Source organism: Hemicordylus capensis, chromosome 4, assembly GCF_027244095.1.
Source record: "Hemicordylus capensis ecotype Gifberg chromosome 4, rHemCap1.1.pri, whole genome shotgun sequence".
NCBI classification, from domain to species: domain Eukaryota; kingdom Metazoa; phylum Chordata; class Lepidosauria; order Squamata; family Cordylidae; genus Hemicordylus; species Hemicordylus capensis.
The window spans coordinates 307,681,793-307,961,075 of NC_069660.1; the positions used below are offsets into that span (position 1 = coordinate 307,681,793).

The window sequence follows — 279,283 nt, forward strand, 5'->3', positions numbered from 1 at the left end:
CTGACTACACTGCCAGCGTGTGCAGTCAATCCTGATCTAGATAGACCAATGGTCTGACTCAGTATAAAGCAGCTTCTTTTGTACCACCATGGCATAAACTCTTGAGAAAACTCAGCAGTCATGAAATAAGGGGAGAAATAAATTTGTAGATTAGAAACTGGTTGAAGGACAGGAAACAGAGGCTAGTTATAGATGGGGAGTTTCCACAATGGAGGGAAGTAAGAAATGGGGTCCTCCAGGGATCTGTACTGGGACCGGTGCTTTTTAATTTATACATAAATGATTTAGAAGTAGGGGTAAGCAGCAAGATGGTCAAATGTATGTATTTATTTATCACATTTATATACCGCCCAAACTTCCGTCTCTGGGCAGTTAACATAAAACAATTAAAACACATAAAAAGTTAAAACAATTCAACAATTTAAAATCAATCACAAAATTAAAACCAACAAATTTTAAAAGGCTGAGAAAGCTTGGTTGAAAAGGTGGGTTTTCAGAAGTTTTTAAAAAATTGCCAGAGATTTGCAGATGATACCAAACTCTTTCGGTAGTGAAATCCAAAATAGATTGTGAGGAGCTCCAAAAGGATCTCTCCAAATTGGGTGAGTGGGCGACAAAGTGGCAAATGCGGTTCATTGTTGGCAAGTGTAAAGTGATGCACATTGGGACAAAAAATCCCAACTTCAAGTATATGCTGATGGGATCTGAGCTGTCGGTGACTGACCAGGAGAGGGATCTTGGGGTCGTGGCGGACAGCTCGTTGAAAGTGTCGACTCAATGTGTGGCAGCTGTGAAAAAGGCCAATTCCATGCTAGCGATCATTAGGAAGGGGACTGAAAATAAAATGGCTAATATAATGCCCTTATACAAAAATATGGTGCAGCCACACCTGGAGTACTGCGTACAGTTCTGATCACCACATCTAAAAAAGGACATTGTAGAATTGGAAAAGGTGCAGAAGAGGGCAACCAAGATGATCAGGGGCCTAGAGCACCTTTCTTATGAGGCAAGGCTACAACACCTGGGGCTATTTACTTTAGAAAAAAGATGACTATGGGGAGACATGATAGAGGTCTATAAGATCATGCATGGTGTGGAGAAAGTGGATAGAGAGAAATTCTTCTCCCTCTCCTATAACACTAGGACCAGAGGTCGTCCCATGAAATTTAGGACCAACAAACAGAAGTATTTTTTCACACAATGCACAATCAACTTGTGGAATTCTCTGCCACAAGATGTGGTGACAGCAAACAACCTTTAAGTGGCGTTTGGATAGCTTCATGGAGGAGAGGTCTATCACCGGGTACTAGTTGGAGGACTATAGGCCACCTCCAGCCTCAAAGACAGGATACCTCTGAGTACCAGTTGCAGGGGAGTAACAGCAGGAGAGAGGGCATGCCCTCAACTCCTGCCTGTAGACTTCCAGCAGCATCTGGTGGGCCATTGTGTGAAACAGGATGCTGGACTAGATGGGTCTTGAGCCTGATCCAGCAGGGCTGTTTTTATGTTCTTATCACATGCAGGAGAGCTGCGATGAAGCAACCGAAGGTGAGCACAATTCAAGTCAACAGCCCTTGTGACTTTCTTAGAAACAGAACCTGCGTCATTAAGCCCCTTCAGTGCCCAGCTGGCCGTTTCTTAAGTGGCACTAGCCAAGCAACTGTTGCTATAAAAGCCTGGCTGAAAATCACACCAAATGTGCAGGTCCAGATCCTTCTGCACAGCATGGTGTCAGCTGTCCTGCTTCCCAGAATGGGCTCCTTGCTTCTTAGCACTCTGCTTTGCTTTGCTGATATAGCAGCAGCCAATATATTTGGTAAGCGCATCTCTTTTTCTTGACTTGAAACCGTCCCTAAACTTAGAATGATGCAGGTGATTTACAGGCTTTGCTTTTCCCTACTCAAAGGGGATGTACCACTGGGACTCAGCATGGAAGAACCAGGCTGCCAAACCCTTCTCAGGTGGCCTTAAGAAAACCTTTACTCTGGGATAGATCAGATGAATGGTCCCCTTTGCTAAGCAGGCTCTGCCCCAATTTGCATTTGGATAGGTGACTATATGTGAGCATGGTCTACTGAAAGATATTCCCCTTAGGGGATGGGGGATGTAGCTCAGTAGCAGAGCATCAGCTAACATGTAGAAGCTCTCAAGTTCAATCCATGGCATCACCAGGTAGGGTTGGGAAAGACTCCTGTCTCAAACCTTGGACAGCCACTACCAGTCATCTGAGCCAGTTGGACCACAGGTCTGACATGGTATAAGGCAGCCTCCTCTGTCCCACTTCGTGCAGTGGAGCAAGCCAGTCTAAGTTTCATAGTTGAATTAATGATCCAATAAATGCAACCCATGGATATAATTAAAGTAAAGTGTGCCATTGAGTCGGTGTCGACTCCTGGCAACCACAGAGCCCTGTGTTTGTCTTTGGTAGAATACAGGGTGGGGGGTTACCATTGCCATCTCCTGCACAGTATGAGATTATGCCTTTCAGCATCTTCCTATGTCGCTGCTGCCCAATCTAGGAGTTTCCCATAGTCTGGGAAAATACCAGTGGGGATTCGAACTGACAACCTGCTAACCTGTTAGTCACCCCTGCTAACTTGGCAAAGAGGCACCTTTTAACGTGGTGATTCTCTTTATTTAGCAGCTGGGGGAGTAACTGGCCCTATCCACCCCCAGCCAGGGAGCCTGTTCATTCATTCATTCATTCTTTCTCTGTGTATACTGCCCTGAGCCATTTTTGGAAGGGCGGTATAGAAATCAGGTTAATAACAATAACAACAACCTCTGGCTTGCTAATCAAGTCATTTCAACACTGTGCCATTAGGTGGCTCTTACATTATGCCCCTTTTTAATGCTCAAACTTTCTGTCATGATTGGCTTTCAAAGAGAGTGGCTGACATACTGTGCAATATCTCGTCTGCCTCTTAATGAAATGTACAAACAGTGGCACGAGAGTGTTCTTGGGCAGAACTGCAAGGATGCAGTTGTGCAATGGGAGGCCACTGGAAATAATGGATGTCTGCCGTGCAAGTGCATTTGCACAGTTATTGTATTTTGCGCATGAGCACTCATGAACAGCACGTGCATGTTCTTTTAAAAGGCAGACAGAACGTTGCTCAGTATATCCGCCATTTACTATTTAAAATCACCAGAAGAGACGAATATAAGCAATTGGGTTAGTGTGTTGGGAAGAGGACATGGGGTGGTTTGCATCTCACTCTTTCATCATCTTTTTTCTTTGAGTCCCTGGTCAGTTGCTGGAGCTGGTGGTGGTGGAGGAGATCATCTTTGATGGCCATCCACACCTCAGTCACCTCCAAGCTTCCAGCTGTTGTTTAAAGCATTCCCTTGCAGAGAAGGTTCAGACTCAGAACATAAGAACAGCCCTGCTGGATCAGGCCCAAGACCCATCTAGTCCAGCATCCTGTTTCACACAGTGGTCCATCAGATGCCACTGGCAGCCTACAGGCAGGAGTTGAGGGCATGCCTTCTTTCCTGATGTTTCTCCCCTGCAACTGGTATTGAGAGGATCTCAGTCCTAAAGGCCACTAGTATTGTATCTTATCATACTGGAGGGGCGGGATATAACTAATAATTAATGAGCTGTTTACTACTGCAATGTGACAGCATGGATTCTACGATGCTGTGGCATTCTACTGACTAAAGAATGTGGCAGCCAGATTGGTCTCTGGGAGAGACCATATTATGCCTGCTTTGAAACAGTTACACTGGCTGCCGATATGTTTCCAGGCAAAATACAAAGTGCTTGTTATTACCTTTAAAGCCCTGAACGGCTTGGGTCCGAGTTATCTTAGAGAGCACCTTCTTCTATATGATCCCCACCGCACGTTAAGGTCATCTGAGGAAGTCTGTCTCCAGTTGCCACCGGTTCGTCGGTGGGCCTTTTCTGTAGCTGCTCCTGGGCTGTGGAATACACTCCCGGCAGAAATCCGTAATTTGAGTTCATTACTGTCCTTCAGGAGAGCCCTTAAAACCTATCGGTTTGGCCTGGCCTTTCATGGTTTTTAAATGATTGACTAACTGTTTTGAATTGTTTTAAATTGTTGCCCTGATTTTCCAGGGTTTTTTTAGCTGTTTTATCCTGTTTTATAGTTTGATTTTAACTGTTAATTTGTTTTCATTGTTTTTATCGTGTTGTAAACCGCCCTGAGCCATTTTGGAAAGGCGGTATATAAATCTAATAAACAAACAAATAAAGACAAGCCCCAGTTAGGGCTAATGGTGCCTTTAACATTGCATGAAGTTTGCTGCTTGGCTACTGCTGCTCTGAATCATTGTTCTGCTGTGCAATAAAATTTTAAACTGTTTTATCTCTGGAATCCAAATGGTTTCTCTGCCCCGCCCTTTAGCCTGAGGACGTGACCTCACTTCACCAGGCTTTGCTGTAGGGGTATCGCTATAATAGGGCAAAGGGAGACAGTTGTCTGGGGGCCCACTGCCTTGGTGGGGGCCCCAGAGGCAAGTCACATGACTGACTCCCCCAGCCGCGAACCCGCCCGGGCTTCCTTCAGTTATATTCATTCTCCGAAACTGATGTGAGTGTTAAGACCTGGAGCTACCAGAACAGCATGTCTTTCTCTAGTACCATTCATTGACTTGCATCATCCACAATTTACAAAACTGTTTTAAAAATAGTTTAGGCTGATGTTCTATTGTAGCACATAGGCTTCAGTGAGAGGGGGCCATTTTAAAATCTTGTCTCTGGGCCCACTCCAACCTTGCTATGCCCCTGCTGGGTATTAACATTGCAAGGTTATGAGCAGAATCCCCCGACTCTCCAGAATCATGATGATCCTTTTGTTAAAATCCCTGGATACATATCTCTTGGGCATCCAGAGTGATCAGGGTGGCTAAAGGCCTTTGTGCCTGGTGATGATGGGAGTTGCAGCCCAACTATATCTGGAGGCCCAAGGTTGGGAATGTGATAATGGGATTACAGGGATGAGGATGGAAGCTTCTCCTCAAACAGTTGCATATTTGTTGTGGTTCTCAGAGTACCAGGCAGAAACCCAGCCTCTTCGGCCATGCGAACTTCAGAGGGAAAAGGCCTTTCAGGGAGGCGAAGGTTATGTCCCTCAGTGCTTGGAAGATGGCCAGTTCAGGTAAGGATAATCCAGTAGCATGACGGGAGATGTTAGGCTAGATGTCCTCCTCTGCGGACTCATCCAATGTTTACTAAGCATAAGATCAGCAGAGCCTGATTCTCCCTTTACACTTTATACACCAACATGGATTGCATAACATCTTGATTTGGCTGGTTATGGGAACCATCTTACCTGAGACACAGTCTGAGGGTATACGGTCACCTGGCTCAAGCTAAGCAGTTCCAAGTCTAGTCAGTGCCTGGATGGGGGACCCCATGTCCACTGCCCTGAGCTCTGTGGGGAATAAACACAAGATATAACCATGTGATACAATAAATATATAATACAATATACGCACTGAGAGTCAAATCTGAATAAAACATAAATATAAAATGTCATGTGTACTTCTGAAAGGAACTTCAAAGATCAGGACAAGATCAGACCCCTTCCTGCTAGAACAAGTAAAGTACGTAAAGTAAAATGTGCCATCGAATCGATTTTGACTCCTGGCGCTCACAGAGCCCTGTGGTTGTCTTTGGTAGAATACAGGAGGGGTTTACCATTGCCTCCTCCCCCGCAGTATGAGATGATGCCTTTCAGCATCTTCCTAGATCACTGCTGCCCAGTACAGGCGTTTCCCATAGTCTGGGAGACATACCAGTGGGGATTTGAACCGACAACCTTCTGCTTGCTAGTCAAGCAGTTCCCCACTGCACCACTTAAGGTGAAGCAAGACTCTTATTTTGCCCCATGTAAGACGGGATGAATTCTATTGCTTGTCAACTTATTTTTGCAAACTAGTTGAACTGGGTGGAGCCAGTGCAGGAAGGGTGAGCCCATATGGATGACTCAGTAGCTTTCCACCCCAGGGCACCTTGATTGTCTATCACAGGGATTCTCAATGCTGGATCTCCAGATGTTCTTGGACTTCAACTCCCATTATCCCCAACCAAAGGCTACTGGGACTGGGGGTTATGGGAGTTGAAGTCCAAGTACATCTGGGGACCCAACCTTGAGAATCCCTGGTCTATCTGATCCTGACAGGTGATAAGGATAATTTGGCCCGTAGTAAATCCGTGCTGAAGTCTTGGGCAAAATGGTTGTCCGTAACCACTCAGAGCAAGGACAGAATGTGATATCTTGGAGTGGAGCCTAAAGGAATCTGGTGGGTCATGTGAAGCCCAGGATGGAGTCTAGAGAGTGACTGGCAGGGTCAGCCAAATTGTAGATTTATTGGCTGTTCAGAACTCAGTATTGGATACCGCGGGGGTTCTCAAATGTAGATCCCCAGAAGGTGTTCGACTACAACTTCCATCATCCCCAGCCACAATGACCATTGTTGAGAGTTTTAGTCCAGCACCTTCTAAGTCTGAGAGCCCTTGGGACACCTGAATGAATGTGTAATCCAGAAAAACATTGAATGGTTAGCAACCCTGGTGGTGTTGCCTGAAAATAGGTGAAGGACATGGAGGCAGGGGGGAGGAACAGGATGGAAGATGCCATGACTGTAGCCTCCAATTCCACTTCAAAGCTATTAAAAAACAAACATATGTCTTCTCCGGGTTGCAGCTTAGCATCTCTGGGTGTGTCCAAACATGGTCCATACATACAGCTGAATAAGATGGTAGAATCCCAGTCCTGTGGTAGTCAATAGGACTATAGCACCTCAGACTGCAAGTGAGAGATGGCATTTTTGAATGCTTCCCCTGTATGTGGAAATTAAAACATGAGGGTTTGAACATTAAAAAAGCAACTCTTCTTTGCAGTGAAAAATGATGACATCACAGAGAGCGAGCGAGAGTGAGAGCGCGCGTGCGAGCGTGCACTAGCTAAATTTTCCCCTTGCTGTGCTAGTTTTCCACTTGCGTTTTTGTACACCAAGAGAATGTTGAGCAGTACTAAGCAGGACAACAGTCAAGAGTGGTACAGTCTACTGCCTCAAGACTCTACCACTTCTTTCTTCTGCATGGGTCAATGAGGCCTCATTTTCTTTGTCCTTGTTGGTTGGTCCATGGGGAGGTAGTTGGCTGAGGGTGCCACCACAACACTTGAAGATGTGTAATGGTTTTTTGGGGATGTTTGCCATGATCAGGATTAGGGACTTGTGATTTATAGATATATCTCTGAGGTACAAGTCTAATAACACAGGAAATCTTTATTGGTTGCCTACTAGGAACATGCAGTGTGATAACAATCACCTCTCCTGCTGGTGTGTAGATGACAAAGGAGCCGAGGTACCAGGTAGCAGACAGACTGGATCTCCCATAGCTTGTAAGTCAGCCATTGGCATGCCTTTGCGGCTGGGAACAATGTTCTTTGTAGGGGGCATTCACAGGATCACAGAATATGAATGTTTGTTGTTGTTGGAACAGTTGAAACACACTTTCATTCATACGGGGCGGGGGAAGTGTTGATCAAAGAGCAGTAAAAGGATACAATTTGGCTAGGTCGCTTGACATTCTGCCCTGTTCATAACTCTCCTAAGCCAATAAGGTTTAAAGCCATCTGAACTACTGCCCATCACTTCATCATGTGGCAATCAGCTCTGCAAATCAATGTTGTGCGGTGTGAAGAAGTACTTAGCCCCTCTCTGTCCTGAATCTCTTACATAAGAACAGCCCTGCTGGATCAGGCCCAAGACCTATCTAGTCCCGCATCCTGTTTCACACAGTGCCCCCTGCCCGATGCCTCTAGAAAGCCCACAGATGTGAGGGAATGCCCTATCTCCTGCTGTTGCTCCCCTGCAACTGGGATTTGGAGGCCTCCTGCCTCTTAGTCTGGAGGCGGGCTATAGCCACCTGGCTAGTAGCATTGATAGACCTGTCCTCCATGAATTTGTCTAAGCCCCTTTTAAGGCCACACAAATTGATGGCCATCACTACATCCTGTGGCAGAAAATTACATCAATTAATTATGCACTGTGTAAAAAAGTTTTTTGCGTGGTTTTGGTGTTTTTTGGGGGGTTGGCCCTAAATTTCCTGGCCATCAATTTCGTGGGATGACCTCTGCTTCTAGTATTGCGAGAGAGGGAGAAAAATTCCCCTCTGTCCACTCTCTCTAAAGGTAAAGTGTGCCATCGAGTCGGTGTCAACTCCTGGAGACCAGAGCCTCGTGGTTGTCTTTGGTAGAATACAGGAGGGGTTTACCTTTGCCTCCTCCTCTCTCTCAGTATGAGATGATGCCTTTCAGCACCTTCCTATATCGCTGCTGCCCGATATAGGTGTTTCCCATAGTCTGGGAAACATACCAGCTAGAATTTGAACTGGCAACTTCTGGCTTGCTAATCAAATCATTTCCCCACTGCGCCATTACTCCATGCATAATTGTATGCACCTCTGTCATGTCTCTTTGTAGTTAACGAAAGAGCCCTGGATGCTTTAGCCTTGCCTCATACGGAAGGTGCTCCAGGCCCCTGGTCATCTTGGTTGCTCTGTTCTGCATCTTTTCCAGTTCTACAATGTCCTTCTTAAGATACGGTGACTAGAACTGAACACAGTATTCCAAATGTGATCTATTTAAGGGCACTATGATATTCGCATTTTTATTTGCAGTCCAATCAGTTTCATGGGATGAGCACCAGTTCTTGGGTTGCAGCAAAAGTGAAGCTAAGTAAAATCAGAATAGAGACATACCTCTTCCCTTCATTGACTGGCCTCCTGATGTCCCAATCCGGGCTGCTGAATGTCTTGGCCAGCAGCATTTTGGCCCATTGAGCCTCTGCTGCTCTAGGGAGATAGGCCACAGATGAGGTGCAGAATACCACACTTCATCGTATGTATGGATAGCCTTTAGACAACCAAAAGAGTGCTCTTGCAGGAAGAGAAATCACTCTGCACCTGCTTGGGGGCACTATACACCAGAAATAAATCCCAACCAGTCTCGGCATAAGGCGAACTTGGCAGTGTTCTCCTTATGCTGAGCCAGCGTGGTGTAGCGGTTAGAGTGCTGGACTAGGACCGGGGAGACCTGAGTTCAAATCCCCATTCAGCCATGAAACTAGCTGGGTGACTCTGGGCCAGTCACTTCTCTCTCAGCCTAACCTGCTTCACAGGGTTGTTGTGAGGAGAAACCAAGTATGTAGTACACCGCTCTGGGCTCCTTGGAGGAAGAGTGGGATATAAAATATAAAATAATAATAATAAATAATAATGTTTTCCAAAAATGCAGAAATATACAAAGGTTAATGATGCTTCGTCTTGCCATAGGTTTGTCCTTCTGCCAGCTGCAAAAGCAGCGGATCCTGGTCAGTCGGTACATCAACAGCAGCACAACATCCTACATCCCACAATGTCTGGATTCTGGTGATTTCGACCCAGTACAGTGTGACATGGGTCAGGGGCAGTGTTGGTGCGTGGATGCTGAAGGCATGGAAATTTATGGCACAAGGCAGAGAGGGAAGCCAAGTCAATGTAAGTCATGCTGTGTGTATAGTGATTATAAATGTCAACTAGTCGTAGTTTCCTTCCTTCCCAGTGCCCTTTCGCCAAACTGGGAACTGTAGTTCTGTGAAGGGCTCTCTCGGCACCCTTAGAAAAAACTACAGCTCCACTACGCGACAGCAGTTCTGTAATAGCACCCTCAACATGTTATCATATCAAATGTCATGTGTTTGTCACTCAGGCCCTGGGAAATGTGAGATCCGAGATCGTCGCATTCTGCATGGTGTTGGGGAAAAAAGCCCACCCCAGTGCTCTCCTGACGGGGATTTTCTGCCTGTTCAGTGCAAGTTTGTCAACACGACGGACAGGATGGTCTTTGATCTCATTCACAATTTTAACAGGTAGAAGGAGTATATTGTTACAAATGGTGTAGTGGTTGGTAGAGTATTTGAAGTGCAGCTGATTCCACTGGTAACAAGTATGGGCAAGTCCTTCTAGCCCTCATATAATCTTCACAGTACCATTATGTGGGTACTTGGAAGATGCACTCCGCAGCCAAGCCTAAGTTTGTGTAAATGGAATGAGGTTCCTCTACCCAAGCTGGCTCCACTTTCTCCATTGTGTCGGTTTCTAGATTGTGTGCCCTTTGGGGGCAGGGACTTCTCCTCTCCTCTTCTGGAAAGCACCATGTAGATGCATGGTGCTACATAAAAATAAACAATTCTTTGAGTGTTTAAGATCTATTAAAGTGATCTTAAGGTCTATTAAAGTCATCTTAAGTGATCTTAAGATCTATTAAAGTCATCTTAAGTGATCTTAAGATCTATTAAAGTCATCTTAAGTGATCTTAAGAGTGCTTAAGATCAACTGAGAGGGCTTAGTGGTGCCTTAACCCAGGGGTTCCTAGATGGCCTTTGGCCATTGTGGCTGGGGATGAGGGGAGCTGTAGTCCAACATCATCTGGGGACCTCGATTTGAGAGCCCCTGCCTTAATTGTGAAGACATCCGAGGATAGGTTTTGATTCATACAGTTTAAACACAGCTGAGGACTGCAGTCCTTCTGAGTGTGGGGTGGGGAGGGGAAATGGATTGCCCCAGGGCAGGTGTAGCCGTGTGCAAAGAACAAGGGTTTCTGGGGCCCCCGCCAGGGAGAGGGGACCATTCACCACCTGCCACTGCCCCACCCACCCTCCTGCGGCTGGCTGCCACGACCCCACTAACCACTGCAGCTGGCAAAGGGAAGCAAGCCGATGGTGGCACAGTACGATGACATCTCTGCCCCATGCAGTCCACAGCTGGCTGGCTTCCCTGTGCTGGATGTAGTGGCTGCTGGGGCTGCTGTGGTGGTGTGTGAGTGGAGGGGCTGGGGCAGACGAGGACTGGGGGAGCTGCAGCATGAGGGGGTGGCGGCAGCGACGGCAAAAGCGGCAGCCCACCAGAACATTTGCACATGGGCTGCTGCCAGGGCCACAATGCCACTGGATGACACAGGACGGAAATCAGCCACTGGAGGGATGCTGTGCTGGGGCTGGACAGGGCCAGTTGCTCTCCCCACTGCTCAACAAAGAGAATCATCACCACTTTGAAAAGGTGCCTCTTGGCTCAGTTAGCAGGGGACAAGTCAGCCCTTGGTCCATCTAGCTCAGTATTGTCTACACTGACTGGCAGAGGCTCTCCATGGTTTCAGGCAGGAGTCCTTCTCAGCCCTCCTTGGAGATGCTGCCAGGGATTGAACCTGGGACCAGCAGCATGCCAGTTCTATTGTGGACTAGTGTCAGGACGTCTTAAAATGAATGACGGGGAATGCCCACTGAAATGCACTGGTTGCTTCCAAATGGCCATGGAATGCATTTAATTTCTGAATGGTTTATCTATTAGCGAGATGATGATGATGATGATGATGATGATTGATGATGATATGGACACTACTACCTTGATGAAGAGGAGGGGCTTGTGAGCTTCGAGGATGCAGAGGGCTATGCTGGAGGGTCACCCAAACCAGACAGTCCTCTGCTGAGAAGCCAGACTAAATGTGCCTATCCCATAACCATGGTGAGAACAAGAAAAACAAATTCTATACCAGATCGATCGTTGCCCGGGTGAACAAGGGCTGTGTCAAGTGCTAGGGTCCCCGGGCACTGGTAGAAAAATGGGTTACAAGACTCAGGATCTTCAGCTGAGCAACCAGGGCTGGAGATTGTAGAGCTACCAGAAGAACAAACTCAGCATCAAAATTCTTCTTTAGTCATCCTAGACCCTTGGAAAGGGCCCAATAATTAAATCACCAAATCCAGTCAATAACATCTAGTAGACTGTGTGTAAATATCATCATCATCATCATCATCATCATCATCATCATCATCATCATCATCATCAATATACCACAATTCAACAAAGTTCACAAAGTGGTTTACATAGAAAAATGAATAAGCTGATTCCCTGTCCCCAAAAGGCTTACAATCTAAAAATAATAGAGAAGTCCTCTCCTGTCCTAGTGGATACCTAGTGGAGCCGGTAAGGTACTGGACAGAAGAGATCTGTGAGGAAATGAAGACTGAGTCATTGTGCAGTGCACAGTCTATGGTGGGTGGAATCCAGTCTTCATGAATGGCTTGGGCAGTCATCTCTGAGATAAAAATTGGTTGTTGTAGGTGTAGCCCTCTGTGAAATGTTGGCTGCAAAATGGTATGCTGTTCATCCCAGCACAGAGTCTCTCCTAAAAGCTGCTTGCTGGTGTCTTCCTTGCGCCTCCTTTTTAGATTGCAAACCCTTTGGGGACAGAGAAGTGTCTTCTTCTCCGTTTGCTATGGAACTCATTCTGAAAACTCAGCATTTTGAATTTAAAGGCAGTATAGAAATATTCCTGATATTCCTATACCTAAATTGTGTGAAGTGTTGGTTCATGCCACTAGAGGGCAGGAAAGTATTAATGTGGCAACATCTGGCTCAGTAGAAATGCTTTATTCAAAGGATGGATTCCAGTTGCAGGGCACACATCACTCTTACACACACCACACACCACACACACACACACACACACACACACTTATTCTTTCAGAAAGTCTGTGTTTAGAGTCAAGTATTATGAGACATTTTGCTTTAACTAGCTCAAATCATATTGTATAAGTAGCTGGCCCCGAAGAGCTGTGGGTGTGATGGGTGCAGTGAGTGGGCCTCCTGCTGCCTGAAACAACTGCCTCACTGGATATCATGGAAGGGCCAATCCAGTGGCAGATGTGGCTGTTCTCCACCTTCTTCTCCAATAACATGTGGACTAAGATCTCTTCAACAAGAACACCAAAGCCCTGCTCGTGCAGTTTCTTTCCTTGGATGAGAAGGGAAGAGAAATCACAAAAGCCAAGCCTGGAGGTTTTACAGACAGGGCTCCCCCCCCCACTCCCCAAATCCACTCCTGATTGGAGCGTGCCAGTCCACATATTTGCTGGATTTAACCCAACCTCCCTGTGGGCTATCGGGGACCAGGACAGACAGGGCTTTGTTTTTCTCCGAAGGGATGCTGCGAATACTGGCTTAGCCCAAGTTATGTCCGGGGTAAAAAAAATCCTCTATTTCCAGCAGCTTTTGGAAAAAAACAAAACTCCAGGGCTTCTGCTTTCTCCAAAGGTGTGGATGGAGGTGCTGATGGCTATGTGAATGGTCCATCTAATCCAGGGCTGCTCAACTTTGGCCCTCCTGCAGATGTTGGCCTACAATTCCCATAATCCGTGGCTATTGGCCACTGTGGCTGGGAATTGTGGGAGCTGTAGTTCAAAAACAGCTGGGGGGCCTAAATTGAGCAGGCCTGATCTAATCCCTCGAATTAAAATGCCTCGAATCTGCTGGGAAGCAGATTCGTTCTTCAGATACTCCGAGGCATACAGCCATGTGTGAAAAACCTCCTAGATGTGATTGAATGTCACTGTGGAGTTTCTACTTTGCATGCTCTTTGAGGTGAAAGGGAGGGACTTACTGTCAAAGTGTGAAGTGGGACTGAGATAAGCAAGGAGAGAAAGAGAGCATGGATGAGTGGGGTAGGGGGTGTACACAACCTGTAGTTCGAGCACCGATTCGGGCCCTGGCTGGGAGCAGGGAGCGGGAGCTTGAAGGAAGAGGAGAAAAGGTCTTTACACGAGCCTGCTGGTGCCGTGCAGGGGTACTTAGACTGAGTGCCACCCCAACAGGAAACTGCATGGGGCAGTAAGGACCTGCTCTTTTCTTTCTTAAAGCTTTTGCTCCCAGTGCCCAACCAGGGCTCAAACCGGTGCTTGAACTACCCAGAGTGGGGGAGATTTATTTATTTATTTATTTATTTATTTAACATATTTATATACCACTCCATATAAAATTTCAGGGTGGTTTGCAACTTAAAGAAACAGCAGCTAAAACCTAAAAATCATATAAAACATATTACAATTACCATAAATCACCACAAATAAAATCACCATGAATAAAATTAAAAACCCACAATCTATTTATTTTGGGGTAGGAAAATTGTGTGTGCCTACCAAAATGGCTGTGTAGGTCTGATGAACATGGTTAGATATGCTGGCCAGGAAGAAGGTGAACCAATCACACAGTTGCTTCACCGTATGTCAAACTTTGTGTGGTTGAATCCAACTCATGTTCTCAGGACTTAGATTTCTTCATGGGATGTGTCCTGAAATCACCAAGCACTTCTGCTGATCTGTGCTGTTTAGGGCCAAATTACACAACCACAGAATGACTGCATTCACACGTAACACAAAACCGGAGGTCCCTTCACATCCGGTTTAATAAGCGGTACGTCTGAATGCTGGCACTGCAGTTTCCCCCTTCTACAACCGGAGTTGAGGGAGGAAGCTCCTACCTCTCTCCCGCTGCTATTGGCTGCTGAGGCTGTCCATTAAAGAAGGAAGCCCCGGCATCCAGTTCCCCCTCCTCTCTGCAGTCAGCAGGAAGCCCAGAGGGAGCTCTCCATTTCATCTGAATGTGGGTGGGAGAGCAGGGGAGGGGACGTGGAATCATGGGTCCATTGGAACCACCATTCTGCTTTACGCCCTAAGGTGGCCGTAGTGCATCTAACCAGACAGATATGTGTCTCTTTCGTGACTCTCACCGTGTCCTGCACTGATCAAGCATTTTCAATTAAATGCCATTTTTGGTGCTCAAAGGGAGCTGCTATCAAAATGCTGAGGGGGTTTGTGATCAGTGTTCCCTCTAACAGAGATTCCCAGATAATGTTTTATTACAACTCCCAGGATCCCCAGCTGCAATGGCTTTTCCTTGGGGATTCTGGGAGTTGTAGTCAACCACATCTGGGAATCCCTGTTAGAGGGAACACTCGTGATGTCTTCAGCTGGTCACAGCAAATGTGTTTTATAGCTGCTTCCCTCATAAAGGTAAAGCGTGCCGTCAAGTCAATTTCTACTCCAGGCACCCACAGAGCCCTGTGGTTTTCTTTGGTAGAATACAGGAGAGGTTTACCATTGCCTCCTCCTGCACAGTATGAGATGATGCCTTTTAGCACCTTCCTATAGTGCTGCTGCCTGATATAGTACCAGCGGGGATTCGAACCGGCAACCTTCTGCTTGTTCATCAAGCATTTCCCCGCTGCACCACTTAAGGTGCTAAGTGCTTCCCTCATACACACAAGGAAATATTTTGTAGATTTAACTACAGGTTTATTCAGCAAGAACTCAAAATGTTCTCCTTCTCCTTTCCCTCCGTTTTGCATTTGGACACCCCACCCCACTCCACCCCACCCCACACACTCTCTACAGGATCCCCTCTGGGACAAAAGTCCTAACATAGAACTGCATAGAATACAACAAATGTTGTACTCGTTAATGGGCTGGTTTTCCTTTCAGATTCCCAGAAGCATTCCTGACATTTAGTTCCTTCCGAAGTTTGTTCCCAGAGGTCTCTGGGTACTGTTACTGTGCTGACAGTCTGGGGCGGGAACTAGCGGAAACAGGTACGTGCCTGACAAATTCTGTTGGATCTATGCTAGGAGTGACTGTGTGTGTGACACAAATTGTGTTGAATAAATTTTGCAAGGATTCTGTTCCTTCCTACCATTTCAGTATTTCTTTATCCATCTCTCTGGATGTCTTTAACATATCTGAATAGAATATAACACACATTGCTGGGATGCCACGCACAATTCAGTTCACATGGGGCTAGGATAAAATGTGAAATGGATGAATTCGCCATATTCTAAACCGCGAGATGAGAATTTAAAATCAATGTTTTTGTCACTGCAAACCTAGATTTTCTCTCTGGCTGAAATATGAGTAAATTCTGAGATTGCCACCTTTAATTCACCCCAAAATAAATACATTTTTTAAAAACACAAAATTTGATTCACATTATGTGAATGTCTTCCAATATATATGTTGAAATATTCCTTTTTTGCTGTTACAAATTCATATTTGAAATGCAGCAGTGCAGGTGTTATTAGGAACACAGGCAGCTGCCATATATAGAGTCAGGCCATTGGCCCATCTAGCACAGCGTTTTTTACACAGGCTGGCAGCAGCTTCTCTAAGGTTGCAGGAAGGAGTCTATTTCGGTCCTATCTTGGATGCAGGTGCTCTTCCCAGAGTGGCCCCATCCCCTAAGTGGAATTTCTTACAGTGCTCATACATATAGTCTCCCATTCAAATGCAACCAGGGTGGAGCCTGCTTAGCAAAGAGGACAATTCATGCTTGCTACCACAAGACCAGCAAGACCAGAATCATAGTATGTTAGAGATGGAAGGGACTTTGGAGATCTTCTAGAGCAGTCCCTTATGCAGCCTGGCATCTGGCATCTGCCTGGAAACCTCCAGTGAAGGCAAGCCCACTACTATGTGAGGCAAACTATTCCCTGTTGAACAGCTTTTACAGTTACAAAATTCCTTCTGATGTCTACCCTGAATCTGCTTCCTTGCCAGGTCAACCCATAGGTTCTATTCCTGCCCTCAGGAGCTGTCTTAAAAGAACTAATCGTCATCTTCTCTGAGACAGCTCCTCAGATATTTGAAGATGCTATCATATCTCCCTGTGGTCTTCTCATTTCCAGGCTAAATATACTCAGCTGTTCAAACTGTTTAAGAACATAAGAACAGCCCTGCTGGATCAGGCCTAAGGTCCATCTAGTCCAGCACCCTGTATCACACAGTGGCCCACCAGATGCCCCTGAGAAGCCCACAGGCAAGCGATGAAGCCATGCTCTCTCTCTTGCTGTTGCTCGCCTGCAACTGGTATCTAGAGGCATCTTGCCTCTAAGGCTGGAGGTGACCTATACCAATCAGACTTGTAGCCATTGATAGACCCGTCCTCCATGAATTTGTCCAAGCCTCTTTTAAAGCAACACAAGCTAGTGGCCATCACCACAGCTCATGGCAGAGAATTTAAGAGATTAATTACACTCTGTGTGAAAAAGTACCTCCTTTTGTCGGCCTCCTACATTTCCCGACCTTCAGTTTCCTGGGACAACCCCTGGTTCTTGTGTTGTGAGAGAGGGAGAAAACTTCTCTCTGTCAACTCTCTCCACACTATGTATAATTTTAGAGACATCTGTCATGTTTCCCCTTAGTCTTAGTTTCTTACAGGAACTTGGATTTTTCATTTTAGACATGCAAAATTAAAGGAGGGGGTGGGTGGAACTCTCTCCAGGTATACTGAACCTGGAGCCAACACCGAAATGCTGTTTTCTTTTCCAGGTCTGGAAATGTTGCTTGAGAATGTCTATGATACAGTTTTTGCTACCCTGGAGCCTGCTCAGACGTTTACTGAAACCACCATGTTTAGGATCCTGCAAAGGCGTTTTCTGGGAATACAGCTGGCTACATCTGGCAGGTTCAGATGTACGTACATAAAAACTTAAGAACCACCTTGCCTATCTAGTCCAGCATCCTGTTTCCCTCTCCAGCCCACTAGATGCCTCTAGGAAGCCCACAATCAGGAAATGAAGGCATGCCCCCTTTCGCCCCTCTACCACCATTGCTCCCCTGCAATAGCATACAGTCAACAAGACTAGTAGCCATTGACACAGACCTGTCTGCCATGAATTTGTCTAATCCCCTTTTAAAGCCATCCAAGCTGGGAGCCATCAGCATGTCCAGTGGCAACAAATTCCACAGGCTAATTATGGGTTCTGAGAAGTACTTCCTTTTGTCTGCCCTAAATTTCCTGCTAATTGTTTTCATGGGATGACCCCTGGTTCTAGTGTTGTGAGAGGAGAGAAACTTTTCTTTCTTCACTTTTTCAACCCCATGCACAATTTCACATGCTCGTATCCCATCTTCACTTATTAACTCTTTTTCTAAACTCAAATGCTGTAGCTTTTCCTCGTAAGGAAAATACTTCCACCCCATGATCATGTTGGTTACCCTCTTTGGCATCTTTCCCAACTCTGCAATATCCTTTTTGAGACTTCGTGATCAGAACTGTGCATACTATTCCAGATGTAGCTGTGCCATAGATTTGCATAAAGGTATTATAATATTGATAGTTTTTTTAAATTTGGACACTTTATTAATAATCTGTAGGATGGAATTTGCCGCTTTCACAGGTGCCATGCCGTGGGTTAATGATTTTCTTGATTAATCCACCATAAGCCCACGATCTCTCTCCTGGTTAGTCACTGACTGCTCAGACCCCATCACCGCATATCTGGCTGGGATGTTTTTGCCATGGTGTGCATAACTTTACCTTTATTTATGCTGAATCACATTTGCCATTTTGTTGCCCATTCACCCAGTTTGGAAAGACCCCTTTGGTGCTCCTCACACTCTATTTTGGATTTCACCATGCTGAATAGTTTGGTACATGTGCATCTGCAGGGTGGGACAAAGGAAGATTCATTGCCCCCAGATTCATAGCCAGATTAACATGGAGCAGTAGACACTTTTATTTATATATGCATATGTAGAAACCCTCTCCGCCTCCACATCCCTGGACATTTTTTTTTTTTGGCAGATGCCCATGGTTTGGTGTCATCTGCAAATTTGGTCACCTGTAGCCTAAGGCTGTGTGGCTTAGAAAGCATGGAGACCCTAGAGATTAATAGTAAGGTGCTAGTGGTCTCTGATTCTCTGTGCCACTGCAGCAGCTTACAGGCACAGGGGACTCCTGGCCTCATTGAGACCAGCTTCAGGTCAGGCATTTGGTGAAGACCCATGGTCTGCATATGGGCTCTTAGCTGCCATTCTCCTTTTGCAAGGAGTACCCGTGAAAAAAACGGACACTTCAGCTGCCACCACTGCAGGTCCCTGGAGGATGGCATCTTCCAGCCCATCAAGGATCATGTGACAAAAAGAGCAAATAGGATCCATCTTTCTGCATGGGGTCATGCTACTGCATTGGCAAGTGTCACCATTGCCAGGTGCCAAAAATGTGGCATGGATATCATTGCCTGGCAAATGCTGGCATGGCATATCATTGCCTGTTTGGGGGAGGCTGAAATGGGGTGGAGCCAGAGCTGACCTGCCTCTCTGGAAGATCAGCAGCCACCATGGCACAAGAGCCAAGCTGGTACAGTCCGACTCAGAGCTTGACAAGTGCCAAATAGCCTCGGAGGATGTCCTTCCTTTTCGCAGAACGCTGCTTAGCTGTGCTGCAGAGACTTGAGCCACTTCCAGCACAGGCAGGCAGGGCAGGATGGTTGCCAGTAACGGAGGTGAATGGAAACCTTTCCCATGACCTCCATGTTTTCCTTGTTGACAATGTGTGTTTCTCATGCAGGCCCCTCCAAATGCGAAATGGAGAGATTTGCTGCTGTTCGTTTCAAACACAGTTATACACCATTGTGTGATGATACTGGAGCCTATGAGGCAATACAGTGGCAGCTGGACGGACAGTTCTGGTGTGTGAACAGCAAGGGGCAGGAGCGCCTGGGAACAAGGAAGCAAGTGCAGCGCCCAGACTGTGGTATTTAGAATCCTAGACTTGTAGTCGATCCATGACCATAGCTCAGTGGCAGAGCATCTGCTTTGCATGCCCAAAGTTCCAGGTTCAAACCCCGGCATCTCTAGGTGGGGCTGGTAAATACCCATCTGAAACTCATGAAAGCTGCTGCCTGTGTAGATGGGACTGTTTGAGCAAATAGTCCAATGGATAAGGTAGCTTGCTATGTAACCTATCAGTTCATTCAAATAATCAAAAACTGTTGAGCCCAGGTTTGGGAGCTGTGTGTGTGTGGAAGCAAGGTAGGAGGAAACCTGGGTAGAAGTGATTGTGTGGAAGCAAGACAGGAGGAAAAGCTACCCAGGTTTTCCTCCTACCTTGCTTCCACACAATCATTTCTACCAGGGTTTTCCTCCTGTCTTGCTTCCATGCAACCAAAAATTGGGAGCATACACAGCTCCCAAACCTGGGTAGAACACAGATTTTGATTGTGTGAACAACCTCAATGAAGCTCTTCTCAAGATCAATGAGAAGAGCTTTGGGTGTGTCTGTGGGGGTCTACAGGGAGAGCGGGTTAACTTACCCCTCCCCTCAGATGATCACCAAGCTGTCCTTGGGTGGATGGATCAGCTGCCCACACGATTACCACCTCGATCACGGAATTGGTAGGGGCAGCAGGGATTGGGGGCTGCCTGGCCCCCTGAAGCCCCAAATGCCCCGAGTCTAGTGTATGGAGCATTCTGGGGAGACCCCTTGATGCAGGGAGGCTTGTTTTAGCTTCTCAGTCAGGGGTCTCCTCATGAGTCCCACTGCGTGACTCACAGTCATAGAAATTGGGTTAGTGGAGCAGTCGCTCCACAAACCTCATTTAAGGGGAGGGCTACTTGGGTGGGCTAGCCGCCATTGAAACACCGGACTCGCCCGCAAGTCCAGTGGTTCTCACGATGGAGGATAACTGGGCTGGGCTCCCTTAGCCCAGTTTTCCTCCATCGTGTGAATAGCTTCATTGTCTATGTAATCAGTATGTCACTGGGTCTACACTCCTAAGGAGTAACAAAAAAACCTCTAAATTGTGTTCAAAGGAACACCCAGCTATAGGCTTTCCATCACAACATGGTTATGTGGTATTAAAATCTTCTTCTTCTGGAGGAAGAAAACCTTAAGATGCAACCAATTCTGTTTCGAGTGTCAGTTGTGATCATGGGATGGGGCTGTAGGTCAGTGGCAGAGCAACCTCTTTACATGCAGAAGGTCCCAGGTTCAGTCCTGAGCATATCTAGGTAGGGCAGGGAGAGATTCCTGGCTGAAACCTTGGAGAGCCTCTGCCAGTCAGTGTAATATGAGCTAGATGGACCAACATTGTAACTCAGGGTTTCTTAACCTTGGGCCCCCAGATATTGTTGGACTACAACTCCCATCATCTGCAGCCACAAAGGCCATGTCTGGGGATGATGGGAGTTGTAGTCCAACAACATCTGGGGGCCCAAGGTTAAGAAACCCTGTTCTAACTCATTCTAAGGCAGCTTTCTATGTTCCTATTTATAGACACTTTATGTGATTTATTTGCTCTGTCTTGAACCAGAGAAACCCTTAAAAAAAAAAAAAGGGTTATCGATCCAATCCAGTTTAATCATGATATCCAAGGTCTCTTTTCTTTTCTAGGAAAGGAGCAGACTTGTGTCTCTGAGCGGCAATGGTCTCTCTCCAGGCTTTTTTATGGACACAATGGGCGCTTGGACCAGCAAGGTTTATTCTCTCCTGCTCAAGAGCCCCAGAAAATAGCCAGGTTTTCAAGATCTTGTCCTCCTTCATTCAAGGAAATGTTTGTTGATTCTGGCTTGCTGTCACCCATCCTCGAAAAAGCAAGTGCTTCTCAGCTACCCATGCTTGAATCCGTCTTTAGTGAAGCCATTGGAGGAATGTTTCCTTCAAGAGAACTCGCTCAGGTCGCCCTTCAGTTCACAAGCAATCCCAAGCAGTTCCAAGAAAACCTTTTTGGGGGGAAGTTCTTGAAGAATTTGATCCAGTTTAATTTCACGGGAGCCCTTGGCACCAGCGGCACGCTTAATTTGGACCGGTATTTCCAGCAGGTAGGGTTAAGGAATGGATTTGCTGAACTGACCCAGCAGCTCTCCTTGGAGGTACCAACGTTCAACCTGAGCCAACCTCTTGTGGACACTTTTGGGCGTGTGGTCACGTTGCAGGACAATCAGAACGTGCTCAAATTTCTGGCTTCCACCCTTGAAAGCCCAGAATTCTTCACTTTTTTGTGGCATGTGATTTCTGTCCCTGAAAATATCGCAGAAGATTTAGCAGATGTTGTGAAGATTGTGTTGCAATCCAAAGACTGCACCAAGCAGGAAGAAGATCTATTTGTCCCACAATGCACTAAAGAGGGGAGGTATGAAGAAATCCAGTGCCACCTGGGGGACTGTTGGTGTGTGGACTTGGGCGGTAGGCAAATCCCTGGCTCCAGAGTCCGCGGCAGACTCCCGAGGTGTCCCACGACCTGTGAAAAGCAAAGGGACAGTCTGCAACTCTTGAAAAGCAGCCAGCCTGCAGGTACGGACCTGTATGTTCCCACCTGTACCCAGGATGGAAGATTCCTGCCAGTCCAGTGCCATGGACGAAACTGTTTCTGTGTCAGTATGGAAGGCAGGGCGATTCCTGGGATAGATGCAAGTACAGACCAGCCCTTGCAATGTAAGTTATTTATCTGTTGCCTTATTCTGCATTTTCTTTTGTGAGATGAATCTAATTTTGAAGTAATTTTTTGGTTGTGTTGGATGGATCCTTTGGGTTTGTAGGAAATAACCTACCCAGACTCTGATCTTGAGGAGACACCCAGAGGAGGGTGGTGAGCCTCAGTCAGGACCCCCCAGACTTGAGGAAAGCCTCTGAGATCCGGCAGATCCTGAGCACCAGAGCTGATTGCTCCCACAGAGGAGCCCTAGAGCTGTGGGAACTGAATGCCCCCCCCCCACAAGCTTCTTCCCTGACCCTACAATACAATACAACACAACGAATATTTATATACCGCTTTTCAACTAAAGTTTCCAAAGCAGTTTACACAGATGTAAATAAATAAATAAATAAAATGGCTCCCTGTCCCCAAAGGGCTCACAATCCCGAAAATAAAAAAAGAAAAAAGAAAAGTGATTTATACATTTTCATAGACTCGTAGAATGTTAAAGCTGAAGGGATCTTGGATGCCTTTTAGTTCCTCCCGCCTGCTCAGTGTAGGAAACTGCAATGCTATCCCTGACAGTTAGCTGTCCAGCCTCTGTTTGAAAACCTAAGAACATAAGAACAGCCCAGCTGGATCAGGCCCAAGGAAGCCCATCTAGTCCAGCATCCTGTTTCACACATGGGCCCACCAGCTGCCTCTGAGAAGCCCACAGGCAAGAGTTGAGGGCATGCCCTCTTTCCTGCCGTTGTTCTCCTGCAACTGGTATTTAAAGGATCTTGCCTCTGGAGGTGGCCTATAGCCCTCAGACTCATAGCCATGGATTGTCCTGTCCTCCATGAACATGTCTAAGCCCCTTTTAAAGCCATCCAGGCTGGTGGCCATCACCACATCCTGTAGCAGAGAATTCCATAGGTTAAGTATGCACTGTGTGAAAAAGTACTTCCTTTTGCCAATCCTAAATTTCCTGGCAATCAGTTTCAGGGGATGACCCCTGGTTCTAGTGTTGTGAGAGAAGGAGAAAACTTACTTTATGTCCACTCTCTCCACACTATGCATAATTTTATACACCTCAATCATGTCTGCCCCATAGTTGCCTCTTTTTCAAACTAAAAAGACCCAGATGCTGTAGCCTTGACTCATGAGGACGGTGCTCCAGGCCCCTGATCATCTTGGTGGCCCCCTTCTGCACTTTCCCCTGTCCTTCTTAAGATACAGAGACCAGAACTATACACAGTACTCCAAATGTGGATGCACAAGAGATTTGTATAAGCGCGTTATAATATTAGCATTTTTACTTTCAATCTCCTTCCTAATGATTCTTTACATGGAATTGAGACTTTCAATGAGTTATCCACCATGACCCCAAGATCTCTCTCCTGGTCAGTCACTGACAGCTGTGTGTATGTGAAGTTGGCATGGGTGGGGGGCAGGGTTGCCCCAATATGCATCACGTGGTTACATTGAACCACATTTGCCATTTTGTTGTCCAGTTACTTAGTTTGGAGAGATCCATTTGGAACTCCTCACAACCTGTTTTGGATTTCACTCCAGCGAAGGAGAGCCCACCACTGCACCAGTCTGTTCCACTGGCCAACAGCTCTTACAGTTAGGAAATTCTTCCTAATGTCTAGCCTGAATCTTTTTCCCTGTCATTGGAGTCCATTGGTTTTAGTCCTACCCTCTAGAACCAGTGGGTTGAAATAACAAGGAAGCAGATTCTATTCTATTTTGAAATCGCACAGAATAAAGAAAACACAGTCTCCAGCCCAATTAACCAGGCACCCTTTTAAACCAATCAGTTACTCAAATAAACATGGGGAGACTCCCTCATTACTGCAGCACTTGGTTCCCTGGCTTGGAACTCCAACTTAAGGAATATTTGCCACTCTGCTTTAGAGTCTGACTTACCTACCCTTGAACAGTCACTATGTTTTCTTCTCCTCTAGGTCCAAGCGATTGCCAGCTGGCAGGTGGTCAGGCTTTTCTGAGAACTGTGCAGCAGCTCCTGTTAAATCACACTCTCCTGCCTCAGTTCTCGAGCGTTTACATCCCACAATGCAACCTTGATGGTCAGTGGAGGAAGGTCCAGTGCAATGGCCCTCCGGAACACGTTTTTGAATGGTACCAAAAGTGGGTCACCCAGAATAATAATGGCAGGCCTCTTCCTTTCATGGATTTGGTGACCATACTCCTTGACTATAAAGAGAGATCTCAGCAAAGCTTTGAGGACTTCGTCAGAATCCTCTATGAATCAGGCCACCAGAATATCTTCCCAGAGTTCTCCAAATATCCTTCCTTTGAGGCTGTTCCTCTGGAAGTGCTGGTGGGCAACATGACCGTAGGCACATCAGAGAACATCTTGCTGGAGCCATTCACTTTCTGGCAACTTCTTCAGGGACGTCTCATTCATTACCCAGGGCCTTATAGTGATTTCAGTCTCCCACTAGGACATTTTGACCTTCGCAATTGCTGGTGCGTGGATGAAAAGGGAGAAATGCAAGGAAGCAAAGCGGAAGTGGACAAGGTTCCAGAGTGTAAGTACCTCATACCATTAATTAGATCTTGTGCTTGAATTGTGCTGTGTGGTGTTTTTGGTTAATCCATTCCTTGATCCAGGCCAGCTTTTGAATGGGGCTTTGGTTACTTGTATTCCAGTCCTGGAGAAGAGGCGGGGCTAACAAACAGCCAGCAGCAAGAGCACTGAAAAGCAGTCTGTACTTGCCTCTCTGTACATAATATCAATTTCATTAAAGGTAAAGGTTAAGTTGTGCCATCGAGTCAGTGTTGACTCCTGGTAACCACAGAGCCATGTGGTTGTCTTTGGTAGAAAACAGGAGGGGTTTACCATTGCCATCTCCCATGATGATGCCTTTCAACATCTTCCTATATCGCTGATGCCAGATAAAGGTGTTTTCCATAGTCTGGGAAACATACCAGTGGGGATTCGAACCAGCAAACTCTTGCTCCCTAGGCAAGTTACTTCCCTGCTGTGCCATATTCCTGATTCCACTCCACTGCCTTATTCTTGCATACCACAACTCTTTCCCTTGGATTCTACCTGCTGCATATTTTTATGGGATCCAAACACAGTCTTGGTCCAGCAAAATGAGCAGCATCCTTGCTCACATGAATTTTGTCCATGTCAAAATTCAATATCTGATTTTAAGAATTGGAGACTCATTTTAATAGGCTTCAGGTGACTGTTGTTGCTGATTGGGTTCAGAGCAGAGTTCCCTCTAACAGAGAATCCCAGATGTTGTTGGCTACAATTCCCATCATCCCCAGCTACAATAGCCTTTGCTTGGGGATTATGGGAGTTGTAGTCAACAACATCTGGGATTCCCTGTTCGAGGGAGCATTGGTTCAGAGCGACTTCTAGCTATGGAGAAGAGCAGAGGCATAGGCAGAACGCCTGAGTTTGTGGCCACTGGAAATAACATATATTTCCCAGCTTGTGTTCATAGAATTATAGTATTTTGGTGTTGGAAGGGACATTGGAGGTCTTCTAGTCCAACTTCTTGCCCAGAGCAGGAAATGGCTTCAGCACCCCTAACATATGCCTGTCCAGCCTTGCGGGAGTTCTTCAAACAAAGGAAGAACCCACCACTGTACAAGAAGACAGGCTGTTTCATTGTTGCCAAGCTCTTACAGTTAGGACATTCCTTCTAATATCTAGCCTGAATCTACCTTCTTGTAACTTCAACCCACTGGTTCGAGCTCTGCTCTCTGCAGCAACAGAGAACAAGTCAGCTCCTTCTTCTGTGTGGCAGCCTTTCAGATATTTGAAGGTGGCTATCCTATCTCGGCCTGTGCAATGTCAGGTCGGGCAGGTCAGTCATGGCCCAACTTGGGCCAGGTCAGAGGGTGTCAGGGATACTCCAACCCTGATATAGGGGAGCCTAGTTTGGGTCAAAGTTCTCTGATGCCATTCAGGGAACTTGGGAGCATTTTGGAGCTCCAAATGGCAGTGGGAGTCTGCATTTTCATTTATTCAATCACGGCTACAGGGCAGGGGGTGTGTGAGCCATCTTCTGGCATGTATCTGCCCATGCATTTATTTCTTCTTTTTTAAAAAAATAAATAAATCTGGTTATTTTACTCACAGTTTAAAAATAAAGTGGCCAGTTTCTGAGTTTCACATCACTTCCCCTGAGATTCTAAGATGTTACTTCACTTTTCTTCTGCAATTCTCTATGAATAGAATTTCTGAGTTACCTTGAACAATTAATTTTAAAACAGCAGATGGTCAGATTCACTTTTAATTAAATACACATACAGTCCAGCCATCCTTACCTACTGGTGTGCCAACTTTCAAAGCTTCTGGGCTAGCCTTCCCCCGCTTTGCCAGTGATCCCCTTTCTTTTTCTTATAGACATCTATGGGGATTTTTGCTGATTAAGAAATTCAGCAATTTCCCTGATTCCAAAATTCTGAAGGGTCCATAAGGACCAGGACCAGCATCTATGGTTCTAGATTTAACACGACCCAATATTTTCAGTTGTGCACAGTCCTAATCATATCAAGACCTAATATACCCCTGCTAACTTGGCAAAGAGGCACCTTTTTAACGTGGTGATTCTCTTTATTTAGCAGGAGGAGAGTAACTGGCCCTATCCACCCCCAGCACAGTACCTCCAGGGACTGTTGCTGGTGTCTATCTTATGTTTCTTTTTAGATTGTGAGCCCTTTGGGGACAGGAATCCATCTTATTTATTTGTTGTTTCTCTGTATAAACCACCCTGAGCCATTTTTGGAAGGGTGGTATAATATAATATAATATAATATAATATAATATAATATAATATAATATAATATAATATAATATAATCATATTCGTCTTCTCTTCTCCAGGCTAAACATCCCCAGCTCTTTCTATCGTTCTTCATGGGATGTGGTTTCCAGACCCCTTGCCATCTTGGTTGCCCTCCTCTGAACCCATTCCCGTTCACCAGTATCCTCCTTAAATTGCCCAGTACTGGACTTGAGCTGCCCAGAACTGGGCTCAGCATTCCAAGTGAAGTCTGACCAGCACAGATAAGACCCAAAGCACACCCCACCCCATTTGTCTTAGGTTGATGGGAATGTAGTCCACTGTCCAATGACATCTTGGGAACCCCGGTTGGGAACTGGGGTTTGTTGATGTTTGTGGCAACCTCTCATATCCACATGAGTGCTCAAAGTATGAAAAAAATGACTAACATCTTGGAAGGAATGAGGGAGATTCCTTACGGGAAAAACCTGAGTCTCAGCAATGCATGACAAGCTAATGAAGATCATGTTCCCCTCCTTACAGGTCCTGGACTCTGTGAAGCCACCAGGCAAGAAGCTCTGAAGTTTGTCAATGAGATGGAACAATTAATCAGGGCTTCCAACAGCTCCCACATTCCTTTTGGGCAGAGCTTTTTAATAGCCAAAGGGATCACGTTGACAGATGATGAGCTCCTGAATTCTTCTCAGCCAGAGATTAAGTTTTCAAAGGAATTGTTGACAGGCAGCAATTACGCCATCCGATTGGCTGCGCAATCCAGTATGTTTGGAAGAAGGAACAGTCTCTTCCTGATGACAGAATGGGGAAACAGTACATGTGCCAGCTGGGGTGGTGGGTACCATCTGAGGGGACAGATGCTCGTTGTGATATTTGACAAGGTCTATCCCCCAGAGATGGAAAAGAGGTGATCGCATGGCAATACACTCACCTTTCAGTGTCTCATTCTGTTTTTATTGTCCTGACCATTGGGCCTGCAGCAGCCAAATTCACAATAAAATTTTTAAAAGAATAAATTTAAAAAATTAAAATTAAAATTGAATTTTTAATAAAAAATTAAAAGCTTTAAAAACACAAAAACCTATCATATAATTTTATCAGTGTTGTCAGAGGAATGGAAATAGAAACTGGCAGGGATGTTCTCCAGAGATTTAGGGGTGTGCACAAATCGATTCGGGGCAGTCTGCTGAATTGTTTCAGTGGGGCAGGAAGTGATACCTTTAAGCATGAGTAAAGCAGGTCCTTACATGCTCCCCGCCACCCCACTGCTTTTCCAGGCACAGTGATGTGCCACTCAGAAGTCCATGTGTGACCTCAGAGCTTCACCCAGCAGCCTGATCACTGAGGCAGGATGCACATGGCCAGTGTGCATGCATGGTGGCCATGTACACCTGGCTGCCATGCACAGGCTGCTGGGTGAAGCCCCATGGCCATGCAGGGCCACACTTGGAAAAGCAGTCGGGTGGAGGAGGTAAGGACCTGCTTTACTCATGCTAAAAGCCACTGCTCCCTGCCCTGCTGAGACACTCATGCACATCCCTACAAAGATTACTTGGTGGAGAAAGCACATCAATTTGTTTATTATTACTCTAATCCTGACCCTAACCCTTTCCTCTGTGCTAAAATGACTGCAATTTTACCCTACATTTGGGGCAAGCGATAAAGAAGGAATGATAACCCAGAGAAAGGTGCAAGGGCAACAATGCCACCGCCTATTTTCCATCTCTAAGGGAATAGACATTGCCAAAAATCACTGTGCATGTTTGTCCCCTGAGATCATAAGCGTATGGGCCTGGTTCATGGACCAAAAGACAAAGAGCCCACTTTGGAGACCATGTGGACTCTTAGTAGAGAAGTAAATATGTGACAGACGTGGGCAGAAGGAGGAGCTGGTGATGTTTTCCAACAATCCTGAGGCTACCATTTAGCCCTGCATGGAGTCCATGAGGAGATGGAGGGTGAAGGGATGGTTCATCTGGGGCTCCCCGTTAGACTTTTCCACCAAGCCAGGCTGTGGTGGCAAGGGTATTCCTAGCTCAAGATGGAGTGGGGAGAAAGAAGAGTGCACCCCAACAGCGCAAGGAGGGAAAATTGACCAGCATGTCCCAGCAGGGTGAGGAAGGGCAGCCGTAGTGGACAGTGGATGGCACCATGGTGGCCAGCACGTCCCCCTGCATCCTTCCCAGTAAATGCGCTTGAGATGACGGCCTAACCCTGCCTCATTCAAAGGCCGCCTTGGTCTTTGGAAACTGCAGGGTCCACTGTTCTTCTTTCATCATCTGCTGATGAACCCTTGGTCTCACTGTGGCCTACTAGCCTGTTTCCTTAGTCATCGTTACCACAGGCGCAACTCTCTCTCTCTCTCTCTCTCTCTCTCTCTCTCTCTCTCTCTCTCTCTCTCTCTCTCTCTCATTTCTATTGCCTCCTGCTTGAGAGGGCAGGCCACACCTTTCCAGAGACCAAATGTGACTTTGGACCTGCTGGCTGATTTGACCCTTAGGCTAGAGTGACCCCTAGGCTAGATGTAAGATTTGGGAGGTATAAAAATATGTTAAATAAATAAATAAAATAAGTCTAGTCTGGCCTAAAATAAGCCTAGTCTGGCCTCCTCTCTCAGGTTGCTGTGAGGTTAAAATGCTAATATGAAGGTGGAACTACATGTGTATTTTAAGCAGGTAACATGTATCTTAAGCAAGACAGCTGTTTTTCCTAGGGAAAGAAGGACTCAAAGGGATATATTTTGGTGGAGAAGTGGTGGTGTGTGTGTGTATTCATGCTTAGCCTCAGGGTCAAACTAGATATGACATTAAACACACCCTTATATTTCTGGGTATTTTAATTTTAAAAAACAAAACAGCTATAGGAGATCTGATTTGGATTGGGTCCATGGAGTTGCAGTTGAACCCTTTCTTCCACACCATGATGCTGATCCAAAATAGACTCCTGAAGCTGCTATTTGCTCTGGGAGGGAAGCTGATCATTGTACCCATAGCAACTTCTCTCTCAAAGAAAACAATAGTTTTGGGGGCACAATTTGGACCATGGTGCAGTGGAAAAAGCACAATCTAAATTTTTTAGATTGTGAGCCTTTGGGGACAGGGAACGATCTTATTTCTTTATTATTTTTTGTTCTATGTAAACCACGTTGGAAACTTCTGTTGAAAAGTGATATATAACTAGAAGTAGTAGTAGTAGTAGTAATCTCCCCCCCGCAATCCTGACATGGATCATACCCTCTGAAAAATGGTTTTAAAATGTTGAAAAAACAAGGAAAGATGATGATGCATTTAACGTCACATCTAGTTTGACTCGATGGGTGGTCTCAGGTAGAGGAAAACTTCTGAAAATAGAAACCGTTTGCTTATCCCAGGGGTTCTCAAACTTGGCCAAAGGCCATTGTGGCTGGAGATGATGGGAGTTGTAGTCCAGCAACATCTTGGAACCCATGTTTGAGAATCCCTGGCTTATCCATTTCCCATTGACATAATGTACTTCCCTTTTGCATAGTTTTGCAGCACCATCTGCTGGTCATTTGCTATCAGTCTGTGATGAGAATTGACTCTTTTCAAAATGTTGTATAAGTACTTTTAACATAGTCCAAAAAGTGTCAATTCTCATCATGGGTTGGCAGCAAATGACTAGCAGATGGCACTGTGAAATTGCACAATGGTAAGTATGTAATTTGGACCCCATATACCCAAGCAAAAAGAGCTTCCATTTTCAAATTGATGTATTTAATCTTAAATGGATGATGTTGGGACTACAACCCTCATCATCCACAGCCACAATGGCTGAAGGCAATTGCAGCAGGAGATTGTAGGAGTTGTCATCCAACAACATCTGGGGACCCCAGTTTCAGAACTCCTAAATACAGCATTTCTGCAGCTGTCGATGGCATTTATGCTAATATCCCTGCTTGGGTTGTGTGTGCTTTTCTTTAGCCCTTCATTTCTATCGGAAGAATCTCTTTGTGGCAAGTGACTCTGCAGGAGAAGCTGTGCACTTGGGATTTCAACCTTATATCCCCCAGTGTGATGGGCTGGGGAACTGGGACCCTGTCCAGTGCTATGAGAGCTCAGGTGAGAGGTGGCTTGCAAAATGCGGGGCAGTCTGTCTTGGGGCACTGTTATTGCCTGCCTGTGGTGCCCTTAGCTAGACGTAATGGCCAACATCCAGATTAATGTTGCACACGGGCTTTTAACAAAACCATGCACCAGTACCGTAATGAGCTCAGAAGAGGCTGATGTGAAAGAGTTGCACATGGAGCATCCCTCTTTTTTGTGGCATCTGTGGCACCACTGAAGGGTTTTTTTTTGGGGGGGGGGACTTTTTCTCCTGTTCCAATGGTGATCCTGGGACAAGGTTTGAAGATGGGGCCACTTGCCTGCCTTCACTGTCCACTTGTTCACCTGCCTGCCTTCTGCCTTTGATGCCCGCCCACTCACTCACTCAACCCCTGCCTGCCACCCCCGTCTCCGGTCTCCCCTTCCTTGCCTTCACTGCCCTCTCACCTACAGCTTCTGTGGTGGCCCCATTAAGCTCATAGTCCCTGCACGCAGCTTGCTAGCACTCCTCAGCCATGGCATAATGACACAATTAATTAATTAATGTATTTTATACCACTGTATATAAAATATCAGGGCCTGGTGTCTATCACAAGCAACCCTCTTTTCACAGTGCCTGGGATGGCCTGTGTTCTGAGAACACCTCTGCCCAATTATAGATATGCCACTAATATTATTATTTATCATATTTTATTGATCGTATTTTTATATTATGTGTGCAGTGCTAGCCTCCTGGCTTCAGAAACTACAGAGATCTTATGCATGAGCGCAGCCATTTTAGCGGATTTATTGTTGTTCCAGAAGTGCTCTTTGACAGTTCTTCTGACAGCAGAAACACATCCCAGAGGACTCCACAATCATCAGGAATAAGTTTCCTCTGTCAAAAAGCACTTCTGGAACAAGAGGGGATATGTTAAAAATTTCCACCCTCTTGTGCAGGAGCACCCTTGCTTCAGCAGCAGGGAAGCTAGCACTGTATACATGGTTTTGTTAGAGGCATGCCTGCAGTCTTAGTTTGGATGTCAGCCAGTATATCCGTCAGGTGAGGAAATAACCTTGCCCTCTAGGCGTTTGAACAGTTAAGCTACGGAAGCTTTCTTTACCACCCACTTATGGCTAGGAGATGTGTTCTTGAATGAGTATAGATAGCCTTTAATGGCTGGTGACTATCAGCTATGACAACACCACAGTCTTTTGCACAAATGGGGGCTGGCAGAAAAAATTTATCAGCTGCAATATAAAGGAGGCAGAAGTCTAAGATTTTCTTGTAGCTCATGAGCAAGAAGAAGCCTGATGGATGGGGTGAAAAGACGCCATTGTGTTTTATAGGAACTCACACTGCTTTCATAAGAACATAAGAAGAGCCCTGCTGGATCAGGCCCAAGGCCCATCTAGTCCAGCATCCTGTTTCGCACAGTGGCCCACCAGATGCCACTGGAAGCCTACAGGTAGGAGTTGAAGGCATGCCCTCTCTCCTGCCGTTACTCCCCTGCAACTGGTTCTCAGAGGCATCCTGCCTTTGAGGCTGGAGGTGGCCCACAGCCCTCCGACTACTAGTAGCCATTGATAGACCTTTCAATACTAGCATGGTTTGTCTGGAATGCTTGGGCACTTCCTTCTGCTCAACACACATGCAGTATATATCTGCAGATACACAGATATTGCAAAAACCACAAGCAATCACTTCTCTTAAGGGAGTGGATCCTGTAAAAGGCTGCGCCTGGAACTTCCGACCACTTAGGGGAAGTGTGGAGTGCAAAATGCAATATGACTGCTTTTTATACCCACCTCTGAAGTGTCTGGAAGGCAGTGCAGCCTTCAAAAGGTCTGTTTCCTTTAGAGAAGAGAGTACATGGGGCCTCTGTAATACCTGCTTATTTGCAGCAATACAGGTTAGGAAAGGATGCTTAGGGCACAGCAGCCAGTTCAGGCAATGCTGAGGTCAAGGCAAGTTTAATTAGGAATGTTACTGAATTCCTCTCTTGCCAAAATTCATGATAGCACTTACATGGAATGCATGGTTCCGTAGACTTCCCACTCCCCAGCAGATTGGATTTTAAAAGATATGGAGATGCCTGAAGATGCTGTGCATTCCATCTGCTTACATAAAAACACGCATATAAATATGTACTTGGCAACATATCACATCAGCTATTTGGATAGGAAATACATGAACATATTTTTTTAATACAATCAGTTAAAAAGACATGTTTGTGTGTGTGACAGAAAAATATCCAGGGATTTTTTGTGGACAAGAGCAGACTGGAGATCAAAGGAAATTGCAACGTTTGGATGGAGCGGAAACAGAGAGATCAGTTTGTCCATATGTTTAGTGCAGTTTATTAAGTAATGCAGGAAGTTTTTCACATGGGGATTTAAAGCCCTTTAACTCACATCTCCTCCGGAATGGAGGGGTTGCATCCACATATCTGCCAGATTTACCCCGAAGTCAGTTATCGAGAAGCAGTTCACACACAATATGGGGTTTTCACTGCGTGTTAGAGTGTAGCCTGATTGATATCCAGGGTTAAAAAACCCCCACTATTTGCATTGTTTTGCGGGATAACTTTGAGTTTGCAGATGAGGAGAGTTGTAGTTGAGCAACATCTGGAGTCTCACGGGTTGGGGACTCCTGAAATAATGGATTTCTAGTCTGCTCTTGCTTTGTCTACTGGTGTAGGAACTTGCGTACAGTGCTATATTCTCTCTACCATTGCAACCACACATTCATTAGTACGTGGCCGTGTTTTATCGGGAAATTCTTTTCACTGTTGCTTTTGTAAACCATATGTTAAACATTCTCTAATAACAGTCAATCTGTTCTTGAAGTACCTCTCATTTCAAAGGGCTGCTGGGGCCCACACGTCTTAAAATGCCTTTCCTTGCATTCTAGGTCACTGCTGGTGTGTGGACGAGAAAGGACAGTACATATTGGATTCTCTGGTGACACGCTCAGCTCGCCTGCCCCAATGTAAGTTACCTTCCCCACTTGAAGTTTTGGCCTTGTCTGTTAATAAGCAGTGCAAACCAGGACCAGTGAAGATTCAGCCAAGTTGGAGATGGGCCTGATAGTTCATGTGTGCTAATGCCTGCCTTAGGACATATGGCCGCGCTCTCCCAGTTTCAGGACTGAGCTGTGTGCAGCATCCACTAGGTGGAAGCAAGGCTAGAAGCAAGGACCAGTCACGGCTCAGGGATCAAAGCCAAAGGTCAGGAATGCACCAGAGGTCAAGCTGAGCAGAGAGATCAAGGCACTAACAGACACACCAGCAGCAAGAACCCCTGCTAACTTGGCAAAGAGGCACCTTTTAGTGTGGTGATTCTCTTTATTTAGCAGGGGGAGAGTAACTGGCCCTCTCCACCCCCAGCACAGGACCTCCAGTGACTGTTGCTGGGGTCTATCTTGTGTTTCTTTTTAGATTGTGAACCCTTTGGGGACAGGGAGCCATTTTGATTATCTTTTAAAAAAATTATTTCTCTGTGTGAACCACCCTGAGCCATTTTTGGAAGGGCGGTATAGAAATTGAATGAATGAATGAATGAATGAATGAATGAATAAGAAGACCTTGAAACTTGAAATTTTAAGGGACCATCTCCTAAGTTATCACCCATTTAATTATCACCCATTGAAACAATCCAGAGATTATTTCTGCATCTCCTCCTTCTTTAAACAACTCTGTCCTTTCTCCCTTGCTATGTCTTATGCCTGGGATTGTCTCCCAGAACACCTGTGTAACATCACTTATCTTGCTTCCTTCAAATCCCTCCTGTCACTAAGCTGGAATACATATCTATCTATCTATCTATCTATCTATCTATCTATCTATCTATCTATCTATCTATCTATCTATCTATCTATTTGATTTCTATCTATCTATTTGATTTCTATTCCGCCCTTCCAAAAATGGCTCAGGGCAGTTTACACAGAGAAATAACAAATAAATAAGATGGCTCCCTGTCCCCAAAAGGCTCACAATCTAAACAGAAACACAAGATAGACATCAGAAGCAGTCATTGGAGGTACTGTGCTGGGGATGGATAGGGCCAGTTACTCTCCCCCTGCTAAATAAAGAGAATCACCACGTTAAAAGGTGCCTCTTTGCCCAGTTAGCAAGGCAACTTGGCAAATATAAGTGAGATAATTACATATTATCCCCCTTGCCCCGCTTCAATTTCTGATCCTCTGTTCTGCTAATGTTGATGTATAGATTGTGTATCTGCCCTTTGGGGCATATGTAAAGTATGTGTAAATCCATGCACACAGGACTGCACAACTTTGGCCCTCCAGGTGTTGTTGCAGTACAAAGCCCTTCATCCCTGACTGTTGCCACTGTGCCTGGGGATGATGAGCATTGTAGTCTAACAACAGCCAGAGGGCCAAAGATGTGCAGCCTGTGCAAAATAATATTAAATTCATTAAAAAACCCCACATCTGGTATGCTTACAGTGCAATCTTGTAGCTTTACTCAGTGGTAACTCACACACATAAGGAGGACCCTGCTGGATCAGCCCAAAGGTGCATCTTTTCCAGCCTCCTGTTTACCACAGTGGTCAACCAGATGCTTCTGGGAAGCCCACAATAGGGATGTGTGAACTGGTTTGACATCAAACTGGCTTCAAGCTGGACCAGCCCCCAGATGGCTCGGCGGTTCTAATTCTTTTAAAACAATTTTTTTAAGGACTCGCCACCTCTGGAGGGAGCTGCTGTGGCCACAAGAGGAGAGGTATCTGGTGGTCCCCCCCCCCCGCAAGACTCCCCTGGTCTTGAAACAGCCCGGTTCGGGCAGTTTTCAGCCCGTTCTGGTCACACAGGTGTCCATTGTGCATACGTGGCAGCCTCCAAAATGGCCACCACTACACAGAGGCCCAGAAGAAGCAAAAAACCACCCAAACTGGGCAGTTTCGAGACTGGGGGGAGGCTGGTGGGAGAAGGGGGAACCACCAGAGACTGTCCCCCATGGCCGCGGTAGCGCCCACTGGAGGTGGTGAGTCCTTTACATCTTTTTTTTAAAAAAGTTTGAACCCCCAAACCGGCTTGAATTTAAGCCAAGCCGTGTGTGGGGGGGTGGGGGGTTGTTCAGATGTGCAAAATTGAACATGCCTGGTTCTGTTTGAGTCCGGTTCAGACTTGAACCGAACCAGGCAAACTGGTTTTGTACACACCCCTAGCCCAAAAGCAATGTGTAAAGACAATAGTCCTCTCCTGCTGTTGATCCCCCAGCAACTGGCATTGGGAGGTATACTGCCTCTGAACATGGAGGTTCATTTAAGAGAATGTCATCTTCACTATGAGCCCCATCACCCATTGAGATCATCTGGAGAAGTCTGTCTTCAGTTGCCACCAGCTTGTCTGGTGGCTAGACAGGGATGGGCCTTCTATGTTGCCACCCCGAGGCTTTGGAATGCGCTACCTGCTGAAATAAGAGCCTCCCCATCTCTGACAGCTTTTAGAAAGTTTTTAAAGATGCATTTATTCACTCAAGCTGTTTAATTAAAGTTGGGCTTTTAAATTGTTTTGTTTTAGGTTGTTGTAAACCACCCAGATACTTAAGATTTAACTAACAAACAAACAGTTTGAGGCAAGGAAGCCTCTTACATTTGTCATGTCTGCAGCAGGCCTCAGAGGGTGGAGCAAGCATGGGGGCTTGGCTGGAGAGCCAAAAGCTGCTGCAGGGCAGGAAGCTACCACAAGGGGCAGCAGTAAATAGAGCCCCGACCTCAGGAAACCCGACACCCTGCTGGCCCCTTTAGAGGTGGGGGCAAGTTAGCCAACAGCTGCTCCCCATCTGCAAATGGGAGCATCCACCCGAGAATTCCATGCCATGGGACCTCTAGCAAATGCACCCTTTGGCCAGTCAAGACTTGCTTGGCATTTCTCCCTCTTCCCCTGGGTGCAGTATTTGGCACTGTAGACTTACACTGTCCTTTGGAAGAACAGAGGCTAAGTGGTTCTCTCATTCCAGCCCTTTACCTCTGTACCCAGATGCTCTACTGGCTGACATTTTGTTTGTGGGACAGCTCTGTGAAATGAGCTTAAACTTTTCTTTGCTCTCATTGTCATGTTTCACTGGAGATTTATGGGACATATTCTCCCCTTGGTCAACTCATTTGATGACTCTGGGGATGGCTTTGCTTCTTAACCAGAATGTTGGGGTACCCAGAATGTTGGGGGCAATATGCTAAAATCATTGTAAACTGCTTAGAGAGCTCCGGCTATAGAGCGGTATATAAATGTAAGTGCTATTAACCTGTGTGTGAGTTTACAGCTATGTGCCAATGCATTTGGCTGGATTGCATTATTGCCGTTTCCAGTAGCTTGGCTTTTCTGATGCCAGCAACTGCTGTCTAGTCAGCTTGGGGAGCACATGACAGGATGCTTCGGACCCTGAACAAAACTTGCATTACTGAGGAAACAAAAACCTGAACAAAAACTTGCATTACTGAGGAAAATTATGGGTTTAATGCAGGCCAGACATCATGTCAGCGCTCTTGGACAAACACGTTGATTTCTAGCTGGAGACAGAATGGAATGAAGGCTAATGCGACTCCATCAAGCTTGTTTACTCCCTCCTGTCTAAAGGTAAGTTGTTTAGTATTGAAACATATTGGGGTTAAATTCAGTCATAATGCAAACCATTCACAAAAACCATAATGCAAACCATTCCATAGTCTGAATTTCAGAACACTCACATTTTCCAGGAGGGAAACAAATCTGTATTCTTTGATCACATCACTCCTGTCTGGAAAGAGCTACACTAGCTGCTGATAAGTTTCCGGGCAAATAGAAGGTGCGGGTTATCCTTACCCATAAAAGCCTTGGGCGTGCGTCCGTGCCGCCCGTGTCTTTTTCGCCCATTCTGGGCATGCGCGGAGATGGGCGGCCATGTTGGACCCGGCCGCCGGTGGGCGACTGGCCCCGATGGCAGCGGCCGCCGCCACGGGAGACCAGAAGGAGCAGAAGCGGCGGGCGGAGGGTGCGGCCGAGGCGGCGGCGGAGCCGCGGCCTCGGCCAAAGGAGTGCGGGCCAAGCAGGCGGTGGCCGTGGCGGGGCGACTGGCTCTGATGGCGGCGGCCGCCGCCACAAGAAATGGCGGGCGGAGAGAGCGCCCGAGGCGGCGGCGGAGGTGTCGGCCCAAGGAGTGCGCCCGAGGCGGGTGAGGCGGCAGCGGGAACCGCCCCCCCACTAGAGCCCGTTATTACAACGGGCTTACACATACTAGTAACCTATAAAGCCCTAAGCAGCTTAGGCCCTGGGTATTTATGAGAATGTCTTCTTCGCTATGAACCACACCACCCATTGAGATCATTAGGAGAGGTTTATCTGCGGTTGCCACCGGCTCCTCTGGTGGATACTCAGGGATGGGCCTTGTCTGTTGCTGCCCTGAGGCTTTGGAATGCGCTCCCTGTTGAAATAAGAGCCTCCTCATTTCTGACTGCTTTTTAAAAGGCAGTCAAGGCGCATTTGTTCACCCAAGCTTTGAATTAGATTCAGAGGCACTTCACACGAGCAGTGTGAAGTGTTGAGAGGAGGTTTGCGGGGAGAGCGGGTTTGACCCGCTCTCCCTGCAGACCATCACTTACCTGTCGCTGGGTGGGCAGATTACCTGCTGAGATGAGCTGCAGCTTGACTCCAGCAATCCCGCACCTGACTGCAGCTCGCCTGGCAGCTCTGGGGGTCAGGTGCAGGGAAGAGCCACTGTAATGCATTGCACAATTATGCCTCTCAGCCTATGCAGATTGGCCTCCACTGCCTGCATGCATGTGCAGTAGGAGTATGGAGTGTCGCATCCGATGACGTCACGTGATGCGAGACTCCATACTCCTACTAGTCATGCGCACAGGCAGAGGAAGCCAGTCTGCACAGGATGAAGAGGCCTGCCTGCACCCACTGCCACCGCCGTGGGGGTGGGGGTAGGGGTGGCCGGCTCCACTCTGCTCACCCCACCCCCCTCGTGGTGAAGAGGAAGAAATAGTGGTGAGTGGCAGTGAGGGGGAAATAGCGTGCAGTGGGGTCCGCCGGGCAGCAGCAGTGGGGCAGCAGCCGATCAGAGGTATTAAAAGGAGGGCCTCGCAGTGGGATGCCTCACAGCGGAGGGGGGCTTTGCAGCGGGCAGGGCTCTGAAGTCCTTCAGTCTCAGGTCCAGGTGCCAAAAATACCTAGGTGTGCCCCTGCATGCACTTGTTAACAAGAGTCTTGCCCAGGGGCGTAACTACCATTAGGCAAGGGGAGGCAGTCGTCTTGGGACCCCACTGCCTCGAGGCGCCCCCCAGAGGCACATCACATGACTTCCTGCCCACCCGTGTTGCACTCCCCTATGAATTATGTTGCGTCTCTTGGAGATCGGCGGGAGCAGAGAGTAAAAGAAACTCAATTCAATGTGAACTAAGTATTCACCATATTCATAATGGGGATGTGAGTGTGAGTGCACTATATATTGTGAAGTGTGTTGGTGTGTGTATATCAGCGGGGGGCCCATTTTAAAATCGTGTCTCTGGGCCCACTACAACCTTGCTACGTCCCTGGTCTTGCCAAAAGCCTATCATTTCGCAATGACAACACAACTTCCTTCCTGCCAGACCGGCGGCTATGCCATGCTACAGAAATCAGACACACAGGCCTGGTGTGCCGACCCTGTGTCGGGAGAAGTACTTCAACAGAGCAGCATCGATTCCAGTGGCAGAGCTCAATGTGAGTGCCTCTAGCTTGCTTTCCGACTTGTCTGTGGTCGGCTGCCACAATCTGGCTGGTGTTTGCCTGGAAGGTGGTCTTCCATTCTTGACCCTGCCATCACCATGCCATGTGCAAGGCCAAACTGCATGTTATGTTAAACAGGTAGTTTGTCTCTCTGTGTGCAAGTGTGTCTGTTTAGCATGAATTGGAGCTGTCAGGGGTGATGCTTTCAAGAGGCAAGGTGAGGATGTGCACAGAACCGGCTGGCCTGGTTCGGTTCGAGGCCAGACCGGCCTCAAACCCAACCAGGCCAGTTTGGTCCGGCACCCTTCAAACACCCCCAGGTTCGATTCAGTCCGGTGGGGTTCATGGACCAAAAATTCTTTTCAGTTCAGTCCGGGGGGGTTCACAGACCAAAAATTCTTTTTAATTTTTTTTAAACCTTGTACACCCCTCAGAGGAGTTCCTGGAGGTGGCGGGAGTGTGTGTGTGTGTCCGCGAAGGTTCCCCCTCCCACTTCTGGCCTACTAAATCACCCCCCTTGCCCGGTTCAGGTGCTCTTTAGCCGGTTTTCAGCCCAGACCATGCAGAGGCCATGTGTGCATGTGCCCAGCCCCCAACATGGCCACCGGGCTGCCGGGTGAATGCTTTTTAAAAAGAATTTTTTTGTCTACAAACCCCACAAACTTTGAGGGGGGTTTGGTCTTGGTCCAGACCGAACTGGGGGGGGGGGGTTGGTTCAACCTCGAACCGTCAAACCCCCTAAACCGTCGAACCCCCTGAACAGAACACCCGAACCTGTTTGCACATCCCTAGGAGAAGGCTGCCTTTGTGTGAGGACACAAGGGGAACCACTACCTTGGACCATTCTGGCAGCTATATGGTGATAGGATCAGGTTCAGGACCCTGGTGCATGGGGAGGAGGAGATTTAACCTTTGCCCCCTGTGCTGCAGTCCTTACAAAAATAAGTCCTCCCCAAAATTGTTAACTCTGGGGCTAAAGCTCCCTTTAGTGTCAGCTGGTTAGGGTCTCTCCTTAACATTCTGCCTCTTATTTTAAAGGTCCCAGTTACTGCAGCCTGGTGAAGTCCAGAGCTCTCTTACGTGAAATGGGGAGCGGTTATATCCCTCAGTGTGAAAATGACAGTGGGACATTCTCATCCATGCAATGCAGTGAGGACCAGGAAAGTTGTTGGTGTGTCTTTGAAAATGGAGTGGAGGCACCTGGGACCCGAGTCAGTGGCAAGAAGCCTGTGTGTGGACGTGAGTCACATTTGCAATCCAAGTAATTCTACACTTGGTTGAAAATGTTCCCAGTCATAAGAACATAAGAACAGCCCTGCTGGATCAGGCCCAAGGCATCCTATTTGCCTAGTCCAGCATCCTGTGTAGTCCAGCATCCTGTTTCGCACAGTGGCCCACCAGATGCCACTGGGAGCCAACAGGCAGGAGTTGAGGACATGCCCTCTCTCCTGCTGTTCCTCCCCTGCAATGGGAATTCAGAGGCATCTTGCCTCTGAGGCTGGAGGTGGCCTATAGCCCTCCGACTAGCAGCCAATGATAGACCTCTCCTCCACGAAGTTATCCAAACCCCTCTTAAAGCCTTCCAGGTTGTTGGCTGTCACCACATCTTGTGGCAGAGAATTCCACAAGTTGATTATGCATTGTGTGAAAAAGTATGTCCGTTTGTTGGTCCAAAATTTCCTGGCAATCAATCAGTCAGTCAGCGATTTGGAAGAATTTGAAACAGAAAGATTTGTATGGCAATGCTGAGCAGTCCATTTTTTAAAAAAAGTGAACACACACGCACACAAACAGTCTGACAATCCTGGACTCAGAAGTTCTAGAACAAGAGACCCCAAAGCCAGAGTTAACTGAGCCAAAACCCTCTGATGAACTGGTCCCTTCCACCCCTTGTTCATATTTGACAAATTTGAATTTGTCATATTCAAATATGACAAATATTTATATACCACTTTTCAACAGAAGTTCCCAAAGCAGTTTACAAAGCAAGCACGAGAGCAAGCAAGCAAGAAAGGTCCCCTGTCCCACAAAGGGCTCACAATCTAAAAAAGAAGCATAAGATAGACACCAGCAACATCCCCTGGAGGGATGCTGTGCTGGGGATGGACCGGGCCAGTTGCTGTGACTGTTCAGCAAGGATTCCTGCTGTTTCTTGCCTTCTCAGAAATGGCAGTGGAAGTGAGACCTCTGGGGAGGAGATCTGTGTGGTGCCGGCTGAGTGTCCTGCTCGTGGGTGGGTTGGGGGCTCCCACCACTGGTGAGCTGGCAGGTGGATTTGTAGATGCCTCTTTGGGACTGAGAATGAGTTTTGGGAACTTCTGCAATGAACTCCAAGGTTGGGTATTTCATGTCCCCCCGCCAAAAAAAAAAATCCAGTTTCTTTTCCGTCACCCGTTTGGGCAAGATTTCATTTCTGAGAACTCAGAGATTTTTATTTTCCCTCCGACTGGTTTATCCTTCCAGCTGGCTGTTTGAAAAAGCCAGCAAGTCGGTGGGGACTTTCTCTGCCATGACCTGTCAGCAGATGGGACAACCGTGGTGGGAAAGTACAATAAATCCTTCCTCTGTAGCACAAGAGACAGCTTCATACAGCCGAAGAAGAACTTAGGAATGCCCTTCGCATCCAGCGAGGTTTCTATTAAACTAATCAGTTCTGTATGATAGAGATTCCCCTCAGGTTATTTGCATTTTCCATCCAGTAGGACTGGGTGGGTTCCAGCATTTTCTGATGTGCATGTCAAGGATTTTAATGCCACGTAGCTTAGTATTTCCCACCACCCACATCCATCCCTCACTTTGCACTGCACTCCTCAGATGTAGCAATCAAACACATTAGGAATGTAGGAAGCTGCCTTATACTGAGTCAGACCCTTGGTCTCTTTAGCTCAGTATTGTCTGCACTGACTGGCAGCAGCTCTCCAAGTATTCAGGCAGGACTCTCTCCCAGTCCTAACTGGAGATGCTGCCAGGAGCTGAACCTAGGATCTTGTGCATGCAAAGCAGATACTCTACCACTGAGTTACGGCCCATGCCCCTATGGGGAATTTCCCACAGCGGACAATGTTCACATGTAGTAGCCACCCAGTGACATGTAGTCACCTGCTACTGCCTAGAGTAGACAAATACTGAGCTTAATGGACTCAGTGGTGGTCTTTGGACCGGACCTCCGGGCAGAGGTCCAGTCCCCAACAGGCCGGGTGGGGGGAGTGTCTCTAAATGCTGGCCAGGGGGGGCTCCAAATAGTGAGCAGTCTACTAATTTAAGTGGCAGGATTGTCCATGCAAAATGTGGCACCTCTCTGCAAGTCAGTGGGAATTATCTTATTCATAATCTCTTCTAAAAATAACAACAAAGATTTTCCAGCTTTCCCTGAGCATGTTCTGGTGTAAAAAGTAGTGAATTGCAGCTTCTCTGGTGGCAGCGGCAGCAGGGGTGGGGGCAGCACCCATCCCCAAGGCCTTCAGGTCCAGGCTCCAAAATTACCTAGGTGCACCTCTGGATGGACCAATGCTCTGACTCAGTTGAAGGCAGCTTCCTATGCATATGAACTTCTACAAGTTCCTAGACTTGCTCATTCATTCCCTCTGACCTGACTTGACCTGGCTAAGGATACCCCCAAGAAAGGCTTGAGTCTTTAGTCCTGTTCATACACATAATCCTATGTCTGTGTGAATGAGTGTACCTGTGCTCATTTTAAAAGTGAACCTGGGGACGAGCCTCCTCAAATGCAAGATACAGAGACAGGAAGTTTACTACTGTGGGCACATTGAACGTAAAGTGTGAATAACTGCACATACGCACACTGTACAGCAGGGCTGTGTGTCCAGCTGCAACCTTACAGCTGTTTTTGGCTTACAACTTCCATCATCCCCAGCCACAGTGGCCAGTAGCCAGGGATGATGGGAGATGTAGGCCAAAAACAGTTGGAGGGCCACAGTCCGACACCCCTGCTGTACACAAACTGTACATGCATTGAACATAATGTGTGGATAGAACTTTTGCCTTGGTGACATTCGGTCTTAGCCTTACTTGCCTAGTGGTTTGTCAGCTTCCTTCATCCATTTGCAGCCTGGCTGTCTGCATGCCAGCATATTGCTTGATCTTCTACATCTTCTTCCTAGGTCCTCAATGCCAATTGCCTTTTGCCACCCCGGATGTGACCAATGGAGGCCTTTTCTGCAGTAGCACCTCCACTGCCACTCCAAACACTCAGCAATGCGAAGTGATTTGCTCCCCAGGTTTCCACAGCGTGTTTTCCAGAGGGGAAATTCCACTGGTCTGTGACACGGCAAGTCACCTCTGGCTAGAAGACGTACCCCACTCTCAAACTTGTCAGAGTAAGTGCTATATTTCAGAGAAATTAACTCCTGAATTGTAACTTGGGATGACCGATGTGTGTTCCTTGTCAACATTTGGTCCCCCCCACGCACCCCCAACGGAAAGGTAAAGAAGAGGAATTTTCAGCAATTTGGTCCAATTTTAATGGTTCATGTTTTGAAGAAATATATCCTTTGGAGAAGGTGGCCCCCACTCCCCCCCTTTTCTTTGGCAAATTATGTTTATATCATGTTAAAATCATGCTTAAGGGATTTTTCTTTCTTTCTTTCTCTCTCTCTTTCTCTCTGTCTCTCTCTCTCCTTCCTTCCTTCCTTCCTTCTGTTATAAAATTGTAAACCTTAGTTGGGGGAAAAATTCAAACAAGGAAAACAGAGAATGTCACCATCTTCTCCGTGATCCCCAGTCCTCACTTAGATTGTCTGGGGAGGTCTGCTTGCGGTTACTACCAGCTTGTCTGGTGACCCAGAAATGGGACTTCTCTGTAGACACCCCGAGGCTGTGGAATGCACTCTCTGCCGGGTAAGAGCTTTAGAGCTTTGCCATTTCTAGCAGCCTTTAGAAGAGTGCTTAAAACACATTGATTTAATCAAGCCTTCAGCTAGCTGTTGGTTTTACTGCTTTTTACTGTTATTATTGTTCAACAATTTTAATTGTTTGGTTTTGATGGTAGTTTTATTGTTTTAAATTTTTGTGTCAACTGCCATGACACACAGACATTTTTTGACAGTATAGAAATGTGCCAAATAAATAAATATCCTGGTGATGGCAGTGTGTTAAGAAAGGACTGTCGCTCAGGGGCATCTGCTTGCATGCAGAAGGTGCCCGGTTCAATCCCTGGCATTTCCAGGTAGGGCTCAGAAAAACCTGCCTGAAACCCTGGAGAGTGAGTATCGGTTAGGGTAGACCAGGGCTGCTGCACAGCATCAACCCTCCAGCTGTTGTGGGATTACAGCTGTTGTTGGACTACCCTGCTCACTGAGCAAAGAGGCACACTTTTCCGGTGGCGATTGTCTTGTATTTAGCAAGGAGTGAGCAGCTGGCTCTATCCAGTCCTAGCACAGCGCCCCTCCAGTGGCTGTCGCTGGAGTCTACCTTATGTTTTGGTTTTCAGGATTGTGAGCCCTTTGGGGACGGGGGACCATTGCATTTATGTTTGTTTTTTCTGTGTAAACCGCTTTGAGAACTTTGGTTGAAAAACAGTATGTAAAAATTCATAGTAGTAGTAGTGCAACTCCTGTAATTTCCCTGCTAACCGAGCAAAGAGGCACCTTTTAAAAGTGGTGATTCTCTTATATTTTGCAGGGGGAGAGCAACTGGCCCTATCCATCCCCAGCACCGCATCCCTCCAGCATCCCTACCTTATGTTTCCTTTTTGGATTGTGACAGGGACAGGGAGTCATTTTATTGATTGATTGCTAGCTATGTAAACTGCTTTGTGAACTTTTGTTGAAAAGCGGTATATAATGTACAATCCCCAGCCACAGTGGCCAGTAGCCAGGAATGGTGGGAGTTGTAGTCCAACATCTGCAGGAGGGCTGGAGATGTGCAGCCATGATGTAGACAGTTCTGAGCTAGGTGGGCCAATCATTTGACTTGATATAAAGCAGCTTCGTCTGTTGCGGTTGATAAAGAGCTGGAGATCAGGGATGTGCAAACCTGTTCAAATTTGAACTGAACCAGGCATTGGGTTCGACCTGCCGGTTCGAATTCAAACTGAACTCAGCCTGGTTGGTTTTGAACCAATTCAAACCAGTTTGAGCCAGTTTGAGCCTCCAAAACTGGGTTGGATGGTAGGCACCCAAGGGTGCCAACTACCACCCAAACCCCAAAGCAATCGGACACTCCTACAATTTTTAATGATTTTATTATTGCCCATTATTCCCTATGTGGAGTACCTAGGGGCAAAAAAACTGGAGTGGCAAAGCAATCAGAGACTCCTGCAATTATTTGTGAATTAAAGTTTTTTTCATTTTTTATTCTTTTTTTTATTCCCCTTTTTTATAAGGAATAATGGGGATTCCAGCAAATGTATCGTTTCACGTTGGGGGGAAAGGGGTGGCCCAGAGTGGAGTGTGGTGGGTGGTAGTGCCCACTGGGGGCAAGGAAGCTACCAGAATTATTTCAAAGGAATTGGGCAAAGGGCTGATTGTGATTTGTTGAAGTTTACGCGTTCTTAAGGTTTTCCCCAAAGGAAATAATGGAGGTATCAGCAGCCCTGTAACTGCACTTGGGGGGCACTGGGGTGGCCCAGAGTGAGTGGTGGTGTAGTGCACATAGGGTGCCAACCACCCCATGGGTTGCTAACCCATGGGGTACTGGGTTTTGTTGTTTATGTGGTGTTCTGAGTGTGGATTCTCTGGCAGCAAATGACAGTGGATTCATGGCTTGTCATTTGTTGTCCTTAGGGCTGCCCCAAGGATAAATAGCACTCAGCATGACGAGTGCCTTTGGTGCCCTCCCCCCCCGCCCCACTGCAATGGTCAGATTGTCAGTGTTGCCATGTTGTGCAGCATGTGCAAACTCAGCTTGGCAACCCCTTCAGGTGGGCACCCTGGGCGACTTCCGAGCTTGCTCACTCCTAAGTCGAGTGCTGGTTAGGGTTGTGCGAACCGGTTTGGAACCAAACCGGTTTGACTTTGAGCTGGTTTGGTTTGACAGTTTGGGGTCGATCTGAACCACCTCCAGTTCGGCTTGACCCCTGGACCAAAGCTCACTTGGCCATTCAGCGGGGTTCACAGACCAAACAGTTTTTTAAAAAATTATTTTTCCAACTTACCCCATCTGGGGGGGCATCTCCGAGGTGTTGGGGGTGCGTCCCGTGGAGGTTTCCCCTCCTGCCATTGGCCTCCGTTATGCACCCATCGGCTAATTTGGGCGGTCTTCGGCCCTTCTGGGCCCTCCCCCCAGCGTGAAGTCCATTTTGGAGGCCGCCGCACATGTGCAAATGGCCCTTGCATGGCCTGCAGTGTTCCCATGAACAATATTGTGGAAGAACCAAGGATTTAATAAGTTACGCTAGGTCTGCAGCTACTTATGAATGGCAGAGAGAGGGAAAATAATTAGCCTCTGGTCTTTATAAATTGCAATTTTCAGATTCTCCAATCCATCTATCCTAAACATATTTGATTGAAGGTAAGTTCTAGTGATTTCAGTGGGATTGGCGTCCAAGTCAGCATGCTTAGTTTGGATTTCGTAGAGGTGCTTACTTTGAGCTAAACAGATGAGCACCAGATGTTTAAACTTGGCAGTTGCTGTTGATTCACATAATCATTGCATTTTCTTACTTCTGTATTTTTTATTGCTGTCTTTTTACTGCCTTGCCAGCTTCCTGGCATTTTTGAGGAAGGTGGGTGGAGAGAGAGAGAGGCTAACAAACAATAATGAGGGAAAAAAACCCTCTATGTCATGCATCATCACTATCATTTCTGCTTTCACTGGATTCATCTTTTGAGCTTCCCAGTAGATTGGAACAGAGAGGAGCTGTGACCGACATATAATGTTTGAGCACCACCAAACAAGAGAGGACATTAGTTTCAAATCCATCTCTAAGGTTTTATGGTTTGTTTTTTCCTGACTCACTTATGAGAAGTACAACCCAGCAAACATGTTTAAGCCCTAGTGATTTGACCATAGAGTTAAGCAGGCACTTTCCATTAATGACAATGGGACTTAGAAGTGCTTAATTTGGGCCGGATTGTGCCAGTTTTACATTAAAAACAAAGCGACTTCCTATAATTTACTGAGCTCATTCACACAAGTGGAAACTGTGTTCTATCGGGGTTTGGGAGCTGTGTGTGCTCCCAGTTTTCAGTTGTGTGGAAGCAAGGTAAGAGGAACACCTGGGTAGAAGTGATTGTGCAGAAGAAAGGTAGGAAGAAAAGCTACCCAGGTAACCCAGATAAATTCAACCAATCTGCCACAACCCCTCACCACCGGAACCCCCCGCCCCCCAGTGCTTGCAATTGCAAATCACTCAGAGCAGACCAAACCCAACACAGCTGTCAAACTCCCCTTCATTGAGTTTTGAAAAATGCCGAATTACTGACAATGGCCACTCCACACTTCACAGAGAAACTGTGGGGAATAACAGAAGCCTTGGGTTTGGTTTGGTTTTTTTTAAAGCCACTGAAAATAGAGGATTTTTTAAAGTCAGACATACTCTGGGCTAAGCCAGAATGCGCAGCCTTGATTCAGGGAATAACAGAGTCCTGTCTGTACTGGCACACTGCATTGCAGAGGAGATTCGTAAGAAGACAAAGATTCGTAGTAAGGCACTTTGGTGCCCAGGCACCCCCGGGGGGGGGGCAGTTGGGGCATCCTCAAATCCCCATTATTCCCTTTGGGGGAAAATGAAAAGAAAATTGAAAAATCTTCGAAAAATAATCTAAAATTGCAGGAGTGTCCAATTACTTTGGGGTTCAGTGGATGGTAGGCACCCCTGGGTGCCTACCACCCACCCCAGGTTTATGCCTCTAGGTGCTCTGCATAGGGAATAATAGGCCAGTTCGAGTCCCCAATACACCCTATGGGGAAAATGGGGGCGGGGTGGGTTATTTATTTATTTACTTATTTATTTATTTATCAATTTTGTACACCGCCCCAAACTTTTGTCTCTGGGCAGTTAACAATAGCATAAAACAAGTTCAAAACATATACACAAACTAAAAACAATTCAACACTTTAAAAATAAACCAGAAATTAAAACCTAAAAATTTAGGAAGCTGAGAAATCTTTAAAAAAATCTAAAATTGCAGGAGTGTCCAATTGCTTTCGGATTCAGTGGGTGGTAGGCACATCTGGGTGCCTACCACCCACCCCAGGTTTGTTCCTCTAGGTGCTCTGTTTAGGGAATAATGGGCCAGTTGGAATCCCCATTATACCCTATAGGGGAAATGCAAGCATCCCCCCCACCAATCATTAAAAATCACAAGAGTGTCTGATTGCTTTGGGGTTTGGGTGGTAGTTGACACCCATGGGTGCCTACCACCCCAACCCAGTTTTGGAGGCTCAAACCTTTGAACTGGTTTGAATAGAACCAGGCTCTGTTTGGTTCAAACTCAGAGTGGCATTGCAGTTCAATGTCCTGTTTGGTTCAAGTTTGAACCTTCGAACGAACTGGTTCAAATTGGAACCAGTTTGCACATCCCTAACCCTAAGGAGTTTACAAACTAAAATTTAACATGAAGAGAAAATGAGGCCATAGCTCAGTGGCAGAGCATCTGCTTTGCATGCAGAAGGTCACAGGTAGGGCAGGGAAAGACTCCTGCTTGAAACCTTGGAGAGCCGCTGCCAATCAGTGTAGACAGTACTGAGCTGAATGGACCAATGCTCTGACTCGGTATAAGGCAGCTTCCTATGTTCCTATTTTCCTAGAGGAAGAGGAGCAAAATGAAAGCAGAGGTCATCATGTGCATTTTATTTCAGTTACACATGCTTAGGCTGAATTACTGTGGGGCATGAGGAATAAGGAGTTGTCACAGAAAAGTTGGATTTTTGAGAAGGACGTTAAATTGCATCATGCAAGTATTCTGGGAGGTAGTTGCAGGCATTTAGGGGCAGGTCCCTTTTGATGAAAGAAATAATTTTTGCAACAGTCAGGAGGATGCAAAACTGAGTGTGCTACAGGTATTCAATAAATCTCTACTTAGGTGGGGAAGGTGGGGGAACATATCTGGACCGTTTCTTTAACACTTGGTACCTTTGCTTTGCTTCTAGAGCTCCAGCCATTCCAGAGTGTCCAGACCCAAGCTCAGTTTGAGCTCCTGTTGCCTCCTGAGAAGGCCTGCAGTCCGGACTACTCTGGGCTACTAGAGGCATTCCAGATCTTTATTCTGGATGAGATGAAGGCCCGTGGCTTTTGTCATCTTCAGGTATTGCTACTCTTGATCCCTCAAAGTAAATATATAGTTTACTTGATTTATTGATGACAGCATTTGTATCCCATCTTTCTGGTTTGCAGCCATTCAGCTCCCCTCACCTGCACAAATCTTTGGCTGTGAAGATTAGGGCCCTCCTTTTGCCCCACATTATCTATGAACAAGGTGCATACCTTCTTAAACAAAGATGGTTTCCCCATCATATCTAGTTGGGCTCTCAGTTAAACATTGGGAAGAACCAATGTTTAACTGAGGGAAAAGAGCTGGTTTTGTGCTAACAAGCATAAATCGTCCCCTTTGCTAAGCAGGATTCACCCTGATTTGCATTTGGATGGGAGACTACATGTGAGCACTATAAGATATTCCCCGTAGGGGATGGAGCCCAGTGTTTCCTCTAACAGGGATTCCCAGATGTTGTTGACTGACTGATTGATTGAGTGAGTGAATAAATGCCATCAAGTCCGTGTTGACTCTTAGCGACCACATCAATAGATTCTCTCCAGGATGATCTGTCTTTAACTTGGCCTTTAAGGTCTCGCAGTGGTGCATTCATTGCTGTTGTAATCAAGTCCATCCACCTTGCTGCTGGTCATCCTCTTCTTCTCTTGCCTTCAACTTTCCCCAGCATTACGGACTTCTCAAGTGAGCTGGGTCTTCGCATAATGTGTCCAAAGTATGATAGTTTGAGCCTGGTCATTTGTTGACTACAACTCCCATGATCCCCAAGGAAAAGCCATTGAAGATGGGAATTCTGGGAGTTGTAATCAACAACATCTGGGAATCCCTGTTAGAGGGGACACTGATGGGGGCCGCTCTGCAAAAAGCATCTGCCTGCTTGCATGCAGCAGGTTCCAAATTCCCACCCTGGCATCTCCAGATAGGACAACAATTTTTTTTTTTTTTAGGACAACAAATATTTTTATTGAACCAACAAACTACCAAAGCATACAGTGCGTACCTAAAGCACAATTATATACAAAGTGGTTGTTCGTAAATCATATATACAAAGATTTCCTGCCTGTAACCTTGGAGAAGCCGCTGCCAGTCTGTGTAGACAATACTGAACTAGATGGGCCAATGGTCTGACTCAGTATAAGGCAGCTTCCTATGTTCCTAACCAGTTTTCTAAGAGCAGTTTGGCACAGGGGCAAAAGAACCTGGGGTGCTGTGAAATATTTCTTGTCCTTTATATTTGCTATTCCAGAGTTTGGGATAATGAATGCAACAAATGTGCTCAGGAAAAACCTGGCTCATTTGCTCAACTTCAAAATTATGTTGGATATATATATATATATCCACGGGCTTTATGGTCACAATGCCAAGTCATATAAAAGGTTTTCCACTTGGCCTCCCTTGTTTAAGTGAATGCAATAAATTCACTATGTCTATAATATCCACGTGCACGCTTGTTGGAACGATTCAGAAATTTTTGTACTGTATCCCATGCGGCAATTGTTTGCAGTTTGTTTGTTTGGACATTTGTCCTGCGGGGGGAGGGGGGGCGATCCTGTAGATAGTGTGGGGGAGGAGTGAGAAAGAAAAAGGGAGAGAAAGGAGAAGGAGGAAAATGGAGTTGTTGCTGAACAAACCTTTAGTTAAATCTGCTTAAAATTTTCTTGTCTGCATGAGAGAAACAGCTATAAAAGTGAAGTCTTGGGGAAAGATGATTGTTGTCTCTTCTAGCTAGAACCAATTTAGCAGCTCTTCTTTTTTTCCCTTTTTTTTTTTTTGAAAGTTTAATAGACTTAAAGTCCAGACCTATGTAGTCTGGTATCGCCTCAGCCTGCAAATGAGCAACAGATTACTTAGCCGAAGGAGCCAGGCCAAAACCAGTGTTTTCATAAAGCCATATGAAATCTGATTGCATGAATTGTCCCCTTTGCTAAGCAGGGCCCACCCTGGTTTGCATTTCAATGGGAGACTATATGTGGTGAGCACTATAAGATATCACCCTTAGGGGATGGGAAGAGCACCTGCTTGCTTGCATGGACAGGATTCCAAGTTCCCTCTCTGGAGCCATCTCCAAATAGGGCTTTTGAGAGACTGCTGCCTGCAGTCTTGGAGAAGCCATTGCCAGTCTGTGTAGAAAATACTGAGCGAGATGGCAGCAGATGACAGAAAGAGACAGAAACTGTTTGCTTCTGGTGCAGTCATTTCCCCCCATTATGTACCAGGAACACAGGGACATGGGGAACATAGGAAACTGCCATATACTGAATCAGGCCATTGGTCTATCTAGCTCAGTATTGTCTTCACAGACTGGCAGCGGCTTCTCCAAGGTTGCAGGCAGGAATCTCTCTCAGCTCTATCTTGGGGAAGCCAGGGAGGGAATTTTAAACCTTCTGCTCTTCCCAGAGTGGCTTCATCCCCTGAGGGGAATATCTTGCAGTGCTCACACATCAAGTCTCCCATTCAGATGCAACCAAGGCAGAGTTATGCTTAGCTATGGGGACAAGTCATGCTTGCTACCACAAGACCAGCTCTCCCTCTTAGGGGAATCCCTATAGGGGTTCAATCCCTGGCATTTGCAGGTAGGGCTAGGAAAGACTCCTGCCTGAAACCTTGGAGAAGCCACTGCTGCTCATTGTAGACAATGCTGCCCTAGATGACTCTGACTGTATATGGCAGTTTCCTATGTTCCCTATGACCCTGTGTTCCTGGTACATAATGGGGGGAAATGACTGCACCAGAAGCAAACAGTTTCAGTCTCTTTCTGTCCCTCCCCCAAACTTTGATAAGTGAGACATTCCAGGGGTTGGACTGAGATCCGCAACATTAAAGACCATCAAGCTCCATTTGTTAACATTTTCATCATCCTTTAGTGCCTAGGTAGGCAAAGACACCCTTTAGTCCCTAGGCAGGTGTGCTCATCCACAATATTCAAGAGACAGCCAAACCCTTAACATCACGTTAAGAAGTCTGTCTTCTTTCTTTAAGGTAAATGTTTTTGGACGGCTGGTCTCTGCTCCTGTTTGTGGCGATTCTGCTGTAGTGGTCGAATGTTTGTCTGCAGATCGTCTGGCGGTGAACATCACATGGAGATTGTTGCTTGAGGACATCCCAGCAGCTTCACTTCCCGATTTAAGCAACATTGGTACGGCTTAATGTTTCTCTTTCAGTGCCCCATTCTGCCGAAACTGTGCTTCTCTGCCTTTTCTTGGGAGATGACAGTATGCTAGGAATCGGCCAGGAAAGTTCATGAGAGATAGAAAATCCATCAAGTAATCCCCCCTACAAAAAGGAGTCCAATGTTGGAGCTTTCAGAAGTTTGGCAGTGCAAAGAAAAATCTGGTTTGACTATACTGTGGAAAGGATTTGCACTTAAATATGATGCAGAGTGGCCTCTCCTTTCTTCCTCCATGCTCACCAAAAATGTTTCCCATTCCACTTTCCAAGGGTCAATTATTCTTTGTGGGGTGGGGATGCTGGGGAAGGGGAGTCATCAACAGCAGCTATGCTTGTTGCAGAACTCAAAAAGTGGACTGTCCATTGGTATTCCGACCCAATGTGAGAAATATAATCATGTTCTTCCACAATCTAGAAATACTTCTGTTACAAGTCAAGAGGCATACCAGGAATTGCAAGTTTAGCATTCCCTCATACCTAATGCTACTGTTTAATCTCTGGATTAGCTCCCAGATCAAGTTGATAGTTTTATAATTCTGTTTTCAGCAATCCTGCATGTACTCATTTTCAAATCTGAAGTTTCCTAGACTCCATATGCCTGTCTGCCCAGTTTCTTAATGAAGACCATATGTAAATATCTCCAGGAGCTGTCTCTGGGTGGTGTGCTTGTCTGATTACCCATTCTGCAATCGATTTATGTTTACATTTTTTGCATCTGGGCTGGATTATGTGGGAAAACAGCAATATTAACTTGCTCATATGTGCCAGATCAAAGAACAAGTTATGCTTAAATTTATATTAATGTTTTGATTTGCAAAACTCCCTGGACCATCAGGAGAACAATTCAGGCCTGTTCACTGGAAACTACCCACTCCATTTACAGAGCAGAGTGCAGAGTTTAGTTGTTGCAGGCATTTAAAGAACACACATGGAGATTGCTGTACAATCTAGAACTGAATAGATTTATTGGTGAAGTACATCTTGGATAGGAAAGATCTAGTCCTATCTATCAGCTACATAATGAATAGGTAGGAAGAGAGAGATATGTTTCCATCTAATCTCTAAGAGGAAAGGAAGAGGACTGACTCAGCACAGGAAGTACCTGAGGAGTCAAGGCAGGGGTCATAGGGTATAGGCAAGCAGGGACAGATAAGGAGATCCTCACTCACTCTACACCCAATGGCCCTAGTAGTCATTAGGATAGTTGGTGCAAAAAGTCAATGCACTGGAACTCCATCTCCAACAGCAACAGCCTTGCACAAGTTTAGCATTAGTCAGGATGTTGTCCAGTGTACTATTTCAAGGTGAACTAAACTCAGCTGTGTTCCTGTCCTTATCTGAAGTTCTCACTTTGGGACCTTAGAATTTCAAATCACAGGGTCTCTTCTTGCAATACTCATGACTTGTATTTGCCTATAGAAACTGGAGTATTGATGCCAGCATGATGCCAGTTGTCAGTTTATTTAAAATATTTATATGCTGCCATTCTTTATCAATGAATTCATGGTGGCCTGCAACAAAAATTAATTAAAAACCAGAGTGGATTGTGTATATGCACTTAAATCACAACTTTTCTTAACAAGTATGAACAGAAATCTAGGACCAACAAACGGAAGTACTTTTTCACACAATGCATAATCAACTTGTGGAATTCTGTGCCACGAGATGTGGTGACAGCCAACAACCTGGATGGCTTGAAGAAGGGTTTGGATAACTTCATGGAGGAGAGGTCTATCAACGGCTACTAGTTGGAGGGCTATAGGCCACCTCCAGCCTCAGAGGCAGGATGCCTCTGAGTACCAGTTGCAGGGGAGTAACAGCAGGGGAGAGGGCATGCCCTCATCTCCTGCCTGTGGCTTCCAGCAGCATCTGGTGGGCCACTGTGTGAAACAGGATGCTGGACTCGATGGGCTTCCTTGGGCCTGATCCAGCAGGGCTGTTCTTATGTTCTTATGGTCATGTCGATCTCAGTCTCTGAGGCTGCTCTCTCCTGTGCCCTAACCCAGGCTAGGGAAGCCCAGCCTGGGTTAGGCTGCATGTGAGAACCACCGGGATTGGGCGCCTAGCCTAGCTTTCACACCCAGCTCTTAACTGGGGTTAAGAGCTGAAAGGAGCCCTTAACCCAGGCTCCAGGATCATGTGTTCGCTACGTTCAGCCCCAGCAGGCACAGAGATGTGCACCTAGAGCGCCTATCTCCTGGGGAATCCCTCAATGCATCACCCATGTCACACTTTGCATTGTGGGATATCTGGAGGCTGGGACGCACTGTCCCGACCTCCAGAGCACTGTGCTGTAACATGCAGCACAGATAATCTGGGAGTGCAGTCTGCGCTCCCAGAAGCAATCAAACACTCATCTGGGAAGAAGGTGAATTCAACCAGCCTTTCCCCACCACTTCCCCGCCTGCCCGGTCACGTGAATGACCTCTCTGTCTCTAAAAAGCAGCATTTTAAATGTGCATGTGTATCTTTCTTCTTTTCTGCCTAAGAGCAAACCAGGCTCAGAAGCAAGCATTTACAAAGTGTCATATTCATTTTTATGGAAGTAACAATGGTAAACATTCCTTTGATTATACTTTCTGCTACAGACATTAAGAATCAGTGGTATAGGATGCAGCTCTACAGATAGTGAATCAGCGCTTTGATAATGGAGTCCTTGGAGTCACCAGTTTGGCAGGTATCCGTCTCTGGTGATCTGCTCCAAAGTTCCAGTTTGCAGAAACGCAATCCACATGGATCATTTCAGTAGTGTTTCAAAAGAAGTTCTTGGTGACTTCTTTGTACTGGTCCTGTCGTCACTAAGGATGTCTGTGCATGTGCAGAACAAAATTTGGAACCTTTCAGAGCTTAAACAAACATTTCTGGTGGTACTTACTGTGCGTTTCACCTCTCTCCCTCAGTCTCTTTTCAACCGCCACAGCAGTCGTATCGGAGATCCTTCTATCTCACCATTGTCCATGAAGGAGCTTGAAACACACCCCCCCCCAAAAAAACCCCTATCAATATCTGCTCTTCCCATTTTTTGTTTACAGTTTTCTTCTACCTTTTTTCTACACCTTGTTCTCTTCTGGCTATTAGTTAGCGTACTATATTTGGTTTGTTCAGCCCTCTCCCCTTCCCCACCACCCAATTCGCCATAGCTTATGGCTGTCAGGGCCATTTTCAAATGTTGCTTTGCTTGTTCTTGCAAACATCCATTGTTGGGTGGCCACTCTGAGTGCCTCTCCTGTCTTGGAGAGACTCATCACATAGATATCTGCAAGATCTGCCCGGCTTTTATTAGGCAAGCCCACAGAAATCATGCTTCCAGGCTTCACGCCATTTTGTGGGATAGAGCTCTGCATGCCAGTTATGCCTGGGAGAAAGCCACATCCCTCAACATTCTCAGAGAGGCCAGGACTAGCTCTGCATCTCGGCCTCTAACACTCATGGAAATTGCTAAGGTGAGCATAGGCACTGCAGAGGTGGACTGTCATGAATTACCCACACCCAATCAAAGTCAAAGATGGGGTCATCAGTGACGGGACCACCCCTACCACTCTTAAAAGGGGAATTAACCCTGTCAGTACTGAAGTCTGAGCTTTGAAACGACAACCCCCTGCCAAGGAAAAAGAAGGCTGACAAGCTCATGGCCCCAAAGTGGGAAAAGAAGGCAATATTGGTGGCAACCTTTCTGCTCTTGGAAATGCCTCCTCAATCTCCATCTGATGTGGAGGCAGACCTGGATCTACAACCTGATTCCTGTCCCAACCGTGAATTCAACTCTGATTGGGCTCTCGGTCCCAAACCTGAGCGGGCGCCCGACTCAGAGCCTGACTCCTCTGCCTGTGATGGGGACCACGATCACAAGTGTCCCTCTAGAGGCTGGGTACTGGATGGGCAGGCACCAAAGGCCACCAGATTATGGGCAATCCCCAGATTACAGGTAGGAGTGCTAGAGATCTAGCTATTCCCCAGAGTACTATGAGAGTCCTTGTTTAGAGTACATGTGGGTAGAACAGAGATCTGACTATTATTACCATAGGCATCTGAGGCCGAGAATTTGCGACACTGAAAGTTGGGATAGGGGCTCCTACTATGATCTTAGTCCCTGCCACCACTGCTCCTGTTCCAGATCCCATTCATCTCAGTCACCCTCACAGTCCAGGTATGCAGTTAGAACCTCTCCTCCTAAAAAGTGTACCGAACAAGCCTCTAACTCAACTGCATCTAAGAAGGACGCAGAGAACTCAGAACTTAAGGACGTCCCCAATGAGGAGGGAAAGAAATTGAAATGGAAAAGAATGCCACCTTCTATCCTGGTGGCAGACAACTTGAAACCACCACCTGCCAAAGATACAACCCCAGATGAGTTGGAGGTAGAGGATGATGCACAAGGCGATACGGAACTTCCACAAGGTTCTCCTCAATCAGAGAAATGAGTAGATGGGGAGAAACATTCTGTTCCTGCCGAAGACTACCACCCATACACAGAGCAATTGTAGAGAATGGCTACATCCCTAGGACTCAAGATGCAACAAGGTGCTCAAGGAAGGAAGGACCCTGTTTGGTCTCATTCAAACAGAGATCACTGCCCCAGTTTCACTACCATTTTTGCTAATAGTCACAGAGGTGGTGAAAGGGGCTTAGGAAAAGCCAACATCAATTCACCACATTTCCAGGAAACTGGAGAATTTGTACAGTTCTCCATAGGGACATTGACTACCCTTCCAAAGATCCTAAACCTAACTCCACCATGGTTGAAACATCTCAATATAATATCTAGCTAGCTAGCTAGCTATGGGCTACGCTGTAGAATTCACCAATCTCCTGCCTTTCTTGGGGTTCCGAAAGACAACTCTGACACCTACCATGTTGCAAGAGATCCAACACCTCATGCAGAAGAATGGTACCCAAGTTGTGCGTTTTGGCACTGGCACATCTTTCTGAGGAAATAGTGAGCGAGGAGATCTTGAATGTCCTTGAGGCCTCTTGTAAGCCCTCCACACATGCTTCTTATGGGGTGAAACGGAAACAATTCTCATCTTTCGCAGTGTTGAAAGGGATACCTCCAAAGGAGACTTCAGTCGAATTTATACTCACCTGTTACATTTGAAAAGGTTGCTTTTGTCCATTACCTCATTAGAAGCTCATTTAGCAGCCATCGTAGCCCACATGGGCATGAACCCCATTTTCATCCTGTTGCCAGTTAAACAGTTATTCAAAGGTTTGATTTGTTCATACCCACTTACCCCCAGGTTGGCTCTCTTATGCAACAGTTGCTACTCTCCACTCTCATGAAGAAAACTTTTGAGCCTCTAGCCACATGCTGTCTCAGATACCCGTCAGTCAAGACAGCCTTCCTCCTAGCCATCACTTCAACTGAGTATCATAATTAAGAACTCTGTGAGCTGACCCACTTTACTTATCTTTCCAGCCCAATAAGGTCCTACTCCACCCAGATATGGCCTTCCTCCCAAAGATGGTCTCCCACGTCTCTCAGGATATATGCCTTCTAGTCTTCTTTCTCTCTCCATCCAAATGCCACCTATCTATTTATTTATTTTGGCACATTTCTATAACATCCTGTTTGCAAATCTCTAGGCGGTTCACAATCTAAAAACAGAGCAGCAATTAAAAATTAACAGAATTAAAACAATTTTAAAATACAGAATGCACTCCATCTGTTTGTTTAAGCAAGTACTTGGAGATCATGTTTAGGGGGACATTTGGATGAACAGCCCCCACATGCAATTATGGGGCACCCTGGGAGGGTGCCATGACATCCACAGAAGATGCCATGACAGGTGGGCTCTTAGCACGCCCCCTTCCTGATTGCAAGTGTTGCTCACATATCATTTGAGCTGGCTTCCTCTGAATTAAACAGGGAAGTCACTGCAGGCAGAGGAGCTGCTTGTGTGCTCAGGAATGCCTGTGCTCCAAGCAGCTGAATAAAGATGCACAGCCATTTGGGTATAGTAGCATTTACTGGGCAGGATGCAGACTAAATGCCTCATGATGAAGTCCCATTTGAAATTAAAGGGACTTAAATTAATCATGTCTTGTTTATTTCAATGGTGCCTAGTCATGACTAACGTAGATCCTGCCCACTTTCTTAATCTTTTCCATTTTTTCATTACTCTCATGAGGCTTAATAATAATAATAATAATAATAATAATAATAATAAGAAGAAGAAGAAGAAGAAGAAGAAGAAGAAACACCTCAACACCATAGGGGCCACAGAAATCACCATCAGCCAATTACAAAAAGCAGCTTTACTGGGAACAGCCTATATTCTCCGACGATATCTATAACAACAGCAACAACATTGACGATAAAATTCTGGCATCCCAGGTCCTTGGGAAGGACTCGATGTCTGGATAAAACAAACCAGTCAATAACACCTGTCTGACTGTGTAAAATAATAATAATAATAATAAATTAATAAATAAGCAAGATCAAGATCTTTTGCCTCCTGGTCAATCAGCTCATGTGGGCAGATTCATGATAAAGTCTATCTATCGAGCTCTGATTTCCACCCACAGCCGCATTCAGTACTCTCTTCTATTCTGTTTCCTTACAGAGAAAGCAATGGTTGGCGAAAATCTCATTGGGCGCTTTGAGGCACTGATCAGGAGTGGTGGCTTTGTCCTTCATTTGGATTCCAAGCAGTTCCAAGCGGACACTTCCATTCGTTTCCTCAGCGATGGAGGTTTCAACGTATCTCCCAGAGTTCAGCTGGGATGCAAGAGTGGTTTCAGGAGGGTTTCAGCTGCTGGAGGAGTGTCCCCAAGTCGCCAAGGATGTGGTATGTGTCATCTTGGCAGGGCTGGGGTTTTTTCTTGTGGTAATTCCTTGTCCCTGGGAAGGAAAGCTGAACATATAAAGTTGCCTTCTGCTGAATCAGATCATTGGTCCAGGGGCATAACTATAATAGGGCAAAGGGAGACAGTTGTCTGGGGGCCCACCCGCCTTGGGGGGCCCCAGAGGCAAGTCACATGACTGACTCCCCCAGCCGCATAACCGCCCGGGCTTCCTTCAGTTGTATTCATCCTCCAAAACTGATGTGAGTGTTAAGACCTGGAGCTACGAGAACAGCATGTCTTTCTCTAGTACCATTAAATGACTTGCATTGTCCACAATGTTACAAAACCTTTAAAAAAATAATTTAGGATGATGTTCTATTGTGACACATAGGGGTGTGTGTGTGTGTATGCATGCTTTTTGTTACCACTATTCAGCCTCGTTTAAGATTTCTTTACTTCATGAGCTGAGCTTCAGTGAGAGAGTGCATTTTAAAATCTTGTCTCTGGGCCCACTCCAACCTTGCTATGCCCCTGCATTGGTCCGTCATGTTTCTGTAAAACCCTGCCATCTTTATCTATCCCATGTGGGTTTCCCTTCATGGCAACTTTCTGATTTAATTCAATTCTGTTTAATGACTGGCATTGACTGGCAGGAACTCTCCAGGGTTTCAGATGGGGTGTTTCCCAGTCCTACCTGGAGATGTTGAGGACTGAGCATGGGACCTTTTATGTGCAAAGCATGTGCTATCCCGCTGAGTTACAGCCTCTCCCCCATAGGCCTGTTTTCTGGTGTTGGCTTTGGCTGTTGCTTGGCTTTGCAGTTGCAGATCATATCCCCCATTCCTGTGGTTTTTAAATGAATTTTCCCACTACTGCAGTAAAGCTGCCAGAAAGAGTTGTGTCTATCCACAGAGTACTTCACATCTAGAGAAAGTGGAACTGTTACATTTGAAGAAACAAACAACATTTTTAAAGACAAATGCACTAGGCCAAAGTTGGTTTGGTCTGCATGAAAACTTTGAAGCAAGGGGCATGTGCTGTGGTTTTAATTTATTTTCCTTACGAATGCACTATATGTCCATGTTGGTTTTGTGCTTGAACGGTGGAGCGAGGGACATGTGTTGTGTCCCACTTAGTTTGTGAATGGTCAAGAAGCTGTGTGAATCCACCGGGGCTTGCGTAGTCTTTTTAAAAACACACCAACATTTTTTTTTTGGCAAATGCACTCTGATCCAGTTCTGTGGGTTTGTGGTGAATGATCAAAAAGCTGTATGGATCCTTTGGGGGTTGTGTAATCCCACCCCTACAAATGCACTCTGGACCAGACCTGTGGGTTTGTGGTGAAATGTATATGGATGGAAAGGACACCTATTTTGCAGAGGGATGGGCCTGTAAGATCATTAGGTCCAAGGCCCAAAATTACTTAGCTGCACCTCTGGATTAAGTTCCAACAAGGTTTATTTACATACAGTATATACTCTCCAACAGCAGCATAGGATATCTTTTAAAAATGTTAGTACTGTTCACACATGTGCACAAGGGTTCCTCAAGTTCCAACCCTCTCCTGTGGGAGAGGTAAAGATCTGAGCAAGAGCAGATACATTTTCTAGTACACACTGCTTATTTTGAGAAACTTTAGCCCACTTTTCAAATTCCAGCATGCAAAGCTCAGTGTGCTTACATAACTAAAACCAATTAGACAGTAAAAGAAACCAGCAAGAATTCAAAATAAAAACAAATTGACCAGTGGGGGGTGGGGGGGACTGTGAAGGAAAACATAAACCAGCCAACGAACATGCAAAAACGATTAATGAGCGGCAGATCAATCCAAAGCTTTCTGGGAAAGTAATTTTTCTAAACAGAAATTTACAGACCACCACTATACCTAGAAACAAATTACAGATCAAAATTGTACATAATTTCAAAAGCAGAAGCACAATTTCAAAAAAACCTCCCCACCCCCCACCCCAACATAAAAACTTCAGCGTAAATCAAATCTTAAATGCAATCATTAAATAATGGGCAAATTAAAAAAACAACACCATCTGGTAGTGGTCATAGTTCATTGGTAAAGCATCTGCTTTGCAGCAAGAAGGTCCCAAACTCCGTTTCTGTTATCTTCGGGTAGGGCCGGGAAAAACTCCTGCCTGAAACCCAGTTGAGCTACTGAAGTGGATGGACCTGCTGTAGTGAAGGGTCCATCCCAGTTATAACAGAGCAATGAATATACATGATCCCAAGATCATTTCTTGCTCTGTTATAGAGCAAGCAGGTGTGAGAAGAACCAAGCCCATTAAGAGTATCTTGAGATAGACATTTTAAGCCCCCCAAACTTGTAAAGGCTTATTAAGGAAGTTACATGCCTGGATAGAAAGCCTGTGTCCCCAAGCTTTATGTCTTCATAGTGCGAGAGCAGAACAAGAATGGAGGAAAGGATAAAATGAAACAAGCAGGCAGGAAGAGGAGTGGGGAAACCGGAGAGTACCACCCACCAATCAGAAGCCAGAGGAGAGAGAGAGAGAGAGAGAGAGAGAGAGAGAGAGAGAGAGAGACGCCAAGAGTGGGGAAACAAAGAGGAAGATCGTTGCTTACTATCTCTATTCTCAACCCCCTAGTGGTCAATAGGATAGAAGATATCCTAAAGTTGATGCTGCTGGAGCTGTATCTACTACAAGACCAATGGTCCATCTCAGTACAAGGCAGCTTCATATGTTCATAAAGGTTTAAAGGACATCACGGTTAGTGTTGGACAATGGACATGCCCACTGGGGAGATCATTCCACCATAAAAGGCCCTTTCCCTGGTCACCACTGCAGTCTCTTGACATTACACTGTACTCCTGTGCTTCAGTGTTTTAGAAAACTCCAAGTCTTCCTTAGGGCAATGCAGTTCTGTACTTAGCCATGTATGCAAGTGGAATATTTGGAGACCTGACCTTTCCAGCACTTGCCTCCCTTGGCATTAATATTGGCTTCAGAACATTACGTTCTGGAGATTTTGCCAACACAAAATGCACATCTAAACTTCCAGTGCCTTGCCAGGTAGGAACTTCAGTCTCTGACCATCTGGAAATGACTTGATAATTTATTTTGGTTGAGTTCCACCATGCCCCCTCTTCCACATTAACATATAAAAGGGATCACAGAGCATGGGATGTTTCAGATGCTACAATAAAAACAAATCAGGTTCTCATTTTCAGTGAACTGAGATTAATCTATAAGCATCGATATCATATGGCTGAGTGAAGGGAATTTGATGGGGGTTCAAAATATTCTTGAAAAGCCCATCCCCAAAAGCCCTTTTCTCTTTGCACCATTTTGCTCCCATTCCCTGCCGTCTCAGCAGTTGCTCAGGTACACTTTTTTAGCTTACTTTCCAGTAGGCTTATGAAATCACCCAGCATTCCATTTGTGTGTCCATGTCCCCATCTGTGTATGTGTCCAGACCCCCCCACTCAACTTTGCAATGCCTGGACCAATATGAACTAAATCGGGTATAGTTGTAAGGACACAAAGGGTCACCTCAACAGCATAGTTTGTGATGATCTCATTCACCCCGATTCAAGATGGCAGATGCATAAACTTGTGGGCTAACTTATGAACCGCCTAACCAATTTGAACCAAATTTGCTACAGCTGTAGAGACACATAGGGATTCCACAATAACATAGTCGGTGATGATGTCATCCACCCCAATCCAAGATGGTGGACGTGTGAACATTTGAGGCACAATTGGGCTAACTTGTGAACCGCCTAATCAATTTAAACCAAATTTGCTACAGGTGTAGGGCCATAATGGGATGGCTCAAGGGAATGATGTCTTTCATCCTGATTCAAGAAGGCAGACACATGAACATTTGAGGTGCATGTGGGAACTGATTTGGACCAAGTTTGGTACAATTGTAGGGACACCTGAAACTCATAGTTTGTGATTATGTCATCCACCCCAATTCAAGATGGCAGATCTTGAATGTTTGCTGTGCAAGTGGGCTAACTTGTGGGCTATCTAACCACTTTGAACCAAATTTAATCCAGTTGTAGGGATAGTGAAAAGAAGGTAGGCAGGTGTGTGTGTGTGTGTGTGTGTGTGTGTGTGTGTGTGTGTGTGTGTAGGTGGATCTATAGATATAGATATAGATTCTTCTCAGCTACATGAACCAGGGCACTCTGAGTAGGAAAACAGTTTCACCCGGTTTTGTGCTCCCCCAAATAATCACTCAAATGGAAGGAATACACCCCTTTGGTTCTTGCTCCTGATGGTTTGGTTCTTCCATTAACATTTATGAAATACTCTCATTAATTTCTAGGTCACAGCCCTAGAAATTAATGAGATTGTTTCATAAATGTTAATGGAAGAACCAAACCATCATTTGGTACTGAGTTATCAATATGCTAATGACACCAATATGCTAATGACACCCAGACCTCATCAGGAAATGACATATCATCCATAAATGCCTGCCTGGATGTGGTAATGGGTGGGATGAGGGATAACAAATTGAAGCTGAATCCAAATAAGATGGAGGTACTGACTGTTGGGGGGCAGGACCCGAGAGATGGTTGAGATCTGCCTGTTCTGGATGGGGTTACACTCCCCCTGAAAGATCAGGTACATAGTTTGGGAGTGCTCCTGGACCCAAGGTTCTCCCTGGTTTCTCAGGGTGAGGTGGTGGCCAAGAGCGCTTTTTATCAGCTTCAGCTGATATGTCAGCTATGTCCATTTGTAGAGGCGAATGACCTTAAAACAGTGGTACATATGCTGGTAACCTCCAGGCTTGACTACTGTAATGCACTCTACATGGGGCTGCCTTTGTACGTAGTCTGGAAACTACAATTGGTACAGAATGCGGTAGCCAGATTGGTCTCTGGGACAACACGGAGGGATCATATAACACCAGTTTTGAAAGAACTGCACTGGCTGCCAGTATGTTTCCGGGTGAAATACAAAGTGCTGGTTATTACCTATAAAGCCCTTAATGGCTTGGGTCCAGGATACTTAATAGAATGCCTTCTCCAATGTGAATCCTGTCGCCTATTAAGATAATCTGGAGAGATCCGGCTATGGTTGCCACCAACTTGTCTGGTGGTGACCCATGACCGTGTTTTCTCTGCGGATGCCCCAGGGCTTTGGAATATGCTCCCTACTGAAATAAGAGCATCTCCTTCTCTGTTTGTTTTCAGGAAGAACCTCAAGACTCTCTTGTTTTCACAGGCTTTTAATTGGAATTAATTTTAATAATTTTAAAACTTTGTTTTAATATTTATTTTATTCTATTTTTATGTATTTTAATTTGTAACTTTTAAATATTTTAAATTTTGTACACCACCTAGAGATGTACATATCAGGCAGTATAGAAATATGATTAAATAAACAAACAAATAAACCAAACTAGATGAACATGCTAATTGGTTCATTTGTAAAAGGCCAAGGCAATGCAAATGAAGCTACACTACAGTACGTCACCTTGCCTCCATCTTTATAATGCCACTCTTGATGGCAGGGGTTGACATGCCCACTATGCTTCTCTCAGCTTTATCAAGAGCACTGCAAGGTTTTGCTGAAAGAAGAACTGGTCTTGTGGTTGTGAGCATGACAACTAAATTAAAAAATAATAATAAAGAAGATGGTCCCCTGTCCCCAAGGAGCTCTCAATTTCTAAAAAGAAACGTAAACACCAGCAATAGCCGCTGGAGAGATGCTGTGCTGGGGCTGGGCAGGGACAGTTGCTTCCTGCCTGGTAAACATAAGAGAATCATCACTGTAAAAGGTGCCTCTTTGTTCAGTAAGCAAGGATCAAGCTAGTTCTCATGAAAACTGTCTCCAAGCTGTCCAAGATGTTTTGAAGCATGGACAGCTTGACACTGCTTTCACTGTAATATGTGTATGTGTTTGTGTCTTCTGGATCAATTTAAAGTTGCATTTGAATTCTATAGAAGTAATAAATGTGTTTTCCTTTTGCCAGTTGTTTGTCCTCCAGGCACCACCTTCCAGAAGGAACAGTGCATTCCGTGTCCCTCTGGATTCTATCAAGACCAGGCAGGAAGCCTCTCCTGTGTCAGATGTCCTTTGGGGAAAACAACCTCCTTCACTGGAGCTTTCAGAGCTGAGCATTGTATGAGTCCTGAAAAATTATATTCTGTCACTTCCATCACAAACTCAATAGATATTGCTTTCTAGATCAGGGATTCCCAACCTTGGTTCCCCAGATGTTGGCAGAGTACAACTCCCATCATTCCCAGCCACAATGGAAGGCCATTGTGACTGAGGATGATGGGCACTGTAGTCCAACCACATCGGGGGAACCAAAGCTGGGAACCCCTGTTCTGGATAGCCCCTGAAAATGTCCCACTAGAGAAGCTTGGTTCTACTTATGGCAAAGAAGGAAGCAGTGGAATTCTGGACCGTATCATGCCAGATTGCTCTGTGTGAAATTTTTGAATGCTTCCCCCTGTAAAAAAGCTTTCTGCATGAACTAAACTAATACATCAGGGAGAGGGCAATGCTAAGCCTAAACCTTCCTCCCACATTTGCTAGTTTTCTACATGCAGGGAGGTTTTTAAAAAAACACATTTTGGAGGAGTTTTTTAAAAATGCAGCCTACCCCATCTGCAGTCTGAGGTGGTATATCCCAGAGACTCTCTTTCCTAACTCACTCCTCCCCGTCCTCCTCGTCCCCACTCCTCCTACCTCTATACTGCTCTAAGAAATTTACACAGACAACAACCACCACCACCTCATGGTTCCCTGTCCTCAAAGAGCTCACAGTCTAAGAAGAAACACAAGGGGGACAACACCACAGCCACTGGAGAGGTGCCCTGCTGGGGCCTCCCTCTGTTTAATATAAAGAGAATCTCCACTTTGAAAGGTTCCTCTTTTCCTAGTTAGCAGGGAATTCTAGCCCTGTATGGCATAAATTGGTCTGGTCTACATGTGTAGCAGAATGTGGTGGCAGAATCCCAAGGATTGAGGGTAGGTGAGGGGTGCCATTTTTTAAAAGGTCTCTGCAAGTAAAAAGCTAGCATATCAAGGTGACACTTTCTAGTCGCCTTGTGCTGCATGCAGAAAAGTCTAGTCACTTTGTAGAAAGGTGACTTTCTAGTCACCTTGTGCTGCATACAGCACATGTGCTGCATGCAGATAATCCAAGGTCTAGTCCCTGGCATTTCCTGAGATTTGGTTCATTTCGAAGCTACTTATGCTCAAAAAGAGTTATTGGTCCCAACACTCTTTCCTTTCTTTTAAAAATTGCAATAGGTGTCACAGATTGTCAGATGGACGAACGAGGTTTGCGGTGTGATCAAAATGGCCAGTATAGACCATCCTATGAAGACCCTACCACCAAAAGGTCCTCCTGCGTGGATAGCCTTGGAAAGATCTTGGACTGGACTGAAACTGATGGCCTGCTTACAGATGCCCAGTGCTTAGGTGAGCAGACTGGACCAGCTTTCATTTCATGCAGGTGCAACCTCAACACCAGCAGAGGCATTCGTGGATGAGGCAGTCACCAGTCACTAGGCACTTTAAAAGCATTTAGTAGCAGCTCCAGCTGTTCAGAGAGGTGTATCTCTGTTGCTTTCAGTGATGCTGTATGTCCACTGGCCAATACCCAAACTAACACTGTGTTTGCACAACAAAGTTGCACACCTGCAAGGAAATAACATAGTTGTGCAAAGTCCCGAGATTATGCTTTTTCACATTCACAAATGTTCCCTGCAATATGTATGGATAGGGAAAGATGTTTCCCAGCAGGAGGGACACCACAACTTGCACACCTTGTTGCACAAGCGCTTGGATGTATATGCCAGGGCAATACTATTGCACAATATTAGTTGACTATTGCACAATAGTTCAATTTTGAGCCTTTGATCACCCACTGGGATGTTTTAAATGACTTCTTTGTGGATAAAATCTCTCATATTCGGGTCAAACTTGATTCCACATTTATTGCAGTCTACTAGGGAGGTGTCCAGCAATTCCTCTTATGGGATCAGATGGGATCACTTTCGGTTTGTAATTCCTTAGGATGTGGACAAGGTGCTTCGGACTGTCCGTTCTACCACCTGTTCCCTTGACCCTTGCCCAGTTTGGCTCATTTCATCTGCCAATAGTACTATCAGAGAGGGTCTGGTACATATTATAAAAGCTTCTCTGAGGGAGGGCAGAATGTTTTAAGGAGGCTATTAGACCTTATTTGAAGAAACCTGCACTAGATCCCTCAGAGTTAGCCAATTATAGATCTGTGTCCAATCTTGCGTGGTTGGGCAAGGTGATTGAGAGGGTGGTGTACTCTCAGCTCCAGGCAGTCTTGGAGGAAACGGATTATCTAGACCCATTTCAAACTGGCTTTGGGGTGGGCTATGGGACTGACACTGCCTTGGTTGGCCTATTATAACCTGATTATAACTGCTAAAGCATTTAACGGCTTGGGTCCAGGGTATTTAAGAGGGCACCTCCTTTGTCATGAAGCCCCCACCCCCCACTGCCTATTAAGATCATATGGGGAGGTTGGGTTACAGCTACCTCCAGCTTGTTTGGTGGCTATCTGAGACTGGACCTTGTCTGTGGCTGCCACGGGGCTCTGGAATGCACTCCCTGTTAAAATCAGAGTTTCTCCATCTCTGGCTGTTTTAAAAAAGCCCCTCAAGATGCACCTGTCTCCTCAGGCTTTTAATTAATTTTAATTGGTTTTATGTCATAATTGTTCTAATCATTTTATTCTGTTTTCATATTGTATTTAACTTAAATACACTGCCTAGGATGCACATGTCAGGGGGTATAGAAAGATGATAAACACATGCATACATACTAGTCTGGAATGCAAACTCCCAATGTTGTGGCGCTAGCTAGCACAACATCCTTGCATTGTGTGAGCAAGCGTTACTATGCCTGCCACTTTCCCTGGCTGTGGGAATGTGGCAACTAACACTGGTTTTCTTCCATGACCAGAATCTCATTACCATTTCATGCTGCTCGTTACCACATGCTGACTATCACATGGCCAGTGGCTGACTGAACCTATAAGGAACTCCTTTTCCCCTCCCCTTATTCTCAAGATAGTGGATGGACACAGAGTGCGGCATCCTATCTGGGGGAAGAGGTGGTTGTTGAGATAAGCCAAGTCCTGGATTGTTAAGGGCCTTGAAAGGCAAAGCTGGCATTTCAAACTGGGCCCAGAAATGTATTAGGAGCTCATAGGGTTGGTTTAATATGGGCCTGCTCCTCCTGCTTCAGGAAGGTTGCCTTTCTTTTCTGTTTTTAAAAGAGCTGTGTGCATGTTTTGTCACTTATCTGGGTCCCCATCCCCTCCTTTTGGCTGTATGGATTAAAAGGAAATGGAACTGTTTTTTTAAAGAATGCAGACTTGGTCCAAGGATTGTGGAGGGAGCAAGCTTTCTTAGCAACCTGATGGTGGGCTTGTGCTGCAAACTCACAAAACCGTTTCTTCCAGACTGACTCTGGAGAGGAAAAAGAACGTTTGGACATAATGCCTTGCTTCCAAACTGTTTCTGCTGCTTTAAAAATACGGCAAGGCTGTTCACATGAGCAGCCCTACTCAGGCTTGGACAGCCCTCCCTGGGATGCCTCTGAGTACCAATGGCAGGGGAGACACAGCAGGAGAGAGGGCATGCCCTCAACACCTGCCTGTAGGCTTCCAGTGGCATCTGATGGGCCACTGTGTCAAACAGGATGCTGGACTCTTGTCACTTGCAGCCCTCTTCCTGACTGACCTGACTGACCTGGGGCATGGGGATAGATATTGGTCTCTTCTGTTCCTGGCTCACCCCCGTGCTCCTTTTCCAAGCCAAAATGACAGCTTGATCAAAAGCACCTGCAGCTGCAGTGCTGAGAATAACAAGCATTTGCTTCTGATTAGTAGAGGCTGGTTTTGCTTTAAGAGGACAAATGATTCTTTTAAAAGTTGATCTCTGACTTCTCCGACTTCTATGTTGTGGTTTCATTGGGGCATTTCTAAGGCAAATGTGGGTCTCTGATCCTCATGGTGGATCTCACCACAAACCTCTGACCTGTGATCCACGTACAAACGTGAACATAAGAAACTGCCTTTTAATGGAGCTCTTCTCATGATCCGTGAGAAAAGCCCCTGGGTGCTCTGTGGGGAGAGCGGGTCACACTCACCCTAACCCCGCAGATGATCTCTTCTCCTTCCCTGGGTGGGTGGATCGCCCACCCAGACAAGCAGTGGCTTCCTCTGAAGCTCCAGAGGGTTGGGGTGCCAGGAAGCGCTGCTGAGAACTGCCCCGCCGTCCGGAGACCCGAAAATGCACTTGGGAATCCTCCCTCCCCTCCCCGAGTTTGCCAACTGTGGCTGCAAGCAGCCACAGCTGACACATGAGCAAATAAACGTGGTTAAGGGAGTGCTCACTCCCTTAACCTCGTTTAATGGGGTAGCTAAACAGGCAGGTTTGCTGCTGTGTAGCCGCTGGGATCAGGCCCGATCCTAGCAATTCACAAGTGCCTGCAAATCGCACGTGAATCCCTGCAGTTCACATGCATGTGCAAATCGCGTGTGAATTCACATGTGTGAATCCAAATGGTTCACAGGCATGGGCTCCCTTAGCTCGGTTTTGCATGCATGTGTGAATAGCCTCACTGAGTCAGACTTTGGTCTGTCTAGTTCAGTACTGTCTTCACTGACTGGCAGCAACTCACCAGGTTTCCAGACAGGGCTCCTCCCTAGAGGGTTGAACATGAAGATGTTGTGCATTTTTGTGGTGGGATTTTATTAAGGAAAATTTGGAACAACTGTGACATTCGTGTGAAATTTGTGCATAGCATGCGCCATTACAACACATACCTGTGTGTTTGCCTTGTCTCTGTGCACATTCTTTGTTATGAAGAGTTGTGTTACATGACACATAGAACACTGCAAAGAATAGGAGAAAATCCCTCGAGCTGGGAATTTGAAATCACTATTGCAATAGGGCGCTATATTTACAGCTGACGACTCTGTGGGAATCTTCACAGAAAGTAGCAGTGGAGTCTGCAGGAAGCATTTTTGGCAGGGGGGGGAGAAGTAGGGGATGCTTGATCAGGGTCTGGGTTCTAGAAAAGCCTGGACTACTCACTTTGCTTTTCTCATTGGCATCACTCACTTTTTACGTCACCTTACATATTAAAACCTGTTGCATGACTTGAAATTTTGAACTGCACAAGTGTTCTTTGAGAACTGCACAGGTTTTTGGTTTTTTGTGTGGGGGATTATGTTTTGTTTCTGGTTGCACATTGAAGAAAGCTTAATTTGTTTAATGTGCAGATTCATGGAGGACAGGTCTATCAATGGCTACTAGTCTGGTGGCTGTGTGCCATCTCCAGCCTCAGAAGCACGATGCCTCTCAGTACCAGTTGCAGGGGAGCAACAGCAGGAGAGACCTCTTGCCTGTGGGCTCCCCAGAGGCATCCGGTGGGCCACTGTGTGAAATAGGATGCTAGACTAGATGGGCCTTGGTCCTGATCCAGCAGGGATGTTCTTATGTTCTTAAAGTTCTGCTGTGTGCGTTCTCTAATGTCAGAGGACTAAGTTAGCAGGTGCCTTCACACCAGGGAGATGGTGTGGTCAAGCAACTGAGTGGTATTTCTGTCTCCAGCATTTCAAATGGTCAACCAACATAGATTGGTTTAAAGCAGCGGGCTGGTGCAGTTTGTGACCCACCAAGCTGGACACAGATAGTGGATGTCAACCCACTGGGAGTGCAGTAAACCTCCTGGTATATCCGCCTGCTTGGGACCGCAAAAGCAGGGTGGATTTTTCAAGTGCATATCAGGCCATATTCCATGTTGGCCACAAGTTGTGGAGGGCTGGTATAAGGAAAGGTCACCGGGTCACCATTGTGAATGTATGGACTTAATTGTTATGTATCACATCACTCTCCATGCTATGGACTTTACCAACCCTCCAATGTAACATATTTAGTTTGAGTGATATGTTTTCCAATCATTGACGTTTCATCATTTGACTGGAAAACTTATCATTGATATGTTTTCCAATCATGTATGTTTTATCTTTGTGAATATTTTGAATTATAGTAAGATATTGGGTTAAGTTGTGGCTTACTTTTCATTATATGGTTATTGTATAGTTTGGTGAGGATCTTATTGTTTCTTATTGGTTTGATCTTGGAGATCCTCGCGTGCATTATCTTCATAAGATTTTTGTTTTTACTTGTCCCGCATAATTAATTAATTTTAATTAATTAATTTTAATTAATTGGAAATGGAAGCCTCTGAGTTTGACAGAATTCTTTGCCAGGCACAATTGAGAGGTAGCAATGTTCTGGGTTTTGGAACAGCCCCAGGCAGCTGTTTTAAATGCCAGGAAGCAATAAAATATAACTGATTGTGGATTTTCTTTGATTTCAGTTCTTAGGCGTTTTGAGAGAGTCCCGGCTTCCAAGCTCTTCTTCACAACAGAAGTGATAGAGAGTGTTGGATCTCAAGCCATCCAGGCAGAACCTGAGAGTGTGCTCCAGCAGTGCCTCGCAGGTGAGGAGAGCACTTCTATTTCCTCCCTGCCAAACAGGGGAGCCTTCTGTGCAACATGTATTCTGAAGCAGAAGCCAGAGCTTTCTCATCCCAGAGCACTGAAAGTGATGTCATCATCATCATCATCATCATTATTGAAAGTGACATCATCATCATCATCATCATCATCATCATCATTATTTATTCAATTTCTATACGACCCTTCCAAAAAATGGCTCAGGGTGGTTTACACAGAGAAATACAAATAAGATGGATCCCTGTCCCCAAAGGGCTCACAATCTAAAAAGAAACATAAGATAGATACCAGCAGCAGTCACTGGAGGTACTGTGCTGGGGGTGGATAGTGCATGAGAAGCATCATGGCCCAGATTTGCTAACTGGGCAAAGAGGCACCTTTTTAACGTGGTTGTTCTCTTTATTTAGCAGGGGGAGAGTAACTGGCCCTATCCACCCCCAGCACAGTCCCTCCAATGACTGTTGCTGGTGTCTATCTTATGTTTCTTTTTAGATTGTGAGCCCTTTGGGGACAGGGAGCCATTTTGATTATCTTTTAAAAAAATTATTTCTCTGTGTAAACCGCCCTGAGCCATTTTTGGAAGGGCAGTATAGAAATCGAATGAATGATTGAATGAATATTGTGGGGCTCTGAAAACAGGGTCCTCAGATATGGTAGAACTACAGCTCCCATCATCCCTAGCCATAATGACCAACATCATTGTGGCTCGGGATGATGAGACTTGGGATATCTGTGGTCCCACTTTGAGAACCCCTGAAGGCCCTGCAGCATAGATAAACTAGGCCACAGCAGCCCTTCAGCAAATTTTTCATGCTTTTTCATTTGATACAGGAAGAAGCAGGAATAAAACAGCTGCTCTGAGGCCAAAATGGCTTCCCCATTGCCAAACTGCATGCCAGACATCCTCCCACATGGCATTGATATACCACACTAGCCTTATACTCGGGGTTTATGCTAAGGAAGGCAAATTGTCTTCTCTCCCTTTCTGCTTTCAGAGTGTGAGAAGGAGGAATCGTGTGGGTTTCTTGCAGTGTCAGTTGCCGGGACGGAAACACTGTGTGAGCTGTACAGTGCTCGGGAAAGCAACTACAATTGTTCTGCTTCTGGACTGGTAAGTCAACACAAAGAAATATAGGAAGCTGCCTTCTACCGAGTCAGACCCTTGGTCCATCTAGCTCAGTATTTTCTACCCAGACTGGGGACCAGGTCTCATGATCCATGAGACCCGGTTTGTGGCGGTGAAAGGGAAGAGTGGGCTAAGCCCGCTCTCCCCTCTCACGAGTGGGGAGGGAGCTTTGGGCAGCCGGATTGGCCGTCCACATGATTGCCAGCTCCGTGATGGAGCTGGTGGGGGCTGGAGGGAGAGGGGGCCGATTGGCCTCCTCAAGCTCCAGCATACATGCTGGCAAGTCCCCTGGAGCCAGGAGGCAGCTTTTCGTCTCCCCTCTGGGGGTCTCCTCATGAATAGCCGTAGTGCGGCTACTCACAATGCAATAGCCTAGGTTTGCGGAGCGCTCGCTCCGCAAACCCGGGCTAAGGGGTGGGCTACTTGAGCAGGTTAGCCGCTCAAGAAACACTGGGCTTGTAGCCGAGCCCGGTGATTCTTACGATTAGCAAAAATCGGGTTAGGCTCTCCTAGCCCAATTTTTGCTAATTGTGTGAATAGCCCCTGGCAGCAGCTTCTCCAAGGTTAGAGGCAGGAATCTCTCCCAGTCCTTTCTGGAGATGCCAGGGATGGAACTAGGAACCTTCTGCAGGCAAGCATATATCTTTCTAGAGCAGCCCCATCCTCTAACGGGAAGGAATATCTTACAATAGTGCTCACAGGTTGTCTTCCATCCAAATGCAAACCAGGGCAGATCCTTCTTAGCAAAGGGGACAGTTCATGCTTGCTACCACAAGACCATCTTTACCCCCTGTCACAGTTGCTTGATGGTGAAGTGGGGTGTGTGTTTGGATGGATACCTCTGACTTTGAGAATTTGAAAATGTTGGCTGGTGCACCATTGAAGATCTGGAGTGAGGCTGAGCTGAAAGTTTGCTCTTGAAAGTTCTCTCTCTCAAAATTTAGAGGATGTAAGGGTGAAGTTGCCCTGAAACCACCCCCAGTTCATTTTTTCCAGTGCTGCTGCAAAAAACAATAACCCTTTTTAATAGTAGTACTCTTCTGGGCAGCTGCTGGTGTCTGTCACCTTAACTTCCCATGTCTGCAGGAACTATGCTATATCACCACATTGTGGTGTTCCCAGGGGACTTACAGGAAATGAAAGCAGTGACTGCCATCTGCCCAGAAAAGCATCATTGTTACTAAGCACTCCCTTTCCACCCTATTTGGTGCCCCTCAATCACTGAAATGGGACCCCTCCAATTGAAAAATGGGAACAGAGATAGTTGCCTTCCACCGAGTCAGACCCTTTGTCCATCTCGCTCAGTATTTTCTGCACTGACTGGCAGCGGCTATTCAGGGTTCCAGGCAGGAGTCTTCCCCAGCCTAAGCTGGAGATGCTGCCAGGTATTGAACCTGGGACCTTCTTCATGCAAAGCAGATGCTCTTCCACTGAGCTACATCCGCATCCATGCTCCGAGCCAGTCACAGAAGCGGAACAGGGCTGCTTCACCCACAGTCTTGCTTGGGTGAAGCAAGAGTCTCCGTGAAGATGTTTGGATCCTAAAACATATTAGAGCAGGTGTTTTGTGGGTTATTATGAAGCCTAATGGCACAGCAGGGAAACAACTTGCCTAGAGAGCAGGAGGCTGTTGGTCCGAATCCCCACTGGTGTGTTTCCCAGAATATGGCGTCATCTCATACTGCTCAGGAGGCGGCAATGGTAAACCCCTCCTGTATTCTACCAAGGAAACCACATGGCTCTGTCGATGCCAGGAGTCGACCCTGACTCGACGGCACAACCTTTCCTTTCCTATGAAGCCTGACCAGGCCTGAAGGGGCAGACTCTGTGGGCACATGGGCAGGAGAAGAGACCAATGGCCTGGGAATCAGAAACTGGTCATCCTTGGCTTTTCTGTCCCACCAGTATGGCGAGTGCCATGTTCATTCCATCCTCCACTCTAATGATCATAGAAGTTCCTCATGTTGCACTGAAGAAAGAGAATTTGGGAGGCTCAATCTTATTTGCTGCCCTTACATAAAATTCCTCATGCATTCTCCTCGATATATTTTTCTCTCAGGTTCAGGGTGTTTGGGACAATGCCGACACCACCAGTATTGCACACCTCAGCTGCCTGATTAAAGTGAGAAGCCAAGATAAGGATGCAGTGAGAGTGTACCTGAAAAAAGGTAAGTTCTGCCTAGCTTAGCTTCCCATGGTCAGCAAAAGAGAGCTGAGCACGGCTTGACATGGATCCTGGTTAAAGAGTGAACCAAGATCGCTGAGCCCTGCGGAGCTGATTGTGCTCCTTGGAGGAAGAGCGGGATATAAAATTAGATAGATAGATAGATAGATAGATAGATAGATAGATAGATAGATAGATAGATAGATAGATAGATAGATAGATAGATAGATAGGAGGAAGAGCGGGATATAAATGAGATAGATAGATAGATAGATAATTGTCCTGGAATAGAGATTGGGTCTCTCAGATGTGCTTTCCTGGATCACTCCCAGCAGAGCTCACTGGACTGGTGGCTGCTCAGTTTTCAGCAGAATTAAGGAGAGGTTGTAAGTTTCTTTCTCCTCCTCTCACGGCCCTTCCCATGTGGCACTCTCTTCATTCCCCTTGTCCCCCTCAGTTTAACCTCTTTTTGGATGGGGCTTGTGTGCGTCGAAGGTAGTGATTCCCAACCTGTGTTCCTCCAGATGTTGCTGAACTGCTATGCGCACCATCCCCAGCCACAATACATTGTAGCTGGAGATGATGGGAATTGTAGTTCCACAACATCTGGAGCAACCCTGGTTGGGAGCCACTGGTGTAAGCAATGCTCCATGTTGCACAGAGTGGGCCCTTCCAGAATCAACCTGAGCAGGATTTCTAAAATTAACTGAGCAGACATCAAAAAACTTGTGTGCGCACACACGAGCGCGCCTTAGAGCAGGGGTGCACAACTCAAACGCCCCAGTGGATCAGAAAGAACCATGACGATGTATGGGGGGAGGGGTGAAGTCAGTTTTCAGTGCATTATTATCAGTGCAGTAAAATTAATGATAACGATAAATATTAAGGCAATTACTAGTTAGTTGTGGGTCCTTCCCTCCCCCCAGGGGCCCACAATTTTAACCAAGGAGAGTGACCAGAAAATAAGCCCTGTCCTTGCTCAGTAAGTGGGCACCTGACCGTTCCAGCCCCACACAAATGCCGAAGCTTGGGGTTCCTGCTGTTTCTGGCTAACTGGGCCATCCAAAATGTCCAAATGGGCCGGATCTGGCCCCCGGGCCTTATGTTGTGCAGGGCCGCCTTAGAAGCAGTACATTCCTTCAATCGCCTGGTGTTGGTATTGTCAGCATTGTTGCTTCCAGGGACTCTTACAAACAATCTGAGAGGCCCAGAGCTGTATTCCTTTCCCCCACCTCTTCCAGTTCCTGCCTCCCCTGTCACTGACTCGCCCCTAACTTTGGCACTGCTGCTTGAGTAAGAACATTGAGCTTAGAGGCAAGATGGGACCGAGTCACCTCAGGTGCATGTTTGGGGTAAAGCGTTTGGGTGCCAACTGTCCTTGTCCTCTTCGTTCCCCACTTCTTGCCCTGCTAGGATGCACCTAGGAACGTAGGATGCTGCCTTATACCAAGTCCGACCATTGGCCCATCTAATTCAGCAGTTAACGGACTCAGTGACAACTCCCATAATTGCTGAGTATTGGCCTCTATGGCTGAGGATGATGGGAGTTATAGTGGAACAACAGTTGGAGGACTCAAGTTGTGTTGCCCTGGTCTACACTGAGTCGCCAAGGTTTCAGGCAGGAGTCTTTCCCAGCACTACCTGGAGAAGCTGGGGATTGAACCTGGGACCTTCTCCATGCAAAGCAGATGCTCTCCCACTGAGCTACCTTTACTTTAGCTTCTCTACACCCCTCTCGACCCATCTTGAGCTAGAAATGCCCCTGCCACCACTACCTGGCTTGGTGGCATAACCCGAGAGGACCAACATGTCACCGCACTGCTTTGGCAGCATGGTCTCCAAATACTGAAGGGATGGGGGAGGTTCCTATCCTCTTGTCCTTTGCCTCAGGCAGCAACATGTCTTGAGCTGAGGTCAGTCACCATCCAGAGCCTGGAGGCAGCAGCCTGGCATGTGCCTCGTGCCAGCCACCTCTCTGTGAACTTAAGTTGATATTGCAGTATTCCTTCTGGAACATCATGTTTTCTCCCCTTTCTTCCCAGGACAAGAATTCACTACAGCTGGAGTCAAGACCTTTGAGATGACTGATTTCCAGAATGTTGTTTCTGGCGTGTATCGCAATCTGGTCCTCTCGGCAGCTGGTACATCTTTGACTGATGTTCATCTCTTCTGCCGCCAGGCTTGCAGCCAAGATGCTTGCTGCGATGGCTTTATCTTGAGCCAGATCACACTTGATGGAGGTAACTGTGCTCAGACTACAGATGTGGAAGGCTAACTTCATCCCTGCATTGATCCCACTTAATGGGGACATTTTAGAAAAGCAATGGAAACGAGAGCGTCTCAGTCTCGTTGATCCTATCCCAAATAAGGATCGGCATTAAAGGCTTTATGATTCATCTTCACCCAGGGCAATTTGTGATGGTGTTTTATTAAACGGCTGGCAATCAGGCACAGGATCCAGGCAGGGGGCTTTGCACGGGCTCTCCTTGTGAAAGGGATGGAAGCAATTACAAAGGAAATAAAGGAATTACTTCTTCTCCCCTCTTAGCTTTAGAAATGCTAATTAAACACACCTGTTTTGTAGGCTGCCAGCAACATTCTCTTTCAAAATGGCGGTCTGATGACGATGTCATCACATAGGGTCCTGCTGCAGTCTGCAAAGTGAGTTTCTTTATGCCCAATGTCGGTAAGGAAGCCCATTATTACAGACTAGGGCCCTTCAAGTCGCCCAACTTCAAGTCACAGAGAAACAGACAGACCAAAATGTGAGATGGCCCAGATAACGCATGCTCAATTTTTGTCACAGAGCTTCATCAGAGAGGAAGAAGATGAGGCAGAAACAAGCCATTTCCCATAAACGTATATATCCTATGGCAGGGTTCTCAAACTTGGGTCCCCAGATGTTGTTGGACTACAACCAGGGCAGAGCCACTATTGTGCGAACAGGTTCAAAGAACCTGGGCCTCTGCCCTTAAGGGCCACGCTTCGTGCCCCAGCCATCCCCCCCTGCCCCATTTGGGAGAAAAATTGGTGAGAAAAATGGGCTCTCCCTGCCTTTAAAAAGCAGGGAGAGCCGCTCCCAGGCATGCTGTGAACATGGCACTGGCTGATTTAGCTCACAAACGGGGCAGTGTGGCCCCGTTTGTGAGCTAAACTACTTGCCCTGCATCTGACATCAGATGCAGTGGGCATGGCTAACCTTCTCTCCCAGAGTCTCATGTCTAAAGCTAATGTGACACAGGGGGCGGGGCTAGGGGGGCCTCAGAGGCGGGCTGAATCTGGTCCGCCACTGGCCTCCCTCTGCACCTGACTACAACTCCCATCTTTCCAGCTACAATGGCTTTTGGCCATTGTGGCTGGGGATTATGGGAGTTATAGTCCAACAATAGCTGGGGACCCAAGTTTGAGAACACTGTCCTAAGGGATTACAAAAATCAGCATCCAGGTTACGTATTAATATTACCTCTTTGAATTTGCATGAAGCAGTTGATTAACTTGGAGAACAATGATTCAGAAATAAATGAGGTAAATTTTTGAACATGACATGCAAGAGGGTCTTAGGAACACAGGAAGCTGCCTTATACAAGGCCAGACCATTGATCCATCTAGCTCAGACTGGCAGCAGCTTCCCCAAGGTTGCAGGTAGGAGTCTCTCTCAGCCCTATCTTGGAGATGCTGCCAGGGAGGGAATTTGGAACCTTCTCAGGCAAACATGCATATGCTCTTCCCAGACCAGCCTTATCCCCTAAAGGGAATATCTTACAATGCTCACATGTAATCTCCCATTCAAATGCAACCAGGGCAATGCCCTACTCAGCAAAGGGGATAATTCATGCTTGCTACCACAAAACCACAGCATCCCTCCCCTCTTTATTTCCCCTCCTGTTGTCTATCTGTCTGATCTGGCTTTTTATGATTGTTAGACTGATATTCTCAAGGTCTGTCACTTCCTCATTTCTTCCTCCCAGACTGCTCTTGAATCTCTCTGCTGCAGACTCCTTTATCCACACAGCTTCTTTTGCCTCCCTCTCTGCTCTGCACTATGGAGACAGAAAGCTCAGGGACACTGAGCTTCCCCCCACCATCTAAGTATGTAAGGCCCCCAATAAACCTTGCTTGCTTTTGAATCTTAAATGTCTGTTTCTAGACACTCTTTAATGGGCTTGCTCTTCTCACACACGCTTGCTCTGCTATAATAGGGATGAAGAAAACCTCTCGCCTCCAACAATAGCTTGAGGAAAGCCTTTTTTGCTTTCTTCAGAACAAAGTTTCAGAGCAAGAGTTTCTGCCAGAACAGCTAGCATAATCCTTCTTGTAGCAAACTGTATGTTCTGCAGAGACAGCCTGGCACCTTGGAACACCTGAGGTAGAGTGTCAGATGCTGCCTCCCAACGTCAGATGCTGGCATCCCAATAATATGCCATAAAGCACCAGTGTCTTTCCCAACATTTAGCCCAAAGTTGTCCCATGTTGGGACTGGTAAGGATTACTTCTCTTTCTACTTTGTGGAGTCAGGAAGTCTTTGTATAAAAATTATCTCTGGGCAGTAAAGGGCACCTCTCCAAGAGCAGCAGTTGACCTAGCAGTGTAACGGAGACTTTCTCCAGGATTGGACAGCCAGTGTCAAAATAATAACAAAAATAATAAATCAGCCACACAAGATTATTCAACAAGAAAGTTGAACTTGAAACCTGCATTTCCCTCCCCTCTTGGCTGCATCCAGGTAGCATCTTATGTGGGCTCATCAGCTACCCAGATGTATTAATCTGCAACCTTAAGGATTGGGACAGATCTGCAACACGTGCAGGAGGAGACACATGTCAAAGAGTGAAGTACAATGAAGAAAATAAGCAGTACACATTCAGGCTGGGAGGCCAGGTGCTCACCGGAAGTAAGTTCACCGGTTTTCCAGTGTTATACTACTCCATTGTTGTTGCTTATGTATTTGCTACTCTTACTTGGCCAGGGGTTCGCAGCCTTTGGTCTTCAGATGTTGTTGGGCTGCAATAAGTTTACACCGTTGGAGTTCCATTTTTCCTAGCCACAATGGCCAACTGGACTACAGCTCCCATCATCCCCAGCCACAATGGCCTTTGTGGCTGGCGATGATGGAAGTTGTAATCCAGCAACCTGCGGTTGGGAACCCCTGCTAAAGCATATGCCCCAGTAGCTACTCTGAAACATACAATATAGCCTATCATCTCCCTAAAGCTGGGAGCAGGTAGCCTTTCCTTACATCATACTCAAAACAGCCTCCTTGTAAAGTCAGGCCACTATTACTTTATAAAAGGGGAATTAAGGCTGTACAGAAGCCATCTGAGTACACAGCAAATGCAAATCTGAGACTAGGAGTTGAACTCAGACTTTCAGCTCTATAAGGATGGTGTAGGACAGGGTTTCTCAATGTGTGGGTCCCCAGATGTTATTGGACTTCAACTCCCATAATCCCCAGCCCCAGTGGTCTTTGGTTGGGAATTATGGGAGTTGAAGTCCAATTACATCTGGGGACCCACACGTTGAGAATCCCTGGTGTAGGACCACATTGAAAGTTTGTGAATAAGCTGTATGTGATTCACGAGTGGTCTTGAGCAATACCTCAGGGGAATGAAAAGACTGTATTGTCTGGCTCCATTCAGTTGATCAGTTCAGATTCTGACAGGTGCGGCTCGGGAACGCGCCTGGGGGGGGCGGGGCGGTGGGCGGCTTCTTTAAGGTAAATGGAGCCGATGCTCCATGCCGCCCAGCAGCCCCCGCAGCGGGGAATTGCCTCCACCACTCAACTGGCTCCTGCCGAGGCAAGCCCCCGCCAGCGACCAGGTGAGTGGTGGAGGTGATTCCCCGCCACGGGGGCTGCTGGGCGGCATGGAGCACCGGCTCTGTTTACAGTTAAAGAAGCCCCCCTGCCCCCCCTGCAGGCGCGTTCACGAGCCGCACGTGGATTCTGAGGAAGCCATGGGCTCCTCAGTCCTCTTCCCCTTTCTCCCTTTGTTTGTTGTTCAGCGCTAACCACTGTTAGCCTCGAGGTCTGAATCAGCAAACTATGGTTAGCACTAGTCTTCTAAACTAGGATCAGACGCCGTGGTTCGATGTGAGGTTCTGATTTTAGTTGGGGGATAAGCACTTAAACCTTGGGCTTGTTCACATGACTGTGAAGTAAGAGGCACTGAATGGGCCTCCACCAAGAAAAGCTGAGACCATCAGCTTAAGACCAGGGCAAGAACCTGATCTATCCATACTCCTAAGACCGGGTCTCACGATCAGTGAGACCCGGTTTGGGGCGGTGAGCGGGGAGGGAACCCTGGGTGGCCGGATCAGCTGCCCACACGATTGCTGGCTCCATGATGGAGTTGGCGGGGGCTGGGGAGCTCGGGGGCAACCCTTGGAAGCCCCAGTATGCCCTGCATGAGCGCGCAGGGCATACTGGGGAGACGCCCGGAGCCAGGAGGTGGCTTTTCACCTCCCCTCCGGGGGTCTACTCGCAAGTAGCCACTGCATGGATCCGCACTGTGGCTACTCACAATCAGATAGCCCAGGTTCGTGGAGCACTCGCTCCGCAAACCTGGGCTAAGGGCAGGGGTACTTGAGCGGTTTACCCACTCTAGAACCACCAGGCTCGCAGCTGAGCCCAGTGGTTCTCACGATCAGCAAAAATCGGGCTAGTGGAGGGTAGCCCAATTTTTGCTGATCGTGAGAATAGACCCCTAGTCTACCAATGTGCCTAGTCTACCAAGGCACCAACAATTGGGCTCATACCAACAGTAGGCCTACCTTTTGATCTAACTCACCCATGGGGCATCAACCGGACCAGAGTTGATCACACAGGGGATCTGTTGGCCTCAGATCAGATTCCTTGATTCACACAGGGGGTCTGCTGGCCTCGGATTAGATGCTGGGTCTGTAGTCTTGCCCTCCACCAATGAGACATCCCACCCTCCCTCTCGCCACCACCAGGCCATCTACCCGTCTCCAGTCTCCTCACTCCCTCTGGTGCTCCAGCGCTGGGTCAGGCCTACCTCACACCAATGGTTTTGTCTACGAATGCGCCTGGTCTATTAATATGCCTGGATCTCCCCCAGTGGGTAGAACCTGGTCTACTAATACGCATGGGATCATTCTCCACTCCTCCGCCTTGGATAGTGGAGCCGAAGACCATGACATGTGTAACTTAAAAACTCGGTTGGAGGAGAGGAATGTGATCATGTGGAAGACGGGCACAGGGCTCTAATGGCATTTCCTGCTACTTTGGTAATACACTGGATAAAAGTGCTGGGTTGGATGACACCATCAGAGCCTGTGCCCACCTCCCATATGATCACTTCCCTTCCTCCAACCTAGCTTTTAAACTCATGAATGACTGAAAATCAGGGGCGCACGCAGGATTCCACAGGATTGTGTGGAAGTAAGGTAAGAGGAAAAGCTGCCGGGCTTCGACACAGTCAGTTCTACGCAGGTTTTCCTCTTACCTTGCTTCCACACAACCAAAAATTGGGAGCACACACATCTCCCAAACCAAGGTTGAACACAGATTTTGATTGTGTGAATGACCTCAGTGTGACCCTGTGTAATGTTTCTGAACCCCCCATCTTAGTCTGGGTCCCCAGATGTTTCCACATTTCAACTCTGGGGACCCAGATGACTTCAAGACAGTCATCACTGTCTTATCAAGGGAGGTAAATGGTGTTTTCTTTCTTTATTAGCTACTGGGCTCATAAAAGAAGCGGCAAACTCTTTCACCAGCTTTCAGCACGTTTATCTATGGAGAGGTAAGTCTGTTTGATTTCACTTTCCTTATCTGTTCTGAAAGGGAGATTGGCTGCATACACCTATATCAGCAGAACCCGATCCAGTTTTTTTAAAAAATAAATAAATAAATAAAATCTTTGTACCTGTTCTATATAGACAATCCTTGTAAATTGGGGACACATTTGTACTTAGGTTTGCTGAGCTGCTGGCTGCACCCTCTAGCGAAAATCCAATTATTATAGATTTTGCAAGTACAATTATTATAGACTTTGTTTTAGTGAAATTACAAGGAAGCAGACTTAGCTTAGACATTAGGACAATTTCTTAACTATACCTCAGTTTAAGAATGGAACAGTCTTCCTCACACAGTATGAACATAGGAAGCTGCCTTATACTGAGTCCTGCCCTGGGTCCATCTAGCTCAGTATTGTCCACAATGACTGGCAGGAGGAAAGTCCAAGGTTTCCAGCAGGAGTCTTTCCCAGCCCTACCTGGAGCTGTTGCCAGGGGCTGCAGGCAAGCATGCCGATGCTCTTCCACTGAGCTAAGGCCCCATCCCCTAAAGGAAATAGGGGCCTTAGGGGTCCAAATTCAAACCAAATGCAAATACAATCCAAATGCAAACCAAGGCAGACCCTGCTTAGCAAAGGGGACAATTCATGCTCACTACCACAAGACCAGAAATGGTGGACTCTTCTATGCTGGAGGCAGGAGCAGCCGGTGAGGGCCGCACCAGGGGGGTGGCGCGAGGCACTTTTAAGGGGGTAATAAGCAGGTTCCTATGTTTTAGGAGAGGAGAGCTGGTCTTGTGGTAGCAAGCATAACTTGTCCCCTTAGCTAAGCAGGGTTCACCCTGGTTGCATATGAATGGGAGACCACATTGAGCACTGCAAGATATTCTCCTCAGGGGATGGAGCAAAAGGTTCCAAGTTCTGAGAAGAGCAGAAGCTTCCAGGTTCCCTCCATGGCTTCTCCAAGAAAGGGCTGAGAGAGATTCCTGCCTGAAACCTTGGAGAAGCCGCTGCCAGTCTGTGAAGACAATACTGAGCTAGATAGACCAATGGTCTGACTCAGTATATGGCAGTTTCCTATGTTCCTATGTTCTCTGAAGCTCTTCTCATGATCCGTGAGAAGAGCTTCTGTTGGGCTTGTGGGTTACACATCTTGGTTGACACCTCAAGGGCACCTCAGATTCTTGCCTTGGTGTGGGAGGCAATGGGAGACTTGATGTGTGAGCACTGGAAGAGATTCCCCTCAGGGGATGGAGCTGCTCTGGGAAGAGTATCTAGGTTTCAAGTTCCCTCCCTGAAACCATGGAGAAGCTGCTGCAAATCTGTGAAGACAATACTGAGCTAGATGGACCAATGGTCTGACTCAGTATATGGAAACTTTCTATGTCCCTATGTTCAGGTGCTTGCCATCGTGTAATCTGCTTCTGCAAGCTGCAGTGCTCTGTCCACAATACTGTGTGGGGCGGCAGCACTCTGCCCGGTATCCAGCAGGGCCACAGTGTAGCCCTAGTCCCTGTGTGTGCATGGAGCCTCTGCACATGTGCAGAGACCAGGGCCACGCTGCAGCCACACCGGATACTGGGTGGAGTACTGCTGCCCCGCACAGGATTGCAGGCGGAGCTCCGCAGCTTATACATGCTGCTTACATGATGGTAAGCACCTTCTTATTACCTCCTTTAAGGTCCCTCTTGCCCCCCTCCCCAATGTTGCCCTCACCGGCCACTCCTGGCTGGAGGCTTTCAAACAGAGGCTGACTGGCTATTTGTCAGGGGCGCTGTAGCAGTTTCCTCCACAGAGTAAGGGGTTGAAGACCTCCAAGGTCCCCTCCAAAACTTAGGCCCCCTTTGCACATAACAGCAAATTCTCCCCATTATCCCCATCGAATTCCCAGATGAACCGATCTGGAATCTGGGAGACTGGGGCGGGGGGACTGGCTGCATGGGCCTCCTCCTTTGCATGAAGGACAGCTGCGGCAGCCAATTGGAGAAGGAAGAGGGAGGAGCTTCCTACCCTCAACTCTGGTTGAAGATAAGTTACTGCCTTCAGATGACACAATGCCACTTTCTTACCAGAGGTTTTGGCGGTGAAACTGAAGTGCAACCGAGGATTCAGATACAGGTTCAGGACTGGAAACCGCAGGTTGCTCCCCTATCCTGGAACCACAGATTCCCACATTTGGGCAATGGCAAACCTGAACCTCTGGCAGGGTTGCCTCCGGTTTGCCGTTATGTGTGAAGGTGGCCTAAGAGTCTATGTTGCTATCGTTGTGCATGGAAACAAGAAAGAGATATGGATGATTTGAAAAACCCCTTGAAATTTTAAGTTGAGATCTATTGTTTATAAGTAAAAAGACTGGATATGTTATCAGATGTGCAGCACCAATGTGTACATGGGGTTCTTCATCTAGCGTGGAAACCTGCTTCTGTGTGCTTGTGGCCCTGAGCAAAGCAGTCATGTTTCAGAGAACAAAAGCATAAGAACATAAGAGGAGCCTTGCTGGATCATGCCCAAAGCTTATCTAGTCCAGCATCCTGTTTCCCACTGGCCCCCAGATGCCTCTAGCCCCCAAGCAGGAGATGAAGACAGAGCCCTTTTCTTGCTATTGCTCCCCTGTAACTGGCATTCAGAGGCATTCTTCATCCAGGAGGTAGCCTATAGCCACCAAGACTATTCATCATTTATTTATTTATTCAGTTCAATAGACCTGTCCTTCATAAATTTGTCTGTGCCTGTTTTAAAGCCATCCACACCTGGTGGCCATCATCACATCCTGTGGCAGAGAATTCCAGAGATTAATTGTGTGTTGCTTGAAAAAGTACTTCCTCTTGTTGACCCTAAATTTCCTGGCAATCAGTTTTATGTATTGGAATTTTTTTGGTAATGTATCTGTATATACTTGTTTAAAAGTAAAGTTGTGCCATCAAGTCGGTGTTGACTCCTGGCGACCACAGGGTCTTGTGGTTTTCTTTGGTAGAACACAGAAGGGGTTCACCTTCACCATTGCCATCTCCCACACAGTATGAGATGATGGCTTTCAGCATCTTCCTATATCGACGCTGCTGCCCGATATAAATGTTTCTGGGAAATACACCATTGGGGATTCAAACCAGCAACCTCTTGCTCCCTAGGGAAGTTACTTCCCCACTGTGCCATTAGGTGGCTAGATGTACATGTGAATCTCTGTATATTTATTTGTACAGTCATAAATGGCAGTTTTCCCAACCACGGTTTTGAGTACCTGGGAAATTGTGACCAGTCTCACCAACCGTGACCCGAGTATCTGCAGTTTGGCAAGATTTTGTAGTGAAGGGCGGGGGTGGTTTCACAACTGGGGGGTGGTTCAGAGGTTCAATCTGCTCATTCCTCTTGCTGACCCTGCCAACTCCTCACAATTTAAAGTGATCTTGAGTGGGTTTGGGGGATCCAAAGTACCTTTGAGTGATTGGGGTTCCCCCCCCAAATTTCCAGATGTTCAATTTGCTCACTCCTCTTCCTTATTCCTGGTGATTTTAAGTGATTCTGGGTAATTTTTGGTATATTGTAGTATTGTTTCTTTGATTTTTCGGTCTTTTCACAACCGCAGTTTCCCTAACCTCATTTCCCATTGATTTCAATTGATCACCAACTGCGAATTTGCCAACGGCGAGGTTTTGCCAGAACGGAATCCTCACAGTTGGCGAGGGATGGCTGTATTTATGCTGTTTGTGCAGTAGTGATTTAACTGCCCTAGCTAATATGGTTTCCTTTGTAACACTATATTGGAAATTATTGTTTGTAGTAGGTCAAGGTTTTTTTAAAAAATTCCCTAAATTCCCTAGCAATCTGTTTCCTGACAATCAGCAACAGCATCATGAGTAGGTTATAAATGTCATTCTCTTCTTGTTCTAGATTCTGATCTGATTACCCGGACAAGGTCCAGTATTTGTGATGCTTCTGTGGCTCCCACACAGACCAAACCATTGCTGCCAGGTACCGTTATGCCAAGTGAAAGTTAATGACGCCATCCGGGTATTATATTCCCAGTCCAAAAACCAGGAATGTGCTGTGTGCTAAGCATGTGCTAGTCATGTCTTAAGAACAGAAGAACAGCCCTGCTGGATCAGGCCCAAGGCCCATCTAGTCCAGCATCCTGTTTCACACAGTGGCACACCAGATGCCTCAGAGAAGTCCACTGGTCAGAGGTGAGGGCATGCCCTCTCTCCTGCTGTTGCTCCCCATGCAACAGGTATTGAAAGGCATCATCTTTTTGAGACTGGAGGTGGCCCACATCCACCAGACTAGTAGTCATTGATAGATCTGTCCTCCAAGAACTTGTCTAAGCCCCTTTTAAAGCCACCCAAGCTAGTGGCCAACACCACATCCTGTGGCAGAGAATTCCATAGATTAATTACACGCGTTGTGAAAAAGTCCTTCCTTTTGTTGGTCCTGAATTTCCAGGGCCTTCAGTTTCAGGTCCTTACAGCAAGGTACTCTTTATTGGTTTTTAGCCACTACAGAACTAAGAATTAGGCACTACAATCTCATCTACCCTAGTTTGTCAATGACACCCCACTTTTGTCTTTCAACTTCACATGGATCAGATTCTGCAGCGAAACTCTTCTCTCCAGTGGAAAGTGGCCAAATTCTGATCGACCGAAATAGTTTCCTACCATCCCAAGAGTATTGGCTCTTCAAGAACAGATACTCCGCAGAGCAAGCCCTTCTCTGGTGTCTTGCACGTAAGAAATCTTAGTTTGTGGGGAAATGGGTGAATGCTGTGAATTAGTTAATGTCCTAGACATTTCCTAGTCCCTTGAGAATGCTTGCGATCATCTGCTAGTATACCAAAAAAGAAATGCAAACCCAAAAACTGAGGAAAAAAAAGATGCAGGAAATTCACTTACATGTGTTATTTAGGAAGCTTGAGAATGTGAGGAGAGCTGGTCGAATTGTTCCCTTTGCTAAGCAGAGGCTACCCTGGTTTGCATTTGAATGGGAGACCATATGTGTGAGCACTTTAAGATTCCCTTAGGGAATGGGGCTGCTCTGAGAAGAGCATCTGATGCTCCAAGTTCCCTCCCGTGCATCTCCAGATAGGGTTGAGAGATACTCCTGCCTATAACCTTGGAGAAACCACTGCCAGTCTGTGTAGACAATACTGAGATAGATGGACCAGTGGTCTGACAGTATATGGCAGCTTCCTATGTGAGGGAGAATTTCCATTTGATTGAAGTCCTAAGAAAAATCATGCCCAGTTGCATTGACACATCTCTTTATCCCATTCTTATCAAGAAGAAAAGCTAAGCATACTAGGCAAGTTCAGTTGGTGGGACTAGTTGAAGAGCACAAAAATTTGACATTTGAGCTTTAAAAGATGTTTTCCTTGGGCATGAAACCTTCCCCCGATTGGTGAGAGGGTGAGGCAGGGGAGCGAATGCAGCAAAATTTAATTTTGGGGGTGGTGGGGGATGGAATCATATTGAGAATCAGGGATTGCTGGTGTCACAGCTAAGGCAGAGGCAGCTGTTGAGGCAAAGCCAGGAGGCAAGCCAAAGGTTAGAACCAAGGATTGTGCAAGGAAGATCTGGGATGTCAGAACTAAACAACAAACCAGTCAGCCAAGACTATCAAAGGCCCTGGAAAAGTCACAGCTTGAACAGGAAACCTCTATAGCTCTTCCTAGTAAGGAAGGCCAATGGCCAACCTGCAAGGGAGGAGTCACTCCAGTACCTTTACTGCTCTAGTACAAGGGTCCTCAAACTTTGGGCCTCAGTTATTTTTGGACTGCAACTGCCACATTAGCCTTCAACCATTATGGATGGCCATGATGGGGGTTGTTGTCAGTAATGTTTCGGGATCTACGTCTGAGAGCTTCTGCCCTAGGGGAATGCTCCGGCCTGTGGCCCTGGTGGCTCATTGCAGCTGGGCACGCAGAGCCATGGGCTCCTGGTTCTAGCCATGGCGGCTTCTGAGAAGAGAAGAAGCAGGAGGGAATGGGCATGGGCCAATAGGCTGGGCAAGGTGGAGCACGACTCAGACAAGGATTCCTAGTACTGCTTATTCTTCCTAGGTTGTGTGGAAGATGAGTTCTGCCATCTGGCAGACATACCAAACGTCACGACTGCATTGTACTTCCCCTGCACCCTCTATCCTGCGGCCCAGATCTGTGACAATATCACTAACAACGTTCCTGAGAAGTGCAACATGGTGTTACCTCAGAAACCGCACATTTTGTATCAGAAAACAGGTGAGGGAGGCTGTCTCTTTCAGACACATTTATGTTGTTTCCTCAGCAGAGTGAATCAGCATTACCAGCGGAGTGAATCAGCTTTGACTAGTGTGTTGTACAAACGAGGTTTGCCTGTGCGTATGGGGCAGGGACATCAGGTTAATTCTGTGGAAATCACTCTTCGAAGCTGGGGCAGATTACTGGGTGGAGTGTGTGTTCTTCTGTTCCTGCAGCCAGCTCCAGCCAGCTGTGGGAGCAGGCAGCTCTGTGTCAGATACATACATTTGGGTCTGGTCCGGTGGGGTAAGCATAGTTAGGAGGCCAGGACTTTTAAAAGGGAATAGCACAAAATCGCATGCTGAAATTCACTATTGGCTGCTGGACTAAGAGCCCATTCTCATGACCACATGGGTATGGGCTAGACAGGAGGCATGCGCAAACCCCATGCCTCCCAGATGACCCACATCCCCAGTTGGGTTTAATTACCCAACCCGCACATGATTGGTCTGCCATGCGCTCTGTGAGGGAAGAAAACCCAAGCTGGGTCCTCCAGCATCATTGTGTGAGCAGCGGCGAGGCAGCCCCCAGTAATGCAACAGCTCTGCTCTGCCTGGCCCTGCAAGCCACAGCACTCTTTGGGAAACATGGCCACCATCTCCCAGGAGTATTTTGAGACACAGTGGCAGTGCAGACGACCAAAAGAAAAAGGCAGGACGGCTCTCTTTGCATCCTACCTAGGGAAGAGAGCTGGTCTTGTGGTTGCAAGCATGACTTGTCCCCTTAGGCTAAGCTGGGTCTGCCCTGGTTGCATACGAAAGGGAGACTAGAAGTGTGAGCGCTGTAAGATATTCCCCTTAGGGGATGGAGCCACTCTGGGAAGAGCATCTAAGCTCTAAGTTCCTTCCCTGGCCTCTCCAAGATAGGGCTGAGAGAGATTCCTGTCTGCAACCTTAGAGAAGCCGCTGCCAGTCTGTGAAGACAATACTGAGTTAGATGGACCTATGGTCTGACTCAGTATATGGAAGCTTCCTATGTTCCTATTTATCTCACTTTTAACCTGGGAGTTGGATCTTGGCTACCCAGATTCAGAGCTGCTGGGTCGGGAGGATTCCTGCTGCCCCAGACGACCACAGATTCCTGGGCTAATCCCCTCCTACCCAGGAATTCCTACCCAGGAATCTGTGGCTGTGAAAAGAGTCTCCAAGTGTGCAAGCTGAGAAATGTAATGCAGCACCCGAGGTTGCTGTGAGAGCAAATGCAAACCCTTATTCTGGTCATGGTAACAATGTTCCAGGATTGTGCATGTTGTACAAAACAACCCAATCTTGGCATATTGTGGACAAAACCCAACATCTGTAACTCACTTCAAAACTAAGTTACAGATATCTGGTTTCTGTGTCACAGACTGGTAGATTTGTATGACATGCCCAATCCTGGGATATCATCACTGTGACCAGAAGTAGGGCTTGTTTGTGCGCCTGGGACTGTGATACCCCACAGCAACCTCAGGGGATCTGTCATGTGTGGAGCTCAAGGCTGTTTCAGTGAGGCAAGGGAGAGGGGGATGACCAATTCTAGAGGTTCCCAATCTTGGGTTCCCAGATGTTATTGGGCTACAACTCCCATCTTCTCAGTGACCAAAGGCCATTGTGCCTGGGGATGATGGGAGCTGTAGTCCAACATCTGCAGACCTGGTTTGAGAATCCCGGATTTAATGAATGTTGATAAACATATTTACTTACAGGTTCATTTGTTGTTTGCTTTGTAGTCTCTCTAGAAGGGAGTGTTGAGAACTTCTACACCCGCTTACCGTTCCGTAGGATTTCAAGAGCCTCCGTGAGAAACAAGATTGATGTGTCAGGGAAAACTGTATCAGAGGGGTATGGTTCCTTCCTGTTCAGTGTTGCAAGCATGGGCTTTATCCAAACAACTCTTCTATGAGCAGGGTTCTAAGGTCATAGGGCTGGAAAGGGCCATAGTGTCTCCTCCAAGACCTTAGGAAGCACACAGAGTCCTCCATCACCTGTTAATCCCACCATCCAGACTAGTGTGCCACAAGTGAGAGCAAGGCCATGCAAAGGGGTATAAGACATCAGAAGCTGCCCTGTGCTGAGCCAGGTCAATATGCTGTAGCCAGTTTAAGTCAGCTCTGGGTGTCAGCTTCACTCCAAGGCCGTGGACTGCTGCCTGAGATGTTTTATCTGGAGATGCCAGGGACTGAACCTGGGAATCTTGTAAATGCAAAGCATGTGCTTTATGCCTGATCTAAGGCCCTTGCCCAGCTGAATGGTACCCCTGCAATTCAAAAGCAGGTTTAATACACCAGACAGACCAAGTGAGTGGTCCAAAGTGGCCCTAGCTCAGGGATAGAGCATCTGCCTTGCATGCAGAAGGTCCCAGGTTCAATCGCTGGCAGCATCTCCAGGTCGGGCTGAGAGAGACTCCTGCCTGTAACGTTGGGGAGCCACTGCCAGTCAGTGAAGATGATACTGAGTAAATGGACCAATGTCCTGACTCAGTATAAGGCAGCTTCCTGTGTTCCTAAGTTCCAAAGGAAGAAACAAAGAGCACTCCTTCCCCACCCAAGCATTTTGCAAATACATTTTGCACCAGTTTTATATACAAATAATCAGTACTAGCGTAACCCACACAGAGCATCTGTGTGCTAGTACTTGATTGCTCCCCTCACCCCCTTGCCACAGTCCCCCTCTCACCTCAGAGATCTCTCCACCCTCACCTGAGCCACACTCCTGCTCCTGCTCCTCCTCCTCCTCCATCCCATTGCTTCCCTCCTCTTCACCCTTCTTGGTCACTCCTCCATCCCCCTCACCCCTCAAAGCTGCAGCGTTGCTGGTGCCTATTGGCCAAGCTGCAGCCCCCTATCCCCAGAGACCTCCTCACCCGAGCCCTGCTCCTATTCCTCCCCACAGGAGCAGCAGTGGTTGACCATCCCCTTCCTCGCTGTTGCCACTGCCATGGCCACTCATTCCCTCAGGCCACTGACAGGCTCAGGCCTGTTCCTCGCCCTTTCTCCTTTCTGTCTTCCTCTCCCTTCTTTTTCTCTTTCTCTCCTCCACTCACTCAACCCCTCTGTCTGTCTTCCCCTCTCTTCTTCTTTTTTCGTTCTCTCTCTCTCCCTTCCTGAGTTGACAGATCCTGTTCATCTTGTTTCCTCATCTAATTCACACAACGGCAGCCTCTTTCTTCTGAAGGGGCTCTTTCCTCCCACACGACCCCTCTATTCACAGACCCCTGCCCACTATCCATCCATATATATATTCCTCTTCTTTACAATCAAGAACATCTTCTGACCTGTAACAGTAGCATTCCAACTGACCTTAACCATTGCATGTACCTCCTCCCTATCTGCATATGGAATCCTCACTGCCCAATCAGGTGCTTCTGCTTGCGAGCTCTCGCAAGAGCTGCTACACACAGGATTAGCCACAGATATGCTTTAGAGAAATAAATATATAGATATATGGGAGTGGGTTTGTGTAAGGTGGTAATCTTTAACAGGGACATTGAGAGCATTTGTGAGCAGTTGGTTAAATTTTTTGTGTGACAAGGACTAAGAATGATATAAAGTAAAGTCTACCAGCCTTAGGTCTCCATAAACTGTTGGACTACAACTCCCATCATCCCCACCCACAATGGCTGAAGGTCAATGATGGGAGTTGTAGTCCAACAACATCTGGGGACACACGGTTAGGAATCCTTGATATGCCCATAAAACTAAAATACCAAAACATCAATCAACAAAAACGTATTTATAAAGCTGGAAAGATATACAGAAGTTAGACTTCTTTTTCTTCTGCTTCAGACTTTGTTCTGCAAACTTTGAATCCACAGGCTGAGAGCTACAGGTGAGAGCCCTTCTGCTCTTGCCAGCAGGCTCACACCTCTGGCAGGCCCAAGCTTTAGTACCTGAGGAAAGGTACACAGACTCTCAGACTCTGGCCAGCTGTAGAAATTCCCCTCTTCTTCCCTTCCTTCCTCCGCATATTCCTGATACAGGGAATTCAGAGGAATGTGTGCCCAGATAAAGGCAAAATACTGTTAGGCAAAGGTAGGCAGTAAGGCAGTTCATACAATTGGGTAGGACAAGCATCCTACCCAGGTTTGGGAACTGTGCCCACTCCCAATTTCTAATCATATGTTAAAGTGAGCCAGCGTGGTGTAGTGGTTAGAGTGCAGGACTAGGACCAGGGAGACCTGAGTTCAAATCCCCATTCAGCCATGAGACTTGCTGGGTGACTCTGGGCCAGTCACTTCTCTCTCAGCCTAACCCACTTCACAGGGTTGTTGTGAGGAGAAACTTAAGTATGGAGTACACTGCTCTGGGCTCCTTGGAGGAAGAGCGGGATAGAAAATGTAAATAATAATAATAATAATAATAATAATAATAATAATTTTTAAAACCTAGGTGTTGGAGTGGGGGGTGGGGCGTGATCATCTGCAAGAGAGGAACTGGACAGGCAGTGCCGTCCTGCCCAGCACTTGTACCCTGCATTTTAATGAGGAAAAGCCCCCCTTCCCCCAGTCCCCCTTCCCTGTCACCCAGCCCATGGCGAAACAAACTGGACTGCTCTGCTAGGGGTGTGCACGGAACTGGCTGGTCCAGTTCTGTTCCAGTCTGAACCAGATGGGGCCAGTTTGGTCCGGCACCCCCTCAAACCCCGCTCCCAGTTTGGTTCAGTCTGGGAGGGGTTTGCGAGCTTTTAATTTTTTTTTTAAAAAAAACTTACCCCCACGGGGAGGGGGGGTTCTCTGAGGCAGCGGGGCGTCCACGGAGGTTCCCCCTCCCCCCACCAGCCTCCCATTCATCCAAAACCAGCCCGTTCGGCTGCTCTTTGGCCTGTTCTGGACATTCCCTTCAGCCCTGTGGCCATTTTGTAGGCTGCTGCACCTGTGTCATGGGCCTCTGCATGGCCTGGGTCATGCCAGGTGGTGGTGGGGGGTTCAGTTCAGGGTTGGACCAGACAGGGGGTGGTTCAGTTCAGCCCCAAACCGAACCAGTTCGGCATCTAACATGTTCAATGTCGAACCTGTTTACACATCCCTATGTTCTGCACACAGGCCGGGAAACATATCTTGGTGGAGCTAACATACCCTGCTGGTCATAGATTATGTGCCCTGGTTCAGAAAGCCACTGTGTGCTACTAATTCACATAGATATGTGCTCCTATTCATCAGGCACAAGAATGAGTCGTGACTTTCTCAAACAGTAAGATGCAATATTAACTCACTTGGGGTTTTCTTCCAAAAATAGTGTGGTTTTTCCCCTCAGGTTTTTTGACTGTGAACGTCTCTGCGATGCCGATCCATGTTGCACAGGGTTTGGGTTTATGAATGCTTCCCAGGCAACAGGTATTCTTCTTATTTCTATTATGGCCATAAGAACATAAGCCAAGGCCCATCTGTCCAGCCTGCCATTTCACTCAGTGGCGCACCAGATGCCTCTGGAGAGCCCACAGGCAAGGGCTGAGGGCATGCCCTCTCTCCTGCTGTTGCTCCCTTGCGACTGGTACTCAGACATCTTACCTCTGAGGCTGGAGGTGGCCTATAGTCACCATACTCATAGCCATCGATATGTCCTCCTTGAATTTGTCTAAGCGCTTTTAAAGCCATCCATGCTAGCAGCTATCACCACATCCAGTGGCAGAGAAGGCCATAGATTGATTATGCACTGTGTGAAAAAGTACTTCCTTTTGGTTGGTCCTAAATTTCCTGGCCTTCAGTTTCATAAGATGTCTCCTGGTTCTAGTATTGTGAGAGAGGGATTAAAAATTATCTCTGTCCACTCTCTCTATCAGAACCATCATCTTTATTGCTCGTCCACATGATGTGCAACACAACAGCAGAGTTTCTGATTAACCAGTGGTGCTGTGCCTGTTGCAGGCAGTCCCAGTGGCGTTTTGCAAGAAGGCAGCTACACAGCGGCTTAAAATAGCATGCCCCAAATTGCACACCAGCACTTTCATTGGGAAAAATGGCAGTAGCACTGTGCAACCAGAAGTGTGCTGTTTTAAGTAGTTGTGCAAGTGCCCTCTTGTGCAAGTGCCCTCTTGCAAGTTGTGCAAGTGACCTCTTGCACAGCACCACCCGGGTTGCCTGCAATGTGTTTAGCAGCATGGGCCGATCAGCAGCTCTTCCACTACATTGTGAGTCATGTAGACTGCGGCATGCAGCATTGAGGTGAGCACAGGCCTGCTTGCAGCCTGCTTCAGTCAAGTGAGCATGCCCGGCATCCTGCAAGCCCCAAGTCCTGGTCCCTGGAAGGAAGGACACTTAATCCGCATTCACATATAACGGGAAACCAGAGGTGAAGGAGCCTGAGGTTGGATTTCTTGTATGTCCAAATGTGCAACTGTGGTTCTATCTGAAAAGTGACCTGTGGTCTCCCCAAACTCCAGTTTGAACCCTCGGGTTGTAGTGAATTTTGCTGCTCCTACCTGAGGTTTGCGTTCAGCAGCGTTATGTCTGAAGGCAGAATGGGCATTACAGTGATCTGTAACTGGCATTGAGGGAAGAAGCTCCTCCCTTGCTCTGGCTGTGACTGGCTGCCGGGACTGTCCTTCATGCCAGAAGGAAGCCCACACAGCCAGTTCCCCCTCCTTTCTGCAGTTTCAGACTGCAATTTTGAACATCTGCAAAGCATGCAGTGGGTGGCGGGGGGGGGGGGGTGGAGTGGGGGAATGCATGTCTACTGAACCCATGGTTTCCCTACATGTGAATGTGGCCTTCACCAGAGCCTTGGGAGTTAAAACTTACAGCTACATCTTTGCTTAGATGTAGCTTCCTGCAAGGAGTGAAACTTTTGCACACAATGCAAAAGCTCAAGGACTTTGCGATTGGTTGATCTGACCATTCATTAAGGTCTGAAGGAGGCGGGAAAGTGCCAGCCTCTGCTTCTTCCCCCTGAAACCCAAGTATTTACTTTTTGGTCTGAGGAAAGTGGTGGCAGAGACAAGCATTTTGCTACCCTTTTGAGCCTTTTGTGAGCAGTAGAATCTATCACTTGTAAAGGCCTTGAGCTTTGGGGGACTTTGATTGGAATATGTGCAACAGCTTGACCCCTTTCAGGGTGTACATTGGCGTGTTTGTGCACCCTTAGTCTGCAACCGAAGCAATGCTCCGCTCCACTCCGCATTTGCTATCAGATCCACACTCAGGAAGCTCAGCCCTTCGCAGGGCTCCCAAAGTACCCTAATCAATTCCTTTTCATATCAAAATTCTTATCATATCAAATGTTTTTCAAGACACTTTTTGGGCAGTGTCTAAAAAACCAGCCCTGGACAGCAAATGGAATCCTCTCTTTAAACAAACAAACAAACAAACAAACACTGGCTGACATCCAGGTTAAGTTGCTCATGGGTTGTCCCACTGAAAGTAATGGAACAAGTTATCTCATTAATTCCAGTGGGATGACTTATGCGTAACTTTGTCTGGATGTCATATTTCTGGCTTTTTTACAGCATCACAGTAGACATTACTGTTTACTGACGTTATTATCCACCATAATTATCTAACATTGTTATCTACCATTTATTATCTACCATCAAGATGTCTGATAATTATGGTATATTCTCTCTGCAGATGGCAAGGTCTTGTGCTTGATTCTGAACAGTTTGGGAATACAGACCTGCAGTGAAGAACTAAGTGGTGACTGGCAGGTTTCAGATTGTACGTCTCTGGAAACAGGAGCCAGAATCCATCCCTTTGGCTGGTATCAAAAAGCAGGTAGGTAGTGGGTCTGGTGGAATGCCAGTATTTGGATAACGTTGTTTCCATTTAGGCTGCATTACAAGGAAAGACTTTTGTTGCCAATTTTGAATTATATGGTAGATATTTAATTTTTTGTTGTGGTTTCCCTGATTTACGTTCAGAATTCCAAGCATACCTTGTAATTCATTCAGACAACCAGCCTAGTAATAAGGAAATGTTAATTTCCCACCCACCCTTTACATTGACTTCCACATTGGTTTTTGTATACAAAGATACAAATTCCCACCGTACAGACAACATTAAAGGTAAAGTGTGCTGTCGAGTTGATTTCGACTCCTGGCGCCCACAGAGCCCTGTGGTTTTCTTTGGTAGAATACAAGAGGGGTTGACCATTGCCTCCTCCCGTGCAGTATGAGATGATGCCTTTCAGCATCTTCCTAGATCGCTGCTGCCCAGTATACCAGCTGGGATTCAAACCGGCAGCCTTCTGCTTGTTAGTCAAGCATTTCCCCACTGCACCACATTACAAATTATTTTAAAAACAGGCATTTGCCAGAGAAAGCAGCTCTTTCCTCTCAGTCCAAGACTGGGGATGCAGTCTTCTGCATATTGACCAGGAAGTAAGACTGTAGACAGTAGCACTTACTTCCAAGGAGATATGCATAGGAACATGCTATACATTCAATTTTCTGTAGCAAAAGTGCTGTGCTTTCCCATGGACCTCGAGGGGGACATCCCTCACATCTCTACAGTATGTCTGGTGTTTTTGCAATTATAAGCAGAATACTGTACATAGAGAAAGAGGAACTGAAATGCTAGCCTAATGCGCAAGTTTCAGATGCAAAATAAATACCCCCAGTGTGTCTTCTCTGGGTTCTGGGTTGGAAGCCTTGCTGGTCTTTAATAGTATCACAATACCTACCATCTGAGATGGGTCGCCTTACCCTGTTTAATACTAGAGCCAGCCCTGCCCATTCCAATATTTATTCCATATTGGCTTGTGTTCTGTAGTAAGTGACTGTTGGTTCATGGAAGAGACAATAAAATTCCCCTTTGTGTAACTTAGAGTCCCAAGGGCAGATGCAGTCTGGAACTTCATACTTAAAATGTTTCTAGCTGGGCTCCACTGAACTTTGGTCTCCTTTTTATAACTTGGGCCTGCTAATTAGACTCCTGCCTTCAAGGGGCTGTTTTGTGTATGCATCCATATTTCAGCCTAAACAGTATTTCTTTTCCATCTTCTTGCTGACCATTAAACTATATTGAGCAACAACACTCTGTTCTCTATGACTAGCTGACCACAGTGGTATCCTGTGTGTGTGGGTGGAGTTTCTCAAGCTTTACTTGAAAGCAAGAAAACAACAACATGAGAACACACACCCACACACAGAGAGATTTTTTTTCTTGCTTTCAAGTAAAGCAATATATTCCTGCATATTTTCATCCACCAAGACTTGAAATGGATGTTTGCATTAATTCTTTGAGGCTAGTCACACAGGCATGCAAAACTGGGCTAATGAGGACCCACCCCCCAGTTCAGCTTGACATTGGACCAACCTCCCCACCACCGGCCATTCAGCGGAGGAGGGTTTTTTTCTCAATTTTGGGGGGTAAAAAAAATTAGTTTATTTTTTGTACTTAGCCCCTCCGGGGGGCTTCTCCATGGCCATGGGAGAACCATGGATGTTCCCCCTCCCCTGCTGGCCTTCCTTATGTATAAAAGCACCTGGTTTGAGTGTTCTTTGTCCTTTTCCGGGCCTTGTCCCCATCATGATGGCCATTTTGGAGGTCACCGTGCATGCGCAATGGGCCCTGCATGGTCTGGTCATGACCCAGAAAAGGGCCAGCAGGTTTTGTGCACACCTCTAGTTAAGGGAGCAAGTGCACCCTTAACCTCATTTTTTTGCTTATGTGTCAGCTGCAGCTGCTTGGGGAGGGGAGGGGGGTTCCCATAATGCACCGCACACTCGCATTATTAATCGGAGCTCCGGGGGGTGGGGTGACATGCAGTGGCATGTCCTGGCACCCCGACCCTAGAAGCTGCTGGGAGAGCCACTGGTCATCTGGGTAGGCAATCCGCCAACTCAGGGAAGGGAGGACGATCATCTGCAGGGGAGGGAGGTTTAACCCTCCTTCCCTGCAGCCCGCCCGCAAGCCCTTCTCACAGATCATGAGGAGAGGCTCAATGTATGCCTTGATAGAGCACTATCAGTGTACATAATTCTTTAAATGGGAACCTTGGCAAAGACAAAGCGAAACACCAGGTCCCCTGTCTCAAGGACGTCATCACCTAAATCCCACCAGTGTGGGATGATGAAAAGGGAAGGGGAAGAATGGGAAAGATCACAAAACCAGGGGATAAACATAGAGGTCATTCACACAATCAAAAACTGTGTACTACCTGGGTTTGGGAGATGTGTGTGTGCTCCCAGTTTTTGGTTGTATACGCAACAACAACAACAACAATTTATATACTGCTTTTCAACAAAAGTTTCCAAAGTGGTTTACACAGAGAAATAACAAATAAATGAGATGGATCCCTGTCCCCAAAGGGGTCACAATCTAAAAAGAAACACAAGACAGACGCCAGCAACAGTCACTGGAAGTACTATGCGGGAGGTGGATAGAGCCAGTTACTCTCCCTCTGCTAAATAAAGAGAATCACCATGTTAAAAAGGTGCCTCTTTGCCCAGTTAGCAGGACATTTGTGTGGAAGCAAGGTAAGAGGAGAACCTGGGTAGCTTTTCCTCCTACCTTGCTTCTACACAACCAAAAATTGGGAGCACACACAGCTCCCAAACCCAGGTAGAACACTGTTTTTGATTGTGTGAATGACCTCACTGAATCCTAGCATTCTAGAGTTGGAAGGTCTCATGATGGTCTTCTTATCCAACTCCTGCTCAGATCAGACATCTGACAGAGTTAAGTTTATGTATTTATTAGTCATATTTATATACTGCTTAATATGTGCATCTCTAGGCGGTGTACACAATTAAAAACACAACAAATGTAAAACAGAGTAAAAACAGTTAAAACCACTTCACAGAATCAAAAGTTATTTGTTTAAGAGCAGACTTGATTCATGAGTAAGCTTTAGTCATGCAAGCCAGAGATTCCTAGAATCATAGACTTGGGCTGGGCGTGACAAAAGGTCATCTGGTCCAATCCACTGCTGAAAGGAAGGCCATGTTTCTATGCACCGTCTCTCAACAAGACAGTGGAAGAGAGTTGATCTTGTGGTAGCAAGCATAAATTATCCCCTTTGAGAAGCAGGGTCTGCCCTGGCTTGCATTTGAATGGGAGACTACATGTGTGAGCTGAGCACTGTAAGATATTCCCCGTAGGGGATGGGGCTGCTCTGGGAAGAGCATCTAGGTTCCAAGTTCCCTCCCTGGCAGCATCTCCAAGATAGGGCTGAGATTGAGAGAGATCCCTGCCTGCAACCTTGAAGCAGCCACTGCCAGTCTGTGTAGACAATACTGAGCTGGATGTACCAGTGGTCTGACTTGGTAGAAGGCAGCTTCCTATGTTCCTAGCATATGACAAGCCTACATGACTTGGCTGCCCACCAGAGTCTCAATGCCACCATTACCCCATCTTTTGCTTCCTACCTGGGACTGCAATACCGAAACCAAACCAAACCAAACCTGACACATACAGGAAGCTGCCATATATACAAAGGCTTTGGGCCATCTAGATTTTGACTGGCAGCAGTTCTGCAGGGCCTCAGGCAGAGAGAAGTCTTTTCCATAGCCTGCTGTGTGATGCTTCAGCGGAGCTAGCTGTGATTCAACCTGGGACCTTCTGCATGTAAAGTGTGTGCTCTGCCACTTAGTTTCAGCGGCTCCCCTGGGGAGATGGTGAGTGGGTGGCCCTTCCTTTCAGCCGTGGACTGGGCCGGATGATTTTTGGTCCTGCCACGGCCATGTAGGTTGTGAAGCACCTGGCAGACCATAATAAATTACTACTGGCAGCATTTAGCAATAGCAATAGCAATAGCACTTACACTTATATACCGCTCTATAGCCGGAGCTCTCTAAGCGGTTTACAATGATTTAGCATATTGCCCCCAACATTCTGGGTACTCATTTTACCGACCTCGGAAGGATGGAAGGCTGAGTCAACCTTGAGCTTGGTGGTTCGTGTGTTGTCCAGGTCTGGCCTATGTACTGTAGTTCAGGCCACAGTGCACATAAGCACAGAATAGGTGCACTGCAGAAAGCTACTTTTAGAGCTGACAGCTCCAGATACTTCCAGAGAGAGAGAGAATCAAGGGTCGTGTTGTTGTATTAGCTCCTTCTGCATATGATCACCATCCACAAAATTGATTTTCTGCATTGGTGTGGTTTTGCTACTAAATGGAGCCCATCTGGTGTGCTCTGGCCTCCCTGTCCCTTTCAGATGTCATGTTGTCTTCTACAGACACAGCTACAAAATCATCTCAGGACACTTTAATTATAACCTATTTATTGATCACATTTGTATAACCCCGAAAACCAAATGAGGTCATTCACACAATCAAAAACTGCATTCTGTGGGGGTTTGGGAGCTGTGTGTGCTTCCAATTTTTGGTTGTGTGGAAGCAAGGTAGAAGTGATTGTGTTGTGTGGTTGTGTGGAACCTCCCCGAATGGGCCTCCACTGTGATCAGGTAGAAGTGATTGTGTTGTGTGGTTATGTGGTTGTGTGTTTGGTTGTGTGGAAGCAAGGTAGAAGTGATTGTGTGGAAGCAAGGTAGGAAGAAAAGCTGTCCAGGTTTTCCTCCTATCTTGCTTCCACACAATTGGAAATTGGGAGCACACGCAGCTCAAAAACCCAGGTAGAACACAGTTTTTTGATTGTGTGAATGACCTCAGTGTCTCCTATCAGTTTACATTAAAAATTTTAACGCTCAAACCAATAAAACCATTGCAACAGTTAAAACTTTCAACCATTAAAACAATTCTAACAGTTTAAAACAATTGCGGGACAGAAGAAACTCACCGAGTCGGGTCTCACAATCCGTGAGACCCGGTTTTACAGGGTGAGCGGGGAGAGGGAGCCCTGGGTGGCCGGATCAGCCACCCACACAATTGCCGGCTCCATGACGGAGCCGGCGGGGGCTGGGGGGAGCGGGGGCCAATTCGCCCCTGCAAGCTCCAGCATGCCCTGCGTGAGTGCGCAGGGCTTGCTGGCGAGACCCCTGGAGCTGGGAGGCAGCTTTTCACCTCCCCTCCGGGGGGTCTCCTCGTGCGTAGGTGTGGCGCGGAGCTGCGCTGCAGCTACTCACAATTATTAAACTATGGTTTGCAGAGCGCTCACTCCGCAAAACTGGTTTTAGGGCAGGGGCACTTCAGATGGTGACCCGCTTATGAACCACTGAGCTCGCAGCCGAGCCCGGTGGTTCTTACAATGGGGGAAAATCCGGGCTAGGCTTTCCTAGCCCGATTTTTCCCAGTTGTGAGAATAGCCCCACCCTGTAGTACCCCTTAAGTGTTCTGCAATTCCTTTTGCAAATGAAAATATTTTTTGATAAATTCTGTGCATCTTTTTCCCCAACAGCAAATGCTCCTAGTGTGTGCCCACCTGTTCTTCTATCAGAACAAGAAAATGGTAAGGAAAAAACATAGATGATGAAACATTAAAATTCAGGTTTTGTCTCTTGTAGATTTGCAGGTTCACCATTTGGAGGCCCATTCTCTTTTCTTCTGAATCTAATCCCATTGGCCCCAAAAGCCTTTTGTGACAGATTTTCATTTATTTTACTTGATTGTTTTTTAAAAAGTTATCCCTCCATTCTTAGTATCAAAACAAACAGGCTTAAAACTCAAGAAACAATGCAGTTTTGTAATATAAGAAAAGCATACAAGAATGAATCAAATCAAAAAGGTGTTTTTAAAAAAAGAAATAAAGCAGCCATGCTAGGGAAAAATAGGCCCATGGAAGACTAGAAAATGTTCAGAATCAGGCAGGCCCAAAGGTCTTTCTCAAGAGCCAGGTCCACAAAACTGGTGTCACCACCCAAAAGACCCTGTTCCTAGCTGCCCTCCAAGCCGAACATCAGGTTTTGAGTTAAGCTCATACAGGGACCCACAGAGTCCATGAAGACTCAGCCTTGGCTTTCTGGGGTCTAGTATAGCAGTCCTTGGGACTGAGCAATCTTCTGAACAGCCTAAAGAGCTATGACAGCATGCATATGTCGATGTAGTGTAACTGTTGGACTTGTTGATTCAGCATGGCATTTTCAATGAACATATGAGCATGCTGTGTGCTACAGGTGAGATAGTCCGTTTTCCAGCCAGAAGGGGCTGCCTCTCACCTGTAGCTCACAATCCAGCTCCTTGGCTTTCCTTTTTTCTGACAGAGCCTTTGATTGGCGTTGATGATTTTACTTCCATCTCTGGTCAGGCAGGTTTGCTAAGGCAGTGTTTCCCAACCTTTCTCATCCTGAGACACAATTGCATTTTAAAAAAATACATATTGGAACACGCTACTCCCTCAGGGCTATTTGCACAACTGGGTGAGCGGGGGAAGGCTGGGATTAGAACAGAAGAACAAAAAGAATTTAAGAACAGCCCTGCTGGATCGGGCCCAAGGACCATCTAGTCCAGCATTATGTTTCGCACAGTGGCCCACCAGATGCCTATGTGGAGCCCACAGGCAAGAGGTATGTTCATGCCCTCTTTCCTGCTGCTGCTCCCCTGCAACTGGTACTCAGAGGCATCCTGCCTTTGAGGCTAGCCCACAGCCCTCTGACTAGTAGCCCTTGATAGACCTCTCCTCCATGAAGTTATCCAAACCCCTCTTAAAGCCATCAAGGTTATTGGCTGTCACCACATCTTGTGGCAGAGAATTCCACAAGTGGATTATGCGTTGTGTGAAAAAACTACCTTCCCCACGGACAACGGCCACTGAATTCTTTGGCACACAGCTGCATGCCCACAAGATCCACACTGCTCCCAGCAGCGCAGATCAGTGGAGGCTGGGACTCATTTTCCATGTAATGAGAGCAGTACATTGGGAGATTCCCCTGGGAATCAGGTGTTCTAGGTGCCTGACTCTGTGTATGCTCAGGCTGTGTGCAGGCCAAGCATACACACAACCCCAGCACCGGGGTTAAGGGCACACTCATGCCCTTAACGTCGGGCAACCCATGAGGGCAGTGCCAGGATGGCGCTTGATGTCAGTGGTGCACAGAGGCAAACTCAGGCTGGGCGGCCCTAGCCTTGGTTTAGCTGCTTGTGTGCACAGCCACCTTTTTGTTGGGGACTGTAATTTTTATCCTGCAGTTAATTATAAAGTTATAATTATAAAGTTATATTATAAACCTATAAAGTCCTAAACAGCTTGGGCCCCAGGTATTTAAGAGAACGTCTTCTTCGCCATGAACCCCACTGCCCATTGAAAACATCAGGAGAGGTCCCATTATTATTATTATTACATTTATATCCCGCTCTTCCTCCAAGGAGCCCAGAGCGGTGTACTACATACTTGAGTTTCTCTTTCACAACAACCCTGTGAAGTAGATTAGGCTGAGAGAGAAGTGACTGGCCCAGAGTCACCCAGCCAGTATCATGGCTGAATGGGGATTTGAACTCGGGTCTCCCCGGTCCTAGTCCAGCACTCTAACCACTACACCACGCTGGCTCTCCTTTGCAGTTGCCACCAGCTCGTCTGGTGGCTATTCAGGCATGGGCCTTCCCCTCTGTTGCCCCGAGGCTTTGGAATGAGCTCCTACTGAAATAAGAGCCTCCCCATCTCTAACAGCTTTTAAAAAGTCTTTAAAGACTCACCTGTTCACCCAGGCTTTTAATTAGATATCGTTTTAACACTGTTTTAAAATATTATTTTAAAAAATTTAAATTGTTGTAAAGTTTTAATCTTTTTGTTTGGGTTTTAACTAATGTTTTACTTCTTCTGTATTTACTGTAAACTGCCCAGAGAAGTAAGTTTTGGGTGGTATAAAAATATGTTAAATAAAATATAATAATAAAATTAGCAGAGCACTAAAGAAGCTACCCACTCCAGTTACAGAACAGTTGCAGAGTTTAGTTGTTGTAGCTATTTAGGGAAGACATATGGAGATTCTTGTAGAATAAATTATAAGTATTTATTGGTGAAAGCCACCTAATGACGCAGTGGGCAAATGGCTTGACTACCAAGCCATAGGTTGCCAGTTTGAATCCCCGCTGGTCTGTTTCTCAGACTATGCTGGGAAACTTATTTTTTTATTTATCATCTTTATCAGATTGATCATCTTATTTATTTATTATTTCTCTGTGTAAACCGCCCTGAGCCATTTTTGGAAGGGCGGTATAGAAATTGAATTATTATTATTATGATTATGATTATGATTATGATTATGATTAAATATGCTGAAAGGCATCATCTCCTACTGCATGGGAGGAGGTAATGGTAAACCCTTCCTGTATTTGACCAAAGATGACCACAGGGCTCTGTGGGTGCCAGGGGTCGACCGACTTGGCGGTATCAAATTTACCTTTATTTATTAGTGAAGTACACTATGGATAGGAAAGACCTAACCCTAATCTATAGAACTACATAATGAATAGGTAGGGAGAGAGATAGATGTTTCCATCTGCTCTTTAAGAGGAAAGGAAAGGATTCTCACTCAGCACAGGAAATAGCTGTAGAGTCATATCAGGGGTCATAGAGTAGAGACAGGTAGAACAGTTAGGGATACGCTTACTCATTCTTTCTATTCCCAATGCCCCTAGCGGTCATTAGGATAGTTGGTGCAAAAGGTCGATGCACTGGAACTCCATCTCCAACACCTTTGTGTGTGCATGCTGGCAAAGCTGCTGCATAATTTAATTTAAATATTCCTGCTTCTTTCTCCCCTCTTTATTATTGTATACTTTTTATTCCTATTTGCAGCTGCCCTTCCCAGCCCTCCTGTTCAACAGGAAGGACGCATCATTCCTGGCGCAAAAGGGAGCAAGCTACCTCCCAAAGTGGGGAACTTAAACTCACTCCCGTGTGCACCGGGAAGAACATGCCCTTCCTGGTGCATGATGGGGCAAGTCAGCTTCAAAAGCAGGGAGTTTAAACTCCCCACTTTCGGAGCTGACTCACCACGTTAGTCACTGCAGATCCGCCACTGTCTCGTGGCACACTGGTTGGGAAACCTTGTTCTAAGGCAGGGTAAGGCAAAGTGTGTGGCTCTCCTGATGTTGCTGAATGACAACTCCCATCATCCCCAGCTGAAATAAATTGTGGCTAGGGATGATGGGAGTTGTAGTTCCGCAACCCCTGGAGAGCCACACAGGTTGCCTACCCCTCTTCTAAGGTCTTGCCACGTTTGGCAACAAAAGGTGAAAGAAATGAGTGTCCGGTGAAAGAAATGAGTATCAAGTGAAAGCAATGAGTGTCAGGCATCAGGGCCTCTCTATCGTATCACTTTCAGAGTCTCTTTACTTGTAATAAATGCTGAAAGCCACTTCGCACCAGTCTTTTCTGTGTATATCTCATTTTCCTGGTTAAGATAGAGGCCGATCAAATGCCCCTAAATAACTTAGGGGCTCAGCCTTTTCCTCTCACCTGACTCTGGCTTCTGGTTAAGTTATCAGGAAAACGATTCAGGGCCCACAGGTCTCAAGTACAGCTTTCTTTCTGTACTTCCAAATCCTTCAACTCAAGTTAGTCTAGGTGTGCAGTCTCCAGTGGGCCCTGGCCATCGAGAGGCGTGACAGTAGAACTGTGGGCTTCTAGCCATCCATTTTAGAGAGTGTGGTTGTGTCCTATTTATAAGCAGCCTATTTCAGAATACAGCGAAGCATCTGGCGTGCTTGCTTTTTCTCTTCCTTTGACCGACGGCCCGTGCCATAATAGGCAATGCCAAAAGAATGCAGAAGGCTTCCATTTCGCGTCTGAGAACCTCTCCGTGCCATGAAATAACGGCCTTGCATGCAGAGAAAAATAGTGTCCCCAGGGGTGTGATTATAGTTATTATACAAGAAGGTTTGGGGGAAATGGCACACGTTCCTGCATTCTGCTCCAGCTAGGCTGGCAAAAACAAGCAAGCATACACCACACACATTCCTGAAAAAAACATGGTTTGCTGTGAGTCGCCTCCTCTTTGAGAGTCTCCAGTGTAATCACAATATGATTGTTAATGATGTAAAAGATATTAGTTGTGACTTAGAGGGGTATGCTGCTAGATCAGGGCTGGGCAAACTTGGCCCTCCAAATGTTGTTGAAATATGACCCCCCCATCATCCCCAACCACAATAAATTGTGGTTGGGGATGATGGGAGTTGTAGTTCAGCAACATCTGGAGGGCCGGGTTTTCCCAACCCTCTGCTAGACCCATACATACTGATTTATCTCCCAGACCCTCTGTTTTCCCCCTCTTTCTAGAGCAACAGGCACACCCCTTCAGGGGCAAATTGGATATCAGGAGGCAGGTTTTTTCTCCTATTTCATAAGGAACCCACGGGACCTCTTGAGGTGGATCTGTCTCACGGCTCAAGAAGAGGGGGTACATAGAAACAGAGGAAGTTGCCTTATATTGAGTCAGACCTTCAGCATTGTCTATACAGAAGTCTCCCCACCTGGAGATGCTAATAGGGATTGAACCTGGGGCCTTCTGCATGCCAAGCAGGTGCTCTATCACGGAGCAGCAGCCTTAGAAACATAGGAAGCTGCCTTACACTGAGTCAGACCTTCAGTATTGTCTATACCAGGGATTCTCAATGTTGGGTCCCCAGATGTTATTGGACTTCAACTCCCATAATCCCCAGCCCCAGTGGCCTTTAGTTGGAGTTTATGGGAATTGAAGTCCAACAACATCTGGAGACCCAACGTTGAGAATCCCTGGTTGATCCTGTCTGGCAGTAAGAACAGCCCTGCTGGATCAGACCCAAGGCCTATTTAAGCCAGCATCCTGTTTCACACAGTGGCCCACCAGATGCCTCTGAGAAGCCCACAGTCAAGAGGCGAAGGCAGTGGCTCTTCAAAGTTTCAGGCAGGGGTCTTTCCCAGCCCCACCTGGAGATGCTGCCCAGGATTGAACCTGGGATGCAAAGCCTGCAGGCTCTCGCCCTGAGCTATGGCCCCATCTGCTACGGTCTAACCCTTTGCCCCAGGGATGTGCAAACCAGCTTGACGTCAAACAGGTTTGACATTGAGCCGGTTCGGTTCAACGGTCTGGGGTTGAACCGAACCACCCCCTGTTAGGTCATGCCAGGTCTCTCAGAGGTCAATTGCGCAGGCACGGCGGTGTCCAAAATGGCCACTGTGCTGAAGTTCGAAGGCCCAAATGGGCTGAAAAACTGGCCGAACGGGCCGCTGGCGGTGATAACGGAGGCCAGTGGGGGGAGGGGGAACCTCCGCGGACCCCCCTCTCTGCCCCAAGGAACTCCCCCAGAGGGGATACAGTAAAAAAAAAGTTTTTAATTTTAAAAAATCCACAACCCCTCCTCCAGACCGAACCAAACTGGGGGGTGGGTTCGAGCAGGTTCCGGACTGAACTGGCCTGGCCAGGTCAGACTCAAAACGAACTGGGCCAGCCAGTTTCGTGCACATCTCTACTTTGCCCCTGTGTCCTGTTTTAAGCTCCTCCAAGATGCTATTAGAAACAAAGCGGGGTGGGATGGGGGACTTGCAAATTATGCATGTAAGGTTTCCCGCCTGTGATCAAGAACAGTTTTAGGGGGCAATTTGGACTAAGGCCACAGTGTGGAGGCAAAGGGTTAGACTCTCTTCTCCATCCCATAGCTTCAATCCAAATTGCACTCCCTTGGTTGCTTTTTAAGACCGAGAAACCATGTAATTTCCAGTCATGGAACTTCCACATACCTTTAGTTTAACCTTCAGTGCTGCATCACAAATTTGTTTTCAATCCCAGAGGAATTTGGACAGCCGTCGAGTGATGTGATGCAGGGAGAGGCCAGAGTTCCTGTTCAGAAACAGTTGCCACACTAGAATTCAAGGATAATGATGAAGCCCAGCGTCTATAGCAGCCTTTCCTCTGATAGTAGAGCCAGGTACAGCAGTGAACCTCTGCTGCCCACGACTCCAGATCGCTATTTTTCAGGCATAAACTCCACTCTTGTTCCTGGTAAAGTCAATAACAGACTCCAGCAGTTGCAGCTGCATGTGCTGTCCACATCCCAATGAAAAGAACATCTGGAAGACAGAAACCACGCTCGTAAGCTGCCTGTAATTTTACAATAAAAGTTACAGAAGTGGCTGGATTCAGACAGCTATAATTATGCAATGACAATGTTTAGGATGGGTTGGGATGGGGACAGTCTGATATCTATGGGGAAAGGAAGCTTCCCAGTAATGTGGAAGTTGTATAGATTTGAGGCACCTGTTCATAGCAAGTTGGCGTAGGAGTCTCTTTGGAGACTCTCTTTAACGTATGCCACCATCTCTTTCTTGTGGGCTTCCCAGAGGCAACTGGTTGGCCACTGAGGGAAACAGGTTGCTGGACTAGATAGCCCTTGGGCTTGATCTATCAGGGCTCTTCATGTCTTCTTATATCATAGGGATACGCAACCTTGGCTTACCAGCAGTGTTCCCTCTAACAGGGATTCCCAGATGTTGTTGACTACAACTCCCATAATCCCCCACCAAACGCCATTGCCGCTGGGGATTCTGGGAACTGTAATCAACAACATCTGGGAATCCCACTTACAGGGAACATTTCTTACCAGCTGTTATTGAACTGCAACTCCCATCATCCCTAGCCACAATAAATGGAAGTTGCCCATCTCTCTGGTATCATATAAACAGTGATGGTCCAGAAATACCATGATGTGAATCCCTGTCCCACCAAAAGGAACATGTGGCATCAGAAAGCTACCATAGGCTTTCTTCATGGGACAGTGCTTGTAATCTCTCTCCAGGGGCAGTGTCAAGGGTTGACCAAGTTGCATATAGGCCTGAGGGGGCACTTGGCTGACCCTAGAAACTCCTGGAGCATTCAGGACCGCTGCCCACCACCACACAGTGAGCCTCCCCATTGGGTCATTTACCTCCAGAAATGGGCGTAGCTGACATTTGAATGGGTGAGCGTCCCCATTGGGCTTGGGCTTACTAGGAGGTGGCAACAGGAGTGGATGCACCATGGCAGTGGTGCCATTTTGCATTCCCCACATCCCACCCTTCCTGAGTAATGCAGACTGAGGGATTTTTATTTCCTTTGGCAAAAGAGGTGAAATGTTGCGACGTCCTCCAGTTGGAAGTCAAAGTTTGGGTATGCAAAGGTTGAAACTTTGCAGAGATGTCAAATTCAGTCTCTTTTAATATGGGAAATGAATTACATTTTTTGTTTAGGCCTATGTGGAGGGTAAGATTCATATGTAAATCATACTTTCATGTAAGTATGCAAATGTTAGTCATAGATAGACAATGACTGACATCCAGACTAACAAAGTGCTGTTGTCAAATGTCCAAACGCAGACGAGAGAGTGGGGCGTGGGGGGCGCAGAACCATGGGTCCATTTGACCTACTGTTCTGTGTTAAGTTTGAAAGCGGTGAGTGTGTGCAGAATACAAACCCACATCCCCCACCCCTGAGAATTGTGGTTAGTTAGATGGGAATTTATCGTGGAATGTTCCTTCGCCATGGTTATTTTAAAGTACTATGGCTTCTCTCTTGACTTGTAGAATGAGTGTCAAGATTTCTTTGCCCATACAGAGGTGCTTACCAATAGATGGTCAAGAAGCTACTTCAGTTGCAACAGCACTTTATGAGAACAGACACAAATACAGTGGGCCTGTGTGTGCTCTCAGCTATGTGGTGATCAGCATGTGGACTCACATGGAATTATTCCTATTAGCATGTCTGAGGGTGACTTTTTTTTTTTAACCTCAGAAGCTCTAAATTGGGTAATGTTATGGCACACCAGAGGTTTTATGACTTGTTTTAGTTCGCAGGACTGAGTCAGTAGAAATGATTGTGAGTGGAAAATTATCTCAATAAAAATAACTCTGAAAACCAGCAAGGTGACCCAGATGCATTGGTTTACAATGGAATCCAAACAAAGCATTTTTCTTTTTCTTTTCTTTTTTTAAAAGCATAACTAGTCATTTTCAGCTTTGTGTCTGGAGCTAGACGTACCACTTCCACTGTGTCGGAACCCAACAACTCCGTTGCAGACTGCAGAAAATTGACATGTAATTACTGTTCAAAAACATGTAACTTAGACTCCTGTTCCTGAAAAGGCTCCATTTCTTTTTAATAAGGTGAAAACAAAACACTTAAATTGGTGCAATTCTTAAAAACCAGTAAGTACTGGTGTAAGGTTTGTTTGCAAAACAGAAATCCACAGAAGTTTGAATGGGAAATAAAACTGAGACAATACTAAGGCAAGGTCTCACTGAAGATAATGAGACTCACTGAAGCATCAGTGGTGAGAGGAGGAAATGTATTAATCACTGAAAACCTGGGTCAGTGTTAGGGGTTGATGTCATTGAGTATCTGCCAAGTGTCTAGGGCCCTCCAAAGGGCCTACTGATGAACCGTGAGACTCTGCCAACAGTCTTAATATAGTGGTGGTGGAACAAGCACTACAATGGGGAGGAGAGCTGGTCTTATGGTAAAAGGAAAGATTGTGCTGTCGAGTCAGCGTCGCCTCCTGGCGACCACAGAGCCATTGTTTTTTCTGAACTCCGAGTCAAACAATTTGGTCAAACAAACCGAGGTTTGAAACCAAAGTGTGTAGTTGGCTTGTTTTAAGCATTGCTGAATTTGCCTTCGTGTAGTGTTTGAACTGACCCCCAGGCTTTATTCTAACCTGTGCACGCGCAGAGGAGTTGAGGAACAGCCACAGACTGGGTGAATGGTGGAAGGAGGGACCAAAGAAACCAGAGGCACACTTAGCCACAGACCTTGGGGATTTGGTCCGTGGCCTCCTGTCTCCAAGGGGGCCTCCAAATGTCCGGGGGGGGGGGCCTTCCCAAAGCCCTGCTGCTGCCCCGTGACTGCCCTACTGTGCAAGTTAAATATTTTTCTTTCACTTTTTTCCAATCATGGCTGTGTGGCGGGGATGGTAGCAGAAATGAGGCAACCAGCGTGGTGTGGGCACTTGAGGGGAGACCGAAGTGGGGGATGTGGTGGCAAGAGCTCCTTTACTGAGCCTGCCTGCTGCCCAAATGACAGGTCAGCCCATTTCCGTCCCATTCAGCGGCTCTCTGTACATGCAGAGAGACTTGCCCCTGACCCACGCAAGCCCTTCAGGTCCAGGCTCCAAAATTACCTATGTGTGCCCCTGAAATAAACCACCGACAGTAAAACAAAACATGCTGCTGTCAGGTTGTCTGTGGAAGGAATTCTCTGCTTGTTTTTGGACGCTTGGTTAGAAGCTTCTGTGGCTCCACATTCCATGGCTCAAGCGGAGAGGAAGGTGTCTGACTTCATCTGCGCAAAGTTAGCTTGTGTGCTTGCCAGTTCACCTAACTGAGCCACAGAATAATAGTTTCCATTATCAGATCAAAAACAGAATAATGTGAAGGAACCTTTGATTGTCTAGATGTGTGAGTCACTGAGATAAATGTAGTTGCTCTGTATTCTTCTGGCAAATATAAAGTCTTCTAGAATTTTATTCTTGTCATTCTGCCTTTTGTCTCCTAGTGACTTTGGACAAGTGGCAGCGTGTTGATGAGACCTCTGTTCTAGTTGATCCTTCCATTTTAAAATTTGACATCATGCATGTCAGCAGAGATGTTTCTATTGATTTTTCGGCCATCCAAGACATTTGCCTCTCAGGTGAGAAAGCCCCTCTTTTAAGTGAAGTTGGTGTTTCTTCTTTGCATAGCTAACCAGAGCACCAGAAAGCCACTAAATAGGGTGTGTGTGTGTGTGTGTGTGTCACTTGGGCGGGCGTGTGCATGATGTGCATGTGTGTAGTGGGGTTTGGTACCAAGACATTTATTTTTAAGGTCTTTTGTATATTTTCTATAGTGAGATTTTTCAAAAGAAAGGAAAGGGCATGTGACCTTATTGCCTACCCAGCTGTGGAACTCCTTATCAGAGAAGGCAACATAATTGCATCATAAAAACTGAGAGGCTAGAAATCAGAGGAAAATGGACAAATGAGACCAAAATAGTTTGCTTAGCAAAAGCATGATACCTTTAATGCAATTTATATTTACTTTATTTTCTCCCACTGCCCTTACATGGGTTTTGTGTCTTGCCCATTTTGTTCAAAAAATGTTGGCCTATGACACAGCAATTGCTGGCAGCATCTTCCTTCGTTTCCTTAATATTTTTACTGCATATGAATCAAATAGTTTTGCCCATGTCTAATAGACCATGCAAAATGCTATCTCTCTTGGTGACTCTGTGAGGTCTTGCACACAACCTCGCCAGGGAGGGCAGGCTGCGGGGAAGGCACAACATGCGCCCACAAAAGCAGTAGTGCTGTGGAGGGAGACTTTGGGAGCAGGAGGACTTCCCCCCTCCCACATCCCAGGGTGCCCCGGGACCTGAGCATGGCCAGTCCTCCCCACCCCCTACAGCTTGCTGCTGGAAATGGTGGGGGGTTGGGGAGAAGATTAACCCAGCTGGCGATTGCCCAGACAATTTCTGGCTGAGGTTAAGTGAGCCACACGTTCGCTTAACCTCTGCTAAACGCCAGGTTTGAAAGTGGAGCTTGGAACGGGTGCAACACCAGGACGGAGTGACCTCACCTCCGGTACTTCACACACGCAGGCTGGGCTGCCCTCGCCTGGCTTAGGCTGCGTGTGTAAATACCTTTTGTATCTTTCTTTGTTGAAGCTCTCTGTTCAAGTGCTTGAGCTGGATTTTTGTTTATAGCTCATATGTGTCTTACAAAACCAAAACTAAGCCAGTAACAGAGTGACTGCCCAATCCTAGGGTGGAAATGTCAACATACCTGGAGCAGTGGTTCTGTTTTGAATTGCCTCACTGCCTTCAGTCCAAAAGTACTTCTTCTGCTCTCTGGAATTGATCTCTGTTTTTTAAAAATAAAATAAATGGCTCTGCAAGTTTGCAGCAAAAGCTGGCTGTGGATAGCACAGATTGGCTAATGCTATAAATACACTTCCCCACTACCAAACCTCAGAGTAGTTTTGCAACTTTTAAAAATGTCTCTTTTTAAAAAAATTAAGGGAATGGTGACTGTATAGGCAAATAGCTGTACAAGTAACATATTAAAAGTTAAAAAGTGACCAGCACACAAAATTTGGGGAAAGAAGCAATGTTCTGCTTGTTAGAATGCATGTCTGTTGTACAAATTGTTAAACTGGTATCGCATCACATATGGAGAATCCTTGTCACTTCTTTTGAAATATGTCTGTCTTCACTGAGATAATACAGTCAATAAAGAGTTGTTTCAGGAGTGGCTAAGGAGGTTGAGATATATGTCGCCACACAGTGTGCCTCCCCATTGGGTCGTTTACCTCAAGAAATGGGCATAGCTGACATTTGAATGTGTGAGCCTCCCCATTGGGTTTGGGCTTACCAGGAGGTGTCAACAGCAGTGGATGCACCTTTCAGCAGTGGTGCCATTTTGCATTCCCCACCTTCCACCCTTCCTGAGTAATGCAGACTGAGGGATTTTTATTTCCTTTGGCAAAAGAGGCAAAATATTGCAGCATCCTCCAGTTGGAAGTCAAAGCTGGCGTATGCAAAGGTTGAAACTTTACAGAGATGTCAAATTCAGTCTCTTTTAATATGGGAAATAAATTGCATTTGTTGTTTAGGCCTATGTGGAGGGTAAGATTCATGCGTAAATAATACTTTCATGTAAGAATGCATAAAATGTTAGACAATGACTGACATCCAGACTAACAAAGTGCTGTTGTTGTCCAAATGCAGATAGGAGAGTGGGGGGCGGGGAGGCGCAGAATATATCCTTAGTTTTGGTTGATAGTTTTAACTATTGAGTTTTAACTACATACATATGCCTTTCTTTGTATTTGATTTTTGTTTCTATGTATTGTTGTTTTGCATCTATGGACCTGTTGACCATAGTAAATTCTGAATGAATCAAGAGGATATTCTTGAGGAGCCGCATCTTGCAGAATGGCATCGCTTGCTATGGCAGAGATTATTCACCTCCACCACCCTTTTCTATGCAGAGGTTTAGAGAGGCACTAGAGAATGGGGAATCCAACTCAGTGCCCTAGAAAATCAAGAGGAAAGGGACCTGGCGTGTGTGTGTGTGGACATTCTTCCCAAAGACAGAAGAACTCCCCAGCTACTTTTCTCTGGGTTTCATAATTTTTTAAAAAAATTCTTGCAGCTGATAGGATTTCCCCTCCATCTCTCTCTCTCTCTCTCTCTCTCTCTCTCTCTCTCTCTCTCTCTCTCTCTCCCACCACCCCCAGCAATCTGCTACCAGTCTCCATCAGTCCAAATATTTTTCTTCCACTCTTTTCCATGTCTCTCCAGGTTTTTGTAAGGCCCTAAGTAAAACACTTGGAATGGACTCCCAGAACAGAAGACCTTCTGTGGATCCCCTTTCTTGAGCAATAGACATAACAAGATCACACTGCTCATTTACTGTATTTCTCTGATCCTCAATCCACTCTCTCTAGTGGCCTCCCAGGCCTTCGAAAAGTTGTTCCCTGGCAGCTTCCCAAACTTCCTGGGTGTCATGGCCCTTCTTGGCCATGTGTCTTCCAGGGGCGGCTCTTTCATGAGGCGAAGTGAGGAAGTCACCTCAGGTGGTAGATCACTGGGGCTTCAGCAAGTCAGCAAGATGCCCACCACTGTCACCATCAGAGCAGCTCTTTGGGACCACTATGACCCATGCACACATACCAAGAAGTGCCTTTCTCACACCTTGCAAAAGCATGCAAGTAGCTTGAGGGGAGAGGAGAAGGCTGAAAGTATCTTCCCTCTTCTCTGCTCCCCATGCACTTTCAAAACTTCCAAGAGTTGGTTTTTGAAAGGGGCCCTTGCCCCCACCAGGGGCATGGGTCAAGACAACGTTTTACACTGTGCCTCGGTCCCAACATCAACATGGGCCACCCAGGTGTCAGTCTAGCTCTGTTTTAACCTGACGCTCTATTGCTTTGTTGGAAGAGTTTTCTGCCTCCTAGTTGCTGTCTGTCCCCAATTCACAACCCTTCTCTCCCTTTCCTCACAGTCTGTTCAAAGGACAAATCCTGCTTGGTAACTACTCTTGAAGTACAGCCTTCGGCAATACGCTGCATGTTCTACCCAGAAACCCAGAGCTGCAGACTTGACCTCCAAGGCCATTCCTGTCGACTTTTGCTCAAGGAAACAGCTACATATATCTATCGCAGGCAAGGTAAGTAAGCGGCAGGAAGGTCAGAGCATGGCTTGCATCTCTTTCAATAGGATGATGGCAAACTCTTTTGGCCAAAGCAAACCTGCATGGTTGAGAATGCCATTATGCAAATAGGACAGTGACAGGCATGGGTGGGAGGGGGTTAATCTGCCGCTAGGAATTGTATTAATACTGTATTTGCAGTAGATAGTCCACTGGCTATTCTTTTGTACATTAATCATTGTTAAAGTCTCTGGATGGCTCGCATCTTGGAGAAGGATGCTACTACCGTATGAGAATCATAAGAGTCACATAATTCCCACTTTATGGAAGAGACTCATGGGAGGTGTAAAATTATCTGTCCCTTTCCCCCATCTTCTCTGTAAGGTGCGTGTGTTAAGCCAGTGTGAAAAGAGCAGACTTCTACTAGGTAAGAGACTTAAGAGACCTAAGAGGGCCCCATCCATCCCCAGCACAGCATCCCTCCAGTGGCTGTTGCTGGTGTCTATCTTATGTTTCTTTTTCTTTTTTTATCATGAGGCCTTTGAGGACATGGAGCCATTTTATTTATTTATATCTATGTAAACTGCTTTGGGAACTTTTGTTGAAAAGTGGCATACAAATATTTATCATATTCATGTTAAGGAAGGGCTTTAGAAAGAACTTGGAATGGGACAGCCAAGGCAGAAAGCTGCAGCATCCCAGGAAACATAGAGGTGATTCTCATGACCATGGGAAAGTGGGCTAAGGGGCCCGAGCATGCTTCCCTGCGGTTGTGTGCTGCCACAGGAACTGCACAGCTCCTGGCAGCAAACCTCGTTAAGCATTCCCCCTTTAAACGAGGTTAGCGGAGTGAGTGCTCTGCTAAACCTGTCTAGTTGATCGTGTGCCACCGCAGTGCAGCTCCGTGGTGTGGTGACACATGAATAGACCCCCGACCAGGAGGCTACAAAAAGCCTCCTGGCCTTGGGGGTCTCCCCGGGATGCCCGGCGCAAATGCGCGGAACTTCTAGAGACCAGGTAGCCCCCGATCTCCACCGCCCCTACTGGCTCCATGATGGGGCCGGTAATCATGCGGGTGGCTGATCCTGCCACCCAGGGATGGCTCCCTGCTCGTGTGTGGGGAGAGTGGGCCATGCCCACTCTACCTGCTCACCAGCTCGATGCACTTCACTTTGCTCGTGTGAAGCGCCTCATAGTATGGCCTCTCTGATGTAATCTGCTGCTGATTTCTAAGAATGATCTGCAGTCTTCTCAATGTTATCCAGTGCTCAACCTGAATATTTGTGAAAATAAACTAAATGGTACAAAGATGCCATAAGTCTACAATGCCTCTCCTTCCAAAGGAAACTAGAATCCAAGGTGCGCTGTGAACTTCTCCCTGCTTGGGGGAATGGGACAACCAGAGGCAGTGCAACACTTATGGGCTGGTTCAGATGTCATTTGGAACCTCAGTTAGAGCTTGACTCCAAGCAACATCTCTGAACCTCAAGAATGTGCACTACCCCCTCCATCCCTGTATGAGTGTCTGCTTCCTATCTAGGTTAAACTAAGCTGAGATTGGTTGTGTTGTCTGAACCCATGAATCTCAGTTTATTCTAACCTCCTTGCTTTAAATAATCTGAGATCTGTAACTCACATCAAACCTTGGGTACAGTGCTTGGGTTATTTGAAGCAAGTAGGTTAGAATAAGCCAAGATTTGTGGGTTAAAGCAACACAACCAATCATGACATATCATAACTTAGATAGGAAGTAGATGCTTGTGTAAGATTAGTGGTGGGAGCATGCATTCTTGAGTCAGGGGCATCACACAGAGCCTGGCTGTAACCAAGGTTCTTCACGATACTACTATTAGTACTAATTCTACTATTATGAATATTTTTGATAGTGTGGTGGTGGTGGTGGTGGTGGTGGTAGTAGTAGTAGTAATGATAGGCTGCGCCAGTAGTAGTTGGGTAGTAGTAGTAATGATATTTGCACCAGCAGTATAAAACAGCACCATTGAGGTTTGGTGTTTCTTTTTTGGTGGCACAGTGAACTGGTAACAAAATTTACAATTATACGATTATGAATACAATGAATATTTATATATCACATTTCAGCCAAAGTTCCCAAAGTAGTTTACATAGATATAAACAAATAAAATGTCTCCCTGTCCCCAGAGGGCTCACAATCTAAAAAAGAAACATAAGACAGACACCAGCAACAGCCACTGGAGGGAAGCTGTGCTGGGGCTGGATAGGGCCAAAAGGTGCCTCTTTGCTCATTTAGTAGGGGATGCTAACTGAGTGAGCATTATCAGTTAGCATAATCTCCTTTTAGGTGCACCATTTTGTTGTAGAAAATAATTCACAGATTAAAAATAAAAACACTATGTTTGTTCTGATGATCCCTAACTGGGTAGAACAAGCATCTTACCCAGATTCAGAAACTGTGTGCGCTCCCAGTATTTGGTCACCCATGAGCTAAAAGCTAGGATGGAAGAGGGGAAAGTGGTCATATTGGAGGCAGACGCAGGTTCTGACGGCATTGTTCCGTCCAGCACTTTGACCGAGCATATTACCATAGTATGAAGAAATGCCCTCAAAGCCTGAGCCTGCCTTCCAGCAAAACCAGTTGCTGGCCAAATGGCACAGAATTTCTTTAGAATCTAACCAAAACCAGGGAAATTGCAATCTCACAGCAGGAATTGGGTGATGTCTTGGTTTTTATGGGTAGCCTTACCAAATCCTGACCTTGACTGAGATAATGGTGAACCTCTTACCAGCTTTAGAAGATCCCAAATAGCATCTAGCTTTCCTGGGAATCTTTACATTGACAAAGACAGCAGATTTAAACATTTCAATTTTTTAAAAAACATTTATATCCCACTCTGAACAGGTGCATTCCTGCCTAGAACTGCAATGAGTGACACCATATCTATAAACATCCCATCGCAAGGAATTTTATTTGGCACTTCTAAAGCCATTCAAGTGGGATCTGACTGGAAGAGGATCGACCAGTTCCTTGGGATTCCATACGCAGCGCCTCCAGTGGCAGAAAACCGGTTTCGTCCTCCACAGCCTTTTGTCTGGGTGGAATCTTGGAATGCAACCACAAGTCGGTGAGAGGATGTATTTGTGTCTATATTTATATCCATATCCCACCTTTCCACTTCTTCAGAAGCACTCAAGGAAGCTCAATTTATCGGATTAAAAGCAGCTAAATTTTAAATTTATCAGTTAAACTTTTTTTTTAAATACAGAAAATGAACAGAATAGCTGATTGAAAATTGCATAGGCAGTTAAGAAAAACCCTGCTGGATCAGGCCCAAGGCTTATCAAGTCCAGCATCCTGTTTCTGACAGTGGCTCACCAAATCAAATCAATCTCTATTACGGTCATAGACCAGCATAAAGTACAGGGGAAAGATAGAGTGAATAAAAGCATATAAAGGCATAAAAGGGCATAAAAAGGATTGCATTAAAATTTATATTTAAAGGCATATAAAATCGTACAGTGGCATCTATAAGCAAAATAAAAGTTTTTTATTTTGGGGCCGTGAAGCTGTAAGACTGTAGGAGTGGAAGGCTGCCATGAAGCACTCTGTAGTAGCAGGTTAAGGGCGCACGGAGACTAGTCCATAAGGTTGGGTGCTGTACATGTGCAAAATCTGACAGATTTTGAGCACTGCCGTGCAACACTATAGGCGATGGCAGGGTTATTATCAGAAAACAGTAGAGAAGTATAAAATTGTCCCATATGATCTGGGTACTTATGTAGTAATAGTAGAATGAGGCTGGAGTGAATGTCCGTGTAATATAAACACTGAAGGAGTATGTGCTCTGTTGTTTCTAAAATAAAGGCATTGTTCTGAGAGTGAGATCTTCCTGTATCAACCCTAAAGTATTCACACAATGCATCATCAGCTTGTGGAATTCTCTGCCACAAGATGTGGTGACAGCCAACAACCTGGATGGCTTGAAGAGGGGTTTGGATAACTTCATGGAGGAGAGGTGTATCAACAGCTACTAGCTGGAGGGCTATAGGCCACCTCCAGCCTCAAAGGCAGGATGCCTCTGAGTACCAGTTGCAGGAGAGTAACAGCAGGAGAGAGGGCATGCCCTCAACTCCTGCTTGTAGGCTTCCAGTGGCATCTGGTGGGCCACTGTGCGAAACAGGATGCTGGACTACATGGGCCTTGGGCCTGATCCAGCAGGGCTGTTCTTATGTTCTTAAAGCACAGCTGAGAGAAGAACATGGCATCATGCCAGAGTGAAGGCCCTCCTGTGCTTTGGAACTTCCAGTTATGTTAGGTATGCCATGAGGGAGGCAGAATACCAGAGTCCTTCGCTGATGGGGATGTTTGGGGCCCTGCCTATGTTGGACTGGTGCTCTATGTCTGTTAAGCGCTGTTGGATGAGAGCTTTGACCTGATTGTAGCCCATGTCAAATAGGAGGGAGGGTGTGTGGTCCAGGGATGATATTTCAGTCATGATTGTCCTTTTCCAACTGGATTGGGAATCTTTGCTCAAGGTTAGGGGGGGCAAGTCCAAGGGGAAAGTGGTCCACCAGATGCCTCTGGGGAGGCAAGAGCTGAGGGCATGCCCTCTCTCCTGCTCCCCTGCAACTGGAATTTGGAGGCGTCCTGCCTCTGTGCCTGGACTGGAGGCCACCGATAGCCATCAAGGCTAGTTGCCTTACCCTGAGTCAGAACCTCGGTCCTTCAAACTCAGTATTCTTCCACAGACAGACAGCAGCTCTTCAGGGCTAAAGGTGATGTTGGCTAAAAGTTAGGAGAGCTGGACCTACTGCCATGCAAAATGCAGCAGCATACAGCATTCTAGCTGGGAAATACGGTGTGGTGTGCCATTGATTGATTGATTGATTGATTGATTGATTGATTGATTGTTTTCATGACCGACCGCTGGGTAGGAGCAGTGTCCAGTGAGGCTCAAAGCCCCATGCACCCTCCTAATAAACACTCCTGTGTCAGCCAGAATCGAGGAAGGAGGAGGGGGGAGTCGCTGACTGCTAGGTATGAACTGGGTAGGACAGTGATGTCCTACCCAGGACATCACTGGGTAGTCCTACCCAACCCTCATCCTACCCAACCCTCATCGTGGACCCGGCAATGTATCGAGGGTTAGGGTTACCATCTTACCCAGATTGTGGCTAGCGGACAATCACTTCCCCCTCCTCCTTCCTCGATGTTTGCCAGCACATGGCCACTTCTTGGCAGCATGCATGGGGATTGGAGCCCGGCTGGATATTCTGCCTACTCAGCTGTCAGCTGTGAGAAGAACAAGCCCGCTACTTCTTGGCAGTAGCCAGCAGCAAAGACCAAGAAGCAGAACTGGTCTGGTCATGGCAAGCATGAATCGTCCCTTTTGCTAAGCGGGGTCCAGCCTGGTTTGCTTTTATTTTATTATTTGACATATTTGTCTCCCACCCAAAACTTACATCTATGGGCTGTTTACCACAGAACAATGCAAACAAAACAAAACAAAAAGATTAAGCACATCACAATAATCTAAAATTTAAAAAGATGTCAACAACTATTAAAACAATATCTAATTAAAAGCCTGGGTAAACAGATGTGTCTTAACTGCCTTTTAAAATGTTGTCAGAGATGGGGAGGCTCTTATTTCAATAGGGAGCACATTCCTAAGCCTTGGGGCATTTGAATGGGAGACTACATGTGTGAGCACTATAAGATATTCCCCTTACAGGATGGGGCAGCTCTAAGAAGAGCATCTGCTTGCTTGCATGCTGAAGGTTCCAAGTTCCCTCGCTGGCATCTCCAGATGGGCCGGGTGAGACTCCTGCCTGAAACCTTGGAAGGCCACTGCCAGTCTGTGTAGACACTCCTGAGCTAGATGGACCAATGGTCTGACCTGGTATAAGGCAGCTTCCTATGTTCCAATGTTTCTAAGAAGCAAAGTCAAGGAAGCACTCTTCTCTCCCTCACCCTTGCTGGTCTTCTATCCCCAACCCCCCATTCTCCTGTACCCCCTGCCTGTGTCTCACATACCCCTGGGGTACATGTTGAGAAACTAGGACTACTACTACGAATATTTATATGCCACTCTTCAACCAAATTTCTCAAAGCAGTTTACCTAGAAATAAATAAATAAATAAAATAGCTTCCTGTCCCCAAAGGGCTCACAATCTGAAAAAGAGACATAAGGTAGACATCAACAACAGCCGCTGGAGGAATACTGTGCTGGGGTTGGGTAGGGCCAGTTGCTCTCCCCCTGCTCAATATAAGCGAATCATCACTTTAAAAGGTGTCTGCTCAGTTAGCAGGGTGTTGTGCAAGTGTTTGTTTTTCCATCTCATACTGCATGGGAGATGGCAATGGTAAACTCCTCTTGTATTCTACCAAAGACAACCACAGGGCTCTGTGGTTGCCAGGAGTCGACACCGACTCGAAGGCACACTTTACTTTTATGTACTTATTAGGCAAACAATGCATGAATTTCAGACATTGCAGTAAATACATTTTCCCACCTGAAATTTGGAAAAGAATTCCACAAGGTTCTGTCTGTTTTATCTCATAAGAATGCATTTATTAGCAGGAATAACCGTGGATGAACTACTGGTACACCTCACAGTTTCCCTTGAACAAGTAGTCATATAGATTCACCGGCTGAGTTTGTTTCTGTGGTGATCATCCACCCCACACGGTCCTGCTCTTCCTGCACAGGGTGGTTTGATGGTCGATGAAGCCTGGCCTTTGCTGACCTCATTTCTCATTGCACCTGAGCCGTGTGGGTGTCAGTGACTGAACCACATCAGACTTGCAGCTTGCCGCACACAAGAAATGCGACGTCTTGTTCCTCCAGGTGCACAGTGACACACAAAGCAGAATAGCTGTGTTAGACTCACCAGCCCTTTCTTTTCTTATAATGTCACTCCTGTGCTTAAGAAAATGTTATGATCTGTACAAATTTGTTGTGAACTTTTTACCTCCTTGTGCTCTGCATAGGAAGCCAGGAAGCTGCCATATACTGAGTCAGACCACTGGTCTATCTAGCTCAGTATTGTCTTCACAGACTGGCAGCAGCTTCTCCAAGGTTGAAGGCAGGAATCTCTCTCAGCCCTGTCTTGGAGAGGCCAGGGAGGGAACTTGGAACCTAGATGCTCTTCCCAGAGTGGCTTCATCCCCTGAGGGGAATCTCTTCCAGTGCTCACACATCAAGTCTCCCATTCATCTAGAACCAGGGTAGACCCAGCTTAGCTAAGGGGACAAGCCATGCTTGCTACCACAAGACCAGCACTCCTCTCCTATTATTAATAACTTGTATTAACAGTTCCCTGATATATCATCTTACGAGGCAATTGAGGAATTATTGCATGATGATTATCCACCGTTAACATATTCTGTCGCCTTATTTACTGTGGCAGCTACGAAGTTACGAACCTCTTTTATTATAAGCAACCAGGAATGTTGATTTTATGGATTTTAAGACTTGTCACCTTTTTCAAGGCACCTGTTCTAGCTGTATTTATTTGATATTACTGTTTTGTTTACATGCAATGGCCTATGGCTGAGCATAATAAATATTGATTGATTGATTGATTTGATTTTAGTTTCTCATTAAGAGTTGAATTAAAGCAAAGTATTCACATGGGGATTTAAAGCAAAATATAACATTGTATTGATAGGGCTAGTTGCTGGCAACCCGGAGATGGAGAGGTCAGCCCCTCATCTGTCAGCGAAGACTGCTTGTATTTGAACATCTATGTCCCAGAAAACACAGTGAGTACTGACGGAGTGAAGCATATTATAACTGAGTGAAGCATATTGAGGCTATTCTCACGACCAGCAAAAATCAGGCTAGGAGAAGGCAAGCCCGGTGGTTTACAACTGGCTTACTCGCTTGCGAAGCCCTCCCCTTAGCCCTGGTTAGCGGAGCGAGCACTCCGTTAACGGGGGTTTCCGGATTGTGTGTTGCTGCAGCATGGTTCCGCGCTGCACTCACGTGGAGACCCTCAACCGGGTGGCTAAAAAGCAGCCTCCCGGCTCAGGGGTCTCTCCAGCATGCTCTGTGCGCTTGCGCAGAGCATGCTGGAACTCCTGGGGGCCGCGTGGCCCCCGAACTCCCAAGCCCCTGCCGGCTCCGTGGGGGAGACGGCAGTTGTTTGGGCAGCCGATTCGGCTGCCCGGGGAGGGCTTAATGATTGTTTGTGGGGAGAGCGGGCTTAGCCATTGTAAGTGATCTATGGTAAGGCTGGCCATTTGAAAGATACACTCCCAAAGTAACTTGGGAATATTTGTTTCATTGAAATCAATGGGATGTACTTTCAAGCAAATGTAGGAGCCAGGCTTCTGTAAAAAATTACCTCTTAACACTGTAAAAAATGCATGCAAATTGTTGAATGTTTCGAAGCAAAAAAACTGAATTGCAACTGGAAAAAATCTAAGGGCTGTTTTACACAAATGACAACTTGAGGAATAAAAATTACAGGGTAAGTGCAACCCTATTTTGTCGTTCTTCATCCCCCCCACCTGCCAGGGAAAAATACTTGAGCTCTTCTGCCAACATATTGGCTGCTTACTGCTACACACATCCCCTCAGTCAAACCTAATGGCAGCTTCAAATCTGAAGCAAAAGGCTATGGTAGAATCTTTTCTGGGCTGTACCCCTTCAGACTGAAAGTGGGAGCTCATATATTTGAATGCTTGCCTGCGTTTTCAAAACAACAACAACTCCCTTGAAATGAAAAGACAGCAGACTGGTGAGAGAGGTCTTCTCTACTGCCCTGACATGCTAGCTTTACACATGTGCAGGTTGTAGAGACGTATTGTAGCAGTAGCTGAAAGTTTAAATCTTTTTCTCTTCTCCCGCCAGGCCTGGTGCTTTCTGAAATCAGGCCTCAGTCTTGTTTTGTTTTGCTTTCCTAAAGAGACAGACCCCAATATGGTAAACAGGCGCCTTTCTGCATTATCTCTGACATGGCAAATCATCTCAAGATCTGGGTGATCCTGGTTGGGGGGGGCATGGGCGGGAAGCTGCGCACAAAATAAAACAGGAAGCAGCCGTATCCTGGGTCAGACCCTTGGTCCATATAGCTCACTCTTGCCTCTACCCTGACTGGCAGCACCAGGGCAGAGCTATAATAGGGCGGATGGGTTCAAAGAACCTGAGCTGCCCAGATCCTGGGGGCTGCCTGACTCGTCCCTTACCTGAAGCTCACTTCCCATCTGTATTCATTGCTGGGTGCACATTTCGTTCGTTTACTCCCTTGCTTGGGACAAAACATGCAGAACATGGCTGGGAAATAAGCTCGCATGGCTCTTCCAGGGCTCTGGCCATGCCCCCTCAAGCTCGAGGGAGAAGAAGGGAAATACACATGCCCAGCAAGCGAACACCAGCTGGGAATGCTCTCCAGAGAGCTCACATGAGCTCTACCACTGAACGACAGCTCCATCCCCTGCGGGGGATATCTTACAGCAGCAAACAGTACTCACACGTAGTTACCCATCCAAATGCAAACTGAGGTGAACCCTGCTTAGCAACAGGGATAATTGATGCTTGCTGCCACAAGAACGTCCCTTCACCCCGTACCTGTGCTTTAGCTGTTGCTTTCAGGCTTGGCCCCTCAGTCTGAGCAAATCATTTGTGTGAACAGCTACACACAGATGGCCTTGCCTGCTCCTCCATCCCTTCCTGCCCCCAGACCACCACCTTGAGGAACCTGAAGTGGTTCTTTGTCTTCTGGCCACTAACTAAAGCAAGGCAATACCAGCACGACTCAGCGAATGGCTGTTTCAACCATTACACTTACACAGAAAAGTCTCACATGGTTTGCAAAATGCCTGCAGTAGGATTGTGGCAGCAGATCATTTAGGGATGTTATCTGTGACTCCCTGAAGTTGCCCGCAGTTCTTTATCATCATTTCTCTGTAAGATCCCCAGTGTTCATGATTAGGGTCATCAGGAGAGGCCTGTCTTCAAGGTGCCACCTGTTCACCTAGGATCAGGCTCTCTCGTTTGCCTCTTCTAGGTTGTTGAATGTGCTCCCTGTGGGTAGAAGAGGCTTCTCATCTTCTGAGGCCTTCGAGAGAGCCCTAAAGATCCATCTTTTCAGCCTGGCTTTTCATAATATTTAAGTCGTTTGAATGTTTTTAAAATGAGTGTTATGTTAATATTTTAACTGGTTTTAGTTTTTGTGAACTGTCCTGTGCTGGGGCTGGGCAGTATATAAATGTAATAAATAATAACAATAATTAATAATGTGATTGTTAGAGTTTAGAGGGGAGATTTGTTTATCTACCCCACCTGCAGCAGAAGTACACAAGTAAGGAGAGCACTGCTAATTAATATTGTCTGGAGACATGGAGTTAAGTTCTAAATAAAGTAGTTTATTTAGGAAATACACCAGGGAGATAGAAAAGGCTGCTTGCTACATCAAGACTGAGGAGAGGAAGGAGAGGGAAGTCTGTCTCTCAGGTGAGAGAGTGAAACCTGAGAATATCAGTCTAAAAAGGGGAATCAGAGGAGAGAAAGCCTGGTCAGAGGTGGAATCCCCTTACTCACCACCCCTACCCCTAATGTGGTTCCCTAGTAGTCAATAGGGTTGCTGATGCTGAGCTGATGTCATCAGGAGTGGCATCTCCAACAATCATTCCAACAGAGCTCCTGATGTTGGCTAACTGTTCTGTTATTCTGTCCCTTACAGGGTGGAAATCTCCCGGTGTTGGTGTTCTTTCACAATGGTGAGAGTGGCAACGATGACCAGCCCAGGACAGCCGTTGACGGCTCTTATCTAGCGGGAGCTGGAAATGTCATTGTTGTCACTGCAAGTTACCGGGTTGGAGTCTTTGGCTTTTTCAGTACTGGTAAGTCGCACCCCTTGATGTTAATGCAAACAGTAGGTAAAGTATTTTTTTATTTTTTAAAGTATTTTAAAAAAACAAACTTAAATACCCATCTTTTTACTCAGGCTTTTCCAGCTTTTTAATAGGTTTTTCATTCTGTGATTGACTTTTAAATTGTTAGTTTTTAATTGTTTTTATGTGTTTTTATATGTGTGTTTAACTGTTTTATCACTGTGATAAAAGACATGAGTTATTTATTACAATAAAAGTGTAATAAATAAATAAGTGTAACAAATAAAATAAATAAAGTCAGAACTCTGTGAACAAAGTTCTCCTTTGTGCTGAGTGTGCAATTGAGATCCTTGCTCAGTTAAGGGAAGCTCGGTTTGTGGTCAACTGGAGCTTCTGGGCCTCTTTCTCCAGGAATCCCAACTCCTTATGGACACCAAGTGAGAAACTTACCTGGAACTGGTGCCTACACTGTAATATGTTCAGAGGCCCCAAGACAGGATTTGGCTGCTTTACCTTTCCTGCCATGCTTCCACTAGTTATCACCACAGGCGCTCTAGTTTTGCCCCACAGTAAATAAAGCCTTATTCCAAGATTATGCTGTGCATGCATTCAGGTGTATGTTTTTGTGTGAATGACTTTACGTGCGTTCATTTAAAACATGAACCTGGGTACGAGCCCCTCAATGCAGGGTATAGCTACAGTAAGAACTATATACTACTGGATGTGCACACCTTAAGTGGTGCAGTGGGTAAATGCTTGACTAACAAGCAGAAGGTTGCCGGTTCGAATCCCTGCTGCTACTATATTGGGCAGCAGCAATATAGGAAGATGCTGAAAGGCATAATCTCATACTGCATGGGAGGATACAATGGAAAACCCCTCCTGTATTCTACCAAAGACAACCACAGGGCTCTGTGGGCACCAGGAGTTGAAATCTACTTAATGGCAGTGTTCCCTCTAAGGCGTGCATGTGTGTGTGTGCTCACATGGTTTTTGATGTCCGCTCAATTAATTTTAGATCCCGCTCAGACAGAATCAGGAAGGCCCCACTCTGAATGCACATGCGCACACACTGCCTTGATACTGCCTCCCAGAACAAAATTCATTCCGCACACAGGTGAAAAAAAGTAGAGAGCACACTGCTTGACAGCACACTTTACTTCACCTTTACTGGATATGCATTCAACATAACATGTGAACAGGGGTGTAGCAAGGTTGGAGTGGGGCCTCGGACAAAAAGTGAAGATAGGCCCCTCCCCCCCCCGCAATAGAAAGCTGCCTTCTACTGAGTCAGACCATTGATCCGTCTAGCTCAGTATTGTCTACACAGACTGGCAGCAGCTTCTCCAGGGTTTCAGGCAAGAGTCTTTCCCAGCCCTACTTGAAGATACCATGGACTGAATCTGGGATTTTCTGCATGCAAAGCAGATGCTCTATCACTGAACTATAGCCCCACCACCTCCCAAACATTGCAAAGAGCAAGCCGTCACTCAGCTGACAGGTCCCCTCTCCCTCAGGGGATCAAGGACATTTGTTCCCCCAGTGTTCAATTATAGCTATAGCCTTGTGTGAGGTTAACTGTACATGCATACAGATCGGTACATATATACACTGCGTGCAGATTGTATGTGCGTGGAACATACCAGATGAATATGGCCAATGTTCCTTCGGGTTTGCTCTTAAGAATGTATGTTCCGGATCAGGCTGTTTAGAAATGTCGGCCACCCAGGCTCAGCATTTTCTCTTCGGGAAATTTGTACAAGTTTTTATATTTGCAATGTCATCCTTATCAGTCCTCCACTTCTCTTTTAATTCAGGAAATTAGTCCCCTCCCCGCTCCGCTTCCCCCCCAAAAAATGTATACAATTACACGTGCCTAAAACTGTGTTCTTTACTTGCCCTAAAGAGCAAGTTTGCTAAAAAGCTTCAATGCTGAATGTTTTAACCCCATCAGCTTAGTTTACTTGATAGTTTTGTGCAGGTCTCAGTGAAGGAGGTAAATGTTACAATTGTACATGTTTCTCCAGGTCCTCTTTTCTCTAGCCACATAGAGTTATTTTTGGCCTTTCCTTCCTATTTCAATGAATTTGTGGCCAGTTTTGCAGAACGTCCTGTGTAGCCTTTGCTGCTGCTGTTTTAGTCCACCTTGTGGTGTGTCACAATCTATGTGCAAATCTCTTGTGGGAAGACTACTTCAACCATAACCTGGCATCCTATGTGCCACTACCCCCAACCTGCAAGCCACTGAGCACTCAGTTTATATTTTAGGATCTTTTGAGGCATCTAGACACTTTGGTGCATAATGAATCCTTATAGGGATTCATTGTAAGGAAAGGTTATTAGACACCAAAGAGTCTAAACACTTGAAAAAAAATCCTAGAACATAAACTGAGCAGTACCCCACTGCCTTGTGGGTGAGAGGAGGGTGTAGTTGACACATGGCAGTTGACACTATCCAAAGACAGTCAAAAGGAATAGAAGAAATGAAGGTGTGTAATGAATCCTCATAGGGATTCCTTGAGAAAAATTTATTATACACCAAAGAATCAAAACACTTGAAAAATAGCGACCACATTTTGTTCCATAACTCCACTTCTACAAGGGCTAGAGCTTAGCTTTCTTTTTTAAATGAAAGCTGGGAATCTGGGGAAATTAATAGGAGGAATCCAAATCTCAAAGCAATTCGAATCGAATCAGATGTGATTTGATTTGGACCCAAATCTAGCTAATGGACTACAGGGGCGATTTGTTCTGTCTCCAAATTGCCCAAATCAGTTACCGTATTTTATGGACTATAAGACTCACTTTTTTCCTCGAAAAATATCCGCCAAAATTCAGGAGCGTCTTATATGTTTTAACAGTTTAATATGTTAAAACTCTGAAAAATTGGATTAAAATTAAGGTGCGTCTTATAGTCCGTAGCGTCTTATAGTCCGTAAAATACGGTATATGCAGGTACAAGTTGATTTCTACCCAAATAAATTCGCACATCGCTAATTGCAATGCGATTACCTGTTTTTTATCTCTAAGGTTGCAGACTATCAACAACCACAGTGAGCATTTGTTCCCCCAGATGGTATCACCCTCATGTGCTAAGGGGAACAAATACTGTCCTTGGTACTTGTCCAGGCCGTAAGATCTTCTTCAGAGGCCCTCCTCCAAGTGCCCCTGCCAAACGAGTTGAGGCGGGTGGCTACCAGGGAGAGGGCCTTTTCGGTGGTTGCACCCCATTTATGGAATAGCCTCCTCAGTGTGGTTTGCCTGGCTTTATCACTTTGTTTTTTTAGATGCCAGGTAAAGACCTTTTTATTCACCCAGACCTTTTGAATTAGGCTTTTCAGAGTTTTTAATGCTGATTTGTATTGTATTTTGTATTGTATTTTTACTTTTTTTGGTCTGTTATGATTTAATGTGTTATGTGTTTTTATTGTATGTGTTAATCCTCTGTTGTGAGCTGCCCAGACAACAATTTGTTATGGGCTAACAAATAAAGTTTAATATTATTACTTATTGGTCAATAGGGAGAACTGAAACATATGAAGGACTGTAGAACTGAAGTTCATAAAATCAAAGAAGCTTGCAATATGTAAGCCATCTTTTCCACCAATGTGGGCAAGTTCATGATTAGAATTGATGGAGAATATATGGTGCTGGAATTCTAAATATATGAGGCGTGAGCACCCAAGGAGCTGTAAATTGCACATCAGGAGACCAGAAGAAGAAAAGTGACATAGCAGGAAAAGCACTAAGCAGGGAGGATGGAAGTTGTGTGCACAATGCTCCCAGCACAATGCAGCTACAGCTACATTAAAATCCAGCCCTTTTAAAAGTACCTAAGTATAGAGTTATAAATGTCTGCCCCATCTTTAAAGTCTGGGTTTGAAAGCAGCATAATAGCATGTTATGCCAGAGGATTTCCAACCCTTATAATAAAAAAATGTTTCTTCATTGCATGATGATAATTAAGTTGCTTTTGTTCGGATGACTGCTGCAAAAATAGTTCAAGTTTGTTGTTATGCCTGGAGACCTACAGTACAGCCAAAGATTTGGCTGGGTATCCCAAATCCAGATTTGAAATCCATCCCCATTCTGTTCCCTTACCTGCCTGGCCTGCTGACTCTCTGGCTATTCACTGCAGGAGTTGAGGGCAGTGTCCTCTCTAATTTTTTCCATCTGTGTGCAAAATGAGTTTTATTCCAGGTGGCAGTATCAAGGCAGTGTGTGCCCCTGTGCACTGAGAGTGGGGCCTTTCCAATTCAACCTGAGCAGGATCTAAAATTAACTGAATGGACATTTTAAAAACCCCCACTTGTGAGTGCATGCACATGCTCACACCTAGAGGGAATACTGCTTGAGGGGTGGTGGCGACTACCTCAGTCTGCTTAGTGAAGGGACTGGCCCCGATCCTCCTTCCTTTACAGACCTGCACCTCTGGGCCCGCCCTCTTTAATGCTTCCTTCAACACTTTATGGTGGTATTTGAATGAAAGTTTCTAGTGAAGCCATTGTTCAGATACAAACATCAGCACATAGCATTCACATGTTATGTTCAGCACACATGCAATCTATGTTCATTATATGCCAGTACAGATCTGCATGTATGGACAGTTATTCACACATTGGGCCAATTTGGATGATACCATCCCTGCCCACTCAGATAGGAAGGGGACACCCCAAGAGCACATCTATTGGGATGTCCTCTGCAGACAACCCAACATCCTCTGGCATTCCCCTTTATCTCATGGGATGAATTGTTAATCTGAATGGTCCTCTACATAGCAATAGCAATAGCACTTACATTTATATACCGCTCTATAGCCGGAGATCTCTAAGTGGTTTACAATGATTTAGCTTATTGCCCCCAACATTCTGGGTACTCATTTTACCGACCTCGGAAGGATGGAAGGCTGAGTCAACCTTGAGCCCCTGGTCAGGATCGAACTTGTAACCTTCTGGTTACAGGGCGGCAGTTTTACCACTGCACCACCAGGGGCTCTACATGCACTCCAAATACTTGTTTTAACAAATATTTGGAGTGTGTGTACAGGAACAAATATTTGGAGCGCATGTGCGGTTAGAATGAACAGCCCCTGCCCCACACAATAAAGGATCGTGCTGGGAGGGCATTGGGAGTGGGTATACTTGGTGCACCCTCTTCCTGATCACACAGGCAGGAGCACCATTGTCCGAACCAGTCCATTATGTTTGATGCACATACCATCCTTGTGCTGAACATAAGCAACTGCTGAAGATAGCAGGCCTGTATCTGTTTGGATGTGAGACGACTAGGAATCCTCATGGGAGAAATGCAAGAGACAAATGTAATCCATCAGTATAGGAAATAGATATTAAAAATGTTTCTTACTGTTATGCATAGAGGTGAAAGCTTACGTAAAATGATTGTTTTCAAGTGATTGCTTTCATTCCATATAAGTATCAGTATAAAATCTTCCCTCCCAACCTCTCTTTTGGTAGGTTCTGATGAAGCAAGAGGAAACTGGGGCCTTCTGGACCAGGAAGCAGCTCTGAAATGGACACAGAAAAGCATTGCAAGTTTTGGAGGAGACCCTGTTCAGATAACCATTGCAGCGGACCGGAGTGGAGCAGATGCTGCCAGCATTCACCTGATTGCGGGGGCTGTTGATTCGGGATTTTTCAAGAGGGCGTGGCTGATGGTGAGTACCATCTCCTCCAGACTGTAGCACTTTACCACTTGGCTCCAAACAGAGATGATTGCTACAAGTCTCCTTCTCCTGTGGTGCTAATATTACATTATAATCTGACTTAGGTGATATTCGAATATACAGCAGTATTACGAATAGCGATAACAATTATAATGATAAACGTGCATGGCTCCAGGATTCAGAGGAACTCCTTTTTAAATCCATCTGAACAAAACACAGAGCATCCTTTCTAAATTTAGCAGCCTCTATAGGGTTTTTTTTGCGCAGATATAATCAGTAGCTAGCCACACTTAAAAAATAATCAGTTCTCTGGGAAGACAGGGATGCTTAGAAATCATGTCGGATGCCACAGAAGTGGAGTAGCTACGGCTGAAGTTACTTAGTGTAAGCAGAAGTAGAACAAAGCATCAACACAGATTTGGAGTGAACACGCACAAGGATGGCTCCAGGGGGCAAAGGCAGCAAGCCCCCTCCTCATAATTGGCTTGCCCACCCTTTTAATCTCAGAAATCTAATTTGTGGGACACAGCTCGCTCACCCATACATGCACTTTGCTTCTTCTGTGCCCCCCCTCAATTTTTATGGCACCCCCACTGGACACTCCCCTTAGTCTGCTTATTTAGACAGCACATGCTAATAAAAGGGTGAGCTCTTTAAAATGAAGAGAAGCCCTGGATAGGAATCAAACGTTGCTGGTGTAGCAAAGTGAGTGAAAGACTATGCTGTGAATCAGGATATCACCAGTACAAATCTCATAGTGGCCAGGATTTCACTAGGTGGCCTTTGGCAAGCCATTATTTTTCAGCTTCAGCCTCTTATCAGCAAAAGGATGATGATGATAAATAATTAATACAGATCTAACTTGCAGGGCTGTTTTTGATTGAGACAATGAGCACGTTGCACTGGAAAGGGCTATAAAAGTGCAAAGTTCTGTTGTAGAATTTTTGAGTTGGGAGGACTTTTGGATGTCCAACTCCCTGCTCAGTGCTTTTGCAATAAACGCTGTGGGCATTTTCACAGTTGATGTCACATGGGTTGACATCCTGACCACCACGGTGCAACCGTAATGGAAAAGCTGTACACACGCAAGAAGGTTGTGAAGCTGTGGGGATGCTCAAAACTGCATGCTCTTGTAGTCTTGGTCTGCTTGTGCGAGCATCACACTTGCACTGGTGTAATGGGCGAAGTCATGAACAGTTAAGCTTGTGCAAAACCCTCCACAACTACAAGGGTGCACTTCAAGGCTGTACAAGACATTGTGTAACTTGTCAGTATCATCTGCTCACACAAGGACCATTCCTTTCTCTGTGGAACATCTATGCACTGGAAAGCCAGCTCCTGGCGTAGTGGAGCTAACTAGTGCAATGTGCTTGTGCAAGCACAGCATTCGTCTGGATGGTATCAGGCACTATTTTGTATCTAACGCTTTAAGGGAAATTTATATCTGACAAGAGTCTTGTAGCACTTTAAAGGATTAACAAGTTTATTTCAGCACAAGCTTTTGTGGATTTTTGAATTTGGATTACATGGTGGGGCCATTCACATGACCTACTGGGCGGGTGGGCAGTATGATCATTGTTCTCCCCATATGTCTCCCCATATGACCATTGTTCTCCTAGTGGGAACACGCTCCATGCTCCCACATGATCAGCCCCACTCTGTGCTGTGTGGAGCAGGGCGGATCACTCTGAGGCCAGGACTCGTTGTCCTGCCCCCTGTAAATCACACTGCACCGCATGAGTGCACAGTGCATTGCACCCCCAGGCCCAATGAAGACAGGACACTCTTAGCTGGAGTAAATAAGGGCCAGCCCGGCAGCCGGTCGACTGAATAAGATGGAGGCTGCTGGGCTAGTCCTACCCCGCCCCCTCCACTGATTGGCCAGTCCTCTGGCCATGTGGAGGAGTCCAAGATGGCGACTGCCATGCCAGCTTCCAGGCCAGTGGCACAACCTTGGCCCCTGCTTCACCACACAGGCATGGGGAGTGGCATTGTGGGCATTATCCCCAGCAATGGGCAAGTGCTGGTCAGTTTTTCAGTGCCAGCTAGCTGAAAGCTCTGACACACGGTCATTGAAATGGGGTTAAGGGAGGTAGCTCTCACTCCCTTAACCTCATTTAAGAGCCCTGCTTCTTAGCCGGGTTTGCCGCCAGAAGGCGCACACCTCCCAGTGGTTCTCATGGGCAGACAAGCCTGGGCTTAGCTGCCCTAGCCTGGTCTTGGAAATTTCCTGATCCATAATTTCGCCCAATCTACAGATCCCAGAATCCCCTACAGAGACGGGATGATGATAAAACCAGTATGTCTGCAGTGTTTGTATACTTCTTTAAGATAGGCAAATGAATAGCGGACGAGAGGAGGATAGCCGCCATGCTAGTAAAAGGGCTTGCATCTTGCAAGCATTCTTCCTGGACCACAAAATGACTATGCAAGCTCCCTTCACTCCTTGCTAGTTAATGAGTAGAAGCTTTGTTCTGAGGATGTAACAGTGTTGTAATATGTTTCCTGTTTTTTGATCTCTTAAGCAATTTTCCTGGAAATATGACATGCATTGAAATACCGAGAACTGGAAAAACATAGCTTGTTGGTTTCTTCATAATTCTTTGAAAGTCTGGGCTGTATATCTGAGAAAACGGCCAAATTTTGTCAGAAGGTATAATTCCCTATGTGTTTAAAATGGGAGTGTTTTTCCTGCATTTCCTGGACAATTAAAAACCTTTCCAGGATTTTCAAATTTTCTGGTAGTCTGCACAAGGTCTGGAAGATACCTGTGACAATGGCATGCTTCTATCTTCTGTGGTTTGTTCTGGGAGTTTCATATCAGTCAGTGACTGAGTGAGGTCCAAGCAGGTTTGTAGAGACACAGAGACAGATAGATGAAGCTATCTTATACTGAATCTGACTATATTGGGTCATTGAGCTCAATATTGCCTAATGACGACACTGGCTGGCAGCAGCCCTCCAAGGACCCTTTCAGGCAGGGTCTTTCCCAGGCTTACCTGGAGATGCTGCCAGGGACTGAACCTAAGAACTTCTGCATGCAGAGCACATGCAAATAACGTGTCCTACTGCTTAGCTATAACCCCGCCTCTCCATGTTTCAGACCACATGGGGTTATTCTTCTTTGATTGCATTTCCGAGTAACCATGAAAACACTCTTAGTACACCTGGTATGTATGTATGTATGTATGTATGTATGTAGGTACATACTGTATGTATTGCAATTTCTTCTTGAACATGGCCTTTGAACCTTACTGTGAACCACTCCTCCAAAACTTGAAAGTATTTTTTGATTGGGTGGGTTCGAGAGTAAGAACAACTTGCAAGTTTGGGTGCTTTGATATGTCAAGGTGCTGATAGGAACCACAAAGTTGGCTTCTACTTCATCAACAGACATTGGTTCCTTAAGAAAAAGCCCAAGGACACACACTTTCTTACTATAAATGTCTATGAAATATGAAGTAGTATTTATCTGCTGGCTTCTGTTTCCTTCATAATGTTTATTATTATTATTTTTATACATCTTTTCAGAAAACAGTTTCAGCAAAGGTTTGTACACTGGTAATACAATTCATATTATACAAGGGCAGTGCCATATAAATAGGATTATATACACATCTAGAGCCTCTATAGGACTGCAGATGAAGTCTGGTCATCCATGGACAAGCTTAAAACATTTTAGCTCTGAGTTGGATGGAAGGTAAAATCCAATTTGGCCTGATCTTTACATACTGCAAAATTATGCGGTAGAGTTTTTCCTGGACTGTGCCACTCAAGACTGTAGATGGAATGCTCTACCCTCTTTTTAAAAAGTCTCCTTAGATGAGAAAACTAGATCACTGGGGAGAGAGAGAATAGTTCTATCGTCACCCTTTTCCTCTGTTCATTTCCGTAAAAACCTGTAGTTTCCCTACTGGCAGTCTGAAGTCCAGGGAGGGTTCAACCACATGGCTTTCTGTACAGGTAGCTTAGCACCTTGAGTTATCTGGAACAGTTTACTCCAAAGCCTCGTGGATGTGGTGTACTTTGAGTGCTCCTGCTGTTTGCTACTGATAGCAATAGGGGAGGTGTGCTTCCCTTTATGGCGGGACACTGAATCACTATAAGGTGACCATAAGATGCAGCATGCCTCTCATTGATGCTATAGGCTCTCCTTCACTGGAAGTTTTCAGACAGACACTGGATGACTGTAGCAGATGCTGTAGCAGATTTGTGTACTGAGCAGGGGGTTGTAGTAGAAGACCTCCAAGGTCCTTTCCAGCTCTCAAATGCTCTTATGCTATGTCCCACATCCTGGGAAAGGCGATCAGAGACATTTGGGCTTCATCGCAGAGGCACAATTACTACATATCAAGGCAGGAATTGTTTTTATTATTAACTAATGCATGTGTTCCTATATGGGGTTCTGCACCCCTTAAAGGAGCTCCAGAAATCTGAGGAAGGAGGGTTCAGGATGAACAATGGTTATCGTTGTCATAGAACATCACAAATGGAGATGAAAATGGGTAACTGAGACCAGCAGAGGTGATGCTGAGATTTGCAGTCCTTTAGCTTTGGATCAAAATACAGAGTTCCTGCAGTGATGAGAAGAAAGCCTTCTTTAAAACGTGTGCCTAGAATAGTGCGTGAAATGTAGAGAAGGACTGCACTTTCTTTTTCTGTTCCATTGGAACATCACACGGTTTAATTTTCATTCCTCTCTCTTCTGCTAAAAAAAATCTCTGGATAATTCTTTTCCATCCAAAAATACATAAAATAGGTATTCCAATATGTATCTTTTTTCAAGTAGCATGATCTTCACATATTTTTTATCCAAACAGCTGATGCATTGACACGTTGCAAAGTATGCATTTAAATATGTGTTTTTATGGAAACGTATGGAATGCATAGAATCCATAAACATCTCTGTTATCTTGGTATCTGCTCCACCAGGAACTGGGAAGGATCTGGATCTATGTGTTCTGTTGCAAATGCTGGCAAGAGAGGAATTGGGTAACATCGCTGCTGAAGTGTGTTAGGCGGGGCATTCATATCTCATTTGAACGATAGTCCACAGAAATGTAGCTGTTACAGTTTGTGCGCCTGAGGGATACGTATTTTTCTGTTCCTGTAAACAGAGGTGATCTTAAAAGCCCTTTCCTTAGCAGTTGGTGACTCCTAGATTTTGCTCTGAATTGCAGATCTAGATGCCAGGACATGTCCCAGACGGGAGGCTTTACTGCAGCAGGAAGTGCCTAAAGTTAAGCCGTTTTGAGCACTGCACTGAAGTGCTACTTTTTTAGGATGCATATAATGCACCGTAATTGCAAATTGTCAGGAGCAAAGCTGAATAATGCCATTGGCTGTATGAACGGCACCTTCTGTTGCTGCCCTGACATTGCTGTGAATGGCTCCTCTTATGAACTCCCCCCGCCCCACCAGCTGAAGTGTAGCAAAGCTGCGTTCAGTTGCTGTTTGGAAAAGCTCCAGGCTCTCTTTGTGAGGGCATGCCCTCTGTTAGAAAACAGCAGTTTGGGTTGTTCCAAGGGTGCAGAAATGAGTATCTCAGTCTCCTCTTTGGCTGTCTTCTCTTTCCTCGGCTTCAGTCCTCATTATAAATTAAGGGGTTTTGTGGTTTGTACTTGCTCCGGTATATGACAGACTGACTTTTCTTCTTGTTGCTCACATAAGAAGAGTCGGTTCCCCCAGTTAGGGCAAGATAGGAAGTAATACTGTCTCGGAGTCCGAAGCTGAGGCCAGAGTCTTCCATCCCAAGTATGTCTGCAATTTCATCGTCGTTCTCCATTGATCTTAAACAACAACAAAATATGTAGCATTATTAATATGTAACAACATAGGAACAAAAGAAGCTACCATATACCAGGTCAGGCCATTGGTCCCTCTAGCTCAGTATTGTCTGTGCAGACTGGCACTGGCTTCTCCAAGCAGAGGCGCTCTAACCCCCGGATCTTGGGGACCTGGTCTGTTCCCCAAGGTCCGGTGGGGGGGTGGGCCTCCAAATGCCCGGGGCATGCGCAGGGCATTTATTATAATTTATTCTATTATGAAGCAGCACTTCATCAGTGTAAGCTGTTTGAATCAACGGTACCTCTGCTTATCCTTCCATGTGAAGTTCTTGTTGCGCATCACCACAGGTGGCTCTTGGTTCCTTACTTCTTGGCTGATAGTGTGTTGGGTGAGGCAGGGAGAGGTGAGCATGCAACAGAGACCGTCGGCTACCTCTGTATGAAGAAACAAATGCAAAATGAGTTGCAAGCCAAAGTGGTCTGCTACTTTTCGTCTCCCGCTGTTACTACTTCTAATCTCCAGTGAAGGTATAATTAAGGGGTTAGGTTCGGGCAAACGGCATCTAAGGTTAGGGCTGGATAATAACTTAATGAGTTTTGTGCTTCACTCTTCTTTCTAACCTTCAAAACCACCTATCAATAAACAGACCAATCTGACAACAGAATAAAGAGGAGGAGGAGCAATGCTGCCGCTTAAAGCACAAATAAAATTTTACAGTTTTAAGTATTCCTGGAAAAATCAAGTGATTCTTCCTGAACCTTAGGAGAGAGAGAAAAGCAATCCCAGAACATGTCTGACCAGGAGCCCTGCCAGAAGGCGATTTTACTTTGGAAGGAGAGGTGTGTGTTCACATATCATCCAGATTTACCTCAGAGTCCCTGCGAGCTATCAGGGAGCATTCTATACACGATTCGGGGTTTTGCATTGCACATTAGAGCTTATCCCGATTTATGTCTGGGGTAAAAAATTCCACTTTTTGCATCATGTTTTTGGGGAAATTTGGAATATCCGATATGCCCCATAACTCAGTATATCACCCCTCTTAATCCTGTAAAGGTAATCCTGTCTGGGAAAGACCCAGGTCCTGAAAAAGTATCTTAGCGTAGCTTATTTTTTAATTTTTGACAAGAGCTTTACTGTAACCCTTGTAAACTGCCCCAAGCCTCCCTTTCAGTAATAGCACTTAGCAATAGCAATAGCACTTACATTTATATACCGCTTTATAGCCGGAGCTCTCTAAGCGGTTTACAATGATTTAGCATATTGCCCCCCAACATTCTGGGTACTCATTTTACCGACCTCAGAAGGATGGAAGGCTGAGTCAACCTTGAGCCCCTGGTCAGGATCAAACTTGTAACCTTGTGGTTACAGGGCGGCAGTTTTACCACTGCGCCACCAGGGGCTCATGCCCCTGGTGGCGCACTTAAACAGTAGCTGTTTAAGTCAAGGTCAGATTTTCTGAGCCACTTAAAGTGCATTGCAAATTGCACTGTGCTTCCAAACAGGTATCTGGAAGAGGATCTTTGTCTCGAAAGACTTCCACCCAGATCTCTTTGCAAGTTTGATATGCACATTAGAAGAAACATGGGATTGCTGCTGCAAACCAGCCGTTCCATAGCCCTTTCCAGACATTCTAAACATGCCCCGCTGTAGCCCTGTACAGTGGGCTGAAGACAGAGGAAGTCCCACCCCCGCCATGTCAGTCACCCACATGCCCCACCACTTATGCTTACAGCAGGACTATTCTGAAGAGGGCAGAGCCCTACCCATGAGGGCTTCTGTGGTTGCAAGGGTGGATCACTCCAGTCTCACAATCGTGGGAGCACCCGCCATCACAGGTAGGATGCTGTCTTCTTCAGAGAAGCTGCGCTGTAAGCATGAGCAGCGGGTACACAGGTGAGTGACACGGCAGGGGCGGGACTTCTTCTCCCTTCACTCTGCTGTACAGTAGAGTGATTTTTATAACATCCAAAGTTGCCTCATGCCCCCTTCACAATCTGCAACAGACAGAAAATTTTCCCCCAGCACCCCAAAACATGGGACAATAATGCATGCTCTGAAGGTGGATGAGACTTTTGTAAACTCCAATGCATTTTGAAGGAAGCTATGTAGATTGCTGGGTTCAGTTTAAGTCATGTCAGTGACTCTAGCAGAGATGAAAATGGCTACTAGAAGGGCCAGATCATTCCCTGGGCTTCTTGAACTTGCCCAAGTGTTAGGGGGAACGGGGGAGAAACAGTTGTGCTTTTCCCTGCTGCTTTCCCCCCAGTGCTCCAACAGTTAAAATGTCAGCTCAGTCTTGTTTTTGAAAAGCTCCACACAGTGTTCAGTTTTTATTTCCTACTTTATTTCATTTCAGTTTCCCTAATTATAAACATCAGCTAATTTAGTGATTGTTGTTACTTTAGGCTGTGTATGGAAAAGACTAGCTCTGCAAAATAGGTAAGCCAGCTATAAAGTGAGCCATGGATTTTAGTGCGTCTTCCATTTTTTATTATAAAAATGCAAGAAGCAAATAGTATTGAAATGTGTGATGGCCAGCTAATGTGGTTCTGTCCTCAAGCTCTTGGTGTTTCTGTCTCCCACAGTGGTCTAAACACAGACTTCAGCCTTTGTCCCTCATCTTGTGTTGACTGATGAAGCCATGCACAACTTCTGTTCCTGCAGATTCTCAGCTAACATTGAGTTCTGAGAAATGGCTTGGCTTTTAGGCAAATGTTGTGGCTTCACACCATTTAAAATGCTTGAGATATTGGCATTAATTGACAAATGTTAGCATCTCATTTCCTCTGCAGATGTTTGGGGCAAGGCTTCTTCCAGCCTGCTTTCCCCTTTCATTCACATTGTTCTGAGATGCAGACGTCATTTCACCGCTCAGATTTTTATCTTGGCTTCTCATGGCAAGCACTTGCATGCACACATGGCTCATGCTGTATGCACTGTATAGGTGTGACCCTTGCAAACATTCTTGAGAAGGCCATGGTGGACGTCACAGAAGAACCCCGATTTATGTTTGGGGAAATACCTCTGTGGGCTGCTTTCCACATCAGAAGATATGCAGATGCTTTCTGCATCTTTGAAAAAAGCATGCACATTTCTTATTGAGTTGACATTTCCATTCAACAGCATTTCTTAGTGCTGAGCTGAAATGGGAAAGCTTTTCATGAACGTTTTTGCGGTCAATGACAAATGCCATTTCTGGCAATTTTCACACTTGTAAAAAGGTGAGAAATTGTTTACAAGGGAGTGAATAGGAGCAAGGCAGCAGTCTGATTTCCTGTGCCCAGTCCAATAGGTGCAGCAGAAAGAGGATAGAGATGTGCATTTGGCTGCATATCCACATATCCACACCCCACTGAAAGGAATGCAATGCAATAACCATGGATAATATCAGCATTTGAATGTTGCCTCTCAATGCAGATGACATGCAACCATGTATTACATTTACTGGCGTATGCATTTGGGCGAGTGTCTGAATACATATCCCCATCCACATTCTGCCACAGCTCGTCATGCTATGCGTAACTAACTGGATGACAGCAAAAGTATTGTTGTTGGTGCTTTTGATCTTATCCAGCTCTAGTTATGCACAGCATGACAAGACAGAATATAGAATCCTGATTCCCTCAGAAATGGTGATGCATTCCTCCTTATCTCCCACATTCAGAATGAGGGGTGTGTGAAGGCTTCATTAGCCCTCAGTAGTATCATCACATGCTTGGCTACATAGTGCTATAGTATCATTATGTTCAATATGTGATCACTGATTAGTTGGGATTATACTGATTAGTTGGGAAGAAGAAAGAATCTCCTGAATGGCCTGGAGCACCAGCATATTAGGGCTATGCACACACAAGACTGAGGCGGGGGATTTTCCAGGGGTCTTTTGTACTCCTTGAGAGACCATTTTTGCCTCGAAATGTTCAAGATCAAAAAGGCAGCATAACTCCTGTACATCCACAAACTTGTGTTGTAGTGGATTAAAGCCTTTGTCTCAGAGCAAGCTCATATGAGGGAAATGCTGAAACATCCCTGCTGAGCTGCCTGGTTAGGCTTCTCCTGAAATTATTCTGTATTATTGGTAGGTTCAAAATGCTGCCACCAAGCACCCTAAAACTTTCAGAGAATGTGATCAGTGCATTGGGTGCTTTAATCCAAGGTCCCTCTGTAACTAGGTATTGGGCAAATACATTTAAAAAAACAAACAACTTCCACGTATATGCCTACACAGGATGAGGGGAAAAAGATAGCTGCTGAACATCTGAGGATGTGTTTGCACCAGAGTAAACCCCCTTTGCCCCCCTTTTTTCCTGGGTTAAGAACCAACTCAGAGAGACTTGTAAAAAAAACAAAACACCAAAAACCCTACCTCCCCACCTCACTCCAGTTGTATTCAATTACTACAGACTGCTTCCGTCTGAGGCTTCTAGCTTTCTTAGATAAACTCAAAAATACTAAGTAGGTTACAAAAATAGATTGTCTTAGGCACACTTAAATGTTTATAGAGTCTTTTTCAATGCCCTAACTAGGGTGGGCGTAGGCTAGTGTTTCTTATTTCAGTTATGTAACAGGTAAACACTAATAGAACAGTATCAGGAAAATGCAAAAGCACACACTACCTTGATGCAAAGTTTGACTAAACAAACTTTCCCCTAGACTAAATGTCCTGAAGCCATAAGCCATGGCTCCTTGCCTTGAACTCACCAAACTTCATATGAGAATCCAAGCTTCCTGCCCTCTTGTCTTTCAAGGATCTGCAGAGTTATTCTCCTGCAGCCAACTTCCATGGCCACATGTCCTCTTGTGTGCCTCCAGCCTAGCTTCTTCCAACAAAGAACTCCCTCGTTCCTGGCAACTGCTCTCTAGGTCCCACCCACCTGTTGTGCTGCTTGGCTGAGCCCTGGAGTTCACCAGCCCATCAGTCAAGACAGGATTTACTTCCGGTTAACTCTTTAGAGGGAGGGGAAGCTGGTCACTATATGTGTGTTAAATGAAAAGCTTAGGAAGGAAGTATCTTGTATAATCAGGTAGTTTTGCCTCAGACTCATAGTTTGGCTCTTGGGTGACAATCCTGCTGCTATATTTTCACACATTTCAACTTTTACACGAATTGGCATCACATGTTTGGGACACTTCCCTGTCAGACTGGATATGGGACTTTTGCAAAACATATCCAGATACTAGCTAAGCAATGCATGTACACAGTTCTCTGCAAATTGTGCATCACGAACCTCATCTGAAACCACAAGTAGAAGAATAAATCAAAACAGAATTAGATCTGAATTGTACATATTTCTGGGATTGTAAAGAAATGCATTTCGGTTCTCTTACCAGAATAGTGATTTACGAGGTCCTCAAGACACTGAAACGTTTGCCGGGGAGAGATATAATACCAGTTGTTTGGCAGGCGGAAGATTCGATAATGTTTCACCTGTACATGCTTGACTGACAACGAATATAAACCTAGGGAAACAGGAAGGTCAAATTATGTAAATCACATCTGAATGCAATAATCTAATCAAAATGAAGAGGCACCCTCGGAATACTTAAAGGAAAATCGACACATTTACTGGCTGGCTTTCTGAACTGTGTGCCACCTGCAGGAGGGAATTGAACTAGTGCAAAGCTATTGCGCTATGTCTTGAACTTGCATTCCAGAATAGTGCTGCACTACTGCAGCAAGCCTCAATAAACAACAACAACAATAACTTTATTTATTAGCTGCCCCACAAATTGTTCTCTGGGTGGCTCACAACACAGCATTAAAAACATCCAATAAAAACACATAAAACATGATAAACAAATCACAAACACAAAACAAAAATTACAAAATACAGTAGAAAACCTTTTTAGAACTTAAAATCAATTATAAAAACCAATTTTTAAAAGCCTGAGTAAACAGAAAAGTCTTTACCTGGCATCTAAAAGAACAAAGTGATAGTGCCAGGCAAGACTCACTGGGGAAGCTATTCAATTTGTTTTAATGGGAACTTTTGCACAAGAACATTATAGCACAATTCTGCAGATCCCAAGTCTTAGCACAACTAAACCATCTTCTTGTGCTAGGGCAACAGTGCTTGTTCTGCATGCATTTCCTTGCTCTGGATGTCACCCACTGTCACTAAATATTTATCTTTTTTACTATTTTAACTATCACATTCCCAATGAAACACAGGAATTGCAATTTGGTAATTTGGGTGCTGTGGATTTCATATGAGAGAAAACTAGCACCTTGCTCAGAATTACAGTTCTTGTGATTTCCCGGGGAGGTGGGATGACTGTTGACCTAACTAAAGTTGGCGACCTCAGTTTCTTGCTATCCTAGGAGTCATCCCAGAATCTAGATTTGCTTGAGTGTGAACTGCTGCTTCACAGAGCTCACCTGGAGGACAAGAAATGAGAAAGGTGGCGATATACCAAGTCTGACACACAGAGTGATTGCTTTGTGATCCCAGAGAGAAAATATTCAAACTTAGTAAGAGAAAACTTTTTACTGCTAGTGGCAAACTGTTTCTAGTCTGATGCACACAGCTGGTGACTGGAGATGGGGCATCTGCTTTGCATGCAGAAGGTCCCAGGTTCAGTTCCTGGCAGCATCTCCAGGTAGTAGGGATGTGCACAGAACCGGCTGGACCAGTTCAGTTTGAGTTCGGACTGAACTCAAACCTGACCAGACCAGTTCAGTCTGGCACTCCCTCAAACCCCACCCCCGGTCTGGTCCGGTGGCGGGGGGGTGAACAGACCTTGGTGAGGTTTTTTTAGTAAAATTATTTTTAATGTCACTTACTCCCTCTGGGGGAGTTGGTGGAGGCGGTGTGTGTGTGTGTGTCCATGGAGGTTCCCCTTCCCCCCACTGGCCTCTATGCAGCCTGAACTGGCCCATTTGGCTGGTTCTTTGGCCCATTTGGGCCTTCCCCCTCGGCATAGCAGCCATTTTGGAGGGCACCGCACCTGTGCAATTGGCCTCTGCGCACTTGGCCCCGAACAGTCAGGGGGTGTTCAGTCTGGGTTCGGACAAAATGGGGTATTTCAGTTTCACTCTGGACTGTCAAACCAAACCAGCTCGACGTCAAACCTGTTCGACGTCAAGCCGGTTTGCACATCCCTACCAGGTAGGCCTGGGAGAGACTCCTGTCTGAAACCTTGAGGGGTTGCCAGCCTGTGTAGACAATACAGAGTTTGATGGACCAATGGCCTGACTCATTATTAGGTAGCTTCCTGTGTTCTTATATCCCTTATTATTATTCAATGAATTTTTGACAAGTTCCTCATGTACTATCTTATGGAGAGTCCTGTCCCTGAAATTGTCTGCACACACAAATCATGACTTGATGTTTAACCAAAATCAAACACCCTGATTTTTTAAAATCAAACTAAGTTACTCCATAGCACTACTCAGGAATTACTCAAAAGGACTACTTAATATCAATACGACTACTCAGGAGCAATTTAGCCTGGATGTCAGCCCATGTAATTTGCTCTGCAAGAGAAAATGCTTGAAAACTAGTTCTCTCATGGTAAACAGTATTTCCCCAGAGAAACAGTTGCAGAGAAATGTCTCTTCATGAGAAAACAAGGCTATACTGTCCATGTGTGAAGCCTGCACCATGATGAAAATGCATGCATGAAGCAACCATTAATTCAGCAGAATGGGGAAGTTTTATATTGGTTTTGCACGTCATTTGCTATGTGCAGACTACTGTTTAAGGAACTCATTTCCCTTGAAAGGAAATATCTGAGACAGAAGGGGTGAAAATCAAAACAGAAATCTCTCATGTTCTCACCTTTCGTCGTTTCGCTCTTTCTGATCATAAAAGAGCCAATCCTGGTATTGGGAAGCTGCAAAAGTTCTTCAGCTTTTTCTCTTCCCAGACCTTCAAATAACCAACTGTGGAAGGTGGTATAGGAGAGGAAAGAGCAAAATTATACAGGTGAAAACAGAAACTGGTTTTGCCCACAGATGTGCAGAGTTGGCTAGGAAAGTATGGTATAATGTAGCTGTGGAAATGTTGCATGCATCTGTGGAGTCCAATTCCCCTAGTAGCTGGGAAATTACCAGCTCGAAATGACAGTTATATGTGTAGGAAGGACCTATATATTGCAAGAACTCCAGAGGGCAATTCTCATTACACCAGCTTGCAAGTGTGGAGCTGCATCAGCAGTGGAAGGCAAGCTTTATCCTTCCCTCAACAGTATCCCCAAATATAGTGTAATTTTCCCGCAGGAATGAATTAGAACCATTCACATATAGGGCAAACAGTAAATGCTACCCTTAGGGAAACCACTAAGGTGGAGCTTGAATTTGCTTTTGCTGCTGATGACCCAACAAAATGGTGTGCAGGGCAGACTTTATCACTGCATTACTGCGTCCAAGGCTTTGTGTATTCTGTCCCTCATACTCACACACTTAAGCACACACATGCATTTTGGGCTCTCTTGGCTATTTGGACATGATCTATCATGGTTTTGTCTGAAGTGTCACCCATCAGGGACTTTTACGCACAGCAGGTTTTACCATGAGTTTATCGGGAGGCTTTACAGCAAAATCGAAGTTGTCCCCCCAAAAGGACTCTAATAGTGGATTTTTTTTACCCTGGATATAAATCGGGTTACACTAATGCACAGTGAAAAACCCGAATTGTGTATGAACCGCTCCCTGATAACTCACAGGGACTTTGGGGTAAATCTAGCCGATATGTGAACTCACCCCCTCCATTCCGGAGGAGATGTGAGTTAAAGAGCTTCAAAAGCCCCATGTGAAAAGCTTCCAGGAAAACTTTGCGAAAAGGAGTAATGTTTCTTAATGACTTCCTGGTGGAGCCCCTATGCAGAACAGATCTGTCATTGTCAAATGGGAGTGATGGGCCATGTTTTGCTTGACTGCCAACATTGTAGAGACATTTGCTTTCTTTTTATAACCACAATTTTAATGAAATTCCCAGGCAGGCTGGATAATTTTTACACCTTCCTTAATATTTCAGATCCCAACACAGATATTACCCTTAGCATTGCAAAATTGTGCCTTAGGGCTGGTCTCATTAGGAAACAGATGGTCAGATCTTGAAATTAACTTATTGAGTGTGTGTCGGTTCTCTGCGCATTGAAACGATGTACTGTATAGCTGTAAGTTTTGTAAGCTATATTAGGTTTTTCACCTGTTTTTTGGTTGTTTTGTTTTCTGGACTTGGACTCTAATAAACTTGTATGTACAGAGGCGCTCTTACCCCTGGACTTTGGGGGCGAAGTCCAGGTCCTCCACAGCCCCTGCCCCCCACCAAATCCTCTTTAGTCTGTCCTAGGTGGTGTGATTGCCTGGTGGAGCATGATGATGCTTAATTTTCAGTGGAGGAGGGGGCCTCCAAAGGCTTTTAGGTCCAGGCTTCAAAATTACCTAGTTGCACCTCTGTATATGTTTGCATGACTTCCTAAATTGACAGCTCACCTGTACCAATGGGACTTGGGACCTGTGCTCTACAGTGTGTGTGTGAGAGAGAGGGGCCACGGGAGGGGGGAAAGGAGTGGAGGTGGTTCAGACGTAACACAGAGCCAGGATTAAATATTGGCTTCACACAACGCCCGCAAGACTTGGAAGTGTGCACCCCCTCCCCTTCCCATGCAGGAATCAGAAAACTCAACTTCCACTTCTGGTTAGGAACAAACCAGAATAGCTCCAATAGTTACATCTGAACAGAGTGATCCTGGCTCTCAGAACTCTGTTTAGAATAAGCCAGCATTTCTCGTTCAGATGTAATGAGCAATCCAGGCTTCTTCCTAACCAGAGTTGGAAGTAACATGCTTTCAACTCTTGCTGGTGGAAATTACAGACTCTCCCTTGCAGAGGGGAGTCCATACTCCCAAGGCTGGGGGATGTTGTGTAAAGCAAGGATATAATACTGGATCTACATTGTGTCTGAACCAGCCCTCTGAACCAGCCAGTTAGAATCTGACTTTGAAGATCTAGAAACAGTTTTGAATGTAGCAGAAGCATTCTTGGCTTGCATTTCTTCAGCATGAGGACTTGATGAGGACTTGATGCAAAGTTAGTGACTGCTGTCTGAAAAAGGAGCCTGTTTCTGTTTGTATTTTGGTAAATGACAGGGACATTGCAATATATTTAAGTTATATGGCTGCATAAATGTGTCCAGTGCTTGGAATTGGAGTGGGTTCATACTGGCTGGCTTTGACCCAGCCTCTGCTTATCTACAGACCTCACCCACAATCTCTATGTATATTCTATATGCATGTAGAAACCCCATTTTTAACTTCACCCCCATGCAGAGGTGTAGGAGGGGAGGCCAAGTTGGTGTATTCCCACCCCACTCCATTAATTTGCTATATTTATTTATTTGTGTATTTATTTAACATATTTATTTATTTAATATAAATTTGTTTTATAAGTTTTATAAATAAGCTTATTCATTCATTCATTCATTCATTCATTCATTATTTATATGAGTGGAGCAAACGTGAACAGAATGCAGAATAGGTGCAATTTGTCTCTACGGGGAAATCAGAAGTAAACAAGCTCTTACAGAAGGCTGCTATAATGTTACAACTTGCTATAACACCCATGTTTGGTGGTTAAAGATGTTCATGTTCTTTTGTGGTATGTCCCCAAAGTATGGAACTTATTTATATATCAAGAACAATGGATTCTTTGAGCACGGGGGGAGGGGTTGCTAAAACGGTTGTGAATACAACATTGGAAGGACAAGTTTACTCCTGATAAACTATTGTGGGTATGGATATGTGTTCCCTAGCACAGTTTGAACAAATCCACCCTCCCAGCAAAATGGAAAAGAAGAGGAATTTGTTGCAGTTTGGTTTAATGTTAATGAATTATATCGATTTCAAAGATTATTTTTTAAAGGGTTTTAAAAAAAAACAACAACCAACCCTTTGCTTGTTTGTTTGGTCCATTCCTTTTTCATGGGACTGAGATGAATATCATATTTTAAAAATGAAGATCAGAAGGGAGGGATGATATATCTCTTTGTGGGTCATCCCCCCTCCCCCCCTTTAAAAATGATTATGTATAAATTTTAGTTGTATTACTTATTTGAAATAAAGAAAACCTTTTTTAAAAATAGCAGGTTGCACACTTTGGGCCCTCTGTCTGTTGTTGGACTACAACTCCCATCATCTTGTCTACTGGCCACCATGACTGGGGATGATGAGAACTGTAGTCCAACAACTCCTGGAGGGCTGAGGTTGTGCAGCCCTGCTCTATAGCATTGCCCCTGATACTTCTCGTGTAGTGGGGCGAGCAGGTAACAGTATATACAAAAAACTGGGAATATTCTCACCCATGGTAAACTTTTGCTACACATGTTTCTGGGATGTAATTTTCTTGTCCTGTAGTGAGGGATTGAGCTCTCCACCAGCCTCCTTCACTGCCAAAGCAAAAAAGAGAAAACATGCATAAAACCCATGAAAAAATCCACCTTCACACAATCACAGCATAAAGAAAATGGCCCAGAAAATGGTCTAAAATAAAACCATTTAGGTCACACAGCCGAACAGATATATGAGGGATGAAGTGGATTGTTAGTGAAATTACTGAACTTCCTCTTTCCACCTGATTTTTATTTCAAACCCATGACCTCTGAACAGTTAAGTTAATGAGACTTCCTGTTTCCAGATGAGATAACGTCTTTCTTATTTTTCCCTCATGGTACGTTGGCTATTCATTGGGGCAGTAGTCTCGGCCAGAGAACTGCAGTGCACGGACCTGTCACGAGCTTGGAAAACCCTCCTGGTTTCTCTTCTGAAAGGAAGATTGCTTCTTTGTGATAGTTCAGGGTCTTTATCATTTTATCTTACCTTCATCAGCAGGCCTTGAGCATCTGTGGTTATAGATGCAGGACACTTATTTTGGATATCAGGTGTGTTGCAGCATTAGGACCGGATGAAGGCTTGGGGCGGCGGGACTGGGGACAGAGGGAGGCCTAGACAGGGAATTTTATAATCTAATACAATAAGTCAATATTTTAACATAGAAAGCTGCTTTCTACCAAATCAGACCATTGGTCCATCTAGCTCAGTATCCGCTACACAGAGATGGAGATGCCAGGGAGGGGACTTGGGACCTGCTCTTCCCAGATGGCCCCATCCCCTAAGGGGAGTATCTTGCAGTGCTCACACATGTAGTCTCCCATTCAAATGCAAACCAGGGTTGACACTGCTTAATGAAAGGGGACAAGTCATGCTTGCTACCACAAGACCAGCTCTCCTCCTAAACTGGGGGAATAAATCTTTGATCATATCCTAACTGCTGACAGTTGAGTAATGTTCTTTCAATGTTCACAGTAAAGTGCATCAAGTGGAAAAAAAAACAATGGCTAGGTAGTTTGATAGCCAATTTCAGGACTCGTTGTACTATGTGGTATTTCTACGAAGCCTGTGAAGTTGACCATGTGCTTTCCCCCTTGTTTTTCCTGCTTTAGAGATATGTATTAGTGGTTGTTAGGTGTTCTTTGTCATGAACATTCATGATTAAAGCTTATGTTGGAACAGGCTGCTGAACCAGCCACCATTTGAGGAGATCTTTTGTCAGATAGCCATGGAGGAACAGGGACTACTCAGATGTAATTCTGAATGCACATGGAGGAGGTTCGGGATTATGCCCCATTGAGCCCTACTGGCCCCATATTTGCCGTGTGTGTGTGTGATGTCTGTAAAATTGTTTTAGTCGTTTTATTCTGTGAATTGTTTTTCATTGTTTTTATTCTGTGAAAGTGTTTTAATTGTTTTGTTTTAATTTTACATTGTAATTTGGATTATCTACATCATTTCTCTCTCTCTCTCTCCCCCCCACCCACTTCTCTCTCTCAAAATCGGGTGATATATAAATATGACAAACACAGAGAGAGAGAGAGAGAGAGAGAGAGAGAGAGAGAGAGAGAGAGAGAGAGAGAGAAATAAAATGTCTAGAGGAACCAATGCACGTACAAATTGTTTGCACATTGACTCTGTATGCATGTGTGGAGACCCTTGAATAGGCAGGTGTGTCCACTCTGCATGAACATACTTTGCTGCAGATGTCATGTCAAATGTGCCTAGGGTGGGCACAATCCTGCTCCCCCTATACATGTCTGAACAGTGCTAGAAAAGAAAACGCTAATTCAGAAAAAGCTTTGCTGATGAAGGAGGCAGAGGCACCATTAAGAGGAGGATCACAATCCCCCTGCCCCTATTTCAGACCCTGTATGGAGGTTATACACACAAACTGATTCACTGCTGGGGGTGGGGTGGGGGGCTGGCTGACAGGGAGATAGGCAGGGAGCCTGCCTCCCCACACATGATCTCCCTCCCCTGTTTGCTCTGCTGCTCACCGTGGCATATGAGCAGTGCTGCTGCAAGGGTCAGAGCAGGTTCAAAAGCAGGGCTAGGTGTGGGTAAAGCATGGGGGTCACCTTCCTTCTATGGGTGGAAGACATCTTCCCATCCAGGAGGCCACCTCTGGCTCAGCCCTTTGCATTTTTAACAGTGCCACAGTTATTGGGGTATAAAAAGACCAGAAAATAATCACAAACAACAATATTAAAATGCAGTTCTTAAGCACAATGTATTGTTAACAGGAGGCTGGGTCTCTGAGCTTGGATAGATCTTGTCTCATCTCATTTTATTGTTACAGTCACAGACCAGTACAATATAAACAGTACATTAAGTAAAAGATTAAAGGAGCTTAAAATACATTTATATCTATAATTTGAAAAAGTTAAGACAGCAGTAATTCCTTATTAACCAATCGCCGACGAGTACTAATAGCAGCAGCACAGTATCTAGCAACAATAGATATTGTCCTTCACTACTGATATTGAAAATGGCATGCTTCGTGTGACGTAGGCGGTGCACGTGCACACGGTGGCAACGGGCGTGTGCGCGCTGCGCGCATGCGTGCTCCTGTTACTGAGACTTCCTGGCAACAGTGGGGCAGGGGCGGCAGGGAGGAATGCTGCCGCCCCAAAAACTTCGATTTAAACTGCAGTGCCGGAGGGGGAAGAGCGGCTGGAGGGGTAAGTTCTACCCCCCCCGCCCTTAAAGGTAGACCCCCCCTCAGTGCCGGACCGCTGGACCGGTCCGGTTCCGAACCGGTTCGGAGGCATCCAACATGGCCTTCGAACCGGTTCGTGCACATCCCTAAATGTAACCAGTGATTTGGGTCTCCTAGAAACTTTTCCAGTGCCCATCAGTTAGGACCTGCTTTTGCATGCTTGACAGCACTGATAAACAAAATTTAATTGTGAAATTAGGGGAGGGGGGTGGCATTTAAGTTCAGCCTTAATTATGTGACAAATTAATTTTATGAAACAGTGTTTTAAAGAAATGGAAAATGCATGATGGAAATATGTAGTAATGGAAAATGTAGTAGTTTTCTGCCCTATATCCCTGAATGTAGCAGGGACCCAGCAAAAGTACATGAGGCATATCCTCTTCTGTATTCACGCCAGAGTAATCAATGATATAGCTTAGTTCACTTTCATTTGAGACAGCTGAAGCTATTTGCATAGACAAGCGGTTCTTTGCAATGTTTGTGCCATGGCAAAATCAAAACAGGAAGAGGAAAGTTCCATGAAGTGCTGACGTTCATATTTGCTCATATGCTTAACGGGTACACAACCGATAAGCAGGAGCACAGGAGCAGAAACATATTTTGCTGTGTGATTTAAACAGCATACACACATTACTAGTAGCCCTCTTTGATACATCTGAACCATGCCAAATACTAGCGATGTGCATGAATTGATTTTTTAAAAATTTGATTTGTGCCCAAATCGAATCATCCCTGATTTGTTTTGTGTCCGAATCTGTCTCCCTGAATCACCCCAGATTCAATTTTTATTTGCTTTGATTTGATTCATATTCAGATTGATTTGGATCACTTCTAAAGGTCCCAGGGGCACCAAATTTGGGTGATGGGTAGGTCCCCATTGGTGCCACCTACCACCCCAATTTCAAGGCAGTGGGGTACTTGGTTGATTTTTAAGGATTTTCTTTTTAGTTTTTACTGATTTTGTATATTTCTGCCATAGGAAATAATGGGGATTCAAAGTCACCCTATCCTAACCCTAAAATGGATCCCCAGCTTTCATTTTAAAAAACCCTAAGCTCTAGCCCTTGTAGAAGTGGAGTTATGGAGCAAAATGTCCAGTCACTATTTTTCAAGTGTTTGGATTCTTTGGTGTCTAATAAGAAGTTCATAAGAATGTATAATAATACGTTCAGAGAGGTCCATCTGCAGTTGCCACCGGCTCATCTGGTGGCTACTCAGGGACAGGCCTTCTTAGTTGCTGCCCCAATGCTTTGGAACATGTTCCCTGCTGAAATAAGAGCCTCCTCATTTCTGAAATTTTTTAAAAAATCTTTAAAGACACATTTGTTCACCCAGGCCTTTAATTAAATACCATTTTAATAGTTTTAACATTGTTTTAAAATATTGTTTTAAGTTTTAAATGGTAATGTTTTAACTTTTTGTTGTCATTTATTTTAACCAATGTTTTAATTTCTTTACCACTTATCTGATTTAACTAATGTTTTAACTTTTCTGTTTTTGTTGTAAACTGCCCAGAGACACAAGTTTTGGGCAGTATTAAAATATATTAAACAAACAAACAAACAAATATATAAATAAATAATACCCTTTCCTCATAATGAATCCCTACTTTATTTATTTATTTATTTATTTATTTATTTATTTATTTATTTGATTTATGTACCACCCTTCCAAAATGGCTCAGGGCGGTTTACAATTAAAACAAACCACTAAAACAGTAAAGAGCTAAAACAAATTAAAAAACAATATACAAATTAACAATTTAAAAACATTTTAAAACAATTAATTGCAGTGATTAAAAACCTCGAAATCAGGATATGAATTTTAAAATAAACCAGATATTTTAAAAAACCCAAACCCCCTATGAGGATTCATCGAATACCTTAATTTGTTCTATTCATTTTGACTGTCACTGGATAGTGCCAACTGTCAACTGCCATGTACCAACTACACCCCACCTGCATGGCAGTGGGGTGATCATTTTAATTTTTTAGGAATATTGAAGTGTTTAGATTCTTTGGGTTCTAATAATTGTTCCTCATAATGAATCCCTATGAGGATTCATTTCTTCTGTTCATTTTGACTGTCATTGGACAGTGCCAACTGTCAACTGCCATATATCAACTACACCCACACACTGGGGTACTCAGTTTATTTTTTAGGAATTTTTGAAGTGTTTAGATTATTTGGTGTCTTCATTACATACCTTCATTTCTTCTCTTCATTTTGACCACACTGATTTGCAGGTTACGGTGGGGAATTAGTGGCTTCCCATGTGCCAACTGCCCCCAAGCCCAAACCTGCCAGGCACTGGGTACTCAGTTTATATTTTAGGATTTTTTGAGGTGTTTAGACTCTTTAGTGTGTAATGAATCCTCATAGGGATTCATTATAAGGAAAGGTCATTAAACCTTTAGGTCTAAACACTTGAAAAAATTCCTAGAACATAAACTGCCTTGCGGGTGGTGGGGGTGTAGTTGACACATGGCAATGAACAATTGGCACTGTCCAAAGACAATCAAAATGAATAGAATAAATGAAGGTGTGTAATGAATGGATTCATTGAGGGAAAGTTATTATGCACCAAAGAATCCAAACACTTGAAAAATAGTGACCACACATTTTGCTCCATAACTCCACTTCTATAAGGGCTAGAGCTTAGCTTATTTCTTTAAATCCAAGCTGGGAGAATTAACAGGGGGAATCTCATTCGAATCGAGTCAGATGTGATTTGACTTGGACTCGAATCTAGGCCACAGGGGTGATTTGTAGGGGTGTGCAATTCGGATTTTCTGTGTTTCGATTTGTAACTGAATCGAAACAGCCCTGATTCGATTTGGATCCGAATCTGACCCATCCGAATCACCCCAAATTCGATTCAATCTGAATCGCTGCTGATCCGAATCGAATCGATTCGGGTTTTGGATCTGTCCTATTAATTTCCCCAGATTCCCAGCTTTCATGTGAGCATTAAGGGAGCTACCAGAAGAGCATGTCTTTCTCTAGTACCATTAAATGACTTGCATCATCCACAATTTACAAAACCTTTAAAAAAATAATTTAGGATGATGTTCTATTGTGGCACATAGGTTCTCTCTCTCTCTCTCTCTCTCTCTCTCTCTCTCTCTCTCTCTCTCTTATATATATTTATTTATTTATTTATTTATTTATTTATTTACTATCCTTTTTGTTACCACTATTCAGCCTCATTTAAGATTTCTTTACTTCATTAGCTGAGCTTCAGTGAGGGAGGGGCCCGTTTTAAAATCTTGTCTCTGGGCCCACTCCAACCTTGCTATGCCCCTGCTGTTGTCATTCAGTAGGCTTGTTCACACAACTGTCAAGTGTGTAGGACAAGCATTCCACCCACTTTGGGAGCTGTGCATGCACCTGATTTTCAGTTCTGTGCGTGTAAAAAACAAGGTAGGAGGAATAGAGCATAATCGTCTGCTAAGCCTCAGCTGGGTAGGACAAGCCTGCCCTACCCAGATTACGTCCCCAGCTTTTGAATGAGGTAGGAGGAGAAACCATCCTACCAAGCTGGGGCTTAGCAGACGCTCATGCTCTCCTCCTACTCCCTTGTCTTTTACTCGCCCATGATCAAAAACCAAAGCTAAATAGGATGCTTGTCCAAACCACTTAACGGTCATGTGAACAAGTCTGCTGTTGACATTACTGAGCTAGATGGACCAATGGCTTGATTTGGGGTGAAGCAGATTCCTATGTCCCTATCCTCCCCATGCCCACCCCAAAACAATGAAGGGTATTTTATTCCAGGGACATGTCTCTGAGTGCAATGCACACACCCAAGAGGCTTTTGTTTACCCTTTCTCTCTCTCTTTTGTTCATTTTCACATCTCTTCCAGAGGTCCTACAGAGGAGAGCTGGTCTTGTGGTAGCAAGTATGATGTCCTCTTAGCTTAGCAGGGCCCACCCTGGGTGCATTTGAATAGGAGACTACATGTGAGCCCTGTAAGATATTCCCCTTAGGGGATGGAGCCACTCTGGGAAGAGCAGAAGGTTCCAAGTTCCCTCCCTGGCATCTCCAAGATAGGGCTGAGAGAGATTCCTGCCTGCAACCTTGGAGAGACTGCTGCCAGTCTGTGAAGACAATACTGAGCTAGATAGACCAATGGTCTGACTCGGTATATGGCAGCTTCCTATGTACTTGTCTCTGCCTGTCAGTATTTATATACACAGAGACATGCACATGGGTGTAGGGACTATGGAGCAAGATGAGACGATTGTCCAGGTGCCCCTTTGCTCCCTCCCACACCCAGCCGATGAATGAAGTGCTCGCTGGCTGGGAGCACGAGGCATGCCCCTCTCCTCCCCAGCCTGTGTTTCACTGAAATGCTGTCTGTGCTACAAGCAGGGACCCCAGTCAGCCAGCATTTCAATGAAACACTGACTTGGGAAGGATGGGACAGGGTCCAAATGGACCCTCTCCCGGGCAGTGGCCATGCCCCCTGCGTTGGAGGCCTCCTAAAAAAGGCAGGGAATTGAGCCCCCAGTCAGCAATTCCACAAATGGTTGCCTGGGGAAGGGAAGCTCTGCTGGGGCTGACGGGCCCCATCCTCGCCATTTGCCCCACTCCCTTGCATCTGATGTCAGGCTTGGGGCACGCGCACACTTCACATGCACAGTTGTAAAGCCTAGGGGGTGTGGGAGCCACCAGAGGACTTTGACCTATGCCCCTACGTGTGCATGCCCCCCCCCCCACACAGAGCTTTTTGTGGCATAGTATGCCTCGTGTGCAGATCAGGGACTCTTTGGGTTTCATGGAAACTCATCAGAGGTTCTTCACTGAGAAGATAGGAGATACAGCAGAGAAGCTACCCTCCAATATTTCACAGCTGAAAAGAGAAACTCATTTGCAAAAGTTCCTATTTTCGTAGCAAATATCACTCCTATCAAGCCTCCCTCCCTGACTACGACTGCCGAAGGCTGAATATGTCTCTGTTACACTCAGAGGTGGATCTAGGTAATTTTGGAGCCTGGAACTAAAGGCCTTTGGAGCCCCCTGCCCCGCCCTGCAAATTAAGCATCATCATGCTCCACCAGGTGACCACACCAACTAGGCAGTTGAAAGAGGATTTGGGGGCCCCCAGGAGCCGTGGAAGCTCTGGACTTCAGCCCTGAAGTCCAGGGGTAAAAGCACCTCTGCACTCTGTATCCATTGAGTCTGCTGCAATAGCTTTCCTGAATTAGTTTAAAAACCAAAGAGGAATGCAGGGGTGGGGGTGGCAGGGTAACAATGTGTTATCCACAGCTAGAAATAGACTTCTGCAGCTGCAAATGTATTAAAAAGCCCAGCTGTGTGCTGTGTGATGGCTTAGTGTTCATGCATATGCATTGTCATGCCTGCGTACTAAGGGCAAGGTGCATCCATTGCCAGACATACCCACTCAGAGATTAGAGACCCTAAGGAAAGCGCTAAACTTTAAAGAATGGCAGCTCTAGCAACTCACACACTAACACAGTTAGCAATTGTAGCAACTCACATTTAGCAGTTCACAGTTGGCAACACTAGCAACCAACACTAACCCAATTTCAATAAGGTAGCCGAAAAGGCAAGAAGAGGGATGGCAATCATTTCCCAGGAGTAGGCAGCAGGAAATAAGGAGTGCTCCCAGTAGCAAGGGAATGAGGTTTCTCTATGAGGGATGATGCTACTAATCTTCCCTAGCAATGTGCACCCTCAGGGGAATGTTGGGTGTTTTATATGGTGCATTCACAGAACATGTGGGTCAATGCAGAGCTTCAAGATGGCTGACCTCACTCCCTACATGGACTGAAGCCTGGCTTTAACTGAGATGGTAAATCTTTGTCTGCGCTTTGCAACTTTAGGTTGTAGGTATGGTGGCTTCCATGATGGAATTCTCCCCATACCAAAAATTCAATGCACATAGAAAACTAGCATGTCAGGAGAAGGTGCCTAGCCTTTTCCCTGATATGCTAACTGTTTCCTGTGATGTGAGTCTCCATCTACAATCTGACGTGACGCCGCTTGACTACTTTCCTTCACTGAGAACTGAGAATGTTTGCACTTGAAGACTTCCCAGGATTTTCTGCAGCATGGCAGGATTCTGTGCCAAACAAACTGATGTATAAAAGCTTCTGTGAAGTCCGTAAATAACACCAATCCCATGTCATTGATCTGATGTTTAAATCACATCAATCTGATGGCTGATCGACATCAGTCTGATGCAGATTAACCTCTGTTGGTTTGGTGATAGTTGGATGGTTCTGTGCTGTGCAGCTGGTTCCTTGAACTGGCTCTGTGGAAATCTTTTCCAGGGAAAGCTGGATGAACTCATACAGAGGTGGCCAACTCTCCAGCTGTTGTTAAAACAGCTGGAAAGTTATTTATTTATTTATTTATTTATTTATTTTAATCTTTATTTTATCTTGTTTATTTATTTTATATCTACCTAAACTGCTTTGGAAACTTCTGTTGAAAAGTGGTATATAAATATTAGTCGTGGCTTTGACTGTGGACTCCAACTCCTATAATCCCATCATGGCTAACCTTGAATATAGGAAGCTGCCATATACTGAGTCAGACCACTGGTCTATCTAGCTCAATATTGTCTACCCAGACTGGCAGCGGCTTCTCCAAGGTTGCAGGCAGGAATCTCTCTCAGCCCTATCTTGGAGAGGCCAGGGAGGGAACTGGGAACCTTCTGCTCTTCCCAGAGCGGCTCCATCCCCTGAGGGGAATATTTTACAGTGCTCACACTTCTAGTCTAAGTAGATTAAGCTAGTTCCCAACCTCTGGCCTCCAGATGTCATTGGACTACAATGCCCATCATCCCCTTTGGCCATTGTGGCTGTAGATAATGGGAGTTGCAATCCAACAACATCTGGAGACCCAAGATTGGAAAACCCTGCCTTAAGGTACTGCGAAACTGCCCCATGGTATTAGGCCAGTTCATCTGCACAAATCAGGTCACTTGCTCGCTCTCTCATACTGAAAAGCCTCAATACGAACTGGTCTGCTGCACACATCTTCACCCACAGCTGTGAAATGTGCCATTATAATCACGGAATTCTCCCTGCACAGGAGAATTCTACAAGTCTAATTAAAAGCCTGGGTGAACAAATGTGTCTTAACATTTGATGTTTACACATTTTGCTGTTTATATGTCTTAGTAGCCTTTTAAAATGTTGTCAGAGATGGGGAGGCTCTTATTTCAGCAGGGAGTGTATTCCAAAGTCTTAGGGTGGCAACAGAGAAGATTCATCCCTGAGTAGCAATCAGACAAACTGGTGGCAACTGCAGACAGACCCCGTGGTCTCAATAGGCAGCAGGGCTCACAACGAAGCAGGTGTTCCCTTAAATAACTTGTTCTTATGAGCTTTGTTTTAAGAAGATGGATGTACTTACTCTGATATCACACGTAGCTTCTCCCCAACTTGAAAGATTGGCTGACTTATATCCGGGGTGGGATAGTCATAAAGGACAGCAAGAAAATCACTCCTGAGGCCTGAAGAATGAATGAATGAATGATTGGTGTAAAACGTGCAGTAGTAGACTGAAGTCTGATCTACATAGTCAGCAAAATCCAGCAGTAGCCTTGCACATCACATAAAAACATGTCTAACAGGATATGGGTTGAAGTGAATCAGCATTCAAAATGAGCATTTAATTTCCAGTAAAAGAGATGCTAGGGCTGAAGTTTGTCTGCAAACATCTTCTGCTCTGAAAGCTTTTCCTCAAATCGATGTTATTTGGAGACTCAGTGGAGAGAGAAGAGTACTCTGCACTTGTCTAGGGGCACTCTGCTTCTGTTCTTAGGTCACATGTCCCAGGGTTGAACCCTGTCATTTAAAAAGAACAGGTGCTAGGGCTGTATTGTATTCAGATGCAGTGGCTGACCTCCAGGGCAATGAACTATGCAGTAGCACAGGATGTTAGCGTTGTTGTGCAAAAAAACCCAGGGATGCATGGAATGGTGCAATAGTGCTATTGCGCAAACATCCCCACTGAAACACATGAGGTGTGCTTAATTCCTGTGGGGTATTAAAACATTTTATGAGCCACCCAGAGAACTATTTGTTATGGGGTGGCTAAGAAAGTTGTATTATTGTTATTTATTTATTTATTATATTAACTTTATTAATTGCACAACTGTTGTGTGAGCAGGCTTGTGGTTGTACAGCTCCTGTCTGGAATGTGAGCTCAAGATGTAGCACAACTAGGTAGCACATCAGTTCTGCACTAGCATAATGATCTTTGATATGCGGTATCAGGGCTAAACCTAGGGTTTTTAGCACCTCTAAGCCAGGTGTTTCCAACCTGTGGTATGCCACATGTTGCTGAGCTACAACTCCCATCATCCCCAGCTCCAATGAATTGTGGCTGGGGATGATGGGAGTTGTAGTTCAGCAACATTTGGAGTACTACAGGTTGGGAACCCCTGCACTAGGCAAACTAGGACTTCCCCCACACCCCACCACATTCAGTTAAAATTAGGTTCTTACATTATATGCTCACCTGGCAGAGTGAGCATATAATTTTTGTGCTCATATGCAACAGGATTCGCGATGGGTACGCCTAAGAGAAATATAAATATTATATATATATATATATATACAGAGGCGTAACTATAGGGGGGCAGGGGGGGCACGTGCCCCGGGCGCCATCTTTTCTGGTCACATGGGGGGCGCCGCCATGACCAATTTTTTGTAAAATTTTGTAAAATTTTTTGTTAATACAAATGTTTCCTGCTCAGTGCAGCAGCGCTGCAGCAGTCAAGGGAGCGCGTTGGTGCCCCCTTCCCCACGAGCGGTCCCTTCCACGCCTCCTGCGCCCCCCCATTGCTTTGCTGGCGCCTGGCAGCCAGTCATTGGTCTGGCTTGGCGGCGGCAGCGGGCGCTTGTGAGGAAAAACCTAAGTATAATGTAGTATGTTGGGGGGGGCGGTGGCGGGGGGCACGGTGGGGGGGGCGCCATTTCAGTGCTTGCCCCGGGCGCCGTTTTCCCTAGTTACGCCTGTGTGTGTGTGTGTGTGTGTGTGTGTGTATCTCTCTCTCTCTCTCTCTCTCTCTCTCTCTCTTAGGCGTACCCGTTGCTAATCCTATGTGTGGCAGCTCTCGCGAGAGTTTGCGAGCGCAAGCTGCCAGCAGGGGAAAGGGGAAAAGGAAAGAGGCAGTGCCAGAGGCAAGGTGGGAAACAAAATGGCGTTGGGGGGGAGAGACAAAACAGTGGCGGATGGAAGAAACTGGCCGTGGTGGCGACGGCAGGTGGTGGGCGAGGGATAGAAAACAATGGTGGCAGTTGTGGGAAGTGGGGGAAGAAAACAGTGGCAGGTGGTGCAAGAAAATGACAGTGGGCAGGAGGGTGGGCAAGGGAAGAAAGTGGAGGCAGCGGGCAGGCTGGGAAAGAAAGCGGTGGTGGCGGGCAGGAGGACGAAACTGGAGGTGCAGATGCTCTGCGCCCGGCCCAGCTAGTATACTTTTATTTCATATAATAAAATGATATGCTCACCTGGAAGATGTGCATGCGCAGTGGCCATTTGAAGGGCAAACCAGGCTGACCTCTCAAGCACCCACCACACATATACATCAGCCAGGTGAGCAGTGGGGACAGGGCAGCAATGGCGGTCTTACAGGTTTTGAAAGGTATAATCTTTTTCCTCACTGCCTCCCTGCCTGCCACAGCCACCATACAAAAGCACCTATGCCTGCTCTGCACCCCACAAGAATCGGTGCCCTAGGTGGCCACCACCTTGGTATGCCTGGTGGTCAGGGCAGCCCTGTGCTGTATGCTGTTCTAGATGTCAGCCTGTGTATTAACTCTGCACTGGTTTTTTCAGTTCATTCCCTCCTCCAGCTCCTCCCCTGCCAGCTCTTTGATTAGGAGAAAACCTGTCACAGGCCTAAACTGAGAGCTTTGTTGTGCAGCTGTAAATAACTCTGTGAATAAATCTATTTAGTTACGTACCCCTTTGTGTAGCCTAATGCAGTAGGCAGGGTTCAAGAGACAACCCAAAGGCTGAACTCAAATACAAGTTGTTCTGAGCTATTCTGTAAGGGTGGTCTAGAAATTGAACGAAAAATAATAAGAAATCATAAATAAATAAACAAAGCGCAGTTCATCCTGTTAAGAAGTGACCTGAGCCCGATTCAGACATTATGCTGTACGAGAGTTCAGGTGTCTTTACACTCTTAGATGTGTTTATATGAATGACTTGGACCTGTGTTCATTCTAAAGTGAACCGGGATACAAGCCGTTCAAATGGATGGTACAGATAGGAACTATACTACTGTACCTGCGTTCAGCACAACATGTGAATGACTGTACCTGTGTACAGATCTGTACCTGTATGCACTGTACATTCGTTGAACGACTGTTGGACATAACGTGTGAGTGGGTCTCTTGGTTTTGCTACGGTTGCCACTGGTGCTTCTAATTCCAGCCAAGGCTCTACCTTTGGCTGGTGAACAATATTAAAAAATATGTTGACTTCTCTGCCTTGCACAAAAAGCATATCTTTATCAGTCCAATAGTACAAAAATAGTTTGATGCTTAAATATAGCACAAGGAGGAAATGTAAAACCACAGGAAGTCAGACAAATCAAGGTCGTCTTCCTGTTCAGTTACTCGTTGAGTATCTCCTGACTTGACTAGTTCATTTATTCCAGCAAGACAGTTTGTGGGCATTGGATCTCATAAGCACTTTTGTTATAAGGTGGAGAGCTACATTTACATGGCCTGCTTGTTCATGCATGCATGTTTTTTTTTTTGGAGGAAAGTGAAATCATAGGGAGGGACCATAGCTTGGTGCTTTACACGCAGAAGGTTTTGGGTCCAATCCTTGGTATTTTCAGTGAGAGACTATTCACATAGCAGTAGAAGACATGCTACGTATGGGGGGTGTGTGTGAGGCTTTTAGTTCATAATATTCTAAAGTGTTATTGATAGCGATTTTAAATTGTTTTACATGATGTAATGTTTTAATGGTTTTGTGCCAAAGACTGGTATATAGGATAGATGGATGGATGGATGGATGGATGGATGGATGGATGGATGGATAGATAGATAGATAACATAAGAACAGCCCAGCTGGATCAGGCCCAAGGCCCATCTAGCTCAGGATCCTGTTTCACACAATAGCCCAACAGATGTCACTGGAAGCCTACAGGCAGGAGTTGAGGGCATGCTCTCTCTCCTGCTGTTACTCCCCTGCAACTGGTACTCAGAGGCATCCTGCTTCTGAGGCTGGAGGTGGCCTATAGCCCTCCGACTAGTAGCCGTTGATAGACCTCTCCAACATGAAGTTATCCAAACCCCTCTTAAAGCCATCCAGGTTGTTTACTGTCACCGCATCTTGTGGCAGAGAATTCCACAAGTTGATTATGTGTTGTGTGAAGAAATACTTCCGTTTGCTGGTCCTAAATTTCCTGGCAATCAGTTTAATGGGATGACCCCTGGTTCTAGTGTGATGTGAGAGGGAGAAGAATTTCTCTCTACCCACTTTCTCCACTACATGCATAGACCTCTATCATGTCTCCCCGCAGTCGTCTTTTTTGTAAACTAAATAGCCCCAGGTGTTGTAGTCTTGCCTCATAAGAAAGGTGCTCTAGGCTCCTGATCATCTTGGTCGCCCTCTTCTGCACCTTTTCCAGTTCTACAATGTCCTTTTTTAGATGTGGTGACCAGAATTGTACAGAGTACTCCAGATGTGGCCGCACCATAGTATTGTATGAGGGCATGATAATATTAGATGTTTTATTTTCAATCCCCTTCCTAATGATCCCTAGCATGGAATTGGCCTTTTTCATTTTGCAGGAATAATGTGAAGCTATCTGCTATCCTTGCGCTAGCACAACACTTGTGCAAACGGATCAAGTCTGCAAAAGACTGCACAGCATTTGAGCATCTGCTGAACTACATGACCCAACACAATCCTCACAGAGCCCATTTGAGCATGCATGGTGGCCATTTTGTTTTCAGCAGCCATTTTTAATTTTTTTTTAATTTTTAAGAATGGCGCCCCCCTTCAAGTGGTGCCCGGGGCACGTGCCCTGCCTGCCCCACCCTAGATATGCGCCTGGCTGTAAGGTGGTTAGTGGGGAGATTGGGCTTAGCCTTCTCTCCCCACAGACGATCACCAGGCAGCCCTGGGTGGCCGGATCAGCCACTCACACAACTGCAGGCTCCGTCACAGAGCTGGTGGGGGCTGTGGGGATTGGGGGCTGTATGGCCCCCGGAAGTTCCAGGATGCCCCATGCAAGTGCATGGGGCATCCTGGAGAGACCCCTGAGCCCGGGAGGCTGCTTGCAGCCTCCCACCCAGCAGTCTTCAGCCTCCCGGTCAGCGGTCTACTCGTGTGTCACCACATGCCACAGCAACACAAGAGCAAAATGCAGAGGTTAATGGAGCACTTGCTCTGTTAACCTCGGCTAAGGGGAGGGGGAATTAGTGAGGTTTGTTGCCGGGAGCCACGTGGCTCCTGTTGTAGCACACAATCGCCAAAAAGCAGGCTAGACTCCCTTAGCCCACTTTTTGTTGATCATGAGAATCGCCTCAATGTTAAGCTAGATGGTCTGACTCAATAAGACAGCTTCATCCAATGTTTTCACATATATGTTCACCATGCGAATAACACGAATAGCCAAAGCTCTCCTCAAGACAAGGAGAAAGTAGCTTGCCCCTCACCCTGAAATTTTATTCCATCCCCTGGAGACCCCAAAATGAAGGCTGACAGCGTGAGTTTTCAGGGCAAATGTCTTTAAAATTCAAGCCAATTGCCCCTCAAGATAAAAATGGAAAGATACAAATTTCCAAAGGTGCTATATGCTGAAAGGATCCACACTAAGGAATGGAATTCATATTTCCAACCACTCGCAGATGGAAATAAACCCTTTTTGCACAATATATCTGTGGATATGAACATGTGGAAGGAGGATTGTACCTGCTGGCCTCACCCTTGCCTTCCACGTGTTCATGAGAGCCTACAGCTATGTTTAATCTCAAATAGAATGCTTGTAGTCCGGCTAGATGGTTATATGTGGGAGGTTTGGAAGGGAAACATGGAACTACGATTGTATATTTAGACAGCTGAGAAAGGAACAATTTAGCTCCAGCCTGGGTCTGCCAATATGCTTTAAAATCAACGAAATGCTTTGTTTTCTTGATTAAATGTTAGGGTTGTGCAAAATGATTCAGATGCAAATTGATTCTGCTTGAATCTGGGTGATTCGAGTTATTCAAATCCAAATTGATTTACCCCTTAAACGGGCAATTTGATTTGAATTTGAAATGAATGATCAAAATTCGATTTGAATTCAATTCAATAGCCATTTAGCTCCTTTAAAAAAAACTGTTCAGGCTTCCTGGTTGGTTTAAAAAGGCACTAAAACAATGTCTAATTGATTTGAATTTGATTCAAATTCTAACTGAACTTTCGGACCAGATTCAAATCTGACTCGAATTCAAAATGAATTTTCAGAATTTGATTTGAATTCAAAACAAATTTTAAAAAATTGTTTTGTGCACTTCTCTATTAAATGTTTACTTATGAAATCACTCACAATTGGCCTATAAGATACTACCATACCTTGTTCAAAATGAACTTTTCCAGTTGCAATTTACTGAGGATATCCTCACAAGCAGCCTAACCCAGGCTAGGGCAGCCCGGTTAGGCTGCATGTGCAGAGTGCCGAGATTACAGTCGATCCCGCACTGTTGCCCTGCCTAACCCAACTTTTTACCCTGGCCTATCGCCAGGGTCATGTGTTGCTTGTCACACGGTGCATTTTGGGATTTTTAGAGGCCGTGAAAATGAGTCCTGCCTCCAGAGATCCATGCTGCATGGAGCAGCTCGGATTGTGTGGGCGTGTGCTGGCATGCCAGAGAGGAGCTCCATTGGCCACCGGGGGGGGGCGGAAAGGTAGGTGGGACCCTGCCTTACCTTCTGCCTACCTTCCCCACCCAGGACTTGCTTGTGTGCAAGGCCGTATTAAATGGTAGGCTGTGCAATGGATCCATTAGAAGCAAGATGAATCTACCCTTCCATGATTCAGAGATTTCACTTTTTGTTGAGCTTTAGGAACATAGGAAAGCTGCCTTATACTGAGTCAGATAATTGGTCCATCGAACTCAGTTTTGTCTAAAGTGACCGGCAGCAGCTTCTCCAGGGTTTCACACAAGAGTCTTTCCCATGCCCAGCTGGAGAGGCCAGGGATTGAACCTGTAACCTTGGGCATGCAAAACAAATGCTCTGGCACAGAGCTATGGCCCCATCTCCCAATGGGAATATCAGTGCAGAGAAACCATCTGATAAAAAATTATCTGATGTTTTTGCTTGGGAAGAACCCTTGTAATCGCTTTGAATGTCAAAATTTCCTTGCAGTGATCCCCTTCCCCTGAATTTCAGAAGGGCAGCTTTAGGGCTTGCCTATCTATCTATCTATCTATCTATCTATCTATCTATCTATCTATCTATCTATCTATTATTTCTATGCTCCCCAAAACCTGCACCTCTGGATGGTTTACAATGAAATGTGTACATTACAATGCGTACATATGTGTACACATTTGACAACATTTTTTTAAAAAGCATCCTCAGATCTCCTCCATTGTAAATGGGCAATGTACTAGGGATGGGCACCAAGAAATAGGGAGTGCTCTGAGCACACACTCTTGGTGCTGCTGCAACTTCTGTATCATGCCAATCCACCACAGTCATTGGAGAATGCCGGGTCCCTTCTGCCTCCTAATATCCTCTCCTCAACTCGAAATGCTGCTTATGAATGTCAGGCAATGGAGGGGACCTGGCATTCTCCACTTGACATTGATGGGTTCACAACACAAAAGAAGTGGCAGTAGTAGGATCATGCACTCACTGAGAATGGGTGGTATTCTCCTGCTTACTTGCCTCCATTACATGTGAAACCGTTCTATCTCAATTCAGTAGCTGTATGGTTACTGATCCGTATGTGCATACAATTTACAACTATTCACACAGCAGCATATGCAAAGTTCATTTTCAAGGGGTCCAACTGGATGGGGTCATAGCTCAGTGGTAGAGGATCTGCCTTGTATGCAGAAGCTCCCAGGTTCAATTCCCGGCATCTCCTGGTAGGGCTGGTAAAGACTCCTGCCTGCAACCTTGGAGAATCTGCTACCAGTCAGTGCAGACAATACTGAGCTAGATCAGGGATTCTCAGCGTTGGGTCCCCAGATGTTATTGGACTTCAACTCCCATAATCCCCAGCCCCAGTGGCCTTTGGTTGGGAATTATGGGAGTTGAAGTCCAATAATATCTGAGGATCCAACATTGAGAATCCCTGAGCTAGATGGACCAATGGTCTGACTTGGTATACGAAAGCTTCTTATGTTCCTTAGTTTGCATATAGTAATTAACATATAGTATATGCACCTAGACATTCATACAACAAAATGTGTGAATAGTCCACCTGCCTGATATGCTCCAGGTGGTGCAGCTGGGAAATGACTTGATTAGCAAGCCAGAGGTTTGAATCCCTGCTGGAAAGTTTCCCAGACTACGGGAAACACCTGTATCGGGAAGCAGCGATTTAGGAAGATGCTGAAAGGTATCATCTCATACTACGTGGGAGATGACAATGGTAAACCCCTCCTGTATCCTACCAAAGACAACTACAGGGCTCTGTGGTCTCCAGGAGTTGACATCAACTCGCTGGCACACTTTAGGTTTAGTGTAAAAGCAAGCATCTAACTAGACGACAATGCATCTAACATCACGTCTAGTTTGGCTGTAAGCCCGAGAACATGAAACTGAAATCGTCATATCTACTTCCTCCATTTCGTTCCCCTTCCTCTGTTGTTTTGCTTGTGTCTGTACCTAGATTGTAAGTCCCTTGGGGCAGGGACCTCTTATTTTTTGTGAAGTGCCACACACATGCTTGGCACTGTATAAATTAATAATAATTAATAATTAATAAAGAAACTCATTTATTGCATAGGAAATTCTGCCATTACTGCTCAAGTTGAATTCTTGAATGCATGCCAGCGATTTGTATCTCTTTCTTCCCTCCTCTCTCCCCGCTCACCTCCTGAATCTTAGCTTAAACAGACTTACCAGATTGCCAAGCTGTATGGGCCGCAGGTGTGGTTCGTGGTGTTTTCATAGTGTTCCCCATTGTTCTCTTGACTTCCTCCAAAGCACTGCCTTCAGAACTAAAGCAGCAAAGGCATATACAAAGCCTCAGGTTAGCACCTGCTCTGCCGAAACGTAAAGATGACCCACATACAATAGCTCATTCGAGAAGCAACATCAGCATATACCCTGCATTTGTTTTTTGAAATTTGACGTGTGGCATGCATCTAACAGACGCAAATAACATGCTAAATTTCTCACAACTTCTCTCAAGTTATCGTAGCTGTGGCAGCAAACCACAACCAGTTGCTAAGAACTGCTGTACGAAAGAACAGTTTCCATGGCCGCTGACTTAGCATATAATAGGAAGTTGCAGTCAAACCATGAGTAAATATAAATATGCATCATGCATGCACATGCGCAATGTCCCTTGAAGAGAACTCCTGGGCACAGGGGTTGACATAGCACAGAAACAAACCCCTAGTATCTACGCATGCTAGCCTCCATCTCCTCGAATTTGTCCTCCAGCCTGTTGTGGTTTTACCCCTCCCTGCCCCCCCTTTCCCCACTGACGCAAGAGAATCACCTACTTCCTATTCCTCAAATTAAACAGATACACTACTTGTTCATCTGTCGCTTGTTCTCATGAACACTTCAGCCAATGATAGCTGTGGTTTTAGTCCCTACGTAAGGACCCAAGATGGTTGTGTGAAAACAAAGGCTATGAGCCTGTGCCATTGAAGAGCTTGTTGCCAGCATGAACGGGGGTGGGGGCAGGGGGTAGGGGGTAGGGATGGACAGAGCCCAATCACAGAATCACAGAGTTGGAGGGGAACCTCAGAGGTCTTCTAGTCCAACCCATGCTTACAGCACGTGGCAGACAGTTCCACTGTCGTATAGCTCTCAAAGTTAGGAAATACCGCCTGATGTCTGCCTGCTGCTTTGTAATGTCAACCCACTGTTAATAAGCATGCTAGGAACGTGCTTGATCTGTACAGTAACTGGCAAGTACCTGCTTTGCCTAACCCACTTAATCGGATTGTTGTGAGAATTAGGGATGTGCACAAAACCACCCGGCCTGGTTCAGTTTGAGTTTGAACCAAACTCAAACTGCACCGAGCCAGTTTGGTTTTGGCCCCCTTCGGGCCAGTTGGTTTCAGTTTGGGGGGGTTCAAACAAACATGTTTTTTTTTTAAAAAAAAAAATCTTTTTTTTCCTTTTCCTTTAACTTACCCTCTCCATGGGGCTTCTTCAAGTTGGTGGGGCATATCCATGGAGGTCCCCCCTCCGGCTATTAGAAATTACCAGATTAGGGTATCTTTGGACATTTCTGGGCCTACTCCCTGGTGCAGCGGCCATTTTGGAGGCCGAAGATGCTCAAACTGAGCAATTTCTAATAGAAGGAAGGCCGGCGGGGGAGGTGGAACTTCCACGGACACAGACACACACACACACGTCACCTTGGAGAAGCCCCCCAGAGGAGGTAATTTTTTAAAAAAATTATGCTTTCAAAAAACATTCAATGAAACCCCCCCCCAACTGAACTGAATGGAGGGGGGGGGATTCGAAGGGGGCCAAAACCAAACTGGCCTGGTGGGGTTTGGTTTAGGTTCAAACTCAAACCTAAAGGGGGTTTGGGTTAGGTTCAAACTCAACACTAAAACTTCAGAAATTCACCAGAAATCAGCCCTTTGCCCAATCTCTCTGCAATTGGGGTGGTAGCCTCCACCCATTAGGCAATACTACCCCACCCCACTTTTTTGCTCCTGGGACCCGAAATTTGAGCAGACGTCACATCAGACCTTTTTGCATTGAAGTCAATAGGATGCAAAAAGGCGGGAAATTCAAATAGACGTCATTGCTCAAAATGTACGGGGGGAAAGAAGGCCACAAAATGGAGCTCCCAAACATCCAAATATTTCGGATCCGAAACAGGGGTGATTCGTTTCGGATCCAAAATTATTCAGATTTCTTTGAGGGTGATTCGGTTCGGCTCCGAATTACCCAAAATTCTCTGTTTCGGGTACAGATCGTTCTGTACCCGAAACGTTTCGCACATCCCTGATAGATAGATAGATAGATAGATAGATAGATAGATAGATATTAAAACTCAGGCAAAAACTTTGAATAAAAAGCGTGTTAACTGTTTAGGTGATTCTTTGGTTTAATGCTTTATAGTGTAATGAAGCTATTAGTCTTGCCTTGATTTATTTGTAGAACCAGCGTCTGATTGTAGTGGCCTCTGGCTAAATGCAATAAAAGAGACTTAATTAATTAATTAAAAGCCACAACAATAACTTAATTTATTAGCCACCCCATAACAACTGTTCACAACGTAAAAAAATAAAATAGCAATTGAATAAAATGTGATTAAAACACATTAAAGAAACTATGATAAAACAGAAAAGCATTTTAAAACTTTTTTAAAAGGCCTGGGTGAGCAGAAAGATCTTCATCTTATAGACAATACTGATGTAGATAGACCTATTGTCTGACTCAGTATAATGCAACTCATATGTCCATGCCTTCTATTATCTCCACGACAATCCTGTGAAGGAGATTAGGCTGAGATAGAGGATCTCAGGGGCATAGCCATCATTGGGAAAACGGGTTCAAATAACCTGGGCCGCCCCACCTCAGGGGCCACGTCTTATGGCCCCGGACGCAGGGGTGCTGGTTTAGCTCCCGAACGGGAGTTGGACAGCCAACGCTGTGTTTGCAGCGTGGCCAGAAGCACCTCTCACCTGTATTTAAGGCAGTGAAGAGCAGCTCCTGGCCACGCTGTGAATGCAGCACCGGCCTGGCTCTAATTCCTAAACAGGGCCACACAGCCCCCATTCGGCTAGCCCCCACGTCTTGACGTCAGACATGGGGGAAGGGTGAGCAGGGCCGCGGTGGCGGCTGGTCACGGGCGGCCCACGGTCTGGCTCCACCACTGGAGGCTCTACACGTGATCCGTGTGTAGAGCCTAATCAGGCTCTGTGGGGAGAACGGGCGTAGCCCACTCTCCCCACAGACGATGGGCAGCAAGATGGACCACCCACATGATTACCAGCTCTGTCATGGAGCTGGTTGAGGTGGGAGGGATTGGGGGCCGCCTGGCCCCCAGAAGTCCCAGAACGCCCTGCACAAGTGCGCGGGGCATTCTGGGGAGACCTCTGAGGCTGGGAGGCTTGCTGTAGCCTCCTAATCGGGGGTCCCCTCATGAGTCACCGTGGTGCGGAGCCACTCCGCAGTGTCTCATGATTGGGAAAATGGGTGTTTGCTCTGCTAACCTCATTTAATTGGGGAGGGGTACTTAGTGAGGTGTGCTGCTGGGAGCCACATGGCTCCTGTTGCAGCACATGATCACAGGAAAGTGAGCTGGGCTCCCTTAGCCCGCTTTCCTGTGGTCGTGAGGCTTCATAGTGTGACTCTCCTAAGGTTAGCCAAAAAGCTTAATGGCTGAGTGGGAATTTAGGAAGCAGGAAGCTGCCTTATACTGAGACAGACCTTTGTTCCATCTAGCTCTGCATTGTCTACACTGACTGGCAGCAGCTTCTCCAAGGTTGCTGGCACGAGTCTCTCTCAGCCCTACCTGGAAATGAAATCCCTCCCTGGGATTGAACCGAGGATCTTCTGCATGCAAAGCAGATGCTCTGCAACTGAGTTATGGTCCCATCTCCCAAATCTGAACTGGAATCTCCCTACTTCTAGACTGACATGCTAAACACGTTACCACATTATGCCTTTTTGAACTATTTGGAGAAATGATAGGATAAGATACAATTGTGATAAAGTATATATATTACATCATACTGTACTTGTTAGTGAAACAGCAAATCACTGAACTAAAGCCACATCTCTCATTTGTCTTGCTGTTCTTTTGGAATCAGAAAAGTGATGGAAGGTGGTGGTGGTGAGAAAATGGGGAAAACTTGATACAAGTGTCCAAATAATAGCTTTCACCCTGAATAAAGCAATGCTCCAACCCTGAGATTTAACCCTGTTCCACCACAGTATTCACTGAACCTTCCATCCTCTTTGCACCCATGCAGTTTATTGGCTGTGCCTGCAATTCGTAACCTTTTTGCTCCTACAGACCTACCAGATCCTCATGTATTACCCACCTTATTTATAGAATATATTTACCTAAGTCTCTGATAAAAATTAGAGAAAAATAAATACTCAGGATAATTGTTATTTTCAAGAACTTTATTCTGGCTCACCAGGAAGCAAATTAAATACATGGACCCCCAGGGAACATAGGAAGCTGCCTTCTACGGAGTCAGGCCATTGGTCCATCTAGCTCAGTATTGTCTACCCTGACTGGCAGCGGCTTCTCCAAGATTCCAAGCAGGAGTCTCTCCCAGCCCTACCTGTAGATGCCGGGGATTGAACCTGGGACCTTCTGCATGGAGAACCAACGCTTTACCACTGAGCTATGGTCTGAACTGCAGGTTAAGAATCCCTGAGCTAGACAAGGTAAATTTTTTGAGAACTGGCAAGTTTTAGGGGCTTGATATGAGAGGCCAGTTTCTTGTGGATGCAAATCTGCACATGCAAAAATAGATATCAGGCTTTAGCAGGGGGCAGGAAATGATTCTTAATAAGACCAGCCCAGCTACAGAAAGAGTGGCTGCGGCACATTGCTGAAACTAACAGGTCTGGGTCTGGTCAGTGCCAGGAAGGGTGACTAATCTGGAACCCTGTGATGCTTCTTTGAGTTTCATGGGTGAAGGCAGGTGGGATATTTAAAAAATGAATGTTGCACAGGTTGTGAGGAAGCAGGCTGCATTCCAATAGGTGCTCCCCAGGGTTCCAGGGCACATTTCTCAGATTGTGTAGTTGGGATGGTTTCAGGGAACCTCATGAATTGCCCTCTATGTGCCTTCTTGTGTGGGCCTTGAGAAATGGGGGCACAGAGGGGGTTTCAAGGAATAGGCCCTTTTGAGGGCCCCAGGCCCTTGCCAGCTGCCCAGCGATCCCAGCCCTGTGTGCAATATTGAGGGCAGCATGAGGTCTTGGGCCAGCTCTGGTACTTAACGAGCACTAAAGCCCCCCCCCACTTTTTTAGTTCTGCATAGTACTTTAAAATGTTATTCTGTGTAGTTGAAAATAGAATATCGCAAGGAATGAGCGAAGGAGCTGAATACTGACACACTCGAGAGATTTTAAAAGCAGGAGTATAGAAAAGGAAGGAAAATCTCCTAAAGAGGGGAAGAGAGGGAAAATGGGAGATTATCGCGACCTTTTCAAAGGAAAAATCAGAACTACACAACGGTATGTGAAAGTAATCTGTGTGCCTAGCATGCATTGCTAAAACCCACCCCTGTGCATTATCCTTGCTGGGCACACATCGTTTGTTGCCTAGAGTAAGATTCCAAGCCATTTTGAAGCCCACACATAGTGGGAGACAATCCTCACATCTGGGAAGCACCATTGACAGCACTATTGCAGAAGAGTGTTGGATTCCTTGATGAAGACTCTGTGGGGAGTGGCAGTGGAGTCTGAGGGAAGCGACTTTGGCAAGGGAAGGAGAAATGAGTAGCATTGATCAGGGTCTGGGCTCCAGAGGAGCCTGGACCACTCTCTTGGCTTTTGTCATTATCGTCAGTCACCTTTTGCATCATCTACATATGAACATAGGAAGCTGCCTTATATTGAGTCAGACCCTTGGTCCATCTAGCTCACTATTTTCTGCATTGACTGGCAGCCGCTCTCCAAGATTTCTGGCAGGGGTCTTTGCCAGCCCTACCTGGTGATGCTGCCAGGGATTGAACCTGGGACCTCCTGCATGCAAAGCAGATGCTCTGCCATTGAGCTGTGGCCCATCCTCATCTAACACAATACAACTTTTGTATGACTTGAATTTTTGAGCTGCACAAATATTCTTTTAGAATGGCACCTTTTTTTTTTATTTGAATTGCCTGTTTAGTGTCTGGTTGCACATTTTAAAAAGCCCTGGAGATGTTTGAAGTGAGATACTGGAGTGGAATTGCCTCTCGAGCCTTTAATTGTGTCTGCAGCCCTGTCGAGACATGTAAAGTATTTTGTAAGATGCCAATTTTTGTTTGGTTTGTGTCCATCAAAGCTTTTCTGATTTTGGCTCAGAAAAGCAAGTTCATACCTTCAGTTTTCTGTGTTTATATCTGTGTATGTTTTTCCAACATAACCACACATACACTATTTTTATTATTCTAAAAGATATAACATTCATAACATGATTCTAAGGCCTCATTTTCCCTATTCCATGCCAAGTCTCCCAGAAATGTTCTAACCCCTGCTAACTGAGCAAAGAAGCACCTTTTAAAGTGGCGATTCTCTTATATTTAGCAGGAGGAGAGCAACTGTCCCTATCCAACCCCGGCATAGCATCCCTCCAGTGGCTGTTGCTGGTATCTGCCTTATGTTTATTTTTAGATTGTGAGCCTTTTGGGGACAGGAGGCCATTTTATTTATGTATTATTGATTTTTCTATGTAAATGGCTTTGAGAACTTTGGTTGAAGAGCGGTATAAAAATATTAATAGTAGTAGTAGTAGTAGTAGTTCTCTTGAATGGGACTCCAGACAGACGAGAGCTTTCTGCAGGGTGCAGAAGTGGTTTGGTGGAGGGATTGCTGCTTTGTGGCATGTACATTCATCCCACTTTTGCATCTGGTAAACAGGTTTCTGTGGCGTTGATGTGGAAATTGTATTTCAAAAATCTGTTTGACAGAGGCAACATCAGGACAAAAGAAATGTGTAGCTCACTAGTAGAGCATTTGCTTTGCAGGCAGAGGGTCCTACTTTTACTCCCTGGCATCTCCAGGTAAGGTTGGGAGATACCCTCTCTGAAACCTTGGAGAGCCCCTTCCAGTCAGCGTAGACCACACAGTGCTCAATAAACCAAACTTAGGATAAGCGAGCTACCCATGTTCCTATGTTGGGCACGATGCGTCTCCCACACAAATTTCAACTCTCTTACCAAACACAACTGGTAGTATCTGGCTTGTCTGTTCCACTTGGACCTAGTAAGGGGATTGGGGTTGTCTGCTTTCCACAGCAAAAGAGGTATGTGGATGAAGGGAAAGGAACCCATCCCCTTGCTGGCCACCTGGGGCTCCGGTGCTACAGTCCCTTTTCCCTCAGCCAGTCTCTGACAACGAAAGTGAATCAGAACCCTGTTCAGACATGAGGCTGTGCCTGTGTTTAGATGTCTGTACGCACGGACATGTTTTTGTGTGAATGACTGAATCCGTGTCCATTGAAAATCTGGACCTGGACACAGGAACCTTCAAATGCAGGGTAGAGATAGGAAGTGCACTTCTGGGCCTGGGCTCAGCATAGCATGTGAGTAACTGTACCTGTATTTGAATCTGCACCTGTCAGAGACAGCCCTTCTGTGAGGCAAAGTGAAGCAATCTCCCTAGGCAGCAATTTACTGGGCTGCCAGTGATGTGGCAAAATATCCTCTTGGCCCCACTTTTTAAAAAAGGGGAGGAGGAGGGCTTGCATGGGGGCGGGTGGGCTGCAAGTCTTTGGTGCCCTGCCTCGGGCACCTAGAGGTCTTGAGCCTCCGCTGGTACCTCCACTGATACTGGCAGGGGCTCCCTAAGGTTTCAGACAGGGTATCTCCCAGCCTTACCTGGAGATCCCAGGGAGGGAAAGTGAGACCTTCTGCTTACAAAGCATATGCTCTACCAGTGAGCTACAGTCTCATCCCTCCCTACTCCCCATGGTGTATTATTATTAAGAACACAACACACACAAACACACACACACACACACACACACACACACACACACACACACTTCTTTTGTCCCGATGTTGCCTCTGTCAAACAGATTTTTGGACACAGATTGTACGAGTGTTGAACATAACATGTGAACAGGGATCTGGTTCCAGAGAAAAGTGGTTGAAGTGACAAGATGTGGCTCTCCTCCTCTATGAACCCCTTTTGGTAGAAAAACCCCACCCCACACCCATTCCTCACGTTAGACGTCAGCAGGGCAGATGTGAATAAAGACACGTGGATGCCCCCACCTTGTCTAGGTTACTATCAAGGCAACATTTCTCTGACTAAGCCTAAAAGCCTTGACCTGTGAGTCTTTCCCCCCAAGCAAAACACTTTCCCAGCTTGCTTGGATTGAGCAAGAGATTCAGGTGCCGTTCTGCCGCGAGGGAACCCCTCTGCCCTGATATGCATGAGAGTATAGCTTACCTTGTGTTCAGACGCCAGGCATGGTGCCTCTCCTTTCACCAGCAGAATCCAGTGTTCATGTTGTACAAAAAGCAGGTTCGGAGGCAGCTGGCCGAATGAGGCTTTTGGGAAGTTCGCCCTGTCATGTAGAACCGTACTTGCTAAACAAGCCACATACTTCCTCTTAAGGAAGGGCTCGATGTACTTGCATAAGACGAGGTTCCTGTTGCTGGGAGGTGGTCTTGGCTTTGCAGGAGGCTGCTTCTTTATGTCTCGTCTCTGGCAACGGTGCGAGCAGTGCATCTCGCTCGAAGACAATCCACAGAGCCCTTTGTAGATGGCATGTATGGTGCCTTTCCTACCAACTCATCGTTGCGCTGTAGGCAGCCTGCAGAGCCAACCGGGGAGGCATCTTTGTAAGGCTGGCAGGCAATGGAGCAGGCTCTCCTATGCGAGGTCTAACAGCCAGGGTGACATGCTCAAGGCTCAAGCCCGGGCAAAGGCTAGAAAGCTTTCTATACCAAGCCCCACTGGGTTAGAGGAAACTTAATGGGCTGCTTGTGTGATAATTCAGTCAATCGGAATGTATTCGTCCACTGACTTGAAGATAAAAATGCCCCCATAGGGTAGAAGCACTGGAGATGCTTCTGGATCTGAGCCTCCTGGTCCACGCAGAGGCCAATCGCGCAGGCGTGCGGCCTCCAAAATGGCTGCTGGGAGAAGGCTGAAAACTGGCTGAAGAGCGGTCAAACCGGCTGGAGGGGGCCATAGGGAGAGCTGACGGGGAGAGGGGGAACTCCCACTGACACACACCCCTGCTGCCTCCAGGAACTCCCCCGAGGGGGATAAGGCACATTTTTTTCTTTTTTTTAAAAAAAAATGTTCCCGAACCCTCCCCCGGACCAAACCGAACCAGGGGGCATTTTTGAGGGGGTGCCAGACTGAACTGGCCCGGTCAGGTTCAAGTCTGGTCTGGACTCGAACCGAACCAGTGTTTTAATTGTCCTCTGGGAGTAGGAGCAGAGATGGAGCCGGAAAACCACATTTGGGGCAGTATTCTACAGCCCTGGTGCCACAACAGAAAAGGCCCCGCCCGTGTCCACCCACCATACCTATGAGTAGGGTTGTCAGATCTGCTTGAAGCTATTCCTGGATATTTCCCCCACAGTATTTTTCACAATATCAAGAAATTAACCTGGATTGCTTTCAGAAGCCTCCTGGATATTGATGCAGATTCCTGGAGACTCCAGAGCAATCCTGGAGGGTTCGCAACCCTATAGTGATGAAGTGCATAGTAGGACTCAGCAGCTGGCCTCAGTGCTCAGGCAGTTTTGCACAGGAAGGAAGAAACAGTATCAGGCCTGAGCCTGGGATGAATGTGTGTCCTGCCAGCCTCCTTTACTTCAGTCCTTGTAATAATACTTGGCACAAAATAAACATGACTCCTAAATGAAAATAGACTCAGTGGCTGCCTTCGGACATAACACGGAAACACGGGTCCAATGGGCCCACGATTCCACTCCCCCCTTTCCCCCCACTCTCCCGTCCGCATTCGGGAATTTGGGTAAGCTGCCTCTTTGCAGTCAGTGAGACTGCAGTGAGGTGGCAGAGCTGGCTGTGTGGGCTTTCTGCTTGTCTGGACAGTCCACACAGCCAATCGGGACAAAGGGAGGGAAGAGCTTCTTCCCTCAACTCCAGTTCTGTGAATGTAATGCTGCTGCTGCTGCAGAAGTTTGTGGTGGCAAAACTGTACTCTGACCAAAGGTTCAGTGGAGTTTGGGGAGGAAAACTGCGGGTCCCTTTCCACCGCAAACTCCATTTCCCCAAATTAGGGTGTGTGGGTGAGGAAACTGGCGGTGAAGGGACCTCCGGTTTCCTGTTATGTCTGAATTAGGCCCACGTGTCTCTTTCAGTGAACAGACATATCTTGGACTTGTGGTGGCAAGCATGACGTGTCCCCTTAGTTAAGCAGGGTCTGCCTTGGTTGCATATGAAAGGGAGACTAGAAGTGTGAGCATTGTAAGATATTCCCTTCAGGGGATGGAGCCACTCTGGGAAGAGCAGAAGGTTCCAAGTTCCCTCCCTGGCACCATCTCCAAGATCGGGCTGAGAGAGACTCCTGCCTGCAACCTTGGAGATGCCACTGCCAGTCTGTGAAGACAATACTGAGCTAGATAGACCAATAGTCTGACTCAGTATATGGCAGCTTCCTATGTTCCTAGGTCCACCAAACTGCCATTGACACCATCTAACTCCAAGGTAGTGGTAAAGCTGTATAGGATACCATGCTATATCCATATTGCCTAAGTGATGCATATGTTAAGGGTGTGGCCTTTAACTGTCATTTCCTGAGATTTTAGATCTGGAGTGAGCCTGGAAAGCCATTAACAAAAAACATTAAACCAAAAGGTTTTTATTTTTGATGGGATAATAATCATACTTTGCACTTGTATAATGCTTCCACGTGTTTAAAGAGCTTCATGTATGATATCTTGTTGTAATCTCTACAACAAATCTGTAAGGCAGAAGTTCTTAAATTAGGGTCTTCCCTCATCCCCAGTCACACAAGAGCTTGATTCAGACATTATGCTGTACAAGTGCACAGGTCTGTACACATATACACATGTTTGTGTGAATTTCTGTATCTGGGTTCATTTTAAAAGTGAGCCTGGATACAGGCCCTTCAAATGCATGGTACAGATAGGAAGCACACTTCTGTACCTGTGCTCAGCATGACATGTGAATGACTGTACCTGTGTACAGATCTGTACCTGTGTATACTGTAGACTCATTGTATGATTCTTGAACCTAACATGTGAATGGGCCTAAAATGAGTGGGTAGTATTATCCCCCTAAGGCAGCCGCGACTGAGGCTTACTTAAGGCCAGTTGGGGAGTTCATAGCAGAAGTGAGCACTGAGTCAGAGTTCCCTAAGCTACACCAGATACAACACAACCACTGCGAATGTGTGAGGACCAATGCCCACACACTGCATGTGCCATTCCTTTACATTTGTGACATGGTTCTTTCTCTGGTTTAACCGATCGTGACCTCTTCTGGGATGGAGCAATGGAAAGCCACTTTTGCAGAAAAAGTGATTTTCATGCTGCTGATGAGGAAGTTGGGCAGTGATGCATAGGAAGAGACACCGCGATGCTAACATATGGGGAAATAAAACAGAGAGCACAGCGTCCTTTATGTACGCTGCACAATATTAACACAGCTACTTTTGCATTTGGACATTTCTCTGAAGAACACTCATTCATGACTGTGTACAATTGCATAATTCACACAAGAGGTCTTCTCGACTGATGTAAAGTGAGTGGGGGAGGGCAGTTGGGGGGATTGCTTCACCTGAATTAGCCATTTGTTTTCAGGAAGGTGAGATTTTTGTGGCCGTCCCTTTTATTTTCTGTTAGGTGGAAGAAGAGGGCAAGCAGTGTTGCAGAGATCACTGCAGGTCACCCCCACTTTTGTCCCTATGTGAGGATCTTTGTGTCATATAGCCAGGTAGTGTGCTGGTTTGAACTATGGGTCTCTGTGATATTATGATCATTGACTATGCATGCTTATGGTACTCCCCTGCTAACTGGGCAAAGAGGCCCCTTTTAAAAGTGGCGATTCTCTTTATTGAGCAGGGGGAGAGCAACTGACCCTGTCCATCCCCAGCACAGCATCCCTCCTGTCTATCTTATGCTTTATTTTTTTTAAGATTGTGAGCCTTTTGGGGGAAAGGGAGCTATTTAATTATTTTATTATTCATCCCCCCACCCCCCGTAAATTACTTTGGGAACTTTTGTTGAAAAGTGGTATGTAAATATCTGTATCGTTGTCTTCGGTACTTTACATCAGCAGCATAGATGGAAAGGACAGTCTGTTTTTGTATGCAAGGTGCTCTTTCTTCCTGGTAACTCTTAATCTTCAGCAAAGTTGATTACAGTGCTGTCAGAAATGACACCTTCGTAGTTCCAATGTGCATTTGCATATGTGGTAGGGGGCAACACATGCAGAAATGGTGGCTGCCACTGTGATAAAGGCAAGTTGGCTTGCTTATTACATTTATGCCCTGCCTGTCTTCCATTACGGAACTTAATAAAGCCTTTATGGGGCAGCCAGTTGTCACCTCCCCTCCAGGCACTGACCAGACTTAAATTTGCTGGCTGACATCCCAACGAACGCTCACTGGTGCAAACATGTTTCGCGGGTGCAGGGACGTTTTGCTAGCTTGGGAGCTTGCATTCCAGACTAGCGTTGCATCACTGCGACAGTGTGCACTTGCACCCACGGTGGCCTGCCTCCTGCTGTGCAATGGTTTCCTCCGTTTGTACATGCAGCAGAGGAAGATGCAAAGCTATCCACTCTCCTTGTTGTGCAACCCTGAGCCTCCGCTCAGCTGCATGACCTTCTTGCGTGGGTGACGGTGAACTTTGTTTCACTACTGCAGTGTTCATCTGGATCTCAGCTGCTTAGTTTCAGCAAGGGGACTGTATCATGTGCCTTGGGATTGCTTGAACCTACTCTTCCCAAGGAGGCTTCCTGGTTGCTCCAGTGGATCATTGGCAGCTGAAAAACAAGAGTGGTTTAGAAATCTTGTAAATACTGGTGGCCCTTGTGATCCATGGTTTCAGCAACTGAAGTCAGAGGTGCTCTCACCCCCGGCACTTGGGGACCCAGCCCGTGGTCTCCGAGGTCTGGGAGGAGGCCTCCAAGGGACCAGGGGAGCCTCCAGCGGACCTCCTGTTGCCATCCCGCTGCTGCCCCGCTGTGCCGAACCACCAAAAGTTACCTTATTTTTAGCTGCCAATGTGCGTGGCCGGGGGTAAGCTGAGCAGGCCTCCCCCCGCCCCAAGGCTGTCTGGCCCAGCAGTCTGTGAGAACTGTGAGGCGCTCCTTTCTGTGCAGGCAGGCTGGAGCACCTCACAGTTTCCAAGGATCACTGGGCCAGGCAGGCAGGCAGGCCCAGCGGCTGCTCCTCCCACCATCACCATGGGGCGGCGGGAGGCCTGCTTGGCTCACCCACCCCCCACCCTGGCTGTGCACATTGGCGGCTAAAAAGAAGTTAACTTTTGGTGGTTCGACAGGCCAGTCGTGGGGTGGCAGCATGAAGCCCCCCCCCCAAAATTCAAGGGGGGCTCACGGTAGTGGGGGCAGTCCAGGTACCAGTTTTACCTGGGTGCACCACTGACTGTGGTTTCATGTATCTGTGGATTGATCTAAGAAAGGGATCCGCAACGTTGGGCCCCCAGATGTTCTTGGACCAACTCCCATAATCCCCAGGCCCAGTGGCCTTTGGCTGGGGATTATGGGAATTGAAGTCCAAGAACATCTGGGGGCCCAACGTTGCAGATCCCTGATCTAAGAGACCCAGGCCCAGGCCAGGAGGTCATACATAACCAATGGACCCATGGTTCTGTGCCCCACTCTCCTGTCCGCATTAGGAGTCTGGGGAGAGTATTCTCTCTGCAGTCAGTGAGACTGCAGAGAGGTGGAGGAGCTGGCTGTGCGGGCTTACTTTGAACGACAGCCTGCACAGCCAATCAGGTTGGAGTGAGGGTGGAGCTTCCTCCCTCAATAATGGCTCAGAGTGGTCCAATTTTCAGTGCCAGTGTTTGTATATAATGCTGGTGCCGCAGAAATGAAGTTTGCGGTGGCAAAGCTCCACTCCGACCAAAGATTTAGAGTGGAGTTTGGTGAGGGAAAATGTGGGTTGCTTTCCCCCTGCAAACTCTATTTCCCCCAGTTTGTACATTCAGGTTTAGCAACCAGAGCTGAAGGGACTTCTGGTGTCCAGTTATGTATGAACCGGACTAGATTTTCATTATCCATGGTACTAAAAATAGGCAAAGTGACTTCCACCGGCATTTCCAGTCCAGAGGCAGCGCAAAGCCATGTTGTGGCTCATGCTTTTAAAAACCCACAAAAAACCTAGGCTGTGAAAATTGGCAAAATATCAGCTGGTTTGGGGGGCATTGCTGGAAAGTAAGGTACTGTGCTGTATTCCTTTTATTTCTGCTTCCCTCCCACATTTTTTGTGATTTGGAGCAAAAAAGAAAAGTGCGGGAGCCTAACCGCCGGATTCCCAATAAGTTAAGGTTTCGTTATTTGTGGTTTTCGTGTTTGCGGTTGTAGGTGAGATTGGAAGCTGTGCGAATAACAAGGGCTTCCTGTAAATAAATAAAAATTAATTTTAGGGTGTTGCTTTTATAAGCCTCCTTAACCTCTGAAAAGGTGTCATACAAATGTTTTAAATGAAAGGGATAAGAACTACCTTATGTTGAGTAAGAACTCTTGGCCATTCAGCCCACTGCTGTCTAATCTAAGGGTCAGCATCTTTGAGACTCCCGGAATATGAGCCTATAAACTACCTTATGCCATGTCTGAATTATTTCTTCAGCCTGGTTGCTCTGTATTATCAGGGGTCAGTATCCTGGATCCCCTGGGTCAAATATCTCACTAAGAAATGTCATTCCTATCCTCCCCACCTCAGTTAGCAATCTCGAGAGATTCAGTTCTGTGTAAGAAACAGCTTCCTCTGTGTGGAAATAACTCCATTTCAGGCAGTTTCCAACTTCTGTTTTCACATAGCTTATCTTGAGGTCGCCAGAAGAAGACAAGGAGAAAATGCCAATAAACAACAGAAGTGAATTTTTTTTTAACTGTATGTCCCCCCGCCCCCTCTAAATGTTTAGCTCCTTAATATAATTACATTTTTGGTTTCAAACATTTTAAAAAGGGGAGTGGTATAAGAAAACATAATCCATGTTACCACAGCTTAAAACAAATTTAAAGGCAGATCAGAAACTTCTCTGGATACAAATATTATAGGGGAAAGAAGAAGAAGAAAAACATATTGAGGAAGTGGCCTGTAATATAGAAACCAGCCCAACACTCAAGATGCTGAACATATTGCAAAAATTCCAGTAAAAGAAACAAACAAGTGCTTTCTTTTGGCAAAATGGCCCTCAGAGCATTCTGAAATGTTCCTTAGATTTACCAGCTCAATTGTATTGCGTTGTAGATTAGCAATGTTTGGAGCTGTCAGCTTTTGTCTTAAAGAAGAAAAAAATTGCCCTTCAGACTGAGTGCCTCCCAGCTTAATATACAAAATGATTTCCCCCATGAGCTTGTAACCTACCGGCAAAATGCACCTCCCTTCTGATGGGAATGAAGCAGCTTTTAAAGAAATCAATTGAAGCTATTTTCATGACCAGCAGGAATCGGGCTAAGGGAGCCCGGTTCCTGCTGGTCATGAGAACCGCCGGGAACTATGTGGTTCCCAGCGGCAGCTTGGCAGCAAGCCCACTTATGGAGCCCACCGCTTAACGCAGGTTTTGGGCATGAGTGCACCAAAAAAAAAAAAGGGTTATCAGATTGTATGTCTGCAGCGGCTGCTTGCAGCTGTGGCAGGCACACTCGGGGAGGGGGCTCCCAGAAATGCACTGTGCACTCATGTGGTACATTCCTGAGGCTCCGGGGGGTGGGGGTCGGGCACTGCACCACGTGGTGGCGCTTCCCTTCCCCTGACCCCCAGAGCTGCCAGGCCAGGCGTGGTCGGATGGCAAGAGAGCCGCTGCTTGTTTGCGCCACTGATCCACCCGCCCAGAGCCCTGGCTGCGATCGTCTGCAGGGAGGAAAGCACTTTTGGACTTCCTCCCCACAGAAGGTGTAACCTCCTCATGCAATCATGAAGATTGCTTCATTGTGTGCTCCATATGAAAGGCACGGTATTGTCTTTCTTTAAAAGCAAATATCTCATATGATACTGCAAGTAATGAAAGCATGGACCACACTCGTTTCCCCCTGACTTTAGCCAAAATCAAAAGGCCCACTCACACGTTATGCTCAACACTCATATGAGTATACTGCATACACAGGTACACTTAGTCACGTTATGCTGAAAACAGATACAGAAATACACTTCCTATCTGTACCATCAATTTGAAGGGCCTGTATTCAGGTTCATTTTAAATGTACACAGATACAGTCATTCACACAAATACATGTGCATGTGTACAGATAACTGTACACTCGTACAGCATAATGTCTGAATCGGGCTAGAGATTAGTCTGTACACTTGTACACGCGGTCTGTACACAGGTACATGAACACTCATACACTTGGTCTGTACACTCATACATTGTTTGTGTGAATGACTGTTCCTGTGCTCAATTTAAAAGTGAACCAGAATACAGGCTCTTCAAATGCATGGTACAGATAGGAAGTGTACTTCTATACCTGCATTCAGCATAACATGTGAATGACCGTACCTGTGTACAGATCTGTACCAGTGTACACTGTACACTCATATAAGTGTTGAACATAATATGTGAATGGGCCTTTTATATTATTCTGTTTTGCCAGTGTCCCACAGGATGATATTCTCTTGGGAGTCAATAGAACTCTTTCTGATTGGCTACTCCCATCACATTTGTACTAGTACTTCAGCAATCTTTACTTGGACACTCTCAAGTGAAGCCCTGTGAACAGGGGCATATCTAGGGTGGGGCAGGCAGTGCATGTGCCCTGGGCACCACTTGAAGGGGGGGTGCCATTTTAAAAAATTAAATATTTTGAAAAAAATGGCTGCCAAAAATAAAATGGCCACCGTGCATGCTCAAATGGCCTCCGTGAGGCCCTAGGCCATGCCAGGCCTTGCAGAGGCCATTTGAGCATACGCGGTGGCCATTTTGTTTTCAGCAGCCTTTAAAAAAATTATTTTAAATAATGGCCACCGCACATGCTCAAATGGACCCTGCGAGGCCCTAGAGGCCAGCGGAGGGAAGTGGAACCTTTGCAGACCCCCATGGCCTTTAAGAAGCCCCCAAAGGGGCTACAGGTAATTTTATTTTTTTAAAATTATTATTATATAAGTCACTGTACACATATTCAGTTTGGCACTATGAATCAGGGCTTGTGAATACTGAGCTGAAGCTTATGAGCTAGGATTGTATTCATTTGCTCTTACTTTGCTTCTTGTAAGAAGTGCGTTAAATGTGAGGTCTTAATAATATGGCTATTAATGGTGAGTGTCTTTGAATCAGTGTGAAATCCTTAGTATTAAGGCCCACTGGGAGTTTTTTGCTCTCTTTCTCATTTTAACTGTCTTTCTGAAATACTAGAATATATTCCAAGCAGTAACACAGTTTACTCTGCATATCTTTTAATTATTTTCAGAGTATCTGGGAAAAGTCAAATTCTCCATTTATTTTTAAAACTTATATAATTAGTGATGCTACAATGCACAGTAGAGAATTAGACAGGCACTTCTGTTTAGTTTTCCAAGAACACCTCCACATAGTATTTGGGTATTTCATGAGCCCCAGCATACTGAAATTTGTCATTTTCCAGCATTTTTTGGTTTGGAAATAGTTTTCAAAATATTAAAAGATTAACGAGCTTGACTTGTATTTTTGAGCTGATATGATGGTAAAGTTATCTGAAAGATGGGTGTCAGATGTTTGGACAGGGGGCGCAATTTCAGTGTTTGCCCTAGGCACTATTTACCCTAGATATGCCTCTGCCTGTGAAGTTTCTTGTAGCACCCTGGTGGTTCAGCAAGGTCCACAAACAGCAGAGTTCTGGGATGTTGTGGGATAAAAACCATCAGCTGTTAGCAAAAGCAACAGGGCATGGCCAAAGTCAGGAGTCATGAACGTAGTCCATATTACAGCCAAACCAAACATGGTGTGAAATGAATCACTGTCCACTTGTGGGTGTCATATGTATTTTAAAACAACAGGGTCCTAATCCAAATCAGGCTGCAGCTAGAATTGCTGACTTTCCAGCATTGAGGCAGTCCTGCCCACTCAACTTCCACCCAGGGAGCTGTGGTATCCCCCCCGCCCCCAAAGAATTGGTGCCCTTGGTGACCACCTATGTCTAGTGGATGGGCTAGCCCTGGTGGAGAGAGAGTTCAGTACCAGGACAGCTGAAATCTCTAGGGGAGATGACCCAGCACCCCCTGCACACATGATCTCATCTAGCCCAGTTCCTGGCTAGGAAGAAAGCCAAGGGGTTGGCCTGGCTCCTGGATATCTATAATAACCAACAGTATTGATGATAAAATTCAGCCATCCCAGGTCCTTGGGAAGGACTCGATGTCTGGATAAAACAAACCAGTCAATAACACCTTTCTGACTGTGTAAACAAGAAATAATATAGGCCACCTCCAGGCTCAGAAGCAGGATGCCTCTAAATACCAGTTGCAGGGGAGCAACAGAGGAGAGAGGGTATACCCTCACCTCTTGCCTGTGGGCTTCCCAGAGGCATCTGATGAGCTTCTGTGAAGAACAGGGTGCTAGACTAGATAGGCCTTAGGCCTGACCCAGCTGGGCTATTCTTATATTCTAATAATAAATGTTATCGTTGTGGGCTAAGGCAGGGGTTCTCAGACTTGGTTCCACAGATGGATCTGTACTACAGCTCTCATCATCCCCAGTCACAATGGCCAAGTTGATGATGGGAGTTGTAGTCAAACAACATCTGTGGCCCCAGTTTTGAGAGCCAATGAGCCAAAGCACCATGTAGAGTCTGCTGAATTGGCTTCCATGTGATAAACTAAAGTCTAGGCTGAACTTGGGCATGCCTAGCTTTCTCTAGCTTGCACCCATTAACTCTACTGAGAAACCCGTACAGTGCTGAATTCTTTCAAGATTCTAAAAATAGCTTTCTTATAAGACAGACCGTCAAAGGAGCAAACTCTTAGGCAGCCTAAACTGTCAGAGGGCCAGTGGGAGTTGGCAGAGGTGCAGAATTGACTCAACACTCTAATTATATCTGGAAACCCTTACATTCATAATCAGAAAAAGTGCTAAACACATGTGGGCTTGTGTTATTTAGGCTTCAGACAACCTCTCCTCACTCCCAGGGGTGGGTTCCTCTATCAGTTCCCCAATCTTGTAATGGGGAGGCTACACTTACACTAACTCCAGTGGATGCTTCAAGTTCAAACCATTTTATAAAATCTTCTTACATATGCAAAAACTATAGATGTTCAGAGAGAAGGCTGTAAGGAGGCTCAAACAGTTAGGGAAGACACCTGATTATTTCCCAATATCTCCCCTTCCTACCGACACAAATGTGTAGGTAAATCTTGCCAGGGCAATGCAGGTATCGGCTCCTGGGCAGATACACCATAATTTACCCACTCATAGTCTGGGGACTGGCAGACATAATAGTATCAGTGGTGATTTCATATCTAGTCTATTTTCAGGCAAGACAAATTTCATAATCAGGAATCTGGAAATAGAGGTTGCCATCTGGAGAGGCAATTCATTAGCATGGCATAGATCAGGTAAGAGAGGGTGTGGGCATAACACTCTCTCTTACCTGGGAAAACAGGGTGGCAGCGTTGAAGCAGGGAAGAACTGGCTTGCTTGGCCTAGTGGCCAGCAATAGAATGTCTGTCCTGTCCCAGAAGGGTTTAAAAATGGCTCTCAACCAATCAGCTAGGCAGACTTGGAGCCAATGCAGACCTGGGTGACCTAGCCAGCTCCAGAAGAGCCAGTTCAGTGCACATCAAGACTTCCAGGTTGAGTGACAGTTGATGCTTCTACCACTGTACCAAAGAATCATGATCTTTCTCAAAGAATCATGGAGGCCCCCAGCTATCAGTGAACCCCTGTCTAGGTTGAGTTCCACACCCCACGAAGTCAGATTCTGGGTTTTCTTATCTTATATGCTGCCCTCTTGAAAGCGGCTTCACACATTACTTTATTTGATGCAGAGATGTCCATCTTGGATAATGCAGGAATCAGCTTTATAATCAGAAATCTGAGTTATGTTTTCTTAAAAATAACTTGCACATCCCTCAGACATGGCAAGGTACATTTTTTCTCTGACACAGTGACCTGTTTCAAAGGATGCAAGAGACTATGAGGTCATTCACACAAACGAAAACCGTGCTCTACCCAGTCAGGGGCGTAGCTAGGGGAGAGGAGGCCCGCATTTGCCCCTCTCTCTGCAGCCCCTCAGAGTGAGGGAGATAATGGAGAAAATAGGGAGGGGTGGAGCTGGGGGGCCCTCAGGATCTGGGGTGCCCTCTGGAGCTGGAGTGCTCGGGTTCTTTGAACCCGTCCGCTCAATTATAACCACACCCTGCCCTGACCCAGATTTAAGAGCTGTGTGTGAGCCCAGTTGTTGGTTGTGTGGATTGTGTGCAAACAACTAGGTAGGAGGAGGGAGAAGTGATTGTGTGGAAGCATGGTAGGAGGAAATTCTGGGCAGTTTTTCCTCCTATCTTGCTTCCACACAATCAGGGAGCACACACAGCTCTCAAACCTGGGTAGAACACAGTTTTTGCTTGTGTGAATGACCTCTATGATTTGTTGGGTCGTGCATGAGCAAGAAAGGAGCAACCAGTCTGCGTTCTCCCTCATGCCCCTCTTGTCTCTTTCTCCCCCACATGCCTGACAGAATCCCAAGCTCCCTGACTTGTTAAACCACAGTTTCCTGTGACATCCAAACTGGGAAATTGTGGTTTAAGTGCCAGAGCTGCCTGGGTCCCCCCAGGGCCTTGGTGCTTCAATGGGCTCCTGCACTGCAAGGGCTGGAACAAGATTCATCATCCGGTACCCTGCAAACCCTTTTTTGCCCTGGGGTCCCAACAAACCAGAGAGAGTCCTGTTAAGTACTCCTGACATACAAACCAGGATATCGAGCCAGGGCCAAACTGTGGTTTGGGTTTCTAATCTTTTTATTAAAAATATTTTTCACACCATAACATTAAAATAGAAAGAAGGTAGCACAGAAAATTGAATTCATTAAGAATGAGCGATGTATATATCAGGCAGTATATAAATATGATAGATAAATAAATAAACATAAACATAAGAACATAAACATAAACATAAGGAGAGCTGGTCTTGTGGTAGCAAGCATGACTTTGTCCCCTTAGCTAAGCAGAGTCCACCCTGGTTGCATATGAATGGGAGACTAGAAGTGTGAGGACTGCAAGATATTCCCCTCAGGGGATGGAGCCACTCTGGGAAGAGCAGAAGGTTCCAACATCCCTCCCTTGCTTCTCCAAGATAGGGCTGAGAGAGATTCTTGCCTGCAACCTTGGAGAAGCCGCTGCCAGTCTGTGAAGACAATACTGAGCTAGATAGACCAAGGGTCTGACTCAGTATAAGACAGCTTCCTATGTTCCTAAGCCCTGCTGGATCAGGCCCATGACCTATCTAGTCCAGCAGCATTTGGTCTGTAAGGGGTGCCTAGCAGGGCTATCTCCAGCTTGCATGCTGGGTCCAGGGCAAGAATGGTCCATCATTATGAATGGGTGGTATTCCAGCTCTGCCAGAAGCCTATACTGTTTTCCTGTAATGCAGGGTCCCTTAAACATGGGCCCTTAGGCCCCACTAGCCTCCCCTTCAAAAAGCCTGGTGCTTAAAACAAGGTTTTCTGGTTCTGATGTAACATAAATGGTGGTTTAACAAACCAAGAAGCTCTGCATTCAGCTGGGTACACCAGGGGGAGCATGTCAGTTCATTGTTCCTTCCTTGATTGTTCAAAATTCAGCAGCTTGGTGCAGTGGTGTAGGGAGAGCATGGGTGGCCTCACGGGTAGCCCCCCACCCCGTGGTGGCAGTACACTCCCTACCTATCCTGATCACGCATAGAGGCCAGCTCTGCGGCAGGCACCCAGCAGTCTCCCAGAAACACAGGGGATGACTCAGCAGCCTGTGAGGAGGCTGCCCTGCCCTCACTGCTCAGCTGACCTCTGCACATTCATGGGTTCTTGGGACCCATGTGCTCTATTGCAGCTCCACTCCTAGCTTGGTGGCTGATTATTTTTCAGGCTTGGTGTAATGAAAGAATTGTATATATGTATATGTATGTATGTATGTATGTATGTATGTATGTATTTAAATTTATTTATTTAATTTATATACTGCCAGACTCCAGAGGCTCCAGGTGGTTCACAAAAACAAAAACAAACAAGAACAGCTATTGAAACAAAAATTAAAAATCTAACACATTCAAAAATTACCAAAATTAAAAAATCCACACAGCAATTAATTTTTTTAAAGCAAGCAAAAATTACAGCAATTAAAAATCTAAACCATTAAGAATTTAAAATTCAGAAATTACTAAATTTGGATAATACTCATCATCTAGATCCACTTCACACCGGCTTTAGAGCAGGCTGTAGGGTGGAGACAGTCTGGTCGGCCTGATCGATGATCTCTATCAAGGAAAGGACAGAGGGAGTATGATTCTGTTGGTTCTTTTGGACCTTTCTGCGACTTTTGACACTATCAGTCATGATAACCTTCTGGATCGTTTGGGGAATTTGGGAATCGGTGGCACTGCTTTGCTGTGGCTCCATTCCTATCTCTCTGGTAGATTCCAAACAGTGTCTCTCGGAGATAGTTTCTCTCTGAAATGAGAGCTATTGTATGGTGTCCCTCAGGATTCCATTCTATCTCCGATGCTTTTTAACATCTACATGAAACCACTAGGGATGTGCAAACAGGTTCGACGTCGAATGTGTTCAATGTCGAACCAGTTCGGTTCGACTATTCAGGGTCAAACTGAACCACCCCCTGTTTGGTCAGACCCTGGACCAAACCCCACTGGGGGTTCTTGAGTGTTTTGTGTTTTTTAATTTTTTTTTTTTTTAAAAAAAACTCACCCTCTGGGGGAGTTGTCCAATGCGGGGGCGCAAAGGTTTCCCCTCCCCCTGCTGGCCTCCCTTACTTCAGAAATCGGCAGTTCTTTGGCCGGTTTCCGTCTTTCCCCCCCTCGGCATCGTGGCCATTTTAGAGGCTGCCACACCTGTGCAATGGGCCTCTGTGTGGCCAGAGGCCTCTTGTGCAGGCGTGGTGGCCTCAAAAATGACCACATGCTGAGGGGGAAAGGCCAAAACCCGGCTGAAGAATGGCCGAAGAGCCAATATCAGAAGTAAGGGAGGGTGGTGGGGGGAGGGGAACCTCCGTGGACCCCTCCCCCTTGGACAACTCCCCTGGAGGGGGTAAGGTTTTTTAAAAAAAAAAAAAAAAAAAACACAAAAACTCGCAACCCCCTGGACCGGATCCAGGGGGGTATTCAAGGGGGTGCCAGACCGAACTGGCCTGGTCTGGTTTGTGTCCAGCTTGGACTCAAACCAAACCCGACCAGCCAGTTCTGTGCACACCCCTAGAAACCACTGGGTGAGATCATCAGGAGATTTGGAGCGGGGTGCTGTCAATATACTGATGACACTCAAATCTATTTCTCCATGATGTCATCATCAGGAAATGGCATAGCCCCCACCAAATGCCAGTCTATAGGCAGTAATGGACTGGATGAGGGATAATAGATTGAAGCTGAATCCAAGCAAGACGGAGGTACTCATGGTGAGGAGTCATACTTTGAGGGATGTGATGGGGTTGCTCTCCCCCCAAAGGAACAGGTACAGTACGTAGCTTGGGAGTGCTTCTGGACCCAGGCCTCACTCTAGTTTGTCCCCGTTACTCAGGAGCAGACCTTCTCTACAGTCACTCCTGAATCCACTCCCTATAGACATTTGTGGCTTAACATCTTTACCAGCCTTTAAAAGAGCCTTTAATGCACACTTTTTTAGCCTGGCTTTTATTAATCTCGGAATGTTTTAAACTTTTAATTGCTGTTTAAATTTTTTAATTGTGGTAATCTTTGAATGTTTTACATTGTAATTGTTGTTTAATAGTCGGGTTTATTCTGTTTTTATTGTGTTTATTTTTGTAAACTGCTTAGAGCCCTTAGGGTCAGGCAGTAAATAAATTAAATAAATAAATAAAATAGATAAACAGATAAATAAAGATACAGTTGCTTAGATCTCTCTCTCTCTCTCCCTTGCCCTCTCTGCTGAAATCCTCTCTGAAGTATATGGATTTCAGAACCTTTGGTTGTATAATTGATTTTTGAGTAGTTGCACTAATGCAGTGCAACTGAAATCCTCTCTGAAGTATACGGATTTCAGAACCTTTGGTTGTATAATTGATTTTTGAGTAGTTGCACTAATGCAGCTTCATTAGTTCATGGAACAATTCAAAACTCCTGAGAACCCAAAGTCATTAATGTAGATGCTTTCCAAGCAAGGCCAGCTATATTCATGTGTACATCTTTTGCTTATCTTGTGATTCTTTGTTTTTAAAAAAGAAGTTTCAACAACTCTGAGTGTTAACCAACATTTGGAATTTAGAATGAGTCATTTGCGTAAGCAGATTTTTGCTAACCCTGCCTTCTATTTTAGGTCAGATGCTATCTAGTTATTATCTATTATCTTCATGTCATGTCATGTCATGGCACTTTCTCTTGCAATATAGCATCACTAAGTTTAAAAGGCATTCTTATGTTAATCCTCACCCACCCCACACACAAACATTTTAATTTTTTTTTGGCAAAACATTGCCACCAACCCAGAAAAGGAAGGTATGAGGGATCCAGATCATGGGAAGGATCCAGATCTTGGGAGATATCCAGTGTGTAGGTTGTGAAGATGAGTTCTCATGGATTCTGAAACCATGAGTTCAGAAGGCTGGAGGGAGAGCCAGTTCAGAAATTGTGTCAGTTTTTGAGGCCGGGGAAACACAGAGGTGTACCACAAAATGAATTATAAGAGGCCGATTCAGTTTGCATATTTCCCGTCTATGGAAAATTTGAGTAGAGCATGACATTTCCAGTGCCCTAGGGGGTTCTGTTCTGATTTGGAGTGGATGCTCCTTCGTTGCAGATATCCCAGAGTACAACCTTTCCTCCCAAGAAAAAGAAGGAGCAATATATGTTGTCTCTGCTGCAGAATGTGTATAGGGCAGAACCTTAGCTGTAGGTTGTCCTGGAAGCAAATAAGAGGATGTGCTTGAAACCATAGACCAACCCCAAACAAGAGGGGGAATGCACATCTCTGGGTTACATTGCTACATATTCTGCCCTCCAAGAGACTAGCCAGGATGGGGCTAAAGGATGGAAGGTAGGGTAGATTCATGAGAGCCAAGTGAATTTCCTGGGGCAGAGATGTCCACATCCTTGGGGTGACCATAGAGAAGGCCCTCTCTCTCTCTCACCATTAGTCCTGTGTGGGGCAAGGCTTTCAAATCTTCCTCCATGATAGGCCCTGAGGACAGAATCTAGCTGAGTGCTGATATTGTGACTCAAGGATAAGGTAATTTTTATTTTTACATTTATATCCTACTCCAAGGAGCCCAGAGTGGTGTATATAGTTTATGTCTATCCTCACAACAGCTGGGTGAGGTAGGTTAGACTGAGAGATAAGTGACTGGTGCAGATTCACCCAGTGCGTTTCCTGGCTGAACAAGAATGTATTCATGGATTTAGATTTAGTCCCCCCTCCCCATTTTAAACTTTTATGTTTTTAAAAAATAATTGTGTTACAAATCTATTATATTAATTCTCGTAGACGTGCCTGACGTGCCTCTGTGGGGATGCATCCCGGCAACCCAGCGGATTGGCTGGGCGGTGGAGGCGCCGGACTGGCTGGGCAGCGGTTGGCCGCGTAGGGAAGTGGCCGTTTGGGGAGGAAAGGAAAGGAAGGAAAGCGGGCAAGTGGAGAGGAGAACTGAACGGACTGGGGCAGAAGGGAGGGGGGAAGCTGAGGGGAGAGAAAGTGGGGGAGCCTGGCTGGGCAGAGACAAACAGTTGGCCACTTCAGAAGATGCTCTCTAGAGGGAGGACTGCAGGAAGGAGCTGGCTGAACGCTTGGCGGCCCGACACCAGGGACTGGAGGAAGGAGGATGTGGCAACGGCCAGCAGGGAAAACACAAGCAGGCTAAAAAGCGGAGGCGGGGTGGGGGAGCACGAATGAAAGAGAGAGAAAGAGAGAGAAAGAGGTGGAAACGGAGGAGGGAGCAAGCTGGGGCAGAAGGATTGGAGGGAGGGGACTGAGGCAGAAGGCTTGGGGGGAGGGGAGTAGGAGAATTGGCCGGCCCACGCTGGCGGGCCCGGCCTGGCGACCGGTGGTGGCCGCAGACTATAGCGTTTGAGAGAGACAGGTGGCGGGGGAGACAGAGTGAGCGAGAGAGGCACGGGGGGAGAGACAGAGCGAGCGAGAGAGGCGCGAGGGGAGGGGGAGACAGAGCGAACGAAAGAGGCGCGCGGGGAGGGAGAGAGACAGATTGAGCGAAAGAGGCACGCGGGGGAGAGACAGCGCGAGCGAGAGAGGCGCGGGGGGAGAGACAGCACGAGCGAGAGAGGCACGGGGGGAGCGACAGCGCGAGCGAGAGAGGCATGGGGGAGAGACAGCGCGAGCAAGAGAGGTGCGGGGGGAGCGACAGCGCGAGCGAGAGAGGCGCGCGGGGGAGCGACAGCGCGAGCGAGAGAGGCGCGGGGGAAGAGACAGAGCGAGCGAGAGAGGCGCGGGGGGGGGAGAGACAGAGCGAGAGAGAGAGGCAGGGGGGGCAGAGCGAGTGAGAGAGCTGTGGGAGGACCAGCCAAACAAATTCTCCCAACTAACTCCAAAAAGGAAGTGAACTACCGCACAGATGCTCTGTGCGGGTTCAGCTAGTTATAACAAAACATCAAAAAGCAGCTTGTGATAGAAGAGAAAATTTTCAAATACTGCCCTCCATGAGACACCTATGCCCAATTATAACAATGCCCCTAAATTAATGCTTCCTCAAATATAGACAGACTTTGCCCTATTAATGCCTGAGTTCAAGCATATGCTGCCCTGACAGTTGCCCATCCACACACAAATGTCCACTTCTATTCCAGCTTCCAATATGCCAAGATTGGTAGTGACATCCAAACTGACCAATTTTGGCATCTTCTGCCCTACTTCCATCAGAGAACCCAGCCATCTATAACTTGGATTTGAAGTCAGTTTCAGATGTGGGGTTCCCTGATGTAAGCAGGGCAGGTGATGCCAAGATTGGTACATTCAGACATCATGTCCAGTCTCAGCTGGAATGGAAGTAGAGCAATGATCATCACTATTCTTCAAGTCGGGGCCACGTTGGCATAAAATGCTTCAGTGTGAGAGTCATTCCCCACTGTACAGACCTCCACACAGTACTGCACTTTCCTCAGTGCTGGGAGGGCCCTTTAAGAGAGAAGGAGCCCTCTCTTAGCAGCTCTGTCTGGAGAGCCCTGGGAAGGGCTACACTTCCCAGCTCTCTGTGCATGCCTTCCAAGATGATACAGGGGCTCAAGAAGGCTCTGATTCCCTTGGCAAAGCGCAGTCCTGCACAGTGGAAATGGTCTCTTCCATACGGTGCCAGGGGGACTGTGCAGAGTATTCAGCTTTGGCCAAAGCTTCACACAGGCCCAAAAAACAATTAGTCAGGAGGCTACACTTAGGGCTGGTGCAGGGCACCAGTGGCCCCCAGGCCTTACAATGAGGTAGAGGCTCATGGAAGGATGGATTAAGCTCATGGAAGGATGGATTAAGCTTGCACCAACCTCAGGTGCCACTGTATATCTGAACCTGACTTAAAAAAAATAAGGCAGCCCATATCTAGAAAAGATAAAATGGAACTTATCTCACTGAAATTGTAGAACCTCTCATTAAGGTTACTAGAAAAATTAAGAATATTCATATTGTTCTCTATTTCGATTCAAATGTTAAAGATAATCTGCCATTTTTTGCCTGCTTTCCTTTAGGAAAATAAGCTTATGAGATCATCCGGTTGTGTATGTGTGTGTCCCTCTGTCAACTTCACAGTGCCTGGTCCAATATGAACCAAATTTGGTACTATTGCAGGGACACATAGTGATGCCTTGATGGCGTAGTTTGCGATGATTTCATCCACCCCAATTCAAGATGGCAGATGTGTGGACATTTGAGGAGCAAGTGGGCTAACTTGTGAACTGCCTAATCAATATCAACCAAATTTGCTACAGCTGTAAGGACACATGGGGACACCTCAATGATGAGGGACACCTCATCATCATAGTTTGTGATGATGTCATCCACCCCAATTCAAGATGGCAGACACATGGACATTTGAGGCACATGGTACTGATTGGAACTCAATTTGGTACCGTTTTGGGGACACGTAGGGACACTCCAATGGCATAATTGAATGAAAATTGAATGAATAATAATTGGTGATGTTGTCATCCACCGCAATTCAAGATGGTGGACGCATGCATGTTTGAGGCAGAATTTGGTAATTATCAGTTAAGATTTTAAAGAAAGGAAAATAGGCAGATTAGTTCTTACCAGAACTTCTTGATTTTTTTTCTTCTCCCCTAAATCTCCATACTACAGATCAATGGGTGAAAAAGCAAATGTCAAGTAGAGAATTACACTCAGCACTTGGTATTCTGCCTTTGGGTCATTACTTTTCTTTTCAGTAGTTGAATGCCTTTTTTTAAAAAAATTACACCAACGAAGCATGTGGATCCAGAGCCAACTTGACGGGGTATTTGCTTTTTCTTTCTAGGGAGGATCTGTGTTCTCTCCAGTGTCAGCACTTAGCGAGGAGAAAGCACGCGCACAGGCTGCTGTTTTGGCACGTGAATCTGGCTGCCCTTCAGCCAGCAGCAAAGAGACTGTATCCTGCATCCGCCAGTTGCCTGCTAAAGTTCTCAATGATGTACAGACCAGGGTGTGCCTCTTTCTTCATTTGGGATCAGAGTTCAAAGGGATAGGCTACAGGGATTTGGAAGTCGGGGGGTGAGGGGATATTGGTCTTCATAAACCTTCATTTTGTTTGATATTAATCTTGAATTTTGAGAAGCAGTATCAGCTAACAAGAAAGCAGGCAAAAATATAATGACTGCAAATACAATTAATAGCATTATTTTTTCACCTTCTTTCACGTCCAAAGCTGGTTCTCTCAAAGTGGCTTAAAATTACCCTATAACCATGATTAAAAACAAACATGGTTTCAAACTCCATCATTTAAAAGAGACAGTACCAATTAATGATTTTCAAATGCTTCCTAAAAAGGGAGATCTTTGTCAACTCCTTGGCACAATGCACTGTTGCCTTGTGGAATTCGTGATGTGATGGCCACTAGCACAGATAGCTTTAAAAGAAGAGCGGCATATAAATATTTGTTAATAACAACAACAACAACAACGAGGAGGAGGTTGCACAAATTTATGGCAGGTAGATCTGTCAACAACTAGTAGCCCTGATAGTAAAGAGGAACCTCCATATTTAGAGGCAGTATACCTCCATTACTGAACTGTATCTCACACAATTTGCTTTGGGCATGCCTATGCATTGGCTATGCATAGCAGAGCAGGGCTGTGAATTGCCCAGTTTCTAGGTTTCCTGGAAGTTTCTGCCTCTACAGATGCCTGCCTCTAAGGGTGCTGGGCTTTCCTCCCTCTTAGTTGCTGCTCTATGGCAATGGCCACTTATTGCTTTCTGCCACACCTCATTGGCTGCTTCTGCTGCTGCTACATGAAGAGGACCCTTCCCCAGGGGCAGCCCAAGACATCTTTGTCCCTGTGGCAAGGTGCCAAATGCTACGTCCCTTTGCTTTTTTCTAGCAGCAGTGGTGGGAGGCAGGTGAGGTGGTGGGGGCAGCAGTGGTGGGGAGGCATCCTGCCATCCTAGTGGTGGCCCCACAATCTGCTCCCTGAGGACACTGCCTCACCTTATCTCATGGAAGGGCCGCTCCTGCCCTCCCACACTGTCCCTTCTTCCACCATTGATTATCTTTCTACCTGCACTGCAGCTCCTGGCTATAAGTGGACCATTTCAGTACTGGAGTCCAGTGGTCGATGGAGCCTACCTCCAGGAGCCTCTCACAGCAGCCCTGCAACGTTCTCAACCTCGCAAGGTGGATCTGCTTATCGGAAGTGCCCAGCAGGACGGGCTGATCAGCCGAGCCAAGGCAATTAAGGTAAGGTGGGAAGTTATGGTTAAAAACTGAAGTGTGACCACAGCTGTAGGGAAGAACATAGAAAGGTGCCTCATACCAAGTGAGACCATTGGTCCACCTAGCTCAGTACTGTCAACACTGACTGGCGGTGGCTCTCCAACATTTCAGGCAGGAGTCTATCCCAGTCCTATCTGGAGATGCTGCCAGGGATTGAACGTGGGACCTTCTGCATGCAAAGCAGATGCTCTACCATTGAGCTATGAGCCCATCCCCTAAGGAGCTGGTAGCAAGCATGAATTGCCCCCTTTGCTATGCAGGGTCCACCCTAGTTTGCATTTGAATGGGAGACTACATGTGTGAGCACTGGAAGATATTCTCCTTTGGGGATGGGGCCACTCTGGGAAGAGCACCTTTATGCTTGCATGAAGGAGGTTTCAAGTTCCCTCCCTGGAGTCTCCAAGATAGGACTGGGAGAAACTCCTGCCTGCAACCTTGAAGAAGCCACTGCCAGTCTGGGTAGACAATACTGAGCTAGATGGAGCAATGGTCTGGCTCAGTATAAGGCAGCTTCCTATGTTCCAGGAGACAGTGCTCACATGTAGTCACCCATCCCAATGCAAACCATGGTGAACCCTGCTCGCTACCACAAGACCGAAGACAGAGGCCATTCCTTGCTGGGGGAGTATTACAGAATTTCAGGGCATCAGAAACATGGGCAGGATAACTGAGAGCTCTATGGTTTCATCTCTATGGTTGCCATGAAGGAAACCATGCTTTTCAGATTAATTTTAATAATTGGTTTTAATAATTGTTTTATGCTACTGTTTTTATTTCTGTTTTATGGTACTAATTTACTTCTTTCATGTATTGTAATCTGTGCTGATTTTTAAATATTGGTTTAAATTTTGTACACTGCCTAGATATGTACATATCAGGCGGTATAAAAATGTGATAGACAGACAAATATAGCAAGAAACAAACTGTATGCTAATATGCTAAAGCAGGGTTTCTCAAAGTTGGGCCCTAAGATGTTGTTGGATGCATAGATGATGAGAGTTGTATTCTAACATCTGGGGACCTGATTCTGAGAATCCAGCACTAAAGGATTCATGAATCAGACATTTCCAAACATGTTCCCTTGCCACGGAGGTTAACATGCATTCTTTTTTTCACTGGCCTACTCCCCCCAGTGTCCTCATTTGATATATCCCTTCTTCATTCCTAGTCTCCTCTCTTTGCCTTGTGATGCTCTGTACTGGCCTGTTGCTAATTATCACCAATTTCATTTCTTGCCATGGTCTGCCTCTGAAACAGCAGACCTAAAGAATGTCTCTTGGTCGCTCTGAAATGTCAGTGGCAAACCACTCTTAACTTCTCCCAAACCCTCCCGCCTTCCTGTGACTTGTGAACAATAGATACCATGAATTACTCATCCATGGAAATTCCAAGCGGTGCTACAGGTATGTCTGTACTGCCTCATTTCCAGGCCAGCTGGTGCCAGCTGGTAACAGATGGGAGGAGAGCTGGTCTTGTGGTAGGAAGCATGAATTGCCCCCTTTGTTAAGCAGGGTCCACCCTGACTTACATTTGAAGGGGAGGCTACATGTAGGCACTGTAAAATATTCCCCTTAGGGGATGGGGCCACTGGGAAAAGCATCTGCATGGTTGCATCTCCCTGGCATCTCCAGATAGGGCTGAGATAGACTCTGGCCTGTAACCTTGGAGAAGCTGCTGCCAAGCTGTGTAGGCAATACCGGGCTAGATGGACCAAGGGTCTGACTCAGTAGAAGGCAGCTTCCAATGTTCCTAGAAGTTGAGACTGCCCACACTTATTCCATGTCCCATCACTGATAATCTCTGGGTAAAGATAATTTTTTAAAAAGAGATCTTATAGCAAGTCCCCCAGATATGGTTTGAGCTGAGCATCCTTTTGGCTGTACACTCTGAATGACAGATATGCATATCAGCAAATCAAATGCTGGTCCAGCCATCATTTTCGCCTCCCATCTCCCATCTTAGTGCAAAATGCAGCAGCAGTGCCTGCCCAGCATCTGCTTTTCATTGGGAACATTGGCGCTTCCTTACTTTGCATGTCACCCATTAATTCTCCATAGGTGCTTTCTTAATTCTCTAGCATCAGAAGGTCCACTCAGACATTCTTTATTTTTTTAAATTTTTTTTACATTCTCATCAAAGTTCAGGGGTGCCCAGCTGAAATTGCACCAGTCCAGGGTTGTTGTTGTTGTTGTTGCTGCTGCTGCTGCTGCTGCTACTTTAAAAGGCCCATAGTCCTGATAGGAGGAGGCATGTACATGCAAGATGAATAAGTGATGCTTCTCCATTCTGTGAGTTCTTTAGAAAAGCATCCAGGAAACAATGATGACTCAGCTTCCACTAGTAAAGTACAGCACTGGCTTTCAAATTGTGTTCCGAGGGACTCTGGGATTCCATGGAAGCCTACCAAGGGTTTCCAATAAGAAGATCTATAATGGTGAATAAGGGATGTAGTTCTGTGGTACAGCACACGTGCTTGGCAGGCAGAAGGCCCTAGGTTCAATCCCCAGGAAAGACTCCTGCCTGAAATCCTGCTACTGCTCAGAGTCAAGAATACTGGGCTAGTTGGACCGACAGTCTGATGGTATAAGGCAGCTTCATATGCTCAGATATGCTTCCTAGCAAGACTGCTTTTTAATACTCCTGAGCTTTGCTTTAAAGTGTTTGCATTAAAGTGTGCAATGGTAGAATGCTTTTGAGAGTATTCACTTCATGCTGGATGGCACAAGAAGGAGCGCTAGAAGGTCAATCTACAGACTAGGATAGGCCGCCTGGTTATGGCGGCCAAACCTGGAGTACTGCGTACAATTCTGGTCACCACATCTAAAAAAGGACATTGTAGAACTGGAAAAGGTGCAGAAGAGGGCAACCAAGATGATCAGGGGCCTAGAGCACCTTCCTTATGAGGCAAGGCTACCACACCTGGGGCTATTTAGTTTAGAAAAAAGATGACTGCGGGGAGACATGATAGAGGTCTATAAAATCATGCATGGTGTGGAGAAAGTGGATAGAGAGAAATTCTTCTCCCTCTCACATAACACTGGAACTAGGGGTCATCCCATGAAATTGATTGCCGGGAAATTTAGGACCAACAAACAGAAGTACTATTTCACACAACGCACAAGCAACTTGTGGAATTCTCTGCCACGAGATGTGGTGACAGCCAACAACCTGGATGGCCTTAAGAGGGGTTTGGATAACTTCAAGGAGGAGAGGTCTATCATCGGCTACTAGTTGGAGGGCTAAAGGCCACCTCCAGCCTCCAAGGCAGGATGCCTCTGAGTACCAGTTGCAGGGGAGTAACAGCAGGAGAGAGGTCATGCTATCTCTGTAGCTTCCAGCAGCATCTAGTGGGCCACTCTGTGAAATAGGATGCTGGACTAAATGGGCCTTGAGCCTGATCCAGTAGGGCTGTTCTTATGTTTTTATGTTCTTATGACTAAATCTCTGGCTCCCTGCCTCACACCCCTCCGGTGACCAGGTCAGGATCCCTTTCTACAGCACACAATGGGAACAATGACAGGCAGAGAAGTTCTTGATAACTGCTACAATGAATGTCCATGTATCTTGATTTTCTGTGCAAAAATCACCCTTTCAAAATGGGTTGGATCCCCTGCCAAGAGTTAAGCCATCTCTTTCCAAAAATACTTTTTTGCAGCAGCGGTATCCTTGCCAAAGGGGGTGGGGAGGTTGCATTGCAGACCATGCTGCAGTTCAGCTCTTTTGAGGTGGCAGGTGCCACTTTGAAGTGGCATTTCAAAGGAGCTGATCCGCAGCACAGAACCAGAGCAGGAACCCTCTTGCCAAGAGGGGGACCATGATTTAGATCATCACCTGCAGTGTGGCAGTTGCCATTTCAAAGGAGGTGCACCTTTTCGCACCTTTTCAAGCCTGCTCCCCCCCCCACTTCACAGGCCCTTCCTTACAGCTGTCATTTATATACCACCCTTCAGTGAAAAAGTTCTCCAAGTGGTTTGCATAGAAAGAGGATAGCAACAAGAAGATGGTTGCCTGTCCCCCAAAGGAAGTCTAGAAGAAACACAAGGCAGACACCACCACCAGCCACTGAAGGCATGAAATGCAGGGAGAAAGAGCTCATCAGAAACCCCCCCAGGAGAAGAGACTTGGCACCAGTTTGCATGACTCTGTCCTCTTCTCCTCTGTCTCCACAATGCATAAGAATCTTTTGGAAAAGGCATGATGTGAGCCATTCTGTGTGTAGCTGTTTTTCTCTGCGTTTTGCTTCCTATGCTAGATTGTGGAAATATTTTCTGGCTCTTCTGATGCAAACCAGATGTGGTGCTTCTAAAGTAACCCACCCAGAAGGCCCCATTCTCACATGCAGCATATGAGGAGTAAACCTGTGTCTGGACTGTACCACCAGCAGATTGTAAGTGGGAGGGCTCATGTTGCTGAATGCTCCTCCTTGCACAAAGGGAAGGGTTCTAGCCTAGCCTTCTCCCTGACATAGCCATCTCATTCAGATTAGACCTTCTTAATGCCTCCATACAGAAAAAGCTGCAGATGTACTCAACAAAGGACTGATCACTTTTGTGTGCAAAACATTTGGCTTCTAGTCTTTGTCTTGAATGGCTAAAGAGTGTTTTCAGAGATACAACTCTCTGAAAGGTCTCACAGAAACTGCTTTAAATTGATCCATGGTGGATTTAGCCCAGGGCTTACAATCCCATAGAAAAGGGTTTCTCAGACAACTCCCCGCCCCCAGCTTTTGGCCATTGTGGCTGGGGATGATGGAAGCTATAGCCCAACAACATCTTCCACACGTTCCATAAGTGCCCCTCCATATTGCCACTGTTTTGACATCGCTGTGCTGTCAGCAGGGTGCCGCCCATATTTCCGATACCTTGTTTTGAATTTTCATGATGCATTATGGCCCTATAAGTGGTAATCGCCTTGCAGGCAAGTAGCTGTATTTTTCCGTGGCAGGGAGGCTTGCAATGGAGTTTATGAGTTGCAGTGTGTTGCCCCCCCAGCCTGAACTTGCTTCCTCCACCTCCTTGCCATGGGGAGAGAAAAAGGCAGGGAGAAATCTCGGCTCCCCCCTCCTTTCCTGCCCACAGATCCCAAACCCCACACCTCCTTCCTCCTCTGCTTACTTCCAATATAACTTGAGCTTGTCAACAAAGAAGAGGAGGGGAGGGGGAGGGAGGAGATTGAAGGGGTTTTATTCTTATTATTTTTCCACTGGGGTTCTTTTGTGCATTCCCCTTTTAATTTGCAACTTTGACCAGAGACTTATACTAGAGCAGCTGAGCAGATTTCTGAATCCAACCCTTTCTCGTGCACTTTTACTGAAGAGGAAGCCCATTGAACTAAATCATTTACTTCTGTGCAATCCCACTTGCTTACTACAAGTCAAAGGGTAGGAAGAGAGAATAGTCACTTACTTACAAGGAAGCCCATTGAACTGAATCATGATTCATTTACTTCTGTGCAATCCCACACAGATTGAGGGCACTGAAGGAGCACACGCCTCCCCTCCACCTCTTCCCTTCTATTGATTGATTGATTGGTTGATTGATTAATTGATCTCCTTACGCACCTCAGTCACCCTCTTTAAAAAAAAATCCCCCCCCTCCGGTTATTGCTTGTGCAAAACTGGAATGATGCAAGACAAAGTTAGATTTTTGTTTTGGAATGACGCTTCCCTCTGCTGGTGGATCTGCACAAGGCAGCAGAGAAGTTACCAAAAAAAAATTCACATCATGCCCCCCACAACTCCATTGGCCCAAATGGAGCAGTAGGAGGGGCAGATAGACCCGTTTCAAGGAGAATATGGACAGTCTTGCCTTGAAAATCAACTTGTGGAATTCTCTGCCACAAGATGTGGTGACAGCCAACAACCTGGATGGCTTTAAGAGGGGTTTGGATACATAACTTCATGGAAAAGAGGTCTATCATCAGCTACTAGTCGGAGGGCTACAGGCCACCTCCAGCCTCAAAGGCAGGATGCCTCTGAGTACCAGTTGCAGGGGAGTAAGAGCAGGAGAGAGGGCATGCTCTCAACTCCTGCCTGTGGCTTCCAGCGGCATCTGGTGGGCCACTGTGTGAAATGGGAATGTTGGACTAGATGGGCCTTGGGCCTGATCCAGCAGGGCTGTTCTTATGTTAAAACATGTTGCAATGGTCAGAAAATATGAATGGCTGCCAGCCTACAACAAGACATTGAATAACTCTCTGTTTTAAACCATTGCACTATTCCATCACACTTTGCTACACTTTACCTGTTGCAAATCCCATAGTCCGGAAAACACCCTGGGGACCCAAGTCTGAGAACCCTGTCAAAGAATACAACTGCTCGATACTGATGACAGTTGGCAAGCATTTTAGAGTAGCATTCACTTAAACAGCCAAACCAAATTGCTGATCCTTTGAAAAACCATGAGATAGCTGTAGCAAGCACCAGCAGAGAGATGCATACCTGAAGAAATAAGGTGATGTATGTCATCCATGCTTCTTCCAGTGCACATTTAGAATGTGAAACAAATGCATTGGCAGTGTGTGAACTGGGTTTTTCTCTTCTGACTACCTTCTTCCCTCCCTCTAGCGATTTGAGGCAATCCAAGGCCGTGCCAACAGCAAAACCATCTTCTATCAGGCTCTCCAAAACTCTTTGGGGGGAGAAGACTCCAATATTGCTGTGCTGGATGCAGCCACCTGGTTTTACTCCCTACAGCACTCATCCACCGAATATGCCTCGTTCTCCAGGGCTTTGGAAAATGCCACTCGGTAAGAAACTATTCTGCATTATTCTAGCTGGTCAATATGCATTTTTTTAAAAAGCGCGTTTCAAGGAAGAAAGAGAAAGGCAGGAAAATGAAAAAAAGTGTTCTAACAAGCAATTATTTTTTTGTTTGGACTATGAGGTTAGTGTCTTCATCTTGTTAGCCATACCTTTAAAAAAAGTAGATATTATAACTTATTTCCCCCCTTCTCTGGAGCAAGCTCAGCTTCCCTACCTTTGCAGTGTCACAAATACTTAACAACAATTCCACTGCTGATTCAGCCACCAGCCTTATCCTTTGCAATCCGCTCTAGGTAGGCTGTCCACCTTTTAATTGTTTTTCAAAATCAAGCAATCAAGAGTTTATTCATGACCTTCATTTTTTAAAAATGAGTGGAGTTGTAAAATGCTTCTAAATGGCTCTGACAAAAGTGAAATGGTTTTGCGACAACACAGATGCCAGCCAATCAATGCTGTGCACAGCTGGCTTCTGCTGCAGACTAGCAGAAACAGATTTTGCGACCTCGGCACTGAAAGGCAAGCACACTCTCAAGAGGAGAGCTGGACTTGTGGTAGCAAGCATGACTTGTCCCCTTAGCTAAGCAGGGTCTGTCCTGGTTGCATATGAATGGAAGACTACATGTGTGAGCACTGTAAGATATTCCCCTCAGGGGATTGAGCTGCTCTGAGAAGAGCAGAAGGTCCCATGTTCCCTCCCTGGCATCTCCAAGATAGAGCTGAGAGAGATACCTGCCTTCCTAGAGGTTACCAGCAAATCTACCACCGTTTTAAGGTCATTTGTCTCCAGAAATGGACGTATCTTGCATATCAGCAACAGAGGATGCGATGACCATAGCACCAGGGCAAAACTAGTGGGTGGGGTGGTATTGCCCAGTGGCTGGAAGCTACCACCCAAATTTCAGAGGAATGGGCAAAGGGCTGATTTTTGGTGAATTATTGAAATTTAAGATTTTTCCCATAGGGAATAATGTAGGTTTCAGCAAAAGTATAGCTTTATGTTGGGGGAGGGGGGAAGGGATGGCCCAGAGCAGAAGACAGTGGGTAGTAGTGCCCAGTGGGGGCAAGGAAGATGCCAGAATTATTTCAAAGGAATTGGGCAGAGGGCTGATTTTTAAAGCTTTAATGGAGTTTACGCGTCTTTAAGGTTCTTCCCCATAGGGTATTATGAAGGTTTCAGCAGTCCCATAACTGCACTTGGGGGGCATCGGGCTGGCCCAGATCAAGTGGTGATGTAGAACACATAGGATGCCAACCACCCCCATGGGTTGCTAACCCATGGGGTACTGGGTTCTGTTGTTCCTTAGATGTTTTGAGTGTAGATTCTCTGGTAGCATACGAGGGTGGATTCATGGTTTGTCATTGAAAATCCCAAAAGCTACCAGAGAATCTTTAGGCTGGGCTCAGGCTGGCAACAAGGCAGGCATAGGCAATGGCATGGCATCTCTCAATAGGGTGAAAAAAAATGTTTCTGGAACAAAAAAGCAATGCAGCAGATAAATCCATTCCAAGACTGGCATGCAGTAGCCATAGCAGGCTGGCAGGCCGGGTTCAGGCTGGCAACAAGGCAGGCAGGCATCAGCAATGGCATGGCATCATCATGGCAACTTGAGGCATGCCATGCAATGCAAACTAGTTCGTTCTCTCTCTCTCTCTCTCTCTCTCTCCAGTGAGGCAGAACGGCAGAATGGCAAATGAGTAACTAATGTTGAATGAATTGAAAACCCCTCCTTGAACGCCTCCCCCCCCCTTGCCCCTTCTTCGACCCTTCCCCTGGCCAATGTGGGGTCAGTAAAGAGTGGCAAGAGGCAAAAGAGCCAATGGGGAACTAATCGTCAGCAGGTCAGCCCATGCTTAAGGTCACCGATCAGAAGGCTGGAAGGGCAGGACATTCAAAGAGATGTCAAACACAGAATGGAGAATGACTCAGAGATCGCCGCAAAATGGAGGCCTGAAACAACAAAATGTTTTGTAGCCAAAACAGGAACATTTTGTTTTGTGTACAAAACTTTCAGATTTGGATAATGGGTGTTTTGTTTTGTCTACAAAACACCCGGAATGGCCCATTTTGAGTACAAAACATTTTGTACCCGAAATGTTTCGCACATCCCTATCAGCTGAAGCTATATATAAGCCATATAAGCCATACACATTATGCTGCACGAGTGCACAAATGTCTGTACACTCTTGGAGTTGGAGAACTCTAGGTCTGTACACTTATACACATGTTTGTGTGAATGACTGTACTTGGGTTCATTTTTAAAGTGAGCCCTCATACAGGCTCTTCAAATGCATTGTACAGACAGGAAGCATACTTCTGTACCTGCATTCAGTATCACATGTGAATGCCTGTACCTATGTACAATGTACACTCATTGTACAAGTGTTGGACATAATGTCTGAATGGACCTGGTGTGATGTTGGGATGCAGTTAAGTTTCACCACACATTACCCAGAAGACAAACTCAACAAGATTTTGATGTACGTTTCTAGAAAGTGTGCAAGTGTAAAAAAGGCAAGAACTTGCTTTTTTTAAAAGTGGATACATATATAAAGCTCAGGCCAGTTTTAAATTATGGGTTATGATCCTTCTGGCAAATTCAGATGGGGTTATAAACTCCAAGAAGGAAGTCGAAATGGTAGCTGAAACCCTCACACACTGTGTCTTGTGGTTTAAGAGCATTTATTTAATTTTCTTTGGCTGCTCCTGTGTTTTTTTGCAGGTTCAAAATTGTCCGGTTCACCATATGGGCCTATAATAAGAAGCCAGCTCATACCCCCAACCCCCACAAAATGTCAGCTCTTACGCTTTCTTTATAGTGATTGGCTTGACAATTTAAAAAAAGCAGCTGGGGTGGAGAAGATGCTTGCCACACTTTAGGAAAGCCACACCCATACACAGCGGTTCCCCCCACCATTCCAGCAGCTCCCTTTGCTGCCCACAACAGTTAGGTCAATGGCATTATAAGCCACCCCCAACTTTTAAACATGAACTGAGGTTTCTCAAGGCTGGGAGGGTTACTGGAGCTAAGCTGTATACCCAAACATAAGCTGCATATTGTTGGAGATCCAGCTCCAGATGGCATCGACCTTTTGCACCGATAAGCCTAATGACCACTAGAAGCATTGGGAGTAGAGATAGTCATTTAGGGTCTCCTTCTCTTTCCTGTTTATCTCTGCCTCTATGACCCCACAATTGATAGAATGTACTCAAGAACTTCCGGAGGGTGACTTCCTCCTCTGCCTTCTTCCCAGAATGGATCTATAGCTCTCTCTCTGACCACCATGCTTCTTTAGGTCTCTCTCTGATCACCGTGTAGCTAGTAGCTAGGGATAGGTCTTTCCTACCATCATGTGCTACTACATAAGGTAGATTAGTTTAACCTTAAATGAATCTCCATATCATTTACCAGCTGTTGCCTCAGAGACCCTGTTCACTTCTACTGTAATGGGAGTGAGTTAGCTCCTGAAATACTCCCTTATATATATTGAAGGAGCCTGCCCATAAACCCTTACCAGTTTGGGCGCCCAAGGCTCAAACTTCAAATGTTATTTAATTACTACTTATCTCCAAAACATACTAAGTATGAACAAAAACCAGGGAGAAATTCTCAGTTCACATAGAAGCTGTTCTCACACACAGCCTAACCCAGGCTTGGGAAGCCCAACTATGAGAACCGCTGGTATTGGACCCGATTCAGCCAGGGCAGTGCTGCCTAGCCCAGTTTTTTAACCCAGCTTTTAGCCAGGGTTAAAGGCACAGGCAAGCCCTTAACTCGGGCTCCGAGATCGTGTGTTCACTGGGGATGCATTCAGCCTCAGCAGACACAGAGGCGGGCACTTAGAGGGCCTGTCTCCTGGGGTAATCCCTCAATGCACCACACACATTACACGGTGCATTGTGGGATATCTGGAATGTGTCATCCGGAGCTCCAAGCTGTGCCACGCAGCACAGATATTCTGGGATCTGCGCTCCTGAGTCCTTTCATCGATAGTCTGGGGGGAAGGTGAGCCATAACTTCCTCCCCCTGCCCAGTTATGTTAATGGCCCCATTGATTGGCAGGCCAGATATCTGGGGCATTCCTCCCTTGCTCTCAGAAAGTAGCTGACATACAGAGCAAAGTATGGATGCACCATTGCAGTAAGAGAGCAGCCTAACAGAACTTTCTCACTAACTGCACCAGTGCAGTGGGATAGCAGCAATTTTGTACACCCTCCCCCTTCCCAGGAAGCCTTCCACCTTAAAGAGTGTCAGCCCTAGAGTTTTGGTGCCCTTAGGCGAAGTATGACTTTGGCATACACACACACACACACACACACACACACACACACACACACACACACACACCCACACCCATTCTGTTCAAATTGTATTCTGTACCCTACAGAATATAATTTTAACTGAATGGGGAGGGGCGTGCCAAAGCTACACTTGATGGCTGGCACTGGCTGAGGCACCTGGGGGAGTACCATTAAAAATTCATAAGATGTCCCACCACTGCTGCCCGGCGCCACTGCCCAGCTTTGTGCAGAGTCTGCACACTGCCTTTCAACTGGCCAGTGTGCATGTGCAGTGGCCATTTGTTGGATTTGTCCAGCAAAGGTTTTACCAGCTGGCCCCTCAAATGGCTTCCACACATATGCATTGGCCGGATGAGTGGCAGAGGTGGCACAAGCAGTGGAGGTTGACTCTACATGGAGCAGGGCAGTGGCAGGGGTAGTGGGGTAGCAGTAGTGGCAGGACATTTTAAAAAAAATTTTTAACGATATAATATCCTTCCCCCACTATCTGCTGTGGCTATTCACTGCAGGGGCAGGGGCACCCACTTTTGCAAAAAAAAAAAGCCCCGCGCCCCAAGATTTGATGCCCTAGTTGACCACCTGGATATGCCTAGTCCATGGGCCTATCCTGACCTGGGCTTTTAGCTCGTATCTCCCCCGGAATGGAGGGTGTGCATTCACATATTGGCCAGATTCACCCCAAGGTCCCTGCGAGCTATCGGGGAGCACTTCACATACGATTCGGGAATCTCATTGCATGTTAGAGTGTAGTCCAATTTATATCCAGGGTAAAAATAATAATAATCCAATTTTTGCATCGTTTTTTGGGGGAAGCTTTGAATGCACTGTAAAGCCTGCTGTGTGAAAAACGCCCCGGAAATAGGTCCCCGAGGGTTGCAGTTAGTCAGCGAGTTTGGTTAGGCTGCTCTCTTGCTGCAGCCATGGCTCCTTGCTCTGTATGTCAGCCACCCACTGTGTCTTTGTCCTGGCAGCTGCAACCAAGGCGGCTAAGTCTCACCAGGCATTGAAAGCAATAACATGGCTCCTTGGTTCATGGCATGGCCCACTCCTAGGAGACCCCCAGACATCACTACTTCTGCTGCAAGAAATGTAACTAACAGATTTCATAACTCAATGTGCCTGTAAAAAGCCTCTCATAGCTTAGAAGGTGGGTGTCACCAAGATGGAGAAGTAGTGAAAGGGCAGCATCTGGAGCATCCCTGTCTTATTGATTTTATTCAAAATGTATATATATGCCCCCCCCTCTCTCTTTTGCAAAATTTATTGTAAAAAATCAGTACTTTAGATATAAGGAAATCAGAAAACCACAGGCAAATAATGATGAAACCTTGCTTACATCAATAGAACCTCATCTTTTGAGGATACCATGGATTGCCAGGAAGACCAATAAATGGATCATAGAACAAATCAATCCAGAATTTACACTCGAGGCACAAATGACCAGGCTCAAACTATCATACTTTGGACACATTATGCAAAAACCCAGCTCCCTTGAGAAGTCCATAGGAACATAGGAAGCTGCCATATGCTGAGTCAGACCATTAGTCTATCTAGCTCAGTATTGTCTTCACAGACTGGCAGTGGCTTCTCCAAGGTTGCAGGCAGGAATCTCTCTCAGCCCTATCTTGGAGAAGCCAGGGAGGGAACTTGAAACCTAGATGCTCTTCCCAGAGTGGCTCCATCCCCTGAGGGGAATATCTTACAGTGCTCACACTTCTAGTCTCCCATTCATATGCAACCAAGGTGGACCCTGCTTAGCTAAGGGGACAAGTCATGCTTGCTACCACAAGACCAGCTCTCCTCTCCAGACCAGCTCTCCTCTTTCCTATAATGCTGGGAAATGTTTTGTTTTTTTTAAACTCAAATATTTATATACCACTTCAACATAAGTTTCCAAAGTGGTTTACACAGAGAATTAATAAATAAATAAGATGGATTCCTGTTCCCAAAGGGCACACAATATAAAAAGAAACACAAGACAGACACCAGCAACAGTCACTGGAGGTAGTGTGTTGCGGGTGGATAGGGCCAGTTACTCTCCCCCTGCTAAATAAAGAGAATCACCACTTTAAAAAGGTGCCTCTTTGCTAAATTAGCAGGGGAGTTGAAAGAAAGAAAAGAAGGGGATGACCAGCAGCAAGGTGGATGGACTCGATTATGACAGCAATGAATGCACCACTGAGAGACCTTAAAGGCCAAGTTGAAGACAAATCATCTTGGAGAGAATATATCTAGGTGGTCGCTGAGTTGGCACTGACTTGACAGCATTTAATCAACCAATCAATCAACCTCTCTCCATCCATCACTAATCCTACTCCTATTTTTGGCTCCATTGCTGAAAACATTTATTAAAAAGAGTTTTAAAAAATATATTTTTATCCTCCCTTCCAAACTGCACATAAGTTAATTTTAGACAGCTAATAATGCCTCGACATTTATTTTTCCACAGTATCTCTTTTCTATTTCCTTTTCTAGAAATGAGTGAGTAATCACCTGGCTGCTATAAATAAACAAAAAACAACCTCAACTTTGTATAGCATTTTTTTCCTTAAAATATCCAAAATTGTTTACAACAGCTGCAGCATAAAACGGTCATAAAAACAATGGTAGCATCCATTCAAAGGTGTCACTAAGTCCTAGCTGAGGTTAATGGTATTGGTTGATTTCAGTAGTGCCTAGTCATTAGTGTGGACACTGCCCAGTGAAATGGGTAACATTTCGGGTAAAATTTTACCACTGTGGAAATGCAGCCTAAAACAATAGAAAAGAGAAAGAGCAAGGTCATAACAGCAGCAGCCTTTGAGAGCTTTGGAGAATAAAGAACTAAAAAAAAAATAAACTACATTGAATGCAACAAGTAAAACAGAGTAAGGACAAAACATAATTTAGCTGATAAAGACACATTCAAAGGCCTTGCAGAAAAGAGAATCCAGGCAATTTGCTGTAAACCAGGTGCTAAAACACAGGTGCATAAGAACATAGGAAGCTGCTTTCTACCAAGTCAGATGATCGGACCATCTAGCTCAGTATTGTCTGCACAGACTGGCAGCAGCTTCTCCAAAACTGCAGGGAGGATTCTCTCCCAGTCTTATTTTGGAGATGCCAGGGAGGGAACTGAGAACCTTCTGCTCTTTCCAGAGTAGCCCCATCCCCTAAGGGGAATATCTTACAGTGCTCATTTAAATGCAAACCATTCTCTAATTCAAATGCAAACCAGGGCAGACCCTGCTTAGCAAAGGGGATGTAGTGGAGCCTTTGTCTTAGAGGGGAGCCTTTGTCTTAGAGCCAGCCCATGAGAGGGGAAGAAAAATTCTGAATCATCCCCTCCATGCTTTGAGAACAAAGGCTTTCAACTTAAACTTTCCTGTATGTCCCGTAGTTTATATGCTACCACCACACCCAGTTATTAACAGTTTAACACCCCCGCCCCTGGGGCTTGGGTGAATCTCCAGGGAAACTCTCCTTCTTTTACTATTAGAAAAGTACAAAAACCTTCCATGTGCAAGGTTACACGTGGTGAGAAAACTGGTAGAATTGCTGAATGGAATGTGGTGTGTTGCACCAGAGAAAAACCCTTTCCAGCCCCACTTCTCCTTAGTTAAAAATCCATTCAAAGAGGCTTGTTTAAAATGGCAAAGAACCAAAAAGAAAAATAAATTTTATTCAAAATACTACAGATAGCTTCTGTCTGAGGCTCTCTCAGCTTTTAGTTACAGGTAAAAGAAACACTCAGTAGTTGCAAGAATACTTCAAAAAGCACCCCAGATGATATTTGGGGCAGCACATTTTAAAAATCCTGGTTACCCAGTTGCAAAGAACTGGAATGTAGGAAAACACAAGAGTACCCTTAAAAGCCTATAGAGTTTTTTACAGCACCCTAGCTGGATGGGTGCAAGCTCAGCTTTTCTTAGCTTAGTTGCATTACAGAAAACAACAATAGAATAGGTTCAGGGATATGCAAAACACAGGAAAGAAATATAAGTTTTCTAATGCAAAATCTGACTTACAAACTGTTCCCTAGGCTGACTCCCCTTTTCCTTGAAAACTCACCCCTCACCTAATGAGATTCAAGCTTCCCACAGTCCTGTCTCTCAAGGATCTGCAGTGCCTTTCATAGCCAGCTCCATGGCCACATGCCCTGCCCTCACCTCTAGCCTAGCTCCTTCTAACAAAGGAACCCTTCTCCCTCCTTATGTCCCCTAAGTCCCACCCACCTTGTGTGCTGATTGACTGAGCCCTGGAGGTTACCAGCCTGTCTGTCAGGACAGGGTTCACTTCTGGTTCACTCTTTAGGGGAAAGGAGGGGTTGATCAGAGGCTTATCATTACGGGGACAATTCATGCTTGCTACCACAAGATCTGCTCTCCTCTGATAGGTGGTAACCGCCCTGAGCCATTTTTGGAAGGGTGATATAGAAATCAAATCAAATCAATAAATCAATAAATCAATAACTTCACAGCTTCACAGTATGGTCAGAAACACCATGCTGATCACACAAATGGCACTGGCACATGCTATTTATAATTTAAATTTATTTCTAGAATAAATGTCTGCCCTAGCAGGCAGCTGCATGGGGTGGCGGAGAGCAGTTAAGGACCTGCCCTCCTCTTTCTTAAAGCTCCCAGTCCCCACTCCCAAATGGTGCTTGAACTGCAGTTCAAATGGTTCTTGCACACCCCTAATGAGAAGACTACCAGATGCCCTAATCTCTAGACTCTCTACAGAGCTTCATGGCATTCCTCAGTGATCTCTTGAAATCACAATTTCAGATATGCCTGCTTGCACTGCAGATTTATTTATTCAACAACACATGCGTCTGTGTTATTATAAGATGCATCTGTGTTATTATAAGCAGTTATTTTCTGTTGTGAATTATAGATTTTTCCTCTGCTTTCTTTTATACTTTGTCATCAGACAAATAATGACAATTTCTTTAACATATAATAAGGTGTTCTGTTTATTTTATTTATTTTTTACATTTGTATCCCACTCTTTCTCCAAGGAGCCTAGAGGAGCCTACATGGCTATGTTTATCCTCATAACAGCCCTGGGAGATAGCCTAGCCTGAGAGATACATGACGGGCCCAGAGTCACCCAGGGAGTTTTCTGGCTGAACAGGGATTTGAACTCGGTTCTCTCCAGTCCTAGCCCAATATTCTAACCACTACATCACACTGACTATCCATCTGTCCATCCAGACATCCACCCACCCATCCACAGACCCACACACGGGGCATTTTGACCTTGGCAGCCTAGCATGGGCTCTGCCACTCTCCTAAGTCCCTTCCCCTTGATAAGACCATTCTAGAAAATCCAGTCCTCCACTGCAGCTATGCAGGCAGCTTTTTACTGCTTTTTTTTTTTTAAAAGAGAGGAACTCTTAAATCTTTTGGTAAAAAAGCTTATGGCAGCAGCAGCAGCAACAACAAGAACATAGGAACAGCCCTGCTGGATCAGGCCCAAGGCCCATCAAGTCCAGCATCCTGTTTCACATGGTGGCCCACCAGATGCCTCTGGGAAGCCCACAGGCAAGAGGTGAGGGCGTGCCCTCTCTCTTGCTGTTACTCCCCTGCAACTGGTATTCAGAGGCATCTTGCCTCTGAGACAAAGAGGTGGCCGAAAGCCACCAGATTAGAAGCTTCTGGGGAATACAGTATACTAACTAGAAAGTCTGTGCATTTCTCTTGGGTTGGAATAGCAAGACAGAACATCAAAGGACCTCCTCAATATTCTGCCTGTGCAGAGTCCACCCAAATTCACCTTGAATTCTTGCCTGAAGCACAGTTGGGCAGAAATGCTATTCCATGCATAATTTATTTGCCCTTTTTGCCTAATCTCTATACTTGAGCCAACATACATCAAAACGTCCTCCCATTATAACCCTCCACTTTGGTAATCCATCAGAGAGATAGGCATGATGGAGAAGCCATTGGGATAACTGGGTTTAACTTCCCTTGGTTGGGTTATGGCAGAGTTTAGAGAAATATGCTACATCGTCTAAAACATTGCTGTTGCTAGAAAATGGAATTAAAATATCTGTCCAACCCCATTGTTGACTGCTTCTATAGTTATATGAAATGCCTAGAAGTTTAGTTCCTAGAATTGTGACCAAGACCTTTCCCCTTAGCTCTGAAACTGCAAACCCTGGAGATTAATTCTTGCATTAAAAAACGCTACCTGCTTAATTTTAGGATTGCCGAGAACAGGAGCATCAGCCTTTAAAGTGGGCGTAAACAGCATGGGGTGGTCAGTGAAGCTGTGGTTTTGTGGTCTCTGCTAAATGACAATTTTCAAAGCTTAAAATAACCTCTCCGGAATTCTTAAAGGCAAAGGGCCTGTATTATAATTGTAAGATTAAAAAACCAAAAATGACTTTGCATTTTGGTCCCACTTTACAAAGCATGGATGACGTTGCAGGGACTGATTCTGCTGGTTCTTATTGCTACGAATGGTTTTTTATGCTTCTTCTATGGTTATGTGTTGTTTTTAAGTTTTACGTCTGTATTTTTGTTGTTCTGTTATGACCATATGAAGCATCCTGGGTGCATCCTGGGTGAAACAGAAGGGCAGCAAACAGATGCTTTAAATACATGAGTAAAGAAAGGTAATTGTTTTCTTTACTGCAGGGACCACTTCATCATTTGTCCCACAATAGACATGGCCAGGCACTGGACTGGTAACAAAAGAGGAAGGGTCTTCCTGTACCATGTCCCAGAGATATCTTCCTTGAGCAGGTAAGTAGATCACTGGAACACTCTGAGATGGATCACATCTACCAAACGGTCCAAATGAGTACCAGAGGTTGACATGAAGTACATCTCCATGTAGATTGCAGGTTGGTCAACGGAAGCTGCCTTATGTCAGACCTGGCTCTGACTCGGTATTGGTCCACCGGACTTGGTATTGTCTACACTGACTGGTAATGGCTCTCCCATATTTCAGGCAGGAGTTTCTCCCAGCCAGAGGTGCTCTTATCCCTGGACTTTGGGGCCAAAGTCCAGGGCCTCCAAACCCCCTGGGCCCCACAAAATCATCTTTAGTCTGTCCTGGGTGGTGCGGTTTGTGCCCTCAAGAACTTGTGTGTTAAAAAGTGATGCTTAACTTGCAGCAGGGGAGTGGGGGCGGTCTCCAAAGGCCTTTAGGTCCAGGCTCCCAAATTACCTGCATCTCTGCTTCCAGCTCTACCAGGAGATGCCAGAGAGTGAACCAGGGCCTTCTGTGTGCAAGTATGCAGACAAAATCCCACTGATCTACAGCCCCATCCCCTAAGGAGAATATCTGATAGTGCTCACACGTAGTCACCTATCCAAATGCAAGCCAAGGCAGACTCTGCTTAGTAAAGGGGACGATTCCTTCTTGCTGCCTCAAGGCCAGCTCTCCTCATAGTATTCCATGAGTTGCCTGCTCCACTCTTTTTTCTGTTGCATGCCTCTGTGCCTTTGGTGTTTCAGGCCATGTTGGGTCTTTGAGCTTTAACTGGATCACCCAGCTGGCAATGTGCTGCCAGCAGAAGGTGCAGGAAGCAACAAGGTGTGTGGCCGCTTCCGGTCCCAGCCTTGTGGCTTCACTCAAGTGAAGGATCAAGGGAAACTCAACTAAAGCCTGAGCTAAAATAAGTGCGCTGAAAGAAAGTATTTTGAGTTTCTCTTTCTATTACTTCCTGTGTGCAAAACACCAAAAGCACTCCGCTCCCCCCAGAACTCCTGTTTACATAGGAAAATGCCTTCCATTGTGTGCTCTGACTGGCAGCAGCAGCCCTCCAAGGTCTTTGCCGGTCCTGCTGCCAAAGGTGCTTGTAGCAAATGAGATTTTCAATGACAAACCATGAATCCACTCTCATTTGCTACCAGAGAATCTACACTCAGAACAGCTCAGAAACAACAAAACCCAGTACCCCATGGGTTAGCAACCCATGGGGGTGGTTGGCACCCTGTGTGCACTACACCACTGCTCGCTCTGGGACACCCCAGCACCCTCCAAGTGCAGTTATGGGGCTTCTGAAACCTCCATTCGTCCTTATGGAGAAAAACCTTAAAGACGCGTAAACTTCAAAAATCACTTAAAAACCAGCCTTTTGCCCAATTCCTTTCAAATAATTCTGGTAGCTTCCTTGCCCCCCTTGGGCACTACCACCCACCACACTCCACTCTAAGCCACCCCTTTCCCCTTGACGTGAAGCGATACATCTAGTGAAACCTCAATTCTTCTCTATAGAGAAAAACCTTAAAGACGCGTAAACTTCAAAAATCACTTAAAAACCAGCCTTTTGCCCAATTTCTTTGAAATAATTCTGGTAGCTTCCTTGCCCCCCCTTGGGAACTACCAGCCACCACTCTCTGCTCTAGGACACCTCTCTTCCCCCCCACCGCGACGTGAAGCTATACATTTGCTGCAATCCTCATTATTCCCTATGAGGAAATTATTTTTTTAAAAAATTCACCAATTATCAGATGAGTGTCCGATTGCCTTGGGGTTTGATGGGTGGTAGGAACCCCTGGGTGCCTACCACCCACCCCACTTTTGTGCCCCTAGGTGCTCCACAATAGGGAATAATGGGCTGGTTCGAGTCCCATTATACCCTATGAGAAAAAATAAAAATAAATTTCAAAAATTCATAAAAAATCGTAGGAGTGTTCAATTGCTTCAGGGTTTGCATGGTAGTTGGCACCCGTGGGTGCTCCACAATAGGGAATAATGGGCTGGTTCAAGTCCCATTATACCGTATAAGAAAAATAAAAATAAAATTCAAAAATTCATAAAAAATTGTACAAGTATCCAATTACTTTGGGGGTTGGGAAGTAGGTACCCATGGGTGCCTACAACCACCCCACCCACTTTTGGAGGTTCAAACCAGTTTGAACTGGTTCAAACTGGTTTTAAACAGTTCAAATTTGAACCAAACTGGGGGGGTTCAAGCAAAACCAAAACCAAACCTACCCCTCCTGGTTCGAACCTGGTTCGAATTCAAACCAAACCGGGCAAACTGGTGCCGTGCACATCCCTAGTGCAGAACCAGTTCAATGGTGAACCAGTCCACCATGAACCAGGCCAGTTCGAGCAGTTTGATCGTGAACTGGTTTGTCGACCTGACTGGCCCACCCAATGAGTTCAACTGAACTGGTTTGGGGACCTGTGGTTCAGTCTGAATTCAGTTCTAATTTGTACTGAAGTGCACCAATCAGTCTGTGCTCACCCCTAGTCTGAGGTATGCCTCCTGCTGTGAGGGAGGAAATTATAGTTCATAGGTCCTGGTTTTGGTCAAAAGATTAATATTCTTCTGCATCATTTAGGCTCTGTTGCTTTACGCCTGAAAAAAGAAACACAAACCCACAGGACTGAAGTGACAAAAGAATTAGAGCTAGAAATAAACCTGGAAGATAAAGGCCCCTATTTTTGCAAGGAAAAGAAGTAGAATAGAAGGGGGGAAAGGCTAGATTGGTAATATGTGTCTGATTTTGGTACTCCTCTTCAGTCCATAAATGTTGCAGGGAATAACCCTATTCAGATGTTTTGTTCTATAAGTGTACAGATGTTTGTACACTCGTACATGTCTTTTCTGTGAATGACTATACAGAATGTGCATTCATTTAAAAAGTGAACCTGGGTACAGGCCCCTCAAATGCATGGTACAGATAGAGATTATGGGAAGAGAGCTGGTCTTGTGGTAACAAGCATGACTTGTCCCCTTAAGCTAAGCAGGATCTGCCCTGGTTGCATATGAAAGGGAGACTAGAAGTGTGAGCACTGTAAGATATTCTCCTTAGGGGATGGAGCCACTCTGGGAAGAGCATATAGGCTTCAAGTTCCTTCCCTGGCATCTCCAAGAGAGGGCTGAGAGAGATTCCTGCCTGCAACCTTGGAGAAGCCACTGCCAGTCTGTGTAGACAATACTGAGCGAGACGGACCTATGGTCTGACTCAGTATATGGAAGCTTCCTATGTTCCTAAAGTGTACCACTGTATCCTTGTTCAAAATAACATGTTAATAACTGTACGTGTATATGCTGTGCGCTCATTGTTCGAGTGTGGAGCATAACATGTGAATGGGGCTAATGATGCAAAGCTATCTGCTATCCTTATTAAAGGTAAAGTATGCCATCAATTCGGTGTCAACTCCTGGCGCCCACAGAGCTCTGTGGTTGTCTTTGGTAGAATACAGGAGGGGTTTACCATTGCCTTCTCCTGTGCAGTATGAGATGATGCCTTTCAGCATCTTTTCCTATATCGCTGCTATGGTGTCCCCCATAGTCTGGGAAACATAACAGTAGGGATTCGAACCGGCAACCTCTGGCATGCTAGTGAAGTCATTTCCTCACTGCGCCATTAGGTGGCTATAAGTCGGCCAAGAGCACAAGAGACTAATCAGTTCTGAGCATCTAATCAGCCATGTGGCTATTCACCTTGCACAGGCATTCGTCTGGAGGTCAGCCATTGCGAAAGATGCAGGCCAGCTGCCTGCTGAAGGGGTCATCCCTGTGCTGTGCTGGTCCTGCGCTGTCTATGCGGACAAGGCATGCCAGCCCACCCTCTGTTTTAGCTGCATGCACCAGCAGAGACCACAGATGGTGGAAGCACCCTATATATGTGCTGAGGCCCAGGGGTACTAAAACCAAGCTCACAGGCTCCAAAATATGTATGGTTGGAATGAGTCTTTAATCTAATTTTAATTGTCTAGCTTATGTTTAATCTATTTTTAACCACCCAAAGACTTTAGAATCGGGCATGCTTACAAATCCAGAGACGTGTTTTCTTTCTGAAGGCGTTGATGACAGTTCCATGGCTCAAGCAGCCCAGAGAGCAGCAGTTAATGAGGATGGAAAATCTGCTGGTTTATTTTCATGCATTGCGCCATAAATAATTTGCCTCTTAATTATTCCAAGTGGTATGGAAATTAGCCTGGTCAAGTGTAAAAGCACAAACCAAAACCTCCACAGGGTGTGTTCTAGCAAGTTTCATTTTCTCTTTTAAAGGAAAGTGTCATTATTAGCTCTCTTTCTATCCTGCCCTCTCACCAAGGAGCTGTGGGTGGCATTTAAGGTTTGTTCTCACCACCACCCCCATTTATCCCCACAACAACCCTGTGGGGTGGGTTGAGCTGAAAGCAGGGCTGGCCCAAGGTCACCCAGTGAGCATTTTGGCTGAGTGGGGATTTGAACCTGGATCTCCCCACTGCTAGCCGAACGCTCTAACCACATTGCTTAATACTTTATTAATTTATGGTAGATATATCTAATTGGTTATACGTTTTGGCCGGGAAGTATACAATATTTTGGAAATCAACATATTTGATGCAGCCAAAATAATTACCTTGCTGACCACTCATTGTATATCCATGCCGTTATGCACCCCTTTACACCCTGGATTCCTGCAGTTTTCCAGAGCCCCTTTTCACCTCTCCTTTGCCATCACTTCCTCAATCTCTTTTCTCTTCACTGCCTTGTAATCTGTTTGGCTGTGACAACCCATGCAATTTGCAATTTGCCTTACAGGTGACTACAACATCATCACATCAGATTCTAGTGTAATGGTGCCATTGGCAAAATCACATGGGATCACCACAGCCAATCAGATTAAATGGCAGTGAGGGCAAAAAAGAACAAAATGGTACCATGAAGTAGCAGCAGCCCAGAGTGGGGTGGGGAGCTAAGCAGCATTTAAACCAGGCCTGCTCAATTTACCGCCCGCCCCCCATCTATTTTTGGACTACAACTCTCATAAGCCCCAGCCACTGTGGCTGATAGTCAGGAATTATGGGAGTTGTAGGCCAACATCTGCAGAAGGGCCTAAGTTGAGCAGCCCTGATTTAAAGAATGGGTCTTTTGAGTTGGAAATTATCTGTGCTTTGCCTCCACTGTTTCAGAGAGGAGCTTGCTTACCCTCCAGACACTCCCACAGGCTTCCATGGTCCTTTCCAGTATGAATTCACTTTGTATGCAGACACAGAGCAAGGTCCTCATGCAATTTTTGCAGTTCCACCTGCTGGCCAACTCTTGCTTCCCGAAAGGAACCACTTACTACTTTTCTGACGAATGGTAGTTCTTCTCGGAAAGCAGGAGCTGGCTGACAGTTATTTCTGCAAAAATTGTGTGAGGATCCTTCTCTGTTTCTTAACAGTGTGAATTCATGCTGGGAAGGACTATGGAAGCATGTGGGAGTGTGGAAGGTGAGTAAACCCCTGCTTAGGACAGCGCTGGAAAACTACAGAAAACTGCCATCTGAAATGACCCAATGTTGGCATGCTTGCTAAGTGTTGAAGAGTTGCCAAACACAAGAGGCACATTCCAGAATGCATGAAACCAAACACTTGCTATGCTAATTTTTTGTATACTTCAGAAATGAAGGAGAAGCTAGATAGCCTCCCCCTCCACTACTCCCCTTTGTGCTTCAGGCCTTTATCCCTTTTCAAAGTCCTCATATCAGCCACATTCTAAGCAACTCCTCTGGGGCCACGTTCACATTGTTAGCATAGCTGCAGATTAGCCAACAGTCTCCTGGGCTCGTTCGCCTATTCCTGTTGGTATGGTTCCACCCAAGTGTGCTAACACATTCTTTCTGTCTTGCCTTCTGGGTAGTGTGGTCTCCTGCTCTGAGGTTCATGCCAGGGCCTACGTGGAGCTGGCACCAGGGGCTAGAGTCTCTAAGCTAGCACCATCACGTGAGGAGTATGAGGCCTCTTGAGGAGCTAGATCCATTCTTGCCTGGAACTCAGCTAATAAGGAGCAGGGTTGGCTTATACCAAGGTTCTCAGACTTGGGTCATCAGACTCCAACTCCTATCATCCCCTGCCACAAGTCTGAGAACCCTTGACTTCCATCCTTAGCTACTCCTCCTTACATAGGACTATGGAAGCCCATAGGAGTGTCTGGAGAGTAAGCAGACTGCTGCTTGGAACAGGGCAGGAAAAGCGCAGATAATTGCTGCCTGAAAGGACCCATTGTTCAGATTTATTATTATTTTTAATTATTTTTTACACTTACATCCCGCTCTTCCTCCGAGGAGCTCAGAGCGGTGTACATGATTATTTTTATCATCACAACAACCCTATGAGGTAGATTAGGCTGAGAGATACATGACTGACCCAGAGTCACCCAGTGAATTTCATGGCTGAATGGGGATTCAGACTCGGGTCTTCTGGGTCCGAGTCCAACACTCTAACCATGATGCTATGCTGGCGCTCAGCATAGCTGCTCAGCTCCCTACCCCACCCCATTCTGGGCTGCTGCCATCTACTGAGTCAAACCATTGGTTCATCTAGCTCATTATTGTCTACTCTGACTGGCAGTGGCTCTCCTGGGTTTCAGGCAGGAACCTGCTTGCTTGGAGGGCTTTAAGAGGTGTTTGGATAACTTCATGGAGGAGAGGTCTATCAATGGCTGCTAGTCTGGTGGCTGTGGGCCACCTCCAGCCTCAGAGGCACGATGCCTCTCAATACCAGTTGCAGGGGAACAACAGCAGGAGAGAGGGCATGCACATAACTCTTGCCTGTGAGCTCCCCAGTGGCATCTGGTGGGCCACTGTGTGAAACAGGATTCTGGAGTAGATGGGCCTCCTTGAGCCTGACCTGGCAGAGCAGTTCTTATGTTAACTTTCCTCAGCCCTACTTGGAGATGCCTCTAGGTGCAGGGCTGCTCAGCTTCGGCCCTCCTGCAGTTGGCCAGCAACTCCCATAATCCCAGGCTATTGGTCATTGTGGCTGGGGCTTATGGGAGTTGTAGTCCAAAAACAGCTGGGGGGCCTAAATTGAGCAGGCCTGCCTAGGGATGGAACCTGGGACCTTCTGCATGCAAGCAGATGCTCTACCACCAAGCTATGCCACATTCCCCTTCTCCCTATCATCTCCTTCCGGTCATTCAGGAGAGACATAGGAGAGTCTCCTTCAGCCTTTGTGAGGTCTTAAGTCACTATCGGCAGCTTCTGCATGAGCCTCGGCTCTTCCCCTTCCCCGCTGGACCTGCAAGGCCTTATCCTCCAGATGCCACCTTCCCTATCAATGGGGCAGTGGAGCCTCAGCTTCCTGAAACGTCAGCTTGCCAGCGGCTTCCTTCCAACCAGGCTGCCGCAGCTGCAGCCTACTCAAGGCTCTTGAGGCTGTGGCTGCCCCCTCCCCCCCGCCGCCCAGCTTCGGTGGCTTCCTGCGGTGCCCCATCAAGTCACAGAGTCCTACTGACTGAGTACAGCTGGGGGTCCTTTGCAGACGGCTTGGAAAGCAGCAGGAAAGGAAAGGAGCTGAAGCGAAGAGGGTGCAAATGCACATTGCCAAAAGCTGCCCACACTGATGGTTCCTCCTCCCTCTGTGCGATCCTGCTAGAGGAAAAGGAAAGGTGGATACTCCCCACGTAACCCCCTTCATCACGCCAAAGAGCACATCAAGACGTTTCCATCTGTTACAAACCCAGCCCCAAGTGAGTTGCTCTCTGCTGAGCTGATGGGTGTAATTGCATCTAAAAATGCCGGTTCCCAGAAGACACGTTAGTGCTTTGCTATTGAACAGAATCCAAAGCGTATTGCTTGCTACTTCTGGAATATCTTGTAGAGATCTACAGGTGGCCCTCGTTTTCTGTGGGGGTTCTATTCTTGCCTACAACCGCAGATAACGAAACCATGGATAACAAGACTTTGAGTGAATAGGAATTGGGGTGGGGGGTTAGGTTTCTGGAGGGCCAAAGAAAAGCGGGGAGGGACAGGGAGAAGTAAGTGAAATAATGGACCATGCCATGCTCTCCAGATTGCCAGCTGTCCAGCAATGCCCCCTCCTCCCAATCGCCAATATTTCACTGCCCCCCCCCCAAAAAAATCACAGGGAAATATTATTTTGAGAAAAGAACCACGAAATTGCTCAATTTATCAAAATAGTGGCTGGAAATAACCTCTGAGGTCATTTCTGGCCACCCAAGGAATTGCAGATAGGTGAATTTCTACCATTTTAAAATCTGCGAATAACAAGATCGGGTCTCCATTGATTGACTGCAGATACCCGCGAAACTGTGTGTGCCTGGACAGCGGATAACGAGGGCCACCTGTAATCCGCTCTAGTGTTTATCAAGAGCTCCCCAAACTCTTCGCAGAGCTCCAGTGACTCTCAGGGAGGTTGGGAGTAAACCACTAGAATCCAGAGCAGATGGAAATAAACTTGGTTTATCTCCAAATACTCTAGATCTGTATATATGTATTTGTCCACATTGTTTATCCTGTGTGTGCAAGAGGACATATATGGATGGTGATATCTGTGTTGGGTTTATAGCAGAGAATCTTTGCAAATGGTTTGCAAAGAGGTAATTGGAACATCTGTGTGAACAAATGAATGTCATGCTGCATATGTTAAAATCCTTTTCAAGTCTGGCACTGACCATATGTCTGGCTTAGTCTTGGGTTTCTCTTTGAGTAAGGGACATAATTCTTCTCCAACTTTTGCACAAATACATAACACAGCTGCTGGCTTCCCTCACTCCACTGGTCTCACCTTTAATCAGACTAAATGAAGATTTGGAGAGCTCCTTCACATAGACAGCTTTCTCATGGTAGGGTCCCATGCCACCATAGCGTGTTTATAAATCCTGGAACCACTTGGGTGGGGCCCATCTTGACATTCCTTCCCTCCCAATTGGCTTTGTAACTTTGCCCAGATGATTTTAGTATTCATACATATGCTATAATCACATGGGATTAGGAAGTAGATCCCCTACTTGTTGGATGGGTTGGTTCACATAATCGGTGTAATCTGGGCTCTGCAGAATTTAGCGTGGGGTGTCAAACTGCAGCCCTCCAGCTGCTGATGGCCTACAACTCCCATCATCCCTGGCTATTGGCCACTGTGCCTGGGGATGATGGAATTTTTAGGCCAACAACAGCTGGAGGCCCACAGTTTGACACCCCTGATCTAAAGATTCCTGCAGCACACACACTTCCATAGAGTGAACATGAGAACTCAGGAGTTTGCACCCAACCAGCCAAACTTACCTCAAAGTCCCTTCAAGATTCTTGGACCCACTCCACAAACAAATTGAGCTTTGTCTTGTGAATTCCAGCTTATCTTGAGGCATTTCCAGATTTTTAAAATGCTGGTTTTAAGCTACTTTTTCTGAAAATGCCAGAGCAAATAGGGAGAGGCACTGACGTAGAATCATTAGCATGATAAGAAGGATGCTCTCTTTAGAAATGTGGATATTGCTCTTTAGGAAGCTCCTCCCCCCCACACACACACCATTGGCTAGAAGGAAACACAGAAACCTGCCATGTGAACTTGTTTCAAAACAAAACCTGAGAACAGAGGGGAGGGGCTGCTTCCCACAATGCCGTGAGTGTAATTCTAAGTGGCTTTGCTCAACATTTCCCCTGAAGCATGAAGCCATCTGTGAATAACTCCCTGGCAAACCAGAGTTAAGGGCAAAAAGGGACCTGTGGTTTCCCTCTCCAAACTCCATTCTGTACCTTCGGTCAGTGTAGTTTTGCTGCCCTTAATGCTGGTTTTGTGGTGCCAGCATTACATACTAATATTGGCACCACAGTTTGGGCCTGACGGGACTGGAGCTGAGAGAGGATGTCCTCCCTGAGTCTTCCCTGATTGGCTTTTTGGGCTGTCCTTCTGTCAAGAAGGAACTGGAAGCCCACACAGCCAGTTCCCCTGCCTCTTTGCAGACTCACTGACTGCAGGCCCCCTCTCAAATGTCCAAATGCAAACTGGAGAGTTGGGGAGGTGGCGTATGGAACTGCTGGTCCATTGGACCTGTGGTTCCATGCCACATCTGAACCCGGCCACTCTGTCCAAATCATGCCCTTTGCCACTGGATCTCAAAACAGGCCTCAGCTCTTCAGGTACATCTTCACACAATGCATACTCAGTTGATGGCATTCACTGCCATAAGATTAGTTATGAACACTAGTTTAGATGGCTTTAAAGGGGAATTAGACCCAGGAGGATGCGATTATAAATGGCTATTACCCATGATGACTAAGTGGAACCTCCAAGTTCAGAGGCAGTATGCCCTTGAGTAGTAGTTGCTGGGGAATAACAGGAGAGAATTATTGTGTTTGTGTCCTGCTTGTGGGCTTCCTGGAGGCACCTGGTTGGCCACTGTGGGAATTGGGACATTAAATTAAGTGGTCTGATCCAGCCATTTCAAATATGCCAAATATGTTGGCTGCCAATCAGACTAACACTGCACTAGTGCAAATCATGTTGCACTAGTAAAAGGATGTTGTGCTAGCCAATTCCACGGACTTGGGAGCTTGTGTTTCAGACTAGTGTTCTGTTGATGCAACAGGGGGCAGCATGTACTGTAAAACCTTTGCCATGCCTTCCTCTGTGAAACCTCTTCCTCAGTACCATTGAGTTGCAAGGAGTGATGCCAACCTGTTCGCTCCCCTTATCATGCAAGCACAGTGATTGTGCAAGGAGACCAAAACCTCAAGAGATTGTGCAATGTTGAGCATCTGCACAGCTACGCAACCTTCTTGCGTGGGTGCATCTTTGTTCATAGCGCCTATGAAAGAAAAGGAAGGCAAATAAGCCTTACATTTAGCACAACAAAGTAGCAGATGTGCACATCCATGAAAGCTGCTCTTGCAGTGCAGGAACTGAGCTGTGAAGTCAATGTCCCAGTTTCAGATCTCATCTCTGCCACAGACTTTATTAGGAGACCTTATGCAAGTCACTGTCTCCCAGCCTCAGCCGACTCATCTGCATCAAGGTGATAACACTGGCCGCCTTTGGATGTAACATGGAACTGTGGGCCCAAAGGACCCGCGGTTCCGTTCCTCTCCTCCACCACTCTCCTGTCCGAATTTGGACAAAATGGAGAGCTCCTTCTTTGCAGTCTCACTGACTGCAGAGAGGAGGGGGGACTGGCTTTCTGGGCTTCCTTCTTTACTGAAGGACAGCCCCGACAGCCAATAGCAGCCATAGCAAGGGTGGAGTTTCCTCCCTCAGGTCCGGTTGCAAAGCAACGAGACTGGGGTGCCAGCATTACATCCAAATGTTGGCACCGCAGAACCGGAGGTCCAGGTGGTGGACCTCACTACAAACTGAAGGTACAAATTGCTGCCTGTCCATTTTCTAGTGAAACTGCAGCTGCCCGCATTCAGATATACAGTTTTTAAAACCAGAAGTCCCTTCACCTCCAGTTCCGTGTTAAGTGCGAATGGAGCCACTGGCTTCCTCATAGTGCTGTTGCAACAGTTACTGGACACTTATTTGTGTGAAGGGCTTTGAACCCTGGAGCTGATGCAGTGGAAGGTGCCATATGTCACAGTGGTTGCGCATATGCCTTGCAAACAGAAGTTCCAGGTTCAGTTACATAGGATGCGGGGAGGGGGCTACTGGTCCCTGGGACTGGTGCCAGCCCTGGAAGGGTCCAGCCTTCCTCTCTCTCTCCTGTCCTGTGGGAGAGAAGAATGAAACCTGTTCAGCTGGTTGTGGCAGAGGCAGTTTCCAAGGAGCACAAAGCTATGGGAAGGAGGACAGGCAGTGTGGTCCAGCCGCAGATGCAACTGCAGACCCGTCTCATTGCTTTGAGAGATGAGGGAAATTCATGTTTTAGTAAGGCAGGAAGCAATTTTTTAAAAAGTTTTTTTTTTATTTTAAATGAAATGCTTTTTCTCTAGAACACAACACAGCATTTGGGAATCCCCTGCCACCAACCTCTGCTGCCACTTTTGAGTAAAACAAAAATAAATGTTATGTGAAAAATTAAGATCATCAATCATCATCATCATTAACAGAATTTTGCTTACTGGAACTTGGTTGCTTGGGTGGATGTGGAATCTCTCCTCAACAACCGCATTCCACAAAAGATGGAACACCCACACAACATGCTCACTCTAATAAGAATGGGGCTAGCTGCTTCCTTCCAGCCCCATTCAAAAACTGTTCCTGCCTCCAGACGCTCCTGATTGGTGGTCAGGTAAATCCATCATGCCTGAGCCTTCTGATTGGCTGGGGCTCTTGGAGGACCAGCCCACCTTTCAACAACAAACAAAAAGCTGATTATTGGCTAAGAGACTTTTTAAAGTTAAAATTGGGGAGGGAATTCTTATGCTAGTGTTGTCCATTGAGGGCACAGAGCCTGGAGCCCATCATAGCCACACAAACTGCAGGTCCTCGAACACTAGAGTCTTGAGAAACAGAGAAGATGCATATGTTATTGGGTTCAAAATGGTGCCTGCACTTTATAATTAACTAAGTAAAATGACAGCTTCAGTTCTCTAGGGGGGCTATGCCTACACAGGAGCCACCTCTGATAGGAAGCTGCCTTCTACTGAGTCAGACCATTGGTCCATCAAGCTCAGTATTGTCTACATTGACAGGCAGCACCTCTCCAAGATTTCAGGCAGGAGTCTCTCCCAGCCCTATCTGGAGATTGAGTGGGGACCTTAGGCATGCAAAGCAGATGCTCTATCACAGAGCCATATTCCTTTCCCAGTTAAAAAATACCCCAGGTAGGAGAGGTAAGAAAGATATCTGTAACTCCAGGTTTTGAGTGGGTTAATATCTAGGTTTATTTGAAGCAAATGGATTAGAATAAACCAAGATTGATTCGTTTGGACCACATAACTGATCTTGGTTTCTTTCTATCGGAAATCCTGGGAGTATTCTTGAGAGACTTTGGTCACCGTATCTTAAGAAGGATATTGCGGAACTGGGAAAGGTGCAGAAGAGGGCAACCAAGATGATCAGGGGCCTGGAGCACCTTCCTTATGAGGCTAGGATACAGCATCTGGGGCTCTTTACCTTGGAAAAGAGGCAGCTAAGGGGAGACTTGATCGAAGTGTATACAATTATGCATGGAGTGGAAAGGATAGATGGAGATAAATTTTTCTTCCTCTCTCACAACACTAGAACCAGGGGGTCACACCACGAAACTGAAGGCTGGGAAATTTAGGACTGACAAGCAGAAGTACTTTTTCATACACCGTATAATTAATCTATGGAATTCCTTGCCATGGGATGTGGTGATGGCCACCAGCTTGGACGGCTTTAAAAAGGGGCTTAGACAGATTTGTGGAGGACAGGTCTATTAATGGCTACTAGTCTGGTGGCTGTGGGCCATCTCCAGCCTCAGAGGCAAGATGCATCTCAATCCCAGTTGCAGGGGAGCCACAGCAGGAGAGAGGGCATGCACATACCTCTTGCCTGTGAGCTCCCCAGAGGCATCTGGTGGGCCACTGTGTGAAACAGGATGCTAGACTAGATGGGCCTTGTGCCTGATCCAGCAGGGCTGTTCTTCTGTTCTTATGACTCCCATGGGTAGAGGAGAGGAGAAAGTGCACACTCCTGAAGTTTGAGAATATTACCAAAAACAGGCTCTCACCGTGATCGCACATGGCGTCTAGACTGGCCCAGTAAGCAGACAGAATTAGGCTAGGTGGGCCGATAGTCTGACTCAGCATGTCAGTTTTATATGTTCAAAACTTCAAAAAAGGCTAAGTGTTTCATTAATAACAAACATATGATGGATGAGACCCATGTAGCATGGCAGTGGTGTAACGTGCCACCATCTGCAGCCATATCAAGAGCTGGATCAAAAATTGTCTGATGTCCAAACATATCCCGATAAGCTGCTGATCCAGCATTTGCCTCAAGCATCTTGTTAGCACTGGATGTTCTTCTACAATCCCACCATCAAATCCAAAGCAACGCAGCTCAGGAAGCGGAGGGGATTTCTCGCTTTCTCCTAGCAATTTGCTTAATATATTGTCAGGAAACTTGGCCAGTACTTCAGAGAACGACAGAAGAAAAGAGATCTCTGTGGAGGGTGTCCAATAAGTTCCAGCCTCATGTTAAAAGGACCATGGCACTTCCCTTGTCTGGTTTTCGGTTGTGACGATAGATAAGATGTTATCATCTGCCATCAAGAAAATGATATAGCTGGGATCAAGAGATCTCAAATGTCTTTGCGAAGAGCCATCTTTAGAGTTTAATGCCCTTAACATCCCCTTCTGCCTGGATAAGCATAGAGCTTTCAGAGGGTCTAAGGGAGGCTCATTCTTAGGCACGGACTCCTCACCTATCTCTTTCATGCGTGATGTCTTCAGAATTTCCAAGGACAAAACCTCAACTGCAGCCATTCTGCTGTTGTTGGACTACAGATCCCATCATCCCTAGTCACAATGGCTAGTAGCCAAGGATGATGGGAGGCCAACAGCAGCTGGAGGGCTGCAATTTAGGACCTGTTGGTCCTTCAAACCCTTATCCAATGTGCATCCTCTGATACGGTCTCTTGACTCCTCTGCTCTCTTTGCTACTACATGACCTGGGGCCAGATTTCCTGCTCTCACATGAACCTGCCCAAGTCCATAGATCAGCCTCATGAGGTCCTGTCATCTGGAGCACCACTAACCGGAATGTGCTTGGTGAGTACCTGCAGCAGGGCCTTTCCAGTGGTGGTGCCACACCTATCGAACTGCTTCCCTAAGGAAAAACATCAGACTCCCTCTCTTGCTGTTTTTAAATAGCGGTGAAGCCTTTTTATGTTTGCCTGTCTCTTGGATTGTAACTTATTAAAGAAGGGAAAAGTTAATTGCTTTTGGACTGCTGCTTGTAGATTGTTTTTCATTGAATTATTTAATTTGTATGACATATTTAATATTACATCTTACTGTTTTGATCACAGGCCATCTTGTGCTTGGTTTTAACAGGAAAAAGTGGAATACAAATCATTAAAATAATAATAAAATACATGATAGGAATAGTACTCCCCATAAAAGGCAGTCATTCCTACACTATGGGTCCGTAGTGTGCCACAAGAGCGCTCCTAGTGTGCTGCAAGAGATTAATTTTTAAAAACCAGAGTCTCCTGTGAGCCAGAATTCTACTAATTTATATGAGTACTTTCAGACTGCTTTTTTTAACCTTTAAAGCAGAAGTTTTCAAACTTGGGTTCTCAGATGTTGTTTGCCTACAACTCCCATCACTCCCAGCCCCAATGGTCAATTGCTGGGGATGATGGGAGTTGTAGTCCAAGAACATCTGGGGAGCCAAGCTTGCAAATCCCTGCTGTAAAGGCTTCCAAAGCTGCATCCCTGTTCTAGCTCCCACCTCTGACTTCCTTATTGTCCTGCCAATGGGCTTGAGTTTGACGTACAGCTTGATTCTCAATAGTTCCTTTGCTTCATCTGAAGTGGGCCTGTCTGTAATTCATTGGTTTGTAACTGGCTGGACCTCCTAGAATAGCCCTTAGGGCTAATTCTAGGTCCAGCCATTCACTTAAACTAGCCATGAAACCTATTCACCCTCATACTTAAAAACAAACCTAATGTGCTAGGAAGGCCGCATTCTGAATCTCAGTAACCACAAACCCGTTGAGGCCGCTATCTTAATCACTTTCTTTCAGCACCCCATGTGTAATATGGAGATAATAATGCCTGCCTTATTGTATGGTTACTGAGGCAATGCATATGAAGCACTTTAAACACATAGGAAATCATCATATAAAGACTGGGTAAGCATCGTCACTCACTTCCTTTGCCAATATTTTTTATAACATTACTTCATTACTTGGATAACATTACTTCACCCTGGGGAATATTCTCTAGATATCTGTGCTCAGCATTTTCAACGAATAATCATAACTACAGAAGTCTACATTTTTCTTTCTTTCTTTCTTAGGACAGGACAGTGGGTAGTACGTGGACATCCATGTGTGAAATTTGCTAATTTCATCTCAGCTATGTTTCTAAACTAACAAATCTGACAATAAAAATCATCCCACAGAATTATGGTTGCTCAAACACCACATAATGACATCATTGTCATCAGATTATAGCCCTCCTTGGGGTGCTTAATATCTTTTTAAAATAACTTAAACCAAAACTATTCACAAGAGCAGCTAAAATGCAGAAGATGAATCCTGTAAAATGAGATCATACAATCTTAGACAACGAGGTTTGGAAATATTTTCTGGAGAAGAAAGGAAACAGCTTTGGTTAGGAAGCCACTATTATTCATTGCAGATACTGACCACTGGAATCTAGAGAATAATCTCCAGGGTGAAGTAATGTTATGAATTACATTCACTAAGGGAGGAAGAAAGCAGTAATATGTACACCCTTCTAACTGAGCAAAGAGCACCTTATTCAAGTGGTTATTCTCTTATATTTAGCAAGGGGAGAGCAACTGGCCCTATCCAACCCAAGAACAGCACCCGTCCAGTGGCTGTTGCTGGTGTCTTCTTTATGTTTTTGTTTTTAAGATTGTGAGCCTTTTGGGGACAGTGAACTATTCTATTTATGTTTGTTTTCTGTGCACACTGCTTTGAGGACTTTGGTTGGAAAAAGGTCTATAAATATGCATAGTAGTAGTAGTACTTAGCATTTGCTTATTTAGGTGGCTTCCTAAGTGTTCAAATTGCTTCATAAGCATTGGATCTATAAACAATATGACAGCCCTGCAATGCAGGCATTATCTTCATAATATACATGGGCTGCTAAAAGAGTGTGACTCAGATAGTGGCTACCCAGTGACTTCATGGCTGCTGAAATTCAACTGGGGCCTTCCTGTCAGGGGCAGCCCAAGACATTTTGCTGCCTGAGGCAAAGGACAATATGATGCCTTCCCTCATCTGTAGGCAGCTGTGCCCTTGGCAGCAAGAGCAGCACTTGATGCCCCCTGCATTCCCTCCTCACACCCATGCCTGAGGTGACCACCTCGCCCTGCCTCATGGAAGGCCTGCTCCTACTTCTTATCTTTATTCTCAGTACCATCAGCATGGCGGGCCATGCTGTCTCTCAAGGGCTCCCTTTGGTCCTCAAATGTTTTTGGACTATGTGATGGGAGTTGTAGGCGGGTAACACCTGGGGACCCAAGATTGCTGTATTTGATACCAGTATGGCATACGCACCCCTTTTAAAAATGATCCATGCTACTTACCTCCAGTGACTGTTGCTGGTGACTATCTTATGGTTCTTTCTCGTTTGAGAGCCCTTTGGGGACAGGGGTCCATCTTATTTATTTATTATTTCTTTGTGCAAACTGCCCTGAGCCATTTTTGGAAGGGCGGTATAGAAATTGAATGAATGAATGAATGAATGAATGAATGAATGAATAAAATTTTATTGCATGCTTATTTTGCTGTTTTTTTCAAGGCACTCTGGTTCCTCCCAATAACTGTCTGAGGAAGACCAGGGTGAGAGATAATGATTGGCTCAGGGTGACTAGGAAGCAGGTATTTGAACCCTAGTCTCCCAAGGCTGGGCCAAACACTCTAATTACTGCACTGCACTGGCTTTTGGAGGTAGCACTTGCCTCATACCACCCCATGGACAGTCGTTTTTCAGAAGCACAGGAAACATAACGAGTCGCACCCTTGGTCCATCTAGCTCAGTAGTGTCTACAGTGACTGGCAGAAGCTCTCCAAGGTTTCAAGCAGGAGTCTTTCCCAGCCCTACCTGGAGATGCTGCCAGGGATTGAACCTGGGGCCTTCGGCATGCAAAGCCAATGTTCTGTCATTGAGCTATGGCCCCATCCCTACCATTCTTTCATCTGAAGAGGAAACCAACATGCTGTCAACCCATGGCTGGAAAAATCCTGAATACCAAATTCCAGGAATAAACAGCCAGGGGTTACTATCACTTTTACCCTTCTTGTGAGATTCCCACAACTCATAGATCCCATCCAACATGTCTGTTCTTAAAATATCCATGTAGCCTGTATTCTACCAAAGACAACCACAGGGCTCTGTGTTCACCAGTGGTTGACACCAACTTGATGGCACACTTTCCCTTTCCCTTTATTATTTCATTGGGTAGAGTTAGGTGGCACAGCAGGGAAATGCTTGACTAACAAGCAGAAGGTTGCAAGTTCGAATCCTTGCTTGTATGTTTCCCAGACTATGGGGAACACCTATATTGGGCAGCAGCAATATAGGAAGATGCTGAAAGGCATCATCACAGACTGCGTGGGAGTAAGCAATGGTAAACCCTTCCTGTATTCTACCAAAGACAACCACAGGGCTCTGTGGGTGCCAGGAGTCGAAATCAACTCGACGGCACATTTTGCTTTACTTAGAGTTATACTGCAGATTAGCTTAACTGCCACATTGCCAAGGGACCCGTTTCTACCTTGTTCCATCTTCCCTGTAAGTTTTTATACTTTAGAAGTCAACATTTGTGGCAAACATTGTTGTGAAAAAACAAGCACATTATTGTTGAAGCAGAATTATTGAGCTTGGGTCCAGCTTAATCCTTGTCTAAACATCCAGAGATGGAAAAATATGCTTTAATCTTTCCCCCAGCAGCTCCCTCTGTCTCTGTTGTGAATTGCTAGTAAATAACTCACTTTCCAGATGCAAAGTATTATTGAGGTTTTAGGATGGGGACAAAGAACAGACGGGCCAATGTTGTCTTGCATTTTATGGGAACTTTACATGTGAATACATGCTTACTTTTTAATGGAAGCCAGGGGAGATACTGCTATTCTTTCATCAGAGGTCCAGCAAAGACTCAGACAACAAATTATGGAAATGTACTTGCGCATCTAGTCCTTTTGCACACATGCTCCATAGGCTCTGTGATTGCTCCCCAGCTGCATTTCAGATTGGGTGAGATGTTATTATTGGCTAAGAATTTCACATGGGCCACTGTGATAGGATCCATATTAACCTGTGTCGCTAAACCCCACCCCTCCTTCCTTAGAGTAGATATACTCTAAGGCAGGGGTGGGCAAGCCTGGCCGTCCAGCTACTGTCAAACTGCAACTCCCACCTTCCCCAGCCACAATAATTTGTGACTGGGGATGATGGGAGTTGTAGTTTGACAAAAGTTGGCCAAATTTGCCCACCCCAGCTCTAAGGGCATCACATCTTTATTTGGGTCTCTTTTCCAGTATGCTTGGTTCTATTAAGCAAGGCAAGCCTGCCTGGTTTGCGGGGGGAACAGCACTTTCTGCTACAACCTCATCCATGATGTTAAGGGTTCATTGTTGATCTCCATGAGGCTGGTACAGCGGCATGATCACATGCATCCGACAGATATGTCAGACCGACATGCCCTCTGTGACGTGTTTTCAGAGGGAGCCTCTAACAGTTGGGGCCATTGAAGCCCCCCCTGCTGTCATACCAGAGCTCCATGTCTGTCCAGCATATCTGTTGGACTGAACCGGCCCTCCCCTCTCCTGCCCTGTCCTTCTCCCCCTCCTTTATCTGGGTGGGGTCAAGTGACTGGCTGCTCAGTGTCCTCTTCACTCTAGGGAGCACTCAACCAGCCCTCTTGCCTTCCTGTAGAATTTCTGTTGAAAAGGCTCTTTTTCTTTTGCTTAGAAATTCCCTTCTAGGTCCCCGAGTGGTGCAGGTGGCTCTGAGATTTGTAGTTTTTTCTGAGGTTGCAGTCATGACATCCAGGTAGCAGCAGAGGAGAAACATAGAAATAGCCTTATTTTAAAAAATGATTCATGGAGAGGAAGCATGGGAGTGTTGGTCTGGCCCACACTATCTGTTACCCGGACCGTGGATTCTTCCACTACCACTGCATGGTACTGGAATTGATTGCAAGGGAGAGTGGTCCACATGAGTATTTTCTTACACAGAGCTACATTCTTGAAGCATTACTTCTTCCTTTTCTCTCTCATTCTTTATAAGCTTCCTGAAGGTTTCTTTTTATTGTCTCATCTGTGACTTAATTCCCCCCACCATCATATCCTTTGCTTTTGTGGGTAGATTCCGAATCAACCTATTTTCTCCCCCCTGCGCCATCAAATGTCATGACTTTTCCTCATTTTGTTTTGTTTTATCAGTTCAAGCCTGGAGTTCTTGCCAGATGTTCAGTATGGATTTGGGCTGCCCTTCCATCCTCAGTATGAAAACCAGTATACCCTAGAAGAGAAGACCCTTTCCTTGGCCATAATGCAGTACCTGGCCAACTTTATAAAATCTGGGTGCGTATTCAATATCTGCATGTGTTGGGATCTAAAAGGTGCTAGGGAAGACTGCTGGTCTTGTGACAGGAAGCATGAATTGCCCCCTCTACTAAGCAGGGTCAACCCTGGTTTGCCATTTGTATGGGAGATTGAAAGATATTCCCCTCAGCGGATGGGGCTGCTCTGGGAAGAGCATTTACATGCTTGCATGCAGAAGGTTGCGGGTTCCCTCCCTGGCATCTCCAAGGTATGGCTGAGAGAGGCTCCTGCCTGTAACCTTGGAGAAGCTGCTGCTTCAGTAGGCATAAGCAGCTGCAGAGGGTTGACAAGATTGTCAAAAATTGTCCCTCCTATCATGGAAAACACTGGGATGTTGCTGCAGTGTTAGCCTGGCAGTCAGCCACAGGTCAACATCCTGAGTGAAGCACTTGCATAATGTGCTTGCATAGAAGAAGATTGCATAGTTGTGCAAAAAAGAGGAATTGTGGAATCATATTCTTGCACTATAGCACTCTTGAGTAAAAGTTCCCTTTAGATCGTTAGGCATGCCACAGTGGTACAATGGTTGTGCAAGTGCAAGAACCCTTGCAGGGGCACAATAATAGGACAGGAACCTCCATACTGAGCTCAGATAGCAACTACAGCAGCTTTGTGACTGCACAACATGCTTCCTCAAGCACTTCATTAATCAGGATTAGGGATGTGCAAATAGGTTCAAACTCGAACCAGTTCGAATCCGACCTGGTTCGGTTCGAATTTTAAGGATGTCAGCCACTGTTTTTAGAAGCCTACGGGTGCGGCTGTTATTTGGTTAAAATTGTGCTTTCATTAAGCACAAGGAGGGCAGAGCACAGACAGCTTCTGCGGCAACCCGCTCCATGTGGAGAGTCCTTTTTCATCTCCATGTGATTAGTCTGGGATAAATTGTGGCTAAAGTTTTAGAGGGGACACAATCAGCAGGATAGGAAGGAGCAATATCATGAAAATAGCCATGATCTAAGGCCTGTTTGGGTACTCGACATTACAAAATGACATAGGGGATGGACCTGAGTAGCATGCCTGAAGTAGTCTGGAAATTCTGCCCCATCATGCCAATCCTCCTCTTCTTCCCCCACCAGGATCTTCATACTTAAGACATTTACATTTGTCTAAACAACACCCAAAGGCCACGTTCACATGTGATGGGGGGCTGGAGTTGGAGGGATATGCAGTTTCCTTACTGTTATGCCCAAAGCCAGCCAACTCCAGTCCCATCAGCAGCATGATCCAAGGCCGCACTGATGAGATTCCAATTTGAACCCTTATTCTTATTGCAAACCCTGCATGCACTGAAACATGACCATATTAGTGATGTAGCAGTAGTGGTCACTAAGAGTCGACACTGACTTGAGGACACTTAATTAATCAATCAGCCACCATTGAATGGAGGGTGGGGATGTCTCTGGTGCCACCAAGGCACCCCTCACCCTCCCCAGTGCTGCTGCAGCGGCCGCCAAGCTCCACTCTGCCCCTCCCTCTCTCATGCCACCAAGCTCCATGCCTTCTTCTGCTGGCACATGGGACCCATTCAGCTGGCCAGTGTGCAGAAAGCGCTGGCCTGGCTGGGTGCTTATTGTCTTTCCCTTGAGGACAAGGGAAGTGGGAAAACCATCAGGTGCCACCACAGGTAGCACACCTCAGTGGGGGAGGTTAGGCATGGGGCCCACCCTCCCATCCTTTCCTGGGGCCACCCCAGCCTTCCTATGCCCCTGGACAGTGAATCAGCCCATGATCCACCTAGCCCAACATTCCTATAAATGCGATAAGAGTTGCCTCTGGAAGCTCACGTGCAGTGCAAGATGCCTTTTCTTACTTATTAATTTAAATATTTGAATATTTAAATATATTTAAATATTTATACCCCACCCCTGCAGTACATTACTGCTCAGAGCGGCTCACAACATTTATAAAATACAATATAAAATCAGACTAATAAAATTAACTGAATTAAACAAGTTAAAATCCAAGCTAAAACACCAATCAGAATTAGCTTTTAAAATTTCAAATTAAATTCTTAAATTCTTAAACACTAAAAATGAAGAATTATAAAAACTAAAGAAACTGCCAGATATAAGCAACAGGTGAAACATTAGAAAGCTTCTTTAAAAATATTTTTTGTTTGTTTTTAAAAAAAAACACTGAGCGAGGGAGAATGGTGACGCTCTTTTGAGAGGGCGTTCCAAAGCCGAGGGGCCACAACAGAAAAGGCCTGACTCAAGTCCCCACCAAGTGGATCTCTGTTAATGACAAGACCATGAGCAGGGCCTGAGATGATGAGCGGAGGGCCTTGGCAGGTTCATATGGGCGAATGCCGTCCAACAGGTACCCCAGCCCCAAGCCATGTAGGGCTTTAAAGGTCAATACCACCACCTTGAATCTAGCCCAGAAGTGGACTGGTAACCAATGAAGCTGCCGCAAGATGGGTGTGATACTCATGAAGTGACCATGAGTATCCTTGTGGCAGCATTCTGAACAAGTTGAAGCTTCCAAACCATCTTCAAGATCAGCTCCACGTACTGTAGAGGGCATTGCAGTAATTCAACCTAGATGTTACCAAAGCATGAGTGACTTCTCAGGTCCGACTTCTCCAAGTAGGGCTGCAGCTGGCACATCAGCCGTAGCTGGTAAAAGGCACTCTGCACATCACCACTACCTGCGCCTCCAAGGACAGCGTTGGGTCCAGAAGTTCCTGCAAGCGGCGGACTTTTTCTTTCAGAGAGAGTGTGGCCCTGTCCAAGACCAGATTTACCTCACTACTTGGATATTCAGTTTTACAAAACCAAAGGGCTTCCATCTTATTTGGATTATGTTTCAGTTTGTGTGCACCCATCCAGTCCAGAACAGCCTCCAAGCCATGGTTCAGAGCATCCACTGCCTTCCTAGTGTCTGAAGATAGGTATAGCTGGGTGTCATCAGCATACTGATGGCACCACAGCCCTCACCAATGGATGACCTCCCCCAGAGGTTTCATGTAGATGTTAAACAGCATGGGGGGGTAGAATAGATCCCTGTGGCACCGCATAGGCCAAAGGCCAAGGGGTGGAGCAGGCATTCCCCAGCACCACTTTCTGAATACGACCCTCAAGGTAGGAGCGGAGCCACTGTATAACCGTGTCCCCAAGTCCCAACCCAGAGAGATGTCCCAGAAGGATTCTTATGTTCTAATAATGCCCCTAGACCAACCAATGGGATAGAGAAGAAGAAGAAGAAGAAGTGTTGTGCTCTTGTATCTTCATGCCTGGTATGTAAACTGTTGGTGCTTCAGGTCGTCTGTCTAACAGCTGTTCCTTTCTTCAGAGATCCAAACCGTCCTTATACATTTTCAAGAAAAATCACCGGAATTACATCACCTTGGCCCCTGTTCCAAGCAGACACCGATGGAGATAATTATAAGGAATTTACCTCTTCCCTAGAGAACCGTAAAGGGCTGAAAAAAGCAGAATGTTCATTCTGGTCCGATTATATCAGAACACTCAAAGCTTCTACAACCTGTAAGTGCATAATTATTCCCTCTACCTTCCTGTTGTGCTGTTTTCAAGGGTTGTGCTGTCTCTATGTTCATGGTATATGGCAGCTTCCTATGTTCCTATGTCAGTCATTGAGGCTGTTCATACAAGCATCCCTACCTGGGGTTGCATAGCCCTAACCAGTTAGGACTGCTTGTACGGAGTGCTGGGATTGGGCCCAATTCCAGCGCTGCCTCACCAGATAACCCAAGTTTTCCCCACCAGGCTTTTACAGAAGTAGAAGGGTGCTAGCATGCCCTCCTACATCAGATCCCAGTTGTATGGCTGTGCAGGCTGCTTGCAGCCCAAGCAGCCACAGAGCTGGGTGCCTAGAGTGCCTGGCAGTGGGGAAATCTCCCAATGTACTGCACTCCTCATGTGGTGCATTTTGGGATTTCCCTGACCTCCAGATGTCCGCACCACTCCCAGTAGCACAGCTTGTGTGGGCACATGAGCGGTGCAGACAAAAGAAAAAGAGAATCGTCTGGGGGGAAGGTAGGTGTGATGCTGCCTCCTCCACGCCCCAGCCCTCCCTGCCCTGAGTAACAAGGTCATATGAACAACCTTATAATCTTTTAATTGGTGCCTTAGCCCATCATTTACCACTCCTTTTTTGCAGCAAATATTAGGGGCAAAGGAAGGGGGAAACTCATGACAAATAAATGAAATAAATGATTGTATATCATAAACTGTAATTTGTTTTCATTTTCAGTAATTGTGTTGTTTATTGACATGTCATTCATTTCCTTGGATCCTACTTATGGAGAAGTGGCATCCCTATGGGAATTCTCTCCCAAGCATGCAGTCACGTGAACTGTGTGCATGGAAGTGGACGGATTGTGGTTATCAGTTTTATTGAAGCAAGCAGCTGTTTAAACATCATTGCAAGCTGCTGAACCCCCAAAGGTTTTTTTTTAAGGCAGTATATTCTTGATGGGACAATCTTTGATATAGGAATACAGAAACCACATTTTCTGAAATCCCCGGGCCATGGCAAGACTGCATTGTTGCAGTAGGGTATTTTGCATTGAATTTAAAGCATGTACGTAAATCACTGAATTAGCTTTAAAAGACTGCTCAGTTTTTCAGTGGAATCCACGGGCAGTCTGCAAAATAATAATTGTTCCCAGACAGCTGCCTAATAGATGAAAGAATTTAGTGGAGCATATTGGGTAGATGATATTAGCTCAATGAGGAATCATTATTGCATGAGCTTTTCACTAGATGATGCATCTTGTTTGCATTATGGTTTCAGGCAGAAGAGAGCTGCTGGCCACAAGCAGGCCCGGCGAGGAATTGGCTGTGGCATCTATTTCTAAAACCACTCAGAAGAAGCCTCTGGAAGACAAGGTGGCCTACAGCAAATAGAGCATTGTACTTCAGTCTCTTTTGGGTTGAGTGGGCAAGCTAAAGCTAAGAGGGAGGAAAATCAGTTTGCTCTATCATACTCAGCATATCTGTGTGGATTACTGTAATTTCAGTTTTGGTTGCTGCCAATCAAGTTAGGCAAAATGTGGAAGGCTGTAGACATGCTACTTTTCAGCGGAGCAAACATATAGATCAGCAAGGCATCAAATTGCTCAACTTGTTTTCCTTGCATATAAATAAAAATATGGCAATTACTTCAGGATACAGAAACCAAAAATACATCTTTGTGTAACAGGCTCATAAGAAAAGTCACTACCTGTTAATGCAATATGATTTAGATAATAGGAAATAATTTGTATGGATAAACATGATCTTGCTTCTTCCTATTCCAATACTGAATAAAAAGATCAATTTATGTACAAAAGTATCCTTTGTGCCATCTTTCTTGGGGTTTTAAAAATATGCATATGTTCTCCAGATATAGTTAAACTGATCTAATCTGGATGGGCAGGCTGATTTCTTCCTAGAAACTGCTATGTATGTCCTAGCTGTTATCAGCAAATAAGTACTGAACTCAAGATTACCCTGCTGTACTTCCTGTCTAATATAGCCACAGATGATTGTTTTGGAGTCACGCTTCATCACACCCCATCATTTCCTTGACTGATTATGATGGACAAAAATGTCTTGATGTACATAATATTTCAGCCCCTGTGCAGTGACATCAACAATTATCATTTGGGAAATGATAGATTCTGATGAGAAGATGGACTTCCGTTTGAACTGTAGCTTATACAAGACTTCAAACTGTAACCATAGTATTCAGTAAAATTGCCATATCTTTTTTTTTTTTAAGGTTTCTTTCTTACAACCCTTGAAATAACATACCTGTACACTGGTTGTATTCCTTTTAGTGATGGGCAGATTCCATCAATGCAATTCAAATCAGCTGTTTATTCACAGGCTGCCTTGGCATGCATTTGGAAAAGGCTCCTCTGGTTTTCAAGTGCTCTCTCCAAACTCATAATGTTGGTAAATACAGGAAGCAGCCTCATTTAGTTATTTTCTTTATATAGTTGGGTTTTTAGATAGCCTTTCCAAAATGTATCCCAAGCCAATTTACAAATTTAAATGCAATGTTTAAATATATTTAAATACAGAATCGAATCAAATCAAAACAAGCAACCATAAAATACAGTGAAAGAGCAGCAAAAACTGGCTCACCAGCACCCCCTACAAGTCAAAGGACTTAGACTTTTTACATGCTTCTTAAAAGTCGCAAGGGAAAACAGGGAATTGACATATATTGGGAGAGCATTCCATAACTTGGGGTAGTAACTAAGAAGGCCCTGTCCCATGTGTCCCATCACGTTAAGGAGAGGAGAGCTGGTCTTGTGGTAGCAAGCATGACTTGACCCCTTAGCTAAGCAGGGTCTGCCCTGGTTGCACATGAATGGGAGACTAGAAGTGTGAGCACTGTAAGATATTCCCCTCAGGGGATGGAGCCGCTCTGGGAAGAGCCGAAGGTTCCAAGTTCCCTCCCTGGCAGCTTCTCCAAGATAGGGCTGAGAGAGACTCCTGCCTGCAACCTTGGAGAAGCCGCTGCCAGTCTGTGAAGACAATACTGAGCTAGACAGGCCAATGGTCTGACTCAGTATGTGGTCGCTTCCTATGTTCTTATGCTCCATGTGCATGGCAAACCAGTCTCTCTCAGTGTTGGCACATAGAGCAAAGCTTCCTCCAATGACCTTGTGAGGTGGTCAGAAACATGATTGGTTCATCTATCTCAGAACTGCCTTCACCAACTGGCACCCAGGTGTGTGTGTGTGTGTGTGTGTGTGTCATTCAGATGGGATCTTTTCTAGTCCTGCCTGGAAATATTGCATGCAAAACATGTGCTCTGTTGTTGATCCATGGCCCCTCTCCCTTAAACATGTGGACATGCTTGTATTGCCACCTGGGAAGTGTAGTTTGGTTTCAGCTCTTGCATGCACATGCCAGTGTACCAGCTAAGGCAGAGAGCCACCTTTAAATCCAGCCACCCCAACACACACATTTGGAAACAAGAGAGGGTTTAGATCAAGATGGGATAACAACCACATAAAATGTTTCTGAAAGCAAACTTAAAGTAAGTGAGTGGATAACCCAAACAGAGGAAGTATTTTTTCACACAATGCATACTCAACTTGTGGAATTCTCTGCCACAAGATGTGGTGACAGCCAACAACCTGGATGGCTTGAAGAGGGGTTTGGATAACTTCATGGAGAAGAGGTCTATCAATGGCTACTAGTCAGAGGGCTATAGGCCACCTCCAGCCTCAGAGGCAGGATGCCTCTGAGTACCAGTTGCAGGGGAGTAACGGCAGGAGAGAGGGCCTGCACACACCACTTGCCTGTGAGCTTTGGGCCTTGGGCCTGATCCAGCAGGGCTGTTCTTATGTATACACGTTAACTAAACAAGAGACTCCTTGGTTGAGTGGTCTGGTCATGTGAGTGGCCTGCAGTTATCCTTTACTTGACAGCAGCCAGAATTTATAAGGTCAACTAAACTCACTGGTGCTTTCCCAGTGAGAACTTGTAATGATCAGCCAATAACAGCCTTTCCTTTCCTCTAAAGAGTGAACCGGAAGTGTACCCTGGCCTGACTGACAAGCTAGGGATCAGTCACTCAGCACATAGTGGGTGGAACCTTGAGGGCCATGAGAGAGGAAGAGAAGGGTTTCTTTGTCTGCAGAAGCAGCTAGGCGGGAGGAGAGAGAGGACCGGCGGAAGGCTTAGTGAGGAGCAATGGAGTTTTGCTGACTCATGGTTGATGGCTAGGCTGGAGAATTCTCTCATGGGAGGACATCTGCAGATCCTTGAGAGATAGGATTGCAGGAAGCTTGAATTATCTCCTGGAGTTTGGGATGAGTTCAAGGGGGAAGGAAGCCAGGGCGTTTGGCTTCTGGAAATTCAGCTTAGGGAACAGTTTGCTAGTTAGCTTGCGTTAGACTTCTTATTTTACTTTGGTGTGCTTTGCAAATCCTTACAACCATTTTATTGTGTTTTATCTGTAATGTAACAAGCCAAGAAACACTAGCCTGAGCCTAACTCTGCATCCAGGGTGCTGCAAAAGTCTCTGTGACCTTTAAAGGTGCTTTTAAAGGTTTCCATATCCCCATTCCTTGCAACTAGGGTGCTTTTTGAAGTATTCTTGCAACTACTGAGTCTTTTGGAAGGGTGGTATAAATTTTTTAATAATAAATAAATAATAATAATACTGAATGATTCTTTTACCTGTAACTAAAAGCTGAGAAAGCCTCAGACGGAAGCAGTCTCTAATATTTTGAATAAAGTTTTTCACTTTTTGTTCTTGGGATTTTACCTGCCTCTGAGTGGATTTTTAACTCAGGAAAAAGGGTTTTACTCTGGTGCAAACACGTGTCAATTTTAATTGCTCAGCAACTCTACGAAGTGTTCTCATCACATGTAGGCTTGCATGTGGAGGTTTTTGTATACTTTTACAATAGTAAAGAGAAGGAGAGTTCCCTGGAGTTTTGCCCACACCAGGCGGGCGATTAAACTGTTAAAAAGTGGGTATGGTGGCAGTGATTGAGCAAAGAAAGGAACAGTTTAAGTATAAAGGAACAGCTTTTGTAAGTGAAAGCAAGAGAGAGGATGATTCAGCATTTGTCTTCCCCTCACGTGAACTTGCTTTGAAACAAAAGCTGGATTAAATCCACTACAGAACTAGATACATGTTTTGCAAAAATAACTTTGAGAAGAAGAAGAAAAAGCAGCCAAGCAAAAAGCTCAGTGGTCTGGCACAAAACTGGCAGGGTAGGTAGAGGAGAATGAGAAGCGTAAATAACAAGATGAGAGACTATTAGAGTTGGAAGGGACCTTGGAGGTCTTCTAGTCCAGCCCCCTGCTCAGAGCTGGACACTGCTACAGTACTCCTAACAGATGGCTGCCCAGCCTCCATTTGGAAATATCTGGTGAAGAAGAGCCCACCACAGTGGACTTTCCACAGTAATTTCCCAGGGGGAGGGGAGTATATACACAAATATATACCTAAAAGTGATTGCTGCTTCATATTAATCTGGCTGTGAATCTGGGGGCGAGGGCTGCTCTCCTTGCTGCCATGACCACCGCTGTGTGAGGCAGACTCTTCCCCTGTTGATTTGCCTCCTAATGTGAAGCTTGAATCTGCTTACTTGCAATTTCCACCCATTGGTTCTAGCCCTGCCCTCAAGAGCAACAGAGAACAAGCCCAATCCTTTCCCTATGTGTCTGCCCTTCAGAAATTAGAATATGGCTGTCATATCTCCCCTTAGTCTCCTCTTCTCCAGGCTAAACCTACCCAGCTCTTCAACTGTTCCTCATGGGACTTTGTTTCTGGATCCCTCACCATCTTCGTTGCCCTTCTCTAATCCCATTCCAGTTTATCAATGTTCTTCTTAAAATGAGGTGCCCAGAACTGAACACAGTACTCCAAGAAAGCTCAGAACAGCACAGATTAGAAGGCAATTATTACTTTCTTGGGAGAAGTCTGGGAATGCTACACATAAGAACAGCCCTGCTGGATAAGGCCCAAGGCCCATCTAGTCAAGCATCCTGTTTCACACAGGGCCCACCAGATGCCTCTGAGAAGCCCACAGGCAAGAGCTGAGGGCTTGCCCTCTCTCCTGCCGTTGCTCCCCTGCAACTGGTATTCAGAGGCATCTTGCCTCTGAGGCTGGAGGTGGCCTATATAGCCACCACATTAGTAGCCATTGATAAACCTTTCTTCCATGAATTTGTCCAAGCCCTTTTTAAAGCCATCCAAGCTAATGGCCTTCACCTCTTCCTATGGCAGAGATTTCTATAGATTAATTATGTGCTGTGTGAACAAGTACTTCCTTATGTTGGTCCTAACATTCTCAGTCTTCAGTTTCATAAGAAGACCCCTGGTTCTAGTGTTGTGAGAAATGGAGAAGTATTTCTCTCTATCCACTTTCTCCACACCATGAATGATTTTATAGACCTCTATCATGTCTCCTTCGCAGTTGTCTTTTTTCTAAACTAAATAGCACCAGGTGTTGTAGACTTGCCTCATAACGAAGGTGCTCTTGGCCCCTGGTCATCTTGGTCGCCCTCTTCTGCACCTTTTCCAGTGCTACAATATCCTTCTTTATGTATGGTGACCAGAATTGTACGCAGTACTCCAGGTGTGGCCACAGCATAGTTTCGTATAAGGGCATTATAATATTAGCAGTTCTATTTTCAATCCCCTTCCTAATGATCCCTAGCATGGAACTTGCCTTTTTCACAGCTGTCATGGACTGAGTTGACACTTTCAACAAGCTGTCTACCACGACCCCAAGATCTCTCTTGGTCAGTCACCAACAGCTCAGACCCCATCAGTGTATATGTGAAGATGGGAATTTTTGCCCCAGTTGCATCTCTTTACATTTGCTTACCACATTTGCCATTTTGTCTCCCAGTCCCCCAGTTTGGAGAGATCCTTTTGGAGCACCTCACAATCCTTTCTGGATTTCACTACCCTAAATAGTTTAGTGTCATCTGCAAATGTAGCCACCTTTCTGTTTACCCCAACTTCTAGATCATCAAGACCAATTTAGATTGTGAGCCCTTTGGGGACAGGGATCCATCTTATTTATTTATTATTTGTCTGTGTAAACCGCCCTGAGCCATTTTTGGAAGGGCAGTATAGAAATTGAATAAACAAACAAACAAACAAATAAATTTCTGGTGATCACTTCTAGATCACCAGCTTCTAGACTGAGCTACACAAGATCTGTTCCTGTCTGTTAGATATAACAAGAAAGAGTTGTCCATAGGTGAAAGTTCCTATGTCCTTTGCACATGCTAAAATCTGTGTTAGCTGAGTCATACTATATCTCTGAACTGCAGTGATATCCCTTGAGCTCCTGATTCAGCAGCTGACATGGAAGATGTACCCAAGCTACTATACCAGCCACTGAGTCACATGCATAAAAGCTGTTTCTATCATCTGAAGCTGTAGTATAACTCATAGGTTTTGGCATGTGCACAGGACATAGGAACTTTTGGCTGTGCATGACTCTCTTTGGCAATCACTCAGTTCTCCATTTCCTATTTTTTTAATTCCAGAATAACCTCGCAAGCACTTTGGAGACCAGGGTCATAATTCAATCTAGTCAACACATTAGAAAAAATATGCAGCAATAAATAGGATGGGATTGTGTAAGGAAAGATCAGGACAGCCAACTCTTCCTTGGAACACCCCGGCACAAATGCCTGTCTAGAAAATAGCAATATGGAAAAGAGCCTGGTGAGAGGGTGACAGATCAGACTCACAGGTGATGAATAGTTGAATATGGCCCAGTTCAGACTGCCTTCTAAGCCAGGGGCAGGAAAATGGCTCCCCAGCTGTGGAACTACAACTCCCATCACCTCCACCCATAATTTGTTGTGGCTGGGGATGGTGGGAGTTGTAGTTCAACAGGAACTGGAGAGCCAAGGTTGCTCTAAGCCATGGTTTAAATGACTGAACAAACCATGATGAGCCCCTGGTTGACACATTCTCCCTTCCTTTGTGCATGAGGGGAGGAGATGAAAAGTGTCCACTTCCATATTTGAATAAACCATAGTTTTTTTGTTACCTCTGAATTGGCAAAACTGTGGTTTTATTTTAACTGTAGTTAGTTAGCAAACCAGAATATCAAACCATAGTTTGATCTCTTTAACGCGGGCAAGTTTTAACTAGGACATTTAACTTATGGAAGACAAGTCTATCAAGGGCTCCTAGTCATGATGACACTATTAGGCAGTTCACATGATTGGTAAGAGGGTAGGACAAGCATCCTACCCACTTTTGGGAGCTGTGGGTACTCCTGATTTTTGGTTGTTTGTTAGCAAACAACCAGGTAGGAGCAGAAGAGACAGGGAGGCTGTGTGGAGCAGTGTGGAGAGCCTCAGAGGGTTCTGTGGGGAGAGCCCGCCCTAGGCTGCTGGATCCACCACCCACACAACTGCTGGCTCACCTGGCCCCTAAAAGACCCAGGATGCCCCATGCGAGTGTGCGGGGCATTCTGGGGAGACCCCCAAGGCTGGGAGGCTTGTTTTAGCCTCCTGGTTGGAGGGGGGTATCCTCGTGAGTTGCCACAGTGTGTAGCTGCACTGCAGCATCTCACAAGCAGGAAAACGAGGGTAGCGGAGCACTCGCTCAGCTAACCTCATTTAATGGGAGGGCTACTTTGGCTGGCTAGCCACCGTTGAACTACCAGGCTTGCTCATGAGCCCAGTGGTTCTCACGATGGGGGAAAACCGGGCTGGGCTCCCTTAGCCCGGTTTTCCCCCATCATGAGAATAGCCTCAGGAGCTGGGTAGGGCGGCTTTTTCTCCTCCATCGTTAAAATACTGGGCACAAGTGCTGGGTAGAATGGTTCTGTCCTGTCCAGCTCACCTCTCAGAGCCCAGCTCATCTCTGTCCTGCCCAGCTCATCCCTCCCTCCTCCTACCATGTTGTTTGCTAGCACACAGTCAAAAATCGGGAGTGTGCACAGCTCCCAAAGCTGTGTAGGTTGCTTGTCCTACCCTCTGAGGTGTTTTTGTTCAATCCATTCCTTGATCCAGGCCAGCTTTTGAATGGGACTTTAGTTACTTGTATTCCAGTCCTGGAGTAGAGGCGGGGCTAAAAAAAACAGCCAGCAGCAAGAGCACTGAAGGCAGACTGCACTTGCCTCTCTGTACACAATACCTATGTTATTAAACTACTACTATTCCTGATTCTACTCCACTGCCTTGTCCTTGCATACCACAACTCTTTCCCTTGGATTCAGTGTGAGAATTGCCTTTATGTATATGCTGACAGCTAGTTCAGAGGTAGGAGGCCTCGGAATACCAGTTGCTGGGGAGCAATGGCATGAGATGGCTAATTTGCTAGCATCTTCTGCTTGAGAGCTTCTCAGAAGCTTCTTGTTGACCACTGTGAGAGATGGGATGCTGGAGTAGATAGGCCTTGGGCCTGATCCAGCCGTGATCTTCTTTGTCCCTGTTCAATCAGTTGTTTGTGTGCAGCCAAGTTGACAAACCTGGAGAAGGTCAACCTGCCATTTTTTGCTGACAAAAACAACTGCCCATCCTTGAAATAACCAGAGTAGCGATTTTCCTTGCAAAATTACTGAGAAAGAGAAACTGCAGCGAGACAGAGCAAGAGAGGGGGCTGAATCCTGCTACTTTTTCAGCAGACAACAGTCTCGTAAATCTGTTTGTGGAAGTCAACTCTGCTGGGATCAAAAGGCCTGCATTGTGAGTGATCTAAGGGGAACGGCCTGTCTGTTTCCTTTTCAAGCACATTGGAGACATTCTTCCGTCCACAGTTCATCCTGAGTGGAATTTTGACCAGAGTAACCAAGAAAATCACTGTGGTAAACAGCGATTATTTCGTTTATATATATGGTTCTGTGCATCATTATTCTCGGGTGCTTGTGCTGAATGTCAGCCACTAGTTAACAGGGTGCAGATCCTTTCTAAGCTTTTGAGGAGTTCCTGAACTCCACCCCAAGACATATTTTGTCCCCCACCCCTGCCGCAAAAGAAAATTGTCTTTCCTCTCCCCTGAAGTTGCAGCACTAGAAAGAAAATTGAGAGGGGGCACAGAAAGAGCAAAGTGCATTTTGGGGTAGGCGAGCTGTGCCCCACATATGAGACTTCTGAAACAGAAATGGGAGGCAAGTGGGGGGCAAAATACTAGTGTAGGGGCACACCCCCTCTCCCCCCCCCCCTGGAGCCACCTTTGCTCCACTGCCAAAAAAAAAAAAAAGTTAAGTGAGGAGTTGCTCCTCTGTAGGGGTGTGCACAAAACTGGTTGGCCTGGTTCAGTTTGAGTTTGAACTGGACCCAAACAGGCCTGGGTCATTTTGCTTGTGCCCCCTGCTCGAACCCCGAGGAGAGGGGGTATCTCCGTGGATACCCCACCGGCAGCCTCAGAGAAGCCACCTGGACGGGGTAAGTACTAAAAAGTTTTTTAAAGAATTGACTCGCAACCCCCACTGGACGGCAGCAGGGGGATTGGACTGGGGTCAGACTGAACAGGGGGTGATTCAGTTCAACCCCAAACTGTTAAACTGAACCAGTTCAATGTCAAACATGTTCAATGTCCAACCTGTTTGCACATGTTGAACTGTACTGGTTCAATGCCAGACTTGTTCAATGTTGAACCTGTTTACTCCTCATGGGTTCTCTCTGTCTGCACCCCCGCTATTTAAATCACATGTGGAGGGGTGGTTTGGATGAACATCCCCATGCAGTGAGGAAGGGTGGTGCAATGTGCATGTGCATGCCCTAATCACATGGGGTGATTGCATGGGGTCAGAGAGCACCACGTGAACTGGCCCAGCAACAACAAGAAACAGGGTGACTGGTGAGAGAAAGCGTTCAGCTGGACTTGTGAAGCTGGAAATCCATGACCACCGTAATCCTGAAAAAGTAGGGAACTAGAGCGCAGTTCTTGCCTATAACCGTTTTAATGCATTCCCCAAAAGAAGAGTTCTGTGATTTTGTAGACTTGCACATTTGGTACTGTTGTTCATTCTTGGTTACCAAGCTCCAAGTGGCTTGAAAATCATTCATAAATCCTACCCAAAGCCCATGATAAATGATCTGGCTGCCTCTCAGTACAACTGGAGGGGACTCTCCGCCCCCTCCAGCATGAATGTCTGAAACATCCAGGGTTGCTTAAAACTTTCCAGAGTCCGGTCCAGTAACTGGTGAGTCATAACCTTTAAATGAAGATCTGGCCATAGGGTTCTCTTGCGTGTAGTTATTTATTTATTTATTCATTTCTCCTTTGCATTAAAAAAAAAAATCCAGACATCTTAATGTCTGAAAAGCCCAGAGCAGCTTCATTACAGTCATTCCACATTAATGCCTTGCCTGTCAAGGACCAGAAACCACAAAGTAATAAATAAGACCAGGAAGGAAAATGCTGCCCAGGGGCACGATCTGGCCAACTCAGAGCACTCAGTCTGAAGTCCTCTTAATTTCAGAGGGTGAGAGTTAAGTGTGCACTTCATTCTTCAAGTGAAATGTATAGGATTTTAAAATGCTTAATGTTGGCTGGATCATGCCCTTGCTGAAACAACATATAAGAACATCAGAAAAGCCATGCTGGATCAGGCCAAAGGAGGACCATGAAGTCCACCATACTGTTTCCCACAGTGGTCACCCAGATTCCTCTGGGAAGACCACAAAGAGGGTGTGAACCCTGTGAAGGTGGAAGAAATCCCCCCTCACTCCAGCAACTGGTAGTCATAGATATACCACTTCTGGACATGGAGGTTCTATTAAGACATCGTGGCTAATAGCCAGCGGTGGACCTATCCTTGTTGAATTGTTTATTCTCCTCCTGGATGCATTTAAACTAGCCACCACCATCATGTCTTGGGGCAGCAAATTCCATACGTTGTGCAAAAGCAAAAAACGGCCTTGTTCTTTTCTGCTCTGGATTTCCAGAAGCCTTTTAAACACCTGACATGTCCACAATAAATGCATGTTTCAAGCATTTAAATGCACAAAATCATTTTATGTGGTGGGCTAAGAAACTGGGCAATGGAGCAGACAAAATGAAATACTTGTCTTACAGAGAAGAAGAAGAAAAGATAACATTGCTGGTGAACCACTGAAGCTGACATCCTTCTCCACTGGTGACTGGCTCCACTGCAGCTGCTTCTGCTGTGATTACAGAGATGAGGCCTTAGCTCAGTGGGAGAGCATCTGATTTGCATGCAGACGGTCCCAGATAGCCGCTGCCAGCAGAGGCGTAACTATAGGGGGGCAGGGGGGGCACGTGCCCCGGGCGCCATCTTTTATGGTCACGTGGGGGGGCGCCGCCATGACCAAATTAAAAAAAAATTTTTTTATATTTTGTGTTAATACAAATGTTTCCTGCTCAGTGCAGCAGCGCTGCAGCAGTCAAGGGAGCGCGTCGGTGCCCCCTTCCCCACGAGCGGTCCCTTCCGCGCCGCCTGCACCCCCCCATTGCTTTGCTGGCGCCTGGCGGCCAGTCAGTGGCCTGGCTTGGCGGCGGCGGCGGGCGCTTGTGAGGAAAAACCTAAGTATAATGTCGTATGTTGGGGGGGGGTGCGGTGGGGGGGGCGCCATTTCAGTGCTTGCCCCGGGCGCCGTTTTCCCTAGTTACACCTCTGGCTGCCAGTCAGTGTAGACAATACTGAGCTAAGTGGACCAATGGTCTGACTCAGTATAAGGCAGCACCCTATATCCCTACAACTCCTCCTCCTGCTACTACATCATTATCAGCGTACACTGGGGATGTGCACGAACCTGTTCGGAGGTCCTTTTACAGGCCTCCGAACAGGTTCGAGCATTGGGGAGGGGGGCGGGATTCAATATTCAAGGGTGGGGGGTGTCTCACTTTAAGGGCGGGGAGGGTGCACATACCCCTCCCTCCACTTTCCCATTGAGCCACCCGCACCTGGTTCCGTACACATCCCTAGTGTACACAGCACTTGCCAGTTTCATAAGCAAAAAAAGTAGGTCTCTGCCCCATGTAGCTTACTTTTAAATTTCAACAACAGCAACAGTAGCATGCAGGCTCAGAATGGGGTTATCATTTTGAATTTCTTCATTGGTACGACAACTGCAATTTTGTGACTGCCCCTTAAATCTGAAGTTTTAAAGCATTGAATCCATCCCAAAGAATCTGTGCTGTTTTATTGCTTTTTCAGATGACTTCATGGATCTAGCCAAGTCAATGTTAAAAAGACAGAGATTCAGTCTCAGGAAAGGAAGGATACGGGAAGGACGAAGTAACAAACACTGGCCAGGTCATTTTGGATTTTAGAAAGCAGTCGGTTCCAGCTTTCCAGGTTACGTTATACACACTGGAACCATTTTTTAAAATGCATACTACTTAGGTAGAATTCAAAAAAACATTTTGGCTTGCTGATGGTCCAGAGTAAACCTCTGGCATCCTGTGCTCACAATCTCTGAAGCAAGCCAAGTCAAGGCAAACACTCATCCTACTTCTCTTTGCTGGATTCAAGAGCACAGTGAACATGCTGGACTTTCCATTAAGACAAAGCAGACCTCACAGTTTTGCAGTGAAGCCAGAGGAAAAGAGGCAGGTGCCCTGATCCAACTAAGGGAAGCCACAAGCACGAACAAGACCTGTTTGCAGGGAGCTCAGCGAGGAGCTCAGGGGGTCAGGGCCCGTGTTCCCTCTAATAGGGATTCCCAGATGGTGTTGACTACAACTCCCAGCATCCCCAGCTGCAATAGCCTTTGCTTGGGGGTTATGGGAGTTGTAGTCAACAACATCTGGAAATCCCTGTTAGAGGAAACACTGGTCAGGGCTGGTGCCTGCTTGCCGTGCTGGGCCCCTGCACCCCACATGAGTCCTGGGAAGTGGCAGGCCGGGCTGGGATGATGGTTGGTGGCAGCATACTCCCTTTCCCAGCTTTGAGTGCAACTGTAGTTGTGCAAATAGCACAGCCATTATTTCCAATGGCTGTACTATTGCAAAATGTAGAGAAGAGAGCTGGTCTTGTGGTGGCAAGCATGACTTGTCCCCTTAGCTAAGCAGGTCTGCCCTGGTTGCATTTGAATGGAAGACTTGATGTGTGAGCACTGTAAGTTATTCCCTTTAGGGGATGGAGCCACTCTGGGAAGAGCAGAAGGTTCCAAGTTCCCTCTCTGGCTTCTCCAAGATAGGGCTGAGAGAGATTCCTGCCTGCAGCCTTGGAGAAGCCGCTGCCAGTCTGTGTAGACAATACTGAACTAGATGGACTTATGGTCTGACTCAGTATATGGCAGCTTCCTATGTTCCTAATTCCATTTGTGCAATTTGTGCACATGCACACTTGCACAACTGCCTGTATGTTAGTTACAATGTGCACGGAACTTTGTGCAGTATGTCAGCCATTCTCCTTATCTTCTTTCTTCACTTGATTTCCAATTCAGAACTGCACTAAACTCTCATTACAACGGCACACATTTGCCTTAGGATTGCACATATTGTCTAGGACTGCACATTAGGAAAAGCCCTGCCTGGCAGAGAAGACAGTGCCCCACTGCAGACACTGCAAAGGGATCAGCCAGATGAAGTGCTGTGAGCCCCGGGGCCCAGCCCTGATGCCAGCCTTGTTGGGTATAAATCCCAAAAGTAGCTGAATGCACATTTGAGTTAAGTGGACATTTGTCTGCACCACATTACTGTGAAGGGGAAGCACATTCCAATGTGCATCCAATTCAAATGCTTGCTCCCAGCCACGTTCTCACAGAATTAGTCACATGTTGATAGCTTGTTTATGCATGGTGCGACTAAAGCTAGACTGGAGCCAGAAGGGAAATTTACACTGCAGACTTACCAGGATCCGAGAACCTACAGTATGGGTGTCTACTGAGGGGGCAAGTTGAAGGGAGTTCCCCCCCTCTGCTGGATTTATGGCCAGATTAGACTTCTGTTTACATATTAGGAACAAAGGAACATAGGAAGCTGCCATATACTGAGTCAGACCACTGGTCCGTCTTGCTCAGTATTGTCTACACAGACTGGCAGCAGCTTCATAAGGCCCCCTCTGCCGTGAGGCCCCTTTGTATTGGGAGGGGGCATCCTACTGCCACCCTGAGCCCACCCCACTGCTGTGAGAATGTCATGCTTTGTAAGAAAAAGCAACCGATATAATTTTCAGTTTAATCCAAGGAAGTCTGAATGCTTAGCTCCTCAAAGCCACATTGGTACATCCATCAAGTCATGTAGAAGCGAGACACTGGAGAAATAGGAACATAGGAAGCTGCCGTATACAGAGTCAGACCATTGCTCCATCCAGCTCAGTATTGTTTACCCAGACTGGCAGTGGCTTCTCCAAGGTAGCAGGCAGGAGTCTCTCTCAGCCCTATCTTGGAAATGCCAGGGAGGGAACTTGGCACCTTCTGCATGCAAGCAGGCAGGTGCTCTTCCCAGAGTGGCCCCATCCCCTCAGGGGAATTTTTTACAGTGCTCATACATGTAGTCTCCAATTCAAATGCAAACCAGGGTGGACCCTGCTTAGCAGAGGGGACAATTCATGCTTGCTAACACAAGAGCAGCTTTTCAATGTGGAAAGAGACCCAGTGATCAAGTAGGTGTAAAGTCTACTAACGACTCCAGATGACTCACACAAGTGAGCCAAGTCATAAATCGTAGAGGAAAGTAAAAAGCAGCTAGGATCTCAAGCCACTCAGGGGAAAAATCCTCCCTGGGGCCATAGACCAGTTGCAGGGGAGTCACAGCAGGAGAGAGGGCATGCCCTCAACTCCTGCCTGTAGGCTTCCAGTGGCATCTGGTGGGCCACTGTGTGAAACAGGATGCTGGACTAGCTGGGCCTGATCCAGGAGGGCTGTTCTTATGTTCTTAAAGTCAATACCATAACTATGAGCAGAATAGTGTTCCTCCATGTACTCTTCCTGGAATTGCTATAAAAATGCCATTACATACCTAGAGTGCAAAGCAGAAACCGAAATCTGGAGTTCAGGGTAATTGCAAATCAGGGCTGTTCAAGAGCAGTTAATTTTCCAGCTGCATTTTTTCCACCAAATAATTCATCACTGAGAAAAGTATAGCCAATAAAATTCAGATTCTCTCCAGCATGATGAAGATTGATCACATTGCCCTAAAATTAGAGCAATCCTGATTAGCCCCCACATCCAGTTAGAGCTCCATCTCCTTTTCTGTTTCCTCCTTGTAAGAACATCTCTTCCCATTCTTGCCTAGGAAGCCAAGAAGACCCTGTTTTGTCCATAGGTTTTCAGTCTATAGAGATCTGCATTTGGAGGTAAAATAAAATGCTGCATACATTGGAAATTAGTGGGTGTTTTGTGTTTTTTTCTTCTTCAAAATTTGAGATTTGGATTCTGTCCTGCAGAGTTCCACATGTAAACTTGGGAAATATTATCCCTTCTCCTTCCCAAAACAAGCAAACAAACAAACAATAAAATGTGTGTGTCCTCTTGAAAGAATATTGGAATAGTCAGCAAATCTTTCCAAATCTTTGGAATCGTCAACAAATCTTTCCAGAAAGCATTGATAGTTTTCTTTTTCTCATTAGAAACAAGAGTTACATAAATGTCCTTCTTGGAAATAATTTGTTTTCAATTGCAGAGGAATTTGATATTTGAATGTATAAAAAACCCCACAGCTTTGGCCGACACCAAGTCCCAAGCAATATCTGAGCATTCTGTTACTGAAGGAGAAATTTAAATTCAACATTCACATTTGGGGTGTGAAACTCTAGACATCTCTTCACCATTTTGATTTTGGCAGGCTCCAAATCTGAAATCTCCTATGCTAATAACCACCATTAAGTGACAGTTTACTATAGTGTTTTATCTATCAAATGCTGTCAGATCCTAAATACCAAATTACAGTCAAAGAGGGCATACCAAGTGGGGATTTCCAGAGATCTCTGGGTTCCTTGGAAGCTTCTCATGCATTTCTCAGTGAGAAGGGAGGTGGGGGAAATGGCGGGCAAGTTGACATAAGGACAGCTTGCCCACAGCAATGATCTTTTTTGGCAATGCACAGCCAAAGGGGCATGTTAGGCGTATTTTAGGGCAAGTGATGGGCAAACAAAACTTCCAGGGGCTACCTTTTTTGGGCCACAGCCTTGGCACCTACCAGCACAAAGTAACAGCTTGTGGAGTCAGTCACAAAAGGGCAGCTTGCACAAAAATGTACATCAACAGAAAAGGGCATTTTAGTATGTTGACCCAAATAGAAGGCGACTCTCAATTTAAGACTATGCTTTAAGACAGAGGTTAAAGGCTATACCTGTATTTACCCAAAAGAAAGAGGATTCCGAATCTAAGACAACCCCCTCCATATTTAGCAGGGAAGAATGGAGGGAGGCGGAGGGAGATTCATCTTAGATTCAGGTAAATATGGAGACATAAAAACTGCTGAATTTAAAGAGAATTTTTCTGCAGGACAAGAGCGGGGCAAGAGAGGTTTCTTTGTGGGGGGAAGAAACTGGAGAGAAATCAAGGAGCCAGAAAGTAAAGGCAACTCCGAGCACCCAGAGAGACAGAGAGGGAGAGATTAAAACGGGCGTGGCCATGCTGCATACTCAGCCTGCCAATCAGATTTGCTGCATTGGCTAGATGGGAAGGGAAGAAGAAGGAGCAAGCCCAAACACCTAGAGACCGACTTCGGATAAGCCCTGGAGTGAGCTCATCCTCACCCATTTTAGGGCATCCTCTCAGTTCACATTTGGTGACACAGAGGCAAGACAGAGCTTCACGTGAAGTGAGTGTGCTCCCCAAAACATAATCCCCAGCAGCTTTTGAAAGCACTCAGAAATTATTATTATTATTATTATTATTATTATTATTATTATTATTATTAATTCAATTTCTATACCGCCCTTCCAAAAATGGCTCAGGGTGGTTTACAAAGAGAAATAAAACAAATAAGATGGCTCCCTGTCCCCGAAGGGCTCACATTCTAAAAAGAAACATAGGACACACACCAGCAACAGTCACTGGAGGTCCTGTGCTGGGGGTGGATAGGGCCAGTTACTCTCCCCCTGCTAAATAAAGAGAATCACCATGGTAAAAGGTGCCTCTTTGCCCAATTAGCAGGGAAAATTCCATGTTCTATGAGCAGGGGAGTGGCGGCCCGTGAACGCACCGCTGGAGGGGGGCGGTGGCGGGAGGCACCTTTAAGAGTAAATGAATTCGGTGCGTACCTCCGCTCCCATGGAGCCGGGCCCCCGCCAGCGGCCAGGTGAGTGGCAGAGGCGATTCCCCACCGCAGGGCCTGCGGGGTGGCATGGTGCTTTGCTGAACAGCGTTCAGGTGTGGTGGGACCGGAGGTACGCACCGAATTCATTTACTCTTAAAGGTGCCACCCACTGCCCCCCCCCAGCAGCACGTTCACGGGCTGCCACTGGAGGAGGGGTACACGGACAGGCAAATTGATGAGGAAAATGCTCACTGAAGGAAGAAGGGCTGGAACCCTTCTGACATACCATTGCATGTTAGCTTTTAGAACTGTCAGATACTAAATGCAGTTGCATGCCAACTACCAGTTATCAACTATTGGAATCCCATATCACTTAAGCCCTTTAAGTCCTCCCTCATGGGAATAGAAATTTAGCCAGTTCAGGAGTTCTTCTCATGATCCATGAGAACAGCTCCTGGGCAGTCCATGGGAAAGGCGGGTTTAACTCCCCTTCCCCACAGACAATCTCCGTGGGTTCCCTGGGCAGGCAGATCACCCGCCCAGATGACCAATGGCTTGCCCAGCAGCTCCGGGGTCGGAGTGCCAGGACACACCACCACGTCTCCCCCTGCCCAGCTCCAATAATGCACCATGCGAGTGTGCAGTGCAATATATTGGGATCCTCCCCCCGAGTGTTCCAGCTGCGGCTGCACAATCATAAAAACATGGGTAAGGGAGCACTTGCGGGATGCTGCTTTGGTGGGTTTGCTGTAGCCCAGTTTTGCATGCTCATGGGAGAGGAGAGCTGGTCTTGTGGTAGCAAGCATGACTTGACCCCTTAGCTAAGCAGGGTCTGCCCTGGTTGCATATGAATGGGAGACTTGATGTGTGAGCACTGGAAGATATTCCCCTTAGGGGATGGAGCCGCTCTGGGAAGAGCCGAAGGTTCCAAGTTCCCTCCCTGGTGGCATCTCCAAGATAGGGCTGAGAGAGATTCCTGCCTGCAGCCTTGGAGAAGCTGCTGTCAGTCTGTGAAGACAATACTGAGCTAGATAGACCAATGGTCTGACTCAGTATATGGCAGCTTCCTATGTGAATAGTCTCAGTCATGGTGAAAGTCTGGTTCCATGTGATGTTGTCCCCCTAATTACCCTTCCCTTTCCAGCACAAGTATCTGCTTCTAACTTAGGTTAGAATGAATCAAGATCACCAATGACATCTGAACGGATTGCTCTTGTTTTATTTTAACCTACTTATTTGAAATAAAGCACCATCTGTAATCAAGGTTTGCAATGAGTTACAGATTGTGATTTATTTCAAGTAGGTTAAAATGAACCAAAAATGGATATCACAACTGATCTTGATTGACTCCCACCTAAATTGAAAGTAGTTGCTCATATGGGGAGGGGAGGGGAAAGCACACATAAATTAGGCTTGGGGAGTCATGTGGAATCAGAATTTAACCGTAGTTGTGTGTGATGTCTGACCCAGTCAATTGACAACAAGGGTCAATTAAGTCAGGCTTTTCACAGCCTAATGTGAAACATATGTGCCCGTCATGCAGTGAGAGCAAATATTCTGGAAGAAGATGCACATGCAATTAAACGAAGCATCAGTATATCATATACCAGTGTCAGCATCACATTGTGTGCCAGGCTATAAAGAAGAGGTGGCGTGTGCTAACCATCAAGAAGAAATAAACAACCTGATTATTCCAGCTAGAGTGAAAATAGAAAGAAGATGGAAAGAAAGTTGATGGCCCACTTTTTGAGGTAAGGCTGAAAAAGCGTTGGATGAACCTTGACCTGGTTAAACTCACCCATCTCGTGGCTGCTTGGCCCCCGATCTCTACAGCCCCCACTGGCTCCATCATGGAGCCGGCAATCGTGTGGGTGGCCGATTCGGCCACCCAGGGCTCCCGCTTAGCCCGCTCTCCCTGCTCACTGGAAGAAACCGGGTCTCACTCATCGTGAGACCTGGTCCTATGCATGTGTGTATATATAATGGTGACCAACATTCCACACAGCTGAAAGTTGGTCTTAGGGACCAGGCTTTCTGGGCAACATGAAAGTCAGTCTTGACAGTATTGTGCAAAAGGGCAATTGCAGAACCCCTTAAAACAGCTTCCGGGCAGTTGGCAGTGCTACTTTCCTTGGCTGATATGCAAAGCAAGGATTCACCAAAGCAGGCAGCAACAGAGCAGCCTGGCAGAACTTCAGGACTAACTACACCAGGCACTGTGAAAGGGGCAATGTTTGAGGCCCTCCCTTTCCCCAGGCAGCCCTCTGTGCCACCTGAAAATATGTCCCAGGGGGCTGCACAGTCTTCAGGGACATATTTCTTGGTGGCACAGAGGGCTTCCTGGGCAAAGGTAAGGCCTCAAAAATTGCCCCTTCTCCAGTGCACTGGAACAGTTAGTCTGGAAGTGCTGTCATGCTGCTCTAGCTGCACTGGTGCGTTCTTAGCCTGTGTTTCCAAATACTTTTAGCTAGGAAAGGGAACGTTGCTCCCACTTTCCGGAACATAGTAAGTTGGATCCTGAATTGTGCAAACAAAAGGAAGCCCGTGCTGGGGAACTTTCCTTCCCATAAGTGCCCCCTGAAATGTCTCTCCTGAGGGCCAAGAGACTCTTCGGAAGTGGGTGAGAGCAGATTTGGGGAGCGGGGGCCTGCAGCTGAGGGGGTAAGTGCTGCAAATGAGGCAAAGGTAACTTCCATGCATGTAGAAACTCCTACAAGCTGCGAATGAATGGCAAAAATCTGGAAAAGTAATCAAGAAGGTGAAATGAATAGAAATTATACAAATACAAGAGGAGAAGGGGGGGGGCAAAGTTCTGATTCATGCTAGTCATGCTTTCTTAATTATGTAAGCATTGATTTAAGCTTAATGTAATCAGATGACTCTGTGGGCGCCAGGATTCAAAATCGACTCGACGGCACACTTTACCTTTACCTTTAATCAGATGTAGATATTCTGTGTTAATAAAAGTCTGGTTCAGACATTGTGCTGTATGTGTATACTACTGTCTGTACACATGCACATATTTTGGTGTGAGTGATTGTACATGCATTAATTTTAAAAGTGTACCTGGGTACAGATCCCCTTAAACGAGAGTATAGATAGAATTTGGATAGTGTACTATTCAACAGGTGCTGAACCCAATGTATGAATAATTGTATGTGCATGCACTGTACAGAGAAGGCCAGTTCAGAAAATACTTTGACCACCAGTCTCACCACACGCAATAGACTCATACTCAGGCCGCATGTAATATTTAAACTATTTTGGGGGCTGCATGAAGGGAAGTGGTTGACCTGTCCCCCCTGCGTGATTAGGGAAAGATGCCGTTCTAAAAACACTTGTGCTGTTCAAAAAACCAAGTCAAGCAAAAGTTGTATTATGTGAAATGATGTAAAAGGTGACTGAGAACAATGAGAAAAGTCACATGAGTAGTCCGTCATGATTAGTTGTCCGTCATGAGTAGTAGTCATGATAGGTCCTGATCAAGCATACCTATTTCTCCAGACCCTACCAAAGACGCTCCTCACAGATCCCACAGAACAGTTGCTAAAGAACTGAGGATTTTCTCCCACTCTGTGTAGGCTTCTAAATGTCATGGAATGTCGTTCTAGGCAGCACAGTATGTGTGTGTAGACAAGGAACATGCACAGATGCATGTTGCTGCAGCCCATGCTATGCACACGAATTACAGTCACATACCATTGTTCAGTTGTGAATTTTCCTTTTAAAAGCCATCATTGTCGACATCGTGATCATCATCATCATCATCATCATCATCATCATCATCATCTCTACAGTGCAAGCTTATGCATGGAGCACCTTCCTTATGAGGCAAGGCTACACATCTGGGGTTTTAGAGTTTGGAAAAGAGGTGACTTCAGGGAGACATGATAGAGGTATCATGTATAAAATAATGCATGGAGTAGAGAGAGTGGACCTTAAGTGGTGCAGCAGGGAAATGCTTGACTAACAAGCAGAAGGTTGCAGGTTCGAGTCCCTGCTGGTACTATATCGGGCAGCAGCGATATAGGAAGATGCTGAAAGGTATCATCTCATACTGCACGAGAGGAGGCAATGGTAAACCCCTCCTGTATTCTACCAAAGAAAAACCACAGGACTCTGCGGGTGCCAGGAGTCAAAATTGACGTGACAGCACACTTTACCTTTAGAGAGAGTGGACACAGACAGGCCTCCTTCAGGCATAGTGTGATACCTCTGGTAGACGAACCTGTGGTTAATCTTTGGAGCCGGGAATCATCCCGCAGACAATTGTCCAACTGTGGTTTCGCAGCCCCCAGCTTCTGTGCAGAGAGAGCCCTCCCTCTTTGTAGTCCACCTAGCATGCTTCCCAGCAAGCAACTTGCCACTTTCGTCACCAGACTGTGGACAAGGCATCAGGACGTCAGTAGAGTGGCAGCTATTGGTCACAATCTTTGAGGGTGTGTTCCTGCAGTGATCGTGCCTTTTTGGCGCTGACTGCCCGGTGCCCGCCCTCAGCAGGGAAAGGGCTTTGGAACCGTTTTTCTCACAGCACTTTCACTGCCACCCTTGCAAGAGCGCCGTGGCCATACAGTCTTGCACAAGCACACGTACTGGTACCCGAGCATGGAGAGGGGCATTAGTCTTATGTTATCCAGGATGAGTTCATGATGACTTCCTAGAAGGGAAAATGTCTATGAGGGCTGGAAATGGATCCTGGGGTTGGGTCCTCTGTGACAAAAGATGCTCTTGGATTCATAGACCCAGGCCAAGCAGTCCACAAAGCCCCAACACACTCCAGCCCCCATGTTGGCTTGCTGGCCAGGGATTAGCCTTCTTATGAGAGGGCCAGTCCATTGGGGAGGACCAGAGGCACCATGCACTTCAGGTCTCCATCATGAGATAGCCCATCCAATTATAGGGGGCCTTGCTCCTATGGGGCTCCTGGTATATCTGGTTAATGATGGAACTCAGATTCTGTGCCTTCCCTTCTCCTCTCAACCCGTCCAGACTCACAAGGTATCTGGCCTGCTCCATGTGTCTAGGCAGGTCCAGGTGGGCAGAGTTGGGAAGTGACAGGGATCCTCCTAGTCCAGATTCAAACTTCCTGGACTTGGACTGGAGTTGTGGCGTATGTAAATCAGCCTCCATGGGGCAGGGCACCCTCTGCTTTCAGTAATCCCTGCCAAGGCAGGAGGCCATGCTGGGCAAAAGGAAAACAATTGACATATGTTGCGGGGAGACCAGACTGCCAGAAGGATCACTTGGACAGCTTCTTCACGGAAGTCTCTGGGATGGGGAAGGATGTTGCTTGGGTACCCTTCCCTGGGGCTTGCATGGATCCAGCAACTAGGCTGGGTGGCATAGCCCTCCAGTGGCCCGGCATGCGTGTCTCCGTGACCTTTCACTCTCATGAAATAGTGGTCTGCTCTGTGACATTATCCATCATCATCATCATCACCACATAGGAAGAATCTCTCCTGTGATTGGATTGAATAATGCTCTAAATGGGCAGTTCTTCTCATTAGTTATGCAAGATGGCATCCTTGCACCCAAGGGGAAGGGGCTGGGGCCCCCTTCTCCTACAAACTGGTACAAAGTATAGAACAGAACCACTTAAGAAATCTGGGGTTTGTCTTTAAGACAAGAATTATCCCAGCTATGCTAGACTGCCCTGTGTGTGGTGTTGCACCAGTACCTGCAAGCCGAGGTGCGGGGTGGGTGGGAATGCAAAACATTTTGATATGTATATATCTATGTGCAGGGTGGAGGGTACCACTCTTGGCAGTTGGAGGTGGCAGAACCATGCACAGGAACCTTAAGAATAAAGACACTGCCCCGTCACCCAGGGACATAAATGCCCTGCCAACCAGCCAGACAGCACACAGAAAACCTCCAGCAGGAAACCTTGCTAGGCAACAGCAGTGCATCAGATGTGTTTCTTTGTTGTGCCAGGGTTCCTTGCGTATGCCCCCTCCCCTTCCCCAGATGGAAGATGTCAGAATCATGGAACATGAGAGGAGAGCTGGTCTTGTGGTAGCAAGCATGACTTGTCCCCTTAGCTAAGCAGGGTCTGCCCTGGTTGCGTATGAATGGGAGACTAGAGGTGTGAGCACTGTAAGTTATTCCCCTTTGGGGATGGAGCCGCTCTGGGAAGAGCAGAAGGTTCCAAGTTCCCTCCCTGGCATTTCCAAGATGGGGCTGAGAGAGATTCCTGCCTGCAACCTTGGAGAAGCCACTGCCAGTCTGGGTAGACAATACTGAGCTAGATGGACCTATGGTCTGACTCAGTATACGGCAGCTTCCTTTGTTTCTATGTTCCAGAAGGTCGTTCATGCAGATTGCAATGACAGGTCCTGCATCCCCAACAACACACCAAGGTTCTAGCCACCGGACAAATGCAGACAACACATATGTGTGGGGTACATTTTTTCACAGTTTCTAGACTGGGGGACAACAGGACGTTTCCATGTGTAGGGTTTCTGCAGGTTTATTCTTGGGGTTTACACATTGACAATTTTGCAAAGCAAGGTGGCATCACTACTCTGGCATGGGTTCCCTTTGTTGGGGTTCAACAGATCTGCCCAATTTCTGTTGTCACTGGGGCTCCATGTATTTGTGCATGTGTCATCCATGTTGCCAGGCGATAGCAGGAGGAGTGTGGAGAGACTGCAGAGGGCAGAGCAACTTCTCAGAGAGGCAGCCAGAGAGAATCGCAGCCAGCATAGAGCGGATGCATTTCTGGGCTGCCCTCTCTATGGTTTTGGGAGCTGCCACTGAACAAAACCCTGGCTATGGAGGCAGCAGAATTCAGATAAGATGCCGCTTTCAAATGTGAGGTTTCAGCAGAGTAACTCACTACAAACAGCAGATTCAAATTATGGTTTTGGGTTGAAAACTTTGAGTTGGTTGGGTGATAAAACTACGGAAGTGCTTTTTCATGCAGCACATAATTAATCTAGGGAATTCTCTGCCACCGGACACGTTGATGGACACTAGCTTGGAAAAATTCATGGATGACAGATCTATCAATGGCTTCTAGTCTGCAACCTTGGAGAAGCCACTGCCAGTCTGTGTAGACAATACTGAGTGAGATGGACCAAGGGTCTGGTGGCTATAGGTCACCTCCAGCCTCAGCGGCACAATGCCCCCACTTGCAGGGGGGCAACAGCAGGAGAGAGGGCACAGCCTCACCTCTTGCCTGGGGGCTTCTCAGAGGCATCTGGTGGGCCACAGTGTGAAACCGGATGCTGGACTAGGTAGGCCTTGGGCCTGATCCAGCAGGGCAATTCTTATGTTATGTTCATGTTTACTCAGAAACAATTCCCACTGTGTTCAATGGGGCTTACTCTCGATCAAATGTGTTTAGGAGTGCATCTTTAAATACAAAATATATGAGGCCAGCGTGCCTCTACGAAGACTCAGGGAGTGGGGGAAATGTCAAGTATGCTGCTTGAGTACAGGCAGCCTGTGTAAAAGAGCAATTGCTGCCTCCACATGTGTCTCCGGCTAAGTTCCCAGAGCCACGTGGCAGTCCGTTTCTCCATCAGTCGGACCCTGGGCAGCTTCCCAAGAGATCCTTAACTGTGTCGTGGCGTCTAAAGAATGAAGCGACCTGTTTGTAAATCAGAAAGAAGGCCAAGGAATTGTAAGCAGATGACTCCTTGGCTGCAGCTGCTGGATGAGATTCCCAGCACATATTTTATTTCAGGGGTGAGGAGATTTCAATCGATTCCTGTTTACAGTCATTCCGCACACCCTCAAAGCCAGCCAGCCATTTCGGCAGGGAACACAGATAGCTTTTAAGGAAACTCTCTTTCTAATAGTTTCCTAAAGTGCGCTCCAACATGCGGCTCCTCAGCGATCAAGCAGAGATGGATTTAAAGGGATGAAACAGGGAGAGGTCTGCCAAGCTACGCTTCGTCCCTTTCTCTGCATGGATACTCCTCTGTGTCTAAAATAAATAATGATCATAAGTGCCGGTCCAAGGAAATCACTGAAGTACAATCTCAGTTACAGAGGATTCAAATACAGAGGATTGACACACACAAGCTGAAAGGGGTTCACTCTCCAGTCTGGGTCTAATGTGTGTATTGGTACTGGCAACACAATGGCATTGGTCAGAAGGCTCATTTGCATTACAAATTCTCCATCTACTGCTTTATCTGCTGCATTAACAGCAATTACAAACACAGAGAGAGGGGGGAGAGGGAGGGGGGGAGGGAGAGAGAGGGAGGGAGAGGGAGCGAGGGGGAGGGAGAGGAAGAGGGAGATAATTATATTGAGAGAATTAATAATTATCTTGCAGAGAAATATTTTAAACATATGTTCATGTTTACCTACATCTTAACAGACTGTTGACTTGTTCTCTCTAAACCTTTGTGACAACTTACAAACGGATGACTAGCAAACATTTTATTTTATTTATTATTTATTTAACATATTTTTATACTGCCCGAAACTTAAATCTCTGGGCGGTTTACAACAAAATAAAAACAGAAAGTAAAACATTAGTTAAAACAAAAACAAAAAGTTTAAAACATTACAACAATTTAAAATTTTCAAAAGAATATTCTAAAAACAACATTAAAACAATCAAAACCATATCAGTTAAAAGTCTGGGTGAAGAAATGCATCTTTAAAGACATTTTAAAAGCTGTCAGAGATGGGGAGGCTCTTATTTCTCTAGGGAGCGCATTCCAAAGCCTCGGGGCAGCAACGGAGAAGGCCCGTCCCTGAGTAGCCACCAGACAAGCCAGTGGCAAATGCAGACGGACCTCTCCTGATGATCTCAGTGAGCAGTGGGGTTCATCGCGAAGAAGCCGTTCTCTTAAATACCCGGGACCCAAGCTTTTTAGGGCTTGATAGGTTATAACCTATTTTAAGATGCAGCAAACCAAACAACAGCCTGAGGCTGTTCTCACAAGTGGCCCAGCCCAGGCTAGAGCATCTCCTGCCCAGCCTAGCCCCACTTCCCAGCCCGTCTCTTAGCTGAGGTTAAGCGAGTGGGCGCTCCCTTAACCCGGCTGCTGGGACCGTGTGTCTCCTTGGGCTGCATGCTGAGCGACCACTTGATGGGGGATTCCATCATGGCACTGCATTTATCGTGTGGTGCCTTGTGGGATATCCAGAGGCCGGGGAAACGATACCCGCCTCTGTTGATCCATGCTGCTCCTGGCAGCGTAGGCTGTGTGGGTTTGTGGCTCACATGTGGCAGAAACAAAGATTGATCATCTGGGGGAAAGGCAGGTTTCACCCTAACACCACCCCACCTGCCCCTGTGGTCATGTGAATAGCATCACTATAAAGCAAGTCAGGAGAGAAATACAGGTTCCATTTACTGTCTGGAAGAGCCCTAAACTTCACCCTGAGAAAAACTTGCAAATAAATTTTAGGCGAGAGCTGACTCAGCTTCCGGACACTCCATCAGACTTCCACCACCTTCTCCAGTGGCATCTTTTGCACAAATCTGATGGTCAGCAGGGACCTTGCATGATTTCTACAGTGCCGCCTGGAAATGAGTTCTTGCTTCTGAGATTAATAACAACAAAATGTATATACCACTTTTAAGCAAATGTTTCCAAAGCGGTTTACATACATACATACATACATACATACATACATACATACATACATACAATGGCTCCCTGTCCCCGAAGGGCTCACAATCTAAAAAGAAACATAAAAGAGACACCAGCAACAGTCACTGGAGGTACTGTGCTGGGGGTGGATGAGGCCAGTTACTCTCCCCCTGCTGAATAAAGAGAATCATCACATTAAAAAGGTGCCTCTGCCCAGTTAGCACTTACCACTTTTCAATATTAATTTTCTGGCAAATGGGAGAAAGCTGTTGGTCTTTCTTTGCAAACACTACTGAAATTCTGACCCTTACTCTAACCCTTTGATCTGTGCAAAAATGACTGCAATCTTCCCCTAATTATTTGGGGGCAGGGATAAAGAAGGGGTGATAATGCACAGAAAACTAAGTTGAACAATGCTGTCACCTATTTTCACCCTGCGAGTGCGCAGGGCATACTGGGGAGACCTCCGGAGCCGGGAGGCAACTTTTCACCTACCCTCTGGGGGTCTACTCGTGAGTAACCACAGCTCGGAGCCACACCTACTCACGATCAGATAGCCCGGGTTTGCGGAGCGCTTGCTCCACAAACCCGGGCTAAGGGGAGGGCTAGTTAAGCAGGTTACCCGCTCGTAAACCACCGGGCTTACATGATCAACAAAAATCGGGCTAGGCTCTCCTAGCCCGATTTTTGTTGATCATGGGAATGGCATTATGAGAACGAGCCTGCAGGGAAACTTAGGCTGACACACTCCCCCTTCTCACTTTACTATGATGACAACTTCACCTGCCTGAAGATCCCTGAAACCTTGGAGTCTATCTCTCCGTGAAACACTTTTCAGGTGTTCCAACCCTGCCCCCAGGGGAGTCCACCCCTCAGTTTCAAAACTGCTGAGAAGCGAACAGAGAGCTTATTGTGTGGGGCTCTGCCCCCTGGCCATGGGACACTGCAGCTTGGATCTTGGGTCTGAGCATCCAGAAAACTGCCGACTCTTGACTGGAGCACAGGCAGTCCGACGTCTTTGCCACACAGCTTCTGTGGACTCTATCCCTGCAGACTCTCTCCTTTTGACCCTCCTTCCGTGAACACACAGCTTCTTCTTGATGCCTCCTGGAGAAAGTTTTGTATGAAGTCTGCATCTGTCTCCACTGGCTTTTTAAAAATCATGATTACAATCCAGCCTGGACATCTTGGCAAGGACTTGCTTTCATTACTCCTCGCTGTGCCCTGTGAAATGAGCAGGCATTTTCCATTAGCGATTAGCTGGAGAAAACTCTGAGGACATGTGACTAGGGCTGGCTAGCTTCTTGGGCATGTCAACTGGAGACTTGAGGGTGGGGAGGAATGGGTCACAGAACCAAAGTACTCCTCACACCAGTAAACATTGTACGATTCAGATTTGTTGATGAGGTTTTACGAGGAAGGAGTGAAATACAGCATGTTTGGCACATGTCATATCCTGAGATGAATTACAAATGGCCTATGCCTGGAAGGACATAAATCAGGAGGAGACCATGTTGACTACATTTTGCCTGCTGACTTGCCCACAAGCTGACCACATGTACTGAATGGACCACAAGCCATTTTTTCTGGGGCCAAAGGCTGAGGGAGAGGGGAATGCTCAAAGGAAAACACCCGCAGAAGCTCAGCCTTATAAATAAGATCCCAACATTACTAGGTCACAAAATGTGCTCCCCTCTGCCTGTTCTATACATTCTTGGCACATCAACCTGAGAGTGCAAAATGAAATTGCTCGCTCAGTTTACATAAGCTGTCCTCTTGAGTTGCCTGAAAGTGGGTCATAACTGTAGGCCTTGGGGTCTGGAGCCCTCTGGGTCAAATTCACTGCTCTCAGGGCCAATGGAGTTGCTGATTGGTGGAGGGGATTATAGCTAAACTAGCTATAATATTATACTATTCATCCCACTCTACTAGTATTTGTAGAATGGGATGGGGCTGTAGTTCATTGGTAGAAGATCTGCTTTGCGTGCAGAAGGTCCCAGGTTCGATCTCCAGCATCTGCAGGTAAGACTGGGAAAGGCTCCTGTCTGAAACTTTGGAAAGCTGCTTGCAATCAGTGTAGCAATTCTGAGCTAGTTGGCTGACTCAGTATAAGGCAGCTTCCTATGTTCTTTCTCAGAAATCCATAGCCCAGAATCCTCATAGCATGTGGTGACCCCAGAGGGCCAATTCTCTTCCCCTGTCTTATATCAAGCTCCCAGATTTGCTGGTTGATAAGAGAACTTGTAGACCATGACTTCCTCACCTCCTTTCATATTCCCAAGGGGTAGTGGCCCCTCCATGTGTCTGGACGGTTCTGGCTGGGCACACTAGGGAAACACTGGTACCAGAGATAGAGCTGTATTATCATTCAAATTTCCCAGGACGCTTCTTCTCATGAGCAGTGCATTGGTCTCTCCATGGCCTTTCGTGAGAGAGTGGTCCGCTCTGGAGCAGCAGTATCACACAGGAAGAATCTCTCCATTAACCAGAGGCAATGCTGCTCCTGTTGAATGGTTCTTCTCATGAGTAACTACAGAGACCACATGCTTTAACCCAAGGGAAGAGGATGGACGCCCTTTCCCCAACTTTATTGTACAAAAAGGTAGAGCAGAGCCATTCAACGATTCCTGAGTAGGGCTGCCTTATGTTATCTTTGCAGCAATCTCATCAGGTTGCCTGGTTTATGGTGTCACAGTGACCACATGTGCTTGTGAACATTCTTCTTTATTGATTCTTTTTCGTAGACCAAAACACATAGTGCTCATCTTGCCATCCCATCCCCTTTCTCTTCTGATTGCCAGAAGGGAGGAACAAGAGACACAGTTGGAAGTGGGCATCATCAAATGTGACGTTTCCCTTTGGCAGCTAAGAAGCTTGGGATGGGACAAGGTGGCATCCCTGTTGCTGCACAATATCTTGAAGAGAGCAGAGACAGGTTGGGCATGGCAAATGCTTGGAGAGGCAGCCAGTGAGAAGCAGGGCCGGTATGGAGTGGCTGCATTCTTGGGTGCATCTGGGCTGCCCTCTCTATGATTTAAGTTCCAGAAAGATCATGATACCCCGGTCATGGCATCGTTTGCATTCAGACACAATGCTGCTGCCTTCAAACCTCAAGTTGGAACTGCAAAACTCACTACAAACTGAAGGTTCAAACCGCAGGTCGCTTTTGCCACAAGACCACAACTTCACACATTCAGATATACTCAAATTCAAACCTCTGCCCCATTAAACTCTGGATTGGTGTTATGTGAGAATGGGGCCAGTGTCAAGAACTACAGGATCTTGAATCAACACCTTCAGTTCCAACAACTAATTGCTTTATCAATGGAGCAATGAGCTCTTATGAGTTCTTACCCAGCAGAGACTATTTCTTGCCAACCTGCCCGGAGAACTTCTCCTGTAGTCCTCTTGACTGATCATCTCTGGCCGTGCTGGAAATATAAGAATTAAGGTCCGGTCTGTGCCTGTGCACCAGTCTTTCTAGTTCCACACTTGAGCATTTTGCTTACCAGCCTTCATTCTAAACTTGCTTGCTTCTAACTTTCCCTAGCTCCCATCCAGAGAAGACTTCCATGGTGACGTTGGCTTGTCTTGACTGTGGCTTTAGTTTCTTCCTGGCATTGGTTGCTTACACTTGGCCTGTTTTCCTGGCATCCAGCCTAACCTCTCTTTAGTGGGGGGTGGAAGTCATAACTGATGGAGTTGAAGCATATCAGCTTGATTTCTGAAAAAAATAAGTGTTTCAATGCAGAAGGAAGAAGAGTGGGACAATGGCCACTATGAAGGACTTGACATATCTGCCCAGACAAGTTGCATAAAATGGTTGTTTTATAGCTGCTTCCCTTACAAACACAAAGTAAGCTTATGCAGATTTAACTGTTTATTCAGAAACGACCACACTTCCCCTTTCCCTCCCTTCTCCTTTCTGACTCCCCTGCCCCTGCCTCGCATTCTCTACATCAGCCTGCTCAACTTGGGCCCCCCAGCTGTTTTTGGAGTACAGCTCCCATAATCCCCAGCCACAGTGGCCAATAGCCAGGGATTCTGGGAGTTGTCGGCCAACATCTGCAGGAGGGCCGAAGTTGAGCAGCCCTGCTCTACAGGATCCCCACTGGGAGAAAATTCTCAACAACAAAACATACATTTCTAGATAGAAAACAACAGGTTAGTACCATTTCAACAAGGTCCCCAAGCCTGATTCACAGAAACAGACAGCAGAGCATGGTGGACATGGATGGTCACCACAGGGAAGGAGTGTCTGGCTCCTATTGGCTGCCGGGGCTGTCCTTCAGTCAAGAAGGAAGCCCAGGCAGCCAGTTCCTACTCTTCTCTGCAGCCTCACAGACCTGCAGAGAGGGAACTCTCTGTGATGTCCAGATTCGGGTGGGTGAGTGATGGGAGGGGGAGTGGAACTGTGGGTCCATTGGACCTGCAGTTCCATGTTACATGTGAATGGTGGTGCTAGAGGTGGTAGAGAGGCTAAATGACTTTCCAGCAGACCTTTCATGCCTCTCCAACTCCCACCTCCACATCTTTTACACGCAGCAATAATTTACCCACATGTATAAAATAATTTTTCACTATTGGGCAGGTATTCTCAGCCTTGGGTCCAGGGGGTGTAGCTATAATTGAGTGGATGGGTTTGAAGAACTCAGGGGGGCCCAATTCCTGAGGGGCCCCCAGCTCCACTCCTCCCTATTTTCTTCATTATCTCCCCCACTCCAAGGGGCTACCAAGGAGAGGGGCGAACACGGTCCCCTTCTCCCCTAGCTACATCCCTGCTTGGCTCCCCACATGTTGCTGGACTATAGGTCCAAAGCAACATAGAAAGTGGCTGTATACCAAATGAGACCAAAGTCCCATTGAGCTCAGCATTGTCTACACTGACTGGCAGCAGCTTCTTCAAGGTTTCAGGCAGAAGTCTTTCCCAGCCCTACCGGGGATTGAACCTGGGACTTTCTGCATGCAAAGCAAATGCTCTACCACTGAGCTGTGGCCCTATCTCATGAGCTATATGCCATTTCCATCATTCTTGTCTACAAAGGCCTTTGGCATTTGGGCTGCTGCCAGTCAGAGTAGAAATATTAAGCTGGAGGACTAAAGTTCTGACTCAACATAGGGGGCAGCATCATAAGTTCAAATATGGCTAAGGTGTTATGCCGATGGGGCAGAAGGGGCAGACCTGCAATGCATGAGGATGCTTAAACTTCTCCTTGCAATGACAGCTCCTCATTCCCTCTCTCTACACACCCCTCAGAGATGTGGAGGTGGGAGTTGGAGAGGCATAAAGGGTCTGCTGGAAAGCCATTTTGCCTCTCTACCACCTCTAGCACCACCATTCACACGTAACATGGAAACGCAGGTCCAATGGACCCACAGTTCCACTCCCCCTCCCATCACTCTCCTGCCCGAATCTGGATGTCACGGAGAGCTTCCTCTCTGAGGGTCAGTGCAACTTCAGAGAAGAGAGGGAACTGGCTGCCTGGGCTTCCATCTTGACTGAAGGACATCCCTGGCAGCCAATAGGAGCTGGAGAGAGGGAGGATCTTCCTCCCTCAGCTCCAGTTGCTGAATCACGGGACTGCAGTGCTGCATTTGTATGTAATGCTGGCACCGCAAAACCAGAGTTGAAGGCGGTGAAACTCAATACAAAGTGAAGGTACAAATGGGAGTTTAGGGAGAGAAATCACGGGTCCATTTTCCATCCAGACTGTGGTTGAACAGATTTGGATGTATACAAATTTTAATCAGTGGCCACTTCAACTCCAGTTTCATGTTACATGTGGATGAGGCCATATTTGTGGGATCCTGGCCATTAATTTGGGGTATTGATGGCACTATGCATCTGATCATAGTATAGCAGCAGCAACAGTAGTTATCCCAAGGGAGGAGAGCTGGTCTTGTGGTAGTAGGCATGAATTGTTACCCTTGTTAAGCAGGGACTGACTTGGTTTGAATTTGAACGGGAGACTGCATGAGTGAGCACTGTAAGATATTCCCCTTTGGGCAAACCTGCTCAACCTTGTCCCCCCAGCTGTTTTTGGACTACAACTCCCATAATCCCCAGCCACAGTGGCCAATAGCCAGGGGTTATGGGAGTTGTAGGCCAACATTTGTAGGAGGGCTGAAGTTGAGCAGCCCTGCTTTAGGGGATGGGGCTGCTCTGGAATAACATCTGCATGCTTACATGCAGAAGGTTGCTAGTTCCCTCCCTGGCATCTCCAAGATAGGGAGAGACTGCTGCCTGTAACCTTGGAGAAGCTGCTGCCAATCTGTGTAGTCAATACTGAGCTAGATGGACAAATGGTCTGACTCAGTAGAAGGCAGCTTCATATCTGATTATCTGTGATTACTTTCAGACATACCTGGTACAATCTGTATGTTTCTACAATGTATGCTATGTTCTATTGGAATGACACTCTTACTGCTTCCATACATTTATATACATGGCTTTCCCCCCAACATATTCTACATTCTATACCCTGTTTCTTTCTTTCTTATGAACCTGTAAACCATTTTAACAAGTGGAAGAAACCATTTTTAACAAGTGGCACTCATTTTAACAAGTGGCACTCAAATTCTGCCTCACCAATATTCCAGGGTCATGTACAATTATTCTGCAGGATCTCTTTATCTCTGGTTATTACAAAATATTTTTTAAAAAAATACCCCAAGCAATGCTGCTTTTGCACTTCCATTTGGAAGAGATGTCAGAGCAGGCCTCTGAGCCTTTCTGAAAAGCTTCCCCAGCCCTGACATCTTTTTTGGCAAGCGGAGGGGACATTTCTCCCCGTGGTTTAGCTGGAAGGAGGACAATTTCCCCACAACTCTCCATTCTCTTTATGCCTCTGGAGGCAACCAAATGCATCAAGAGGTAACCTTATGCCAAGAACTAAAATAAGTGCCACAATCTGGTGGTGGTGAGGACTTTGTATCTGCATTTTCTTGTGGGGAATTTGGGGATCTGCGTTTTCATCTCTCCCTGCAAATAATACAGCTCTGTGTCTTGAAAGGATTGCTTTTCTCTTTAGCGAAGGAGCTGAGCGTTGCTGGGAGTACAGCCAGAAGCTTCTTTTGAGTCCAACTACAAGGACCAAGGAGAGGACGCTATGCCAGGGAAACACATTAGAGGCTTCAAAGAGGGGAGAACCTGAGAGGGCTGAAAGGAACAAGACTGGCCAACCTGACCTGGATCCCGGACAATGAAAACCTGTTAGTTTGCTTTCAAGGTTGAGTTTCCCCACCTTCAGATTTAGAGTCTTGTAAAGTGCGTTTTAACGGGCATAGGTCATTTCCGCCCCCATCAGACAGGGATACCTGCAAAACGTCCCTTTTAACCAGCTCCCCAGAGGTTGGTGGATATAAGGAAAAGACAACAAGAAGAAATGCCTGGAAGAACCTGAGCACACAACATCCCTCCCACTCCCACATGCAAACATGTTACGTGGGAAGGTGGCTTATACCAAGTCAGACCACTGGTCCGTCGAGCTCATTGATGTCTGTTCTGACTGACAGCAGGTCAGTACTACATGGAGATGCCAGGGACTGAACTCAGAGCTTCTGCACGGAGGAGCAATGGAAGGACTGAAGCTTCCACTGAACTTCAGTCCTTCCCCCCAAACACTTTTTTTTTTAGGATGCTAATGAGTGAAGACTCATCTTAATTAATTATACATTATTTATTTTTCTATGTAAACTGCTTTGAGAACTTTGGTTGATGAGCGGTATAGAAATACTCATCATCGTCATAGTAGTAATGGGTACCCTTCCCAGTGCTGACCACGCCCCCGCTGCCAGCATGCATCTGACATCAGGCATGCACCAATGCAGGGAGCATGACTTCCTCATGCATGCTGGGGAGTGTGTGGTGCTAGTGTCAGCCTGTCCTTGGGCTGCCAGCAATTCCCCACACCCCTGCAGAGAACTCTTGGCAACCAGATGAGCCTTTTACAAATGCTCGCCACAGAAGCTCGTAAATGCAAAGCCAAATTCTCCAGCTTGTAAACCCAGAGCCAATTCTGGGTGTTTGCCAGTACTGAGCTTCAGAGAGGACACACGGGGTCAGTACTCCTGGACAAGTCATTTTCACCCTCCCCATTTCTGGTTCAGAAATCTAATGTGTGGGCACAGCTCGCCCGCCCAGAAATGTACATTGCCCCTTCTGTGCCCCTCCCCGGTTTTTGTTCTGACCGAAACCTGGAGCACCACTGCCAGCTAGTAGCACCAGAAGGATCTACTGTATCTGTTTAGCCAAGTTATATTCCACTCAGAGACTGGACGTGTTTGTGTTGGTGGGCCGCACTGACCCTGTTCGAAATCCTTTCCTTCCATAGTCAACTTGTGAAAAGAGGCTCCTTTGTTTTCATGTTGTTTGGTTCACATTCCAGGGACAGGTTTACCAAAGGAGTAATTATTTAGGAGAAGGAAAATGTTTATCACTCTGCCTCTGCAAAAGGGACATGAAGAACAGAGGGTGTTTTCATGCAGAACAGACGGAGAAAACAGCTGTGCTTGAGGACCATTGCACTGTTCAGACTTCCTGACATGAATCTGGATCCCTTGTTACGTGACTGCAGTGTATCAAAATTATCAGTCTTGGGCAACATTTTGGTTTTGGACTACAACTCCCATCTTCCCTGGCCTTTGGCCATTGTGGCCGGGGATGATGAGACTTGTAGTCCCAAAGCAAGTTCCTGAAGATTTTTTGGGCTCTATTAGGACTGAAATATCTGAGGTTTGACTGAAAGAAGCATGGATTTTTTTCAACAGGGAGTATCTTCTTCGGTATGATTAACACAAAAACTGTCCTGCCTCATACCTAGTGCACTGGGATCTTTACACTGGGCCTTGTTTTGAGCTCTTTCTTTTGTTGAAGTCAGACCACCATGTCCGGAGCTGCTGAGGATAGAACTGTGAGCCCCTGGCTCTGTGGACAGCTATCCTGTGTGGTGAAAACATCCGGGATAAGGGGAATTCCCCAAGACAGAAAGGTGTTCCCTGGAACTGGAGTGTCATGAGCAGCATGATGAACTGAACCTGAAAGGCAACAGAGAGCCAGAAGAGCACTGATGTCATACCTCCATCAGAAACACATGACCGTCAGAAGTTCCAACTGAAGAGAAGAATGGAACCCTTTCTGTTTAATCTTTATTTCTCTAAGGTGTACCCATTGCTAATCCCATGTGTGGCAGCTCTCGCGAGAGTTTGCGAGCAAGCTGCTGCCAGGGGGAGAGGAAGGTGGCAGCGCCAGTGGACAGGCTTGCAAGTGAGGTGGGAAACAAAGCAGTGGCAGGCGGGAATAAAATGGCAGTGGTGGGTGGGGAAAGAAAACGGCGGCAGCAAGTGGGGGAGAACTAGAGACGCAGATGCTCTGCGCCCAGCCCAGCTAGTATGAACTAAAGTACCACTGCATTTTGGCCTACCCAGTGGTCAAAATGCCAGCAGGTAAGCTTCAATGCTTCCGATGTTCCAGAAGATTCCAGAAGTGTTACTGTTCTTGGAAGGTTTTACCTGTGCCTCCAAATACCCCAAGGTTTCAGAGCCTGTGAAGGGAAACAGTATACACACACACACACACACACACACACACACACACACACACCATGGGTGATGTTCTTCAAGGAGGGCTCCAATTCAGGAACAGGGCACATACTTTGACTGCATAGAGCCTCAGGCTCATTCCCCTTTGCCCACACAGGTGCCTCCTGCCCTCTTCGCCTGCACGAGCAGGTTACTCCCATCATCCGGGTGGGTGGTCCCTGTCACCCTCCCACCTGCCCACTTGCTGCCTTCATTTGCCACTCCTGCTGCTGCCAGCTGCTTCTGGGCAGCTGGCCTGCCAGCAGCAGAAGGGACAGCAGGTGGAGGCAGCAAGGAGAGAAAATGGGTGGCTGGGTGGGCAATAGGGATGAGGAGCACCCACTTGGCCACCTGCCCACTGAAATGACAAGAGGTGTGCGTGCCTGTGAGGATGGGTGGGTGGTGCCCACAGCCTAGGCCAATGGTGCCCCTTCTTGCTTGGCACCCTAGGTAACCACCTGGTTCACCTAGAGGATGGGCTAGCCCTGAATTCCATTGTTGGTGTTTACAGCATGCAGCAGAGTGGGTGGTGCTCCAATGGCCCACATTGCATTTTGCAATATGTGAGCCTCTGGTCCCGATATTCCTTCCTCTCTGTCTCTATCATCACATCATCCTGCTCCTTCAGCCTATACTGCAGGAGAAATGGATCATATCCTGCCGCTATGATATTCCCATCTGTCCGTTTTGCAGCCGACGTGAAAACGCGTGTTTCTGAGATGTACATATTAAGGCTGGCAGTCCAGCTCGTGTTATTTTTCCAATCTAGCCCTAGGGACTGCAACTATTTCCTCACACTTCATCTAAGTAAACAGTTCCATCCTATTGGAAGTGGAGAGGACCGTGTGGTTATTGACCCCTGTGGTTCCTGGCCTACCCAATGTATGTTATTGGACATTTTCTGTGGTGCCAGCCGAATACCAAGGAGTATGCATTACTTAATGTGTGTGAAGTCATCTTTGAGGAAGCTCTTGACTGAGATGCTGTTTCTCACGGAGTGGACGGGTGACTCCACAGTGGCTTGAAGCTGTTCTCTTGGCAAAGGGGATAGAGGTTTACATTTTCTGGCAGGGTTAATATTTTCCATGCATTGCATTGCACGGAGATTTCATTTCCTGTGAGAGAAATTACTGCACACTACAGTTTTGGTCCCATTTGGCATGCCAGCCTCATGTACTATCCGGACTAAGGCCCACTTGCCCTTGAGGTGGTCAAACTGCAGGCTCTCATAGTGGGAAATTCAATTGTGTGAGCCTCAAAATGCAATCTGAATGGGCACCACTTGGTGTCAGGACCCACCCAGACTCCCTCAGCGGAGACCCCTCCCCACCCTGGAGGAGGTGCACATACCCCTAGCCAAGAGCCCTGGCCCTGATGGAAAACCCCTAATTTAAGAACACAGAAAGCTGCCATATACTGAGTCAGACCATTGGTCCATCTCAGTATTGTCTGTGCTGACTGGCAGCAGTTCTCCAAGGTCTTTCCCAGCCCTACCTGGAGATGCTGTGGGTTGAAACTGGGACCTTCTACATGCAAGCCGATGCCCTTCCACTGTGACACACCCCATCCCCTAAGTGGAATATCTTACAGCAGATAGTGTTCACATGCAGTCAGACATTCACATGCAAACCAGGGTGGAGCCTGCTTAGCAAAGGGGACAAGTCATGTGTGCTTCTGCAAGACCAGCTCTCCTCCCCTGGGCTTGACCATTTCATAGACCCTTGGTGGCTAGAGCTTGTCATCTTTCAGTGGTCACCTTGGAGGAGCCCTGAAGCTCTCGAGACCCAGTGCCCTGCAGCACGTCATTT

At 46.1% G+C, this 279,283-nt stretch overlaps 2 protein-coding genes across 4 annotated transcripts; one reads left to right on the plus strand and one right to left on the minus strand.

Moving 5' to 3' along the window:
• The first annotated feature begins 1,752 nt into the window (after nucleotides 1-1,752).
• Nucleotides 1,753-242,009, plus strand: TG (thyroglobulin). The gene is made up of 48 exons (XM_053245969.1): nucleotides 1,753-1,816; nucleotides 5,015-5,123; nucleotides 7,279-7,376; nucleotides 9,311-9,514; nucleotides 9,726-9,885; nucleotides 15,331-15,437; nucleotides 17,170-17,313; nucleotides 19,193-19,378; nucleotides 21,017-22,057; nucleotides 23,990-24,577; nucleotides 27,337-27,570; nucleotides 30,750-30,887; nucleotides 33,766-33,843; nucleotides 37,340-37,452; nucleotides 39,450-39,561; nucleotides 40,606-40,806; nucleotides 43,689-43,904; nucleotides 49,621-49,775; nucleotides 52,719-52,875; nucleotides 59,471-59,695; nucleotides 65,655-65,804; nucleotides 66,947-67,117; nucleotides 72,071-72,193; nucleotides 73,205-73,320; nucleotides 75,395-75,503; nucleotides 77,541-77,738; nucleotides 80,222-80,389; nucleotides 83,196-83,261; nucleotides 87,141-87,221; nucleotides 87,833-87,970; nucleotides 89,302-89,478; nucleotides 91,229-91,340; nucleotides 94,751-94,830; nucleotides 97,060-97,203; nucleotides 102,729-102,779; nucleotides 112,771-112,905; nucleotides 116,255-116,419; nucleotides 119,280-119,502; nucleotides 124,049-124,142; nucleotides 127,067-127,226; nucleotides 132,692-132,891; nucleotides 197,359-197,523; nucleotides 198,607-198,774; nucleotides 205,376-205,557; nucleotides 216,500-216,607; nucleotides 236,596-236,736; nucleotides 240,055-240,248; nucleotides 241,519-242,009. Exons 1-48 carry the CDS (start codon nucleotides 1,753-1,755, stop codon nucleotides 241,629-241,631), a joined length of 8,262 nt encoding a protein of 2,753 aa, XP_053101944.1. The 3' UTR covers nucleotides 241,632-242,009.
• Nucleotides 136,385-177,153, minus strand: SLA (Src like adaptor). Of its 3 annotated transcripts, none has more exons than XM_053250729.1 (9): nucleotides 177,018-177,153; nucleotides 171,035-171,079; nucleotides 168,816-168,913; nucleotides 160,134-160,233; nucleotides 149,994-150,080; nucleotides 146,472-146,575; nucleotides 144,019-144,150; nucleotides 138,989-139,121; nucleotides 136,385-138,689 (listed from the first exon to the last, which is right to left on the minus strand). In XM_053250729.1, the coding sequence occupies exons 3-9, from the start codon at nucleotides 168,874-168,876 to the stop codon at nucleotides 138,482-138,484; spliced, it is 825 nt and encodes a 274-aa protein (XP_053106704.1). In that variant the 5' UTR covers nucleotides 168,877-168,913; nucleotides 171,035-171,079; nucleotides 177,018-177,153; the 3' UTR covers nucleotides 136,385-138,481. The 3 variants fall into 3 exon arrangements, with proteins under 3 accessions (XP_053106704.1, XP_053106706.1, XP_053106705.1); XM_053250731.1 differs by having other exon boundaries at nucleotides 171,035-171,075; nucleotides 177,018-177,064; XM_053250730.1 differs by lacking the exon at nucleotides 171,035-171,079 and having other exon boundaries at nucleotides 177,018-177,146.
• Nucleotides 242,010-279,283: the final 37,274 nt, after the last annotated feature.

What these genes read in the sequence shown, in the direction of transcription:
- TG (XM_053245969.1), top strand. Translation starts at nt 1,753, where the DNA reads ATGGGCTCCTTGCTTCTTAGCACTCTGCTTTGCTTTGCTGATATAGCA. An exon ending in GTGGCTTTTGTCATCTTCAG is followed by an intron (nt 49,776 to 52,718) that starts GTATTGCTACTC and finishes TCTTTCTTTAAG; the next exon opens with GTAAATGTTTTTGGACGGCT. An exon ending in CCAGATCACACTTGATGGAG is followed by an intron (nt 77,739 to 80,221) that starts GTAACTGTGCTC and finishes GGCTGCATCCAG; the next exon opens with GTAGCATCTTATGTGGGCTC.
- SLA (XM_053250729.1), bottom strand. Translation starts at nt 168,876, where the DNA reads ATGGGGAACACTATGAAAACACCACGAACCACACCTGCGGCCCATACA. An exon ending in CCTCGTAAATCACTATTCTG is followed by an intron (nt 139,122 to 144,018) that starts GTAAGAGAACCG and finishes TTCTTCATACAG; the next exon opens with AGGTAGCCGACGGTCTCTGT. An exon ending in ACATGGAAGGATAAGCAGAG is followed by an intron (nt 138,690 to 138,988) that starts GTACCGTTGATT and finishes TTGTTGTTTAAG; the next exon opens with ATCAATGGAGAACGACGATG.